Source organism: Nelumbo nucifera, chromosome 8, assembly GCF_055504915.1.
Source record: "Nelumbo nucifera cultivar China Antique chromosome 8, China Antique-T2T, whole genome shotgun sequence".
Taxonomy (NCBI): domain Eukaryota; kingdom Viridiplantae; phylum Streptophyta; class Magnoliopsida; order Proteales; family Nelumbonaceae; genus Nelumbo; species Nelumbo nucifera.
Genome location: NC_142656.1, coordinates 46,760,049 through 47,048,406, shown reverse-complemented (window position 1 = coordinate 47,048,406; position 288,358 = coordinate 46,760,049). Strand labels below are relative to the sequence as shown.

Here is a 288,358-nt window from a genome sequence, read left to right as displayed (position 1 = left end):
AATCTAGTTGAGAGCCTATAAAACGACCCCAGATGATCATGGGTAAATTTTCATCAGCTTCTAAACATGAGGTAAATTCAGCCGAAAAAACTTGCCATGATTTCAAAATAATCATGATTTTAACTTTCAGTTTGGATCTGGCAACCAAAATGAAATAATTTTTTTTTCAGGTGTATGTTTAATTGTTTTTCCACCAAAACTTCAGATTTTTTTTTTAATTTGGGATTTTGGCCAATTTTCCAAATTGCAATGAACTTGGCAAAAGAAATATAAAATAATATAAAATATTAATAAAAGAATAAAAAGGTTCATAAAAAATTTTTAGGGTTAATTAGTTATATTAAATATTAAAACTTCCAATAGTTAACATTATTCAGAGAAACCACTTAATCAAGTTTCCGCTTACCTAGTGGATGTCTTAGATCTCTAACATCAATAATTATGTGACAGAAATAGGGCAGGCCATGTAAGAAAATTAAACTTCTTATGTGACCCAGCTAGTTACATTATTCTATTAGGTGAAGGGGAGGGAAGGTTGATCATACTACTTGTGCAAATTATTAGAATTTATTTGAAACTAAGGGCTAATTTTAGAGTTCTGAAGGGATCCAATGCATTGGAATTAGTATGATCGTATCCAAATTATATTTAAATTATTAAGTTAAATGAAGTTTATGTATTATTTTTGTATTTAACTTTATTATATGGATTGAGTTCACATCTCTGCCCCACAGGGAGCAGCCGCCCCAAAACGCCCCACAGCCCGATGATAGTACCAGTCCTGCTGATGTCATCATCAGGAGATGTTCCCAATACATGGCGGAGATGTGCTATGGGGCATTGTGGAGCAGTTCCTTGTGAGGTGGAGATGTGATCTCATATGCATTTGTTTTGCATTTGTTCAGAGCAATGTTTTCAAGCCACAGTTTAACTGGCCAATTGGACCGGTTGACCCATTATTCGTTCAAGTTTTGATCCATCTAGCATCCGAACAATTTATCTATAAAATGTTGACCAGATCAATGACCTAGTGACCCAGTTGGTTGAACCATTGAATGTTTCGAATCAATTAGCGGGCCACAGGTTAGACATTATTCTTAATTTTCTTTTTGTTGTTTGTGTGCGTTTTAGCCATTTCTATCATCAATAACTATAATTTGTATTTATCATACAAACCCAACTTTTTTACATAATTTCCTTAAAATTTTGTAAATATTTATATTTTATCTATTTTTTGTATGTTTTTAGTTGATTTGTAATATCATGGATTGGCCTGCTTGACCCTAACATTAACTACTAGCCAACCACCCAGAGTGAAATAAAATATTGGATCAGAGTTGAAAATTTTGTTGAATTAGGGCTGAAATTCAACAAGCAATAGCATCATAACAATGGGGTTCCCTAATTATCAAATAATAAGTTCCCTACTGATCCTTATTAGTTGGGGTCATTATGGATCATTTAATCCAGTTTTGCAGTATAATTGGGTGTAAGAAGTGTATGATTTATGATAAATTTAAGGAATTTTAATGCTTGATGCATGCTAAATATTGAGTTTGTGCCTTGGATTCCAGTTTGTGGCCCATTCCATGACCCAATCCGACATTTGTGGAGAAGAAACCAAAGGGGAATTTTTATTGAGATATATGGTAGATGCGGAGAGCCCACCACTGATCTCCATCAGGGGGTTGTTTGGGAGGAGCCTCGTGGTATGCACCGACCGTTTCTTGTTCATGGGTTTGAATATGTTACATTTGTAGGTTTTCTCAAAATATATATTTGCATACAAATATACACACACATATATATATAAAAGAGAAAGAGAGAGAGAGAGAAGGGAATTTTGGAGTTTGGGTGTATTGGGGATTAGGGTTGTGTGTGAGAGAGGTTGGTCAATCATATATTCTCTATTACTGTTTCTTTCGCCCATGGATGTAGGCTAAACGCTGAACCACGTAAATCTACATGTGCACTCTCTTTTCAGATTTATATGGAGACCAAGGAAAGTTTATTTCCTAGGTGGATAAATAACTTTCCTACTTGGGGAGAAGTTGCCAACACTTGAATGAGACAAAAATACCCCTTTTAATATTGGATTATTTTGGCTAAAATGGTCATTGTTTTATTTACATGAAAAATAAGACATTTACCTAGGTAAATGCATTTACCCGATAAATAACTTACCGAAAAATGAGCGGAGCCTAAAACTGAGCTAATTAGATTTATGTCGAAATATTAGAGTGATATATTCTCCCAGTTGCAATGAAAACTTTGATTTACTTTCCACTTACTTCAAACAAATAAAAAAGGGGCAAGAAAATTAAAAACAAAGTGTTCACTATAAAAGAGACAAGGAATAATTGAAATATTTCAGTCTGAAAAATTTTATGTCCATTAATTTAGTATTTAGAAACAAACACAACCTAAACAAAGAAAAAACAGAAAGAATCTTACAAGAACACATAACCAGAACTTTTTTTCTAACAAAGTTTTAGATGGGTAAAGTTGAAATCCAAGGCAAGGTGCATGGGTCAGAAGTTTTGCTTGATAAAATAAACCAGTGCTGGTCAGTGGTCAATTTTGTAGCATTCTGCTTGATTGAATGGTTTATGATTTTTTTCCTATTTTGCTTCAAAGAAGTTGTTAAAAGCTCCTAAAATTTCTACATATGTTTGGAGTAGGGTTGCAAATGGAAAGTCTTTCTGTAAATAAATTAAAGGAGGTTTAGAAGAAAATGAGACTTCTATTTGTTCTATGTTACAAGGATTTTTGATATTTGCACCCAAAATCTACAATGAAATCAAGACATTTGGAAATCTCAATTGGCATCAAAACACTGTCAATTTGAGAAAGAGGTGTTTAGATCCAACAAGTAGAAATGGACACCTAGGGTGATGCAACCACATTTAGCAAAAATGGCAATATTTGAGTGCTCAAGGAAGATAAGTTGTTTCATTGTCAATTTTTCTAGGTCTACTGGCAACTACAAATTATATTTTATTTTAAAGGGTACTTATAACAAGGCCATTAAATTGAGGAATTTTTACACACATAAACCCTTCTTAATAGTTTATAAATAAATAAATAAATATCACTAAAACTAGTATAAAGTTTTCCAATAAACCTGAACTCTAAGAAATCTATTTTCAAAGTATTCATCAAATTCAAAGAACTCGTATGTATACACGGGATTTATATACAAGAATTAGACCGCGATCCAAAAGCTTAAACTGTTTAGGTTGTAAGTCAGTCATTAAAGTTATGTTTGGTTTGAAGGAAAAGTAGGGAAAGATAGGGAAACATATACAAGGTTTGTAATGGTTTGTTTGATTGCTGAGAATGGATGAGATGAGATGGGATGGGATGAGAAGGGATTTTTTTTTTCTCAACCCTGTCACCTGTTTTGGTTACTAAGACCAATTTGTTCAAGGGAGAAGAAATGAAAGTTATCAGTGGAAGAATGGCGGTGGAAGAAAGACCAATTTTTTCTCAACCCAGTACCTCGGCAGTGCTCGTGGTGGCAATGGCAGCGGTGGAAGAATGACGCCAGATCTAGAAGAGGCAGATGCCAAAAGCCATTTTTTGGCAATGAAAACCAAAGATGGCGCCAGTAAGTAAACCATTGGATGGCATATGAGAAGAAGGCTACGCTTAGTTGCCTCCCTCGATAAAATTTTCTCACTCAGCTTCCTTTCTCAATGGGATCACACCTATTTGGTGAGACCCCGCGTCCTAGAAATTGAAAATGTGTTCTCGTCACATCTCACCCTTTCACCCAAAACAAACTTGAAAAAATAAAAATCTTTGAAGAATATTCCTATTTTATCATTTCAATCGCACAAACCAAACGGACCATAAGGATTCCCTACTTTTTCCTTCAAACCAAACACAGCCTGAGTGTAGGGATACATCTACACTCACACCTTGCATTTGCAAACCAAACTCCAACCAAAAAACCCTGGCATTATACTATGCACCATTTTTTTTTTATTTAGTACTTCAAGCCCTAGACATTGTCATGTCAAAGCCATACCTTTAGTTAATTACTTTCAACCTAGTTCTTACCTTAGTCATACTTCATTCTAGTGAGTGTATTTCCTTTTACAGTAAATGAAACTGTATATAGTAGAAAAGGATTGCCTGATCTATTCTGAAAAGAAGAGCCGAGTGGAATGCAAAAAGAACAGCAGATTTTTTAGCCATATCTTCTGTCAGTTGGATGAAAAATTCTATTATCCACTGAACCACAGAATCTGCAACAGTTTCCACTTTGGACCCGCAACATAAAGTCCCAAGCACAGCCAAACAGACAGGTTGTGGTTAAAGGTACAAGTCATGATAGTAAGATATTTTCCTTCAATTATAAGATTGCAATTGGGTTAGCTTTCAATTAAAATAGATTAATTTAATGGCTTCAGTCAGTAGTTGCTAGTTTGGAAATCCATATTTTCTTTCATATGATTCAGGTATTTTAACTCTATCTCTCTCCTCATTTCTTTTGGTTAAATCATTCCTATTAATTGTTCACAAGAAAATATCTCAAGTTACGAGTTGAATAAGTTCTCTATTATTTCCTTTAATTGGTCTAAGATAACAAAAAATGGTTTAATGGAGGTTACATGGTCACTTGAAAAGATCTAACATAATTTCTCAAGAAGTACATTCAATTCCAATGTAATCTAATAATTAGGCAAGAAATGGGTTTGAATGCTGGGAGAAAATTATGGTTTTAAACATAGTTTTCGAATGACTGTTGATTCAGATGTTTGGACTGTTCGGCCCAGAAACTGTCCAGGCAATCGGTTTTGTTTTATCTCAAATCCGGTTCCTGGCCAAAAACAGTTGAATCGATTAATGATTCATTGACTTGAGTGATCGACCCATTCAATGATTTTTGGTCATTTCTTATTTTTTTAATTTTTATTGTCAGAACGGACCATCCATTCAAACTGAATAATTAAACCATCAACCCAAAAACCAATGACTATAACGATTCCGCTTTTTAAAACCATGGTTCTAAATGTTAATATTGCCAAAATACACAAGGAAGATTAAGATTGGGGGCTTCACTGACAATAATTGGATAACTGACTAATGTGTCTAATGAACTTAGATTGAATTCATGAAATAAAAGCATGTCATATCCATGCGAATAATGCATGACTAATTAAAAAATTATATAAAAAGAGAATTTCAATTGTGTGGTTCTTAATTCAATTGTAAGTTCATAATCAGAGACAAATCAAGCTTGAATAAGTGTCAATACACAATTAAGGACAAAATTATATTCTAAAATGTGGTGTTTAATTAGAGTGAAAATTAAAAGCTTCACCACTAAATCCTTCAAAATTTGGATTTAACTAAAGGGGTGATCTAACAACACGAGTGTTTTTGATACATTCTTGAACAGTGTTTTTGTTTCAAAAAGAAAAAATAATTCGTTTTGTTTCACAAAAACAATACATGCATGTTTTTGAAACCATCATAATAATGCTCTCAAAATTGAAACAAATTTTATAGTATAAAAATTATATGATTTATAGAGAATGATATTAAATAACCAGATGAAGACATGTTCTTTAAGCCAGAAATTCAAGAACATGCATTTTTTTTTATTTCTATTTTAGAAGCAACAAACGCATATATAACCAACAACATGTTTTCTTTGTTTTTTAAGAACCAATTTATTTTCAAACCACCAGCTGGTTTTGTTTCGTTTTTTCAAACTCGCAACGGGAAATCAATATAATTCACATTGAAGAACACCCTCTAATAATAAGTAAACCAAAGTTTTTAAAACCGAATCGAATAATGAACCGGTCAGGGCAGACCATTATGACAAAAAAATAAAAAAAATAAAAAAGTTCAAAACTGTTGGACAGTTCGACCACCCGGGTCAGCAGTTTGCTGACTAAATCAACAATTTTTGGTAAAATAACGATTTTAGGGTAAAACGGACCGGTTCCCAATTTTTCCAGTCCAACCATCCAGTCAGGTCCGGTTTTGAAAACCATGAAATAAACTTATAACTGCTTTACTTATTCACTAGCTTCTTGATTACTAAGCCACTAACCTAACCCATATATAACTTTGTAGAAAGAAAAAGGAAAAAAAGAAAAACAAAGAAAAGCAGTGTCCTAAAGCTCACACCAAATTGTCTAATTGAAACAAGTGATTTGGTATGACAGGTGTGGGTCATGGTCTAAAACTTGAAGCTGACACCAAATTGAAATAGTGGGTGTCAATTGAATCCATACTACTTGCACCCAAGATGCTAGTCATGTTAGGATACAAGACCATGAACAACACGTTTTGGGATGTGATGTTCAAAGTTGGGAAAATGATGTTGTTGCCCTTTTCTTCATGTATTTTCTCTTAAGAACTTGATAATTTCAAATGATCAAAACTTAAGAGAGACAAAGATAAAGGAGAAGAAAACTTCAAGTTCAATTCTCCTTTTGTTATTTTCTCTTAATATCCAAGCAATGAAAAAGTTCCACCTACTCTTCATTCCTTTTCTTCTATGCATCTTTTCTGCAACCAAATGCAATGTTATCACAATTGTACCTAAACAAGTTGGTCAAATATGCATTAGGTACAACTGAACCCTAAGTTAAACTGATTGGACATTTGAGTCAGACCTCAAACTGGTTGCTTTTCAATTATTTGTCACATTAAATAACTAATGGAGTTAGTGAAATCCTACCACACCAACTGAACTATTAATTCCTGGTTGTAGGATTAGGATTTTTCTCTATGTCTCTATGTGTGATTTATTTATCTGTCTCACCAAATACTAATAGACCTTAACATTCTTGATCTTCTTTAAATAAAAAAACATATATAAATAAGAGAATTTGTAGTCATTGGATTTATTTTTATGTCTCTACGTGTATGGTTTATTTGCCCATCTCAGTTGGCTTAAAAAAATAATTGTCCATCTCAGTAGAGATGTCATGGATCACCTTCTTTTTGGCCCTAATTAATGCTGAAATTTGTCACTTGGAAAGCAAGTGACTTGAGAAAAAATTAAAGCCCCGTTTGGTTTGCAGGAATAAGAGACTGGAATCGGTGTGCTTATTTGATCCGAGAAAAAACTTGGTGACATTTGTCCCACAAAATAATCTCAACCACTTGCAGCTGTACATTGAAAATATATACCCATAAATAAAACATATAAGTAGGGAGATATTCTCAATACATGGTTGTAATTGACTATGAGCATTGTAAACTATTTTACCATTCAACTAATTTTCAGGCTTGGACTTAGGTTTTTGTTTCTATTTGTTTTTTTTTTTTCTTTTTGAAGGGCTACACAGCGGGCTAGCCCATCCCCCAATCCATTAACCCCTGCCCCACCCCCACCAGGTGCAGGCGGGATTCGATCCCAAGTCTCCACTACTATGGGCAGGTACCAACCAGCTGATTGACACCTTGCCATATTTCAAATTTGTAGGCAATGTGCTTAGGTATATATTTCAGGCTCGTGACCTAGGGTTAAGTCCCTTAAAATGGAACGTGATATGCTCTTCACACATGAGCGCTTCACAAGCACATCCACCATGCATTGGAAACATCTCCCGTAAATAATAACTTATAAATATGGGAGATGTTCCCAATGCATGGTAGAATGTATGTGTGAGGTCGGTGTGAGGTGCCCTGTGTGAGGAGCAGATCCGGTCTCCACTCAAGCACAGTTGAGCCAGTTGGTTGGACTGGTCAACCCATCAGTCAGCCGTATTTCTGGATCTGTTTCACACCTGAACCCTTCACCTATGAAAAAGTGTTGATTCGAGTAATAACCCTTCACCTGGGTTAAACATTTATTCTCCTTTTATTTGTATTTTTAGCAATTTTTATCATTGATATGATAATAGTTTTCATTTTTCAATCTTATTTTTATTTAATATGATGAATTATATAATATTAGCAATACGTCTAATTTTTCTACATTTTTTCATAATTTTTTATGTTTTACTATTCGATTTATGAAGCCATGAATGGACTCATTTGACCTGCATCATAATGGGCCTATAATGAAGTATGTTGTACTTACTAATAAAAAAGAGATTAATTTTTATGATATAAAAAAAATTGCAATATAAATTAAACCAATGCATGGTCAAATTGGATTTTGATTTAGAAAGTAGTACAAATTAGGGATGCCAATGGGGTCAGGTCCATGTACTAAACCTCGATAAGATAAAGTAGAGGGATGGTTTTGGAAAATGTTTAATTGGGTGTATAGAAAGAAAAATTTTAGTCAATGTTTTAAAAAGCCATTCTAGGATCAGAACTGCTTTGGCCACTGATTTTTGGGTCAGCGGTTCCATCATCCAGTTTGAATAGATAGCCAATTCCAATTTTAAAAATAATTAAACTAACAAAGGTCAAAACTGTTGTTTGGATAGACAGTTCGACCTCCATGTCAATGGGTTGCTAACTAAGTCAACGGTTAGATCAGTCGGTTGCCTGAATTGTTTCCGGGCAGAACAGTTCAACTATCTAGGTCAACAATGGTTCAAAAACAATAATTTTGGTTTGGAAAGGATTGGAATACAAGAGTGGATGGAATTAAAACCCATTCTCACCTGAAATCAAAATTCTAGCCATGGCTCAAAGTATCAATTATTTTTCAAATTTCAGTTTCAAGATTGATTTTTTTATATATATTATTTAATAAAAAAATGGCTCATGAAGACACCTATAAACAGGTCTGTCGGACACCTAAAGATATGATACAATACGTCATCATACTTTAAACCTTGGTTCTGGCAAAACAGGATCTGCTCCTCACAAATGGGCGCCTCACATGCATATCCACCGTGCATTGGAAACATCTCTTGTGAATAATAACTAAAAAGTATGGGAGATGTTCGCAATACATGGTAGGATGTGCATGTGAGGCGTCAGGTGTGAAGAACAGATCCGGTCTCGGTTCTGGCATCTACTAGTTCTCTGTTTTCATTTTGTTTAAATTAAAAAAAATGGAAAAAAGAAAAATAATGCCTAATTAAATTACTTAAATGATTTCTCATATTTCCTCTCAACCTTTTTAATACTATCAAGGGAAGCAAAGGCTGAAACCCCATTTTTTCTAATCTAATATAATCTACATGTGGCCTAGATGCATGTCTACATGATATATTAAAAGCAAGAAGATAAAGATATTCAATAATTCTATTTATTCTAAAAAGTTATCAATCTCTAAATAATGCATGAACATGTGAAGGTAATCATAATAAAAAAATTTAACAAAGGGAGACTAATTAACATGGAGCATGAACATGTAAGGAAAATGTATGAGATTGATCATAAACATTACTAAATATACATCCACTGATCTAACATATAATAATAATAATAGCTATCTAAATAAAAGGAACAATACAACCCTAGCTTATTCACACATAAATGAGAATCAACTATCATGATGATAATTGGTGCTGTTAAGGATGGGCTGAGAGTAATAAGGTAAATTTGCTTCTTTAGTCAAGACCATAGTGTCCAATCTTGAAAGTAATAGAGCACACGTTAGAGGCCCTAGGTGTTATCCTAGGGGTGGAGATTCTGACAATCAAGTTAATTAAGTATGTATGAGGATTCGGACGAGATCCGAGGTGAGAGCTTAGACGAGGTCACTCGAGAGTAATAGAACACACGTCAGAGGTCCCGAGTGTTATCCCAGGGGCGGAGAGTCTGACAATCAAGTTAGTCAAGTAAGTATGAGGGTTCAGATGAGATCTGAGGTCAGAGTTCAAACGAAATCACTCAAGAGCAAGAGAGCTAAAGAGTTGGAGCGAGCAAGATCCTTTACCTTGAGAGGGGCACCTCTGTTTGTACTTGACTTTGCCCTTGGAGTGGTTGGAGGTGGTCGGCAGCGGACGGCTAGGATTGCATCTAGCCGATGCCACGTGGTGCCATCTTGGGCCCTGCCACATGCACCTACATCAATAATCTCTACAAACATGGATAATTAGACAAAAACGCAACCAAATTGATCATCAAGCCAATCATCAAAGTAAGAAAATGGTTTTATTCTAAGGTTTAAATGTCTCTCTTATGATTGGAATCGAAATTAAGCAAAGAAGTGGTTGATGAAGAGAGAAATCGGCTCTGCAACTTCGACATTTGAATTGTTTTGTTACTGTTGATTGGCCATTATGGCCTCTTTGAGAAGCTCCCACGATCACTACAAACTTCCTTTGAGAACGCAGTCTGTGGAGTATCCTTCATAATTCATATATCAGACTCTTGAATGGAAGTGATGGTTTCCTTCATTAACTTTTGTCTTGTAGAAAATTGCACCCGAAACACCCAACTTGTCCAATTCAGCAGATTATTACCCATCCCTCTTGGCATCATTGTTGTATAGGGAATGCCAATGTGGTGGGCTTGGGGTGGGAATCATATTCACCATCCCTGATCCCGATTTTGAAACAAACCCCTGTCCTTGTCCCCGATTTCCATCAGGGATAAAAGTTACCCTCAATCCCTGAATTTTCATAAGAGGCAGGTTCCTCGTGGGGACCCAAATCTCCAAATTTTGTAATTAAAATTTTTTTTTGAAAATTAGATTTACTTAAAATAAAGAAAAAATGTAAATATATTTTAATATATAAATTATAATTAATATTTTCTTTTGTTGGAGTAAGGGTGAGCTACACAAGTCTGGGGGTAGCTCTTCCCCATAAATAATATTTAATATATAATCAAAGCCCCTATCCCTCAGCCCTGACCTTGGCCCCATCAGGTCAAGGAGGCTGGATACCTGATGGGGATGGGGAAAATTGCCATCCTTAATGTTGTATGTCCAATTCAAGCTTTCCACCCCTATTTATAGAGGGGTTTGATTTAGAACCATATAGACCTGGGTCTCATGAATCTGAACTCAATTACTTCAAGAGTCATTGGAAATTTCAAACCCAAAGAGGAGTTATAAACAAGAAACACTAATTTAAACCTCTTTAATTTGAATTGAAACTTGTTTGAATCAATCAGAGAAGGTTTAAAACCTCTTTAGTTCGAATTAACGCTTAAAACAAGTTAATCGTGCAGAGGATTCAAACCGTTTATGGGTCAGGACTACCATGCAGCTGTCCAAACAGCCACACATCTCACAATACAAGATGGCAATGTGTGGCTGCAATTTAAGGCGGGTAGAGTGTGAGTAAAGAATAGTGGGCAGGAAATCTGGTTTGCCTTGGAAGAGGAAAGAGACATAATGCAAAATTCTTGACCATTTTTTTGATGGTCAAGCAAAAGTATGTAATTTGGTCTCAGTCCAAAGTTTGATTTCATTTAAAATTTACAAAAATATGCAAAAAAAAAAATAGTAATTTTCAGATGGTCAAACAAAAATATACAATTTATTCCCCTCAGAAGGTACATGCTTGGATTATGTCCAAATGGTCTTAATAAGAAGTTCACCATTCCAAAGTCCCATTCAGTCCCAAGTATCTACAAATTGCATGCAAAATTATGTAAAATACATACAAAATGCAAAATTATGCAAATTGTATGCACAATACATGTAAAATAACAAATATAATGTGAGAAATATGCGAATTACAAACAAAAATATAAAATTGCATATAAATATTTATGTATTTGTACTTGATATTAATAGCATGCATTGCATGTATGGGAAATGTGAATCAAAATGATAATGGTTGTAGTTTCCAAATCTAAACCCATGCAACAAAGACAAGTAAAGAAAGCATGGTATTGTGGTGGATATATTGTCTTTCAACTTATAGACCCAGTTTGAAATCTCCCAACTTGTAGTTTATATTAATGTTCTCAACTTGTGGTTGAACCTGATAGTTGGATTGATTAAGGGTGGATTCGAGTCAAGCCGAGCTGAATACTTAGTTATTCGAGCTCGGCTCGCTCAAATTGTGTTAGGCTTGAGTTCGAGCTCAGTTTGGTTTAAAGCTCGCAAGTTCGAGCTCGGTTCGGCTCGATTTCGACTACAAGTCAATTTTTTTTAAAAAAATAAAAATATACATATAAAAATGTTTTTTATTTTACATAAAAAAAATAAGAATTATAAAAATTATTTACTATTATATATATATATATGTGTGTGTGTATGTATGTATATAATAAAAAAAATATTTATGTTGAGTATGGATTGAAAAGGGATGGAATCAAATATATAAACTGATAAGCTTAGTAAAAAATAAATCAAATACTTACTCAAACCGATTACGCAATGGTGGATTTTGATGATATGAACATCTAGCATTGCAAGCAATGAAGACCCTACTGTCTGTCTTGCGGCCTTAGACCCAAAATGGTTTTGTGGTTCTAAACTAATAAAGAGGAAATTGTTTCAAAACAAAATTGTTGAGTAGAACTTAAGTCACACTGGTTAAAGGAAAAGAAAAAAGAAAAATGCAAGGATTTTAGCTATTAATGTGAATTAATACATGATAATCAAACTATACTAAAAGGAAAAAAAAAATGTTAATTGCACTAAGGGTGGAGCTTCCTTACACTACAGAAACCTTCTATTTCTACTATGTGAAGGAATAATCTTGTAGTTGATCTAGAAAATCCACCAATTAGAAGACCCATCAGTGAAGTTGCCATGATTTCAATTCATTTTTTTATTTACCAAAAACTATTCATTTTTTTTAATATAAAGGCTGTCAATGGAAGAAAGTCTATTTTGAGCTCCAAACTAAGTTGTAACATGAAAGATTTCTAGGAAATTCACTAAACAAACCTACTAGCAAACCCTTTTCCATACTAAAATACCCATTAAATAAAATAAATTAAATTATATCAAAGAGATTTTAAAATTAATTTAATATATATAAAAACCATTAGACTGAAAGCCAAATACAAAATGATTTGAATTAAAAAATAATAAATCTAAATATATTAGAGATATCAACTAATTAACTAATTAATTACATAGCTTTTCCTAGAATTAGTTCAATACTACTGCCATATGTCACTTGTTATTTAGGATAAAAGCAACATTGTTTTTCCTAATTTGTTTTTTATTCCCAAAGCTAGTAAAGAGCACTTGTATAAGAGAGACTCTCTTCAGGGGAAATATAAAAGAAAAAGGAAAAGGAGAAATTTCCTTTCATTAGGGAATCAAAGAAGATAGAAAGATAGCAAAAACTCTCTTCAATTTTTGAGTTTAAATAAAAGAAAAAAATCAAAGGAAAGTTCAAATATGTTTAAGGAGATCAACTTGAAGCAATAGAAAACAGATGTTATGAAAAAACATGTAAAAAGGCTAGAAAAAAATGATCCAACACCACTCTCCCCTAGATGTCATTGTAAATGTGGTGTTTGGCAAGGTTTTTAAAACCGACCCAGACAACGAACCAATCGGGGGTCCAGTTCCCGTGTTGAATGGTTCGACCGTTCGAACCAAACGGATGGCCCATTTTGAAAAAAATTAAAAAATAAAAACTGGCCAAAACATTGAACAAATCAACGGTTTTGGGGAAATAACGATTCTGGAGTAAAATGGACCGGTCACCGGGTTTTTATGGTCCAACCATCCGGTCTGATCCGGTTTTGAAAACCATGGTGTTTGATTCATCAGCTTGTGGAATGCTGGAAATGCCAAAAAATAGTATTTTTCCGTTTGGTATTGTACAAACTGAAAGACCAGAAAATGAGCATGCAGAATGACCTAAAACAGCAAAAAAATGGAAGTTATAAATGAAACTTTTGGTCTTTCCGCTTTGAAAATATCCTTTTCAACTATTTTCAACAGCCCAATAAACCACAACGCTTACCAAACAGTCTTGGTCTTTAAAAACAAGACCCTAAAAGCTCAGCGTGTCTTCTCATCTACTAAGCTGTTAAAAGATCTACCTAAAAAAGGCTTGCCAAACACAATCAAAGTTTTCTATTCTGTTCAAGCTTCCGCCATGGTTTAATATATCATTTGTTTTTTTTTTATTATTATTATAAGCTATATTCTGAGTGTGTCTCCCCAAATTTCACTCGAAGGAGATGCAAATTTTTTATCACTTTATGTTGGTGAATTGACCATAACAAACCAGCCTGCTCTCTAGCTCGACCATGCTCTATTGATTTACCTATTGTGTTATGTGGTCTATAGCTCCTGGTTATAACCTCCTTCATGAAGATTTGATGATTTAATGGGTTTGATGCAATGGAATCAGGTTATTTGAGTGTTTTGTAAAGCTCTCCCATATCATCTTTAACTCTTAGCACTAGTGTTGTCAAACTTAATTAGATCAAAATAGAGAACCATTTTAATGACTAGGTCATATATCAACCTCTCAATCCATTTAAATAAGTGATTTTTAGCTTACACTCCATCTCAGAATTTAGATTTGAACTGTAGACCTATAACAATTCAAATTTATGAACAGATCCACCTATAACACCCATACTCAAATTGGCATCAATTCCGAGCTGGCACCTACCCCCAACTGTATGGTGGAGCTAGGATTTCAGAGGTGGACTGAACGGTAAAAGCCCCTTTAAATAAAAATTCAAAAAATAAAAAAAATGAAATGTGTTCTAAATATTTTAGTTATTTTAAATTAAAATATGCTTAAAATGATAAATATTATAAGATATTACACATTTTTTCTCAAGAAACAAAATATTCAAAGCCAATAAAAAATAAACAAGACCATTAACCAATACGAAGCAACAAAATCCCAAAATAGTTTTCTTGGAGAAGTAATCTTGCCTCTCTTGGAACCTTATTAATGGCATTGTAAGCATAGTAGTTTCCTTTATTAATATCCTCATTAGCAAAGAAGTCGGCACATTTGTTCCCTTCTCTTAATGTATGAGAGAAAGAAAGGTGCATAACAGCACATGTTTTCTCAATTTTCTAAAGGGATATAAGATAGATGCCAAGGGTGGGGAATTTTTCCAAGGAGAATATCAATTTTACACATATAAATAGGATTTATTTGACTAAGGTTAATTTTATTTGGTCCCATTGTTGCTTCTACCTGAAATGTTTTGGATTGATGAATACTAATTGGTGAGAAATACGTGTTGTCACATCACATATAGGAGTTACTTCATCTAGAAAAATTATGTGTGATTATATATGTATGTATTATTTATAATGATACATACATACATACATACATACATACATACATACATACATACATAAAAGGTTGGGCCTAAACACAAAACCTAGGCCCTAGCCTCAAAATTCCAGGCCAATTGATCTGGCTCAAGTACAACATTGATGATTTCTAATACATCTTTCTTTTAACTTTAGTCAATGGATTTAATCATTCTTTTTCTATAATAATATTTTTTTATTTATTTGAATTAATTAGACTAATTTATTGAACCCAATCTTCAAATCTTGACTCTCCAAAATCATCTATTATCTATATTAATATGAACAATAATTGCTTAACAAAATTTTCATCAGTTCTACTCAGCCTTAATCTCAATTATTTGGAATCAGTTAAACAAATCTTGTCCTATTGTCCTATTTTATCGGGTTCACATCAGCACCCCACGATACCCCACAGCACATCCCAACCACATGAATTAGGAACCTCCCGATGACAAGTACCGGAGATATTCTCAATGTACGCTGAGATGTGCATGTGGGGCATACGTTGATGTGATCTCTCCTCTATCTATCAAGAGTAGTCTGTCAAATTGTGTCTTAAATCATTTTCTACCACTTCAAAACCATGTTTTATTTGGTCTTTCCCTCTGATGGACTCATTTATGATTCTCTTTCTAGTCTTACCACTCATTCATTCACCTCAACATCCTCATCATATATATATAGAAGAAGAAATTTATTTGTTTTTACAATTATCCCACTCAAATAAAATAGTAGGGGGTCAAATAAAATTTAACTTTTTAATGAGGTCTTTTTTTATGGTTTTAAAAGGCTTAAGAGGTATGCCCCCACTGATCAAAGGTCCTAAATCCGCCACTGACACTATCCCAAATATAAATTCTGATTTTTTAACTGTCTAAAAATTTCCCCACTAGTTATCTTCCCATTTCAAGTTTTCAACCACTCTTCCTAATTCTATGGGCAAAATCTTCTTTAATTTCTCCCTCATCAAAGGATGATTGATCGTAGCTATCAAAAGCAGTCATATAGTTTGGAGCATCTCTTCATTATTAATCTTATTTACACTATCATTGTTACTATGCTTTCACTAAAATTGCATACATCCATTACTATATTTATCTTAAAATATTATATTCTAAATTGTTCTATCTCTGCATCCACCCCATCTTTAACTTTGTTAATCAATACTCTATCATCAATGAATAAATACAACATGAATCCATAACTAATGAGAACTTTATTTGGTTCAATTAGACATTTTAGCTGATTGAACTAATTTTGGAGAGGAAAACCTCTTCTCTCCAAAATCATCTATTTATCAACATTGATATAAGCAATAATTGCTCAAACTGGAGTGAATGAGAGGGGGGGGGGTGTTATGGTGGAGATAGCTTATGATAGGGCTGCTACTATTTGGCACAGATCAACCTAAAACTCAACCAACCAACCCAAAATTGGGCAGGAATGGATTCATTAATCATTACTAAATGTTTAGGTAATTTTAGTTTAGTTATTTCACAAAAACAATACTAAACCAAAACCCTTAAGAAACCCAACTGGTACTGAATTCAACCCATCCCAACCCAACCAAATTTTGAAAGTTAAATTAGATTACTTGGGTTAGGTGAAGTTGGGTTGGACTCATTGGATTAGTGCTTGGGTGGTTGGGTTGAGGTCCCTTTGGCTCGGGTTGGGCTTGGGTCGACCCGGCCCGAGTTGCAAGTTGCAATGATGTAGTATGAATATGGTAAGAAAGATAGCTTGGGGATGAAGGTAGAGAAAAGAGGAATTGGAAGGTAAGTTAAAAAGGTAACTAACAAAGGCTTATGGGTTATGGCTAAAGATAATCAGAATTGAGAAAGAATAGATTGCTCATAGATCCGAGGCTTTCTTCTATTAGAACCTTATAAAAATGGGTCTGGCAGGGTACCAAGGTAATTCTTGAAATTGTCTAGGGCGTTTTGGTAATAAAAAGAGGAAGAAAGGATTCTTGCCGTTAAGATTTTTTTGCCAGTTACCAGTAACGGCAAACGAACTAACCACAGTCAATGCTGTCGCTGTGAAGTGTAGATGCAGCAAGGAGTGAAGCAGCTTCCCAAATTTTGAAAAAGGTAGTGGCAGTTTTCGATATTCCGTGGAAAAAGTAGGGGCATTCGGGTCTTTTAAGTCAGAGAAGGAGTAGAAAACTGGGGAGAGGGGATGGAGGAAGGTGGAAGCCGGAAGGTGTGTTTTCCACCTTTTTTTTATTTTTTTAAAAAATCTGCTTATGTTTATTTTCTCTCTCTCTCTCTTGGTTTGGAGGTTTTTGCAGGAGACAAGCAAGTTGAATCTCTCTCTCTCTCTCTCTCTCTCTCTCTCTCTCTCTCTGAAGGTGGCGATGGAGATCCATTGCAGACCCAGTACTGTGTGTGCTCCACTTTGATTGACTCTGTCTCCAAATCTTCTGATTTGAACTCCAATGCCTTCTGCAGGTGTGCAAATCGCGCTCATTTTGCCTCTTTTGCATTTCTACTGCTCCCGTTTTCCTCTCTGGTTTTATATCTCTTTCTCCCGCTTGTCTCTTGGAGTTCTGAATCTGGATTTAGGGTTTCTGATCTCCCATTCCTTTGTCTTTTACCACAATGGGAATGCGGGTACGTTTTGTTCTCTGATTTGGGATTTCGGTTTTGGTATTAGTTTCCGGATGTTGGGAAAGATGGGCTCTGTAAATCCCATCTACAATGGGGAGGAGGGGAATACTGCCATTTTGATTTTTTTTTCTTCTCTGAGTGGGTCTGAATATTGTGATTTGGAGTCTGGGTTTTTTGGGTTTTGGATTCTCGATGTTGCCATTGGTTGGTTTTCATCGAATTTACTAGTTTTCTAGGTCTTCTAGTATTTCTCATTTTGGTTTCACTTTAGGGAAATGGAAAGTTGGGTAGGTATAGTTGCGTGATTTGGGGTTTGGGTTCCTCATTTGGGATTTTAGATTTGAGAAATGGTGGACTTGTACAATTTTTCGCAGTTATAGTGTGTATGATCCATTTCATTTTGGTCCTTTGCTTAGAAATGAGATACTGAGATGATTATTTTGAAGTGTTTTTGGGCTTTGAGTTTATTGTTTTTGGAGAGAAGGGTGCTAGGAATGATAGGTTAACGTGAATCTTAGTTTTGCTTAAAAGCAGACTTTATATTCTCCCAAATTGTCTGGTTTTGGTGGAAATGGGATCCTTGGTGCAATTGGTTTCATGATTTTTGGTTTATATTCTGGATTTCCGTTTCGTATGGGGACATGTTAAGGTTTCTGAAAATTATGACACTGACTGTGGTTGTTGATCATGTAGATTATTCTCTTTTTTAATATGGAAATGGAATGGGACTCTGCTTGTCAGATCTCAGATTTTAGGAAGTTGTAAATTCTTCTGATTATGATATCTCTCTTAATTTGCTTGACATTTTCACTTCAAGGTTTGAGTTTGGCATCACGTTTCAGATAGGTGTGCTTTCTGTGTTCATGGAAGAAGGGAGGTAGTTTTACAAAACTGCAACCATTCGGATGGAAATCATTTTTTTCTTTTCTTTTTTATTGTCATTTCCTCTATTTTGACTTCAACTATGGTTGATAAATATCTGATGGAATAATTGGTTCTTTTTGGTCTTCAAATTTTCTGGGACATATTGATTTTGGATCAGGGTCTTTTCTCCCTTTTCATTGGAAATGTAAACCTGCATAACGTGAATCTTTAATACAAGATTGTTGCAAAATGCAAATTCTTTGTGCCGATACTGTTGTGGCACTCTTGGTGCAAGAATATTACTTAGTTTTTTTTTACCAGGGATTTTTTTTTTTCTGCGAGGATCCCTTGATCCAAGATTTTTGTGAAATTAATTTTCCATGTATTTGATGTTAGGGCAGTGATTACACCGTCCTGCAGACCTGCATTGCTGCTGTTTCCTAGGATTTTGGACCCGATGGAAAGTGTTGATTTCAATTTTGAATTTGAAAATTGCTACATAAATTAAAGGGTTTGCTTAGCAATATTTCAGTTCTGTAGGAATTGATGATAGTCTTCCCTTTTATAATCTCTTTTAGTTGCTCATGCATCTTGGCTATGCTGCAAATGTTGTGTTATAAACTTTTAATGTTGTTTTTATGTGCAGATTTTGAGTGTTCAGTTCTCTATAAAATTAGCCATGTTTTTGATAGTGTTTATGCCTTTTTTTTCTCAGCATACTTCTGAGTATTACTTAAGGACACAGAGGCATTATTGCATTGCCAACCCTATAATGCTGTCAAAGATGGATACCTTACACTGATCCTGCTGGAGTTGCACTTTGGTCATTTCTATTATATTTGGAGTTACACGTGTGATTGTTGCCTGTTTCTTTTGCTGGTTACTTAACTAAGCTTCATGGGTTCCCGATTCCCATCCCACCAGCTCAGTAATGGCCTCTACGTATCAGGCCGGCCTGAGCAACCAAAGGAAAGACCCCCTACAATGAGTTCAACAGCCATGCCCTATACTGGTGGTGACATCAAAAAGTCGGGAGAACTGGGAAAGATGTTTGATCTCCATGTAGAAGGCTCCAAGTCAAGGAAGTCTGGACCATTAACTAATGCTCCTTCAAGGACTGGATCATTTGGAGGTGCAGCCTCACACTCAGGACCAATCATGCCAAATGCTGCAGCTCGTGCAAGCTATTCTACATCAGGGCCTGTAACTTCTGGTGGGATCCCAGGTTCAGTTACAGGAGGATCAAATAGGCAGAAGTCCAATTCTGGACCACTTAATAAACATGGTGAGCCAGTTAAGAAGTCTTCTGGCCCTCAATCTGGAGGAGTAACTCCAGTTGTCCGACAGAATTCTGGTCCTCTTCCACCAGTACTTCCTGCAACTGGTCTCATTACATCTGGTCCTATTTCTTCAGGCCCACTCAACTCATCTGGAGCCCCTCGGAAGGTATCTGGCCCTCTGGACTCTATGGGATCAATGAAGCTACATAGCACCTCAATTGTTCACAACCAGGCTGTGACTAACCTTAGCCAGGAGGATGACTACTCCTTCAAGGGGAGCTTCCCAAAGCCAATATTGTGGTCGGTGGTTCTGTTGTTTGTGATGGGATTCATTGCAGGAGGTTTTATTCTTGGTGCTGTCCACAATGCCATTCTTCTTATCGTTGTTGTGGTTCTTTTTGGCGCTGTTGCTGCACTTTTCACATGGAACACTTGTTGGGGAAGAAGAGCTATTATAGGTTTCATTGCTCGTTATCCAGATGCTGAGCTCAGAACTGCAAAGGATGGACAATATGTCAAAGTCTCTGGGGTATGTTTCTTATTGAGGAATGTTGACACAACTTTTCTATCATACAAAGGACCATTTCTGATTGCTTCTTTTAGGTTTTAAAAGAAATATAAATGTATTTATGAATGGGGAGTTAGCATGAGATTGAGAACGTTATTTTTACTGGAAAAAATTAAAGATACTATTATAAAAATTAAGAGTGTTTTAGTTTGTTTCCCCCACTATCTTATCCCCTTTACTGTGAGGACAGGAAATTGAAAGAGAAAGAACTGAGAGAGGTGATAGAAGATGGTTATGTAAATTAGACACTGACACATGTATCGATTTAGAATGTTGCTTTTCTATGGGAGAGGGAAGAATTGAAAGGGACAGGAGAGAAAATAGGATAAGGAAGGGAGAAAGAGTCAAAATCTATGAAGGCATATGTTATAAATTCATAAGCACTAAACCTGTCAAAATATCTGAAGTTGAAAAAAAACTGTCAAAATATGATTGATGGCATCCCAGGCTTGCCTTTGCACTAGTACAAATAAGTTATGTCATCTCTGCGGAATAACTTCAGTTATTGCCACAAAAAAGATTGAGTTTATAGTCAATATTCCTCCTTTTAATTGTTTTGTATTTGTATTTGCCTACATACTCCGAGGTATTTATTTCAAGCTAAAATGAGTTGTGATTCTTGCAGGTGGTTACTTGTGGAAATGTACCCCTTGAGTCATCCTTCCAAAAGGTTCCTAGATGTGTCTATACATCTACGAGTCTATATGAATACCGGGGATGGGATTCAAAGGCTGCCAATGCAACTCATCGTCGTTTTACTTGGGGACTCCGATCACTTGAGGTGTGTTGCTTATCATTTATGGTATGGTTAAAATTATTATACTCTTATAAAAATGGTTAAAACCATTTTCCAACTTTGTCCAAGGTTTCTATGTAAAATTGGCCCTCATATTTGAGTTGTTTCTAGCCTCTATTTTAATGTTGTTTATGCAATTTATCCCTTTTATTCGAGTAATTACAGTAAATATTTGATATTGAATATTATTTATCAATTTATGGGCTCATTTATTACAGTTACAAATTTCTTAATATAATAGCATGCCCAAGGGGCAGCTTGCAAGAACTTTTCTCCTCTCCTAGCGACACAAAGAATGAAATGGAAAGAGTTTGTTTTGAAATTTGTCCTTCACTCTATTATGTAATCAAAGGCCACCTATAGACTGTTCAATCTACTGCCACCTCATGTGGGTAGTAGCCCATGAGCACGAGGTCTACAAATAGGACAACATTGAGGTTCTTAAGCTCAGTCTGTTTTTGCTCCCTTAGCTTTTTAATCTTTGTTGCTTGGATATTTAATAATGAATGTCCATGTCAAGCACTACAAGTTGTCCATGTTGTGTCGACAATGAGCTCAGCCTGACACCTTGTCCATGCTGTGTCCTTGCTTTTCCTGTGTAAGCATTGGTTTTAAACTCCCTCTTATGCTGTTGCTCATATCTTAGTCCTGAAATAAATTGGGGCTCAGTTGGCAAATTGTATGCTTCTGGCTATGACCAATTATGCTGTTTCCTGGCCACTGAATGGTTGCAGCCAACAGAAAGGGCATTTATTTACTAGAGTCTGGTAAAGGCGACTTTTTTGTCATTTTGGATAAACATGTCTAACCTGGATTGGAATCTTTCATTCTCTCTCTTGTTTTTTGTATTCTGTGCATTGATTGGAAGTTTCTGTATACCTTGGCAGAGACATGTGGTGGACTTCTACATTTCTGATTTCCAGTCTGGTTTGAGGGCATTGGTCAAGACTGGCTATGGTGCAAGAGTGACACCATATGTTGACGAATCTGTTGTTGTGGAAATCAACCAGTCAAACAGAGACTTGTCCCCAGAATTTGTCAGGTGGCTAAGAGAGAGGAACCTTTCAAGTGATGATCGTGTAATGCGCCTGAAAGAAGGGTAAAATTTTCACTCTGTAACATGAGCTGGTCCAATCCATTACTTTATTTGGCTTAAAGAGAAAATCGAAGAGAGCCTTTTCCACTTATGGTAAAAGAAAATTAGAAAAAATTAACAGGAGAAAAACAGAGTTGACAATTTGTGCAGAGTCCTGATGATGGGTTTTGAAAGTAGTTAAGTTGTTTGTTTTGTGTCTGGATAGGTACATCAAGGAAGGCAGCACTGTCAGTGTAATGGGTGTTGTTCAACGGAATGATAATGTACTCATGATCGTTCCTCCCCCAGAGCCGTTTTCAACAGGATGCCAATGGACCAAATGTATCCTACCAGCAAGCCTTGATGGTATTGTTTTAAGATGTGAAGACACATCAAAGATCGATGTCATACCAGTGTAGCAAGAGGGGTTGGGAGACAGTTTGTTCAGGTAATGCCGTTTTTGAAATTTAGATTGTTGGGTATTGTTGGTGGTGGTGATTGTGATGAATTTAGGATGGAGGTGGTGTTTTCCTTTTTTTTTCTTACTTGTATAGTTTCTGTGGCTTCTTTTCTTCTTTTAGGGTTTGAAAGCTTTTGTAATTGAGGTGGCTTCATTAATAGAAAACTTGATGTGTTTGAAGAGGAGATTGATTTTGGGTTTATCTCTTGAAATGTTTAGAAATATTGAGTAAAATGGGTTTGCCTCAAAACTCTCGTGATTCTGATGAATCATGAATCACATGATCCATTGCATGTTTATTGAATGGAGTTTAAATATCTGGAAATTACAGAATATTTTTCTCCAGCAGGAGTGTTAAATGTTTGCTTAGAAGAAAATATTTGAAACTTCATTTAAACTGAAGTTTAGACGATTGTAATTTGGAGGGTGTTTGGTTTCGTGGGCGTTTATTCAATAAATGCACTTTAGCAGTTCCCCCCTCCTGCTCTTTTGAACACATTTAGAATGGTAAAAGTGGATTTCGGTTTTTGTGCATGCTTACTGTTTGGGGAAATTATTTTTTAAAGTTTCCACGGTGTTTTTTCACTGTTTTAAATTTTTGGTTGATCAACTACTAAAGCCATCATAGAACAAAATCTGTTTGATAATTCCCGGCCATCTATTGGCTTTTCTCTATTGTGCTGCATTTGTGCTCGCACGCCTTGTAGGGTTGTAATTCTACCCGCCTGTGGAAACCCTGTTGGCTGGTTGCTTGTAGTACAATTTCATTTGCACTAGTACAAATGCATAACAGTGCAAATGAGAAAAAAATACAAAATCTAATTCATCTTTGCTTTGGGTTTCATTTTATGTCGCTTCAGGTGTTATTTTACTTCATTTTCAAGGCAAGCAAATAAAATCAAATCAAATCTGAAACAAAAACATATAAGAATTTACATTTACATCATTTTATACCAATGCAAACAAAGGTGAACCAAAACAGACCGAGCCTAAGAGCAAAAGATATGTTAATTGCTTTTCAAGTACTTTGGGTTGGAAGTCAAGCGGGAAAAGTAATCGAAGCTTCAGATGAAACTTACTAGTAGCAACAAAGGAGGTCTATCGTCTATGAAGTAAAGAACAATGGGAATTCAAGTAGTCTTTTGGTTTTAGTAAAGTGGCCTAAGGCCCTTTGGTGTGTACGAGTAAGTATGACCATTGAATGAAGAGATGCAAATCAAAATTGAAGGAGGGTAGTAAATCATAAGTTGTGGAGTTGGTAAATAAAATTCAAAAACCTAATAAAAATCCTAAGGTGGACTGAATTCTAAATTTCCCAAGAAGAATTTACATATGTAGCTGTCATTGGATTGGGTCTGGTGTGCAAACAGGGTGGAACTGGTCCCAACCCAATTATAATTGGGACACAACACTTATAACAAAAACTGAACCAATTATTAATAGGGATAGTTGGATACCAGATTAGACCTGATTATACTTTTCTTTTTGATTAGGCTATGTTTGGTTTGAAGGAAAAGTTAGGGAAAGAAAGGGAAAGGTAGGAAAACCTATACAAAGTTTGTAAAGGTTTCCCTACCTTTCCCTAGTTTTTCCTTCAAACCGAACACAGCCTTAAGGATTATACTTGACATCTATATCTATAATTACCTATAATATGACAACTTTGGAAGATGGCTTTTGATAATATAACATTAATAAAAAATAGCAGTAAATAGTATGTTGTCTATATGTTGATAAAACAAATGTTTTTTTTTTTAAACTTAAATTATGAAACTTGCCCTTTTATCCATAAAATATAACAAAAATTACAAGAAAATCATGAGACCTTTATATATTATTAACTAACATAATCCATTTGGGTCTTAATCAGTTAGGGACAGAAAAAATCCGTCTTCATTCAATTATAGTTGGAACACAAAAAACTAGAAGCATTTATACTAGTTCGGTTCAGTTTTACCAGATAGACCTGACCCTTTGAAAGATCTATTTACGCGGTGTTAGAGCCAGGTCTGGATATAGTAGGCACGTTAGGTATGCACAATGAGTGAGTACGGAATAACTGTGTGACACATGTCCTAGTTAATGCTCTTTCATCTAAACATTTTTACTCCATTGGATATAAATTATCCATTATTTTATTATCTTTGTCAAAATAATTAAAAATAAAAAACAATGAAAAAGGAAAACGTAAATGAGTCCCAACTCCCAACGCGTTTAGGTTTTCCTTTTTCATTGTTTTTATTTTTAATTATTTTGACAAAGATAATAAAATAATGGATAATTTATGTATAATAGAATAAAAATGTTTGGATGAAAGACACATTAATTAGGACATGTGTCACACAGCTATTCCATGCTCACTCATTGTTCTTACCTAACATAACATGCCTACTACATCCAGAGCCTGCCCAAGTCGATTCAAATTTTAACAAATCCCCATCCAAGTTGCATCCCTATTTGCATGTGCATCACCAATTTTTTCTATCACTATTAATATGATTTTTCTTATTAAAATTGTTTTCAACATTTGTAGTTTTTTCATATGGCTTCAAATCTTGGTTAGTTTTTAGACAAAGCCACCAGAATGATGGAATTTTTGTATTTTGCCCAAAATTTTGGATATAATATTTAAAATAATAACAATACAATTTCTATGATGCTAAAAATGTAAGATACCTGAAAAACTTTACCCAATGATAAACCCACATGAATTTGAGAGAATAGAAGTTGCCCTTTTGGTATCATAGCCTGACTCTCAAAAAAGATTGTCCAAAATTTCAAAATTTTGAAAGAAAAAATCATTGTAGGCCTAAGATCTGAAATGGCCAAATTTTCCAAAATTTAAAACGTTGGTGGCCTTGTTGATAGAAGAGACAATGGAAGAGACATAAGGTGAGCTAACGGCTCAGGTCGACAGCCTCATTCGGACTGATCTTGCTAACCCAAACCTAAAGTCAACAGATTGTACATCCACTAGAGGATGCATGTCAACAACCTGCTTCTTGTCTACCCATCTCTCACTGTCTTTTATGTACAAAGAGTATAGGGTTGGTTGATTTAACTTAGGTTAAACTTTTGAAGTTTTAGAGATAAAATGGTCTGACATTGTAGCTTTGCTTACGGGTCCATGCTGTACTCCATGGAGTACAAAGAGATAAGAACATGAATTGTGATATGTTAATCATGGAAGGAGACTGTAGTATGGTCTGTCAGAGATGTGTTAAAATTAGGTTAAGTTGCCATTTGGCAGGTCTTTTTAGGAAGATCTCTAGAACTCCAAAAGATGTAATAAGCTTTCATAATCATGTTTTTAAAGATCTTAGACCTTTTGATAAGTATCTTAATTTATCATGATTTACAAATCTGTTAAATGAAAGATTTTATATGCAAAAAGACAAGAAGCTTCACTTCCAGATTTTTGACCATTTTAGTTTTCCATCAGCTTTTTAGAAAATAAAGTCTTCCCGACTTTCTATCTTTCATTGCCAAACAGAAAGTACCAAATTCTAAAAAGCCCAAAAGGCCACATTAAAAGACTTGCCTAACGTCTACTGAATAGGAGTTAACAAATAACAAGGAATATAAATATAAGAATATAATGGGTACACATATGCAAATAGGTTGGCTTATACAATAGCCAAACAAAAAGGGTTAATAGGGATCAATTGTATTTGATTCAGTTGTAATTTAATGTTTTGTAGGAGAGGTAGCAATACTAAACTCTCCAAGGGATGCTTGACCTGTATATATACTTCTCTTCATAATTAATAAAATTTGTTGTTAATTACCAAAAACAAAGAATTTAAAAAACAAAGTAATTAGAGCACATCTCTAGTGACAAAAAAAAAAACACTATTTATCAAGATGGGCTTTCCTACAAGCAAAAGCTCTATACACATTCTGAAAGCATGAGAATACAGCTGTACATTCGGAACATCTTCCCATGAATTTAAGAGATATTCCAAATTTGCTTGTAGGAGTTCTAGGCTCATTGATTACAATAGAGATAGAAGTCAAAATATGGGATGTTTTTATCTTTCAAAACATTTTACATTTTGAGTAATAACTTGAGGTGTGATCCCTTTATATTTAAAAAAAAAAGAAAGAAAGAAAGATGTGTCAGTGCCCTCACCCGTGACCTGGCTTAACCTGGCCGGCATATAAACTAGATTAAAGTATGGCTGGGCAAGTCCAGGGTCAAGGCCATATCAACCTTGGCATAATATTATTGTATGTGAAAACACCTAATATGCCATTGTTTTTCCAATATTGCCCATGCTTATGTCATGGATAGGGGTGCCAACGGTATTCGAAAATCCAATTTCGAATTCAAGATTTGACATAATCGAATCGAAATTTCGAATATTTAATTCAGATATCCTATTCATACCGAATAGCTAATCGGATTCGAATTTGGAAATGACCTTATTCAATTCGATAAGTATCTAAATTCGATTGATTATTTTATTCTTATATATAATATATAAAATATTTAAATGTCTAATATAATTTATATATATATAATAATTAAATTATATGAATAATTTATATTTATATACTTTATATAAATAAAATATTTATTTTATATATTTATTAATTACCTAAAATAATTAATTTATCAAATTCAAATCGAATCAAATATTCGAATATTTAATCAGATTCGAAGTTAGATATTAATTTTCAAAATCCATCGAATATCGAATTCGAATTCGGATAATGCTTGATCTGATTCTAATTCAATCCGTTTACACCCCTAGTCATGGATGCCATGTCTTGCAATATTTCTTTCATAGCTCTCACCTGAAATCTATATGAGCCTTATCATGCACATTTTCGTTTATGGCGTCTTAATGGAAAAACCTATAGTTTTTCATAAATAAATAGAAATGAGTGCATAATGAATTTGGTTTTAAGCCAACATGGCCTGATTAGGCTGGCCCAATCTCCCTTAATCCAAGGCCAACACAAGACACACAGAAAAACCATTTTGGTACCAAGTCATAGCCTCAATTCACTCAAATAAAATATGTAACTTTTTTTTCTACGGAGAAGCACGGATACACCCAATGCAAATTTCTGATTCCCACTGCACACCTATGAACATTCAAAACGTCCAAAAACCACACCCTATGCACCCATACCCGCCTGTGAATTGGCATCAATTCCAAGCTGGCACCTACCCCAAATGTACTTTGAACCTACAAATTCTGACACTGGGGGTATCGATCATTCTCCCTTTTTTTCTAAAAACAAGTTCCAGTATCTTTTAAAGTTATTTCATATCAAAATAATCTTGAAAAATAAATAATACTACAATTATATTAATACATGTGTATTTGAGGAATAGTTGGCTTTGATTAAATTGATATTTCTAAGAATTGAGTAGTCTAAAAGCTGCTATGTTTTGGTATTACATATAGTAATAGGCTAAGAGCCCAGATATCCTAAAAGGAAAAAAATCTGCAAACATGGCATTTGGTTGTGCATTACGAATATCTTCCATACAAGCATGTTAAATTTATGGGGAGATATTTTCAATGTGTGGTTGGATGCATGTGTTTTCAAAATGTGCATTTAGCTTTTGTTTTTACAAGGTCCTATCTCATATAGTACCACTAGTTGTTAGTTCCTAAATGTGTTTTTATTCTCTATTATGTCTCCTCACATGAAGGTCCATTGGGCTTGAAGTGTGGATAAAAATAAGTTCATTCATATCTTGTGCTGAAATTTAATTAATTATAATGGGGGAAATCAAGATCAAACATTAGATCACTTGGTTAAGCATGCTCTGGTACCATATCAAAGAACCATTCAACCTAAAAGTTTAAACTTTTTGGTGAGGTCCTTGAATAGACTTTTATTCTCTAACATTATTGGGGATTTTGTGTGGGGATAGAGCATGATACATGTCAAACCCCGCCAACCATACCACAAAAAACCTATAGGTATATGGGTTTGGTATTGCACCTCCATTGGGATACCTTGTGACCAATACTACAAGTTTAAAAACTGCTTTGACTGATTTTGTGGATAAAACTTTGGTTGTCCATCTTCAAAATAAAGCTCCTCTAGCATGGAAAGTTAGTTCACCCTACAATACATCAAGAACTAATACCATTACAAGGAGTCTATGTGAACTAACATGTTATGGAGGAAATCTTGGGCCGTTTGGGAGCTTCCTCTACATGACATGCTATCATGGGTATAAGGCGTAAACACCCCATTTGCGTGCCCTTTAGTTTTCTTATCTCTCTACAACACTTCGATCTTTAAGCATGTTTCAATTAATCTCTCAGCCAACCTAGGGGTATTTCTAGATTTTTACAAAATTTAGACAACAAAGTTAAACCAATATGACACAATAGGTACATAGAGCCCAAAATTCTAAATCCAATGATACCAACATTATCCAAACCCAACACCATTTACCCTCCCATCCTAAGACCTAAACTCAAATCGATCCCAATCATCTGTTTGGAATCTTTTTGGTCATAAACCTTATTTCACAACAAATCAGAAATCCAATCCCGTAGATATTTAGAGCCTAAAGTTTCAAATTCAACAATACTAATATTGCCTAAACCTGGCACTATTTACCCCATCTGTCCTGAGACCCAGAGTATGATCCAATCTTAATTGTCCATCCAAAACCTTTTTGATCCTAAACCTTATTTCACAATGAATCAGTAATCCGATACCATAGGTACATAGAGCCCAAAATTTCAAGTCCAACAATATCAAGATTACCTAAATCTGTCACTATTTACCCCTCTATCCTAAGATTCAAAGACTAATCCAATCTTAATTGTTTGTCCAAAACCTTTTTGATCTTGAAGCTTATTTCACAACTAATCAGAAATCTAACATTATAGGTCCATAAAGCCCAAAATCCCAAGTTCAACAATCCCATGATTACCCAAACCCAACAATATTTACCCTTCAATCTCAATATCTAGAGTCCAATTCAATCTACGTTATCCATTTGGAATCTTTTTGAACCCAAGATTAATTTTACATCAAATAAGAGATCTGACATCATAAGAATATACAACCCAAAACTCTAAAAGCAATGGTACCACCACCCAAATCTAGCCTAAAGCCTAACCAAATTTCAACCCTCCTTTTAGAATCTTTTTACCCTGAATTTAATTTCACATTAAGCCAAAAATCCGACACCATAGATACATAAATCCTAAAATTCCAAATTGAATAATATAAAGATCACCCAAATCTAAATTCGATATTGTTTACCCTTTCGTTCTAAAATTTGAAGCTAAAACCAATTCCAATTGTATCATTTGAATCTTCTTTTATCCTAAACCTTATTTCACATCAATTCAAAAATCCAACCATGCGATTATGTAGAGTCCAAAATTTCAAATACAAAGATACCAAGATCACCCAAATCCGACATTGTCTCCCCCTTTATCCTAAAAACCGAAGCCAAAATCGATCCCTATCATTCGATTAGAATCTTTTTAATCATGAACCTTATTACACATCAAATCAAAAATCCAACAATGTAGGCAAGTAGAGCCTAAAATTCCAAATCCAACAATACCAAGACTACCCAAACCCAACACCATTTATTTAACAGTCCTAAAACTCGAATCCATAATTGGTCCTGATTTTTTGTCTAGAATCTTTGTGATCCCAAAGCTATCTTTACAATGCATTAGAAATCCAACACTATAGATACATAGAGCCCAAAATTTCAAATACAATGATTCTAAGAACACTTAAATCCAACATTATCTACCCCTCCGTCCTAAGATTCGAAGCTAGAACCAATTTTAATCATCTAATTGGATTTTTTTATCTCAAACCTTATCTCACATCTAGTAAAGAATTCAACCATGTAGGCATGTAGATCTTGAATTTTCAAATCCAATGACACCAAGATTACCCAAATCAGACACCATTTACCTCTTTGTCTTAAGACCCGAATTTATAACCAATCCTTAGGGTCCATTTGGAATATTTTTAAACATAATATCAACTTTTCATCAAATCTAAAATTCAACCCAATAGATACATAGAGCTTAAAATTACAAGTACAATAATACCAAAACCACCTAAACCAACCCTGTTTACCCCTTTATCCTAAGACCTAAAACCAAAACCGATTCCAATCATTCAATTGGAATCTTTTCAATCTTAAACCTTATCTCACATCATGTAAAAAATCCAAACCCTATACATAGAGCCCGAAATGCCAATTCCAACGATACCAAGATCACCTAATTTCGTTACCATTAACCCCTTTGTCTCGAGACCCAAAGCAAGAATCTTTTTTTAATCCAAAACGTATTCCCGATAGAGGGAAGACACCATTAATTTTATTCAAGAAAGGCCTACGAGGGGGGGGGCATAAAAACCTTACCTCGCAAGAAAACAATAGGCATACGACTCGTAGATATACAAAGGTGTCTGAATGCCTTTATATAAAAGAGACTTGATGAATGCGAAGATAGAGAAGACTAGAGATGCCATCTTTGATGCGATTCCTAACATGTGAAGTACAGTCATAGAGAGAAATGAAAGTAGAGTCAAGTCGAAATGCACAAGCCATTTCAGCCATGGAATCCCCACTTGATTACCTTCCTTGCAAATAAGTTGAATGGTGAAATGAATAGGAATAGTTCGAATCACCTCTAAGAAATTCAAAATCGACCAATGGAGAGATGAGGTACCATTAACACTATCAACCAAAACTTAAGAATCAAAGAATACCAACAAGTCTATACTAATCAGATGCAGTAAGCAGACCATCTAGAAGGTTTTGACATTTTGCCATCATATTAGTGACGATCCCATAAAACATAGAGAAGTATAGTTGAATACCATTTTAAGAGTCACGAATCCACCCACCATTGCCAAAGGACCCAAGTTTTTCACAACTAGCACCATCAATCTAAAGGATCCAAGTGTGCAACTGTGGTTATATAGGGAAGACAACTTCCATTCTCATGGGTTGGACAGGGAACAACTGAAAACCTAAATTTTCTATCTAAATGCCTTGCAACTATTTGCATTTTTTTCCATATATAACAAAGGTCATGGGCCCATTTCAAAATGTTATTTATAATGAAAGGAAGATGTATAGTAATGATCTTTACATTGTTCCTTCCAAATTTCCACACAAATAGGCACAAAACTGTAGAAAGAAACCAACCCCACTAGTTGTTATGAGCAAGATCAACCTGAATCCATCTGAATACACATTGAGAAATAGATTTTGTTTCCAAAATTGGAATTCCCAAAGAGGAATTGAAAGCAAGCCACACCATCTTCGCAAGCACACCATCAATGAACAAGTGTTGAATAGACTCATAGGTTAAGATCCTACAACAACAACACCAAGATATAATAGGAATCCCTAGTGACTTAATGTTTGGGAGAAGTACACTGCAGTCCAATGCAGAATTCTGAAATTACAGCCCCCCCATAGTCTACTAGTAGCCCCCTCCCCCTATAAACCGCATCCTGTCTATGGATTTGACATCAATCCACGATCAGGATTCATCCCCCTTGTATGGTGGGGCTAAGAATTCTGAGCTGGGCTGATCAATCATTCTCCCTTAATGTTTTCATCAACTAACAGTCCACCCTAAACAATTCTCCACACCCTAAAACTGATTTTCAAGGGTATTATAAGTAACCCGTATACAATTCCAACACCCATTCTCTATACCTTTGGCTCGTACATGATCCCAAACTTTCTTTGCTGCAAAATCACCATTAGCCACATGCTTCCTGATAACTTTATCATCATTATTAGATAAAATAATATGGGAAGAAATACTTATGTCCACTTTATCAACCAAAACCAGATCTTGGAGGAGAGGAACATTCCAACTCCCATTCTCCAGAAATGCTTCTTTTACAGTCATTAAAGTCATAATTTCAACACCATCGATAGCAAAATTAAATAAGGGACTATCATCAACCCAAGTATCAAACCAAAAGGAGATGTCTCCTTTCCCAACAAGCCACATCGAATTATTAAGCACAAGACTAGAAAATTTTAAATTTCTGTTCTAGGTTCTGAAGATGGAGTTGGATCCTTCCAATAAAGCCAGGTGAGAATTATGGAGGCATTTGGCATTGAAAAACTGGGCCAATAAATAATTTCCATAAATTGCATTCTACAAAATTTTTACTTAGAGAGCAACATCAGCATCAAAGACCCTTTGAATATTAAGTAAAGGTGGCAACAAGCCGAACTCTTCATGAGCTACTCGAGCTCGCCTCATGAAAAGCTCGGTTTCAACCGAGCTTCGAGTCAAGCTTGAGCCTAATTTATAGGCTCGATTAATAAACGAGTCGAGCTCGAGCCTAATAGAGCTCGGCTCGTGAGGCTCGTGATCCGAGATCGAATATATATATAACAAAATTATAGAAAATAATATATATAACAAAAATATTATAATTCTTAATTTTTTAAATATCAAATAAAAAATATTTTTTATATATAATTTTTTATTTTTAAAAATTTTTTTTCCTTAAATCGAACTCGAGTTGAGCCGAGCCGAGCTCGAGCTTATGATTTCTTTACTCGAGCCAAGCTCGAGCTCAATATTCTAGCTCAAACCGAGCTCGAGCTCAAGCCTTATACAACTTTGGCGAGCCGAGCTTGAGCCTCATACTATTCAGCTCAGCTCGGCTCGAATTCACCCCTAATATTAAGCCCCTCCCCCCCTTCCCTAAATGGTTTATAAATGATATCCGAGGCCATCTAGTGGTGTTTTGAAGTACCATCACAATCAGCCCATAAAAAAACCAAAAAAAAAGAAAATTATTAATCCTCCTAAGGACCTTCCTTAGCGTAGCCACTTAGGGTGTGTTATAGGATGCTAGAAAGCACGCTTTTGAGGAGGGTTGGCTTCCCCCAAAGGTGTCAATTTGTATCTCCAATCTACAACTATTCTAGAAACTTTCCTCAAACATGTCACTTTGTATCTCCCTTTACAAATTGGAACACCCAAGTAAGTGAAAGGGAAATTTTTCCAAGAAAAACATGGACATCTTTCAATAATACCAACACACGAAGCATAAACATATAAATATATTTTGAAACATAGAAACCACTTTTATTTCTATTACAAATCTAACCTAAGGCTTCTTCATAACATTTTAGAAACCCCATAAACTGAGTTAAAGACCTCTTCTCCCTCGTAATAAAAATAATTGTGCCATCCACATAAAGAGAATGAGAGACATTATTTACAACAGCCCTTGTGCAGGTGAAAATACCAAATTGAATTATTAGCCATCAACATTTTAAGGCCTTTGCTTAAAACTTCCTCAACTAGAATAAAAAAAATATGGGGAAAGAAAATCCTATTGTTGTAGCCTCCAATTGCATTACTTCAAGTAACTAATGTGATGTAAAACATATTGCATTTTTTATTCTACGAGTCGCATTTATATCATGCCCCTTGAGGCAAATGCAAACTAGTTCATGTTAGGATCTTGAATTCTTAATTTTGCTCGTTCACTGAAGCTTCGAGAACCCCCTATTTGCTAATATTGTTCATTCATTCATTCTAACAAAATATCTTCTTAAAAGGCAATTAAAGTTATAAAATCATTATTTTTATATGAGAAAATTAAGAATTCAAGACCCTAACATGGACTAGTTTGGACTTGCCTTGAAGGGTGTGGTCAGGGGTTCGAGGGCGGAACCCTAGCCCATCCACTAAATTCAAGAAAAACACAGAATTTTAAAAAAGTGCACATGAGGGTTGAGGCACAAGACGCATCAGACACACACCTAGATGCACCAAGCTTGTACCTTTTGAAAGAATTGAGACCTATTCCTCAGAGAATATGCCTCATACCGACCTATTCCTCACAGCCATATCTTACCTTTGGGAACATCTCCCCATGAATAATAAATATAAATAGGAGAGATATTCTCGGTGTGCGGCCAAAACATGAGGTCGGTGTGAGGTACCTCGTATGAGTATTAGAGGACTCCTTTTGAAGGGGCTGCACCTAGACCGTGAACGACCATCCATAGATGTTCACAATGCACGGTGAGATGTATAACCAGTCTTTTTGTGTAATCTATTAGCAATGTGGATCGAAAAGGGTCCAATGGTTTCTTGCACGGGACGACCATAACAAGCCTAAAATTCCAAGCCGACAGTTCTTTCTTGTACAGGATTTTAAGGGTTTTAAAACGTTACTGCTGATCTCTGCAGCCAAGGAACTGAGAAATAATGGTGAAAACATCTTACATGCGGCTCAAGGGGAGCCAGCAATTCAGGCAACGGCTCCTACTGTCTACTCTATCGGCCACCCCAGTCATCATTGAGGACATTCGACCCGACGACTCATGGCCTGGTCTGCGCTCCCACGAGATCTCATTCCTTCGATTACTCGAGAAGATCACCGATGACTGTGTCGTCGAAATCAACGAAACTGGTAAGGAATCTAAGCACCCAGAATTAGGGTTTTAGGTTTAGGGTTTATGTTTCCCATCTGGGGTTTGTTTTCCTTTCTGTTATATTGTGTTCTCTTAATCAGGGACGAAGTTGAAGTATAAGCCCGGAGTTTTGATGGGCGGGAAGCACCTCATGCACGATTGTGGTCTCAGTAGGTCTATTGGGTATTTCTTGGAGCCACTAATCGTACTCGGATTGTTCGGAAAGAAGCCCCTTATGATAAGGCTCAAAGGTTTGAATGCTTCTCTATTATTGCTCTTTACTATTCGTATTCATGTTTTTTGTGGAATAATTATTTTTTCTCACCACTTAGCACTGGATTCAAGTTCTTTTCATTTAGTGTTGTGTTTGTTTAATTTCTTTGCTGAAATTTAAATACAGCTTTTATTGGTACCATAATAGTTGGGCCTCTAACTGTTTGTTAAATTGTTGCTGTTGTTTGATTGGTTATAGTTACAGAATAATGAATAGTGATAATGGGAGCTTTATGGAGGAAGGGTTTTTTTTTTATTATTATTATTTGTTTTGCTTTGTAAAAATATGCAGTTGGTTTTGCAAGTGCTAAGTTTGTTCCAAGACTGCCATGACCAAGATTGCATTAGAACAACTTAGCTTTCTTTGGATTGGGGAAGGTGTATCTCTCATTTCGTTTTATGTGGAGTCATTTAATTTTGGTTAATATCCACCTCTATTATTAGTTCTTGTGCAATCTCTTCAATAGCTAAGGTAAGATCAATGGTTTGTTTACAGGAATTACAAATGATTCCAAGGATCCATCCGTGGATACTTTTCGATCAACTACATTTCATATGCTTAAGCGTTTTGGGGTCCCTTCAGAAGGATTGAATCTAAAAATTGAGAGCCGTGGATGTCCTCCTCAGGGTGGTGGAGAAGTTGTTTTATCAGTTCCCATCATTCAGAATAGTCTATCAGTGAGTTCTTAACAGCAAGTTGTTTTATCTATGCTGCTTCTTAGGTTTACAACTTTACATTATTTTTCCACCTTCCCTGCAGGCAGTCACGTGGATTGATGAAGGAATGGTTAAGAGAATTAGAGGAGTAACTTTCTCTACCAGGGTTTCTTCCCAGTTTGAGCACTCTATGAGGCATGCTGCTCGTGGCATCTTCAATCGCCTGCTTCCTGATGTAAATATAGAAACAGACCATAAAAGTGGTCCAGATGCTGGAAGGTACGTTGTGGTGTTATTTTGTGTCTAATAAAGTCTCTATTTATGAAGAGACACTCTTCATAAAATTGAAGAATGCGGTAAGTCACATAATTTGCACTCATTTCCGGGATTTTTTTAGCATGAAAACCACTTTATTTGAAAAAAAAATAGTTGAAACTTAAGTACAGGAAGAATGCATCAAGATTTCAGTATTTCAAGTATCATCATCAAGATAACAGGTATTATATGTTGTTTCATTGCTGTTTAAGTCTTAAAATTTATAATATGATTCATGAATTGAATGATGAATCCCAAGGGTTTCAATTCAAATCTTATGTCTGAATCCTCTGGTTCAATTCATGCATTTTACAATTTGTACAATTCAATTATGACATAGCTCTCTACTTTGTCCTTTTTTTACCTTTCAAGAGATTTGCTTTAAAGCCCTTATTAAAAATTGATTTCTTAAGTTTATTTTGAGTTTACTTCTGTCATACATTGGTTAAAGTGCCATTATTATGTAGATTAGTTGAGCTTCAAGTCAAATTTGAGTATATCACCGTAGGCTTTTAGTGTACAAGTGGTAAACTCTATTGTTTTAAGTGCTTATATGGTATACATGGATTAAAAATAGGGTAAAACCACTTTTTTATATATATTTTCAGTTTATCTGCTTATAATTTTTTGACATATTTGTAAAAGCCAAAAAACTTGTGATATGCAATATAATTCACAATTCAATTTAGTTAATCTTTTTCCATGATTTACAACACAATTACGATTTTCAGAACACTACTTTGGGCTAATGAATGATAAATTACTTTGCAGTTCACCTGGCTATGGTATTTCATTGGTTGCTGAGACTACATCTGGTTGCTTCATCTCTGCTGACACAGCAGTATCTTACTCAAGGAGAGAAGACACAGATGACATTCAGGACGAAGAACAGGAAGAATTGACGCCTCCTGTGGATGTTGGTGAGCAAATCGCATCTGTACTGCTTGGAGAGGTTGAACAAGGGGGAGTTGTAGATTCAACACACCAGGTCTGTATGCATTAGCACAACCTAGTAGGTTGCCAGAAAAAAAAAATGCAATTAGGGCTTGGAGTCTGATACTTGACTAAATCCAACTTTTAGATAGTGGCTTTTTTTAATTTAAGTTGCATGAGTATGACATGTAATGAGCGTTTCTTCTGTCGATTTAGAAGAACATTACCTTCAAACCTTCTTCTGATGTATAAAGGAGCATATGTTTGATGTTTCTATTCTCTACATCTTTCTGTCATGTGAAACCATGTTAAACTATTTTTTGGGGTTTTTCCCTTCTTTTGCCATATAGTAATTTAAGCAGGAGTAAATGTATGTTTCTTGTGGTATTAATAGTGGGAAAAAATGATAAGAGCTCTGCTTTATTCCGGGAGGAATGTGCTTTGCATGTGGTATTAAAGTGGAAACTCTACTTCATGAGAAACTTCAATTCACACACTAAAAAAGCCTCTTGTTGAAGTGGAGTTTCTGCTTATAGGTGATGGATGTAGTTATACCATTTATTTTAAGAAATGAATGGCATATGATGCACTTTAATGAAGAGTGTTTCTGATAATTTTTGTACTCAAATCCGGTATATTAACGTTTGATCTTATTTGATTTGCTTTCAGGGTTTGTTGTTCCTCCTCTGTGCATTATGCCCTCAAGATGTTTCCAAGGTTCGTGTTGGAAAGCTTTCTCCTTATGCAATTGAAACACTGCGGCATATCAGAGACTTCCTGGGTATCAAATTTGTTATTATGCCAGACCCAACAACAGAGACCGTCATACTCAAATGTGTTGGATGTGGGTTGAAGAACCTCTCCAGAAAGCTCTCATGAGGGGAGCGGTTCATGCTAGTACACTGGATAACTTGGTGGTCTCATATAACAGCTACACTTCAATGATTTGGGAGTAGATAGTATATCTACCATCACCAGCATGAAATTTTGTAACTCAGAGTCAGTATAATGGTAAGCATTAACATTAAATCTTCCATAAGTTATTCATTTTTTGAACATATACCTGGTGGGAGAGTTTGCAGCTTGCACATTAGAGTTTAGACATTTCTTTTTGGAGATAAACTTGTGCATTCGACCTTCTTGTACTCATTTCACAACCGAAAAGATAGCAAAGCTTCTGATCTTTCTCACACTCTCTTGCTGTCAAGTTTTATCATCTTTCTACAAGGCTTCCAATCTTTCACCTCTCTCACTTTGTTTTCATCTTTAAAGAAAGGGTAAGTTGCACATTCCTTGGAGTTTACCACCTTCCATTGGGTTTTTATATTGACTTAAACCCTCTTTGACATTGAAGCTACAGAGGGTTTGCTAACGTAAAGACACAATCAAGACAAATAGAAAATTTATCAAAATACCCTCAAAATAATGGCGTTGTCTCAAAAATATATGTATCCTCATTTATAAACATTAGAGGCAGTTTTACCATCTCAAACCTTCGTTTTATTTTATATTTTTCATTCTCACCTTATCATTATGGCAGAAAGGGGGTCAAACAGGCTTTTGAAAATTTCTATGAAATACATTTTGAACACTCTCCATCGCTGAAACTGACAACCTATTATACAGGTTTTTTATTTCCAAAAAAAACCACTATTTATCAGTGATATGGTGGTCGAATATGTGATTTGAACTAAACCCAGTATTTAAGTTGGTCTCTCAGGTCTCAGCATCCTTCCATTTGAGATGTGGCTCAGATCTGTTGAAGGGCAGCTCTCCATGTAGTCAATGCTAGTCGACTTGCACATGCGCTCAGTCTAGCCCCATGTGGGGGTTAAAGCCGCATCACATGTACCCCCCAAAAAAAAGTCTTAACATTTGACCAAAACCCCAGAGGGGTACAGCCGTACAGGTAATATTGTCATAATAATATTATGTTAGTATGTAGAGCTATCGGTGCATTCAAATGTAATTGCCAATTTGCCACTTTAGCCATTTCTTTTCATTATCCACTTTACCTTGGTTACTGCTCTTATCCATAATTTACTGAATTCCTAGGATCCACAACAACCATCTATTGTATTTTAACTGTTTATTTCTGGGAATAAAATTCCTAGGAGAACAGTGTCCGAACATTTTTTATAAGCACGCTCAGTAACAAATTTTCTAAATATCTCTAGTTTATTAAGACGTGTCTTGGGTAGTGTCAATAGACTCAATACAAGCCCTGTTTGCGGTGAAATTTGACATACTTGGGTTGGGCTCAAATTGGTAAATGGTGTTCGAGGTGAATATGTGTGACTCGGGCGGAGCCAGGTGGTGGCGGAGGAGAGCTATGGCCCCCCTATGCCTTTAAAATTCACATAATGTTATGGCCTTTTTTTTGGAGAGTAAATAAGTATATATTAGCAAAAAGACAAGGAGATACAGTCTTCCAGTCTGGGTATCCCTGGCATATAGGTACAATAAACAAATGAAGGCTGAACATGAGTTTTAGCAGCCTGGGATACTGCATGAGCTGTTAAGTTATACTTTCTATTTACATGCACAAAAGAAATAGAGTTCAGATTGTTTAAGATCTGCTTTGAGTGTTCAAAAAGCCAATGGCACGTCCAAGGATAATCCTGCTTTTCTTTAAAGGAGCAGATCAACTGGAGAGAATCTATTGCTGTAACTCTTTAAAAGCCTGCAGCATAGCAAACAATTTAGCCTGCAAAACAGAATTGACTGATGAAGTGCGACCTAAAATTTTTATGCAAGATTAGTTCCGAGAGGCAATAACAACTGCAAAAGTGTAATCCATATTGGGAGACAAATACAAAACACACTTTGAATTATCAGGAGATTGGGTCATGCTTGGTCTTTGGTTTTCGACCGTACCTGAAAGCTGGTATACATTCCAAATAGTCTTCGCTAAGCAAGGAGGATAGATATTATGGTTTTGAAATAATTTCTCATTTCTGGCATACCAAATATAATACCACGCTATAGTTAACCAAGATAAAACCTGTCTAAACAAGATTGTCATTTAAAATATTGTAGAGCTGTTTCAAGTTTGCTGCCCAAGAGTTATTAAACAGGATTTGAAAGTGTAAGTTCCAAGGGTTAGAGAGAAGCACATTTTGAGAGAAACGGCAGCTGATAGATAAGTGGTGAAGAGATTCCTCTTGCTCTTGACAAAAAATACAACATTTCTGAGAATTTTCCAGGTTTAGATTATGTTTGATTGGAATCATATTGTTTAGGATTCTCCAGGCTTATATCTAGGGGAAATAGGCAATTTCTAGAGATAAAAAAGGCAAAATTTCAAATCAAGAACTATGGCGGGGATCAAAGGTTGAAGCAACTTCTGATAATTCCTTTTAATAGAAAATTTACCGGTAGAATGAGGTAACCAAATCCAATGAACTGAATTGCATGAAGGGTAGATTGGGGTGTGAAGAATTTGGGAGGCCACTGGTTCCAAGAAACAAGAATTCACTAGACTATGATTCCAAGAACCATTCTGAATGAAAGACGATATATTGAGATTAGAGATTTGACGAGGAAGAGGCTGAGGGGGCCAGGAAAACTGCCCATCTGATTGGACCAAAGGGCTGTGACCCAGAGAGATCGAAGAATTCTCGTTTATTAGTCGACCCACTTCAGAGGAAAGATCCATAAGATGGGGTCCAACAGCTTTCCAGTAGGTAGAAGCAGAAGAGGGAATAACTGAAGGGAAAGAGTCAGACTTCTTGAGATATTTACTCTTCCAGACTTGAACCCAAAAATTATGATCTTCATTTAAGAATCTCCAAGCAACTTTTGTTAACAGACTTTGATTAACTAAGTTAAGCCTTTTGAGACCCAGACCTCCATGAGATTTAGGCAGAGAAAGGGTCTGCCAAGCACACCAGTAGAAAGGGTATTTATTAGAGCTAGAGGGTACCCCACCAGAAATTACGGATGACTTTCTCAAATTGGTTAATGGTTTTTTGAGAGAATTTTATTAAAGACATGGCATGGAGAGGTACAGATTGAATAAGGGCAGATTTGCTTGCCTTACTTATGGCAGAAGCCTTCCACCTGTTTAGTTTCGCTTGTAAGTTGTCTAGGATAAAATTCAAGTTAGCATGTTTATTCTTTGACCAGAAGAAGGGAAGTCCTAGGTATTTTACATTCTTATTTAAAGGCCAAATTTTGAGTTGTCTGCTAATGAGACGCTTAGTCTGGGATGGATATTTTTGCTGCAGAAGATTCCAGATTTTTCTAAATTTACAACTTGACCAGAGGCTTCCTAAAAAGAGGTTAAGATCTGATTACGGCTATCTAACGCTTCTCTATGGGTTCTCAAGAAAAGCATAATGTCATCTACAAAGAAGAGATGAGAAATCCTCGGGGAAGAATTAGTGAGAGGGATCCCTTGGATTCTGTTTTCTTGTTCTGCCTTAAAAAGCATTCTAGACAAAGCTTCCATAGCTAGAATAAACAAGGGGACAGGGGGTCTCCTTGACGAAGGCCTCGAGAAGGAAAGAGTTGACCCTCAGAAGAACCATTTACAAGAATGGAGTAGGACACCGTTGAAATACACTCTTTAATTAAGGTGCAAAAAGAGTCTGAGAAACCTAGGGCTGACGGGACCTGGATTAGGAAGCTCCATTCCAATCTATCATATGCTTTGGACATATCCAGTTTCAGAGCAAGATATCCCGTTCCTTTCTTCTTATGCTTTAAGAAGTGGAACATTTTGTGGGTTATGATGGAGTTATCCATCATTTAGCGGCCAGATACAAAAGCTCCCTGATTGGGAGAGATACACTTGTCTAAAACAGACCGGAGTCTATTAGTGATGACTTTTGCTATGATCTTATACATGACATTACATAGACTTATTGGTCTATAATCTTGAACTTTCAAGCAGTCAACCTTCTTTGGAATTAAGCAAATGAAAGTATGGTTGAGCTTCTTAAGAAGCTTTTTGTTAATGAAAAACTCCTAGACCACAGAGACTAAATCACGGCCCATTACATTCCAAAACTGCTTATAAACCAAGGCAGGAAACCCATCTGGGCGGGCCAGGGGACTTGAGATTTCCTATTGAGAAAAGGGCAGATTTCACTTCCTCGGGGGAGGGGGGCTCCAGGAGCATATTGTTATCTTCCTCCGTAATGACTGGATTAATGATTTGCTCCAGATCAGTTAAATGCTCAGGATTCTGAGAAGTGTACAGCTATTGGAAATAATCCACAAAAGTGTTAGAGATCTTCTCATGTTAGGTTAACCAGTTATTTTGGTCATTTTTCATTCCGTCAATAAAATTTCGTACTTTTATGGAAAAAATTGGTATTCCGATCTCCCAATTGGAGCCAGGTTTGTCTAGAATTCTGCCTCTCGTAACTCTCTAACTGGTTAGAAGTTCCTTCATAATCCTGATAGAGATCTCCCAAATCGTCAGTAAGATTTAGATGTTCAGCCTTTATGATTTGAGCTTCGAGAAGATTTAGTTTCTCGGTAGGCTCTTGAAAAGTAGTTTTCTTCCAAGCTATAAGAGCCTTCTTCAAAACTTAAAGCTTTTTAGAGAGTTTAAAGGCTGCATAACCATTGGTATTTAGATTCCACGAATCTTCAATAAGCTGATGACAAGATTGGTCCGAGAGCCACATTTCATAGAAACGGAAAGGTTTAGGAAGATGGTCCGAACCCCACTTTTTGCCTAAAGAAAGAGCCGCGTTTGAGAACAAGTTAAGGACATCTGGGGCCAGGACTGCTCTGTCTAGGGTTCTAAAGATGAGACCCTGCCTACGCTTGTTAGAGCCCCCACCTTGAATATTTAATTTTAGAATCTAGAATGAACCGCCTATACTCAGAGGAAGTTAAAGGATTTTGGCGAGAAGTAGACAGGTCAGGCACGACGCTTCATTAAAACCCCTGATTAATAAAATAGGTAAATTTACCGACGATAACCAGGAATTTAAATCAAACCAAAAAGCATTTCTCTGGTGCTTAACAGAAGGGCTGTAAATAAAGCCTATTAACCAATTAAACGAATTAGAATTAAGGTTCAGAAACACATACCTATGACAGGACCTCTGTAGAAAAACCAGCTTTCCAAAAGATGGTTAGACCTCCTGCTCATCCTACATGGCAGTTAGGATTAACGACATGGCACTGAAGACGAAGGCATAGAAACAGGAAGGGAATTCCACAAACGATTAGGGGGAGCTCCTTCAGGAGTAAGGAAGGGTTCTGGCAGCTGGGGGTGAGGTTGAGGAGGGATAAAATCATTGAAGGAAGGTCTTTTCCTAGATCTCCTCATAGACACTTCTGCTCGAAGCCAGGGCCCAAGGTGGTTCATGGTACGTCTACTAAAGAACTGGTTAAAGGACCTGCCACCAGTTTGGGGAAGGGATTGGGAGCAACGTCCAAACAAATGGCCCACCTTACCACAGATGTAACAGATGGAGGGTACATCCTCATAACAATACGCGATCCAATTGTTTACACTAACAAGCCCTCCAGTACGTAGAGGTTAAGAGACAGACAGAGTGACTTTAGCTCAAAGGTAGTATTGGTTTACAGAGATGAATCTCGCAGGGCCTAGACGGTCTTCCAACATCTACAGACAAGGTTTCAAAAGGCAAGTAGTCATGGACTTGCACCCAAATCCCTATACGATCCAAATTCCAGTCATATTGGGGTCTACCCAGAACCCATGATTGCATCAGGATCCACTGCCCATTTAGGGTCCATGGTCCATTACCCCGAATATGGTTATAGTCCTCTATGTACCTAAAGTTAAGCCTAAAATGACCTCTATGAAAAGGTTCAAGAAGAACATTTCCAGAATCTAGGTTCCATAGTTCATAAAGACCTTGGATCACGTCGTCAAATTGATCTGTGAGTCTCGGGAACAATATGCAGATAAGAGACAAGTTCCAATTTTGTTAGACGTCTGGTGGAATAAGGGGTTGGATGTTAGACTTCAACTGGACCATTTCCTTGAAGCATTTGTTGAAACGCTTCATTTAGCCCGTCCAAGTTATCCATTGGGAAGAAACTACGAGCAGCCAGGCAAGGGGAAGGCACAGGAGAGAAAAGAACACAGAACATCAGAAGAAGAGAAAAGAAACGAAGGGGGTCAGGGAAAGAGACGAGGAAAAACAAGAGTAAAGACAAAAAGACAACAGAACTACCACACCATAAATGAGACCTAAATAAGCCACTAAGAAACACGCAACATCACAAAGAAACTTATGAGGGGTAATTTGGCCTGACCTAATGAGTATGGGACACGTGGATGCGGCCTACCAGCCAGATGACAGACCAGCTGTGGTGCCACGACAGCAGATCGCAGGACCTCGGGAGCTTAGTCACTTCAGAACCAAAGCACCTCAGTGCCAGAACACTTCGGAACCAGGGCACCTCGGTACCCACACGCGTCGAGGTGCCACATAATCGAACCTAGAAGTTCGCCAGTCATCTCCGAACTTCTCGGAATCATGTCGCGTAATTGTAGGCCTTATCCTCATCCCACCCGAATCGAAAGGAAACAGTGAGCCTTACTAATTGGTACGTTACCCACCTTCCAAAGCGGAACGAATCCTTATGTCACGAGCCGGAGATTTCAAGAGAGTTTCGCGAGACCCACGGCGTCCCAGCTATATAAGGGCAACAACCCCCAAGACTCAGGTACGTGCGATTACTTGCTCACTAGCATTCTAGCACTCAAGCTTTTAGCTTGCAACCATAATACAGTACTGACTTAAGCATCGAAGCGTCCTTGCCGGGTTAGCCACCCTGGGTTCTCTGATCCTCTGTCTTGCAGTTCGGTCCAGCTCGCCATGCAACTAAGGTCCAGGTCATCTTCCAGCTAGGAGCTTACAGATCGCGCACAATCAATTGGCGCCGTCTGTGGGAACGATCGAAAGGTCAGCACTACATTTCATCAACCACCACTCTTTTTCAATGGCATCTTCTAGCAACACCGGTAAGGGCATTGACATGAACACCACTGGGGGCAGGATCACCAAACGTCACTCCCTCAAGGCTTCTCAATGACTATTGGGCAGTTTACTATTCCCCTGACTACTTTAGAGATCCCCTCTCCATCAATGCCTCAGACAACTCAGTAGATAAACGTCCTATTGCCCCAAGTGAACATCACATTTTCGAAGCCTTTAGTGATTCCTCCTGGGGTTGGGCATTCTCAGTTCGACGACCTCGTTCAAAGTGTCAAGACAATGCAGATCCATCATATGGATGGCCGAACCTTGCAGGGAGGTTGGTTGAAATTTCAAAAATTTTCTCTCCCTTGCGCGAATCCTATTCCCTGATTTAGAAAAACTGCATTTTTCAAGGTTCATTCTTGAAACAAATCGGACCAGATCGGAAACCAAAATTAAGCAAGTAGGGAAATACCTGATACGGAATAACAGTAACTCCCAACGTAGGTGTTCACGCCCAAAGAGTTGACCAAAACCAACATCCACTGAAAATGACACAACTTATGGTAAGGCATGATCAGTAGGATGGTTCTTCAGCAAGAATCAGGCAAGGGGATGGTGAGCACATTTAAATTGGTTCTTCTAGCAAGAAACAATATCAAGAACTATTCTTGATCAGATCCAAGAATGGAGAACGAACTGGGTAGGGGCGGCAAAAATGGGGAAGAATTTTGCAGATTTCTGAGTGTATAAAACTGATGAATTCGCCCCTATTTATAGCCTTCTTTGATCAACCTCCTAATCCAATTAGGAGAGATTTTCTTGATCCAAATCTGATATTTGGATTTGGACTCTTAAATGGATAAGACTTATCTTATCCTTTAGCTAATCATAATCAGGTTATAAGTCAAAATTTGCCCCCTTTTAACTAACTTACTTAAGCCCAGTTCGAAAAGGGCTTTAGGCCCATTTAGTCACATAGCTCACTTTCTATTTAAATGCTAGCTAGCTTAGCTCTCTTTGTATGGCGTGGGACCCTAGCATTGATTCATACATCAATCACATGGGTCCAACCCAGCCTTTGTTACAAGGCCTGGCCGAATTCACTACAGAACACAGTGAACCCCCTGAGTCTATCAATATGGGCTCTTAATGGGCCCAACAATTACACTAAGTGGTCCTTGGGTCCAACCACCTTATGAAGGCCCAAGGACTGTAGGCAGATGCAATATTAGCCTATCAGGTATTATCCTCAATGATCTTGCACTTAACCTCTTAGCCCTTAATGTCAGTGTTGCACTCTCTACTGACATGGATCCCGGGAATTAAAACCTTTTGCAAACAATTTGTGAAACCATAATATATATGTATTTCTCTATACAAATATATTTTGCAAAAAAAAATCTCAACAATTTGAAATCAACTACCGGCAGTTTAGGTTTCCATCAGAAAGAGTGCATTCTCCTATCATTCACTTTGTCCGATAAAGGGGTTGATCCTGTCACTATGATCACCCACTCAGGTGAATTCTCAGACTGTCCCAACGTACCCAAGTTTTAACCCCCCTCTAAGGATCTCACTGATTGGCATATCAAAGACAACCCAATCCAACACCTAGTGCAGTACCATAATCGAGTCTAGGGGTCAGGTGTAACATTCCAGTTTTGCCCATCTGTCTCCAAGGTCTAGGGCAATACTAGAATTTGGTCTAGTTCATGGTTTCAAGAAAACCCACGTTGCATGTACCTCAGGTCTCACCCTGGCAGCTGAAACAAGCCACCCCAACCCACTTGGCGGCACATTAGTGTCAGCCTTGGTAGGATAAATCTCCCCAGATCTATCCAATGACTGTGAAGATTCTAAGCTAACACAAGTCTCATAAGTGTCTAGTTTAAGGGTATTACACAGAAACACACCAAAATAACACGAATCAATTATGTACTTTATTCATTTACAACAAATGACAAAAAGGTACATCAATCTGATTGGAGCTAAGGGCATACACTGTCTAACACCACCTTTTCAGAGCCTTCGGTGATTCCTCCTGGGGTCGGACATTCTCAGTTCGACGACCTCATTCAGAGTGTTAGGACAATGCAAATCCAGATGCAGCAGATCCACCAATTCCAACAGTTCCAACAGCAAATTCCACCTCAGCACATAGGTCAGTACCAAGGACAGAACCAGAACCAAAACCGGCACAGGACCCATCAGAATGCCTGCCGATCTCTGAGGGGACCTCATAGGTACCGGTCCCTCCCAGGGGTGGGACCCCACCTCGGGGTAGGACGGACAGACAACACACTCCCCTAGTCTCCCAAAGGGGGAACCTGAAGGATAGGCCCGAAGTCAGCCAGTCCGAGAGGGCCAATCAGCAATAACATTCGTGGTTGGAAAACAATGGATCACAACACGATAATCGTCAGCTTGGGGCCCGAGGTACGGGCTCAAGATGAGACCCCTCGGCACCCCACAACAGTCAACACCGATCTCGAGACCAAGAAGAAGTAGGAAGGAACCCTGATCCACCTCGCAACAATGTTCAGGAGCGAGTGCGGACCAGAATTGAAGTGCTTGACCATACAGAAGTCAACAGTACAAACGTCGAGCCAGTAAAGATGCAACAGCGGCGGCAGTGCAAGACTCGCCATTCCTCAGCCAAGAACAGCCTGCCAGCGAAGAACAGCCAACCGTTGAAACTGAGCCAGGAAAGGGAAGAGGTAAGATCGGTAGCTACGCGAACGGCCCCAACTCTGTTGAGTCGACCGTCCCCCCTGTCACCCGAGCTACGACCCCAACGATCATGTAGAAGCGTTTTGGTGTCAAATGCATCTCGCTGGTGCAGACGAAGCATGTATGTGTGTGGATTTCTCCACCACTTTCAAAGGATTATCCCGGGCTTGGTACAGGAACCTCGTGCCTGGCTCCATCAGAAGTTGGGGACAGTTCGTGGACATGTTCATAGCCCACTTCATCACTAGTAAGAAGTGACTGAAGTCACAAGAGAGGCTTTTAAATGTGGTGCAGAGGGAAGGCGAGTCGATCTGGTGCTACATCAAATATTTCAATGAAACGTGCTTACAAATACCGGAGCTCGACCCAGAAGTACACCTCACCGTAGCTCGGAAAGGAGTCACACACAAAGAATTCAAGTGGTACATCAGAGTCAAACGGCCGAAGACTATTACAAAGTTTCTCACATTAGACGAGAGATTCGTAAGCACCAAAGAAGAGCTCAGTTAGAAATCGGAAAACCAACAAGGTGAGAAGAGAAAGAGAGAAGAAGAAGGTACGAGCAACAGCAAACACAAAAGGAAGAAGAGCAAGTCACCAAGGAGAAGAAGTAAATCACCTCGCTCGAGGTGTAAGTCTCCCTCCCGAAGCTACAAGTTGGGTCGGCGATCTAGGACCCCACCTGTAGAAAGAACCAATTACACTCCCCTCAACGCGAAGCGAGGAGAAATCCTGATGGCAATTAAGGACTCCTCCTTCGTCAAATGGCCACCCAGGCTACAGGGAAACCCAATGACCAGGAACCCGAATGTGTACTATCACTTTCATCGGGACCATGGCCACAACACAAAGAACTGCCGGAACCTCCGCAATGAAATTGAAGAGCTCATTTGTCGTGGATACCTAAAGAACTACATCTTGTGCAAAGAGAAAGGCCAGGGAGACCGATAGGGAGATCAGATGAGAGACGCCCCAGAGTCAAGCAGACAAAACGACTAGCCACCTCGGCAGCTACTAGAAGAGAGACTGATCCGATGGGTGATCAACATGATCACTGGCGAATCTATTGTAGCGGGGTGCACTTCAGCAGCAGGGAAGACCTCGGTCAAGGAACCGAAGCATAAAGCAGAAAACCCACTGAAACGACCTCGGGTAGAAGAGCCCATTTACTTCACCGAGGACGATGCGCGTGGGAAACAGTATCCTCATGATGATTCCCTTGTTGTGAAACTAATCATCAACGGCTTTGAAGTGAAGCGAATCTTGGTGGAATCAGGCAGTTTGACAGACATCCTATTCAAAGGGACCTTCGACAGGTTGCAGCTATAGCAAAGTGAATTGAAACCGGCAGACGTGCCCCTGGTGGGGTTCAGCATTGAAGAAGTCAAACCTCTTGGTCGGGTCATAGTACCAGTTGAGGCAGGCACGTGGCCAAACATCATGCGATTCGAGTACACCTTTCTGGTGGTTACGACTCCGTCCCCCTACAACGCGATCATAGGTCGACCCATCATGCACATCTTATGTGCAATAGTATCAACGTACTATCTAGCGATGAAGTTTCCAACGGATTACGGAGTAGGGGTTGTGTGAGGCGATCAGCTCGAGTCTTGTAAATGCTACGTGGTTGCCCTGAAAGGGAAGATGAAACTGGTGGAAGACGTCGAGCTAGAGCAACTAGCAGACTACACCGAGGAGCGAATAGCCGCGATGGAGGAGACAGTCCACATACCGGTTTCCAAGACCGAGCCGACTAAGACTCTCCAGATCAGTGCCCTGATAAGCGAACCGCTCCGAACACAACTAGTAAGTTTCCTACTTACTAATTTAGATGCTTTTGCCTAGTCCGCGGCAAAAATGCCCAGCATTGACCCTAGTGTGATTACTCACAAGTTAAATGCGGACACTTTAGTTAGGCTAGTTAGACAAAGAAAACACAACCTCGTCCCAGAGCGGTGGAGGGTAGTCGATGAGGAGGTCGAGAAGCTCCTTGCCGTAGACTTCGTCAGGGAGGTCCATTACCCGAGCTAGGTCGCCAACCCTGTGCTAGTGAATAAGGCCAACAGCAAGTGGCGCATGTGGATCGACTACACCAACCTTAACAGAGCCTACCCAAAGGACTACTTCCCCCTTCCCAGAATAGACCACTTGGTAGACGCGACCTCAAGGCATGAGTTGCTGAGCTTCATGGACACCTACTCCGGCTACAACCAGATTAGGATTGACATAGCCGACCAGGATAAGACTACCTTTCTAACTGAACTCGAGTTGTACTGTTATAAAGTCATACCCTTTGGTTTGAAGAATGCTGGAGCAACTTTCCAACGACTTATAAATAAAATTTTTAAGCCTTTGATTGACAATAAAATAGAGTGCTATGTTGATGACATGGTCATGAAGATCCAATTTTCCAATTCTTTAATTGATGATTTAAATATGGATTGTCAAATTCTAAGGAAATTTAATATGAAACTTAACCCGAACAAGTGTGTCTTCGGGGTCATGTCGGGTAAGTTCCTCGGTTACATAGTAAACCAATGTGGCATCGAAGCCAACCCAGATAAAATTAAGGCCATTTTAGATCGCCCCAAAAAATAAAGGAGGTTCAAAGACTCATTGGCCAGGTAACCACTCTCAGCCTTTTTATGTTTAAATCGGTGGGCCGTTGCCTTTCTTTAAGGTAATAAAAAAGAATGAAGACTTTGCATGGACCAAAGAGTGTCAATTCGCATTTGATGAGCTGAAAAGGCACCTAAGTACTGCCCCGGTTTTGACCCGGCCTGAGGAAGGAGATGAACTGAAGTTGTACCTCTCCGCGAGTGACAAGGTAGTCAGCTCGGTACTAATCAAAGTAGTCTAGGTCCAATGACCAGTCTACTACGTAAGTAAAGTTTTGCAGGACACGGAAACCAGATATCCCGACATTGAGAAACTAGCATATGCGCTAATAGTAGCAACCTGGAAATTACGTCCATACTTCCAAGCCCACACCATTGTCGTCCTCACCAACAGACCTCTGAGGCACATTTTTCTTAAGCCCGAGGTGTCAGGGAGGCTGACGAAGTTGTCTATTGAGCTGAGCAAATACGACATCCAGTTTGAGCCACGTCCAGTGATCAAAGCCCATGTCTTGGCGGACTTCGTAGTAGAGTGTACGTTCAGCACGCTGACCCCTGAACTGACTGAGCCCGCTAACGCATCGAAGACGTCAACCAGCACGGCACCGGTCTCGGTCAGGGTAGGACCGACATGGGACAAGGAGCCCGGGATCCTCCACGTAGACGGCTCATCTAACCAGCGAGGAAGTGGTGTTGGGCTAATACTGTACAGCCCGAGCGAGGTGAAGTTTGAGTATGCTCTCCGGTTCGGATTCGAGGCATTGAACAACGAGGCAGAGTATGAAGCACTAATTGTTGGGCTAAACTTAGGGAAGGAAATGAGTGTCAAACCCCACATCATGTGCAGTGACTCTCAGCTGGTAGTAAACCAAGTCAACAGTGACAACGAAGTACACAATTCAACTATGGCAGCTTACGTGGCCAAGGTTAGAGAAATCCTACCAGGCTTTCATTCTTGCTTCAACAGACTGATACTAAGATCCGAGAACGCTGAGGTCGATGCCCTATCATTCTTGGCAAGTACCAGCGACAATACAATGCGAACCATATATATAGAAGACCTGCCTCGGCCCAACATCCTTGGGGGGGGCAAAGGAGGTCACTCCCGTGTTGCAAGCAAAACCAAGTTGGAATGACCTGCTCGTTGATTATTTTCTCCACGGGACCCTACCAGCAGAACACAATGCAACTCGGAGGGTAGAGCATCAATCAGCTCGGTACGTCCTTATAGACGGATGACTGTACAGGAGGTCCTTCACGCTCCCCTACATACATTGCTTGCGACCTTTAGAAGCCAAACTAGTACTTCGGAACATCTATGAAGGACTATGGAGAGGACACTTGGGGGGTAGAGCACTCGCCCAAAAAGCACTAAGGTAGGGTTACTACTGCCCTACTATGAAGGCGGACGCACTTGAGCTCGTTAAGAAATGTGATAAATGTCAAAGGCATGCCAACATCCTCCATCAACCTACTGCCAATCTGAAGTACCTGACCAACCCGTGGCCCTTCGCATAGTGGGGGATCGACATCCTTGGTTCATTTCTGCCAACAACCGGCAGAGGAAATTCTTGGTCGTAGCAGTAGACCACTTCACAAAGTGGGTGGAGGCCGAACTGTTGCTGAACATTACAGCTCGGAACGTGCAAAACTTCTTTTGGAAAAACATTGTGTGTCATTTTGGACTACCCAAGGTGCTGATATCGGACAACAGAAAGCTGTTCGAACACATCAAATTTCAAAATTGGGGTGTCGAGATGGGGATTCAGCAAAATTTCACTTCGGTGGCACACCCGCAAGTGAATGGACAGGACGAACTGACGAAGGACGTCAAGCTAGAGAGAGGACTAAGTCCACAAGACCACCGAGCTGATGAAAAGGACGTCAAGCTAGAGAGAGGACTATAAGTCACTCCCAGAGACTAAGGGCTATGGCGTCGAGCTGATAAAAAGACCTCGGCACAATATAAGACCCAGTCGCCTCTTTGGCATGGGCAGATAACTCCTAGTTGCTTCTTCGGCATAGGCGTGCTGAGACCCAGTCACCTCTTCGGCATGGGCAACCTAAGACCTAATCACTTCAGCATAGGCAACCAGAAACCCAGTCACTTTAGCATGGGTAAATAAGTAGTGCATGTGCAGACAGGTCAGGCAAATACCCTACAGTGTCTGTTCACTTCGACGTGCAATGAAATCGGGTTATTCCTACTCGGGCCTAGATCGTCAAATAGGCACTTCGAGAGTAATCTATACTTAGAAAATTTTGCACAACAAGGAATTTTGAAACTATTGCATTGCATTAATAAAGTGAAGTTCGAAGTACATGACAAAAAAAAGAAGAAGAAGAGACTACAACTACTTAACCGAGCTCGGAGGCTCGGGACATCCAATATGTACGGGGGGTCCAAGAAAAGAGGCAGACAATTGTCAGCTGACGTGGGGCGCCTCGTCCCCAATAATAGCACCAGCAGGGAGGTCGGTCTCCATGTGATCCTCAGCAGAACCATCTCCATCTCCCTCCTCTGTTGTCTTGTCATCAAGGAGGTCATTGTCACTCTCCTCTTCAAAGTTCGGGTCTTTGGCAGCCTCTGCGGCCATCTCCTCGGTGACCCTGGACATTGTGATAGCACTGAGATCGAGCTTGGGGAATTCGCACTGAGTCAACCAACTACTAAGTTTGAAGCCCTTGCAGTAGGCCGACGTGCTAGTCTCGATCAACAATTTGCGTTGCTCCTCCGAAGACTTGTATTCTTCGATGGCCTTGACCTTGGCCTCCTTCAGTGCTTCGGTGAAGATCTCCGTGCGCTCCTTCACGAGCTCCTTGAGATTCTCCTTTTCCCTCTAGAGAGCCTCCCTCTCCTCCTTGAGCCCTTTGTTCTCCTCCCTCAGCAGCACAATCAGCTCCTTTTGAGCTCGCACATCCTTCTCCAGCTTATGAAACTCGCCGCGAGCTAAGTCCAGCTTGTGCTGAGTGCTTCAGGAGGTTTCTTCAGCCTGGAGGGCTCGCTTCAACTGCACCTCGGATTGATAAGCAAGAGAATGGATCGTGAAGTTCACCTGCCAAAGAAGAAACAAAATCTAAGTACCGAAGGAGAGCAACAAAGAGTACAATCCAAGGATCAAATATGTACCACCATGCAGTGAGTCGCCGCTCTGGCCCCGAGCTGAGCCACTAGCAGATCGGCCCAATGCGTGACCTCCTTGGCGAAAACCACATCCTTACTCTTGAGGAGACTGAACTTCGGAGTCAAAATGCTTCGACCTGCCCAGGATGTGTCATCTCTTGAAGGGGTGACCGCCTAAGTGGGTTGGGGCTCAGACACCAAGGCCTCCTCGGGTAGGTGAGACAGAGAAGCCCTACCTTGGTCTTCCTCGACCAAGTCAATAACCGGAGGGTGCTCAGCAACTAGAGGATGCTCGAGGGCAATAGTGTCGATAGTAGAAGTGGTGGTGGCCTCATGAAGACGGGCCTTCTTGGAGGCCTTCCCCTTCTTCATGCTTCCGAAGAGCTCGGCAGCAGGGATATCAACCATGGCTCCTGCAAAAAGTAACAAACAGGGTAAATCACAAGATCAAATAAACCATGAAGAAGAAAACAAGTATGACAATCATGATGGCGACCAACCAGGAGGACTCAGTCCGGCTTGAATGACCTTCTCTTCGGTCACAAAGTTTTTGAACTTCAACCCAAGCTTTGCCCAAGATCGGACTTCCTCCTGTGTCTATTTGTCCAACCTGATGTCGGGGTCCCGAATGGCAAGCCTCCAGTGAGTTGGAAACGGCCACCCCATAGTGTTATGAACTATGAAGTAGCACCTCTTCCAGGCTAGGACTTTGTTTGGGAGGTCGTGCAAGATTTTGTAGCCATGACGGGGAGACATGTAATAACTTCACATGTGCTCAGGGATAACACAAGCGGAATTCTTTTTAATGGAGAAGATCGAAGAAAATATGTTGAGGTTCAAAGGTCGGTTATAGTCGTGGAAAAGGGAGATGGTACCTACAATGTTACGAATCGAGTTGGGATGGAGCTGATCTATGGCAATGTCAAAAAATTTGACGATCTCAATGATGAAAGGGTGAAGTGGGAATCGCATCCCGGCTACAAGTTGCTCCTCGAACACCACGATCTCATCATGACCGTGATCCCAAGGAAAACTACCTAAGGGAATGTTGTATACAAGGCTATCAGGCAGCTTGTATTGAGCTACCAGAGACAAAAGTGTGTCAGTTGTCATCGTGGAAGGACCAAAGCTGTCTGGTCCCCGAGCCCAGCGTGAAATGGAGCCCCCCTTGCCGGAAGCCTCGCGCTCCTGCTGAGGTGAGTCCACCTCGGACGGGTTGGAGTCCAAACCCTGTGTTGAGGCATTCACCTCGGCTGAGTGTGACTCTACAGCCTACACCGAGGTGCCCACCTTGGCTCCGATAGGCTCTTCATTCCCATAAAAAAAACTACCTAAACTGACACTAGACATACCGAACTAGAGGAACAAGACAAAAAGAAACGGAAACAAAGAGAGGCGAACTCACCAAGAAGATCGAAGAAAGTGAAAGGCCTCGGATGCAAAAGGCAACTAACACCGACCTGGAAGACTAAAACACAACCTCAACAAACTCGAGCACAGAATATGTGGCAAAAAAAATGGGTCCCTCTGGCCCTTATTTATAGCCACTGCGACTAGAACTCAACGGTCGAGATCTACGCGATCTGACGGCTCCCATGAAAATCGGCTACACGCTACCCGAGGTCAAAATCGATTGAGCACATGTTTTGACGTCCGCGGAGTTTATAAATAGCGTGACGTTCGCGCCGTACCCGGTACGCGATCTTGGTATTCCCAGGCCGAGGCAACGAGTTATGCAGGTCCGAGTCACCTCCTAAACCGCCAGAAAGTCGTGCCAAACCCATATGGGCTCACCATGAACTCCCCACACCGGGTCGGGACCCCTGGCACGAGGAGTGGAGGGGCAATTGATGAGGGGTGATTTGGACCGACCTAATGAATAAGGGACACGTGGATGTGGCCTGCCAGCCAGATGATAGATCAACGTGTGGTGCCACGACAGCAGATTGCAGGACCTCGGGAGCTTGGTCACTTCAGAACCAGAGCACCTCGGTACCCACATAACCGAACCTAGAAGTTCGCTAGTCATCTCCGAACTTCTCGGAATCGCGTCGCATAACTGTAGGCCTTATCCTCATCCCGCCCAAATCGGAAGGAAGCAGTGAGCCTTCTTAATTGGTACGTTACCCACCTTCCAAAGCGAAACAGATCCCCACGTCACGAGCCAGAGATTTCAGGAGCATTTCGCAAGACCCACGGTGTCCCAGCTATATAAGGGCATCAACTCCCAAGACTCAAGTACGCACAATTACTTGCTCACTAGCATTTAGCACTCAAGTTTTCAGCTCACAACCATAATACAGCTAAGGCTGCAACTTGGGTTGGGTTGGCCCAAACCCAACTCTAACCCAACCCGAAAATGTTGGGTTGGGTTGGATCGGATTGATGTTCGGGTTAGGGTTAGGGTTGAAATTCATGAACCCGACTTTACTTTGGGTTCGGTTAGGGTTGACCCCTTAGCCAACCCGACCCAACCCAAACCCGACTCTATAGTACATGTCATATATAAATATATGTTATATGTAATATATAACATACATTGAATCACTTATTTGTTTAGATTCATGATATTTGTATAGCCCCACCACATAGTATCATGTATTTCTTTTAAGATAATCACTTTAGTTAATCCTAATCAGAAAGACTAAAACCTTAATAATATTATTTTATGTTTTTTGAAAATTTTGTGTTTTATCGTAAGTCATAACTCATAATAAACTATAGTCATTTCTAACACTTGTTTTTCTGAATTTTGTACCAAAAGAACAAAAATAAAACATCAATAAACAAATACTAATGAAACATAGGATTTATATATGTAGTGAAAGTTGAGTTAATATCTAAAATTGAGAAATTATATGAGGTTTTAAGGGATGGGAAGAAGGTTGGGTTGGGTTGGGTTAGGGTTGAAAGAATGTAGCTAGGGTTAGGGTTGGGGTATAGAACTTAGGGTTGGGCTAGGGTTGACCTCAACCCGACCTAACCCGGCCTGACTTGCAGCCCTAAATACAGTATTGACTTAAGCATTAGAGCGACATCACCGGGTTAGCCACCCCGGATTCTCTAATTCTCTGTCTTACAACTTGGTCTAACTCGTTACGCGATTAAGATCCAGATCATCTTCCAACTATGAGCTTCCAAATCGTGCATAATCAGAAACTAAAACTTACAATTTAATCACTTATGGTTCAGAGAACTAGGTATTAGGAAAGGGGACATCCGGTTAAAACTAAACTAAATATCAAGATAAATTTATCACTCTAGTTACGACGTAAACAAACCAAGTTACATCATAGATAAAAAAACATGAGGAAGTTAATTGGAGACAATTAATACTCCCTGAGCCGAATAGGTTTCCGTTTGTATACGCTAGTAATGAAACGTGTCGTCAATGAAATATCCCCGTTACAACTGTCCCACCGCATCCGAGGATGGTAACGAAGGAGAAGAAACAAAAGAGCCACGAGGTTTCTAACCCCAAGCAAATCAAGATGTACTTAAGCCATGCAGGTATGGAAGCCAACTGGATTCCTCCTATCAGCGTAGCTCCTTCCTTCTTCAACAACGAGAACCACTGCTGAAACTTAGCTCAGTTAGTTAGAGCGTCGTGCTAATAAAATGTTATGGCCTTGACGGTGTAAAAATATGTGGACAATGAGTTGGTATCTCCAAACAAAATTCCCAAACCCGTTAAAAAAAAAGCAAAAACTGTCCCAACACACTTCCAACATTACCTGTGGTGGCACATCACCATAAGACAGACCCATCATGCATGAGATGTGTGGTAGGGATGAGCATAGGTCAGTTTAGTTTGGTTCATAGTAGAACTTGGAACTCACCCTGTAGGGGTTTGTTTCAAGTTTTTGAAACCGGAACCTACTCTATGAAGGTCGATTCAGGGTTGATCTAGCTTTAACAGGGTCTATCCATGGAATCTATTTTTTCTTTAAAAATTTGTTTTTCAATAATGATAATATATATTTTAAAACTTAAATTATCTTTATTGATTAAATTGAATAATTTAATATATAGATCATCATGATATATTAACATATAGTTCAAAAATTGTCAATATAATTTAAATTTTGTAAATATTACCTTTTACATTATTTATTATACACATTCAAATATTAAAATGAAAACAAATGATCAAATTACTTACTCAACTCCATGATCAAGTAAGACCATGGGTTTTGTAATTATTAGTGCTTGGGTTCAAATCTTCACATACTTAAAAATGCTTTGCAGTTTATTTCAAAGCAAATTCACTTCCAAAGCCAATCATGGCTGGTTCATCAGGTCGGTTCGATTAGGATAAACCCCTAGACCTTATAACCAACCTGGGTGGGGGTCGATTCCAAGAATTTGGAACCAAACCCTACCTTGTAGCAGATTGGACAGGACAGATTCAAGGCCAGATTGAGGTTAGTTCCATTCAGTTCCAAGTAGAACCTACCTATTTGCTCACCCCCAATGTGTAGACACAGATCATGTTAAAACATTTTTTTGTTTGGAGATTCAAACTCATGGGCAATAGAGGCGAAGGCGAACCGGCTAACTAACCAATCAGGGACAGACCATTCTGACAAAAAATAAAAAATTAAGAAAATTAAAAAAATAAAAAATGATCAAAACTGTTGAATGGTTCAACCGCCCGGGTCAGCAATTTACCGACCAAATCAATGTTTTTTTTGGCAAAATTCTAGTTTTGGGGAAAAACATAACCGATCACCTGACTGGTTCCCGGTTTTTCCGGTCCGGTTTTGGAAACCATGCCAAATATATAACACATCTATCGTATGTAACGCATCAGCGACTTAAATCCTATCTCTAAGTATGATGGTACAATATATCACAACGTATCATATCATTACCGACATTTAAACCCACCAAGGCGCTGTATGCAGGGCTTTAGGGGAGTTCTTTATGTTTAAACATTAGAACCTCATAGCATGTTTACCTTTGAAATACCAGAATGAAAATTAAAAAAATAAAAATACAAAAATCAGCCCTTTTAGTCACGCAAGACGCCAAAAACCTATTCACTTCTTAGTTCTTCTAACATTTGACTATTGATTGATATTCAATACTTCACATAAATTCTTTAAATGTTTCCCATATGTTTTAATATTATACCTTATCTATAATCATTAGCCTTTGGAATGATGTTATCCATGCATTAGTGAACCTTGCAAACTTTCCTAGAAGGTGTTTGATACAATGACAATTATGACATTTCATTTTGGATTGATTAAATACATTTTGTAAGAGAGATTTCTCCACTTGAAATGTTTTAAAAGCATTATACAGATTGCTATTTTTACTTAAAAAGCTACATTTGACACTTCTTGCTCGCATGCACATTTCTATTTGAAATAATATATGATGGATTAGCACATATTTCTCCAAATTTGTATAGATCAACCCAAAATGCAGTGTCAACGCAACACCACTGTAGCAAACACCACCCTAGTGTTCTCAAATTTCAAGCATATTTCCGACACATCCCAGTGGTTACGATATATACCGAGACCCCTCAACAATAAAAAACTGGACATCGAGTCATTGAGTACTTTTGCACACCATTTCATTGGAAGTTATTGGCACGGTTTCAAATTTCAATAAGTCAACCAGACATTTTTACAACTGTCACTTGGAGCCAATGAAGGGATGGATGATGGCTTTCCAAGCTGTCTAAACTTGGAAGAATAATTAGAGATTCAAGCAGCTAACCCAGCACCCCACGGCAATTCAGTTGCTAATCCAAATTGATTAAATACGATCATTTATCACCATCCAATTTCAAATGTTGAGATTCCCTAAAAGTAACAAAAGGAAGAATATATCCATGGCAATGGCATTCTGCTCCATGGAAGAACAGGCTGAGTAAGATGAAAGATCAGGTTTGTGCCAAGTCAGGTCATGTGCATGTAATGAGCACGAAGGTGGGCAGGCCAAGCATCAAAACATGTTTTTTACCCATAAACATTGACAGAGACCATTGCAGAAACAGGCATGGAGCATAACATAAATGCACTTACTAACAACAAATATTTAAAACTAATAAAAATAAAACCACTACCACAATGGAACATTCTCTCTCTTCTTTTCCAGAGTCCACAACAAAGTAGCCAGCGTTGGCCATCTGATCAGACTAACCTCATCATCACTGACCAAGATAGTGTAAATAAAGGTCCCATCTCTGGACTCTACAAAGTTACATCACAACAGAACTGTTCTAAATAGGAAGTTAAAGAGGGATGAATGAGAGTCTGAACATAAGAAATCCCACATAACAAGCAGGTTATAATTTAGAGCCTAAAACTGCTATAACCCCCAACACCAGAAGAACCGTATCCACCTAGTGATTGTGATGACAAAGAAGATGAAGGATATGAAGAAGCATTACCCAACTGAGAATAAGATCTCAATCCACTGTCAATCTTGGCATAGCTGCCTGTGACTGGTTCTTTATGACTACTGATAAATTCCTGCAAGCAAAAAATACAGTTAAGTACCTAACTTCATGCATTTTCATCACTAGAAAAGATGATCAACTATTAATCCAGATCACAATGCTACTTTCACATTCACTTAATAGCTATAAATCAACCATGTCAACAGCCTCAACATGGATATAGGGAAGATAAACCAACTACATCAAATTCAATGTTCACAGAGCAAATTAACAGCAAATATTACCAGCTTCAATCGAAAATTACAAATAAATAAAAGTAGTTCATAAATTCCCCTTGGACCCTCATCAGGCTGACGGAATGAAAACTGCATGTTCAGAAAACCCACCATTTATCTTCTCTTTCCTGTTCTAAGCAATTCTGTGCACCATATAGGGCCATAATTTAGTTCCTACTTGCTTGCCCCTACAGTCTGATACAAGTTTAAACAGTCCATTTTCCTACTTTCTAAGCCAGGTTAACAATCATGTAAACCAGACAAATAGCTGAACTGGGCAACCAATTTTACATAATAAATTGAAAGAATTTCAGATTAAAGAAACAGGGAATGGCACAACATTACTAAGATGCAACTATTCCCACTTCATGTGTCATCATATAGGCCTCGTCCGTATTGAGTTACCTGGGTAATGCATTTCCCCTAGAAAGTGATTCCTGGGGAAACGCTGCCCAGGTACTCACAAATACGGTGTTCAGCCGGGTGAAATGTTAGCAAGGGTGTGAAAATCCATGAGATTTGAGTTTTTGGTGGGTGGATAAGCCTCCAGGTAACCAGTACTCTCCGGGGGGGGGGGGCGAAGTTTACCATGGACCCCATTGTAGCGGCAACCAAATGTAGGGTTATTGCAATTCCATGTGGCCCACCCACTTACCGCCTTTTTTTTACCAGAAAGTGAACGAGGCCATAGAGAAAAAAGTGGAACATTTTGTGGATAACAATGTTGTCAAGATAACACCCAGGCAACAAGGTGCCCATGGAAGACCACCTCACTTTATTGCCAAAGTACTTTGTATATGGTGCTATTATATACTTTTATATTTTTAATTTTTGAAATTATGATAATAAAACACATTATTCAGTTTGTGAGTTAAAATACTAGTCTCTGATGAAAAAAACCTACTAGTTTCTTTTTATTATGTTCTTACTTGTTAGGGGGCTCAATAAAAATGCATGCTGTCGTGAACCCTTGAAGACTTCAAAACTTGAACTGATAAGCAAGGAAGAAAACAAAATTTTGTCCAATCAAATTCATGGTATTTATTCAAAAAATAGAAAAAAAAATCCATCGCCTGGCAACACTGCCACAAGCACCCCCCCCCCCCCCGCCATCGCCTAGCCTTGGAGCCTCGGAAACTATGGTGGATAAAATGGTGGCATACAAACATATATCAAAAAAGTTCCCCCAGTGGGCCATTAGGGAGCTTCTCCACATGAACTAAAAATTATTTGTCTACATGGAACGATCCTGTGACCAATCCAAACCATCCACCAGCTAGGGGTCCCACTGGATCAATTTTTTATCAACGTCCCATTGAATTATTTACATGTTAAATTCCAAATATCAAAAGACCCTTCAATATTGTTATACATAAACAATAAATAGGTAAAATAACATAAACAAACAACAAAATTTTCAATTTGGGGATTGGAGAAAATTTTGGAGTTTGGAGAAAAAGTTAAATTTGGAGTTTTGATAGAGCTGAAGAGATGAGTCCAATTTCTAAAGAGTTGAGGCTGAAAAGATCTGAAGCAAAAAACAGCTTTGACAAATTGCTTGTGAAAGAGGAAATAAAGTGGAGACAAAGAGCTAAATCACTTGGTTAAAGGAGGGTGATAAAAACACACATTTCTTTCACAAAATGGCAAATGCCCGAGCTAGAGTTTCATCTATTAATAAGTTGGCGTGGGAAGATAGGAGCGGGGACTCAGATTCAGAGATTAAATCAGTAGCAACTTCCTTTTATAAAAAGCTCTACAAGGAAAACTGGATGCATAGACCCTTTCCTTCTAATCTTCCTTTCAAGCAGCTGGATGAAAATCAAAAATTATGGCTTGAAAGACCTTTTACAGAAGAGGAAATTAGTGCAGCAATTAAGAAATTAGAAGGAGATAAATCGCCTGGGCCGGATGGTCTCACAAACCTTTTCTATCTGAAATGCTGGAATTTTGTGAAAGAGGATTTGATGAAAGTGTTCCAGGTGTTTCATGCAAATGCCTCTCTGTAAAGAGGCTTGAATGTCACAATTATAACCCTCATTCCAAAAATTGAGGGGGCTGTGAACAATAAGGATTGTTTGCTGGAATACAGCAGCCGAAGAAGAAGAAGAAGAAGAAGAAGAAGAAGAGAAGAAGATTTGAGAAAGGCTGCTCTTCTCTTCAGCCGGCCCTACACTCTTATATAGATGATTATAAAATAATGTTACATGAATGGACTAGAATGCCCCTGATTAGTGATGGGACACCTAGACAAATAAAACATTAAACAAGTTTAGGCCCAATAACTAAGAACTTAAGACACAAATATGACTAACATAAACACTAAAAACAGCCGAACCAACAAGGATTTTAGGCCAATTTGCCTCCTGCACTGTTTTTTATAAAATATTGGCTAAAGTCCTGGCAGAAACAATGAAAGGGGTGTTAGGCAATATAATCTCCAATAATAAGAGTGCTTGTTGTGCCAGGGACGCAGATGGTAGACTCAATTTTAATTGCCAACGAGTTAATTGATTCTAGAAGAAGAGAGGGAACCCCGGGTGTGATTTGTAAACTTGATATTGAGAAAGCATATGACTTCAACTGGAATTGTCTGGACCGTATGTTGGATAGCATGAATTTTGGACAAAAGTGGAGGAATTGGATCAAAGTATGTATTAATACCCCAAAATTTTCAATCCTGATTAATGGGCAATCCACGGGGCTTTTTGCTAGCTCTAGGGGTCTAAGGCAGGGAGATCCCCTGTCCTCTTTGCTGTTCATTTGTGTTATGGAAATCCCCACACTTTTTAGCAAGAAGGCTGCAGAATCTGGTTTATGGAATGGGTTTGCAATCTCCCCTGGAAAGGAGAAAGCCAATATCCTCCAATTTGCATATGATACCCTATGTTTTGTAGATGCTGCTATGACTCGATTGATTTCCTCCAATTTGCAAATTTAGAAGAATGTGCAAAAGGGATGGGTTGTCAAATTGATTTCCTCCCGATAAAGTACTTGGGCCTGCCTCTCGGGGCCAAATACTCTTCCTCCTCAATCTGGTGCTCAATTGTTGAGAGAATGGAGAAGAAGCTGACCTCTTGGAAGGCAAAATATCTATCTTTTGGAGGTAGGGTTACATTGATTAAGAGCACCCTCTCCAACCTCCCCACTTATTTCCTATCTCTTTTCCCCATCCCAAACAAAATTGCAAATAGGCTGGAACAACTCCAAAGGAATTTCTTTTGGAGAGGTTGGGAGGATGAAAAGAAGATTCACATTGTAAAGTGGGAGCAAGTGTATGTTCCTAAGGAAGTCGGTGGACTGGGAATTAGGAAGTTGAAGGAATTTAATTCTGCTCTTCTCAGTAAATGGTTATGGAGATCTGCTTCTGAGAGGAATGCATGGTGGAGAAGTCTTATTTCAGCAAAGTATGGAGTGGTATGGGGTGATTGGAGATCTAAGGATCCTCATCCAAATGGGATTAGATTTAAGATTGGTAAGGGGAACAGAATCAAATTTTGGAAGGATCCCTGGTGTTTAGAGGGTTCCTTGGCTGATGCTTTTCGCCTTCTGTTCCAAATTTCTGTGAATCAAGACTCTTCAGTTGCTAATAGCTTAAACATCTCTGGAGATTCCACCATTTGGACTCCTCTGTGTAGGAGAAGTTTGTTTGATTGGGAAGTGGAAGAGTATGTGGTGCTGTTGGGGCTCCTCCAAAATCAGAGGATTGATTTGAGTTCAGAGGATGAATGGTCTTGGAAGTGGAATGCAGATGGTAGCTTCTCAGTTAAATCCCTGTTTCTTAAGTTGTGCGGATCAAGACAGGGGAACTTCCCTGCCAGGCAGATTCGGAATCCAACTAGTCCCTCCAAGATCAATTTCCTAGTCTGGACAATGGCTCTTGACAAATGTCTGACTAAGATTAACCTGGAGAGACGTGGTATTCAGATTCTGGATCTCTCTTGTGTTTTGTGTGGAAATCTTGCAACAATCTACAGAGCACTTGTGTATCCATTGTCCGGTTTCTTTTTCAGTTTGGGGGCATTTTCTCAAGCTTTTGGAGATTAGCTGGTCTATGCCAAAATCTATGAAGGAGCTGCTGATGTGTTGGAGAATTGAGGGTCTCAGCAAGAAAGGAAAGCTTGTTTGGAATACCATTCCACAAGTTGTGCTTTGGTCCATTTGGACTGAAAGAAATAACAGAATTTTCTGTGGTCAATTCAAAAGCCTAGATGAAGTAGTGCAGAGAGCCATGGGCAAGCTATGTTCCTGGGTGTCGGTGAATGAGGAATTTAAAAACCAGAATGTATCTCTTTTGTTTTGTTCTAAATCATGGATGAACTAGTAATCTGTTTTGGGCACAGGCAGAATTAGTGGTCTGGGCCTTGTTGTATCTTTCTTTATAGTCTGAATAAATTACTTTACCTTTTTCCAACAAAAATATATATATATAACAAGAAATAATAGGAAATTAGATGGGGGTTCAAAACCCAATCCACCCCTATCCTTGAATGTGGGGAAGGTAGGACCGGGGAGGTTTTGCATTCTCATGTGCGGGGAGGGTTTAGATTTTCAAAACTCAACCCACTATGGGTTTTGGGGCGGGTATGGGTTGGGAGGTTTATAGAGGCAGGTAGGGTCTAGAATTTACAAAAACCTCCCCGAACACACCCTGTTACCGTTGCCATCAGTTCTGTTTGAAGGATTTCTATGCTGTTTTGTGTTGAGAACTCTCGCTCTATTTTAGTAACATTCCCTGATGAACTTTCTAACCTGTTTGATGTATTGGAATGGTGTGTGGGAATTTATTCTTGTCTGGAGGTGTGTGATGTGTGCCATAAATTGTTGTCTTGCCCATTGGCCTTCTCTTATTGTTGTAGGAGTATAAAAGGAGAGAATATTGCTATTTATTTTTGCACTTTCTTTCTTGGTTTGAAGAATTTGGACAACAGAAAGTAAGGTAGTTACAACCATTTCAGATTCTAGAAGTGTGAATGATAGTCCAGATCATGATTCGCAATATTGACGATATTTAGCAAAATTTCCCCATACTTCCCATTTTGCTAAGAAGTGATATGAAATTATCCAAGAATTCTTTACTCATTTATCAAAAAAAAAAATCCAAGAATACTTTTTTCCTAATATATCCAATATATTGTTGATATGTCAGCAACATTTCAGGTTTCATTAATAGACTGCATATTTAAGGTTAAGTTTTTAAATATTATTCGAAACATTTTTGATATTTCATTAAAATCATCATAATTTTTTTAACTATGTTCCTATAAGAAAAAGAAATCATACAAATAGAAAAGAGGGTTCTCAACCTAATCAAAACATATAGTAACCAAAAAAAACAAAAGTCAAAATAGAAAGTAAATGACATACATAATAAAGATAGATATACAAGACTAAAAGAGAGACAGAGAGAAAGATACCTATTTAAGTCTTTTAATCTTCTCTATTTGATCCATAAAAAGAAGTTTGCTATGATTTTGTAGCTTTACATGAGCAATTGTACTTCTTCCAATGATTCCTTTAAGGTTTATTAATTACATGATTTTAGAAAATTTCCTTGTTTTATAAATTTTACAAATATCTTAGAAAAATTAGCAAAACATCCTCAAAAGTTTCCTATCTCTGCATAGTGAAATGTCCATCGATATCAAAATTGCAAACCATGGTCCTATTATTAAAAAACCAAAAACAGCAAAGCTATATAGGAATAACTTTTTGGAGCTTAATCTGCAAAGTTGTACATTGGTGGAAGGGGAATGTTTTGCTATCTTACTGGAAAGAGAAACAGCCTACATCTGAGGATGCCTCCTATACTGAGTAATACCAACAAAATCTCAAATTGATGCCATGGCTGGCTAGTTTAACAAATCTGTACGTATCCAAGAGACCAAGAACCATAGGTTACTATAGACACCTGATGCAACCCAAGACAAGGTTGGTAAGACCCATTAATCAAGAATTCAGCAAGGGTTATCAGCTAAAGAGAAGGGTATTTAAGTTATGCCAGGGTGAGAAGACCATGTCATCTTACTTCACTTCTCTTCAGAATCTTCATGAAGAGATCAATCACTTAGAGATGAACAAGTGGCAATGCACAGTGGAATTAGAGCAATACAAGATGCTAATAGAGCAGAACAAAGTTTTGAGTTCTTGGAAGGACTCGACCTTGAGTTTGATTTTCATTTTCCTAAGCAGCATTAAGTAGGGACATTCTAAGCCTGTTCCAGACACATTCACTGATGTTGGGAGAAGATAGTTGTAGGATGGCAATGCAACAGCCTTATGTTCTAAACATGTTCTGATGGCTGCTACAAATGATTGAGACAAGCTTTAGTGCGATTATTGCTACAGGTCATGTCAAACACAACAGATGTTTGAAGTTTTATACAAACTGCAAGATTCAAGAACAATCGCATAAAAAATGCAAACATTACAACTACCTCTGAGATCTAACCAACTACAGCTCCTACTCCTACTGGAGTACATAAGACATAACCCTGAAATGGTGACTATTCCAAGGGCTGAAATAGAAAGACACTGCCATTATCTAGTACAATTGGATAGCAACTGCTCTATCTCCTTGCCTTTTCCCATCAATTAATCAGCCCGTTCCATTTCCTTTCTCATCACAAATAAGAAAAAAACTATCCAGGGAGGTATTCAGTCGTCTAATCTCCCTATATTAAGGAGAAGGGGATAAGTTGCCAGTTACCTGAATAAGTTGTTGAGCTGTCTGAACCTGTGACGAGGTGCCCTTTATTTCCACAGTAATCTCATCAGGATGGCCCCTACTTTCCTGAACAGTGAGAATGGCTCCACTGGTACGACGAATATACGCAATATTTGTTCCTCCAATCCCAATTATGTCCTCTGCATAAGACAACGGTATTTGCATTGTCTGTGTAATCTGAATCAAAAGAACCAGAAGTTAAACAACGAAATCAGAACATGGGTTAGTAAAGCAGGATTCCATTTTTCCGAACAATGATTCAGCCAAAATGTTAATAGCCATTGTTAGAGCTCATATATAGTTGAAGCAAACTGACAAGAAAGAAATAAAACCGATACATAAAAACTAGCAAGTTCTGATTATCGGAAGAAGTTATCTCTGAAGAAAACTACTACATATACATTTTTCAGTTTTCAAGAGCAGGTAAGGCAATAGATTTAATGTACCAACATCAAATCAAAGTGCTAAATGAGGGATCTTCACTAGTTAAAAAAAAACACATCTCTGGTTACTAATTCCTCTAAACAAAATTCATATATTTCATGATGGGTAAGGTGAGTTATTTCATGAGCTAGACTTCAAAGTTTGGCATGCCCAAAGACATCATCACAAGGGAATTCAAGTTTCTTAAACAAGCTGTTAATTCAACATTACATATCACAGAAGTATGAGGGAGGGAAGTATTTGGTACACCTATATAAATGAAAATGGGAAATCGGCATACATTATCTTCATTACAGAATTTTAAGTGAGCTGAAAGTGTATCATTATTTACATTATATTTTGATTGTGATTAATTAGAACCCTTTTGTCTATTTACATCATTATTTGATTGTGATTAATTAGCTCCCCTCAACCTTTTCTCTCTCCTTTATACAATTTTGCCTTGCTAGGCAGTCTGGCTGGGCTTAGTGGAAGTTTGATGGAGGTGCATCATTTTATTTATATTTTGCTTATCAATTTCTGATTACTTTGAACATTTTGTCTGTTTCACTCCAATCACACCATAATCCTCACACTAAAAGGGGTGAAACTTGGGCACGCTCGAGATGGGTTTTTATGCCAAAATTTGAATAGGCCTGGCCGGAGCCCAAGCCCGAAGCAGTGTATAATGTAAATTCAGCCATCCCAAGTTGCACCCCTACACACTAATTTCCATTCTCTCTCCAGCTAGATTGACTTGTAAGGAGAATCAATGTTTCAAGTATTGGGCATGCGCCTACAGAGCTTTAGGGTTAAACCCCTCTTTATTTTAAATGTGATCAAGACCACTAACCAGTAAATGAACGTACAAGTAGGAAGAAAGAGGAAGGCTTGAAAGCTCTGAAATGGAACCTTTTTCATCTCCTGGTTTAGAAGAATACGATGTAAAACAAAAACATGATGATCCTAATATTTTAATCAAGCAGTTACTGAACAGAATATTTTATCAATAACATGAACTTTTCATTAAGAAATATGTTTTAGTTACAGAGGGGAGCTAAACTATCTTAACCCAACATGGATGCCAAAATCCACCTAAAAAGAAAGTAAAAAACAGTTATAAATAAGCCCAGAAAACAGAACCTAGCTAACCCATTGGCAAAGCAGTTGCACTTCTCTTTACCCAAGTACATTTTACATCAATGTCCTTTGTCAACCACTTAAACTTTCTCTTTTCATTGCTGTAATTCCAAAGGCCATTCTTGTCTTCCTTTAACCAGCTCACTACTATCTTAGAATCTCCTTCTATGATCAGCTAACTGATATTCAGGTCTTTAGCTCTTTTACTCCTTCCAAAGCTGCCAGAAGCTCAGCACTAAGAGAGTCACCTACTCCAATTGGGCCTGAAAACAGAGCTATTACAATCCCTTGCTCATTCCTTAGTACTCCCCCAATTCCAGAGGGCCCTGGATTTCCAATACTACTACCATCGAAATTCAGCTTGATAAAGCCACTAGGGGGAGGAGTCCATAAAGGACTTGAGGTCTTCTTAGCTGGGACTGAACTCACAATCTCTTTTCATTTTCTTAGCAAACCATCCACTGAAAAGTCTAAACAAATCTAGAGATTTCAGCCAGTGTACCACCTGGATGTGGATCGCCCCTAGCACATTTTCTAAGTTCCTCTCCTTGTCTGAACAGAATATACAATTAAACCTGAAGATAAAATAAATACCTTATTGCATTCATGGCATGTTTCTCTTTAATAAATACTCTGTTACATTCTTTTTATGTGTGTGTGTAACAAAGAGACAGAGATTCATCCCTTCACCATCATCATATAAGCTTTGTCCCAACCATATCAGGTTGGCTACATGAATCCTCTTTCACCATTCCGTTCTGTTCAGTATCAATAAATGGGTGAAATGCATAGTGGTCCAAGCAATGGTTTTCTGTGACCAGGCGGATTGGAGATTGGACCAAACCAGATTTGTGACCAAGTGGTGCTTAGACCAGATGGATCAATCATCAATGACAGGTTCAAAACATTGTATTCTATCATTTTCTTTTCAAAACAATGCATTTAACCTATTTCCTCAAGCTAGACTACAAAAGGCCATACACACTGTATGAATTTATAAAAGCATGTTGGGCTAGCAAAATTAGGCTTGCTAGAGAGGCATGTTAATTGATAATTTACAAGGGCATAGACAGTTTGGCATAAGATGGGTTTTTTAAGACAAGCAAAAAACAAAAAAAAAAAAGAAAATTACAAAGAAGGTGACCAGTAGTCACCTAAGAGAAGAAAAGGAAATAAACTCCATTCCCTACCAACCCCCAACCACCTCCTTGAGCAACTCAACCACCTAAACTTGTAAATCACCCAAAAACTTTCTTATCAGTGTGTTACTTTCAAAATTTTCAAGTATTAACATTTAACAGAAAATACATGCACCTTAAAAGACAGTAATAGCTTTTACAACAAAAGAAGAAGACCAAGGAACAATTAAAAAAACTACCATAATACCAGTTTCTATAGTAAATTGAACAAGAAAACTGATATCGGTTTCAGTAGTTCAAAGAAAGAAGGAAAAGAAAAAACAATGTTTAGAGATCCAGACAGACAGAGAACTGGAAGTGTGGGGAAGACCGGTCCCACCTAGGGTCGGAGCACTCTGTTGGGAAATAGCTTTGGAAAGAATTAATACTTGTGATCATCTTCAAAAGAAGAAGCCTTTTTGGTGCTTGTCCCCGCACTGGTGTACCCTTTGTAAAGCCAATGGTGAGTCTTGCTCTCATTTACTATATCCTGCCATTTTATTTCATCTATTTGGGAGCGGTTTCTCTCTTTATTTGGTTGCAGGTGGACTCCCCCATTAAGCATTCGAAGCCTCTTCACCTATTCAGTTGGTAGCTGGATCAAAAAGAGGGGTAAATCTTGTGGAGGTGCACCAGGGCAGCAGTTTGTTGGACAATTTGGGAGGAAAGGAACCAATAGGGTATTTGCTGAAAAAGAAAGCAGGGACACAATTACAGAAGTGATTTCTTTGAGGATAGCACAATGGGTAAAAACAATAAACCTATTTTAGGATACTCCAATAGAGACCATTGTGAACAATTGGCAGGAAATAGCAGTCTCGGTTCCTAGCAGAATCAATGCCCATCTGCTGTGGCTCCCCCTGATGGAAGGTTTTTATCAAACTCAACTTTTATGGGAGAAGTGAAGGAAATCCAAGGCCATCAGGGGTTGGTGGTGTTTTCAGAACAGAGGCAGGTTCAATTATAGCCATTTTTTCAGGACCAATTGGAGTTGGAGATTCATTTAGAGCAGAAATTCTGGCCCTCTTGGAGGGGGTAAAAAGGGCTAAAAAGTAAGGAGTTGAATATAAATAGGTTGATTACCGAAGGAGATTTGCAAGTGGTAACTGGCTGGATAGAGAAAGCAAATGATGGATGGGCATACATTAATGAACGAAGGCATTTCAAGTGGCAAACCCAAGGAATGGATGTGCGTGTCCAGTGGGTTAAAAGATGTGCTAATTCATTTTCAGATGCTTTGGCCAAACAGGGGGTGGGAAGAAGTCATTTGTTTTGGGCTTCATTGTAAATTTCCTTTTGGGGGTGTGGTAAGAGGGTTTACCTCCCCCCACCATTGTATTTTAAACTTTTTTTCTTAATTAATGAAAGTTTTCTGTTACTGATCAAAAACAAAGAACTAGAAAGAGGAGAGGTTCACAAGGCAGAGGTTCAACCTCAGTAACCGGAGGTCGAACCGTGATACCACAAGACACATAAACACTATAAATAATATATTACACAAATAAGGTTATAGTTGAATGTAGTGGATAGATGGCTAGTTCTTTAATTTTTAAAGTAACTGACCAGGGTTCAAACCTCCTAACTCACATTTTCTTTGAAATAAATGTGCATTGATGCAACATGTACATTAAAGATTCATAAATAAATGAATACACTGATAAAAAAGGATTCATAAATGAACACAAATAATGAAGTGGATTAATGGTAACAAGACAATATGCATGGAAAAAAAGGTCATGGGTTCAAATCTTGCCATTTGGTTCTTACCATAACTAAAAAAAAAAATCAAATTCACATGTCAAATAAAAAGACAAACAAACAATAAAATAACCAACCTGGGTGACAATAGGAGCTGAAGCTCGACCAAGCCCTGTAGAACGTAATCCCGCAAGTGAAGGGTCCTGTCCATAAAGTGAAAGCCCAGAGTGTTGAATTTGTGACTCCAGCTGAGGTTCCCGATCATGAAATAAAGAATCCCTCTTCAATGAGAGTGAGTAATCATTACTAATCCCTGTTTGAGGAGCTGTATGTAGTAACGACTGAGTTTTATCAGCCCAGGTGTCTGTTGAACGATCTTGTGAAATTGTCTGGGTATACTGATGAAAGACAAAAAAATGGGCTTCAATACATTAAATGACACCAAAATGAACTGTCACGTCAAGTGAAAACAAAACTTACAGTCTTTTCAAATAAAGGAATAACACTTGGGTCAACTAAAAACTTCCTTAGGTGTCCCACTACTGCTTCTAGTGCTTTAAGAACCTTCAATGCTCCACCTTGTATCTCCACAATTCTCTCATCTGGAGTAGCATAAAATGGCACTTCATCTAGCAAAACAAAGATACACATTACATACCAATGTACCAATCTATTCGTCACTTCAAGGGGGTAGGAAAATTTGCTGAAGCAAAAACATACATAAATCGGGGGCTGGGATGGGTTTAACTTGCCTACTTGGAGACATAAATGCATGCAGGTCAAAAAGACAACCATTTACCAAATCAATAATTAAAGACTTCATTTCCTTAGTTCATGCAAAGAGATGCCACCAACTATGATACAATATTTCACTAAAAATCTATTTTCATCTTCTTATACACTTTTTATACATCCATTTATGATTATGGATTTGATGACTTGCAATATTAAGGGGTTAAATGTGACAGATATAGTAATTAGTCTCAGGTGAAACAAGCCATGTTGATCACAATCCTGAAAAATCCTCAACCAAATTTGACAGAATTCCCACAAAAAGGCCCCACATGAACCCAAGTGCAACCAGATGGGCAGGAGCCCAAAACAAGCCAGAAAGTTTTCAGAAGGACCAGACAATAATAGGCACAGATGCAAAATAAAATTAAATAAAATTAATGGATATTTTAATTTGCTTCATCTAAAGTAATAACAAATCCTGCTCTGATAACTTGAAAAAAAAAAAGCTTTTTTATCAACAAAAAGATAAGCTTCAGTTATAAACAGTAAGTGAATAAGTAAACCAAAACTTCTGCAACGGGAGTTGATACAGGGCAATACTCGTTCCAGAAGGAAACAATGCCCGTTGCTGCTTCATTTGGGAATGTGCATTTTGAAAACTGGGGGAACTCTGGAATGGTTGACAACAGTCAGCAGGCAGATACGTCTACAGATGTCAACATAGATGATAAAAACCAGTTTCAAGGTGTTGAGTCAGGAGCACTTATATCTGTGGATTCTGCAGACAGATCAAAGGCAAAAAATAAAGTGGACCAAAACAATCTTCTTTTTCTTTGAATCCATCCAATTCAAAACACTTCAATTTTCAAATGTAAAAAGAAACAATCCTTCCATAAAAATATTAGTTCAATTATACAAAATGCTCAAATAAATTCAGTATAATCCAAAGTAGATTTTGTTCATAACAGATATCATATCAGCATTTGGTCATACGGAAAAAAGGATTGGATCCACTGGCCTGGCTGTGTACAGAACAGGAAGATGGAACAAATGGGAGCAATATAAAAAACTGTCATTCTACAACTAAGTCATGCCTACAAAGTTGTTGTACCTCCATTCTAGAAGTTGCTACTAATACTCTTACAACCTGCTCCAACAAACTGCAAATGCAACCTTTATAACCATACAAAGGATGACTTTTTTTGAGAAATTAAAAAAATAAATGTTATACTAGAAGGGGACCGCTGGTGTAAGGAGAGCATAGTCCTAGAACTGCAAAAATATTATATTAGAAGGAGATCTCAGGTTTCCACAGGGTGACACTGTGACAGATGAGTAGAAGTGAGAGACCATGAAGATTTCAACATAAGATTGGGGAGATTTTTGAAATCATGGAATTAAGGGCTATGGTTAAATGGGTACAAAATACCAACATCTTCCAATGGTTTGGCAGATGGCTCAAAACAAAACAAGGGCATTAAGAATTCATATGTTACGGGGATTGCAACCCCAAGGAAGGGAGTTGTAATGCTTTTCTGGGTGTAGTGGTTAATTGAGGATAACCACTACTTGAGGGCTTTTACTTTTTGTAAAGAGACTGAGCCGAATGGGTCCTAATATCTTCTCTTGTAATATCTTTTCTTTTTCTTGTTAGCTAATGGGCCTCTCTTAATGGGCCTGTTATTTCTTTTTGTTTGATCTCTTCATGTTACTGCCTAGCTGGCCGCCCACTTAAGGGCATACTTGTAATTACATTAACATTAATTCTTAATAAAAAGGATTAGAGAAGAAAGGGGAGATTATTCGAACTTTTCTTCTTCTTCCTCCTCTTTTCGCCATCTTCTTCTCTTGTACTGCTGCTCTTACTTCTTCCTTTTCTCTCTAATTTTCAAATTTACACCTAATTTTTGAGGATTGATTTACATCTTGGTATCAGAGCAGGTCTCTTTCTTCCTTTTTTTCCTTCTTCCTCTTTTCCCATACACCCTTAGATTAAGAGAGTGTATGAAGAGATAGGTTCTCCATAGTTCAGAGGATCTCTGGCCTAATTGGTAGAGGGTTTGGAGAGTTTAAATCTGGCTGGATATTGCCAAGAAGTGGTGTTGTTCTGTTGCTGCCCAAAACCCTAGCCGACTAGAGATTTTCGAAGGTACAGGTAAAGGTGAAGCTTTGGGTGTGGCGCTCTGTGCTTGAGAGGTGTCTTTTGACTCCTAAAGGAGGGCGGTTCAGGTTTGGAAGAGATTGGGAAGCTCTGGTAGGAGCAGCTGCATCTTCTCTCTTCCTCCCCAACAGTTGGACGGAGTAAAACCCTAGTTTTCAAAAGTTTGGGTTTTGGTTTGACTTCAAGTAAGTTTATATTGACAAAATTTCTGGTTCTGTGATTTTCTTTTGATTAATGGAGCCATACGAAAATGAGTTCAAGCAAGTGCCGGTTTTCAGCCTTGGCTCGGTAGATTCCGTTTTGATTGGTGTGACCACAATCAAGCTAGATGGGACAAATTATCTTGCTTGGGCACAATCTATAAGAATTTATGCCTGTAGTAGAGGAAAACTCGGGTATCTCACAGGTAGTAAAGTGAAACCCAAAGAGACAAACCCTGAATTTGAGAAATGGATGCAAGAGAACTATACTGTCATAGGATGGTTGGTCAATTCTATGCAACCTCATATAAGTCAGCATTATCTCTGGATGTCTTCGGCTAAGGAGACATGGGACAGTGTTACTGAGACCTATTCACAGAAGTTGAATGTAGCCGGAGTCTATAAGTTGAAAAGTGATGTGAAGAACCTAAGACAGGGGGAGAAAAGTGTAGCAATCTACTACTCTATACTGTAATCCCTATGGCAAGAAATTGATGTTACGGAGACAGTTGTATGGGAGAGTAAGAATGATGCTGAAATGTATAGGAAGTTAGTGGAGAGAAATAGGGTGTTTGAATTTCTCACTGGACTCAACCCTGAGTTTGACATCATTAGGCAAAATATCCTGGCCAGAGATGAGGTTACTCTTTCCCAGGCATATGCTATGATAAGCAGTGAGGAGAGTAGGCAGCAAGTTCAGTTGCAGGGTCCACCTACAGAACACTTTGCACATGTTGGAATAAAGCCAAAAGGTCCTACTGAGAAAAAGGAGCAGATATGTGAATATTGCAAGAAACCGAGGCATACAAAGGACACTTGCTGGAAGCTTCATCCTGAGCTTCTTCCTGATAGGTTTAAGAATAACAAGAGCTCTAAGAAGGGCAGTCAAGTAGGAAAGACTAAGGTAGCTAATGTTGCTACAGTACCTGAAGGAGAAAATAAGGAGAATGAAGAGAAATTAACCATTGAGCAGTTGGCAGCAATGAAGGCGGATTTTGAAAAGTATGAGAGGCTTCTAAATCACTTGGAAGCTATTGTTTCTTCATCTCACTCTTCCAACAACAACACATCATCTTCATCAGCATTTGCTCACTCAGGTATTCGTGTTTCTGCAAATCATGCTTCAGTTTCAGGTAAGCAAAAAATCCTTTGGATTATTGATTCCGGTGCATCAGACCATATGACCAGCCTGTCTAATCTCTTTTGCTCATACCACCTTCTCTCTGGAAAAGTGAAAATATCCCTTGCTGATGGGTCTCTTGCTCCCATCTCTGGTAAAGGAGATATAAAGACCTCTGACACCCTTTATTTATCCTTTGTCCTTCATGTCCCTAAACTTAACACAAACCTTTTATCTGTTAGCAGCTTAACTGAATCCATGAATTGCAGCATAACCTTTTTTCCCACTCATTGTGTTTTTCAGGACCTGCAATCTCAGAGGATGATTGGGAGGGACCATGAGACGAACGGAATATACTTGCTGGACACACCAGATCGAGCTTTGGGACCACCTCATGGAGTTGCCTTAGAGTCAGTTTTGTTAGAGTCTGTTAACAAAGTCTTGTTATGTCACTTTCGGTTTGGTCATTTGTCATTTTTTGCTTTGAGTCATTTGTTTCCAGATATGTTTAAGGGAGTGTCTTTATCGAGTCTTCATTGTGAGTCGTGTGAACTGGCAAAGCATTGTAGACATTCTTATTCAGTAAGCAATAAAAGATCTCTTTCTCCTTTTCATATTGTTCACTCTAACGTGCACCCGCTTTGTATCTCGAGATGTCACATTTGCTGAGTTGACTCATTTTTTTAGCATTTCTCCTGAGGGGGAGAAATCTGAAGAGCCATTTGCTATGTCTCCAGCTATTCCTCTTGAGTCCTATCATGAGGTGTCTACTTCTCCCACTGGACCTACCTCCGATATTCCTATTCCTCCTCATCCACCTCATTCTCCTATAATTCCTCCTCCTCCTGTTCTCCAAAGGTGGTACCAAAGGCAGAGATTCAGACATGGGCAGGTTGTTTCCACTCCTACAGAAGAGCCTCTTTCTCCTCCCATCATTACTGAGGTAACAGGTCAGCCTTCTTCTGACCCATCTACAGCTTTCCCAGACCTTAGCCTTCCTATTGCTCTCCGCAAGGGCAAGCGGAAGTGTACAGCCCATTGTATCTCCAAACACCTGTCTTACAGCCTTCTCTCTCCTTCCTACTACTCTTTTCTTGCATATGTTTCTTCCCATGTGATACCCAGGTCCGTACCGAAAGCTTTATCTCAACCTAAATGGAGGGATGCTATGATGGCTGAACTGAATGCTTTGCATAAGAACCATACCTGGGATATCGTTGATTTACCTGAAGGGAAGGAACCAGTGGGTTGTAAATGGGTGTTTACCATTAAATATCACTATGATGGCTCTATTGAGAGGTTTAAGGCTAGGCTGGTTGCTAAGGGCTACACTCAAATGTATAGCATTGACTATCTTGAGACATTTGCTCTTGTCGCTAAGATGACCTCAGTCAGGGTTTTGTTATCTCTAGCCGCTACTTTTGACTGGCCCCTACACCAGTTTGATGTTAAAAATGCCTTCTTGAATGGAGACCTGCATGAAGAGGTCTATATGTCTTTGCCTCCAGGGGGTGTATGGGAAGGAAATGCAAGGCAAGGTGTGTAAACTGCAGAAATCTATTTATGGTCTCAAACAGTCTCCTCGGGCTTGGTTTAAGAGGTTTAGGGTTGCTCGTCTCCTTTGGCTACACACAAACTCAATCTGATCATACCCTGTTCTTGAAGAGAAATGGCTCTCTGGTGACCTTCTTGATAGTTTATGTTGATGATATTGTGGTCACGGGTAATGACACTCAAAAGGTCAATAAACTAAAAAGGTTTCTCAACTCTGAATTTGAGATCAAGGATTTTGGAGATCTTCGGTATTTTTTGAGCATTGAAGTTGCTAGATCTAAGGGGGTGTTTCAAAGACTGCTTGGGAAATTGTTATATCTTTGAATGACTCGGCCAGACATTTCCTATGCAGTAAGTGTTATTAGTCAATTTATGCATTCTCCCAGAGATACTCATTTAGCTGTTGCAGAAAGGGTTTTGTGTTACTTGAAAGGTACTCCAGGGAAAGGTATTCTATTTGCCAAACATGGACACATAAAATTGAAAACTTTTACTGATGCTGATTGGGCAGGATGTATTGATGATATGAGATCCACATCAGGTTATTGTGCTCTAGTCGCTGGGAACATTATGTCATGGAGGAGTAAGAAACAGTCTGTAGTTGCTAGCTCCTCAGTTGAAACAGAATACAGGGCAATGGCACATGGTGTGTCAGAATTACTGTGGCTACGATCCCTTTTAGAAGAATTGGGGGTTGACTACGAGAAGCCAATGATGCTCTACTGTGACAAACAAGCAGCTATCAACATTGCACATAATCCTGATCAACATGACAGAACTAAGCACATTGAGGTTGATAGACATTTTATAAGAGAAAGAGTTTCCTCAGGAGAAGTTTGTTTGCCATTCATCACATCAGACGAACAATTGGCTGATATCTTGACCAAGGGAGTTCCAAGAGGGAAGATGACACTATAAGCAAACTGGGCATGATTGACATTTATGCTCAACTTGAGGGGGAGTGTAAAGAGATTGGGCCGAATGGGTCCTAGTATCTTCTCTTGTAATATCTTTTCTTTTTCTTGTTAGCTAATGGGCCTCTTATTTCTTTTTGTTTGATCTCTTCATGTTACTGCCTAGTTGGCCGCCCACTTAAAGGCATACTTGTAATTACTTTAACATTAATTCTTAATAAAAAGGATTAGATAAGAAAGGGGAGGTTATTCAAACCTTTCTTCTTCTTCCTCCTCTTTTCGCCATTTTCTTCTCTTGTACTGCTGCTCTTACTTTTCTTCTTCCTTTTCTCTCTAAATTTCAAATTTAAACCTAATTTTTTAGGACAGATTTACATCTTTTTTTATCAATAACCATGAATTTTGTTAACAATAAAAAGAGTATACAAGTACAACCAGTCGATCAGGAGAGAGAAAACCTCTTATCTCTCCTTTATTCCTTCTTTCCTTGTAATTGAGCCCAAAACAATTGTCGTCTCCCCACCCCCTGTTTAACTAATATACCAGCCAAGTTGTTAACTGTCCTTTTAACCCAATGAAATTTCACTTCCATATCTTTAGTCAACCATTCAAGTTTTTTATCTAATTCATATATTTATACATCTTAGCTTCCCTGCTTCAACAACTAGTTTTTTTGACATCAAGACTCCTTACATTTTGAATTCCTTCCTACTATCCTACATGGCTCTTAAAAGTCAAAAAATCAACTGTCTGCCTATAAAAAAATCATATGGCTCTCAGCCCTCTCCAACTCTAAGTACTCCTACACCTGACAAGCCCAGGATGCCCATGTTTTACCATCAAAATTCAGTTTGATGAAACCTTCCTTCAGTGGCAACCAACAAGCAAGGGCTTTTTCTTCATATTGTACCAACTTTCTTTTATTTTTATTAAAACTCCAAGTTGTAGCTTAAAAAAAATTTGAGTTGTATTTTGTGATCAGAATAGAAGGGTGGATGTCATTGAAAAAATAAGATTTAGCTTATCACAAAAAAAAAGAAAGAAAACGTAACTGGCTAACTGCCAATAATATCCAAGGCAGAATTCTGGACACTGCAGAACATGATAACTCTAGAAAACAGTATGTACATCATACCTCCAGATAGGACACGCACAGAAGCACCACTATTCTCTTGTATTGACTTTATAAGAGAACCTTGCTTTCCAATTAGATTAATTGCTTGTGACGATGCCACCAATAACCGTACTGAACACATTGCAGTATTAGCAGTTGTTGAGCCAGCACCCTCACCCTCACTCTCCGATAATCCATTAACACGTTTAAATACTCTTAGCACAGCATCCATTGCAGGGGATATTTGTGCTTCGGGTTCTTCTTTTCCTGATACCAACACCTGAAGAGGAAAATCATAAAAATAACATCCACAGCCACTAAGTACACACAAAGCAAGTACAAGGTGACATTTCATACACAAAATTTACACCAAAAGTTGAAGAGTTCAACACAAATAACCAAGAAAAATATGGAACAAGGAAGAACTCTAGCTGGCTTAATTTCAAAAAGGATGTAACATCATTTCAAAATGCAAGATAGTAAGAATATTAAAAAAACAAGAACCCAGATTTTCACAGATCAACCCTGATCATAACAGCAGTCAAATATTCAGAAAAAAAAAAAGAAAAGAAACCAAAAGCTAAGAACAACAAAAAGGAAACAACCAGAAGGAACCAAGAACCATCAGAGAAAATCCATCTAGAAAATGAAAATGATGATAATGACAATGGTGTTGAACTTCCAAGTGAAGATGAGAAAACGATGTATGAGCCTTGAAGAATGAATGCATGACTCTCTACTTTACTACTTTTATAGTTTGTACTTTGTAATCTGTACTCTAGGACTGTGATGATGCTCTTGTTTCTCCTTTTTGATATTAACATGTTGATATTTAACATATTAATAGGCCTTTTCAATCATTAATTTAATTTAAAGCTCAGGTATATCTTTTCTTTTATTTTATAGTTTTTATTTAAAAAAAAATGTGCGCTTTGCTTCAAAAAAACGCATGCCTTGCCTTGCCTTGCATCTCCGGCACATAAAAGCCCTAGTGCTTTTTTGCGCCTTGCACTTTTAAATCACTGGTAACTCCAATATGTGATAAAATGAGAGAAAATAGACTGAGCTGTTTTGTGAAGACCATCTACGGCACCCATTAGAAGAAGTGATTTGTTACAGGTTGAAGGAGCTAGAAGAGCTAGGGCCCATAATTTAATAATGAATATCACACTAAACAAGACAGAATGGCAGAACAGGATTGTAATTGATGCCATGTAGTTGGGAGTTCGGACAAGGCTTAGATAATGACGACAATATTCCAAATATGGAATGTGGGACAAATACAAACAGCTCATGGCTGACCATATAGAACAACAAAAGCCAAGAATGTCCCTGGTACAAATCCCTCCCAAGACAAGGTAATACCCAGTTCAAGAAGCTTTTATTTACTCCCTAGCCGACAATCAACATATCTGTTAACTTGTTTGCTGACCTGGGAGTCCATTTGAATGTGTGGTTTATTCTAGGGTACCAATACCTTGATCTTCCTTATCAGATGTCTCAAATTCTAAGGGCTTTCTTCTTCTAATCTAAGCCATCCAATTACAACTTTGCAGTCACCTTCAATAGTCAGATCAGTCCAGCCTATAGTACTTCTGGGCTTGAGTCCTTGGAGAACTGCTAGTGTTTCAGCCTTCAAAGAGTTCTTCTCTAAACAGTTTATAGGAGTTTACCTTCATAACTTTTCTGATTGCACTTGCAATTCCTGATGGTCCTGGATAGCCTAGACAGCAACCATCAAAATTTAGTCTCAGTTTACTAGTTCTTGGCCTCTTCCATTGCATCAATGTGGGTTGCCTTCTTATTGCGTGGTTTGCAAATGCATCCCAGCCTCTAACAATGAAGCCCATCAGTATTCCTTTGAACTCTCACCTTTTCATTAGTCAATGCACGATCTTTACAGGAAGGTTCTCTATAAACTTATAAAGATGTGCACCACCTGCTTTTTATAGTTAAAGATTTTCTCATTCCATATGTCATTATGTTGCCCCACATAATTGCTGCTCTAATGAACTGCGGCAACTGCCACATTTATTTTCCCCCTTTTGTTTGTGAAGGCAATTGATATGGTACAAATAGTTCAAGTATGCCTTCTGGAGCAACTCAAATAGTTCAATTGATATGGTACAAATACCAAAGTGAGTGCAAACATTCTTGCAAAGGAACAAGATAAGAATAAATGATTGGCATTTTCCCATCTTTTTAGACAAAGGATGCATCAAATCCAGCCCATTATCCTTTGAAGCATCTATCAGTGTTAATGGTATTGGTCGCCTTAGAGTGCTCCACAGCTAGTTGGCCCTTGACCTACCCTGGCCTTCCTTTAGGAGCAAACACTAAAGAAAGAAGATTCTAGAATCCAGTTGTCAAGAGGTGTGCAAAGAAGCTGGCAGCTTGGAAGAGAAATTATGTTTCATTGAGAGGAAGAATTACTCTTAAGTCTGATCAAATCCACTCTTGCCAACCTACCAATTTATTTCTTGTCAATTTTTAGGATTCCCCAAAAGGAGGTAAAAAATTGAAAAAAAAAATCATGAGAGATTTCCTTTGGGGGCCAGGTGATGGAAAGAAAGATCATTTGGTTAATTGGGAGGTTGTGTGTAGAAGCATTCAAGAGGGTGAGCTGGGGTTTGGAAATATAGATAAAAGAACTTGGCCTTTGTTGCAGAGATTTGGCTTTGGTTTTGCTCTTTGTTTGGGTGTAGGTGGACCTCACCATCAGAGGTAAACATGCTATTCGACCCTTCCATGTTTACGCTGCCAAAGAAGGGGAAAGAACAATGTGGAGATGTGTTAGAGCAGCCTTGGTGTGGACCATCTAGGAAGAGAGGAATGCTAGAATAGTCTTAGAAAAAAAGAGGAGTATAGAAGCTGTTAGGGATTGTGTAATGGTCAGGGTGGTCCATTGGATAAAGACTTTGGAATTGCTCTCCCAATTCTCCTTTGATGATGTTTGGAGGAACTGGGAAGCAATTGCCAAAAGCTCCTCTAGAAGGGAAAGTGTGGAGATGCATTATATACCTCCAATGGAAGGTTTTGTGAAACTGAACTTTGACAGAAACAGTCAAGGTAATTCAGGCCCATTAGATATAGGAGGGGTTATTGAGAGATTCAGAAGGTCAAATTGTAGCTTTATTCTCAGGCCCCGTGGGTTTGGGTGACTGTCAAAGCAGAGTTGCTTGCAGCAGTACAAGGAGTGCAAATTGCAAATGAGCTACAGCTAGCAAATGTGGTGATAGAAGGGGATTCAAAAGTGGTGGTGGGGTGGCTAAAAGACCCAAACTCTATAATTTGGTGCTACAGGAATGAAATGAAAGAGTTTAAGTGGCTCATTAGAAACATGAATCTCAGGATACAATGGGTGAGGAGATCTGCAAACGAGATGGCGGATGCATTGTCTAAGCAAGGGACGAATAGGGATAATTTGTTTTGGGCTTAGTTGTAACTTTGTTTGCTTTTTTATAGAGAGGTAGCATTCCGTGCCTCTCTAAGGGATGCTTCCAAATTCAAAAATGCAGCATTCAGCATTCAGTAATTCAAGGCCTACTTAATTGCAGAGTAATGAAGCTCAGGAAATTAGAGAGAGAGAGAGAGAGAGTCTTTTCAGCATTAGCCCTCACCCAAAGGCAAGAGAGAGAGAGAATCTTTTTGGCTTTAGCCCTCACCCAAAGGCCTAGTAAGTACTACTCCTATAACAAAAATAAGGGTTCATCCCCTATATTTTGAATTTTATTTCCTTTTTCTTTTTCTTCTCATGAATATGTTGATTTTATATACTCTAATATGAACTTTATACTTTTCTTATGAAAATTATGAATAATTATTAAGGAAATATGGTTATGGTACCTAGGGAACTACCCTAGGATCTATTTTTTCAACAAAAAAAAAAAATCATCGCCTAGGCAACAAGGCACCCCCTGTCGCCTAGCCTCGCCTTGGCGCCTTGAAAACTATGGTGACAAGGCACCCTTTGAGGCTCGCCTCGCTTGATCGCCAAGCAGTTTTGTACTATGTATTATAAAATACTTCTTTAATCTTTATTTTTTGACATTATAATTATAAAATAGGCACTATTAAACTAACATATTCATTTTATGTGTTTATATACTAATTTTTTTTATTATCTTCTTATTTGTTACGATTTAATCAATACATTGCTAAATGCTGTATTGAACCCTCAAAGACTTCAAAACCTGAACCAATGAGTAAGGAAGAACTTAAAATTTTGTCTAATCAACACATTTTCTACTACTACTTTTTTTTCTTTTTTTCCTATAACAAAAATAAAGGGTTCATCCCTTGTATTTTTTGAATGTTCTTTTCCTTCTTTTTCTTCTTCTCATTAATATGTTGATTTTCTATGCTTTAACATAAACTCTATACTTTATTATGAAAATTATGAATAATTATTAAGGAAATATGGTTATGATACCTAGGGAACTACCCTAGGATCTACATTTTCTACATAAAAAGAAAGTCCAGCGCCTAGGCAACTAGGCACCTCCCTGTCGCCTAACCTCGCCTTGGTGCCTTGAAAACCATGTTCTTGGTAAGAGAATAACTACGAATGAGAGAGACCGAGAGAAAGGGAAAGGAGAAGAGAAAGAAGAAAAGAAATTCTTGGTATATTACTCCCATTAGATGTTACTTCAGATATTTATACAACAGATTGTTACAGCTGTCAACACCTGTAAACAACTTCTAACGAACATTCCCTCTAAAAACTCACGTGGCAAATTAAATCTTGCATCAGAAGGACCTACAACTCCTTTAGTAATAACCACACAGCACTTTGAAAAATGATATCAAGCCAACAAACATTGGCCCTATGTTATGTGACTAAAGAAAAAAAAGTACTGGAATCTAACATTGGTACAAGGTGTCATACTTTCTGAGCCTGGAAAGAAATAGTATTTAAGGATTTAGCTAGTATTTAAAAAAATATATAATTTTATTTTAGCAGATAGTGGAAATGTGGAATAATTGTTAAAAACAAAATATATATATATATGTACAAACCCTAATTAACGTTGTAACATCTCGTGCAGGAGGCATCAATAAAAAGATTAAACCCTAAAATGAGAAATAGAAAATTAACGAGAAAGGGAGACTCACAATACGATCAGCAGTACCAATGGCGCCTTCGAGGATGCGAATGCGAGCCCGAGTCTCCTCGCACATCTTCTTCACTAGTTCGCCCCTGCGGCCGATAATGCTACCAACCTTAAGAACAGGGACTATGAGGCGGAATACATTGTTGCCAGGCCACCCCGGCCACTTCTTCTCTGCGGGCGTTGCCTCCGGGACCGTAGTAGAAACCGGAGCTGCCGTAGTAGCCACCGTCTCTGGAGCTTGTTCAGATGATTCGTCAGGCCCCGAACCCGAAGTGGCGGTTACCGTAGCAATGGCTGTTTCAGCCATCGCCGGAACTTGGTCAGTTCCCGGCACCGTCGTCGGTTCGTTCTCTGAGGGTTCAGTAACAGCAGCCATAACTGTGTGTGTATGAGAGAGAGAGAGGAGCTAAGGTTTATGATACGAACAGACAGGCGGGAGCGAGGGTTTTAGCATTCGACATTGGGTTGCGTTTTTAGAAAAATAAGGCTGCGTTTGGTTGCACTGCAAATCTAACCCAAAATACAAGGTTTTGCACTCTATATGCTCAATTTACAAATATGTTGTCTCGTACTCTCAATCTATATATAAGAAACATGCCACCATATATATTTTATAACTCTCAAACCCTCTTCATTTTAACATTTCTTGTTCCCTCCTCGTGAAACATGTCACCATCTATATATAACCCTTTATTATTCTATCTATATCCCTTTTTAAAACTATTCTTAGAATCTTTCTCATTCCTAATATCTTTCTTTATATATATATATTAAAACAAAGAAGTTTAGAAATTTTCTCTTTTTTGATTTTTTAATCCATTTGGTTTTCAAAACTACCAATTAGAAACTCTATGCCATGTTTGGTTCAATTCTCATTCTTACCCAATGTGAAATTCTAAAATATAAAATAATGAATAAAAATAAACATAATGAAAAAAATATTGTTATGAACCAAACACTTTTTTCCTATAAGTGAATTCTTTTCCGACTAGCAAGTCACAGGTTTCCAATAGTCATTGTTTACCAATTAGATTAATGTTTTGTAAAAGTGCCTTTATAAAAGTATTTTCCTAAAAATGTTTTTATAAAAGTACTTTTGTAAAAGTGATTTTATAAAAGTACTTTCGTAAAAATACTTTTATAAAAATACTTTTGCAAAAGTGTTTTTATAAAAGTACTTTCGTAAAAGTACTTTCATATAAGTACTTTTGTAAAAGTGTTTTCATAAAAGTACTTCCATATAAGTACTTTGTAAAAGTGATTATATAAAAGTACTTTCGTAAAAGTACTTCCATGAAAGTGCTTTTATAAAATTACTTTTGTAAAAGTACTTCCATAAAAGTGCTTTTATGTAAAAGTGTTTTTATAAAAGTGTTTTTGCAAAAGTAACATCTATGCCAACAATTTTATATGTAGAGTTTCCTCAAAAAATGAAATGAGCAAAGATGGGGCATTATTATTTTTCATTATAAAAAGAACGTGGCCCTTTTGGCAATAATTTTATAACCAAACACTGTCCCCACTACAATCTCTCTCTCCCCACATGTTCCAATAACCCAAATAATCTAACGGCATAAAATTTCTCCTATACAACCTCCCCCACCATCCCCAACTTTCACCTAAGTTATCTTAGAGTTTCTCTTCTAAATAATATCTAATTCATATTAATCTTTTCCCCAACTTTTTATCCACATCTATCTAAAGAAAGTTTGAATCAAAAAATCTAAGAATTATTTAAATATTCTAACAAAATTATATAATAACTTTATAATATAAGTTAAAATAACAAAAAATAATTATAATTTATTTAATAGCATTCAGATTATTAATAATTATATATATTACAAAATCCATCACGAAATTATGTACAAACAATATAAATTATGACTTTATACATTATTCAATCTAAATGTTATTCAAATAATAAAAATCTAACATTAAAAATGAAATATTATTTAAATATTTCAATAACTAGATATCTTAAATAATAAAATATTAAAATTAATATTTTAAATCAATAAATAATATATTTTAAAAAGTTATTAAGTAACTTTCAATTATAATAAATAGATTAAGATTTTAAATATTTAGTTAAATAACGAAATATTTAACATAACTATATTTTAAATAGTTAAAATAACAAAATTATGTATTAATATTACTATAATTGTATGGATTATTAAATTCAACAAGTAAATAATATTTTATATTTTAATTAATGATATTATTTCAATAAATAAACAATATTATAAATAACTAATTTCATTTTTACAAATTAATAATTATAAAAAACAACTTCAAAAAAATTATTTTTTATTAATAATAATTTTAATATTTTAATATTTATTTATTATATATTTATCTATACTAAAATTAATATTTATTGTATTCTAGTAATTATTTATTTATTTTTATGATAAACATATTTTCAATAATTATGTATAAATCTCTTTTTGTTATGTTATTTAATATAAAATTTTAAACAATTATTGGAGTTTAAACTACTGTTATTTAGCTTTCTAAATTTAGCTTATTGTGTATTTCGCTATAAATTTTTAATAATTATTGGAAACTAAACTATTGTTCACGGGTTGGTTTGTTTTAGTTGTAGGTTGTTTGGCCAACCAAATCGACCTGATCAAGTTGGGGGGTTGGTCACTCAAGTTATATCAGTTTGGGTCAATTTTCAAGTTGGTCAGTCGATTCAAAAGATTTAAACTTAAAAAATTAAGTTTAAATTTAAAAAATACAATGGAATTATTCAAAAATAAATTTATGATATAAACTATTTTAGCCTAAGAAATATTGGAAATTTTCCACTTTCTTTTATTAAAAATATACTTAAAATATAAAATACTAATATATATATATATATATATATATATATGATTGGGTTGTTTGATTTTAATCAGTTTACAAATGGATAAAGCGAAATTTATCCAACTCATTCAGGTTGGGAAATTGTTGAACCAAAGCTGACTATAAATACTAGAAATCGGGTTGGTCAGTTTCATTAATTTGATTCAAAATGGCAACGGAGCGGGGCGGAGACAATGAGCCTCTACCTCTCCCCATCCCCATCCCCATCCTAATGAAAATCCCCATCCACATCTCTGTCTCCATCCCCACTAACGGGTACAGAGTTATCCCCATCCCTATCTCCATAAGGACCCCCACTCCCCATAATTCTTTATAATGTCAACCATTATTTTTTGTTTTTATTTTTATTTAAAAATAAAAATTTATAATCATAATAAAAATAGTCAACCATATTTTTAAAAATATTAACATATAGAGGTATGTCTACATGTATACATATATAAACTATGTGTATATATGCATATATATTAATGGGGTTCCCATGGGGCGGGGATCGGGGTCCACGTGGAACAGGAGTGCTCTCCCTATCCCCGCATCAGTCCCACCAACGAGGATGAAAATTTCCCCATACTTGTCCCTGCGGGGGGAAAATCTTCCCTCGTCCTCGCCCCATTCGAGGTATATCCCCCCCCAGGGATTAGGAAAATGGGGAAAATGCCATCCCTAAGTTTGATAAACAACATTATATAAAATTAATTATTGTTACTTTTGTATTGTAAAATAATTATTAAAAGTAGTATATCAAATATAAATGAATATTAATTATTACATAAAACAACTGTATACAGGGATGCCAATGGGTTGGGTTAAATGGTAAACTTAGCTTGACCTGACCTTAGAGGGTTGAGTTAGAGTCAAGCATATTTGGTTTAAGGTCGAGTTAGAGTTTTGATTCTTAGACTTGAGTCAGGTTCGGCTTTTGACTGACCCGTCAACTAGGTCATGATACCTTGCATATATACCAAGTATTCTTGCAATTTTTTTTTTTACTTCTAACTTTATAGGCTTAAAGTTTATAATTTATTTATATGTTGATTTTGATTTTCTTGTTCTTTTTTAAATGGAAAAAAAATAACACATTAAAATCTACGAAATTGTTTCCTTATTTAAATTAATGTATTTTAGGTTTTCAAATTGTGTTGAAAATACATTTAAAACTATATGGGTCAAGTTGGGTCATCAACTGGGTTAAACCCTATAGGGTTCGAAAATCATGTATTTTTAAGTCGAGTCAGATCGGGTTTGGGTTGGGGTGTTGGAGGGTCGGGTTAGGATTGAGACAAACCTGTGGCGAACACGACCCATTAACAACCCTATGTATACTGTTACAAGTTTCTATTATTTATCTTTAACTTAACAAATCTCATGCATCACACTAGTCCCCACTAGTATATATTACACTAGTCCCCCTCAATAATAGGGGGTGCAAGATTCCCTCTAGAAGCACTAGGAGTTGCCACCTAATATGGCCTATCTCTTTTTTTTTCCTATCTTTTTTATTAGGAAACTAACTATCCCCTGCCACTTTCTCCTAAATTATCTCTATCTCTCCCTAACTCCTATTTATCTCATAAATTATCTATAATTCCTATTTATCATTTCTCATACTTTTCATTTACATCGATGTAAAGAAAGTTTTAATTAAAACATATAACAATTATCTAAATATCATAATGAAATTATGTTAATAACTTTAAAATATTTGTTAAAAACACAAAAATAATTATAATAGGTTTAATAATATTAATATTATTAAAAATTTTATATTTGTATGAAATTCGTAATGAAATTATGTAATAACAATATAAATTACAAATTTATGGGTTATTCAATTCAATAACTAAATAGTATTTTAAAAACACAAACAAAAATATTAAAAATAGATAAATAATTATGTAACAAAATATTTAAAATTATATAATATAAAGAAATAAAATTTAAATAACAAAAAAGATTAAATATTCTACATATTATTTAACTATCTAAATAATGAAATATTTAACATAACTAAATTTTAAATAGTTAAAATAACAAAATTACGTAATAAACTAAAAATTTTCTTAATAGTAGAATAATAACTATAATATATTTCATAAATTTTGAATTAATAATAATTTTATATTTACAAAATTAATAATGAATTTATGTAATAATAATATAAATTATAATTTCATTGAATATTAAATTTAATAAATAATTAGTACTTTAAAAATATAAATAATTAAATAATATTAATAAATAAGTCTTATCTTATATATTATTTGTTATTTAAAAAATAAAAAATAGATTAAATAACAATTTTTTTGTGTTATAACTTTAAAAAGTATCAAAATCACAAAAGTAATTATGATTAGCTGAGCCCCATGTGGTGCACGAGATGTGACATCCGTCCTTGTCCCTCGCCCTTGTAGTCAAGACACTCTACCCCTTCCCCGCCCTTTTCCTAGTGGCATAGCGGGTTTGAAGTGAGGCACCCATTCCCTGTTGGGGAAGGGGAATTCCCAAATTTTCCCCATCCCAAGGCAACCACATAAAAATAATCTAATTTGTTGATATTTTACAAATAGGATTATGGAAATTTGGGGTATTTTAGGAATTGGAATATGACAATTTGTGAGTATTTTATAAATAGAATTGTGGGATCCTTGCATTATAAGAATTTGAGGGAAAACTTAGAGATAATTTAAAAGTCTATTAAATCTATTGATATTTTACTAATTTACCACTAGGTTTGGGTAATAATATGCAAACCTCGTCCCTTCCCCAACCATGCTTTGAAACAAAAATATTTTCCCCATCCCCACTCTATCTCTTCCCCATCCTTATTTAAGATTTGAGAAAACTTGCCCCTCTCAAGGTGGGGCAAAGTATTATTTACATTTTTTAATAACTATTTAGGTTTTATATAACATTTTAAATGTTTAATATACAAAATTGAATACTAAAACATATTTTAAATGCTATATAATATAAAAATGAAAAAATAAATATTATTGAAGTAATGGAAGTAGATTAAATAACTTAGAGGTATTAAGCTTTTTATTAGTTATTTATTGTATTTTCATTGTAAATATATTTTCAACAATTGTGTATTTTTGCTATAGATTTTCAATAATTATTGGAGATTAAACTTTTGTTATTTATTTGAGATAATATTATTAATTTTGCTGAAATTAGTAGTGTTCACTAGACAATTTAGTTCGGTTGGAGATTGTTTGGCTAGCCAAACTAATCCAGTCGGGTTAGGGAGTTGATCACTCTAAACCAATCAACCATTAGTGAAAACTGATCATTGGTTAATAATTAATAAATGTTTAAATTTTTAATGTTTAATGTGATTTACATTAATCATTATAAGTTAATAAATTATCATTAAATTTTTACAACAATTATTTATTCATAAAAGATATTAGTAATTTGTGCAATTTACTAATTTCTATAAAATCAATAATTATAGTTAACAATTATCAAATAATTCAAATAAACTTTTTAATGAAAGAGTGAAGGGCTTTTGAACTAGTAAGTTCCTATTGTATATTTTGTATGTTATTTATTGTGTATTAACTGCATGTTTGGTTGTTTGCAACCTTTTGTTTTAAATAGGGTGGAGGCAGGGGATGACTGTTCTAATTTTATAAGTCCATGGTTAGCCGATGGTCGTGTTAGTTGTGATGAGGTATGTTTGTTTTATTGGTGTGTGGTTGTCAAAGGGATACTGTTAGGGGTTCACCATGTGTCTCATGAGATATTTATAAGATGAAGTTTCCTTTCGTATGAGGATTCTCATAGTACACGTTTGCTATTTCCCTTTGCGGGTCTCCTATATTGATGTGGTGTAGGTGATATTAGGATTGGTCTAACGTGTATTATTTAGTCTGTTATATATTCTACCATGATTGACCTTGGTTGATGGTGTTTTTTCTCATTGCAATTCGTCGTGGGTGTTTGATGGGTTTTAGGTTCATCACAAATTCCACGGCGAGTTATAGGCTTCACCACAAGTCCATGTCGGCCTACGAGTTTCCATGGGTGTTTGTGACTTTGGTTTGGTACATTCATGTCAATCGTAGTTATGGAAAACAATAAGTGCTTACACATACATTTTTTAAATAAATAATAATTCAAAAATTATAAAATTAATCTACAAAAGGAATTATCCAAAACTATGTAAATAATAGTCCATTGTTATTATTCAACTACTAAATCATTATTACAAAATTTAGGAAAGTTAAAGGGAAAAATTTTGATAGGTGCCCTGTAATTTATGCCGAGTGCCAATTTAGTACTCAAACTTCAAAACGTGACAATCTAGTATCCGAACTTTCAAAATGCGATAATCTAGTACCTACCGTTAATGGACTGCTAGTTATGTATACCACATGACCTCATGTGCAACTTAAAACTTTTGGAAATGTCAAAATTACCCTTGTAAATAAAACACACTGTTAATCATCTTCTTGAAACAAAGCCCAATCTCTCCGATCAAAGTTTTGAAAGAGACGACCACTTTCGACCGTCTACATGACTCACTCTTATGTCTCATCTTCCACAAAATCCAAGACGCCAAGATGCTCGGCCGTTGCCTGGTGTTTTCGGAAGTGTGTCATTAACCAATTCGGAACACCAATTTTAATATTTATAATTTTTTTTTCGATTCTCAAACAATTACAAACGCAATAAATAGAAAAATCGTTATTTACGTGAATCCAGGAAAAAGAACATAGTTGAAAGTTGAAGAAACACATGATTTAATTAATTAAACTGGAAAACTATAATCTGAATATTGATGAAAGTTAAAATTGCAGAAAAATAAATAAATGAAGAAAACAAAATAAAAAAAGTTTGTAATCCAATCAGAGGTAGCAGTCTCTGGATCTCTCATTTGACCATCGAACTTCTCGAGCTAGGCCTTCTGTCTTATCTGGCCGAATTCCAGATCTATAAAAAAGAAAACGAAAATTAAACTGAATGAAAGTAAATTGCAGAAAGAGATAAACTGAACTGAAAATGAAAGAACAAAAATTAAATCTAAGACTAATGGTTGGAATCTGAATCCATAGGTGGCAGTAGTGGCTTAGGCGAACTGCAAGCAGGAACCCCTCATCTTGCTTGGGCGTCATTCTCTTCCTCTACCCTTGAACTTTTCAAGATCAACCTTTCGTCTTATTTGGGGGCAGAATCCAACTCTTCTTCAGAAGCCCTTGGGTCCTTTTTATATAGAATGGTGGATATAATTGGGATTAGAGAGAAAGAGGGGGCGACAACTGGGTTTTAGCAAAGATCTGGGCACCCTACGGTTTCTAATGAAGGGTTAGATGATTTTAAGGTGATCATAAGGCTAAGAAGAAAATGAGAGGGTGCCCAATACTATGTAGGGTTGAGATTTAGACGCCTAAAAATGGATTGTGGATATTGAGATGCATAGGGTTGAAAGGTGGAGATTAAAAGGAGTAGGTGGTGCCCTATAGTGGATGGCTGAGATAGAGAAGGGAATAAAAGACTGAGATCTAGTGGCTAGGGCTAAATGGTGAGGATTAGAAGCTAGGTGGCGCCCTAGGGTTAAAAAGCTAAAAAGACAATGCCCTATAATGAATGATGGAGATTATAAGGAATGGAATGTGGGGATTTAACAGCTAGGGGCGGCTAGGGTTTGTTAGGGATGAAAATAATGAGTTAGAAAGCGTCGTAGAATTTGCTAAGGAGAGACGAGTATGCTAATACAGTAGGAGGGGCGCCATTATGGGTTTAGCAGATAGGAGGCACCATCTTGTGCTTAGTTTTTTCACAAAAACACCCCTCTATCAGCTGGATTTCATACTAGTTTCCCAAAATTTGCATTTTCAGCCATGAAACTTCCATAGTTTTCCACAATATTTGCATAAAGACCCTCATAGGTCACAATATTGAATTTAACTAGGGAAATTGAACAATTTGAATATTTTAAAGCTGAAAATAGCCCTGAAATGATGCCCTTAAGGCATCAAAATACAGAGTTATCACACGCTCGAACTTAATCATTGCAAGTCTCTTAGCAATGCAACCTTAAATTTACACTGAGTAAAGAGATCACTCACATTGCAATATATCATCCCTGACAAAATTAACCAAGTATAATGATTTCAGAATTCTTAAACTTTGTATAGATCGGTATTGGGTTTAAGTGGTAAAACCGTCTTGTTTTGAATATTACAGAAACTTGGCTTAAAAATCTTATATACCCTTCCATTTGCGGACTGTTTTGAGAAACTGAGATTAATTTTAAAAATTAGGCGGGTATTCTTCTTAACATTTATGACAGTGGATTTCTACCCCTGAACTTGATATGCACACTTATTTTTATTGCTACCTTCCACCGTTTGACGTGAATTTCGACACTTGCCTTAGGTGAAGAGACTCGGTTATTAGGTGTTAGGTGATCGTCTTTGGCATTCCCTTTTCCGTTTGACGCGAATCTTGACAGTTGACTTAGGTGAAGAGACCCGATTACTTTCCCTTTTTTTTGCAACATTGTTCAGGGTAGTCAACTGTTTCTCATCTTTTTTTTTTCTCTCTCTTTCCTCACCCCGACTTAAATGCTATTGTTCCCAATGGCATGACTGGATTTATGCAAAGGGACTTTGGCCGAAGAGAATAATCAATAGTGTTTTCCTGAGGGGTTCAAGGTCTGTCACTTGGTATCGAATCAAGAAAGGAAAAACTGAACTCCTAAAAGCATGAACACTAAAAACTACGTTGGGTTGCCTCCCAACCAGCGCTAAGTTTAACATATTCAGCCAGACGCATTGACACACTTCTCTCTGAATCACTTATGCCTATCTTTTCAACCTTTCCGCTCTCAGAGACTCCTTCCACATATCGTTTAAGTCTTTGACCATTGACTTTGAATGTGTTTCCGTAATTTGGGTCAACAATTTTAACTACACCATACGGGAAAACTTTTTCCACAATAAACGGATTTGGAGCAACCTTTCGTATAAATATGAACAAATTCCAAATAATAGAACTCTTTGGGATCTATCTCAATTTCAACTTTAACATTTCCAACTACGATAGCCTAAGCAATTTACGCACATCTTCAACCGAAATCACATCCCTAGGATTTATCTGCGTCACTGGAGGAATCAAATTGTCTAATTGAAGACAGTCTTTGTTTACACCCATTCCTCTCAACTTTTCTATTAACTTATCTCCAATTGCTAGAGAACGAAGCTCCGACGTCATTGCTAGTTGAACTAGCAACCTCTTGTGAAGGAATTTCCGGAAGAAGCCATTATTGCCGAAATCCGTTGAGATGAGGAAGTCACGTTGGTCGGTTGGGATGGCGAAATTTGTAGGGACAATGTTTTCGAACGACGGAGAAGAAACAGAGGAATGTGTTAGTATTAGATTTGGGGAGGAGATTTTGGTTACATTGGAAAGATGGTGAGCTAGGGTTTTCCTCAACGCTATTGATTTACAAAAGAACATAACAAAAAAAAAAAAACTATATACAGAAGCAGAAGAGGGAGGTGGAATGGGTTTCCTATTTGGCGCTGTAATTTTCAAGGGTGTATTTGTTTGAACTGCATGAACAAGGAGAGAGTATTTTATTAGGAGATGGAAAATTGAACGAATGAGAGAGGATAGGATACTTCACTAAACTACAACCTTTCTCTTCATTATGAGCATGCTCATTCCGTCCCGATGCGGCAAAAAAAAACCCTGGTTGTCTCTTCTGGCACCGACTACAAGAGTCATCTTCTCCGGCAACGACACTAATTTATTCAATTTCAACTTTTATGGCGTTGCGTTCGAGCGTCAATTTTAGCTTTTCCGGCGGCACATTCGCTTGACATCTCCGACGTGAGGATCTGGCTTTCAAAATCTTAGGTATCTGCAAGTGTGATGGGTAATTAAGTCTTTTTGTCTTCTAATTAACGCTTAGTTAACGCCAGGTACTAAATCGTCGCAAAATGAAAATTCGGGTACTAGATTTTCGCGTTTTAAAGTTTGGGTAATAAACTAACACTCGACCTAAAGTACGGGGTACCTATCGGGAAATTTCCCAAAATTAATCTATCAGAAAAATTTTCATATTCATTTAAATAACAATTCATTATTGTTATTTTAATAAATCTACCGGGGCCCGTGCGTTGCATGGGATGGGGCACTTCTCTTTATCCCTCACCCCCATAGTCAAGACACTCCACCCCATCCCCGCCCGATCCCTAGTGGTGGGGCAGGTTCTAGTCAAGGCACCCATGCCCTCTCAGGGATGGAGAATCCCAAATTTTTCCCACAATGAGGCAACCACCTAAAAATAATATAATTTATAGATATTTTAAAAATAAGACTGTGAAAATTTGGAGGTATTTTAGGAATTAGATTATGAGAACTTGGGGGTATTTTATAAATTGAACTGTGGGATCCTATGATTACAAGAATATGAGGAAAACTTAGAGATATTTTAAAAATCAATATTAAATCTATTGATATTTTACTAATTTACCATCAGATTTTGGGAATTATATGCAAACCCTGTCATTTCTTCATCCCATTTTAGAGCAAAAATATTTTCCCCATCTCCATCCTATCTCTATTTAAAATCCATAAAACTTACCCTGTTTAGTGTGGGGCAGGGTAAGGCCCTAATTTTATAGGAAAAATTATCATCCCTACAATTATAATAATTTTATAAATTAATTAATTAATAATAAATTACAATATTTTATGATAATTTACAAGAATAATTGAAATTGTTGTTGATTAGTAAAAATGTATAATAAATTAGTTATTTACGATAACAGTAAATTTAATGTTAATTAAAGTTTGGAATATAGCGGCGGATTTTTAACGTCACGAAGTTAAACGTCGTTATATCTATTTTGAACGGCAAATGCTGCTGATAGTTGTGCACTTAAATACAGATGCATCAAAAAATAGAAAAATGAAAGAGCCCCGCTAAAGCTTCTCTCCCGCGCAAACGAAACCCCCACCTTCCTTCGTCTTCTCTCAAACCGCACCAGCAAACTCCCCACCCCCACCAGCAAACTCTTCTCTTTGCCGATTCTAGGTTTTCAAACGTCTCTCCCTCATCTCTCGCCATTCCTTCGGCAGCTGAGAAGAACCGAACTGAACTCAACTCCGGTGAGGTAGGTCACTGATTTCTCTCCCCTTTCATTTTCTTCCTTTCGTTCTTTCTCCCACACTTTTATTTTTCTTTTTTTCGTTCGTCCCCTGTTTTTCTGCAGCAAACCAGACCATCCAAGTAACCATTTTTGAGTACACATTCTCATCCCTGCAACACCAAGTTATGATTTGATTAAATCCTTTGTAAAAAGAGAACCATAACCAATAAGAAATAGAAAAAGAAAAATAAGCAAGACCTAACCAATTTTTTTGTAAACTTTTGTTATTGGATTATTTCATTGTGGTTAAAATCATGGGTTTCATGAAGAATCGAATCACTTGCCCATATGGTTATATTCTTCTCAAAAAGGTTCTTGCCGTATTTAACATTTTTTATGTTAAAGACCTAATAGGAATTTTAGATTAGGCTATTGCATTTTCATGCATTTTGTGCTTTTCCTCTTATAAGTTGCTATATATGACCTTACACAGTTGAGATTTACTTCTTCAAATCTTAAGAAGTGGATCATTTACTATTTTGCTTATTAGAAATCAATGCTAGAAATATGTTGCTCGAATCTCATGTCATTAAGAATCTTTGAGTGAATAGATTGGGTTCATCCAATGAAAGTATCATCACTGGTTGATGCAACCCTTGAATTCTTTTTCCCTTTCAAATTTGTTCCTTCTGAGTTTTATGAGTCCAGCATTCTAAGGCTCTTACCACGTGAACATGGTGTCTTTTGGTATTATTTCTTTCTTCAGTTTCCGTTGACTGCTCCTTTATGCTTTATGGTTTTATTTCTCTTGATAATTTTATTTGGCTTTTTCTCACTTAGCAAAAAAAGAGTTACTTATATCAACCCAAATTATGAAAATTGCCAGGTCCTCCAAAGGCATTTTATACAATAAATTTAAGGTTTAGGGGTTTAGGGATTTAGCCTTTGGGGTTTAAGGGTTTAGGCATTAGATTATAGGGTAAGGTTTAGGGTTTAAGGGCTTAGAGTTTAGATTTAGGGTTTAAATATGAAAATCAAAAGGTGGTAGGATGCATGTCCACCAACAGGGTAGGGTCCAAGTATTGCCCCTTCATGACAGCATAGTTACTATGTTCTTTGCTCGTGTGTTAGGTTCATCTAAGCACCAAAATTTAGCTAGGGCATCTCAACCACCAAATCAATCCAGTTGCGTGGCTAATCCAATCATGAGCTAAAAATTGTATGGCCTATATTCATATAAACTCATGCATTAACAGGTTAGGACTGCTTTGCTCTTGCATTTTCTAGAATGTAATCCAAAGAATTAGCCTCTAATTGCTACATCAAGATAGATAAATTTATAGACCTTTTGGATGATACTTAATCAGTAAACATGATCTCTTTGTTTGACAATTTTTGTGGGTTGGAGTAGCAGAAAGTTTTACTAGTCAATTTTGTAGTAAATCTCTCTTGTACTTTTCGTTTTGATGTTATAAGGTATTTTCCAAATGGGAGGTTACAAATGTTCCTTTTCCATTGTCCAAATGGAAGCATGTTGTACTCAAAACAATGCTGAGCGGGTGCCATCTCTAAGGAATAGTAAGTTTAATGAGAAGTTCCCCAGTCTAGAGATACTAACTATTACACATCTATGTTGCTGTTGGTGCAAGTACGATGGTTTCTTTTTTCTTTTTATCTTTAGTTGGATGGGCATCGGCTTAGATCATATGTTCTTGATGGGGGAAGCTATTGGAATGAGCATGAATCAATTTTCTATTTTCTGACAAACCACCTTAAGACTATTACTATATTTGGGTTCATCTCAGTGTCTTATGGGATACAATTAGTGGAATTTCTACATAAGAATGTAGTGATCTTGGAAAGGATGGTGGTCTACACAAAAAAGGAATAACCAAATCTGATCAGCAAAACTATTTTTCTTTTACAAAGAGACTGCTAATTGGGGTTTACCAATCATGGTTGTTGCTAATATATATATATATATATATATTGTTGGCTGATTTATTTTTAAGCCGGTTCTTCATCCTGTGAGAAAGTCATCTTTATACATTTTTAGTTACACTTAACAAAGCAATTATACCTAACACAAATATGATCTCCCATGGTTGCGCCCACATTTTTGAGACTATAGATGGTAAGGTTTTAGTTATAAAGTAAAAAAAAAAAGAATTGGATGCATTTATGGGATAAATAGGGTTGGATTTGGTTTGAGCTATGCTAAAATGGATTAAATATGGAATTTATTGTGGATCCACTCAGTTCCAAATCCACATCCAGTGAGGCAACAAGGCATATGGCCTATAAGTTTTTAAATATGGACTTGTATTTTGTTGGATGTCACAACTCTGCAGTTTCTTTTAGTTAATACGTTATCAATTAAGGAGGTTGTGAGTTCCTTGATGGCTAAAGCTGAATTTGGGTTGAGTAGGACAAATTCAAATATTTTATTCATCAAGTCCACATCCAGTGAGGCAACAAGGCATATGGCCTATAAGTTTTTAAATATGGCATATGGCCAGGAGGTGATCTTGAAATAGTTGGATACATTGACACGGACTGGGTTGGCTCTGTATCAGATAGAAGATCCACTACAGGTTATTGCATCTTTCTTGGAGGAAATTGAAGAAAACTGTAGAGAGGAGAGCTGAGAGTTCAGCAATGAGGGTCTGAGAATGAGAGTTTCGAACCTTCTCTCTCTCAGCACCCTAACATTCTTTTATTAAGATATATTTGAATAATTACAAGGAGGCCCTTAGGTGGGCAAAAATTTACAAAGAACTTAATATAGACAGGATGGGCCTAGAATAAGGCCCATTACAGAAAAGAAACATAAATAACAAGAAAGAATAAACAACCTATGGGCCATTCGGCCCATCTTCTCTACACTCCCCCTCAAGCTGAGCATAGATGTCAATCATGCCAAGCTTGCTGGTATCATGCTGAAGTTTTGCCTTGGGAATGCTTTTGGTGAGAAAATCTGCCAACTGTCCTTAAGATGTGATGAAAGGAAGATACACTTCACCCGAAGAGATCCTTTCCCTAATGAAGTGTCGATCAACTTCAATATGCTTGGTTCTATCATGTTGGACTGGGTTGTGAGCAATGTTGATGGCAGCCTGATTATCACAGTACAACATCATTGGCTTGTCATATTCAACTCCAAGTTCTTCCATCAATGATTTTAGCCATAGTAATTCAGAAACTCCATGTGCCATGGCCCTGTATTCTGCTTCAGTAGAGGACCGAGCAACAACCGATTGTTTCTTGCTTCTCCAAGAAAAAACATTACCAGCCACCAAGCTGCAATACCCAGAAGTAGATCTTCTGTCATCAATGTTTCTGGCCCAGTCAGCATCGGTGTAGGCTTCAAGTTTCATAGGACCATGTTTGGCAAACAGAATACCTTTTCCTGGGGAGCCCTTCAAATAACATAGGATTCTCTCTGCTGCTGCCAGAATAGTGTCTCGGGGAGCATGCATGAATTGGCTAATGCAACTGACTGCATATGCAATATCTGGCCGAGTCATGCATAGATACAAAAGTTTCCCAAGAAGTCTCTGAAAGATTCCTTTGTCTTCTAACAATGTCCCTTATGAGGCTGAGAGTTTATGACTCATATCAATAGGAGTAGCAACTGGTCTAGCACCCATCTTTCCAGTCTCGGAGAGCAAGTCAAGAACATACTTCCTTTGGGAGATAAGAATCCCATCCTTGGATCGAGCCACTTCTATACCAAGAAAGTATCTCAAGTCCCCCAAATCTTTAATCTTAAACTCTGTATGGAGAAAAGATTTTAGATCATGAATTCCTGAAACATCATTACCAGTCACTACAATATCATCTACATACACAATGAGGTATACTGCCAGAGGTCCACTCCTCTTCACAAAAAGAGTATGATCGGACTGTGTCTGCACATAACCAAAGTTAACAAATGCTGTTCTAAATCTCTCAAACCATGCTCTAGGGGACTGTTTTAGTCCATAAAGAGATTTCTTCAACCTGCATACCTTCCCTTTCATATCAGTTCCATACATCATTGGAGGAAGAGACATATAAACCTCCTCATGTAATTCACCATTTAGAAATGCATTCTTCACATCCAATTGATAAAGGGGCCAGTCAAAGTGAGCAGCTAAAGATAGAAGAACCCTCACAGATGTCATCTTGGCAACAGGTGCAAATGTCTCTAAATAATCAATCCCATATGTCTGTGTATAGCCTTTTGCAACCAGCCTGGCCTTGTACCTTTCAATAGTGCCATCAGCTTGGTATTTGATAGTAAAGACCCACTTGCAACCGACTGGATCCTTCCCTTCAGGCAAATCCACCACTTCCCATGTGTCATTCTTGTATAGGGCATCGATTTCAGATCTCATAGCATCCCTCCACTCTGGAATCTTAAGAGCTTCTGACACAGACCTGGGAATAGGATGAGAAGCAACAGAAGAGAGATAGGCAAAGTATGGAGGTGAAAGCAAACTGTAAGAAAGGTGCTTGGAAATGCAGTGTGCAGTGCACTTCCGTTTTCCTTTCCTAACAGCAATGAGAATATCAAGGTCAGGGAAGGATGAATCCAAAGATGCTGAAATAGTACCTGTTGTCTCTTTTGTGACTGGAAGTGTATGAGGCCCATGTGTTGTAGGAGAAACAACTTGCACATTTCTGGATCTTTGCCTTTGATACACTTTGGGATTGAGGATAGGACGAGGAGGTAGAGTACTGGGACAAGGGGAAAGGAACGACTGATCCACCCTTGATGCATTTGAAGGAGAAGCAGACACATCAAGAGACTCAACAGGGACAGGAAGAGGAAGAGCAAACACCTGTGACAAATTCTCCCCCTGTGGACAATGTCCTTCTGGAGAGGAACCATAAAAGGGGGAAAGCTCATCAAAGGTGACATCCATTGAGACATACCGATTGCCAGACTTTGGATCAAAACAACAATAACCCTTCTGTGTGGGGGAATAACCAAGGAAGATACACTTTTGAGCTTTGGGTTCAAATTTATGCCTTTGGACACTTGGAACATGAACATAACAGGTGCAGCCAAAGGCACGAATAGGAACAGGAAAAAGGTCATTGTTCAGATGAAGAAGAGTGAAGGGAGACTTAAACCCCCAAACCCCAAAACCCTGGATGGCTTATGGTTTATAAGGTAGGTAGCAGTAAGAACAACATCACCCCAAAACCTGGTAGGAACATGTGAGGCAAATAAGATACTTTTTGCAACTTCAACAATATGCCTATTTTTCCTCTTAGCAACCCCATTCTGTTCTGGGGTCCTAGCACATGAGCTTTGGTGAATAACCCCCATGTCAGAAAGATAGCAGGATAGGTTTTTCTCAAAGTATTCTTTTGCATTGTCCGATCTGAAGATTTTAATCCTGGTATCAAATTGGGTTAGAACAAATTCGTGGAATTGTTTTACAAGTCTTGGAACTTCATCACGGGATTTCATCAGGAATATCCAAGTGAATCGAGAAAAATCATCAATAAACAGGATAAAATATTTGTAGCCACCCATGGGGGGTAAGTGGTAAGGTCCCCACACATCAGAATGCACAATATTAAAAGGAACAGAAGATCTTTTATTGCTCAAAGGATAACTGTTTCTACAATGCTTTGACAATTCACAAGATTCACAATGAAGACTGGACAAACTAATTCCCTTAAACAGTTCAGGGAATAGATGACTCAAGGCAGAAAAAGACAGATGACCAAAACGACAATGACACAACATAATCCGACTAACAGACTCTGAAGAGACAGATCCGAGAGCAACATTCCCAAGATGATCAATGCATTGTCCCGGAGTATCAAGCAGGTATATTCCGTTCGCCTCATGGACACTCCCAATCACCTTCTGAGAATCCAGATCCTGAAAAACACAGTAGGAAGGAAAAAATGTTATACAACAGTTTAGTGACTTGGTTAAACTACTCACAGACAACAGATTTGATTTAGTTTAGGTACATGGAGGGCAGAAGGTAGGAACAAGGAATCCGTAGTCTTGATGGTTCCCTTACCAGAGATAGGGGCAAGTGAACCATCAACTAAAGTGATTTTATCACGTCCAGGAAGTAAGTCATATGAAACAAACAAGGTAGACAGATTGGTCATATGGTCAGAAGCACTTGAGTCAATAATCCAAGGGATCTTGAGATTACCTGAAGTGGTAGCATGATTGGCAGAAGCCTTTATATTTGAATGTGCAAATGCTGAAGCAGTAGAATTTCCTGAAGGGTTGGAATGAGAGGTCACATCACTCAGCTGACTGATCATCTTCCCAAACTTTTCATATTCTGCTCTCATGGCTGCCAACTGCGCAGAAGCAGACATCTCTTCACTATCTGGTCCGGCAGCTACATTTGCACTTCCTGATCTTTTACTATCATGTTTTTTCTGAAACCGAATGGGAACAAGATTAGGATGTAATTTCCAGCACTTGTCTTTGGTGTGTTTTGACTTTTTGCAATACTCACATATAACTTATTTATTTCCTGTGCCACCAGAAGTTCCAGCATTCCCTTTAGGTTTAATCCCCATATTGGCAAAGTGATCATTAATATCAGCCCCTTGAACCTGGACAGCCCTTCTGCTCTCTTCACTACTCACCAATGCATAAGCTTGTGACAAAGAGACACACTCCTTGGAAAGAATATTTTGTTTTGTGATATCATATTCTGGGTTTAGTCCAGTTAAGAACTCAAATACCCTGTTCCTTTCAATCAATTTTCTGTAGGTCTCTGCATCATTGGTGGTGTCCCAAGTTACAGCTTCTATTAGGTCAATCTCTTGCCATAGTGATTTTAGGGTTGAGAAATGTACAGCAAGAGGTTTCTCCCATTGCCTTAAATTCTTTACATCATTTCTCAATTTATATGCCCGAGCCACATTGAGTTTTTGGGAATAGGTTTCTGCAACACTGTCCCAAATTTCTTTTGCTAAATTCATCCATAGGTAGTGTTGACTGATTTGTGGCTGCATTGAGTTCACAAGCCACCCAATGACAGTGTAATTTTCTTGCATCCACTTCTCGTAGGATGGATCATCTTCTGGGGGAGCCTTCTTACTCCCGGAAATGAACCCCCACTTTCCTCTACTACATACATGAATCTTTACTGATTGTGACCATGCCAGATAATTAGTTCCATCTAGTTTAACTGTGGTCACAGTCAATAAGGAATCACTTGGAGTCCCCTGAACCAGTCCATATTCAGCACCACTTTTGTTTTCAAACTCTGAGGAGTACATCATGTAAACACTCCAAATATGATTTCAGATGACTTCTACAAGTATACTGAATAAGGACAAGCAATAACAGAGTTCAGCCGACCACAAGAAGGCAATACACTGAGTTCATCCGACCACAAGAAGGCAACACACTGAGTTCAGCCGACCACAAGAAGGCAACACACTGAGTTCAGCCTTCAAGAAGTAAACAGAAACTTCTAGGCACTCAGCCGAAGTACCTTTTCAAATCTGGACTTCAAGGTAAATACCACTTCGTATTGCTGAAATAGCCCTTTTTACAAACACAGTGTGGGCAATAGAGACAACCCCACTGTCAAAAAAAAAAGGCCTCAAGAACAGTTCGTACAGCCCCCCAAAAACAACCAAGTATAAGTAACAATCCACAACCTTGTTACAAGGATGTTTCAGTAGTTTTAACAGTCCAAGAAGGAGTGAAAAACACCCAGAAATTTTTAGGTTAAACCAGATTCAATGGCAGCCGAAGGTAGTACAAAACAACCAGAGTTTTCGGACACTTCAACAGTCCAAACACATTTGAAAGCAATACAGAACAACCAGAAGAAAACTGAACCCAAAAATTTGAGCACAACTTACAGTTTCGAGGTTCAAACCAGAACCGAGCTGTTCCCTTTCCCCTTTTTTTCTTTTCTCTTATTCTTCCTGGCCACCGAACCAATTCTCCAAGATATTCGAGTCTTGGGCACTTCCAATGACCTCCAAGAATCAGGCAACACGAGTTAAGCTTCCAGCCCTAGGATATTGAAGTTCAGGTATGCTCTGATACCATGAAGAAAACTGAAGAGAGGAGAGCTGAGAGTTCGGCAATGAGGGTCTGGGAAGAGAGTTTCGAACTTACCCTCTCTCAGCACCCTAACACTATTTTATTTAGATATATTTGAATAATTACAAGGAGGCCCTTAGTTGGGCAAGAATTTACAAAGAATTTAATATTGATAGGATGGGCCCAGAATAAGGCCCATTACAGAAAAGAAACATAAAAAACAAGAAAGAATAAACAACCTATGGGCCATTCGGCCCATCTTCTCTATAGAAATCTTGTGACATGGAAGAGCAAGAAGTAGACTGTGGTAGCAAGGAGTAGTGCAAAAGCAAAATACAGGGCCGTGGCACACACTACATGTGAACTAGTGTGGTTGAAGAATATATTGCAGGAAATCGGGTTCTCAATAAGCAAACCCCCTAAAGCTATACTGTGACAACCAGGTTGCAATTCACATCTCATCCAATCTAGTTTTTCACGAGAGAACTAAACACATAGAGGTAGATTGTCACTTTGTAAGGGAAAAGGTCATCAATGGTGTGATAAGGATAGAGCATGTGAGAATAGGTGATCAATGGGCAGATCTGTTCACAAAAGGGTTGAATTTAGTAAGAGTGAGCTATATATGTAACAAGCTAGGATTATATGATATATGCTCTCCAGCTTGAGGGGGAGTGTTAGAGTCGAATAAACATGGGTGTTTTTGTCTTTGTATGCCTCCTACATAGACAGGGGCATTTATGTCTTTGTATACTTGTTTTGTCAATTTTAAATGTATGGTTGACTGGGTTAGAGTCTTAGTTTTCTCATTTCAACACTATTCTTCTTCTTCTTCTTCCTCTCTTTTTAGTTCGGCTGAATACTAACAGTTCCCTTAGCCCAGGTCTATGTCTTAGCCTAATATGCCTTGTGCCTTAGCCCAAGTATGCCCCATTTTCCTAATATTGTTCATTGATATTGTAATACAATACACTTTTTAAAAGATAAAGAACTATAATTAAAATTACAAAATCAATCTTTTATGTATGGGTTAAGCATTTAAGACCCTAACATATTTGTGCCTTATTCTCGGGTCCAACTGGGCATTCTGATGTGGCTTCTATAGAATTTTTCGCTGCTGTTTTTGGGCTTGAGAAGGCTAAGGAACTGGGTATGGAAAGGCTAATTATTGAAGGTGACTCCAAAACAGTTGTGGACTGGTTAAGAAAAGGAGAAGGAGTCTCTTGGCACCTAAGGAATGTTCTTAGGAAATTCAAAAGGCTCTCCAGGGATATGCTGGTTCAAATTAATTCAGTTAGAAGATCGGCCAACAGTTTGGCAGACAGCTTGGCTAAACAAGGGGTTCAAAGACAGCCAATGTTCTGGGCCTTTGTGTAATTTTTTGGGGGTTTTGGACACCTTTGTCCTCTTTGTTTTCTTCACAACTTCTACTTGTACTGTTTTTCTAATATTAATGAAATTTATTTCCTGAGTTATTGATCAAAAAAAAAAAGACCCTAACATAGACTTGCTTGGGTTTGCCTTTTGGTTGTACTGTTTGTACACATTTGAATATGTTTTATATGTCTTGTTTGATTTTATTTTTACATTTTCACTTTGAATATGTTTCATATGTTATGTTTATGTATTTTAATTTGAGCAAATAGGCATTTATAACATTTAGTTTAAAATTTAATTTTGCATCTTTACCAAAATCCGTTTGATGGCTTACAACCTTATTTGTAAACCACTAATCTGCAAAAGACAATTACTTGAAAGGTGTAATTTACAAAGAACCTTTTGCAACAAACCAATTCAAAATGAAACCAAGCAGCAGACAAAGACTAGTAAAAGATGCATACATGACATACAAAAGGCAAACCAATCTTCATGAATTTATTGTAGGCATCATGGGGGTTAAAGCTTTTGCAGTTTGCACCTAATTGAGCTAAGTAGACACTATATCACCAAGAGAGGGATATTCAAGCTGAGATGGATCGAGGTGGGAGTGCGAAGAGAAATAGGAAAAGTGAATTTGTTGTGTGTTTAAGAAAACATTGGAAGATGATCCAAGAAATGGGCAGGGAAAGCACACGGGCTTGAGGAAATTGAAGCTTCCTAGTGGAATTACAAAGAACATGATCATGACATTCTTATAAGGGATTGCCCAGGTTTGCTATTTGTCCATGCATATCTTGGTCTATCCAAACTGAATCCACAATATTTTTATTTGATTCGCACCATTGAAGTCCTCTAGATAATAGTGGCCATGCCAGCCTCCAAACTATTTAGGAATATGTGATTACATCTCTCTTCTAGCACCATCTACCCATTGAAATGACAACTGGCAGCTCAACAAAGTAAAATTTGTTGCTAATAGTAGTGAATCCAAGGGAACATAGGAGATTCTGTGATAACTGTGTTCTTTCCTGAGAGAGAGAGAGACGAGAGTGAGAGAAGAGAAGAGAGAGAGGAGAAGAGAAGAGAGAGAGGTGTTCGATTGAGAATCAAAAGACAAGGGATGGTGGCACTCATCTTGTTATTTATATTCACTTAATATAAGAAGATCAGAAGTTACAAGTATGCCCCTTGCGGTAATTCCTAATAATAAACAAATAACAAGAAAGAAAAAGGAAAACTAGCTGATAGCACCTAGGCTGACTAGGCTGACAACATACTAACAAAGAACAAATAAATAAGTTTCACAACACTCCCCCTCAAGTTGGGCTGATATACAACCCAACTTGTCACACAACTCATTGTGTTGCGAGTATGGAAGCCCTTTTGTGAGGACATCAGCAAGTTGTTCCTTGGAGTTGACATAAGGGATGGAAATTTCCCTTTTTTCCAATTTTTTCCCTTATGAAGTGTTTGTCCATTGCAATGTGCTTGGTCCTCTCATGTAGGATAGGATTACTGGCGATGTTAATGGCTGCCTTGTTGTCATAGTAAAGAGGTAGGATTATGAACAATTTCAAGCTCCCCTAGAAGATTTTTTAGCCAAAGAACTTCAGCGACCCCATGTGCCATAGCTCTATACTCTGCTTTAGCACTTGACCTTGCTACTACACTTTGTTTCTTGCTTTTCCAGGTCACTAGGTTTCCTCCAACAAATGTGCAATGCCCACTTGTGGACTTTCTGTCATCTACAACACCTGTCTAATCAACATTTGTAAAGACTTCCACCTTTAGATGATTATGCTTACTGAATAGTAGACTTGCTCCTGGATACTTTTTTAAGTATCTAAGAACTCTCTTTGCTACCTCCAAGTGAGGTTTCTTAGGAGAGTGCATGAATTGGTTTAGGGCCCCAACTGAATAGGCAATGTCTGGACGAGTCATGGACAAATAAATCAACTTCCCCACTAACCTTTGGAACTGTTTTACATCTTTCCGAGGTTCACCATCATAGTCACCCAATTTATGATCAACATCCATAGGAGTATTCGCTAGCCTTGCGCCTAACTTGCCTGTATCTTGTAACAGATCAAGGGTGTACTTCTTTTGAGAAATGAATATGCTCTTTTTTGAGCGGGCAACTTCAATTCCAAGAAAATACTTCAGAGGACTTAGATTTTTTACTTCAAATTTAGATGCAAGGAATTGTTTCAACTTTTGTATTTCTGAAGTCCAATTTCCTATAATGATGATATCATCCACATACACTATCAAAACATGCAACACACTATTTAGGCTAAGGCCATGGGGAAGGATATTGATCCTTGGCCTGCAATGGAGGAGAATGATCCATCTGCAAGCCTCACTTTATCCTTTCCTTACAAAAGACTACAAGTCTAAAACAAATTTGGCTTACCGGTCATGTGGTTAGAGGCCCCTGAGTCAATGATCCAAGGGGAATCAGTGGTAGTAGTGACATGGAATGCAGAAGCCGCATTACTTGATGTAGATGCAATGAAGTAGGAGTACCGGTAACTGAACTATCCATTTGTCGCAAAGCCCTACCATATGACTCCAAGTGGTCTCTGAAGGACTTCATGAAATCTTCCTTGGGGTTAGAACTAGTAAAGTGGTTCCGGGTAGTACCAGCAACCTGAGTATCTTGGGTTGCCACATATGCTACATTATTGCTGTATTCGACTTCTTTTGACCTTGCACTTTACCTTGTTCTTGGTTTTTCACTGCCCACTTGGGCTTCCCTTGAATTTCCCAACATGTGTCACATGTATGCCGTGAATGCCGACAGTGGGTACAAAACAACTTGTCTTTATCATTAGCCTTCTTGGAGTCACTTTTCTTCCCTGTATTGTTATTACCCATTGCAACCAATGCTACTTGTTGCTCTCCCTCAGTTGTAACTATCACACTCTGCATACTTTCTTCAGATTGAACAAGGGCATATACCTCTTGAACTGAAGGCAACTCTTTGCTTCATAGGATCTGAACTCTCAAGGGTTCATAAGCAGGATTCAGTCCCAACAAGAAAGCAAAAACCCGCTACTGAGAAACCAGCTTCTTATAGGCCTTAGCATCATCATCATGTTTTCACTCTATAGCCTGATAGTGATCCAATTCTTTCCATACGGAAGTAAGGGCTGAATAATAGGCAGACAAACTATGATTTCCTTGTTTACAGGTTGAAGATTCAGCTTGCAACTGGTAAATCTTGGCATAATGCCTTTGCTCAAAATAGGTGGTTTTGGCCTGTTCCCAAATCTCACTAGCGGTGTCTGCCCACATAAAATTCTTCTTCACATCGGGTTCCATAGCTACAAGGAGCCAAGACTCACCATACTGCTTTTTTGGTCCCACCTATCATGTTTAACTGTCTCACACTTGGGTTCTTTCACTCTGCCATTTATGTAATTGGCTTTTCCCCTTGCTGTTACATAAAGTTTCACACTTTTAGCCCACTCTAGGTAGTTCAGGCCATTTAAAGGGGTAATTGGCGTGGGAAATATCATGTTTTCACCCCCATACTAGCTGTACTATGAGTTGGTGTAACTCCAGATGATGCTGAATCATAGTTTGCCATTGAGGAAAAGGATCACAAGTATAGCAGACCAGATCCCACACAAACAGAATGCTAAACTCCCAAGAATTTTCACTTCCGGAATGAGAAAGATACTGCTGAAATCAGTCCAGCAATAGTTCGGCCCTTAGAATAGCCCAGTAATCAGTCCAGCAACTAGTCTACTAATAGGCTACTGAAAACAGTCTACTAACAACAATAGTTCGACCACAAGCAGTCATTAAAAAAGGCCTACTAACAGTTCGATAACAGCACATGATTAAAAAAAATACATACCCCTGTCCAACGCCTGTACGAAGGTGTAAACCTCAAAACCAAGGCCTTCACAACATAGACCATAGAGAAAAAAGGGGACACATACCCCTGTCCAGCACTTGTATGAAGGTGCAAACCCAGAAATTATTTTTCACAGCATTGAACTAAGAGAGGAGAGTCATTCCAGCATCGCCCCTCTTCTACTAGGGTTTTCTTGGTGTTACGACCAAGGAAGAACCCAAAGAACAACAACCACAAGTATTCTGACCGGTCCGATTAGAATTCTTGGTCTTCCACGTCCAAGAGGTTAAGAGAAAAAAAAGAACTGAGATTTAGATGAGAAAAAAACTTCCGAGCCCAGAATTATAGCTCTGATACCATGTTTTCTTTCCTAAGAGAGAGAGACGAGAGTGAGAGAAGAGAAGAGAGAGAGAGGTTCAATTGAGAACCAAAAGACAAGGGCTGGCGGCACCCAGCTTGTTATTTATATTCACTTAATATAAGAAGATCAAAAGTTACAAGTATGCCGCTGTCGGCAATTCCTAATAATAAACAAATAACAAGAAAGTAAAAAGAAAACTATCTAACAACATACTAACAGAGAACAAAAAAAGAAGTTTCACAACAATAACAATCTTATGAGCAGTCCATGTGGTACATATGAAGTTGGCTACAAATTGACCCTAGCTGCTGCATGCAGTAGAAGCCAGAAGCCAGAAGCCACATTCCTCCAAGGAAACCTTGAGTAGGGATTGTTTTGAAGCATGAGAAGACTGTTGAGTTGGTTCGGTTTGTTTTTATTTAGTTAGGAAGTTGTTGGGCTTTAGGCCCTTTAATTTATGTTTTCTTAAGTTGTGACTGTTAAGCTTTTAGTAGCTGCCCTACTAAGGGCATCCTTGTAATATCTCATCTTTTTAAGTTAAGTATAAATATAATGAGAGGGGGGCGGCTAGGGTTAATTTCACAATCCTGGTTGACTTCCTACTCTCTTGTTCTACTCCTTTCTTCTCTACTGCTGAAATCTTCATCTTCCCCCTCTTTCCTTCACAAGAAATCTTCAACTTACCAGCTCTGTTCTGGCAGAGATACGGTCTCCACAGCTGATGGATCCCATCTTCCTATTGCTGGGAAGGGAGTCAAGATTAGTGATTCTATTTCTCTACCCTCTGTCCTTCATGTTCCCAGATTGAGCACTAATCTGTTATCTGTTAGTAGTTTGACTAAGAACCTGAACTGCTCAGTAATTTTTTCTCTCCTGGTCGTTGTATTTTGCAGGATCTGATTCAAAGAGGACGATTGGGAGTGGTAGTGAAGTGAATGGAATCTACCTTCTGGATGTACTTCCTTCTCATCAGAGTGATCATGTCAGCAGGGATAGTGAGTTAGGGTCTGTGAGTCAAATTATGTTTTGGCATAATCGTTTGGGTCATTTACGATATTCTTCTTTGAGTTTTTTGTTTCCAAAACTTTTTGAGTCTGTTAGTTTGTCAAGTCTAGAGTGTGAAGGTTGTCAACTTGGAAATCATTGTAGACATTCATTTAAACCTAGTAATAAAAGATGTTCTTCTTCTTTTGATGTTATTCATTCGGATGTGTGGGCCCTTACCATGTTCCTTCTATGGGAGGCTATCGCTATTTTCTCTTATTTGTGGATGATTTCTCACGATACTTTTGGATTTACCTGATGAGATCCCGCGATGAGGTACCATCCTTGGTGAGGCAATTTCATCAGATGGTACTAACACAGTTTGAAACAAGAATAAAGGTGTTCAGATCTGACAATGCCAGGGAATATTTTGAAAGACATCTTGCCTCATATCTGTTAGAATATGATGTTGTCCATCAGAGCAGTTGCCCCTATAGTCCACAGCAGAATTCTGTTGCAGAAAGGAAGAACAAACACATTGTTGAGACTGTAAGAAGCATGATGATCACATCTACAGTTCCAGTTCGGTTTTGGGGTGATGCAGTTCTCATAGCAGTATATCTGATTAACAGGGTGCCCTCTCGTATACTTGGATTCAACACCCCATTCAGTCTTTTTTTTCCTCAGGGGGAGATGTTTCATATTCCTCTCAGGGTGTTTGGGTGTGTCTGCTTTGCACATATCCTTGGTCCTCACCGCTCGAAGCTTGATCCCAAGGCAAAGAAGTGTGTCTTCCTTGGATATGCAGAGAATCAGAAAGGGTACTGCTGCTATGATCCAGTCTCTGGGAGCCGGTATGTTACCATGGATGTCACCTTTTTTGAATCTACATACTTCTTTTCAAAGAATCTTTCTCAGGGGGAGTGTTTTGGGGAAGTGAGTCAACAATCTATTCCTCCCAGTTCCAGTCCTTGTGTCTACTCCTGTGTTTGACCACCACTTTGTGGCACCTACCTTGCCACCTTCTTTGTGTTCTGCTTCTCAGCATTACTTACGACAGAGACTTCCCAAGGAGGTTGATTCTACTACAGCAGAACTCACATCACTTCCTGTCGATTCTTTTGAGACTCCAGATTCGGCTGCCATGGATTCATGTATTCCTTTTGGTTCTGCTACTGTTTCAGTTCGCATTGATCCTACTAACCCTGTTACAGATAACCTTGATTATTGCTCTCAGAAAAGGGAAGAGAAAGTGTACTGCTCTTTGTATTTCGCAGTACTTATCCTACAGTAGACTTTCTCCTTCCTACCGTGCTTTTCTCTCATCTCTTGATTCAGTGTCATTACCCAAGGGTGTTAGTGAGGCTCTCTCCAAACCTGAGTGGAAGACAACTATGCAGGAAGAGATGGCAACCTTGATTAAGAATCAGACATGGGACATTGTGGATCTACCAGAAGGCAAGGAGACAGTTGGATGCAGATGGGTTTACACAGTAAAATATAAGGTAGATGGAAGTATAGAAAGGTACAAGGCAAGACTTGTTGCGAAAGGGTACACACAGACCTATGGCATTGATTACTTAGAGACCTTTGTGCCAGTTGCAAAGATGACCTTCGTTCGGATACTTCTTTCTCTTGCTGCCTCATACTCTTGGCCCTTGTTTCAACTTTATGTGAAGAATGCTTTCCTAAATGGGGATCTGCAGGAAGAAGTGTATATGGATCTTCCTGCTGGCTTTTACAATGATACTGAAAAGGGAAAGGTATGCAGGCTTAATAAGTCACTTTATGTTTTAAAACAATCTCCTTGAGCATGGTTTGACAGATTCAGACAGTTGATTGTTTTTGGCTACACTCAGACTAAATCCGATCACACCTTGTTTGTGAAGCGAAGGGGATCTTTGGTGTCAGTCCTAATTGTTTATGTGGATGATATTGTTGTCACCGGGAATGATCTGAGTGAGATTGATGGTCTGAAAAAGAACATACATAAAGAATTTGAAATTAAAAGTCTTGGAGAACTGAGATATTTCTTAGGCATTAAAGTTGCAAGATCAAAACATGGAATTTTTATTTCACAAAGGAAGTATGTCTTGGATCTTCTTCAAGAGACATGGAAGTTTGGAACAAAGACAATCAACACCTCTATTGATCAGAACCATAAAATCAATGCATCAGAAGGTGAACCAGTAATGGACATTGGGAGATATCAGAGACTTGTGGGTCGGCTGCTATACTTGTGTATGACAAGACCAGACATCTCCTATGCAGTAAGTGTAGTAAGTCAATACATGCATGCTCCACGACTCCAACATTGGGAGGCAATTGACAGGATTCTTGCTTATCTGAAGGGACACCCGAGCAGAGGCATATTGTTTACTGATCATGGACAGTTGAAATTAGAGGCTTATACAGATGCAGATTGGGCAGGATGCCTTGATGACAGGAGATCAACTTCAGGAGTGTGCACCCTAGTTGGGGGTAACCTTGTCTCATGGAAGAGTAAGAAACAAACAGTGGTGGCACGATCAAGTGCTGAAGCCGAATACAGGGCCATAGCACATGGAGTTTCAAAACTTCTCTGGATCCGTTCCCTGTTAGAAGAAATTGGTATACAGGCAGAAGAACCTATGATGCTATACTGTGATAACCAGGCAGTAATTAACATTGCCCATAACCCAGTTCAGCATGACCGAACTAAGCACATTGAAGTGGATAGACATTTTATCAGAGAGGGTAACTTCTGGAGAAGTTTGTCTTCCATACATTGCTTTTGATCTACAACTCGCTGATGTTCTCACAAAAGGCGTTGCAAAGAACAAGCTGGAGCATGATCTACGCAAGTTGGGAATGTGTGACATTTACTCCCAACTTGAGGGGGAGTGTTGAGTTGGTCTGGTTTGTTTTTATTTAGTTAGGAAGTTGTTGGGCTTTAGGCCCATTAGTTTATGTTTTTTTAAGTTGTGATTGTTCAACTTTTAGTAGCCGCCCTACTAAGGGCATCCTTGTAATATCTCATCTTTTTAAGTTAAGTATAAATATAATGAGAGGGTGGCGGCTAGGGTTAATTTCACAATCCTGGTTGACTTCGTACTTTCTTCTTGTTCTCCTTTCTTCTCTACTTCTGAAATCTTCATCTTCCCCCTCTTTCCTTCACAAGAAACTCGACTAAATCTACAATTAGTGATCTCTACTAAGACATATCAGGGAGAATGTTTTGGGCCTGCAATCTTGAGATACATGCCTCAAGAAACCTATATATACACTAAAACAAGGATGTCTGTGCTTTTTTCTGTTTTTTTTTGAATTTTCTGTTTTTGTAACTCAAGTAGCCAATCACCTTTAAGACTTTTCCCACTATCTTTCCTCATTATCTTACCATCAACTCTCCTCTTTCTCATTAACTCCAATTATCTCTTCTCTTAAATCATGCCATTAAGTCTCTCTCCTCCAATAACTCAGGCTGTCTTGTGTAACAGCATCACATTGTAGCTAATTTTTTTTCCCTTTAGTAGTACTCATTAACTACTCCAATTATCTCTCGCCATTAATCATGCCATTAACTCTCTCTCCTCCAGTAGCTCAGGCTGTCTTGTGTAACGTCATCACATTGTAGATACATTTTTTCCCTTTAGTAGTACTTCTTTTGCATCTACCTTTTCTGCAATTTGGATATTTTTAATGCAGCTACCAAGATACAACTACTGCTTTAAGGTGTAGCAAGCAGGGTTCACGAGTAGCCGTGCTGTACAGTCCAGCAAAGTAATCCGTAAACTACTTGTTAAGTTCAGGGAAGAAAGGGGTGAGTTCTAGCAGTTTCAAAACCACTAGAGTCTGAAGAAACTGATGGAAACCAGGGCTGATATTCTTTGGTTTTGTGCAGGAAAACTGAGAAGAAAAGAACAAAAAAAAAGTAAATAAACTGTCTTTATTCCTTCCAGAAAAGCTCCTTTAATCTGTTCTAGCTTTCTTAAATAGACCTATAATGGGAAAACAACTAAGAAACCAATAAACTGTACAACTAGGAATTTCTAAACTAAAAAAATTCTTTTATGATAAGAGTCCTAAATTGACAAATAAGTATTATAATAGGAATCCTAAACTGAAAAAATAATGCTTGTAATAAAAATCCCAATTAATAACTGACAAAGAAACTCATATAATAAGAATCCTAAATTGATACCCAAAAGAATTGTTTAGAAGTAAAACCAAAGATAACATGGGGTCTGCTTAGCTGAGCTAACAGGGATGCTGCCTTAGAGTTAGTATTGCCCCTTTGATAATACACCTTAGCCACTTGGGGTGGTCTGACTGTTCAAAAAACTGACCTATGACCTGCTTGGGGTTTGATGGAGGTTGGATGGGCTGCAATTGATTATTTTGGGCAGTACAGGTTGATGCCTGCATGAGTTTTCCTTCTAGATATTGACACTTTGTTTAAAAGTCAAAATTGTCATTTTATATTTGCAGTCCTTTTATTGCTATTTTTTTTTTTTATTTCTTTTAACGAAGAACTAATCTGGACCTATTTTTTATCAGCTTTATTCTCTTGGTGACAGATTATTGTTGTTGTCATCATTTTCATCAGCATCTAAGCCTTATTCTCTCCATTATAGATCTTAATATATTATTCATGTTCTTTATAGTTTCATTTTAGATTCTAATTTCACCTTGGAATTAAGGGTTTCAAGTCAAGAAGAGGAAGTGAAGAACTCCAGTTCTTTAAATGGGTGATTTTTCCGGAACAATTGATGTTGAAAGGCTTATTTCTTATGGTGATGATCTCATTGAAGTCTTCATGAATAGAAGGGATGTTAATAACTTTGCACTATCTTTGGAAGGAGTCAAGATGCTTCAATCATCTTGTGAGGCAGATTTTTCTGAGGTTAAGAATCTATTGGAAGGTTTGTTTTCCTTCCTGGTTGTCTTTGTCATCTTTTCTTTTACCATATCCATTATCTGATTTAATTCAGAGGTTTTAACTTTTAAGCTTGACATTTTTCCTGAAGCATTCTATCCCATTTTGCATGCTTGTCAATGGTTGACAATTTAGAATATTACTGTGATGAAATTCTGTAGCTTCTGGAAATGGCTTCTGCACTTTAATTTTGAAGTTCATGCTTCTGGAAATTCAGTGTAACAATATTGTTTTGAAGATTATAATATTTGTCCCAACAATTTTGTCTTCAAGGAAGTTCTGGTTGGGTTACAGAAAGCTTTCCATCAATAGATCTTATACTTGATCTAAGTTACATTCCTCTACATTATTTTATTTATAATTTTTGAGGGTTGCAGTGGGGCATGTCAGTGATTTAAACCTCAGGCATGCCTAGGCCTAGGTGCAGCCCCTTCAAAAATGCGTGTGCCTGGTGCACCTTGTGCCTCAGCCTAGGTGTGTCATGTGTACCTTAGGCACTGGGGCAAGTTTGCTCACTGCTTGGATGGTATTGTATTAATTAGTGCCAAGGTTCATCACTTAGCCCTTATTTGCATTGATAATGGATGAATTGACTAAACATATTTAAGATGAGATCCCATGGTGCATGTTTTTGGTTGATGACATTGTTTTAATTGATGAAGCTAATAAAGGATTAAATGCAAAATTAATCTCGTGGACAAATGCCTAACAAGAGGTTTTGAAGTTATTAGGACTAAAACAGAATATATGACATGCAAATTTAATAACAATGGGAGTACAAATCAGGGTACACTTAGGATTGGAGATCAAGGGATAACTCAAAGTGACCTTTTTCCTTACCTTGGTAATTCAGAACAAGGGAGAGGTTGGGGAGCATGTTGCCTATAGAATTAGAGCAGGATGGGCAAAATGGAGGGGTGCATCTGGATTTTATGTAATAGGTGAATACTGCTAAGATTAAAAGGAAAATTCTAACAAACAGTTGTAAGGCCAGCTATGTAATAGGTGAATACAACCATGAGCATCAGCTACAGGTATTTACCAAAGCTATTACTCATGCCAGACATGTTTTCTTGGCTGACAAACTAATGCTGTTCTCATAGCCTTAGTTTGAGGGGGAGTTTAGAAAGGATGAATAATATTCACATTCATGTGTTTTTTATATTTCTTTTTTGGTCCCTTGGAAGGGCCTTTCTGTATTATACGTAATTTGACCTTTGAGGTGGGGTCAATCGTTCATTCACTTGACACCTCAAATGAGTTCTGTTTTTGCCTGGTTCTCCTCTTCTACTCTCTAGCATGTGAATTGATAACCTTGGATTAATTAAACCGGCCAATGTTTATCTTGTCTGAGTTACACGACTGATAAAAAAGTTGTTAACGAGTTGGTTATGAAATGATCTTTCATTTATATCCATTTAAAGTCCAAGGAAGATTGGGTCTCTGTTGGAGGATTATATTTGCATTTCAAAACAACTGTCCTTTAGTTTATTTGCTTTTCATTTTTTTTGGGAACAAGCATTAGAAATAAGGAAAATGCATTGAAACTGTTTAGTGTGAAGTGTGGCCATTTAAAAGCTATGCTACCTTTTGCTTTTCTCATCATTGAGAATTTTGAATACCAACAGTATTGTGGGCTACATTATGCCTTCTAATCCATATCCATCTTGACAAAAGATGTGTATATATGTATCTATATGTGAGTTTCTGTGTATGTGTGAATGTTGTTAAAGTCTGATAGGGGCAGTTTTTCCGTATTTACCTTTGTTTTTAGTCCATTTTTTTAAACATTTTTTTCTCAAAGAAATTTATTTAAACATCTTCTTGAGGGCATTATTGTAATTTCTGTCGTCTTTTAGAAGCTGAATATTACTTGGGTTGACAGCGAGAGAGTCCGGTTCGATACACACACACACACACACTCTCTCTCTCTCTCTCTCTTTCTCCTGAAAACTTTTTTTTTCATCTTTTCTCTACTTTCTCTATCAACAGAACCTTTCTACTGTGATTTCTTTTTTCTTTCACCATTTTTTTAGCTTTTCTAAGCTAATATTGGTATCAGAGCTCCAGGTTTTATTCTTACCTGGTCTGGACATCATTTCAGCCTCTCCTCTAGAGAACTACTCTTTCAAGGGAAGGAAAAGGATTGCAAAGGACTGATCACCCTCTAAGTAAAGAGGCTTTAATGCCTCAATTGGCAGTTCAAAGAAGGGCTGTTTTTGGGGTTTTGAATGGTTGGAGTAAGTTTCCATGACTTTGTGGTGATTGTGTAAGATGTTTTGGTGTGATAGTAGTTGAGTTATGTGATTATGGGGTCAGTTAGTGATTCAAGTAAACCTACCAGTTTTTTGTGTTCTTCTTCTGTGGTAGAAAATGAAATGTGGTATGTGTTCAAAGGTGGTTGTGTGGTGTAATTTTTTTTTTTTGGAAAGTTAACCATTAGCTCTATGTCTTACACTTATGGCTACATAAACAAGTGGTTCCAAATCTGCATCTGTGTTACAGTGACATTATGAACATCTAGCTGACTATTTTCAAGCTCAATGGTATGAGTTATGTAAATTGGTTGAGGTTTATCTGATTTGTTGAGGCTAACTGAAATATATTAAGAACAACCCAAGAGTGGGTCTGAAGGATATAGTGAGTGGGCGCAAGAAAACACACAAATTATGACTTCATTGTGGAACAATATGGAAAATCAGTTAAGTGTTAATCTTATGTTTCTGGATACAACAAAATAGGTTTGGGAGCATGCTAGGCAACTATACTTCAGACAAGACAATGTTACAAGAATTTATCAACTGTATAAATAGTACTTCACTCTCCAATAGGGAGATAAAAGTGTGGAAAAATATTATGCTTCTTTGAAGAGCCTAAGGAATGAATTGCATGTTTACCAGCCTCCATACAGATTTGAAGGTGCAGCAAGGGCAAAGAGAACATTTGGATGTTGTTAGATTTCTATCAGGGTTGAGGTCTGAGTTTGAACCAGCGAGAGCTTAGATTTTAGGAAGTAGTGACCTTCCTTAACTTTTAGAGGTGTTTATGCACATTAGGAGGCATCCACCCCACATAGTGATATACTACTATGTTAGAGAAATCGACCTTAGCAGTTACTAGAGGTGGTGGTGGTAGTTGGGACTTTCGTGGAAGAGGTAACAATTAGAGGTGGTGGTCGTGGCTTTAGGGGTAGTCGTAGTACTAGAAGGGAAGGAAGAGGTAGTGGTAGGCGTAAGTACCATGGACTCTCGGCGGTTGGTCAAGTCTCCGAAGGTCTGAAGAGACGATGGGGGAGAGAGGGGAAGAGAGGAGAGAAGGGAGAGATCTCTCTATGAAACCTAGGGTTAGGGCTATGTGGTAGTTTGATCTGGGAGGAGGCTTGTCCCTCCTTCTATAGATGGGATCTTGAGGCTATAAGGAGAAAATCTTAAAAGAGACCGTTCTTTATTAGGAAATGGGATCTTTATCTTCATGTCAGCTATCAAGCAAATTCCATTAAGGTTTCGCCATGTGTCTAGTGAGACTCTCTAGGGATAGAGTTTCCTTTCCCTAAGGATTCTTGCATAGCACATGTTGGTTACACCCCTTCATGGGTTCTCTTGTAGCCACATGTCAGGACTTTTGATCGGTTGATGTGTTCGAATGTCTCCATAAGTCATCTTTGGAACGTTTTGCTGCTGCAAGCCGCGATTGTACGGAGCGCGAGTTGCATGTGAATATATATTGCTAGCTTTGGCTTTATTCATTGTTTATCATGGTGTGAACTACTATTTTATGCTCATCGGAGGGTACTGGTAGCGTATTAGGTTCGTCACAAGGCTGCAATGTCATTTTATGCTCATCGCAGGTTTTAGATAGTATTCTCTGCTTATCGAGATCTTGGGTGGTGTTTTATGCTCATCGCAAGTTCGTAAGCCTTGTGTTACCTTTGTGGAGTGTTGCTGTGCTATTACAGAGGTTTGTTCGCCGTTTTGGTACTTTGGGCATTGTCCATCATCTTTATCTACGGCTTCAATTATAAATTCCATGATGGTGAGCTACATGTACTTACAATAGTAGTAGAGGACATGGTCAGGCCAGTGAGTGTTCCCACTGTGGCCAAGAAGGTGATACAATCAATTTTTGTGATGACTTGCATGGCCCACCTTCTTGGGGTAACCATGCATGGTAGAAGATGACACTAGAAACAATGTTCCTATTGATGAATCACCTGCTACAGGAGTGGGTAAGGATAAGGAGTTGGTTTCCATTACCCGTGAAGAGTATGAAAGACATCATCTATCTTTTTCTTCTAGGGCTACTTCTACCCTTGCCAACTCAGGTACAACTTGTCTTACTTCCTATTCTAAATCTACACCTTGGATAATTGACTCTAGAGCTTTAGATAATATGATTGGGACTTTAGAGTTGTTTATGTCTTTGTCCCCTCCTACCTCTTGGACTGTAACTTCAGATGATGGGTCATCCTCCTCTGTTACTAGTACCGGTAATGTGTCTCTTGGTTTTGACCTTCAGTTGACTTCTGTTTTTTATGTTCCAAAATTTCTTTTTAGCCTTTTGTTTGTAAGCAAGCTGACTCAATCTTTTAACTATTCCATGATCTTTTATCCATCCTATTGTATTTTTCAGGATCTTACGACGGGGAAGATGATTGGTTGAGGTTGTGAAGTTGGAGAACTATACTACCTAGATGAGAATGGTCCACGAAGAGTTCTTCACTCATCTCTCACTCATTGTGAGTCATGTGAACTTGGAAAACATTGTAGACAGTCTTATTTAATGAGTAATGAAAGATCCAACTTCTCCTTTTTGTTATACAGGAGAGAAGAAGAGAGGAAGAGAGAAGAAAGAGGAAAGAAGAGAGAAGAAAGAGGAAATAAGAGAGAAGAGAGATTTGAAAGTCAAAAGATGATGTTGGCGGCACCATCTTTTAGTATTTATACTAGGGCGACAAGACATAAAAAATAAAAGAAGAAAAGGACAATAGTACCTCTGCGGTACTATACTTAAAGAATAACCAACTTTTAACACTCCCCCTCAAGTTGGGACATAGATGTCAATCATGACCAACTTGGCACATAAATCGTGATGTAACCCTTTTGTGAAGATGCCTGCAAGTTGGTCTTCAGAGCTAACATAAGGGGTACACACTTCCCTTGTGACGACCTTTTCTTTGATAATTCTATCATGCAACACTTTTGGCAGCAATGTTTATGGTTGCTTTGTTATCACATAATAGAGTCATAGGTCCATCAACTGGAAAATCCAACTCACTCAACAAATTTTTTAGCCACATAATTTCAGTCACTCCATGAGACATTGCCCTATATTCAGGTTCAGCACTAGACCTATCTACCACATTCTGCTTTTTGCTTCTCCATGTAACTAGGTTCCCTCCCACAAAGGTACAATAGCCGTTAGTCAACTTCCTGTCATTTAGGGATCCTGCCCAGTCTACATCGATATACACTTCAACTTTCAAATGCCCGTGCTTTTGAAACAATAAGCCTACACCCGCCCATTCGCTACATATACACAAGGAAGACATGTCAGCCATGAACAATCCCATGCACATGTCGTGATTTCCTTGTACACTATAAATATTTGAGAATAAACGAGTAGGGCAGTTTTAATGTAGTAAGAGACCTAAGATGGGAAGTTTCACTCAGGCGGGGAAGTGGTGAGTGGAGCTGGCTATAGAGTCAAAGAAATTCCTATTCGAGCAGGGACGGCAAAGGGCAAGTCGTACTTGAAGATCAGGGAAGGAAATAGGGCAACGGTTATTCTACCAGAGGAAGCTTGCAGTTGGCTGAAAGGTTTTGTTGATGGAGTAGTCAATACTATCAAGGAAGAAGGTTGGAAAAACTCACTGAGTTGCGGTGGTAGAAGATACGATGCAATACTTAGGAAAAATGAGAGGGGCTGGTTCTCACAGTAACAGAGTATTTTGGCATCAACAAGAAGCAGATGATTTGTGTGCTGGAGGGGCCAAGGCCAAGGGAGCAAGGTTGGAGCTCCTTTGCTAGGAACCTTCAAGCTTTCCTAGTGAAGGTTGAGAGGAAGGGGGAAGAGCCTAATGGAAGCCCAATGGTTTGTAACTCCACCTCCCTCTGTTTACCAGCGTCGAGTAAGAAGCAGACCCCGCTCTGTCAAGAGGTCTTAGTAAACTCTGCAACTGTTCTTCGGAAGATAACTCTCGATGAAGAAGGAAGCAACTGGGAGCACAGAATGGTGTTAAAGGTAGATAAGGTGGTAAGGGATTGGACAAAAGTCCTAAACACAGTGGCAGAGAGATTGGGTGTTGATAAATGTTACTTTGTTCTAATGTGGTTTTCTTTATTTTTTCTTTCACCTTTTTTTAACCTTTTCTTAGTTAATAAATGTTACTTTGTTCTGCTTGATGAAAATCCTCCGTAGCAGAGTATCGGAGAAAGATAGATGAGTGCAAGCAAAGGATGGATGATGCAAAATCTGAGGTTATCGCTGATGCTGATATTGAGTTTCTTCAAAAAGAGTTGGATGAGGAAATTCAGAAGGAGCATTTACTTAAGGAGGAGCTTAGATAAGTATCCAATTAGTAACATTTTTATTCATTTCTATCTATTAATGATTTCATTTACAGTGTTTTCTTTGAAAACCTGGCTAGCAATGTCAGTTTTATTGACTAATTAACTTAAAATTTTTGTCAACACAATTGTTAGTGATGAAATTGATGATCTTGAGCAGCAGAGGGTTTCTATTGAAGAGCGGAGACAGTTCGTAAAGAAGCTTGAAAAGGATGATTTGAGGGCGCAGTAAGTATCTTACTATCAATTAAATGTTTGCTTCTGAAAGCCTTTATTTTTATAATGATAAGATTGTATTTGTACATGTTACTATTGTCATAAAACATGCTGTACAAAGCTTTTTTATCTGTTTTATATCTTTCAATCTAAAAAATGAAGTGAACTAATACCTGTAGTTAATGGTTGGGCCTTCTAGTCTTCCTCCAATGACATGAAATATGTCTTGAAATTTGAACTCATATAATATTTTAACTTTATTGGTGGATCACATTCAAAAATTTGTTTCTTTATATGTATTTCATAAATTTGAATGTTTTAGTAACTGTTTCATTGTATATGATGAAAATTTTATTATATATTTATCATGTTCATCATGTTTGTAACTACTATGTCGCCCTATATATAATAATATAAGCTGGCGTTGCCAGCTAGTTAGTTGACTCCAAAACCTTTCTCTTCTAAGCCCTTCTCTTCTTCTTCCTTATTTCTCCTTGAAGGGAAGGGAAATCCATCATATGAATGGCCGAACCATGCAGGGTGGTTGGGCGAAATTTCAAAAAAGTCTTTTCTCCCTTCCGGGAATCGTATTCCCAGTTTTAGAAAAACTGCATCTTTCAAGGTTCGTTCTTGCACCAAACTGGACTAGATTTGAAATTAAAATAAAGGGAGAGCAATACCTGATACGGAATCCACACGTGTAACTCCCAACGTAGGTGTTCACGCCCAAAGAGGGTACCAAAACCCACTTCCACTGAAGATGGTGTAGCTTGAGATGAAGCAGCTTCAGCAATGCAATTCTTCAGCAAGAACTGCAATCCAACGGATTGGATCAAGCAAGGGAGGTGAGCACGAGTTTGATATGATATTTTCTTGCAAAATATCAGAACTAGAACTGATCTCTATCAGTTCAAGAATGGATGTTGAATTAGGTTTAGGGTGGCAAGAGCAGGAGGGAGAGAGAGTTGAGAGCAGAGTAATCTGGAGCAGTTCACCCTCCCCTATTTATAACCCTTAAAGAGCTGATCTCCTAATCTGATTAAGAGCTTCCTAATCCAAATCTTTATTTGGATCTGGACTCTTTAAGTGGATAAGAGTTATCCTCTTATCTTATTTGCTGATCCAAACCCAGATCCATACCCATATTCGCCCATGTCACATGATTGCTTAAACTGTCATGTGGCACCCCTGATTAATCTTATTAATCTTGGGCCCTAGGCCCATTAAGTAAGTGGCTCACGTCCTTTATTGATTGCTGGCTAACTTGGCTCTCTTTGTATGGCATGGGACCCTAACATTGACCTCACAAAAGTCCACATGGGTTCAGCCTAGTTTCTGTAACAAAGCCTGGCCGAATTCACTACTGACACAGTGAACCCCTGAGTCTACTATGGGCTCTTCATGGGCCCAACATTTACACTAAATGGTCCTTGAGTCCAGCCATCCAATGAAGGTCTAAGGACAATGGACTTGAGTGAGATATAGTCCATCAGGTATAAAAGCCCTAAATGGTCTTACACTTAACCTTTCAGCCCTTAATGATCAAACACTGCCCGACAAGAGAGGACCTCTCCCTCGGTTGTGTTGAAGATTAATTAGTTTTATGATGTTTTTTTGAGTAGATGTTTTATGTTAGTTGTTAGATAGGAGGTGGGGACCACAGTAGTTATGTGAGTCCAAATTTTATTATGTTTTTGAGTGTTATATATGCTGTTTTATGTTTTGCCGCCCTATAAGGGCATAGTTGTCTTTGTACTATTCTATTATTTTAGTATAAATAATAAGTGAAGGGGGTGGCCAGATTATTGCTCTCTTTTCTTTTCAACTTCTCTTATTCTCTTCTTCTCCTTCTTTCTTCTCTCTTCTCTCTTCAAGAAACTACTTTTCTTTTATATTTTTTAATTCATCAGATTTCTACTTGGTATCAGAGCATCGGCTAGGGTTTTTTGAAGCATTCTCATGCAACCCTAGATCAGCCGACTGCATGAAGTAGTATAGGGCTGATTGATCTGCTATGGATCGCCCAGTTCTTGGAGTTTTTGGTGGGATCTAGACATTAGGAAGGTGATCTACTGTTTGACATCAAAATCAGGAAGAACTAGAGTATGGGGAAGAGTCCCAGAAAAGTTGGATTCTTTGTTTTTGATTTGATTTTGGGCGCCCAGGTATTGTTAGTTTTCTTTTGATTTTTTGAAAAGGGCGGTTTGGTTTCTGGAATTTTCTAGGCCTCCCGGAGTGATTGATTCACTTTTCTCTTTGTTGGGAGGCGTGGGGAGGAGAGAGATTTCCCTCCATCTAGGGTTTTCTTCTTCCGGAAGGGTTGGTTTCTGTGTGTGATATTAAATTATTTTTTGAAGGTCTCCAATCTATTTTTTTTTCTTACTATTGAACTATTTGAAGTAAGATGGAGAGTTGGAATACCGAGATGAAATCTACCGATACTGTGGGACTGGGTGTTGGTGGTAGTAGTGATATTTTTGGGTCTGGGATCATTATTATAGTAAAACTTGATGGTACAAATTATTTGGAGTGGGCACAATCAGCTAAGATGGCTATTGGTGCCTGTGGAAAATTAGGGTATCTCACTGGGGAGGAGAAGAAACCTGATACAGACTCTTCCCGATGGGTGTAGGAGAATTACATGGTAATGTCCTGGTTGTGTAATTATATGTTACCTCATATTGCAAAAAAATTCCTATGGGCTAATACTGCTAAGGAGATTTGGGATGGAGTGACTGAAACCTACTCTCAGAAGCAAAATGAAGCCATGGCCTATCAGTTAAGAAATCAGGTGATAAGTATGAAACATGGGAAAAACCTGTTGCTGTGTATTTCTCCATGCTGAAAATCCTATGGCAGGAAATAGATCACTTAGAAACTGTGGTATGGGAAAGTGTAAATGATGCAACAACTTATCACAGACTGGTAGAGAGGAATAGGATTTTTGAGTTCTTGGCAGGGCTGAACCCTGAATTTGACATTGCTAGGTAGCATATTCTTTCTAGGGAGGGTGTAACACTTTCTCAGGCCTATGCTTTTGTCTCTGGAGAGGAGAGTAGGAGGAATGTAATGCTGAGACAGCCTGGGATTGACCAGTCGGTTATGGTTGGTACAATAAAACCTATGCCGAATGGAGACAGGGGGAGTAGTGAGACTAGAAGGACTTGGTGTGTAATTATTGCATGAAGCCTAAGCATACCAGGGACACTTGTTGGAAGCTTCATCCAAATCTTATGCCTGCTCGGATAAAAAAAAAGAAGGGAAATGCAAATGTAGCCACTACAGGAGACTTTTCAGCCCCTCTCTCCCAAACTGATTGGGAATTCATTGCAGTAGCAATAGTGAGAACAGAATTGGAGAGGTTTGGACAGTTTATTAGTAAGAAAAATTCATCCAGCTCTAGCCTTCCCGATGGACAGCAGAATGCAGGAGCCAACTACACCACTTCCTTTGCACATACAAGTAGTTCATATGCAACTGCAAATCTTGCATTCACTTCAGGTAAGGAGGGACCTCCCTGGATTATAGACTCTGGAGCATCTGAGCATTTGACTAATGCCCCTACCATTTTCAGTTCCTATCAGTTATGTTCTGGTAGAGATAGAGTCTCTACAGCAGATGGTTCACATATGCCCATTGTTGGGAAGGGGACAATTAGAGTGACCAATGATATAACTCTTTCTTTTGTTTTACATGTCCCTAGACTTCATACCAACCTACTGTCTGTTAGTTCTTTGACAAAAAGTTTGAATTGTTCCGTGACCTTTCTTCATGCTAATTGTGTTTTGTAGGATTTGGAGTCAAAGAAGATGATTGGGAGTGGCTGTGAGGTGAATGGAGTCTACCTGTTGGATGAGATTCTGAGACATCAGGGCCATCATGTTAGCAGCAGCAGTAGTAGTGGGTTAGAGTCAATGAACCAGATTATGCTTTGGCACAATCGTTTGGGACATCTTTCTTTTAGTTCTTTGAAATGTCTTTTCCCAAAGTTGTTTGAGTCTGTTCAGTTATCTACTTTGGAGTGTGAGAGTTGTCAGTTAGGAAAGCATTGTAGACAGTCTTTTAAACCAAGTAATAAAAGAAGTACTTCTGCTTTTAATATTGTTCACACTGATGTACGGGGGCCATATCATATCCCTTCCATGGGAGGATTCCGTTACTTTTTCTTGTTTGTGGATGATTATACACAATATTCTTGGATATATTTAATGAGATCACGTGATGAGGAAGTTGCAAGATCATAGAATTAATGGTGTGGATGATTATACACGATATTCTTGGTGAGCTCAAATACTTCTTGGGGATTGAAGTTGCAAGATCCAAGCATGGGATCTTCATTTCACAGAGAAAGTATGTATTTGACCTACTGCGGAAGACTGGGAGGCTGGGGACCAAGCCAACAGACACTCCTTTTGATCCAAATCACAAAATTAATGGTGTGGATGGTGAGTTGGTAAAGGATGCGGGGAGATATCAAAGAATGGTGGGCCGACTGCTGTATTTGTGTATGACACGACCAAATATTTCTTATGCTGTCAGTGTTGCGAGTTAGTACATGCATGCACCTCGAGTTCAACACTGGGAAGCTATTGAGAGAATACTTGCATATCTGACAAAGCACCCTGGCAGAGGCATTCTTTTCTCAAATGATGAGAATCTAAAGTTAGAATCCTATACAAATGCAGACTGGGCAGGATGCTTAGATGACAGAAGGTCTACATCAGGAGTGTATAGCTTTGTAGGTGGAAACTTGATCTCCTGGAAGAGTAAGAAGCAAGCGGTTGTGGCAAGGTCAAGTGTAGAGGCTTAGTATAGATTCATGGCTCATGGTGTCTCAGAACTTCTTTGGGTTAGACCTCTTTTGAGTGAGATTGGGGTGAAGGCAGAGGAACCTATGATGTTATACTGTGACAATCAGGCTGCAATCAATATTGCCCACAATCCAATTCAACATGATAGGATAAAACACATTGAAGTTGATAGACACTTTATAAGAGTAAGGGTAACAACCAGAGAAGTTTGTTTGCCTTATGTCTCTTCAGAGTTGCAGCTGGCTGATGTTCTCACTAAAGGGGTGGCAAAGAACAAGCTTGAACATGATCTACGCAAGTTGGGAATGTGTGACATTTACTCCCAACTTGAGGGGGAGTGTTGAAGATTAATTAGTTTTATGATGTTTTTCTGAGTAGATGTTTTATGTTAGTTGTTAGATAGGAGGTGGGGACCACAATAGTTATGTGAGTCCAAATTTTATTATGTTTTTGAGTGTTATATATGCTGTTTTATGTTTTGCCGCCCTATAAGGGCATAATTGTCTTTGTAGTGTTCTATTATTTTAGTATAAATAATAAGTGAAGGGGGCGGCCAGATTATTGCTCTCTTTTCTTTTCAACTTCTCTTCTTCTCTTTTTGTCCTTCTCTCTTCAAGAAACTACTTTTCTTTTATATTTTTTAATTCAACAGATTTCTACTGGCTGCAAGGTACAGTGTTGCACTCTCTGCTCGGATGGATCCTGGGAATTAAAACCTTTTTGCAAATATTTTCAGAAAACACAATATGTATATATATACTTTGATGTCACCCTTGATGTCACCCTTGCTAGAAATAGGGACAAGAGAGCCATCAACAATAGATACTTTATCCCTACCAGAAGATAAGTGATAAGTAGTAAACAATGAGGGCAAGCTAGTCATATGGTCGGATGCACCTGAATCTATTACCCAACATGGTTCAGTAGTACCTGGAGCGGAGGCATGGTAGGTTGAGCCTCGAGTACCTGAATGTGCAAAGGCCGATGTGGCAGGGGCTGATGATGACTGCGGTGACTGAGCTGAACTGCCAACTTCCTTTTCCAACTGTATTAGAGCAGCCCGAATTGCAGCTAAGGTCTCTAAGGGTGAGCCTCTTGTACCAGACGAGGATGCTGAATCAGTAGTCACAGCCACATGAGCATTACCCTTTTTGTTTCGCAACTTTGCCGGGACCAAATGTGGATGCAACTTCCAACATGTTTCTTTTGTGTGTTTAGGTTTCTTACAATGCTCACACACCACATCCCTTTTATCTTCCTTCTTTCTGTCCCTCTCTGAATCACCCCCTGTTTTGGGTTTGACAGCTACCAAGGGAGGTGTAAGCGGCTGAGGTTGCATCATGACTTTCCTCCTGGTCTCTTCACTGTGCACTAAGGAGTATGCCTGAGAGGGTCACACTATCTCTGGTCAAAATCTGCTGCCTCACAATATCATATTCTGAATTCAGTCCTGCCAGAAACTCAGACACTGTTTGTCTCGATGTGCTTTCTATGGGTCTGAGCATCTTTGGGACTCTCCCACTCAAGAGTCTCTAAGTGATCAATCTCATGCCACAGGGACTTCAAGGTAGAGAAGTAGACCGAAACCGGTTTCTCTCATTGTTTAAGGGTATTCACCTCACATTTCAATTCATATGCTCTGGCAACATTAAGGGGTTGGGAGTAAGTTTCTTTCATCACATCCCATATCTCCTTGGCTGTCTTTGCCCATAAGTAATTTCGGCTGATATGAGGCTGCATAGAATTACACAGCCATGTCATAACCAAGTAGTTTTCTTGGACCCACTTGGTATACATAGGGTCTCCCTTGGAAGGTTCTGTCACATCTCCCAAGAGATACCCTACTTTGCCCCTTCCCCCAATAGCCATCATGGCTGATTGGGCCCATTTCAAATAGTTTGATCCATCAAATCTTACGGTTGTAATCTCAAAACCTGTCTCAGAACCACCACCATAACTGCTGTTCCCAAAACTTCCTTCTGCCTGATTCTTAAACTCCATTTCGGTCAAGAACCAGAAGTCTCAAAATTAGGGTTACTACAGTCAAAACAGCACTTGGACTATCAACCACAATTACAAAATCAGTATAGAACCAATCTGTACTCACAGTAGATGTGCATGAAACAGGTATAAAACTGATCTGAAACCAATAACCACACACAACAGCAACAGTCCGAACTGTTTCCACCCCCTTAGAAGAGTTCGAAAACCCCAAAAGAAAACTGAAAAACAGTTTGAAGAACAATCTGATATGCTGAAGCCGAATTGGGATTTTAATCAGTCCTAAAAGCAAATTCTCAGCCGTACACTCCAGACAGTACCGTACGGATAAGGCTTGTAGTAGGGTTAATATGAAACCCTAAAACTGATCAATGTTGAGGAGAGAATTATTAGGGTTTGCCGCAGTATTAGATCACAAGGTTCAGTCCAGTATTAGGGTTTGCCGCAGGGTTAAGACAACCCTAGAGAATAGAAAGATAAAACCCTAGAGTGGTTCGGCCGCCCTTGCTAGATAGGTCCAACCTATCTTCTTTGATATTACTTCTCTCAGAAAATAAAAACCTTACAATAGGATGTTGTTCGCTGCCTTCCAAGGTTACCCGAACCCTAGTCTTCTCTGATTCTTCCTAATCACCAACACGCTGCAACTGTGGCAATTCTTCAAACAGCTGCTAAATCCTCTGGAGATCTTCAAACAACTGCTAAATCTTCAAACAACTTCCAAGTAGAAGTTTAGGACTGTTATCAGTCTTGAACCCTAATGGATTTCAGGTTCGAAAATAAGAAGAAAGGTAAAGAGAAGAGAGGAGGAAGAGGGAGGAGAAGCAGTATAACACAAGAGTTGAAAGGAGGAGCAGAAGCTTAAATGTGCTGCCGCTGCCACTTTAATTAATATTTATAGGTTATGCTCATTACATGGAAAGGACAGATCTGCCCTTAGTCTTTACATAACATAATAGAGCAAAATAAGACTGAAATAAATAGCAACTGAAACAACTAAATGACCAACGGCTAACCCTAGGAAGACTAAAACACCTTCTACCCTACGAAGTGTTCTCTACATACCCTTAGTAGGTCGGCTATGTGAAGTAGCTGAACAGTCACAACTTAACTTAACATTAATGGGCCTAAGGTCCAATAACTTCCTAACTGAATAAAGTAAATAAAATTAAAACAAAGTTGGGCCAAATAACTTAAAATCAGCCCAATCTCAACACTCCCCCTCAAGTTGGGAGTAAATGTCACACATTCCCAACTTGTGTAGATCATGCTCCAACTTGTTTCTTGCAACACCTTTTGTAAGAACATCAGCAAGCTGCAAATCAGAAGCAATGCATGGAAGGCAAACTTCCCCTGAAGTCACCCTTTCTCTTATAAAATGTCTGTCCACTTTAATGTGCTTTGTCCTGTCATAATGAATTGGGTTGTGTGCAATGTTAATTGCTGCCTGGTTATCACAATACAACATCATAGGTTCTTTTGCCTCAATACCAATTTCTCCTAACAAGGAACGGATCCAGAGGAGCTCTGAAACTCCATGTGCCATGGCTCTGTATTCAGCTTCTGCACTTGACCTTGCCACAACCGTTTGTTTCTTACTTTTCCACGAAACCAGATTGCCTCCAACAAGAGTACAGACTCCTGATGTAGATCTCCTATCATCTAGGCATCCTGCCCAATCAGCATCTGTGTAAGCCTCTAGCTTCAACTGTCCATGGTCAGCAAATAGTATACCTCTACCTGGGTGTCCCTTTAGATAAGCAAGAATCCTGTCAACAGCCTCTCATTGCTGAACTCGTGTGTATTGACTCACCACACTCACTGCATAAGAGATGTTTGGTTTTGTCATACATAAATATAACAACCGCCCTACTAGTCTTTGATATCTCCCAATGTCCTTTACCAGATTACCTTCTGATGCATTAATTATGTGATTCTGATCAATGGGTGTACTAGCTGCCTTTGTCCCAAGTTTCCCTATCTCTTGCAAAAGGTCCAAAACATACTTCCTTAGTGAGATAAAAATTCCATGCTTTGATCTTGCTACCTCAATGCCTAAGAAATACCTCAGCTCCCCAAGATCCTTAATTTCAAATTCTCTATGCAGATTCTTCTTCAAATTATCAATCTCACTCAGGGCATTTCCTATAACTATAATGTCATCCACATAAACTATCAGAATTGACACAAGGGACCCTCTTTGCTTTACAAACAAAGTATGGTCTGATTGAGTATGAGTATAGCCAAAAGCAATCAAGGCCTTTCTGAACTTGTCAAACCACTCTCTGGGTGACTGTTTCAAACCATAAACAGACTTCTTCAATCTGCATACCTTTCCCTTTTCAGCATCATTGTGGAAACCAACAGGGAGATCCATATATACTTCTTGCAGGTCCCCATTAAGGAAGGCACTTTTTCACATCAAGTTGGAAAAGGGGCCAAGAGTATGTAACAGCAAGAGAGAGAAGGATTTGAATAGAGTTCATTTTTGCAACTGGTGCAAAAGTCTTTAAGTAGTCAATGCCATAGGTTTGAGTTTACCCTTTTGCAACCAATCTTGCCTTATACCTTTCTATACTTCCATCTGCTTTGTATTTCACTATATAAACCCAACATCCAACAATGTCCTTGCCCTAGATCCACATTTTCTCACATATGATTTTAATTAAAGCTTCCATTCCTTCCTGCATAGCTGTCTTCCACTCAGTTGAGGGAAGAAAGGAAGGCTCGATAAGAAGGAGAAAGTCCGCTGTAGGAGAGATACTGTAAGATGCAATGAGCAGTATACTTTCTCTTCCCTTTTTTGAGTGCAATAGGAAGGTCAAGGTCATCTTTAATGGGGTTAGTGGAATCAATAGGAACTAAAACATTAGATGAAGCAAGAGGAATACCTGAGTCAGTGTCAGCCGAATCTGGAGTCTCCAAAGAGCCGATAGGAAGTGATGTGAGTTCTTCTGCTACGGAATCAACCTCCCTGTGAAGTCGTGTCGTCATGAGAAGCACTGAGAAATAGGACACAAGGGAGGTGGTAAAGTAGGTGACCTCGGAGGATTTGACACAGGGGGGTCAGACACACTAGTGGACACAGGGACTGGAACCAGAAAAGGAATAGATTGCTCACTTCCTTCCCCAAAACACTCCCCTTGAGAAGAACCCCTCTGGAAGAAAGGTGTGGACTCAAAAAAGGTGACATCCGTATTCATAAAAAAAGGTGACATCCATAGTGACATACCGACTCCCAGAGACTGGGTCATAGCAACAGTATCCTTTTTGATTTTCTGCATACCCAAGAAAAACACACTTCCTTGCCTTCGGATCAAGCTTCAAGCTGTGAGGACCAAGAACATGAGCAAAGCGAACACAACCAAACACCTTGAGAGGAATGTGGAACATCTCCCCCTCAGGCAAAAGGAGGCTAAATGGGGTGTTATATCCAAGAACACGAGAAGGCATCCTATTAATTAGAAAGACTGTTGTGAGAACTGCATCACCCCAAAATCGAACTGGAACGGTAGATGTTATCATCATGCTCCTCGCAATCTCAACAATGTGTTTGTTCTTCCTTTCTGCTACACCATTTTGCTGTGGAGTGTAAGAACAACTGCTTTGATGAATTACCATACTCTGATAGATACAAAGCAAGGTGTAGAAATAGTTAGTAGCCACGAGTGTGGGGTTCCATACCCACACTTAGGCTCTAGTGTGTGTGGTTCCTTACCCACACCTAGTTATTTTAATTCTTTTTTAAGTTGGGCCGGCTGGCCTTATCCATGTATTAGTACTAGAATTTATTGCTTTATTAGGACTAGAGTTTATCTTTTATCTCCTATTCTTGTAAGGAACCAAAACTATATAATGAAGTTTATGGGGCGGCAGAATTTATCAACCGAACCCCTTTTCTCCTCTCTTCTCTTCTCTCCCTCTTCTTTTCTTCTCTTCGAAACCTAGATCTTTTCTTCCTTTTTTTTTTCTTTAAGACAGGAACCCACTAGCTTTCTTCAAGTTGGTATCAGAGCTATTGGCGAGAAAATCTAGGGTTATCATGTAAGCCTGATTTGGTCAGCTACATGAAAATCCATTAGATCAAGATCTCTGCAGCAGCTGCCTGATGCTTGGAGGTTACTGGAGTACTGAAGACCGCCCAAGAAAGTGAAAAGATTCTTGGAGAATGCTCCGGTGACTGGGAAGAATCGGAGATCAGTTTCGGTAGGGTTTCGAACCAAAGAGGACGATCAGAATTCTGAGAAAGAGTTCAGATTTGATCAGGGTTAAGGTTTCAAACCAAAGAAGTCGATCAGAGTTCTTTTTACTGAGAAAGGAACAACCTTTAAGGTAACTCGGTAGAAGTTATCAAGATTTCTTTTATGATCAGCTTTCTTTTCTGAAAAAGGTGCAACCTTTAAGGTAATTCGATCTTAAGCAGCAGCATAATAAATCTGAGATCACCTTGCTGTTTATTTAAAGAATCAAGATCTATTCTCTACTGAAATCAGTTTCTGGACTGTTATTCTCTGGTGTTTTTTTTGATTAAAAGTTACAGTTTTGAGAAGGAACTGTCGACTGAAATTAAGTTATAGTTCTTATTATTTGCTGAGATAAGTTTTTGGATTATTGTTCTCTGTTATCTTGGTATTTCAGTAGAAAACTAGTTTTTTCTTCTTGGAGTATTATGATCTACTCAGTATGGAAAGGGTTGGAAGTGAGGTGAAAACTCAAGGGGAAGTTTTTGGGACTGGTAACATGACTGAAAATTCGTTCCAGATTACCACTGTTAGGTTTGATGGAACGAATTACTTGGAATGGGCCCAATCGACAATGATGGCCATTGGGGGTAGAGGGAAATTAGGGTATGTGACCGGAGACAAAGGAACCAACCAAGGAGGATATATCTCATCCAAGATGGGTTCAAGAGAACTACTTGGTGATGACCTGGCTATGCAACTCTTTACAGCCCCACATCAGCCGAAACTACCTTTGGGCAAAAACAGCCAACGAAATCTGGGACAGCATGAAGGAGACTTATTCTCAACCTCTTAATGTGGCTAGAGCTTATGAACTAAAGTGTGAAGTAAGCAACCTCGAACAAGGGGAGAAGCCAGTGTCGGTGTATTTTGCTAATCTGAAATCCCTTTGGCATGAAATTGATCACTTGGAAACTATTGAATGGGAAAGCCAGAAGGATGCAATATAGAAAGCTGATTGAAACAAATAGAGTCTTTGAGTTCTTAGCCGGTCTAAACTCAGATTTTGATATAACAAGACAACAACTTCTCACTAGGGAGAGTGTGACCCTATCTCAAGCCTACTCATTAGTCCACATTGAAGAGAGTAAGAGGAAGGTGATGCTATCTTTTCATCCCACAAAAGCAACCTCAGCAGCAACAAATTAAGGTTGGAGGGGAAAAGGAAAGGGAAGTTAAGAATGAAGACAAAAAGGATATCTTTTGTGATCATTGCAAGAAGCCCAAACACACTAGGGACACCTATTGGAAGTTACATCCTCACCTAATGCCAACTAGACTTAGAAACAAGAAGGGGAGTGCTAATGTAGCAACTACTGCTGACAGTGCATCTTTCTCCAGCACAAGGACCACATCTTTGGATGCCCTAGCAGCTGTTTGGGCTGCACTGACAGCTAGAAAATGAAGCTGGTATTTTTGGATCTACATCTCAGTCTTCGGCTACCACACTTGCTCATCCTACTTCAGCCCTTGCTCATACAGGTACAAGAGCTACTGCATGTCATGCTTCTGTCCCAGGTAACACTAGACCTTTATGGGTAATAGATTCAAGTGCTTCATACCATATGAGCAGCTTATCTACTTTGTTTAGCACCTATTGTTTATCCTCTGGGAGAGACACAATTTCTATTGTTGATGGCTCCCTTGTGCCAATTTTTGGCAAGGGAGACGTCAGATTGTCTGATGCCATCACCCTATCCTCAGTTTTGCATGTTCCCAAGCTTAGTGCTAACTTGCTTTCAGTTAGTAGTATTACTAAGAATCAAAACTGTTCAGTAACCTTTTTCCCTGATCGTTGTGTTTTTCAGGATTTGGAAACAAAGAAAGTGATTGGGATTGGCCGTGAGATGAATGGAGTTTACCTGCTTGAACATTCCCAGGGGAAGCAAAGTGAAGTGGGGAAATTGTTTGTCTCTCAGTCTTGGAGTAAGATTATGCTTTGGCATAACCGCTTAAGGTCATTTATCTTTTGGGTCTTTGAAGAATCTTTTTCCAAACTTATTTGAGTCAGTAGAAGTGTCAAGTTTGAAATGTGAAAGTTGTGAGCTTGCAAAACATAGTATATCATCTTATCCTTTGAGTAATAAAAGAAGCAACATTCCTTTTGAAATTGTGCATACCGATGTTTGGGGGCCATATCATACTCCCGCCATGGGGGGGGGGGTACAGATATTTCTTATTATATGTTGATGATTATACCAGTTTCTCATGGGTTTACCTTATGCACTTTTGAGATGAGGTCCCTTCTTTGACCCAAACTTTTCCTTAGATGGTTCTTGTGAATTGAATTAGAGAAAGAAGAAAACAGATCTAGGGGTGTCAAGAATAGTTGACCCCCACCCCCAAAGAGTCTCTTTTATATTAAAGAGATAAAAGGTATGTACAGTTACAAGAATGCCCTTACAGGGCTAAAAGATAAAAAGAACAAATAAAATAATAAGAATTACGATACTGTACAACAAGGACTACTCTAATATGTACATCAAGATATATCTTCACACTACACTACCCCTCAAACTGATGTGTAGACATCAACATCAGTTTGCCCACAAGAATGAGATGTCGACTTTTGGTCATGGCCTTGGTGAAGATGTTGGCAATCTGCATGTGAGAGGCAACATGAGGAAGAGATATAGAGCCTGCAACAAGGTCTCTAATAAAGTGACAATCCACCTCGATATGTTTAGTCCTCTCATGAAAGACTGGATTAGATGCAATCTTGATAGCGCTGGTGTTGTCGGCATACAGAGGGATAGGAGTAGGAAGAGAAATATCAAGATCCATGAAAAGTGACTTCAGCTAAACAATCTCGCTACATGCAGAAGACATAGCTCTATACTCGACTTCAGTAGAAGACTTAGAGACAGTTTGCTGTTTCTTACACTTCCAAGAGATGAGAAAGTCACCTATGAAGATGCACCACCCAGTAGTGGATCGACGAGTGTCAAGGCAACCAGCCCAATCAGCATCAACATAAACCCTCAACTGTATGGATGACGAGGAAGAGAAAAATAGCCCCTGAGAGGTTGTGTCTCTAACATAACGGATGATGCGGCGAACAACATTCATATGAGGTTGTCTCGGGGCAGAGACAAATTGATTGGTGACCTAAACAGCATGTGAAATATCAAGCCTGGTCATAGTAAGATAGATCAAAGAGCCAACAAGCTGACGGTACAAGGTAGCATCAGGAAGGATGAGGCCTTTGGATTTAGATAGCTTGACATTCAGCTCCAGGGGGTATCAACATGTTTCTCATCAGTGATTCCAACTAGTTTAACGATATCAGAGGTGTATTTTTGTTGACAAATAAAATACCCTCGACTGCTACGACGAACCTCCAAACCCAAGAAGTAAGTGAGAGGACCCAGGTCCTTCATGTGAAATGAGTTATGAAGTAAGGACTTCAGCTTACAAATGCCGTCATGATCATCCCCCGTTAGGAGCATGTCATCAACATACAATAGAAGAATAGTAATACCCTAGGGTCTTCTCTTAACAAAGAGGGAGTAGTTAGAGGAACTCTGATTATACCTAGCTGCAACAACAACATCTTGGAAGCGCTCAAACTAAGCCCTGGGTGCTTGTTTCAAGCCATATAAAGACTTCTTCAGGCGGTAGACATGTGAAGGATCACTGCAATATCCAGGCGGAGGTTTCATGTAGACCGTCTCCTTTAGTTCCCTATGAAGGAAAGCATTCTTCACATCTAATTGGTAAATAGTCTAGGAATAAACAATAGATATGGCCATAAGAGTCCGAATTGTGGTGATCTTAGCAATCGGGGCAAATGTTTCTTCATATCAATCCCATATTCCTAACTGTATCCTTGGGCAACTAACCGGGCCTTATATCGATCAAGAGAGCCATTTGATTTCAGTTTGATCGTATAGACCCAATGGCTTCCAACAATAGAAGCATCTAGATATTGCAGTTGCAGTTGCAGCCCATTCTAAATAGTTTGTACCATCTAACTTAACTATAGTGATTGTCCCAACCCCAAAAAGGTCTCTGACACCTCCTCTCCCTTGTCCCATTTCACTCCCCGATTTGTTTTCAGCTCCGTAACCCTCCATTATTCCCAAAAAAGGGTTAGAAAGTCACTTTAAGATGAAAAAAATATGAAATAATCTCCTTCAGGCACCATAGACACCCTTTCGGTACCCTAGAAGCTCCTTCCACAAAAGATTCCTTTTTCGCAGGAGCTAGAGAAGAGAGAGAAGCAGCCGCTCCCTCCAGAGGCCTCCAAAACAGGTGGGACTTGAACCACCCCTTCAGAAAACACCAAGGAACCCTAAAAAACTAGGTTACCACTTCCTAGGTCAAAATTGAAGAGTTCTATAGAAATAAGACTCTCCCCCTTTCTTCAGTTCTTCCTGAATTTAGTGGGAAACCCTAGACCAGCTACAAGGCAATGCAGATCCACCAAGAAATCCAAAAACTGGGCTTACCTGAGGTCTTCGATTAGCCTCTCACCTCACCATTCAGTCGGCCGATCTAGGGCTGCATGATGAAGCAGCTCAAGAAACCTTCGGCTTGCTCAGATACCAAGTAGAAGTTGCTGAAAGTTGTTTTAGTGTGATCTTTGTGAAGAAAAAGAAGAAGAAGTTGAAAGGTTTCAACAAGAGAAAGAAGAGACGAAGAAGAAGAGAAAAGAGAGGGATGCCGCCAGAATTGAATTTAATCTGGCCGCCCACCCCCTTTTGATTTATATACTTTATAAAAGAAAAGAAAAGTACAATGGTACCCTTAGGTCGGCTACTTGAAGTATCTGAACAATCACAACTTAACATAAACTAATGGGCCTAAGGCCCAATAACTTCCTAACTGAATAAAGTAAATAAAATTAAAACAAAGCTGGGCCAAATAACTTAAAATCGACCCAATCTCAACACTCCCCCTCAAGTTGGGAGTAAATGTCACACATTCCCAACTTGCGTAGATCATGCTCCAACTTGTTTCTTGCAACACTTTTTGTAAGAACATCAGCAAGCTGCAAATCAGAAGCAATGTATGGAAGACAAACTTCCCTTGAAGTCACCCTTTCTCTTATAAAATGTCTGTCCACTTTAATGTGCTTTGTCCTGTCATGCTGAACTGGGTTGTGTGCAATGTTAATTGTTGTCTGATTATCATTGTACAACATCATAGGTTCGCCTCAATACCAATTTCTCCTAACAAGGAACGGATCCAGAGGAGCTCTGAAACTCCATGTGCCATGGCTCTGTCTTCAGCTTCTGCACTTGACCTTGCCACAACTGTTTGTTTCTTACTTTTCCACGAAACCAGATTGCCTCCAACAAGAGTACAGACTCCTGATGTAGATCTTCTGTCATCTAGGTATCCTGCCCAATCAACATCTGTGTAAGCCTCTAGCTTCAATTGTCCATGGTCAGCAAATAGTATACCTCTACCTGGGTGTCCCTTTAGATAAGCAAGAATCCTGTCAACTACCTCCCAATGCTGAACTCGTGGGGCATGCATGCATTGACTCACCACACTCACTGCATAAGAGATGTCTGGTCTTGTCATACATAAATATAACAACCGCCCCACTAGTCTTTGATATCTCCCAATGTCCTTTACCAACTCACCTTCTGATGCATTAATTCTGTGATTCTGATCAATGGTAGTACTAGCTGCCTTTGTCCCAAGTTTCCTTGTCTCTTGCAAAAGGTCCAGAACATACTTCCTTAGTGAGATAAAAATTCCATGCTTTGATCTTGCTACCTCAATGCCCTAGAAATACTTCAGCTACCGAAGATCCTTAATTTCAAATTCTTTGTGCAGATTCTTCTTCAAACTATCAATCTCACTCAGGTCATTTCCTGTAACTACAATGTCATCCACATAAACTATTAGAACTGACTCAAGCCTCCCTACAAGTTCTAGAGACTTGTAGGGAGACTCTTATATTTGTCTATGACTAGGCTTGATATTGCCTAAGCAATGGGTTTCCTTAGTTAGTTCATGCATAACCCTAAGACAACTAACTTTGAAGCTGTAGAAAGGATCCTTAGATACCTCAAGAAGTTCCCAGGAGCTGGTTTGTTATTCCAGAAACATGAGCATTTGAAGGTGGAAGTGTATACAGATGTTGATTGGGCAGGAGCAGTTGATGACAAAAAATCTACTAGTGGGCATTGTACCTTTGTGGGAGGAGACTTTGTCACCTAGAGAAGTAAGAAGCAAATTGTAGTGGCTAAATCCTGTGCTGAAGCAGAATACAGAGCTATGTCTCATGGAGTTGCTGAAATCATGTGGATAAAAAACTTCTTAGGAGAGCTAGGTTTTGTAGTTAACAAACCTACGCCACTCTATTGTAACAATAAAGCTGCTATCAATATTGTTGCCAACCCAGTCCTCCATGATAGAACAAAACATATTGAAGTGGACAAGCATTTTATTCGAGAAAAATTTGTGAGCGGAGAAGTGTGCACTTCATATGTCAGTTCAGAAGAACAACTTGCAGACATCTTCACCAAGGGCTTTCATCATGTGTGGCATAATAATTTGTGTGACAAGTTGGGCATGATTGACATCTATGTCCCAACTTGAGGGGGAGTGTTGGAATGTTTACTTTATTTTTTATGCTTGTATTCTGCTGAGTTAGGGTCTGTTTGGTCTGGTTAAAGTAGTTTTTTATCATTGTTTATGTACTCTAACTAAAGCGGGGCCATAAGGGTCTTTTCCCTTTTAATTATGGTTGCCCTATATATAATAATATAAAGTGGTGCCGCCAGCTAGTTGTCTCCAAAATCTTTCTCTTCTCTTCTCCCTTCTCTCCCTTCTCTTCTTCTTCCTTATTTCTCCTCTCTTCTTCTGTTAACAATCCCATGTATGGTTAGATTTATCAGCATATTTGTTTTGAGCTTCTTTCCCTTTATCTCTGGTTATCAGTATTTCCAATCTAATATCTCATTATTAATGTTTTAATGTTCAATTCTATATCCTTACCTGATGAATAGTTAAAAAACCTCAAGATATCTCTTAATTCTTACATCATGTCATGTGAATGTAGGAACACATTTGCTTCTCCTGGTAGTTAAAAAACCTCAAGATATCTCTTTGGTTTTCATGCATGCCTTTATGGCATCCTGGTAGTTGAAATCTTTGCACATCTTACATATATTGTGTGTTGGCTTCTCCTGTTTTTCTTGGTTTTCTTCTACATATTTCACAAAATAATGTATAGCTTGGAGTCCAAGGTATGAAAGTTTCAGAATGATTCATTCAATCAAATCATAGAATTTGATGATATCATTATATTTCTGAAGCAGGAAATTCCCAACACTCAACAATAGGCTTCGGCCACAAGTTTCTGGCTATGGCCAAACCAGAAAATAAAAAGAATTCTTTATTCAATTCAGTAGAATAGATTCCCTTCTGTTGACACCTTTTTATAGACCCAAAGTAGCACTTCCAAGTTCCAACTTCTATTTGGATTCTAACTTCCAACTCCTACTTAGAATTCTAAGACACTTATTCCTATTTGTATTCGAACTTCAAACAAAAAGTAGAAACTTCCTTTTCAAACTAGACACACTTTATTACTCCCTAATTCCACTAAATATAAGAAACCCAAAATTACTAAAAATAGTAAGTCGTCTTTTGTTATAAATAGTAATGACGAGAATTACTTATAAATACTCGTCAACTTGTTGACTGAGACTTTGATCATGACTTGCAGAACATAAAATCTGGCCAACTTAAAGTCTTTACTTCGGGGGGGGGGGACTTTCTCATGTTGGATTAGCTGAAAGTCTACAGTTTTGGAGTGCTGTAGGTCTACTTTAATGCCACCAAATTTCAGCCAAATCAAATAACATTTGACTGGTCAAACAGTTGCTTCTTTTTCAGTGACGATGAGTTCTGTAGGTCTACTATTTGACCTCAGCTTCCATTTCTTCCTTTTCTTCCATATTTGCATCAGATTCAGATCCCAATTTGTAATTGTCAATTGCTAGGATCAAATCCTGAATCATATACTCTCATGATACCTGTAACATCATTGGTTGGAAGAAATTTTTTTGGCTATTCAAACATACAAGGTGAGAAGCAAAAAATACAGTTTTTTTCAGGAGATGGTCAAGGCCATTCTCAAAATACAGTTTTTTTTGAGATGGTCAAGGCCATTCTCAAAAAATACAGTTTTTTCTGGAGATGATTCATGGGGCTACACAATGGGGGGTAGCCCATGCCCTAAACCCATAGCCCCCCAGCCCTGGTGACAAACTGGCAACGTGATTTGATCCCAAGTCTCTTCTACATATAGGCTGGGCAGAGAACTTGGCAACTGAGCCACCATCAGTTGGTTAATAGAATTGTTTACTAGTCTAACTGTGATTAAGGAAATCTGAAGTTACCTAAATTAGCACTGCATTATGTGATGACACCACAACTAAAAATTTCTGGTGTACCAGAATTTTGCCTTGGTAGTTGGGACATCAATGCATATAAAAACTTTTCCGCCAGTGTTATTTTAAAGCCAACCATGTTTGTGCATGTAGCTGGGTGGTGGTGGTGGTGGGAGCATTTGCTCATTATTGGATTGGCATAACCTTTTTTTTTGATCAATAACACTTTCATTCATTCATCAGTAGAAAATTTACAAGTGGAAGACAAACACACTTATCTTCCAAGAGTCACAAAGAACTTCAAGAAAGGAAAAAAGAAAATACAAAGATACAAAGACACTAACGTTACAGCTTAGCCCAAAACAAAGAATCCCTTCTTTCTGCCCTTTGTTTTGCTAAAATCTTTTAATCCAACATGTCTTAACTTCCATCTCCCACACCAGCCATTTGAATTTCCTCTTCTCATTATTATACTTCCATAAATCATTTTGATCTTTAGTCAGCCACCCTATCACCACCTCTGAATCCCCTTCAATTATAAGTTTCTTGATGTTCAATTCCTTAGCTTTCCGGACTCCTTCCATAACTGCACATATCTCAGCTCTAAGGGAGTCACCCACTCCAATTGGGCCTGAGAACATAGCAGAGATGCCCCCATTTTCATCCCTAAAAACACCCCCGATCCCCGATTGTCCCGGGTTTCCCCTACTACATCCATCAAAGTTTAATTTCAAGAATCCACAAGGTGGGGGGGTCCAAGCCACACTCATTACTGACTTGGTCTGCGTGCAATTTGCAATTTCACCCCACTTCCTCAACATGTCATCCATAGTGTAATCTGTGAATATTTCCAAAGATTTCAGCCATTGTACCGCCCTAAAATGTATGATAGCCCTCAGATCTGCTATTCCTCTCTGGGTTTCTGAGAATATCCTGGAGTTTCTTTCTTCCCACAGTGTCCAACATACTGCAGCCCTTAGTCCTCTCCACATTGTCCTTCCCCTTTTTAACCGCCACCTGAAAAAGGAAGGGGAGAAAAGGCCCTTCATGTCTGATGGGGGATTCCAGCTGCATCCAAATAAGGAGAAAGCCCAATCCCACAACGACCTCGCGAAGTGGCAAGACACCATTAGGTGAAAACCAGTCTCCCCATCTGCTTTACACAGAACACACCACTGAGGTGACAAGCAAGTATTGGGTCTCTTCTTTTGGAGTAGATCACCAGTGTTGATTCTTTCCAGATAGGCTTCCCAACAAAAACTACCAACCCTAGGAGGTATAGCTCTGCACCACACCTCACCAACAGGGAAAGGGGACAAGGTAGGACTGGTGGACTGACTTAAGACTTTGAAGAACGAAGCACAAGAGAAAATTCCATTGGGGGTAGGTGTCCAAATTCTAGAATCCGCCCTAGTGGGGTCTAAGACAACGTTATCAAGAAGTGCAAGAAGGCTCGAAATACAGTCGAAGTCTGAGTCCCTCAAATCCCTTCTTAGACCCAAGTTCTACTCAATCCCAGAAGTGGAAGAGGACGGGGTGGTGAAAGACGAGATCAGCTCATTTTTCAAATCAGAAAGAGCATACAAAGACGGAAATTGATCCTTTAGAGGGGCGCTCCCCACCCAGGTTTGTTCCCAAAATTTTATGGAGTTGCTGGAATTCAAGTCATACCTGATATTAGGAAAGAAAACTGGTAGCAGGTCATGAATGGCTTTCCAAGGAGAATTGCTTGTGATCCTAGCTCTGATTCCAGCGTCCCATCCATTGTGCTCCAGCCCATGTATACTTGTCACTATTCTAGCCCATAACTTCTCCTTCTCCATAGGAAATCTCCACAACTACTTCCCCAGCAGAGTCATATTCCTTCTCCTAATACTCCCAAGCCCCAAACCACCACACGACTTACTCCTACACACTATTTCCCAGCTAACTCTATGATCCCTCTTCTCCTCTCCCGGCTCCCACAAGAAATCTCTCATTATCTTCTCTAATCTGTTAGCAATCTTCACTGGGATTTTAAACGCCAACATGAAAAAGATGGGTAAGTTAGCAAGCGTGGCCTTAATTAGTGTAATTCTCCTACCAAGAGAGAGGTAGTTCTTTTTCCAGGATACCAATCTTTTTTCAAACCTTTCCATCACCGGGTTCCAGAAACTCTCTCTCTTGGGATTATCACCTAATGGTAATCCTAAGTAGTTCAAAGGCCACCCCGAAACTTCACACCCCAGCACTTCAGCACTCTCCCTGATCTCTCCCTCCTCCAAATTCACCCCCACTACACAGCTTTTCCCAAGGTTAACATTCAAATTGGACATTTGTTCAAACAGTTGTATCACCGACTTTAAGTTCCTGATAAACCTCACATTACCACCTTCACAAAACAGAGTCGTGTCATCAGCAAATTGTAAGTGAGTGAGGGGGGTTTCCACCCTCCCAACCCTCCATCCTCTAATGAGCCCCCTAGAATCTGCTCTATGAATCAGTTTCCCCAAAACCTCCACAATTAAAATGATCAAGAAAGGAGAAAGGGGGTCTCCTTGTCTTATACCCCTACTGGCTGGAAAGAAATCTACCACTGTCCCATTCACTAGCACTGAATAATGACAATTCCGGACACAGCCCATGATCCACTTACACCATCTAGCCCCAAACCCGAACTTAGTTAAAACTTTCCTCAAGAACTCCCAGTCCACCAAGTCATAAGCCTTTTCCAAGTCCAGCTTACAGACCACTCCCTTCTTCTTATCCCTCTTAAAGTTCTCCACACTCTCATTGGCAATTAAAATCTGGTCTGTAATTTGTCTTCCACTCACAAAAGCTCCTTGATAGTGTGCAATGATATCTGGCAGTACCTTCTTTAGCCTCAAAGACAAACACTTTTGCAATGATCTTATACAAGCTATTAACCAAGCTTATTGGCCTAAAATCCTTCGGTTGGGATGCATCTTTCTTTTTTGGAATTAAGGCTATAAATGTAGAGTTCACCACCCGGATTGACAATTCCTCTCCTGAAAAACTCCTCAAACACCCGCAAGAGATCATCTTTCAATATATCCCAACAATCCTGATAAAAAGCCATTGTAAACCCATCCGGCCCTGGAGCTTTTATTCTATCCATAGAAAACACAGCCTCCTTGATCTCTTCTAGATTAAAGCTTCTTTCCATCATTCTCCTGTTCTCCACCCCTACATCTGGCCAATCCAAACCTTCTACCCACACCCTTCTACTCACAGGCCTTCTTAGAATAGATTTGAAGTGCTCCACACAGGCCCTGGCAAGCTCCTCTTGCTGTACTAACTCAACTCCGTCTACTACCAATTTGGAGATAAAGTTCTTCCTTCTCTTGCCATCTGCTAGAGAGTGGAAATACCTAGCCTTCTACCCACACCCTTCTACTCACAGGCCTTCTTAGAATAGATTTGAAGTGCTCCACACAGGCCCTAGCAATCTCCTCTTGCTGTACTAACTCAACTCCATCTACTACCAATTTGGAGATAAAGTTCTTCCTTCTCTTGCCATCTGCTAGAGAGTGGAAATACCTAGTGTTTCTATCTCCCTCTTGCAACCATTTACATCGAGATTTTTGCCTCCAGCTAATTTCCTCCTTGTGCAGGCAGTCCTCTAACTGTCTTCTCATTCTCTCCTGAGGTCATTGTCTTCCTCTCCAAATTCTCCCCTTTCCTCTATAAAGTCAAGGCTTTCAATCTTCTTCATCAAGTCTCCCTTTCTTTCTGTCCTCCCGAATTCCATCAAATTCCACTCCTTGATTCTTGCTTTCAAGAATTGTAGTTTCTTATGGAATCTCATCCCCTCCCACTCCACCAGCAGGTTACACTCATGCCACCACTCCCTCACTTTGTTAGGAAACCCTGGATGAAGTAACCACATATTTTCAAATCTAAAGGGGGTAGGACCTCCACACCTTTCCTCCTTACATAACACTATGGGCCAGTGATCCGAGGTCACCCTTGGGAGAGCTCTAGAAGCCAAGGTTCCTCAATGTTCTTTCCAATCCAAAGAGAACAGGAATATGTCCAGCTTAGAGCAAATGGGTCTAGATTGGAGATTTGACCACGTAAATGCCTTGTGTGCTAGGGGAATCTCTTTAAGCTCAAAGGCATCCACAAAACTGTTAAACTTCCTCATGCTTTTTGTGACCCTCTGGTTAACCTTATTGGACTCTTCTGAGAATCTAATCACATTGAAATCTCCACCCATGCACCAAGGCCCATCCCACAACCCTCTAACATCAGCCAGTTCCTCCCACAGCTCCTTTCTCTCTCTGTAGTCATTCGGTTCGTAAACATTTGTGAGCACCCACATATAATCATCCTCTTGCTGCTTAAACTTCATAGAAATCGAGTACTTTCCGATCAACTCCTCCAGACCTTCAACCACATCCCTCTTCCACATTGTTACAATCCCCCCGGAAGCACCCCACGATGGAGCCGCCACCCAGCTAATCCCCCTGGCTTTCCAAACGCTCCTTGCCCACTTGTCATTAAACTCCATTCTCTTAGACTCTTGCAACAACACAATGTCTGGTTCATACCATCTTATTACCTCTTTTATTGTTGCTCTCTTCTTCGCACTCCCAATTCCCCTCACATTCCAACTAAGAATCTTCATTCCGCTTCTTTTTTACAAACCCCTTGCCACCTACCCACTACTTTCCCCCTTTCCTTCTATCTCCTTTTACCTCGAGCTTCTTGTCACTTTCTACATCTCTCTTTAATCTCTCTACTTCACTCAACCTCCTCTTCTTTGTTATGATTTGCATCTTCCTCTTCTGTAAACTTTCTTTCAACTCGTTCAAATCTTCCAGCCTACAGCCCAACTTCCTACAAATTCTGCTATCGTGTCTTCTCTCACCGATTCCACCACCCCTACCCTTCCTACAGAATCCCCTTCATCTCTGTCCACATGCCTTTCCTTCCACTCCTCTAGTTCCACCTCAGTTCTTTCCTCTCCAACCTTTCTCCCTTTAATGTTACCTCCCTCCTTCCCTGCTTTCTCCCCGTAATCCTCTCCATCTCTACCCTCAATCCTTTCCCTCCTCTCCACTAACCCCTCCTCTCTTCCTTCCTCCTCTTCCCTCCTCCAGATCAGCTTCCCTTCCACATCCTTAAACACTCTTTCAATGATTTCCCACACTTTTCCACTCCTATACCTTTCTTCCCGCACCTTCCCACATTCCTTCCTTCCCCTCTCCCCCTCCTCAGAGAGCCTGCCTACTAGCTTGGCTGCATATTCATGGGCTATAGGACATGGTACAAGAACGGAATCTGGAACCGAAGACACAGGAGACACATTAGTAGCACAAACCGAAAACACATGGTTACCTGGGACTGATGGACAAGCTAGAAAAGGACTGCTCCCGGCCTCCCTCTCTTGTTCCGGAGGTTGGTAAATGTAGAGAAACTGCTCTATCCGTAGGGTAGAATATACCTAGTCTATCTGTTATGTTATTCTGTTATTCTAGTTCTGTTATTTACGTTTCAGTTTTTTATATTGTTAAGTGTTATGATGTAAACACCAAGGGCAGATATGTCCTTTCATGTAACTAGCATAACATATAAATATTAAATTGAAGTGGTGGCGGCAGATCATTCAGAATCTGTCCTTCCTTTCAAACCTGTGTTGTACTGCTCTCTCACTAATCTTTCTCCTCTTTCTTCTTCACTTTCTCTTCTGTTCGAACCTGAAATTCCTTAGTGCCCAAGACTGATAGCAGTCTTGATCATCTTCATGGTATCAGAGCCAAGTTAGGGTTTCTTATGTGAGTCTAATACCAGCCGACCACATGAGAATCTCCTAGGACTAGAAGCTGAAAAGGTGGAGTTCGCAGGCTGATTCTTGGAGATTGCTAGAAGTGCTAGCAGCTGTTGGAAGTTTTGTTATGGTTGCAGAGTATTGGTGGTCAGGAAGGATCAGAGAAGACTAGGGTTCAGGTAACTTCTTGTAAGTCATCTATTTTCTAAGAAAAGATAGGTTGGACCTATTTGGAGAGGAAGGCTGAACCGTTCTAGGTTTTCATCTCTTCAATTCACTAGGGTTTTACAGCAAACCCTACTGTTCTGCTGTGATTAAAACCCTACTGTTTTACACCGAACTGTCTCAGCCTTGTTTCTTTCTGCACTAGAGTTTGAAAGTGATCTTGCGGCAAGCCCTAGTGCTGGACTGAATCTTGTGATCTATCTAGAGCTGTCCTCAAGTTTATTGTTAGCATTGATCAGATTCTAGGGTTTCATATTAACCCTACTGCAAGTCTATCTATACAGTACTGATTAGATTGTGCAACTGAATTGATCACTTTAAGGACTGATTAAAACCCTAATTCTGCAAAGGCAAATCAGACCTCCTAAGCTGTTGTTCAGAGTTTTTTGGGGTTTTCGAACTCTCTTAAAGGGGTTAGAGCTCTACGGACAGCCACTGTTGTGTTTGTTAGTTGATTTCAGATCAGTGTTATCCCAGTTTTGTGCACATACACTGTGAATACAGATCAGGCGTATACTGTTTTTGATTGTGATTGGTATTCCAAGTGTTGTTTTAAGACTTGACCGAGATGGAGTTTAAAAATCAGGCAGAAGGCAGCTTTGGGAGCATCAGTTATGGCAGTGTTTCTGAGATGGGTGGTTAGATTACAACCGTAAATTCAGGTACTCTAGCTTCAGCCTACCATGCCTTAGCTCAGGTACTACTGAACCTTGTTGGGTAATAGATTCAGGTGCATCCGACCACATGACTAGCTTGCCTTCACTGTTTACCTCTTACCATTTGTCATCTGGTAGGGATAAAGTATCTATTGCTGATGGCTCCCTGGTTCCTATTTCTGGGAAGGGGGACATTAAGTTATCAGATACGATCTCATTGTCTTCTGTCTTACATGTTCCTAAGCTTGATACTAACATCCTTTCAGTCAGTAGTATTACCAAACACATGAACTGCTCAGTAACTTTCTTCCCTGACTAGTGTGTTTTTCAGGACCTGGAGACGAAGAAGGTGATTGGGACTGACCGTGAGATGAATGGGATCTATCTGCTCGGGGAGAGTTCTCGTCGGGAAGAGTCAGTGGGTAAGAGGTCACTTGTTTCCCAGAGTGTGAGTTCGGTTATGCTTTGGTATAACCGATTGGGTCATTTGTCTTTTCGGTCCTTAAAGAGTCTGTTTCCTACTTTGTTTGAGTCTGTTGAGTTGTCCCAGTTGCAATGTGAAAGCTATGAGTTTGCTAAACATTGTAGAAACTCTTATTCATTGAGTAATAAAAGGAGTAATCGTCCTTTTGATCTTGTGCATACGGATGTTTGGGGGCCATATCACATTCCTTCTATGGGTGGGTACAGATATTTTTTGTTATTTGTTGATGACCATACCCGGTTTTCTTGGGTTTATCTTATGCGTTCACGAGATGAGGTTCCCGCCCTGACCCAAAACTTTCACCAAATGATCCTAACCCAGTTTAATGTCAAGATTAAAGTTCTTAGATCTGATAATGCAAAGGAATACTTTGCTAAGTCATTGGCATCTTACCTTCTTACTCATGGGGTTATCCATCAGAGCTCTTGCCCTCATACACCTCAGCAGAATGGGGTTGCAGAAAGGAAGAATAGGCACATCTTGGAGGTGGCTAGAAGTCTTATGTTTACCTCTAACGTCCCTATTCGCTTCTGGGGTGATGCTATCCTCACGGCGGTATATCTTATTAATCGGATTCCTTCCCGGGTTCTTGATTTGCGATCTCCTTTTTCCCTTCTATACCCACATGAGGAGTTGTTTTCTATTTCCCTTAAAACATTCGGTTGTACCTGTTTTGTTCAGCTTCTCGGACCCCATCACTCCAAGTTTGAACCCAAGGCCTCCAACTGCATTTTCCTTGGTTATGCACAAACTCAAAAGGGGTATTGCTGCTATGATCCTGTCATAGGGAGGAAGTTCGTCTCCATGGATGTCACTTTCTTTGAGGAGACACCCTATTATCCTCGGGTTTCTCAGGGGGAGAGTAGTGAGAGTAGGGGTTTAAGTCCTTGTCTTCAGGGGGAGAGCAGTGAGAGTGGGGTAGTTCCTTTACCTATTCCATTGGGTGATGGGAGCTGCAATGGTGAGGGTGGCCAGAGGGATTAGGAGTTGAGGGGGAGCTGCAATGGTGAGGGTGGTCAGAGGGATCATGAGTTGAGGGTCTATCACAGGCGGTGCAGGCAGGTTGATCCCGATCATCAGCAGTCCAGGCCAGCTCCAATCTCATCTACGGCCCCAGGTCCAGACATTACAGTCCCAGGACCCACAGAGACTTCTTCTATTGTTGCCATTTCACCTCCTATAGATGACCTTGATCTTTCGATTGCAGTCCGTAAAGGGAAACGACATTGTACCACATCTACAACCCACTGTATTTCCCATTTTTTATCCTATGATCGCCTATCTCCTACCTACAGGTCCTATCTTAGTTTCATTTCCAATGTCCCTATTCCAAGAACAGTACAAGAGGCCCTATCAGTCCCGGAGTGGAGAGGTGCAATGCAAGTTGAAATGGATGCCCTGTTGAAAAATAATACCTAGGAGCTAGTTGACTTGCCCAAAGGAAAGAAACCAGTTGGATGCAGATGAGTATTTACTTTGAAGCACAATGCAGATGGATCCATTGAGAGGTACAAAGCTCGGCTAGTTGCAAAAGGGTTCACTCAGACTTATGGTATAGATTACTTGGAGACATTTGCCCCGGTAGCCAAGATGACCACCATTCGGGTTCTATTATCTCTTGCAGCAAGCCACACTTGGCCTTTGTACCAAATAGATGTTAAAAATGCCTTCCTGAATGGGGACTTGTAGGAAGAGGTTTACATGCAGTTGCCTCCTGGATACTATTATACAGAGACAGGTAAGGTCTATTGGCTCAATAAGGCATTGTATGGTTTGAAGCAGTCACCTGGAGCTTGGTTTGACAGATTCAGACTAGCTCTTGGAAAGTTCGGTTATGTATAGGCCCAGTCAGATCATACACTGTTCATCAAGATGGTGGAGTCTTCACTGACACTACTTGCAGTATATGTTGATGATATTGTGGTGACAGGAAATGACAGCCATGAGATTGAGTCCCTCAAACAGCTCCTTCATCAAGAGTTTGAGGTGAAAGATCTGGGTACACTACGGTATTTTTTGGGCATTGAGGTTGCTAGATATAAACAGGGGATCTTTGTCTCTCAGAGGAAATATGTTTTAGATCTGTTGGCTGAAACTAGAAAGTTGGGTGTCAAACCTCTAGATACACCCATTGAACAGAACCACAAGATTAGTGCAGAGAGTGGGGAGCTGCTTGAAGACAAAGTTATGTTCCAGCGGTTGGTAGGAAAGCTCCTATTATCTTTGCCTCACTCGACCGGATATTACTTATGCTGTTAGTGTTGTCAGCCAGTACATGCATTCTCCTAGAACCACACATCTTGCGGCAAAAAGAATTCTAGCCTATTTGAAGAGATGCCCGGGTAGGGGTATACTGTTCAAGAACAATAACCACATGAAGGTGGAGGTCTATACAGATGCCGATTGGGCTGGGAGTGTTGATGACAGACGGTCTACCTCAGGATATTGTGCTCTTGTGGGAGGAAACATTGTCTCCTGGAGAAGTAAGAAACAAAGTGTTGTCTCCCGGTCTAGTGCTGAGGCAGAATACAGGTCCATGGCCAACGGAGTGGCTGAAATCCTATGGCTAAGATCTCTACTTGAGGAGTTGGGTATTGAGTATGAGAAGCCTCTGATGCTGTATTGTGATAATCAAGCAGCCATTAATATAGCACATAATCCTGTGCAGCATGACAAAACCAAACACATTGAAGTTGACCGACATTTTGTACGAGAGAGGGTCTCATCTCAAGAAATATGCCTCCCTTACGTCACATCCAGTATGCAACTAGCAGATATCCTCACTAAAGTTGTATCAAGAAAGAAGCTAGAAGCGGATCTATCCAAGTTGGGAATGATAAACATTTACTCCCAACTTGAGGGGGAGTGTAGAGAAACTGATCTGTCCGTAGGGTAGAATATACCTAGTCTATCTGTTATGTTATTCTGTTATTCTAGTTCTGTTATTTATGTTTCAGTTTTTTATATTGTTAAGTGTTATGATGTAAACACCAAGGGCAGATATGTCCTTTCATGTAACTAGCATAACATATAAATATTAAATTGAAGTGGCGGCGGCAGATCATTCAGAATCTGTCCTTCCTTTCAAACCTGTGTTGTATTGCTCTCTCACTAATCTTTCTCCTCTTTCTTCTTCACTTTCTCTTCTGTTCGAACCTGAAATTCCTTAGTGCCCAAGACTGATAGCAGTCTTGATCATCTTCAGTAAACAATTATCTTCCTGAGTTGGTTGGGAAGTACTTCTATCCTTTGGTCAACCTGGTGATCTTTCCACTCTACCCCTGGGTCACCCCTAGATGGCATATTCCTGCTCTGCTTCCGGTTATCCTGGTTTTCCCCTTCTGATAAACCTTGCACACTCTGTGGTCTTGGGAATGAGATAAGCCGATTGCAGTCTTCATCCTGAAATAACCTTGCAATATTCCACCCTTCCATGTCACCTCCAGCACAGCTGCCTTCATCGTTTACACTGCCCACACTAGAGCCATCAACAGAAAGGTCCTCTGATTCATCATCACCTTCACCGCATTGCACCCATCCTTCAAACTTCTCTTTCTTCTCTTCAGTTCTTCCCCTATTGAAACTTGGCTTCGGCCTCTCTGAGAAGCCTCGCACGGGGCTAAACTCCTTCGGACTTTGTCGGGAGACCCACTGTAACGCCCTCTTCTTTTCTGGTTTTCGGCGCTGCGCGCATTTCCCCCTTTGCCTCGCGACTGGGGACGATGATAGACCGTAACCGTTGTCTATCATAGTCGAAACCTCAGTCACGTGTTTCATTAAAGGATCACGCGCCTTTTTAACAAGCTGGGTCGGGCCCGCTGACCTGTTTGGGCCTTAAAAAAAACCACTAGCAGTTCACATGGGCTTTTGCTTTGGCCCATTCTTAAACACCCGCGAGCTCACGTGACTTTTAAGAAGGTCACGCACGTCCAACCCCGGGCTCGGCTTGGTTTTAACCGGTCTATGTTCGGTTCTTCCTTGGACCAACCCCATTTCCTTGTTCAAAAAAGTCTTGGTGCCGGTTACAACCTGTGCAAAGGACCTGCCACCCTCCAGACTGTTCACTGCTTCCACACGCGAAAATCCCACCCTCTGCCTGCTACCCTTTTGTTTCTCCAGCAAATGTTTTTCCATTTTAGTGAAAGTGCGTTTCTTGTTTGAATCCTCCAACCCTTTCTTGCCACGCAGCTCTTCTTCTTCAACCTTCTCATCTCCCTCCCTACGAGCCTCTTTCCAGAGCACTGATTCAGTGGATGAAGCCAGCCACACTGAGTAGCAATGCCCTTCAACTAGCACCTCTATCTTCCGAGGAATCTCCTCAGGTTTTACTCCATTCAATAAAATGGAAGCTGAACAAAGGTCTCCTCAAAATGCACCTCCTAGTGATCCTCCACACATCAAAGCAATGGCTTCAGCAGTTTCTTGCTTCCACAAGTGAAAGGGAAGACCTAAGAGACGCACCATCACTCCATCTTCAACAAAGAAATCTTTGGAGTTTGATCCCGGACACCAACTTGATACCGTGAAGTTTCCAAGTTTAGCTTGGATACTTAAAGCCTCAACTTCTACTCTGTTCTCAAGCAGATCCAGCAAAGCCTTGTCCTTCTCAAAAGGTATTAAAATAAATGTGCTCTTCAACTTTAAACTTGCTGTTAACAGATCTGCAACTTTCCTCCAGTCAAGAATGGGAGCTGAAGCTTTAACTATCAGTTTACTTTCCCAATCACCTCTCTGTATGTTTACTCCCATTCTGTATTTACCTGCCCCAGCTATCACTAAAGGAGTCTCTTGCTTAAAATTGTTCACCATACTATTAGAACTGCTTATCTTCCTTTTTACTATTGCTTCTCTTTTAACACTCAGGCGTTGCAGCAGTTCACATAAGGCGCCATGAACTGCCTTCCAGCCCTGACTCTTCCTTCCTTCTGGGAAGCAGATCATCTGCTTTCTACCCTTGCCAAAAAATTCTGTCAAGGAGATAAAATAACCTTTAAGGTTTCTCTTACACTCTACAATAACCCTTCTAACAGCACCATCCCTCTCTTTGCTTCCCTGATATTCAAGCTCAGCTGACCATTTAATCTGAGTTCCTCAAATAGGAGCTCCTTAGATTCAATCTTCAAAGCTTTTTTCCAACGGCCTACCTCCACAAATTCTCCCATCTCAGCTCCTCACCCTCTCACCCTCTCACCAACCCTCTCTTTGCTTCACCCTCTCACCCTCTCACCCTTGGATTGGCATAACCTGGTGGGAGCTCAATGTGTCATGTACTTTTTTCGGAACTAATGGATCATGACCATGCTCTACTGGAATAAAGCCTTAAGTATGCTGCCATAGACCAATTGGCTGAATTAACAAGTGTTGTGAATTAAAATCAATTCAGTTTTAAGGATTAAAAAGTTCATTACTGAATACTGGTCCTAGTTATCTGGGGTTTTGGGAGGGTTGGGCTGGATATGGACCTAGCCTCTGGCATTTTCAGCACCATGTGGCCATTCTCAGACACAAATCATCATTCTCATGCTTGTTAGGCTGAGACTTTACCATCACACCGAGCAATGGCCTCTTACATGATTCAGGGGATCATTTCTAAATCATTTGACTCCTAAGCTGTGAAAGATGGCAATAGCAGCCACTTGGGAAAGATGACTTCAAAGTGGTCTGCTTCTTTTCTTTTTCCTTTTACAAGGTTACATAGGAGTCTAGTTTTTAGCTGCGTTTCCACATTTAGACTAGCACTGATCAGCATGAAACCAGCTAACTTAACCAATATCCTGAAACCTCAGTTTTGTTGTGTTGGACTTGATGTTGTTATTTTACAGCCAATTCCCTGTCTGCCTCAAACTTTTCTTTTTTCAGATTTTCGTAACTACTGTCTTTTTTTGTTTGAGAGATGATTGAGGGACATCAAAAGCTGAGACTCAGAAGAGAAAATGGAGGGATATAACTAAACTGTTAAAACTTTTGATTGTGCAGGAAGGAGCTTTCTATGTATGCTTCAGTCACAAAGATCATTCCAGATTTGGATAACCAGACCAAAATTTCTGGTCGTATCCTCTTTTGTAATAGCTAGTTATGCCTTTAAGATTTAGTTGGCAAAAGCACACACAAGCACATGTATAATTTTCATGTTTTGGCTATTAGATTTGTGGTGAAGTTGCATACCATTCTACTAACAACTGGATCTCCTTAAATTGGCTAAAGATATCGTGGACAAGCACAGAAAGATGGTTGAAAGGTTTGAATTTGACCCTATGAATGCATCCACCTTGGAGACATGTAATAGGCTGTGGAAAATGACGAGTTTATGACTGTTTACTCTATTGTGATATATGTAATGAACTAAAGATGTATAAATTATATTTCTTGTTGTAAACACTGAAGATGCCAACTTGCTGGGAAATGAGCATATTTCTGGACTTCGCATGCGGTTCCCAATTTCCCATCCCTTTGCTGGAAGATACCTATTTTAGTCATGTAGATGAACGATTTATCCAGTAGATAATCCATTATGTCAACTGTGAAAGCATGCCTATGTGATAGAAATAAATGATTTATGTCTTGTTAAGCTATTTACTTTTGTTTCCCTTTTTTTCTTGCTTTTAGAACATATATAGGGGCATAAAATTCCAATTTTGAGACCCTAACTTTTCGGGTGTAATATGCAAGGCTCAGAATATTGGAAATGTAATTTTTAAAATACATTTGGATATGTAGGGAAATGGTGGAAAAGTTAATATATGCATGGATATTCTAGGGGAACTCAATTAAATCCTAAAAGTACACAAAATGCTGCAAATTTGAGAGAATGAAGATGCTCAAAGCTTTGTGGTTAATAGAAAAATCCATCTTTCCATTGCACTGCAAAAGAGATTCAAATTTCTACTTGATGAAAGGGGTGTTCGACACAACCCATTGGATAGCGAAAAACTCTCACATTGGGTTTTGTCGAAATATTTGAACTTTGGTGAATTCCTGGGAGTCTCAGTCAGGAGTTTCGAGGAATAGACGAAGACTTTCCTTATGGCAATGGGGCAGATGTTCTTGGAAGAAAAAGAAAAAGGGAAGGTGAATGTGAGATTCAAGAAGACAGCTAAAGGCTTCCAAAGAGAGTTGCTATGACTCACTCGGGGTCTAAACGATAGGGCAGGGAGTGTTGAAGATGTCGGCAGGGGAAGGAGGAAGGGTAGATAAAGCATGTTCAAGTTTTGCTTATTCTTTTTGTAATTTTTCCCTACTTTGAATTGGAAAGTAAGGGGGCTTTGCTTTAGTCGGAGGTGGCTGGTGGTTTGCTCGGTGATTAAGAATTGGAGGCTGAATGTGGTGCTAATTCAGGAAATGAAATTGAATAGTTTGGAAGTAAGAACAATAAGAAGTGTGCGAGGAGAAGGCCAGTGTGATTGGAGATGCATGAATGCTCGTGAAACTACAGGAGGGATACTGGTGATCTCGAACATTGAGTTGGTACAAGTAAATATACTCTTTTATAAGGGAGTTTTTTTGTGTCCATTGAAGTTCAGAGAAGAGATGGTTTCTGAGGATTGATTGTGGACGTCTATAGACCAAACATTGACTCCTTGGAGGAAGTAAACCAGATTCTAGGTGGTAGGTCTATCCCTAGGTGTTTAGGTGATAGACTTTAATATCATATGGTTCTCACATGAAAAGAAGGGAGGGGCCTGTCTATCTTTTGTAGAGTTTGTCAACATGAATGTTTTAGTGGATTTGCCACTATTAACTGATGCAAAGTTCAATTGGTGTAAGGGGACTAACCTAAGTAATATTGTAGACTAACGATTGAGACCTTACAAACTGAGTCTGCGGACCCGTTAAAAGAAAAATAAGCTATTAAAAGAAAATTGAAGACATGTTGTTAAGAATAAACCAAAAGAAACGGACAAACCACAAGTTCGCTGTGCAAGAAAAGTGAGTAGGAAAGACAATTTGGAAAACAAGCGATTGTGGCTACAGTTATGAATGACAGATTACGTCCCTTAGACATGATATGTGGTAGGAGTCAAATAAAACGAATTTGTTCCATGAATCGCAGTCCGACACGTGCCACCATCTTAATGGATTAAAGATCTGTACCCACTAGCAAGCTTTCCGGAAGAATTCTTGATAAATGCACATACAAAACCAACTCTCCTTTTTGCCTATAATACATATGAAGGTCCCTGATGTGATAGAGAAAGATACAGAGATACATCAGAACTTCAAATATTCTTGCAGAGTTCTGATCTCATTCTTTTATCCATCCTTAAAGTTCCCTTTTCGAACTTTCTTGTTATCTTCCCTTCTCTATATCCTACTCAAGTTCTCCAGATCTAAGATCATTATTACAGTGCTATAGCCTTACTCTCGGACGAACTTCCAAGATGTCTTCACCTTGGTGCAGTTGGATCAGTTTTTGGTGTCTTCGGAATGGGAGTCAATCTTTTCAAATCTTTCTTAAGAAGCCTTGCCAAAACCTTTATGAGACCACACTCCAATTTTGTTGGCAGAGGGTCGACATAGAAAATTTAATCCTTTTTTGCTTTGAGAATGGTTGGTTTTAGGAGATGGATTTTGTAGTGCAGTTGAAGGAGTGGTGGCTGTCTTTTGAAATAGAAGGGTTGTGTTCTCATGTGCTGCGAAAAAGTTACAATTGCTAAAATTAAAGCTTCAAGGTTGGAAGAAGAAACTTTTAAGGAGGTAGATCACAGGAAGGATGAGCTCTTGAAATTAATAGGGGAGATGGACGGGAAAGAGAAAGGAGGGCCCCTCTCAACGAAAGAAAATTTTACATGTTCTTGCTTATATATTTTTTCTATATTTTTTGGAATTTTTTAGATTTTTTTTTTGTATTTTATTATTTTTATTTTTTCATATGTTGTTATTTTTCCTGTATTTTTTGTGTATTTTTTGTATTTTATTTAAATTTATATGGTATTTTTTATTATATATAAATATTTTTTGTTTTTTATTTATTTATGATGTCATGGGTCAGACCGTTCGACTCGGACAGTTGAACCGCTGAACCGGAAAACGATGCCCTGACCGATTCGGTTTTAAAAACCATGCTTAAATTAATACTTTGCTAGGTGCTAGCTGAAAACTTGAGGATTATGAGAGCTAGAATGCACTAAATCGCGTGTACCTAGGTTTTGGGGGCTGGTGCCCTTATATAGATGAGTTATCGTGGGTCTCACAAAACACCTCCGAGATCCTCGACCCGTGCCGTTAGGAGTCCATTCTACCCTGGGAGGTGGATAACGTGCTAGTCGATAAGGCTTATCGTGTTCGTTCGATCTGGGCGAGATGGGGATAAGACCTACGGTTGTGTGGCGTGATCCCGAAGAGCTTGAGGACAACTAGCAAGCTTCTAGAAGTCTGCTACGTGTCACCTCGGCAGACTAGGCAATGCCGAACTACTCGAACCTTGGTCCTTGATGAGGTGCCCGAGACACCCGAGGTGGACTGGCCCATCGAGGTGGCTGAAAGTGCTGAGGTGACAGCATGCATTGAGTCATAGTCCAATCAGCAGGTCGCATCCACGTGTCCGCTATTTAATAGGTTGGGCCAAATCACCCCTCATTAATTGCCCCCCACTCCCCGTGCCAGGGGTTCTGATCCGATGCGGGGAGGTCATGACGAGCTCAGGTGGGTTTGGCCTGGTCTCTTCTCTGGTCGAGGTCCAATCCGACGGTTAGACCGTATTGACCCAATCGACTCAACCATAAAACCAAATTGCATATTGGGGACACGTGGACGTCATGCGGATTACAAACCTTGCAGACGTCAAACACGCGCTCAACTGATTTCAGCCTCGAAGCCATGCAGCCAGTTTTGATGGAGATTGTCGAATCGAACAGATCTTAGCCGTCCGAGATCGACTACCTTGGCTATAAATAGGGGCCTTGGGGTCCCATTTGCCTTGTCCTGTTTCGAGTTTTGCAATTTGGAGCTCGCGTGCTAATCCGGGTCGGTGGAATTTGTCTTGTTCTCGAGGTCGTTCCCCCTTCGGTAAGTTGCTTTCCTCTGCCCCCGTTCCTTGCTCGCTTCTTTCCTTTCAATTCGATATGTCTAGCACTAGTACGGGTAGTTTGTTTGACACAAGTAGTGAGTCCACTAGGGCCGAGGTGTCTGAACGTAGAGTCTGGTCTTGCCACGTCGGTGCATAGTTCTGAGTCCAGCCCAATCGAGGCGGACACCTCACTACAAGAGCATGAGGTTTCTGGAAAGAAAGCCTCAACTTCTAGTCGTTCTCGGGGGCCAGATCACTTCGGTCCTTCTATAATGACAGAGGAGAGGCTCTAGGCGCTAGTTGCCCATTACAAATTCCCCGACGACCATGGTTTCCTTGGGACCATGATCACGACGAGATTGTGGTCTTTGAAGAGCAGCTAGTGGTCGGGCTGCGCTTCCCTCTTCACCCTTTCATCATCGAGGTCATCAAGTTCTTTGATATCACCATAAACCAACTCCATCCCAACTCAGTTTGCACCATCATTGGGACCATTTTCCTCTTCCATGACTACAAAAGGCTTTTGAATTTAGATATCTTTAGTTTGATCTGCTCTATCAAGAAAAAACCCCGCTGGCCTTCCAAGAGTAGAAAAACATAGTTATTATATCTCTCACCAACTTGGGTACAAGGTCTTGAATGAGTACCCTAACAAAGTCCTGGCCTAGAAGAGACGATACTTCACTGTTACTGTTGCTGGGGTGGCCGTTCTCGACGCACTGGACTTGGTCATGTAGAAGTTTGATATATGTTTTTTGGAAGTTGACCCGTCTCATTTTGCTCAATCTTTACTTCTCCATTGTTGGGTTTTTGGAAAGAGAAACTCTAAAACAAAGAAATGATTTTCTCTCAGAAAACCCTTTGGCCTTGAGAAACGTGTTGCCTTCAATTTTCGAAGCTGGGAAGGAGAGAGAGAGAGAGAAACTTGCTTGCAAATTATTTTGGGGAGTGGGCATAATGATCCATGCTTGAGTCAGAGAGCGAAAGAGGGAGAAAGGGGAAAACAGTAACTGTAAGTCTAGAATTCAAAAGCATGCTAGTACGAACCTCTTTTCTTCATTGCGAAGAAAGGATTCCCTTGAACTGTAGTGGTAGAGCATCGTTCAAAGAGGGGATTCGAGACCAACTCTCAGAGAGGCACGAAATAAAGAGAAATGTATAGTAATTGATCGATGATCGATTACTTACAAGTGTGATGATTCAAAAGCGTTCAACTATGATGTTGAAAAGATCATATCTGAAAAACTTCTGACAAAATCATAAACCTGTTAGCCAATCAGGTGTTATTTATCATAAATGATTGAAGTTGGCCGATCTCCAATGGTTTTGTCATGGATTCACATGCTTTCTACTTTGTTCTACCCTTGAACAGAGCTCGCATCGTCTGTCTCTAGGGGACAAAAAATTTTCTATCCCGACCAATCTAATTGTAATACGTCACCTTCACACCCGAATTTGAAACCGACGGAAGAAAACCCTCTAACGGCAAGATAGACGCCAAAAGTTATGAAAAACAATTATGTGAAGTCAAATATCCTCTCCACTGTCACCCTCATCGACATCAATAGCATGAGAAACCCCTTCACCACTGCCATCTTGCCGTAAAAACCCTGCAACCATCTGCCGTTTTGCCGTTGAAACTTGTTGGGTCTCGGAGTAAAAGACGACCCTGCAAATCGAGCTCCATTGCCGCTTCCATCTTGCCGATGAAACTTGTAAACTGAGCCGGGTTCCAGAGTAAAAGACGACCCTGCAAACCGAGTTCCACCGCCGCTGCCATCTTGTCGTTGAAACTTGTCAATTGAGCCAAGTCCCAAAGTAAAAGATGACCCTACAACCCAAGCTCCATTGCCTTTCCCATTTTGCCGTTGAAACCCTACAATTGAGCCGCATGTCGTAGTTAAAGATGACCCTGCAACCGAGCTCCATCGCCTTTGCCATCTTGCCGTTGAGCTGCAACTGAGCCTATTCCCGTAGTGAAACACGACTCTGAAGCTAGTGGAGGTGTTATATTTTGACTTATATTATCTCTAAAAATTAGGTTCCATTATCACTCTTTAATAGTGATGCCTTAATTGTGCAGGCTTTCTTCCACAAGAGGGAGCTTTTCCAAATTATTCATCACAGAATGACTGGAGTTTCATATGAATCGTTGGTGTGGTTTCAAGAAGATAGTTTATTTAGGTTTTATTTTGGTTTGGTGTATATGGGGTGGACTTAGTTTTGCCTTCATCCTCTAGAAGTTTTATTCATGTTAATAGTTTATTTAGGTCTTATTTTGATTTGATTGTATTGAAACAAGAAACTTGAATAATCAACGAAATCGTTCAGTTCAAAACTTGGTTTTGACTTTCATTTTCCCATCATCAAACATGTTGCTTGCAGCAGCACCCCTGGAGGAATAGACAATGAACATGTTACTTGCAACACCCGAAGGAATGGACAATGAACATGATCTATTGCCTTGAATTATTGGACTGGTCAATTGCCTCGAGTATTTGAATATAGTAATTTCGGATCAGTTAGAGGCCTGATATGTGGGAAATTTGACGGATAGAATTTTTGGATAATTCAATTGTTCAATCAACTTTTGGATCATTCAATCTTACTCAAGTAGTAGTAATTCAGCAACCCATTATACAGTAACAGTAACAGAAGAAAGAGATCAAGAGAGGAGTGAGGTAGCTCCATCTCGTACGTTAAGGTCATATTTGGACATCCAAAGATCAAGGGCTCTAAGCCTTTACGATGTTGAATTTGTTCGGAGAAGCAGTAATGGAGAAACCTCATACAAGGAATGTTCAAAGTGAGGATAGTGCTCATGGTTTTTTGCTCTAAATGATGTGCTTCACCATCATCATCATCATGACCACGATGCACTAGATAAATTAGAGCTGATGAAATTTGCAAAAGTCTTGACTGAGTCCAATAGTCTCAGACATGAAAATAAAATCAACAGAACATTTATGAAGTGTTAAAAAAGAGTGAAATTGTTTAAAAGAAGAGAACACGGTCTGAACCAATCATAAATCTTTGTAGCCGAATTATATAATGATGCAAAAAAAAAAAAGCATGATTTACCCAAATTCAAGTAACCGAACCATTAGTAGCTTCAAAATAATGGTTCAGTTACTTGAATTTTTAGGATTTTGGAATAAACACTACAGTTCACGGCCTCGTCATGTTCCAAATCTTGTAAAAAAAAAGTAGCTGCTTTGGTAGGCATTAACAATGGAGCTTTAATTAGTTAGGTAGCTTAAAAGTTGAATCCGTTGAGTTTCAAATCACAGATATACCAATTCAAATTTCAGCTTTAATATATTAGAAATAATGGAGTGCCCCAAATGAGATTAACTGAAATATTCCATAATTAACCAAAATATGTCCACTTCGTCTTTAACTACGATATGCGGCTCAGTTACAGGGTTTCAACGGCAAGATGGCAACGACAATGGAGCTTGGTTTGCAGGGTTGTCTTTTACTCCGGCTCAGTTGACAAGTTTCAACGGCAAGATGGCAGCGGTGGTGGAGCTCGGGTTACAAGGTCATCTTTTACTCCGGGACCCAGCTCAGTTGACAAGTTTCAACCGCAAGATGGCAGTGGTGAAGGGGTTTCTCATGCTATTGATGTCGGTGAGGGTGATGGGGGCCGGTGGGGAGGGAGGGAAAGAGAGCAGCTGTCAGTGGAGAGGATATTTGGCTTCACATAATTGTTTTTTCATAACTTTCGACATCCATCTTGCAATTGCCATTAGAGGGTTTTCTTCCGTCAGTTTCATATTTGGACAGTGAAAGCAACGTGTTCCAATTAGATTGGTCGGGGACAGAAAATTATCTGTCCCTAGGAGACAGACGATGCGAACTCTTGTGAACAAACTCTGTACCTGGGTACAGGTAGTGGGCAAGTTCTTTGTAGCATATCGTTTCTACAAACCGCCCACTATGGTCTCTTCCAGATCTTTTGCCACGTGTCCTTTGCCATCAATGACACGTATCAACTGCACAAAAACAATGGAGAGAAAATAAAAAATAGGTATTAACGAGTTCAGATAGACAATTACTGAAAACCAAAGTTTGATCATCAAGGAAACATGGAAATCGTGAAGCTCTCAGCAAATCTCATAGAGATAGATATAGAGGTATATGGAAAAGAAATAAATAATTTACGTAGAAAACATTAGAAAAAGAAAATTGCATCATTGAGGAAAGTTAAAAGGGTGTGAAAGTGAAGCCGTATCTTTTATGGGCCGTTAAATTGTGGGCCTGAAAATATCCACAACGTAGTGTGAACTGGTATGACCTCATGGGTCATGCCATAGAGTTGTAATTTGATCCAATTCAACATCTAAATCTGATGAGTCAGATTTCTAAATTTTGGATCATTATTCAGATTTAATCTAATTAATAATTTCCTGGATTTTAATAGATCAGATGAGTTAAAATGAGATTAAATCTGCACCCCATAGAAGAAGCCCCACATGCACATCTCACCGTGTATTGGGAACATTTTGCGAAGTTATCAGTGGGAGATGTTCCCAGTACATGGTTGGAATATGCTGTGTGGCGTTTGTGGGGTGCAGATGTAAATTCGAGTTAAATCCGTATCTAATGAATTAAAAGATAATCAAATCAAATGTTGGCTTGGATATCAGAGTTTTGACAGCCATAATCATCATGAATAACAGATCACATCTTCACCCCACAAGGAGCCACCCCACAACGCCCCACAGCACATTCCCTCCGTGTATTGGGAACATCTCCCGATGATGATATCAGCAGGACTGATATATCATCGGGAGATGTTCGCAATACACGGCAGGGATGTGTTGTGGGGCGGAGATGTAAACTCGTCCAATGCACCTAATATTTTAAGGAATGCATGTATTGTAAACCAACCAACCAACCGACAATTTATCCTTGCTAGGTTTCTGAGGCACCTCACAAGTCAACCTAATCCAATTGCCAAGAACAAATCAGAATTTTCCACGTCATATCCAAGTATCAAAATGATCCATCCATGGCATTTTGAAGCCACATATCACAGCTTGTGGCTCTGCTGTAACGTCCACTTTCTCCAACGGTTTAAAAATTTCCGACATTCTGAAACTAGACTAGAGAGAGTAGAGAATCAAAATCATAAAAAGTAAAAAGGATTTATAGGTGCTTCTCCGATCATTCATATAGTAGCCATGGAAGCTAAACTCGCCTCCCCAACTGCTGTGATGACTTATCTCCCTCAATTCAGTGGGTTAAGACCCAAATCACAAACTGCCCGTGCAGACAGCCTAGTGAGTTTTCACTTGCGTTCCTTAGAAATTGGCAGTAAACTAGCTGATTGCATTTTGTCGCAGAAATTTTCAAGAAATCTCTTGGATCTGTTGCTTGTGTAGGTCAGATTCATTTAGCAAGCATAAATGATTTAGGATTAGGCAAAGAAAAGGCTTGATTTGGTAATATGTTAGATTCATAAGATGATTGGGTCTTTGCCTCTTCACTCTTCAGTAGTAAATTGATTAGGACTAGAATCATCTTCCCATGCCTTCAAATCTAGTAACAGTACATGTTCAGATTAATGTGACAGAAGTTCAAGTTTAACCACACAGCTGAGTAGATACAAATCTAACTTCAATTCCCCAGAAGTTTTATTTCCTTCACTCTGCTAATAGGTGTCTCGGGAACTCAGCCAAGTATTTGAGGTTTCCTAATTGAAAGGCATAATTAGAATTAACTAGAAAGCAGAACAGGAATCGAAATGTTTTCTGGGATTCAAGGGATTTTGAAGAACTGTAGCTTTTTCTGTGCAAAAATGGGGGACAGCAACACTGGATTGTAACTTCTGTAGTGAAAATACAACTCTTACTTTTGTAAACTGGCATGCAATTTCATTGGTAGGTGTCATTTCAACCTATAAGAAGCAAGGGGAAGGGTGCTCTTGGTGCTCGTTGTGACTTCATTGGTTCACCCACAAATCTGGTAAATATTTCAGTATGATTTGGCTATTGTGCACTTTTACTACTTTTAACAAAGTATAGATCCATCTACTCTCAAATAGAAAAGCAGTGCCTAGATGATGCTTGAAGAAATTCTTTGTCTTCTGTTTTGAGCAGATAATGGTGACATCCACAACCCTAATGCTGTTTGCTGGAAGGTTCTGATTGATAACCTCAGTCATGCATGTTATTCTTCATTCCCTTATTTCCTTTCTTCCCCTCATTCGAATGAAATTTTCTAGACCTGTTGCCACCTTTTCTGTTGTTTCCCCTCTTTGAATTGCCCTTCCCTTGCCTGCCCATTCCACTAGAACGTGAATCCTTCTTCATTCTACGATCAACTAGGACCTTCCCTTTGCCAGCCTTGACTTGGACTCCCTTCTTTGCGACCACATACTCCTTCTGGGGCTTCTTGGGTATTGCCTTCTTATAAAGTTGGTCAATCAACTTACTCTTTGATCGGTCGGAGATGTCTGTCTGGTCTGAAATGGCGTTTGCCTTCTGACGAACTTTTTCGAGCTTTTTCATTGCTAACCGCTTCTTCCGGGCTTTGGCCTCTGCCACCTTCTTAGCAGGACGGGCATCTATTTCCTTAAACTGTGCCCTCATTGCAGCAATCTCTTCCTTGGTTACAGGCTTGATTGGCTGGCAATGTCTCTTTTCCTCCTCCACAAACCATGAGGGCAGACCCTCATCATCAAAAATGTACTTATTATAAGCATCATCAAGGATCTGCTCCCTCTGCTTTTTCCTCAGCATCTTTTTTGCATATGCTAATATCTCAGCCTTTTTATCATCGCCTTCCTCATCCAATTCATCTGAAGAGGAGGACGAATCATCACTTGAATCTGTAGCTGGAGCAGGCACTATCTCAAAGTCCCCTTCTACCTTGGAATCTTGGGGACTCTGAATATTAGATTCTTTCAAATTATGCATTGCATTTTCCTTATTCCTTTTTGCAATGGGAAGATTTTCCGCGCCCAAATCTTCGTCCATTTCATCTTCACTTTCATTCTTTTCTAAATTATCTTCTTCCACTGCTTCAGTGAAGATATCCTGACTAAACCACTTCTCTGTCACTTGCTCTTGAGTTGGCCGTTCCTGCTCATTAAGTGACACCATCAGAGGATTTGCTTCATCATTCTGGTCTTTGTCAGAGTCATGATCTGAATGAACTAAATCATCATCACCACCCTGCAACAGCAAAAGAAAATTGATGAAATAAAACATTAATTCTGCAATCCACACTGTAATGGCCTCCCTCCATGATAGTGGTAACAGGAGGGCCACTTCTTGTTCTTGGAAACAACCCATCTCTATGCATGCACTAGAACTAACATGCATCTCAGGGCAAGAGAACAAACAAATAGATAGTGGTGGAGAAAAGATTACAGGACAAGATAATTGTTGCGGCAAGAAAATGAGTGAAGAACAAGGGAAATTGGACTCCATAGAAACAAAGACAACTTGAAGAGAAGCATGTTCCAACTAACAAAGAAAAGGCATAAGACACAAGAACCAGAAGTTCTGCACGTGCAAGCAAGCATGCAACCAAAAAAGATAACCATGCTCCATACCTCCAATAGTTCATCCCTGTGCTTAGAATCAGCCCCCTTAGCACGTTTTCGCTGCTTTGTGCTTCCTCCCTTTCTATCCAAATATCGTTCATATGCTTGATCAAGGAATTCCTCTAGTTGATCATCATAACTGCAGACATAACAGTATTTATTTTAGTTAATGTTTACTTTCACGATTACTCAAGAAGGATAGAGGGCCTATAAATCACCGTTTTTGTTCTTCATCAGTGTCGGCATCACTGAATGAATCTTCTTCGATTTCATCCATGCGCATGTCTTCATTATCACTATCTCCAATGTCATCATTCATGCCATTGGCTTCCATGGAACCAACAGCTATCAGATCTTTCTTTCCCTGAACGTTGAAAATGGCACATTACAATGACAATACTTATGCATGCACATGTTAAGGTATGAGGCTATACATTTCAATTGCCCAAAGCATGATTGCAGAGCCTCTTCTAGTTGCAATAAATCCTTCTATATTTTACTCTGGCAATGAGAATCAGCTTGAATAAATCCCAGTTGGACTTAATTCTTAGGAAAAGCAAATACCATTAACATTTTCCTTTTGATTTTTCATATCGTAAAGGCCACAAAATGTTTATGAGCCTTGACAGCTTTGATTTGAAGCGTGATATAACCCTCACATGATTTGTACATTCTCATTTGCACATCATGAGTATGTGGGGGTGGAGGCAGGGGAGATAGGGAATGAGGTCGAGTTAAGGTAGTTCCTTTGCCCTAATGGACTTGTTTTGTTGGTGTGATTTCGCATTTGGAGGGAGGCTTGGATCCCTTTTTTTAATATAAATGAAAAAATTAAAGCTATTCAAGAAGGAAGAAGAAGGTGCAAAGGAGTTAAGGAGGTGATGAGAAATCATCCAGCCCCAAAGAATAAGAAAAATCCAACCCAACACAAATGGAGACACCACTACCAGCAAGCCCTGAAAAACAACAGAAGAAACAACCACCCAACCCTTAACAGAAAACACAAGACCAACAAAAATAAAAGTACTTCAAAACCCTAAAACCCTTACCGATTACCACCCCACCCAACAAAGCAATACTGTTACCACTAAAAGATCTGAATCCCCCCAACCCTTCTCCATTGACTACAGATTAACATCATCCCTTGGAGAACCTCATTACTTCAAAACCTTCTTTGTTTTCTTCATCTTCTTAACAGGACTGGATCCAAATAAGGCCCCCTTTCGGTCTGGTAAACACCTTTGAAACCTGAACTGCTTTTTGATTTTTCTGTCATCCACCAATAAGGAGGCTTTGATCTTTATTGGCGGAAGGGCCCCAAGAGTCCTAGCTAGGTTGTTTTTGTTGGGGGTGGTTTTTTTTGTCTCTAGGGAATTTTGTATATGATTTATGTCTTTGCTCATCAGCCCAGTTAGTCTTTTTGTTAATGGGCCTCTTCTCTTGTATCTTCTTTTTTCTTTTTAACAAAATTTACTTTTATCTTCAAAAAATGAGTATGATATGTTTCATCCATGCACGTCAAGGCTCACACCTCAGACACCTTTGTCAGGGGTGGCTTTTTTATTTTTCTAGGGGATTTTGTATATGATATATGTATTTAAAAAGTTGTCCAAAAAGACTAACTGGGCCTTGATGTCACACCTCAGACACCTTTGTCAGGGGTGGCTTTTTTATTTTTCTAGGGGATTTTGTATATGATATATGTATTTAAAAAGTTGTCCAAATCTATGACATGTGATTTGTATGTGCAAGTGTACCTGGTGCTAGCAGCGGCTAACTTTAAGGCAACATCTGAAGCACCAAAGGGGAAGGGATTTTTTTTTTCTTTTTTCTGTTGTTACTGTTCAGATGTGCAAACGGAGGGGATATTAACTCAAAGCTTCTTGTAACTCAAGACTTGAGTTACCAAAGAGTGAAAAATATTGGTTAATTTTCAAAAAATTTAACACCGAATAGGAAATCTCACTCAAAGAGATCAACACTAAAAAGGAACAAGCTGAGCCTAAACACAAACAAACCTTGATAGATGACAGAGAAAACAACTCTTTGTCAATGTAACCATCAGTCATTGCATCTATTTGCATCCCTGTTGCCTTGCGAGATTTGTCCTGGAAGTTTAAAATCAACAAGCCAATAAAGGTCAACAAAAATTACGTTCTCATGGAAGCATCTTATAGGAGATCTTTGAAAATGTATCTTAAATAGAAATATAGACCTTAGCTCGTCTTTTGGCAAGAAGCTTCTTTGCACGTTTCTTTTTGCGTTCCATAGCACATGACAACTCCTCCATTTCATTGAGAATCCTTTCATCTTCATCATCCTTATTACTATCTTCATCATCTCTAGCTGTATAAGTAGCTTTCTGTGAGGGGGATAGGGCTTTTCTTATGTGCATCCTCCACCTAAATGCACAAATACACATTGTGATATACACAAATACATATACAGTGGAAAAAAAAAGATTATTAAAAATAAATAACCAAAGAAGATTAGGGAGGGAGGATATGGAAGAGGAGGTTGTTAGTGACTTTGAGATTTCCACCCTTCACTTTACACATAAAACACCAATTTGGGGACAAGAACATTTTCTTCTTTTGCAAGTTTTCCACAATATTGATCTTACCATAAAAGGCCTCCCAATAGAACACAGCTATATTTTAGGAGGTATTGCCTCTTGACCATATTTCTTTAATGGAAAAGACTTGAGTGGAGGGGGTGAAACAGAGGAATTTAAAGAAAGATGTACAAGTGAAAGAGTGAACCGGTGTTAGAGACCAAATTCTTTTATTAGGACCAGGGGGGTCCAAACACACAAAGTCTAGAAGCAAGAGATCTGAAACACAAGCAAATTCATCATCCCTTAAACCTCTTTGAAACCTAAAATCTCAGTTTAAAGCCAAAGGAAGAACCAAGGGGGAGAGGAACCTTGAGATAGGTTTCTTTTTAAAGAAGGAGATGGAATAGAGGGAAGGGAAAAGGTCTTTTAGGGGTTGAGTGCCCACCCAAATATCTTCCCCAAAAAGAATTGAGTTTCCAGAGCAAGCATGACATGGGTATACTATTATGATAAGCTAAATAAACATTAAAAATAAGCATTATTACACTCATAAAAAACAAATAAGAGAAGAGAATTTCATATGACTTACTTCAAAAGATGCTTGAAGTCCTGCTTTCCCAGAACACGTAAATCTTCACATAGAGTTTTAATCTAGGAGAAAGATACCCATAGTTAGTTGAAACACTTCCAAAAGGACAACACATGGGATAGCAGCAGCTAAACAAAAATGGCAACAAGAAGTAAATTCACCTCTTCTGTTGTTAAACTATGATCCTTTATGAATAAGCAAGCAGGATTGTCAAAGGAGATAGAAGTAACAGAACCTAAAATATCAAGTGGAGTCTCAGACCACACAAAATCTGAAGCCAAACAGGTCTTCCTTAAAGTTGTATTTCCATCCTCATACCTGCAGTTAAGAATAGCAGCAGCAACTAAAACTTCATTGCTTTTCTAATACAACTCCAAATTTTATTCACGAGTACATTATACACATAATCACAATAATAATAGGAAGAAGTAATACATGATTTCCTAAAATGGTAGAAAACAAAAGAACAGAAAATTTCATGTCATTATATCAGTATGCATATTCATGACATGAAGTATGCAACCTAGATCCTGTCCCCTCTTTTGTTATATCCCCTCCTTGTCAACAAAAATTCCCTTCTTGTAACATGGATGTTTACCAAGCATTTTTAAACCTTAGAATTGCAAATTAACATGTTCCTTTGAGCATACTCACCAAAAAAGGTAAAACAAAGTAAGAATATTGTTAGAGTCGGCTGTAGAGGGGTAGTATAGGCAATTTACATTAAGTTATATGTTGGATGTAATTACAAGTAGGTCTTAAGTTAGTTGATGTGTCTCTCACTTAAGTGAGGGCACAAGAGTAATTCTGATTTGTTTTTTAGAAAGGTATAAATAAAACCTGGCCAACTAGAGAGAGCAGTTCTTTAGTTCGACTAGACCTGTTTTCTCTTCTCTTCTTCTCCTCTCTTCTCTTCTCTCTACTGTTTCTACAGGTTCCTCTTCTCCTTATTATTTCGAAATATAAGAACACTATATACCTGAGCCTGTTGCAGATACTAGACCTGTTTTTCCTTTGGTTTTTGGTACTGACATGTGTGCTGAGCATGTTGCAGATACTCCAGCATCCCATTTTGTAAGGAGTAGTGGTGGTATGGGGGAAAGGAAAGTGGGGGGATCTGAAAAGGTTAAAGAAAAGAATGGAGCAGCAGTAGGCAAGGAGCAGGAAGAGGAGGTGGAAAGGTTCTGGAGATTGATTTGTGAAGAATTGGAGGAGCTTAGAAGGGAAGGATTTGGGGAAAATTAGTGCTCAGAGGGAGGACTTGAGTAGTAAACAGGAAGAGGAGTAGGAAAAAGGAGATATTGAGGGGACTGGTCTACATCCAAAACCTGAAGGTATAAACCGAACTGGTGGATTAGGTAAAGAAGAGGGTGGAGAGGACATATTTCAGAGGAAGGTGGAAGAAAAAAAGAAAAAGAAAAAGACAAAAAGTCTGAAGTGGAAAGATTAATCTCTGACTTTGAGGGTGATCTAGAGTTTAGCGGGAGGGGAGAGAGGAGGAAGAACATCAGGTAAGAATTGGGGTCAAGTAGGGTCGTTGATTGAAGTGTAACTATGAAAACTATAAGTTGGAATATGAGAGGGTTGGGGAGTGCAACAAAGAGGAAAGCTATAAAGGACTTACTGAAGAGGGAAAAACCTGAAAATTTTGATGTTGCAAGAGACAAAACTGTCAGAAATAGAGGGAAGGTGGGTTAGAAGTTTTTGGACATCAAGGGGAGTAAGCTGGTCTTCAGCTCCGTCATGGGGACCATCAGGGGGTATTGTCACAGTGTGGAAGGATGAGGTAGTAGAACCGGTGGAACAACTGATAGGTAGGTTCTCGGTATCGATCAAATTTAAGAATGTAAAGGATGGATTCATGTGGGTGTTAACTAATGTTATGGCCCTAACAATTATAGAGAAAGAAATGAACTGTGGGAGGAGTTGTCTGCTATACATGGTTTATGGGATGGTCCTTGGTGCCTGGGAGGGGATTTTAATGTCACAAGACTCTCTGAAGAAACAAATAACCCTTCTTAGTCAACTACAACAAGCATGAAGAAGTTCAATGGTTTTGTAGAAGAGAGCGAACTAAAGGAAATCCCTCTTGTTCACTTGGTCTAACTTTCAAGAAAACCCCTTATGCTCAAAATTGGACAGATTCCTTTTCAACCTAGCCTGGGAAGGTCATTGGGGAACCTTGGTATCCAGAGCCTTGCCTAGGGTCACTTCTGACCATTGCCCCATTACGATAGGTGTGGAATCGTGTGTTAGTGGGCCTAGGCCATTAAGATTTGAAAACATGTGGTTAACGCAGCCAGATTTTGGGGAAAGAGTAAAGGAACGGTGGAATGAAAAGCTAAGAGGGGTAAAATGGAAGGGGATAAGGTTTCATAAGAAGCCACAAAGGTTAAGATCCAAGTTGAAGGAGTGGAATAGGGACCATTTTGGTAGAATTGGGGAACAAAAATTGAGTTTAATATCTCGGATTGAGGAATTGGATGAGAAGGAAGCTCAAAGGATAATGAATGCACATGATAGGGAGATAAGAAGTCAATTGAAAAAGGATTTAGAGGTTGTCTTAGAGAGGAAATTTGTTGGAGGCAAGAGTCAAGACACTGGTGGATTAAGGAAGGCGATGAAAACACTAGATTCTTCCATGATCTGGCAAGTGGAAGAATGCGGAAAAACTTTGTGACCAAATTAGAGGTAGAAGGGGAGGTGATTACAATTCAGGAAGAAATAGCCGAAACCTTTGTGACCCACTTTAAGTCCATTTACAAAAGGCCTTTGAGTGAAAGATTGTCTATGGAAGGGTTGGATTGGCCATGTTTGGGAGAAGAGAAAGTGAGGTGGTTGGAAAGAAGTTTTGAAGAAGCTGAAATCAAGAAGGTAGTGTTCCTGATGGATAGATCTAAGGCACCTGGACCAGATGAATTTACTATGGCATTTTTCCAAGATTGTTAGGAAGCACTAAAGGATGATTTGGTTGAGGTTTTTAAGGAATTTGCAGATAATCACACAGTGAGCAGGGGGTGTCAATGCCACTTTTCTGGCCCTAGTCCCTAAGAAACCTGATGCTATTCATCCTAAGGATTTCAGACCAATTAGCTTGGTGACGAGCATCTACAAAATCCTAGCTAAGGTTCCTGGTGGATAGATCTAAGGCACCTGGACCAGATGAATTTACTATGGCATTTTTCCAAGATTGTTAGGAAGTACTAAAGGATGATTTGGTTGAGGTTTTTAAGGAATTTGCAGATAATCACACAGTGAGCAGGGGTGTCAATGCCACTTTTCTGGCCCTAGTCCCTAAGAAACCTAATGCTATTCATCCTAAGGATTTCAGACCAATTAGCTTGGTGATGAGCATCTACAAAATCCTAGCTAAGGTTCTACCTCTGAGGCTTAAAGAAGTTACCCCCCCCCCCTAGTCAGCCAAACCCAAGGGGCCTTTGTACAAGGAAGACAAATAATTGACCAAATATTAATTGCCAATAAAAGTGTGGAGGATTGGAGGAGATCCGTTAGGAAAGGCTTTGTATGTAAATTGGATGTTGAAAAGGCTTACGACATGGTGGACTGGAAGTTCCTTAGTGAAGTCTTAAGAAATTGTCGTTTTGGTGAAAAGTGGTGTAATTGGATCCTAGGTTGTGTTAGTTCCTGTCACTATTCAATCCTGGTGAATGGAGTGGTGAAGGATTTCTTCTCAGCTAGCAGGGGCATCAGGCAGGGAGACCCTCTCTCACCTTTTCTTTTCACCTTAGTTGCTGATGTGCTTAGTCGTTTAATCTCTAAGGCTGATAGAGAAGGTGTAGTTAGAGGGTGGAGAGTTGGTAGAAATGAGACCCCAGTTACCCATCTCCAGTTCGCAGATGACATTTTAATCTTTTATGAAGGGGCTGAGATTGAAAGGGTGAGAAGTTTAAAGATGTTGATTAGGAACTTTGAAAGTATGTCCAACTTGAAAATCAATTTTGAAAAGAATTGCATTGCATGGGTTAATTTGGAGTCAAGAGAAGTGGAGGCTATTGCTGAGTGCTTAGAGTGGTCTATCTCTACTCGGCCTTTGACCTATTTGGGGCTTCCTTTAGGAGCAAATCCTCGGGAGAGTAGGTTCTGGTGCCAAGTTGTAGAGAAGTTTGAGAAGAGATTGGCTTCATGGAAAAAGAACTACATCTCTCTGGGGGAAAGAATCACCTTAATAAGAGCTACACTTGCAAACCTTCCAACTTACTATCTCTCTGTCTTTAGGATCCCAACTAGGGAAGCTAAGAAGCTGGAAAAATTAATGAGAGGCTTTCTTTGGGAACTAGGGGAAAATAGAAAAGACCATTTAATTAAGTGGGAGGTGGTGTGTAGAAGTAAAGAGGAAGGGGGCTTGGGACTAGGGAACTTAATTCAGAAAAGTACAGCCTTACTGGGGAAGTGGCTGTGGAGGTGGCCGTTGGAGAGAGTCAGGTTATGGCATGAGGTGATCGGAAGCGTACATGGATGCTCAGGGAATAGATGGGATGCTGGTGTATCAAGGCAGGCAACTTCAGCAACCCCTTGGAAGGCAGTGCACAATATTCTTCCTCAGTTCCTCAGTCATATCGGGTATGATGTGTGTGATGGCAACTCCGTCCTCTTTTGGGAGGACATTTGGGTTGGAGATGTTCCCCTGAAAACCCTTTTCCTTTCCCTGTTCTTAATTTCTTGATACAAAAAAGTTGTTTCCAAATTTTGCACCTCATTGGAAACCCCTTGGGCTCCTACTTGGGATTTTGGGTTCCATAGAGGCTTAAGGGATGAGGAGATTGAGTGCTTAGTCAGTTTACTCTACCTTATTGAGCAAGTTTGTTTGAACCCCTTTGAACTTGACAAAAGAATTTGGACACCTAGATCGGAAGGATCTTTCTCTTGTGCTTCTTTTTTCAAATCCCTTTGCTGTTCTAACCCTCAGCAGGCTTTCCTGTTAAGGAAGTTTGGTGCAGACCTGTTCCTCCTAAGATCTTGGCATTCTGTTGGGAAGTGTACTATGGGAAAGTAAATACCTTGGATAATCTATAAAAGAGAAGACCTTTTCTCTGTATTTCCCCCAACTGGTGCATCCTATGCAGATCTCAGAGTGAGGACTGTTATCATTTGTTAATTTCTTGTTCCTTTACTGCAGAGTTATGGGATTGGCTTCTCTCTTTGTTTGGGAGAAGTTGGAACTTGCCAGCAGATTTAAGAATGCTTTTTGATCCCTCTACTTTTGTTTGGCAACAGAAAAGGGGTAAAATCATGTGGAGGTGTGCAAGAGCTGCATTGATATGGACAATCTGGGAAGAAAGGAATGCTAGAACTTTTTTAGAAAAGGAAAGGAACCTTCAAGGGATAAAGGACTACATCCTGGTTAGGGTGATTCATTGGCTGAAATCTTTGGACTTGTTTCATCAATTCTCCTTTAATGACATTTGAAATAATTGGACAGCAGTGGCAAGTTGTTCCTCTTCCAAGACTAAGGTGAGAACAAGCTGGTCATCACCTCCTGCAGGCTTTTTGAAGTTGAATTTTGACAGAAGCAGTCTAGGAAACCCAGGTCCTTCTGGGTTAGGTGGGGTGTTGAGGAATGAAGTTGGGAATGTGATATTTATCTTCTGAGGTCCGCTAGGAGTGGGAGACTCTACTAGAGCAGAAATATTTGCTGCCCTGCAAGGTGTACAGTTTGCAGCTCAATTAGGGGTGAACCAACTAATAGTTGAAGGTGACTCAAAGGTTGTAATAAGCTGGTTGCAAGACCCAGAGTCAGTAAGTTGGTGTTTCAGGAATGAAATTAAAAAGTTTAAGGCGCTGACAAGAAACATGGACCTAAGAATACAATGGGTGGGGAGATCAGCAAATGCTATGGCGGACTGTCTAGCCAAGCAAGGGGTAGATAGGGAAGTTTTGTATTGGGCACAACTGTAACTTATTACTTTTGTTTTCTTCTTTAGTGGAGAGATCACAACTTGCACCTCTCCAAGGGCTGCTTGTATGTGCTAATTTTTTCCAAATTAATAAAAAGTTCATTTATTTATCAAAAAAAACACTATATACCTGGATTCTATCAAATATGAATAGGAGCAGTAATTACCACTATTGATTAATATTAGAGTCAGCAAGATGCTGTTCACAAAATGACAACCAACTCAAATCAATAAAATTCATGCTAAAAAGAGAATTTACCCATCACGGTGTCTCTTTTGCTTGGTTCCTCTGAGAACATCCACTACCTACACCAGGATAGTTTATAACAAAAAACTCAATGTTATTTATAAAAAAAACAAGAAACTCAATGTTAAATCATAGCAGGAGAAGAACAGAAAAGTAAATGAACAAATGACCCTGATAAATTAAAAGAAAGTACCTTGGGGGGCTCTATGACCCCTTGAAATAGGAATTTCATATCAAGAAGACGTGGATCAATCTTTGCAGGGGCCTTATAGTTCAGAGCAACTACATAAATCTCCGCAGATGCTGAACGGCTGGCAACTGGTTTGGTGACCTCAACCTTCCCAAATAGCTGTTAATGAAAACCCAGAATTAGACATCCATACCAACTATAGGACTATAATCATGTCCCAAAATAAAAGAAACTTCACCTGCTTGAGACAGTAGAGGATCGCATTGTAGTCCTGTGACCTAAAGACCTATAAACAGAATGAAAAGATAAGAATTCCAAGCATAGCATTGAGCAAGAAAAGAAAAAAAAATTCAGAGAGAAAACATAACCAAGTTCCAGCTAATGGAGATGGAAAAGAAATGGATTGTTTAAATTTGTTGGTGGCTTATTGATTCCTGATGAGGATGAATTGGCAAACACCACATCTTTCAAGGTTAGACCAGTGTTTTAAAAGCACAAGGCGCAAAAAAGGCGCAGGGGTCAATTTGCGCCTGAGACGCGCGCCTCTTTAAGCAAGGCGGAAAAATAAAAAAAAAAGGCTAAAAATGCCAAAGTTTTCAAAAAATGCAAAAAAAAATCAAAAAATTATTAAACATATTAATAAAAATATAAACTTTAATTTTAAAATAAATGTTTTAAAAAACCTATTATCTAATATTAAAATACATAAATATAACATGTAAAGCATATTCAATGAGAATTTAAAAATAAAATCATATATAAAACATTTTCAAGCATATAAAACCCACAATCTCTTTTTTTCTCAATTGCATTACTTTAAGTAGCTAACATGATGTAAAACATATTACATTCCCGATTCTATGAGCTGCCTTTGTACTGCACCCCTCGAGGCAAGCCCAAACAAGTCCACGTTAGGTCTTAAATTCTTAGTTCTCACACAGAAAATAATGATTTTATAGTTTTTATTGCTTTTTAAGAAGACATTTCATTACGATGAAATGTTGTGTACATTCAAGGCCATTAGGAATCCATGTTAATTATATTACAGGAATGTCAAGATGATATTAGTGGAATGTTGTGATAACATAAGTGATATCCCACCAGAAATGGAGTTGCTCTATGAGGTGAATGGCTACCCCAATAATTCATGATTTAAGGAAAAGATATATTGGATGGATTAAACATTCCCAACAATGAAGCTTACCAGATGTGCAGTGAAATCTTACAGTTGGGGACAATGTAGTGGAAGAAGTGCAATGATGTTTTAGATATTTGAGAAGATAATGGAACACAGGTGGCTGAAAATAAGGGCAAGGAAATTTTTGGAAAGTTGGATTGAAGAAGTGGGGCCCAGATTTTGAATTTAAAATTCAAAATATTAGTCAGGTAAAGCAAACAGGGAGTTAGTAAGTCCTTTCTAATTAATGGCGGTTCACCAGAACCAAGGGCTATAAAAATATCCCAAGGACAGGACCTACTTCTATGATTTTCTTCTTTTTGGATTAGTAATGGTTCTATGATTTTTTATAGGCTATTAGATGGTTAGGTTAGTTCAATGATGCCAATCAAAGGATACAAGCATCAGGTTTACAAGGTAGGACTTAGGAGATGGGAAGGCTTGAGAGATAACTCTGATAGATTTAAAGAGCATATTGAAGATATTAAGTATGAAAAATGGGTGTGGCAATTTCAATCGAAAGGATATGGTAAAGATGGAATGATATTTTGAGTGGGTGAGGATATTAGGGAGTAGGTTACTACCAAATACCCAACAACGGAAGAAATAAAAAATAAGGGTAAGAAAGGTTATTCATTTAGATGGGAAGGTTAAAAGGGTCTAGGGAAGTGGACAAAGTGGAATGCTTGTCCACCACAACTTCTTGTTGTATCTTCTAATTAATTAATGAATCTGTGTTGCTGATCAAAAAGAAGGTTAAAAGGGTCTAGCAACCAGAAAACACTTAACATCAAGGAGAGAGGCATCCAGCAGGCTGCTAATAATAGTTGTCAAAAGGCATCAACTATTGCAACAAGGTACCCTTGGTAGGGCACCCATCCTGAATGTCATGGATTATGTTAGAAAGGCAGCCATCTAGGCAACAAGATGCCTGCCCAAGCAAAAAGACAACCAATATGCCTTGATAACTGTGGCTGCAATAACCAATAAAGGAAAAGAAAAGGCATTAATCACCAGTTCCAATGATGGTGACTAGAAGGCTGAAGATTATGGGTATAGGCTTGTTTGTTTGCTGACATCTGACATCTGAAAGTGCAATAATTACATTAAGAGGTATATTGGTATTGGTGAACTTTTCTTTCCTCTGCACTCTGAATGCAGAGAATGTTGTTCTGAATTTTGAAAATTGTCAAATGTCCATTTTAACCCCATATCTGAGAACTTTTGTTTGCTTTTTAGGGGTATCATTAGAAAACAAAAAGTTATAAGATTCCACTTTAAGAGATAAGAGATAAGAGGCAACGAACACCCATTTTCCTCTTAAAGTTAAAAGCTTCCTCTTAAGAGATAAGAGTTAAGAGGAAACGAACAGGCCCTATGTGTCAAAGGTTTCTGTTATGATTGGGAGACTAACATTTCAACTTGCCAGACTGGCATTGACTATGCTCCTGAGATCCAAGATCAATGAATGATTAGAGTCGATTAATGATTCGAGATTGTTATTGTAAGAGCTGCAAACTGGGTGAAAACTTTGAAATTATTCTCAGACCTCTCCATGGATGACTTTTCCTGGAACTAGAGATTGATTGCTCTTTCTTCCTCCAGGAAACACAAGGTCTTGGAGGCCTGGTGTCCCCCAAGTGGTGGGTGGACAGAGCTGAACTTTGATGGAAGTAGCTTTGGCAATCCAGGGCCTAGCAGAATTGGTGGAGTGTTTACAGATGAGAATGGGAATATATGAGGTTTGTATTCAAGACCTATTGATCAATGTGACTCAATTGGAGCTGAATTCATGGTTGCTATTGTTGGGGTGCAAAAGGCTAAGGATATGGGAATTACAAGGCTGATTGTTGAAGGGGATTCAAAAATAGCCGTTGGCTGGTTGAAAAAAGGAGAAGGGGTTCTATGGAATTTCAGAAGATTCAAGTTGATATCAAGAAATATGCAAATCCATGTAAGATGCGTTAGGAGGTATGCTAATGGGTTGGATGGATTAGCTAAGAAAGGAATTCATAGGCATCATTTGTTCTGGACTCAATGTTAATTGTGTGGGGGGATATTTGATGTAAAGGGTCTTTGCCCTAACAACTTATTGTACCCTTTTGTTCGTTAATCTTAATAAAAATTTCTTGAGTTGCTGATAAAAAAAAATGATTAGAGGGAGGCAGATCTAAAGAATAAAATTGTGAAAGTGAATGAGTTGTAAAGCAAGGGCCTAGGACATCCTTCTTGTGGTTCAAGAATAAGCATGATTCTCACATTAATGATGTGGTTGGACCATTAGAGGGCCTTTTAATCAACAATTAGACAAAGGGAAAGACAAGGATAGTCCAGATGAACCTTATTAGCTCCAAAATGGAAGTAGTTCTTGTGGACAACAAAGTGGTTAAGGGTGACCTTTCCGGTACAAGAGTAATATTTTTCATTTATTTATTTGTTCCTTATGGCCATCAATACATCTGTAGCTCAATGTTTTGAAAATTGTAATTATATCGTAAATGAAAGGGCAGCACAGTGCACGAGGCTCCTACTAATGCAGGGTCTGGGGAGGGACAGATTGTCAGATGTACACAGCCTCACCCCGACACATACAGAGAGGCTATTTCCAAGATTTGAACTCTAGTCACCCAGGTCGTAATTGTATCATAAATCATAAGGTTTTTTTTTCAAATTTTAAAAGTTGTTAAAAAAACTATAAACATACCTAAACTAGTCAAAAAATAGAAAAAATGACTTTCCACTAACTTTCTAACCTATAGGCATCATATGCGTTGTAGTAGTGACAATTGCAGTACTTTGATTACATACCATAGTCAACATTTATGATTCAATAGATACCATGGTTTGACTACGTTCAACTCCAATTTATTTCTCTTTTTTCAGCAATAAAAAACAATACCTTTAGTTATCCTTATTTCCAAATTAAAAAAAAAAATCATAATGTTCTCTAAAGTCTAATCTCTATTGCTGAAAGTATTTTTATGTCTCACAAGATTCAAGAATAAAACAATTCAAATTTGATTGTTTGAGTCTTATACAAATCCAAGAATAAGATAATTCAAGTGTTCAACAAATTACACACATCAATTGTCAGTACAATAGTATGATGCTACAAATAAAAGTTATAAAATTAAAGAAATTAAATTCTAATGCCTACAATGAGATGTAATGTTTATGGGTACAATTTAATTCTAGTCTAAAGAAATCAAATTCTAAAGTCTAAAACGACATGAGGTGCTTGATAATCTCATTTCAAGGAGAAAAATATAAAAAAGGGAAAATGAATAGAAGCAATGACGCAAAGCCACTGTTTTCATGTGAAAAGAAACAAAACCAAAGGAAAAAAAAGGATATGGGGCGAAGCCCCTCTTTTATGTCAAAAAAGAGTGAAAAACATAATGAGATGAGACACAACCCTGTTTTTTCAGAAAAAAAGGGAGTGAAAATAATGGAATGGAGCCCCTGTATTATGTAAAAGAAGATGGAAAACAGGGATAAGCCATTGTTTTAACAGTAAAACCAAGGGGAGTGGATGTATTAGGGTGGAGCCCCTTTTATGATGCACTCTTCTGGGGCTTTTCTTTTGACATCATAGGATGGATGTGATTTGGAAATCAGCACTTCATGTTGAGATCCTGATTGATAGATCGGCTATGGACTTGGATCAGAATAAGGACAAGGAAGGTATAAGGGTTGTTAAATCATGTTATCGTGATTCTATCCCTCGGTTGATGGAACCATTAGGTGACATTTAATTGTAGTAAACAAGGCCTGTCCAATCTGCAAGTCAAGTTAACAGTTCTCAAAGCCATTGAATCTATGTTATGGAAGTGTTCTCTAATCTGTGAAATGGATTTCTTAGGGCTGGATCTAGAAACAAATTCAAATTGGTCTACAAAAGAAAACAACCTGATGTAGGTCTTATTTGTGGCCCCACGACTCTAAAGTTTTGGTACAAATCATTTGTAATTCATTAGATTTCAGATTATTCTTTTTTGGTAAGGAAGAATATGAACTATCACTAAGTGAGGATACACTATATAGTGCTTTCCACTAGTCTGCAGTGTGTAAGGGTAGGTCATATGTTTTTGTTTCAAATGTCAATCTTGGAAAGGACCAAAAAAGATCAAAGCAATAATCATAGTTGTCAAGGCAGCTGCCTAGGCGACAAGGCACCCTCGGAGGCTCGCCTTGCCTAATTGCCAAGCAGTTCTGTATGTTGTGGTATAAAATACTTTTATATTCTTAATTTTTGGGGATTATAATTATAAAATAGACATTATTAAACTAAAATATTCATTTTGTATGTTTATATATTATTTTCTTTTTATTTTTTTCTTATTTGTTAGGGTTTAATCAACACATACACTGCTGTATTTTTTTATCAATAACTGCTGCATTGAACCCTCAAAGACTTCAAAACCTGAACCAATAAGTAAGGAAGAACTCAAATTTTTGTCTAATCAACACATCATCTTCTTCAGTTCTTTTCCTATACCAAAAATAGGGGTTTCAGCCCCTATATTTTTTTTAAATTTTCTTTTCTTTCTTCTTTTTCTTCTCATGAATATGTTGATTTTCTATACTTTAACATGAAGCCTTTACTTTTCCTATGAAAAGTGTACAGAAAATTATTAAGGAAATATGGTTATGGAACATAGGAAACTACCCTAGGATAGATGTTTTTTACTTAGAAAAAAATGGGAAACAGGATTCATGTAGCCGACCCCATATAGTTGGAACCAGGCTTAGATGATGATGACGAAGATGTCAATCTTTGAAAGAATTCCAGACTTGTTCAGGTATTGAGGGTAGATAACTTGGGGATTAAAGATGGTATATATATTGAAAAAGCATAGGTTGAAATCGGATGCCACATCTAGTCGGCCTTTCCTAACCTCCATATCATAGAGTGGAGAAGCCGATGTGCAGATAAGCTGATCAATATGTCATGGACTAAGGTTAGAAAATCATGTAGGTATCTCTAACCTAAGCTGCCCAGGAACAACTACAAGAACAAAGAAACTGATATGCAATAAGCTAATGGCAGGCCAGTCAATTTCAACAACAATTCATCGCATAGAGGGGGCACCAAAAATATTATAATATGCTTAAATGTAAATTTATGTGAAGAAAGAGGAAACGCTATTACCTTGGTGACGAATGTGCCTTTCGGAACCAACAATTCTGTCGCGAGCTTGACTGAATCAATGACTAAAGAGGCCTGGCTGGTGGCCTCTTGTGCCCAAGCGCCTCCGACATTAGGCGATCCATCGTGCAACACAACATCAAAAGCTCGACAGCCCTTCTCTGACATTAGCTTCTTGATGGTAGCGCGACACTTAGGCGTGGTGATGTCTTCTTCCACGGAGACTGCGCCTCGTATCGGCCGAATGGGAAAGAGGTCAACGCCGAGGACGAAGCTGCCGACGGGGACGCGCTGTACGGCCACTTGCATCCAACCACCAGGTGCGGCACAGAGGTCGAGAACAGAATGGGCGGAGGCCAAGAAGCTGAACTTCGCCTCCAGCTGGAGAAGTTTGAACGCTGCTCGTGAGCGGTAACCCTGCTCCTTGGCTAAGTGGTAAAACTTGTCAAGCCGATGTTTTCCCTTCACCTTCCCCATCTCTCTCCCTCACGCCTCAGGCTCGTTGCAGGCAGTAGGGATTCTTCTAGCAAGATAGTGTTTTCCCTTCACCTTCGCCGTCTCTCTCTCTCAGGCTTCTCAGACTCGTATCGTCTTCGTCGTCTCTCTCTCAGGCCTCAGGCCCGTATCGTCTTCGCCGTCTCTCTCTCTCAGGCCTCTTAGACTCGTATCGTCTTCGCCGTCTCTCTCTCAGGCCTCAGCCTCGTATCGTCTTCGCCGTCTCTCTCTCGGGCCTCTCAGCCTCGTATCGTCCTCGCCGTCTCTCTCTCAGGCCTCAGACTCGTATCGTTGAAGGCCATAAGGTTTTAAAAGATGCTAGCGGAATCACACGGGAAATCTAAAATACTTACTAATTTTATTTACTATTAATTAATATTAAATTAATAATCAAAATTTGTTATTAATTAACTAAAAGTATTCAAAATTGTTGTTAATATTTAAAAATTCAATAATTGTATTTTTCATTTAATATTGATTTATAAAAAATATTTATTATTAATTTAATATAAATAAATATTTTTTAATAAATTTAGTTTTATTAATAATTTGTAGTAATTTTAATAATAGTTATTATTTTGATTATTTTTAAATAAAATTTTGATTAACTTTAAATAAATAAAAATAATTACAAAATTTAAAAATTTTAGGGCAGATACACCCAATGCAGAAATCTGATTCCCACTTCACAACTATAAACATTCAAAACGTCCAAAAATCACACCATATGCACCCATATTCACCCGTGAATTGGCATCAATTTCGAGCTAGCACTTACCCCAAATGTACTTTGAACCTACAAATTCTAACACTAGGGTTATCGATCATTCTCCCAAAATTTTATTAATTTCATTAATAATTAATAATTATATAAGAACATCAATAGGGTGGGTTTAGGGTGGGGCACCCCATCCTTGTCCCTGCCCCATAGTCAAGACACTCTACTCCATTCATGCCCCGTCCCTAGTGCAAGTAGGTTCAGGGCAAGGCAACCACTCTTCAATGTTGAACGAGTTTAGGGGCAAGGCACCCCACTCCTCATTAAGGATGGGGAATTCTCGAATTTTTCCGCCCCATCCCCGGTATTGGGCAGGTTCAAGTAAAGGTGTAAATCGAATCGTGATGGGCCGGCACGACACGACTCGCATGTGGCCCGCACAAAGAGTGGGTCGTGTCATGCTGGCCCATGGGATAATTTGGGGGGTCGATTCAACACGGCTCACAGCCCGAGCCCACACAGGCCCATACCGTGCCTTGGGCTGTGCTGGTCCATGGGTCGAGCCTTAGGGCAGGCCAGACTGTGGACCAAGCCAAGCTATGAGATGTACATTTTTTAAAATAAAAATTGAAAAAAATGTTTAAATATTTATTTCATATAATTTTTATGTATACGATACTATTACGTACTTATGTTATTATTTATATATAATAAATAATACATATATGGGAAAATGTATGATATGGAAAAAGTAACTTTTCCATATCATATCTAATGAGATGGACCAATCAACTTTCGATTTTTTGTTTTCGTGAATACGAGTTATTGCAAGGAACCGGTTTCAAAAACAACAATTAAAATCACATTTGAAAAAAGAAATTCATTTTAAGAAAGACAATTAACTTACGGAAAAGTACTGACCATCATCTTCCCTGATATCTTCAGCTCACCACCCCTATTGAATCATCGCTGACAACAATGATTTCTCTTCGATGTCACCTCGTCACCCTTGTGCTTCTTCAAGTGATCCTATCCTCTTGCTCTCTCACCCTGTTAAATCTGATGGTAAGCATTGTCTCTCTTAATTTTGCTCTTGCAGATCTTTTACTTTGATGGGTTTGTCCTGTTTGGTTTTATTTCTCTACCAATTTATATATGTTCATCATTCTTTCATTCTTGCGTGATTTGGGTCCTCATTTCAAGTTCCAAGCATATGGGATCTCTTTATCTTCGGTAGCTGCATTGCAAGTCTGAGTTTGCCGATTAATGGGATTTTTCTGATGAATAACATTCGTTTGGTTGGGAGGACAATCCTGATACCTGGTTCTCCTAAAACGTTGCAAATATTCATTTGATTGGGTATCATGTTCTGTAGTGTTACTGATTCATGATTCAAAGAACTGGTTTTGAGATTTTTTTCATTTTTCTTGCTAGGCTCTTGTCTGTCAAATAAGTGCTCTGGGAGGAATACATCTGTATTATTTGCAAGAGCATGATCAATTACTAGATTCTAGTCTAGGTCTAAATTCTTGTATTTTAGATCTAGATGTCGTTGGGAAGGAGATAACAAAAGATGGGAACTAATAATGGGTCCTTCAAGGATCTAAGGCTTCGCATCACCTTATTAGTTGTCTCAACTACGCTAGTTTTGTCATGAAATAGAACAGGAGAAGGTTCTCTCGTGTTGGAAATCTATAACAAATCTTATTCCCATGTAACGGAGTATTCGGTTAACGGATAAGTTAAGTTAAAGACTCTTTTAAATTTTAATTAACATATAAAAAACTAATTACCGGTAACTGTTGTTTACGTGGCACCAGTATAGGTTTTAGATATGATATGGTTTTCATATCATAGTCGGACCCTATATATATATGCTTATTAAATTATTAATAAATATTAAGTTACTATTAGGAAATATAAACTACCTTATTAATTTATTAAATTATTAATAAATTAATATAATATTAGTTTATAAAAGTATATTGAAAATAAGACATTTTGTGTTGCAGATCGGTCTTCGGGCTCGGGCTCGAGCTTCGAGCTTTATATAAGGGCTGGGCTTGGGCTCAAGATCTAGGCCCAATGGTCGGGCCAGGGTTGCACATTTTCAATTGATAAAGAGGCCCGTGTTAATTATAAAACTATGATTTTTAACTAATTAAAATTTTTATTTAATTCTAGTCTAGTATAAAAAATATATAACATTTCTATATATATATATTAATATAAAATTTGTTAGGGGTTATTTAGCTTTGGCCCTATCCGCTAAAGCCATCATTGGACTCCAATAGTTTGATACCTAATTAGACTTCGAATTTGATTATCTTTGATAATGTGTGGGCATGGTGCATATCTCAACTAGACCTAACTCAGAAGAAAATAGTTGCTTGAGCTTGCAAATTTATAGATCCAATAGTTGCTTAAGTTAAAAATGATTTGTTACTTTTTTATTAATTATTAAAATATTGTAATTATTAAATTACTGTATTTATTTAAAATATAGTAATTTCTGGAAATTATCATATTTTCAAAAATTTTGCTAATTTCTTGGCTAAAACTAATTAAATGTAATTTTCTAGTAATTAAATATAACTTTTTTGGTAATTTAATTTAATTTTCTACTATTTATAGCTTAAATTATAATTACTGTTAATTATAGTTTAAAAATAATTAGTGTTAATTATATTACTATTAATAATTAAAATGCACTATTTTTCATTATTATTTTATATTTTTTGCAATAAAATACAATTAATTTATTTTTTTAATTATTTTTACTATTTTAATTAAGCTTTAGGATTTTCAGAATTTTTGGATTTTTAATTAATTTTTGGTGTTTTTTCATTATTATTTAGTAATTTTTCATATGAATATTTTTTCAATTATTTTCAGTATTTTCAAAATTTATTTTTGCATATTAGTCACTACAAAATTAATTTGTATTTATTTTCAATAAAAATAAATTAAATAACTAAATAAATACCATAGTTAATAAAAGAGATAGCTAATTTTCAATAACTTCTAGCTTGGGTATTTTTTAATATTTTTTTGTACTTTTTAATAATAAAATACTATTAATTGTAATTTTTAATTATTTTCAATAAATACCCTCATTAACATAAAATATTGTTAATTTTTAATATTTTTTAATTATTTTTAGTATTTTAATAATGTTTAGGCTTTTCAGAATTTTTTGGATTTTTAATTAATTGTTGGTATTTTTTCATTATTATTCAGTAATTTTTGCATGAGTAATTTTGCAATAAAATGTTGTTAATAAAACGTGCTCTACATTTTAAATTTTCATTAATTTTTATCATTTTTAATGAGTTCATTATGCACAATAAAGGTTTCAACTCATAAAAATTATTAATTAATTAAAAATGCATTAATACAAAGTTATCTACTAATATTATTAAAACTATCAATTAATATTTTATATTTAAATCTTATTTTTAATTAATTATTGGTATTTTTCATTATTATTCAGTAATTTTTGCAATAAAATATCACTAATAAAATGGGTTTTGCATTTTAAGTTTTCATTAATTTTTATCATTTTTAATGAGTTCATATGCACAATAATGGTCTCAACTCATAAGTTATCTAATAATATTATTAAAACTTTAAAACTATCAATTATTATTTTTATATTTAAATTTCTTATTCTTATTTTCGTTTATTAAGTTTGATTTTTAAGTGGATTGGAGCTTTATTAATCTAATCAAGATAAGCAATTATTACTGTTTTATATTTTTAAAACAAAAGAAAATAAGAAAAAATGCAAAAAAATGGAGAAAATAGATAAATAGCTTCTCTCAAAGGAGAGACGTGCTATATATATATATATGGAGCAGAATGGTGAGTATGGATGGCAATTTTACCCACAAAACCGGGTCCCCGATCTGACCCGCCTCGAATGGGCAGATTTTCCCTGGTCACAAATGCACACGGGTTGGGTTCGAGAATTTTCTTTTGCCCCGGACCGGGGACGGGGCGGGGATGGGGTCTGCTTATAAATCCCTAAACCCGCCCCGATCCCGATTGTGAATTACAAACATACCCTTTTATATATATAATGTGTTAAGGTATTAGGTTAGGAGTTAGGACTTGCCACCTGTTTCTCTTAACACTTTAATAGTGATTATTCACTCTTCGTCTTCCTTCAACCTTGGCACATATAGTGAATCAGAGTCACTGAGTCTTCCTTCAACCTTCGCACAACCACCGACCGTTGTAGCACAGAGGAACCGTTGACTGCCGAGCGCCATAGCACAGAGGAACCGTCGACCGCTGCACAGCCGTGGTGATTCACTATCCAGTCTTCGTCTTCAAGACTTCTCACTTTCTTAGTCTAGCAGTCTTCCTTCGATCTTCACAGTGAATCAGTGATTCACTCTTCATTCTTCCTCTCTCGTTTGTAACAGATCTAACAACCTAGTCTGTAACAAATCAATAGCGGCTCTTAGCTTTTTCTTCCTTTCTTGTTTTGGCGATAAACATATAAAAAGCCTACAAGGAAAGTAATACATTATTGCCATTATTGTTTTTATGGTTTTCATAGTAAATCAATGATTCACTCTTCGCTCTTCCTTTCTCCATTCGTCCGCCGACTGTTGGGCGTTGCTGCCGCCGTAGCAATAGACTTCCCAGTCTTCCTTCATTCTTCTATCTTCACAGTGTTTCTCGGTACTCTCATTGTTGATCTTCAAACTTTTGGAATTTGGATACAGTCATCGGGGCAGAGAAATGTCGGGGATTACCTGTCCTCAAGTTCAATGGTTGCAGGGCGAGTACATGTCGGGGATTCCCCATCCCTGATGGGGGTTGAATCTTTACCCCGATACCAGGGATGGTGCGAGGATTTTAGCCACGAGGCGGGGATGGGGAAGGGTGCCCTGCCCCATACCCGCCCCGTTGCCATCCCTAATGCTAATGGTGAGGAATGTTCATAGGTAAATTTCTAGAATACCCTTACTATTTAGTTAATTGACTAATTTTACCCCTTACTTTTTAACTATTGTTTTAAACCATCCTTACTATTTTTGACAATTGACAAATTACTCCCTACTGTTAGGATTCCGTCACAATCCGCTCACATACCATAACTGTTATATTTTGATAAAATGATAGTACTACCCTTTCTCTAAAATTAGAGAAAAATAGCATAGTCGTGTGATTAATGGTCTAAGCAGAGCTACCAAGAAATGTCGATGGTTGACTGCTATTGTTATAACTCGTGTTTTTGTTTTAGCGAGATCGTTCAATTCTTGTTTTTGCAATTCTACGACATTTCCCCTCTCTCCTTTCTGTTCACCGACCATGTCGGTCTACAACAAAGGGTTTTTGAACAGCGAACATCAAACCATCATCACATTTGGAAGCTTCCACAAGTCATTGTTTTCAAACCGTTAATTGACTAATCAACTTTTGATTTTGAACAAGGATGAATTCCATTGTATTGCAGACCGTTGAGTTGGCCCAAAGACTCAAGAACATTGCGGAAGAACTGATGATTGGAAAGATCCAATGTCTGGAGTTTGGCAAGGTTTCCAAACTACTTACTATCGCCTGATCTATTAAGAAAGATCAAAACTTTTGATGAAGACCAAAAGCACTATGAATTGTGCAAATACATCTAGAAACACAACCGATTGACATGCAAACACCAACGTACTTGAAACATAACTGATGAAAAACCGCTTGCCCTGGTCTCTCTCTCAGTTTTCATCTTCCTTCTTTTCCCTTGTAAAATTGCCGCTGCAACAGCAGCGATTCGACTACCGAATCGCCACCACCTCTCTGCCGTCCTCTCTCTCATTCCCATTGTCTTTGCCTAACTATCTATAATTATAGCTATACAACGTAAACAAACATAAGATATTATTCAATTGCGAATTCAGATTCAGATTCAATATTTTTTAATAGTAGAAAGGAGTCTACTACAAATTCCACAAGTTAGGATTTGTAAAAGAAGCCATGACATAAAGACAAGCTTCACAAGAGGACGAGGCCCAACACACACACACACGTACCACATATATTATCTTTTGATACATAACATTATTCTTCAATTTTCCCCTCTCATTTGCAGTTGCAAGGGTCACAACTGTAGTTGGATCCGCACTAGCAACCTTTGCTCTCCGCTCTAGAGTTCATTTCAAATGCTTTCGAGTATGTCTTCTGAGGAGAAATCCCAACAACAATGGTTTCAGTGGTTGTCTTCTCGCTAGAGAAGCTCGTGTCGGGGTGTTTCTTGCGTCCTTCACTACAATTGCAGCCATACCCATAGCCATAGTTTCTCCTGCAGCAAGACGATTCAGATTCAATATTGGGCTGCCCTAATATTCAATTGAATATGAATTCGGTTCAGGAATCTATCACCAAATAAGCTTATCGAAGGTCGTCTTTTTAAAGAAGAATGAAGGTACTATAGTGGGAGGTTTTTTTTCACAGGAAGCTTCCAAATGTGATGATGGTTTGATGTTCTCTGTTCAAAAACCCTTTGTTGTAGACTGACATGGTTGGTGAACACAAGGGAGAGAGGGGAATTGTCGATGAACACGATCCTTGAAATTGATTAAGATGAGTTTGTAGGTGTAAGTGACATTTTATTACTAGAAAGAATAGAGGTTTCTAGCTGAAATAGGGAAGCTTTTGTTGTTTGGGCATTTTATTACTAGAAAGAAGAGATAATCTCTCTCTCTCTCTCTCCTGAATTTTGATTATGTGTGCTTGATCTCGACATCGTCATCGAATGGGATCAAGATCGTCGTCCCTCTCTTTCAGTTCATTGTTGTGCATAGAGGAAGGGGAGAATGAATAGTTGATTTTTCAAATTTGGTTAAACAAGGATGATACTGAAGCAAAAGGGACATTTCGTCCTTTCTGTTACAACTTAATGAAGATGACAATTCTCAGAAATAGTAGGGGTGGTTTTAGGCAATACTTAAATAGTAAGGGTATATTTTGTCAATTAGTTAAACAGTAAGGGTAATTTAAGAAAATTTCCCAAAAAAGAATGGTGAGCAATGCTTTAAGATTTGGACCGGATGGATGGTCAAATCGATCCATCCGTGAATTGGAAGGCATTTCCATTTGTAGGAGATGCAAATTTTTTAAAACTTGGTAAAATCACTGGTTTTCAACGATCCAACCGGTTTTTATGACTCGTTTGGGTCATTAAATGGCTTCAAATTTTAAAATGTTGTTAGAAAACTGATTGGGTTTAAGGATCCAACCAATTTTTACAATCCACCTTAAATGATTACAAATTTTAAAATATTGTTACAGGGATTTAAACATAGTTTCTCTTCATTAAAATTAGGGAAAATTCTTGATTAGTGCCTTATACTTTGGACCTAGTGCCACTTTAGTCACCAAACTTTAAAACGCAATAATTCAGTACCTAAACTTTCAAAACATGCCAAATCTTCAAATCGCAACACCCAAGTCTTCAAATCAAATAAACTAGAGAAGAATAGGTAAAGACAAAAAAATGTCTTGTTCATGGCCATCATAGGTCATCTCCTCTTCCCACTTGATCGTAAAAGGATTCATGTGAGACTAGTCACAGTGCTATGTCAAATCAAAGAAGCATCGTCGGTCACCTTGGTCCCCATGATCTTAGTAGAAATTTTGTGGGGCTTAACCATGTTGCAGACATGCAAAGCATGGCCTTTTCGCGGCTCTCTCCATATCTCATAGTTGTGGTTGATACAATATCTGCCACATTGGTCATTCACACTAGAAAGTTTTTATCTCAACCTACATACAAGGTAAAAGAAATATTGAGCACTAATCCACAAGCAACAGCCTTGATAGAGAAACAAAACTTGGCATTATTGCAAAAGGCCACAGAAAGAAAGATCAATTAAAACATTGGGTTGTCTGTCCAAGAAGGGTGTAATCAAACCTGTTTAGCCGCAGAAGGAAGACAAAGCATGGTTCTAGCAGATTTATACAGATCGACACCATATGTCCCAGTACGAGTTGTAAGGCAACTAGGCTTCTTACAGTTCATTCCAACCACTGATGACATCAAAGGGGACATGGTTGATTTCATCAAATATTGCGGGAACATGGAAAGGAGGTTCAGAGAGCACTGGGTTTCCAATAAAGGGAATTCTCGACCCTGTTGCCAACCTCCAAGCCAATGTGTGATCATACATATAGAGATTGGGTGTGCAGTCAAAGTTTCCCATCACCTTTGGTGCCACCACCCAAACTCCCCACCCCAATAAGGCCTCCATTCAAAGGTACTATATTAAAGGAATCTCTCAAACGCCCTTTAGATGATCCATATCTGAAAGTAGCATTAGAACTTCATGAGCAAAATAGGATAAATGAGGAGCAAGAGGTAAGGATTGGGAGGCACAATAATTCTATAAGGAAGCAAATAAGAGAACACATCAGACAAAAATGACAAATGGAAATAAAAAAAGCAGATTTAAGGAAGGAAATTATGGAATTAAAAAAGAATTTGGAAAATCATAGGAAAAAGTTGAGTGAAGCCCAAGAAAGCCATCTTGAAACAATGGAAAATTAGAAGAGGCACTCCAAGAGAAGCAAAGGTTGGAAGTCAAGATCAATGAAACTCGTTGCCATCTCCATCAAGCTAGAATGAGGCTACTAGTGCCAATGTCAAATATGAAGAGTTAGTCAACCACATGGAAGCATACACAATGCAGGTAGCAAATCGAATGGCGATACTTGAAGGCACCTTGACTTATTATGGCATTGACATTCCTCCCAACTTATCAGAATTGTATTTCATTTTCTTTTTGAAGAAAAAGTGGATATAGTGAACATTAATGAAGAAACTATTTTTTTGGGGCCATTATTGTCTCACTCAAACACCAATTAAACACATTAACTATTTAAGAAAAATATACCATCAAACTTTGAAGCTAACAAACTTCCTATCTTAAAATTCGAATCAAGCATATAGAAAAACACAAAAAAAGAAAGTAACACCAACAAAAGCAAAACTAACCTAACAGATCCTTCTCCAAAGATGGAAAGGAAAACCATCAAAAGACAAATGAACACATTCTAGAGGCACAACTATGGTTTAAAGTATTGATACGATACGCTCCGAAACGCCTATTTACAGGGGTTTTGAAACCCCTTTTTTAATAAGAAAACCTATTTTTAGCTTCCAAAAAAACCAAAATTGAAAGAAAAAACTAAAGAAAGAGTTTCGTGCATTTCTAAGTACCAATACGATACTGCCGATATGTGTATCATATCGATACTTTGAACCTTGGGCACAACACAGAAACCTGAAAGCATCCAGTAACAACAAAGAGACAACCTAAACTCAAAGCACAACAACAAAACACAAAGTAACCTACTATAAAGCCACCAGCCTAACCTTGGAAATGACACCTCTACTGCCCTAAATAAAAGGCAAAACTAGAGAGAGAACGAGACATAAAACTAAATAAACCACTATCAACCCAAGGGAGAAGAGAAAAAAGAAAAGGAAACTTGAACAAACTTCCCTTTCCTAATGAAGTTGAGGGTGCAAGTCTATTTTCATGAGAATTAGTCCCGTTTTTTCTTCTTGAGTGCTACTTCATTTCTGTCTCTAAATTGTTATTCTTCTATTTTTGGGCTGCATTCAATTGGTTGAGATAGTTCCCATATTCTCTAGTGTTCCTCATCCTTTGCAGATATGTGGATTTGATCCTACACTTTTATGCTGGTGTAGGTGCCATTTGGCAAGTCTTTTTAGAAACATCTTCCAGCAACCAAGATAGTCAAAAGACATATTGATCCTTTGGGGTTTTGTCTTTAAAGACAAAGACCATTTACTAAGCGGCTTGGTCTACCGGGCTTTTAAAAATGTGTTTAGAGGTTATATATCATGCAAAAGGCCAAAAAGCTTCATTTGAAGCTTCCCAAAAGACACAGAAAGCTTCAAATGAAGCTCTTTGCATCTTTTGTGTTTTATTCTCGCATGAAAAGACACTGAAAGATGTGTATATGACAAACTAGCTTCGGGCTACTCAGATCTTCATGCAAAACCTCAATGCATCTTTTGAATGTCAGAGCTACTAGAAGATCTTCCCAAAAAGACTTGCCAAATGCCATTATAATTATTCATGTTTGCTAATTTCAATCTTCCCGTACATTTTCTCACATTCAAAACTTCCATTTCATCTTACATGTACTTGGAACACTTGACATCTTGCACTAATAAAAGTCCATTGAAATCAAGAATAAGAGTAAGAAAGCATTTTTTTTCCATTTAGGGTCCATTTGATTTGTAGCCATAATCAAAATTGGAATGGTATGTTCCTCCCACCTGTTTGGTTCAGATGAGAATTGAAACTAGAATCAGAATCAGCTTGAATGGGTTCTCATTTCCCAAGGGAATGGCCAATCCCTCAAATTTGGGAAATGCCATCCACCAAAAATGGGTATAGGATTCCGATTCCTCCCAACCAAACAATTAGAATCTGAATGGACCATTCTGATTCCAAACCATTATTAATAGACCTTTGAATTTTCCCAAAAAATATTGGAGAAATGCAAAATACATTAAAAAAATTCTATTTTTTGATAATATGGAAAAATAGAGATAACACAAATAAAATATTTAATTTAGTAGTTAAAATTTATGAATTGCATATGATAATATCCCATCTTAGAAATTCCAATGGATCTGATATTTTAAATTAAGATTATATATTTTTGTAAATTATTAGTTAATAATTTAATTTACAATAAATAACAACATACCGATTATTTACATAAATAAAAAATATTATACTTGACTTTTATAGTTTATAAAATTAAAAAGAATAAAATATAAAAGCATCGATTTAGTAATTAAAATATAACAATTGCCCTTTGATTTGTGTCCTGGACTCTTTGATTTATAGATCATATACAAAAGCCTGATCTTGTACATTTTCATGGGTCTTATATATCTTTAAATTAATTATATAATACATTGTCTTATGCATTAAATTATTGTACGATATCTACATGTTGCAACACTCCAAACAAGGTTCATAATATCAAAATGTATTGGTGTATGTTGTACAATATGTATCGCTTTACAAATATGTAGAGTGCAAAACCTTGAATTTTGGTTGTATTTGTACTTGTACTCCTTTCAAACTAGACCTAAAAAAACATCACTTTTTTTGGAAAGGCCTCAAACTAGACCATACTCAGAAGCTTGTATGTTATAACAATTTTATGAACTTTGGGGGTTTTGGGTCATTGTGCAACCCATTTGATGACATCATGTATCTGTTTCTTTTAATTTGTTCTCTTTGAGGAAAAAACATTGTTACTGGATTTAAATAGATTGGACGGTCCAGACATTGAATTGGACCTGTTTAAATTTATTCAAAACATTCATTGGATTGGATTGGACCTAGTCTATTTATAATGGACTCACATTGGACTGGATGGGATTGGACCGACTCTCCACTAATTCCTAACAAGATTACAAAAGCAAGAAATGAATGAATCAAAATCCTCTACTAAAAAAGAGTACACCTGTCATGAGAGCTGCGCTTGATTGAATTTTTCCTGTGGAACAATGGAAGTTGATGAATTTGTCATATACGTTGACATGACCATCTGTGCATCGAATTTCTCCAATTCCTGACTCTTCTGGGTATAACTAGAGTTCTTTTAGAGAAACAAAACCTGCATATCCAAGATCATGAAGAATCGGACTCAGAGCTCATACCACAAAAGCCATCCTAAAAATATACCCTGTACTTTCTATTTTAATATGCCCTATACTCTTTGGTTCTTCTAGACAAAGGCGATGGTAAAACTGAGTAAAGCCGTAAAGGTTTTTGACTGACATTATTCTTCCAACCTTTCAATTTTTAATTCAGAAAAATGCCCTCCAAAAGTTGGTTTACTTTAAACCATGGTTTTCAAAACCGGACTGGACCGGAAAAACTGGGAATCGGTCACCTGATCAGTTCCATTTTTTCCCAAACCACTTTTTTTTTTCTAAAATCGTTGATTTTGGTCAACAAACTGCTTAACTGGCCGGTTAACTGTTCGAATGGTTTTGACCATTTTTTAATTTTTTTAATTTTTTAATTTTTTTTGTCAGAACGGGCCGATCGTTCGGGTAGAATAGTCAGACTGTTCGAACCGATAACTAGACCCTTGACCGGTTCAGTCACCAATTCAGTTTTAAAAACCATGCTTTAAACACTTAGATGGGCTTTTGGACTCAAGCTTCCATCCCCATGAAGAGGGAAGCTTTGAGGCATTAAATCATGTTACCCCATGAAAAATTCCTAATCCATTCTGTAGCATCCAAAAATCGGTCCAGACAAGGTTCTAGTTCCATTTTGATTTAAAACAATACACCAAAACTTTTTTACCTTTCAACAGAGCTCATCAAACTGGTATAGTTTCTCCTCTTAGCTCTTTTCTAACCAACTTGAGGATCTCCAGAATCTGAGGCAAATAAAAGAAAAACGTGATAAATAATAGGATTTCTACCTAGATATAACCTAATACAAAACAGAATTTATAGGAATGTACTAGACGGAGAGATGATATATAGCATGAGCATGCTTATATAAACATGTATTGGCTGTTTTCATACTAATTAAAACCGAAAAGAAAAAATCTTTTTGCTAGTGTGAGCTTGTCTTATACTGCCAGTCCCAAATAAATGAGGGTTTGTGTTAGGTTTTGGCAGCTGGCACTAAGACTTGTACTCTTTCTGTGTTCATGCAAAGAGTGTCCTCCGAAAATAACGTGCTACACCTTAACCTCATTATAGAGTCAAATGGGTAAGGGTGTGCTAGGATAGTCCCTGGAAGTGACCCACCACAACACCACCCAACTATGGTGTTAAATAGGCAAGGTTACCTGCATCATTTTGGCACCCATAATGGAAGAATTGATATGGTATTAAACAAAATAGAATGGCAAAACAGGATTCATGTAAAATTTCAAAGTCATTGCATAAGTAGGATTAGAGTTATTGAGTCTTCTTTGATTTGAAATAGGATATGACAGTTTAGTTTGAGTCCTACTAGAATCATTGAATTTAATACTTTGGCTCCTAAGACTATTATGAGTCTAACAGTTTGATTCCTAGGATTATTATGAGTTTAGAGTCTATAAATATGTATGGACGTTTTACACAAGGGCAATGAAATTTATTGAGTTTTCTTCAACTTATGCTAGCTGTGGTGAGTGATTCCCATGCCCTAGAATGATTCTAGGTACCCTGTGAGTGATTCCATGTATTTTTTTCTCCTTTCTTAACAAGACATTACAACCATCAACATTCATAAAACTCTAATCAAGAAGACCATTCAACATTCTTTAAGGATTAGAACTGAGCTCGTCCTACATCAGCTTGTATTAGAACCAAGGTTATAGGCTGTTATCATCATGGCTACACGTAGTGGCAAGGGGTCAAATGACTAATACACGAAGAGATTTATTGATTTCTACCCTTTGCAAGAGAGTTGGAACCCTTGAAGCACAAGTAAAAGAACTTCAAGAAGCTACAGAAGAAGAAATCCAACAAGTAGCACCCTTAATCAATGAAAGGGATGGAACAAAACAACGGAGCTGTTCATGAAGATGATAATGGTGAAGATGAAGGATCTGTTAATCTTAGAGGATGACAAAAAGTTACAAAGTGCACAAGGGTACCACCTGTACAAGCTAATCGAGCCCAAAATACCCAGCAAGAGATTGATCAAGAAGCATCACTCACAAATCTTTTTGATGAGATGATGGAAAAAGCTGAACATGGTGGTTATGCAAATGATATAACTGAGAAGGTAAAGGTGGATGTTTATGATTTCAATGGAGATTTAGGTGGTGTTCCATAGTGTGGATACACCATAAGATATTACATTTTCAAACACACCACCCCAAAACTAGTGGTTTAGTTGCACTGTGATGTGCGCTAAACCACACTATATCATGGATCGGTCTACACCACAGGGCAAAATACCGTCCATGGTTATTTCTCGTGGATAGTCCATTGCTACCATGAACATTTATCTCTGATCTGTTTCCATGCTTCGCACTACTCTATAGCGTGTCTTCCCATGCTTTGCACTACTCTCAACATATTACCTTTGCAATTAGGGCCCGCCATTGTGAAGCTCACGTCTACTACCTCTCTATCTCACGTCGGTCACTATTTCTACTCCGAACACCACTACATCATTGGACTGTCAGATGTAAGTGATTTATCTCCATTTTTCACTACTTGATTTTCTATCAGTACTTCCTAGCCACCAGTCACTTCTTCATATGTCTTGAACAAGGACTTGTCTTTGCAAACATGAACTATGGTGCCTAAATCAAACCACCATATAGAAGACGTTTCTGCCATATTGATTTCAGTAATCATGACCACTAGATTGTCTTCCACCATGTTTACAGACTTGGTTCCACCTTTCTGACGTCGACATAATTGAACATAGTGCCCATTCTTTCCACAAACATAATATGATAAATGCCGCTAGAAATATTGATATGTAGTCGTCCCTCTCTTGTTCAGTCGTCTCTCACTCTCTCTCTCTCATTTGTCTCTCTCTCGCTCTCTCTCTTGCTCTATCAAGGGAGTGTTTTATCTTTGTCAAAAGAGTGTTCTTAGGTAAAGACCATGCTTCTCCGGGCCTTCTTCTCGGATTAGAAGCTTTCTCTAGAGTTTTGAGGTAAGGCCAGTTCTTCGAAAAATAAATGAATTCTAGGTTTTATTTTTGTTTCTTTTTTACCTTTGTTTTGGCCCTGATCGCCAATCATTTGCCTTTTCTGACCTTTATCAGTATTTTGATTTTTTTTTTTCAATTTTCTGTTTGTTTTCTTAGCATGATAGAATCTAGCTCATTTCCTGAACTTATAGATTTAGGGTTTGTATCGTTCATTTGATACTTCTTCCACTTATAAGAAGTTAATAATATTTGTTTTAGTTCTGATATTTAAGCAGCGTACGTATGAAATTTTAGCTCTGCTGTATATTTGCTATTCGACGCTTTTTGTTCTTGCTTAGACTCTATTCGACTCTAAATCTTCTGATGTAGATCTGCTAAATTTTTAGTTGAAATAACTTGAGATATCGATTATAGATTGACCAAAGTATTTTCATTATAAGAAAGAATAACTTGATGTACTTTATAACTTGATATTGTCATCATTTTCCAAATACCTTTTGTCATTAGTTTTTTTTGGTAGGTTTTACCTTGAGATCTGCGGAATTGGTCGTGAAGAAGTACTAAAGGTTGGACAAGGCTCCACCTTGAGATTCTCATTATAAGAAAGCAGTTATTTTTGGTAGGTTTCCAAATAACTTAAAAATCAATCTTAATATTTAGAATTATGAAATTGCCATCAGTTTTTAGTTTCAGACTTCTAGGTATGGGTAGTAACTGGAAAATTGTCAAGATATGAATCAGGCCTCATTGGAAATTTAGGATAGGTTGTTTTGCTTGATAAAGTAGTATATATATACAATTCATTTTGATTAATTATAAAAAACAATGTATTATACAAAGGTTTAGTAAGAACAAATCGAGATCCTCAAACCATTTTCTAATGCATATGATTACTCAAATTGGATATGGAGGCAATACTTTGTTAAAAGCTGGTGTTCATCTTAAAAGTAATGGTTGCTTCTATTGTCATTTGTCAGTAGCATGGATGTGTGGGTATGAGCAAACCAGCTATAGCTAAATGTTTTAAAAGAACATCAAGTATTTTGATCAAGTTAAAGTTGAAGAAGACAACTAAGAAAAACATATGGGATCACAACACAAGCCTGCAGGGATGATCACTAGGGATGGCAATTTTACGAGAATTTTCAGGTATCTGACCCGTCCTGACCCTAATAAGACCCGTTTATCAAAACCTTATAGGGTTTGGGATTTTAGATTAAAACCCTATAGGGTTTGGGTTTTGACTTTAGGGTATCCGATACCCGATACTCGGGATGCATAGATATGAATCTATTATATTATATATCATGCACAAATTTATAAATTTTAAGAATTAAGATAATTATTCTATTATTAATATTTTATTTCTATAAATTTCTTAGGATTAAACTCATCATTTGATGTAAATTTGGATTTGATAGATTTTTTATTTCATTTAGTTATAAAATTCAATTTTTAAATATTATTTTTTTTAATTTTTAGTTGAAATTGTTAACCATATAAATGTATTGATTGTTATGATGAACACAAAAGTTAATAAAATCTATTTTATTCCATTAAATAACATAAAAGGTGAAATGGCTTAGTGGCTTAAAGTAGTGTTAAGAGATTTTGTGCGACGGGTTCGGGAATGGATAGGGAAATTTGCACTATATTAGCTAGATAATGGATCAGTGTTTTAAAAGCGTAAGGTGCACCTTTTTGAAGCAAGGCACAAAAATACAAAAAAATGCTAAAAAATAAAAAAAAAATGTCAAAAAACTCAAAAAAAAGCCAAAAAAATTTAAAATATATTAATAAAAAATATAAACTTAAATTTTAAAATAATGTTTTAAAAAACCTATTATCTAAAATTAAAATAAATAAACATAAGATTTAAAGCATATTCAAATGAGAATTTAAAAATAAAATCAAACATATAAAACATTTTCAAGCATGTAAAACCTCTATTCTCTTTTTTTCATTCAATTGCATTACTTCGAGTAGCTAATGTAATGTAAAACATATTACATTCCTAGTTCTACGAGCCACCTTTGTGCCACGCCCCTCGAGGCAAGCCCAAACAAGTCCATGTTAGGTCTTAAATTCTTAGTTTTCACATAAAAAATAATGATTTTATAGTTTTAATTGCTTTTTAAGAAGACATTTTATTAAGATAAATGAATGAAGGTTTGCACATGGTTGAGGCGTGAAAAGGCTGTGCTTAGGACCTAGGCAAGGCGCATACCCTAAAATGCGCCTCGCCTGTGCGCCTAGGCGTGCCTTTTAAATCACTGTAATGGATATAATTTGGATGTATCCACCCCTGAGTGATAAACACATTAAGTACTCTATTTAGAAAGATGGGGCATACCTGAAGGGTCAAAGCACTGGTGTGTTTAGTGAACAAGAAATTGGTCAAGTTTACACAATATGCCAGTGCAGAATTGAAGAGAAGATACCTGATAATCCTAATATCATCCCTTGCAAGTGCCAGCATGATTCCAACCACATTTTCCTCCATCAGAAGAGTTGCAGGAAGAAGGAACAGAACAACTGTTGGAGCCATGTAAAGAAGGAGGTTCATAGAATTCAATTTTTCCCTATACAATGATAACAACACTTCAGTCAAGTTCTCCAATTTCAGAATACCTGGCATGTAACTAAAAGCCTCAAGCCCTTGAATTTAATTAGAAATGTATATATAATTCATTACCCTTCGGAAGAGAGCAAAATTCCTTGAAGAACTATTTTGAGTGCTCTCGTAGCTATGGCACCAACACATATTATGAACCCATATAGGTGGAAGCTTGGTTCACCCTACAGTCATGTCATAAGAAAGAGGTCATGATAAAGGAGAGTCAATGGGTTGGCCTCTTTTGATGGTCATGATAAAGGAAAGAGGATTAGCTTTTAAGAAACAACACAAAAAGAAAGCCATTAGATTTGATAAAAGGAAGGAAAAAGTTGGGAATTATCTTGTTTAAAGTTAGTCATTTTTTGAACTGGTTTAATATAATGCCTTCCATATGCAGGCCCCACAAACAAGTTCTTCCATCCTACAGCAACTCCCCAAGTTACGCCAGCAACCTCAGCTCCGTGAGTTTTTCATTTACTTTCTATTGCATTCGATTGGCCTTTGGACCATTATACTTTATATGTTGTTGGTTAACTTTCTTCATTTGGTAGGTCACCATTAGTTCCTCTACCAGGCAGCTACCCCTGCTTCTACTACTGTCCCGTGAGCTCTCTTCTTTGTCTTACATACATATTTCTGTAGGACATGTATATTTTCCTTATGTATATATATTAATATAAACATGTATTTCAATATTGCAGTGGATCCATTTTGCGATCAAATTCTGATTGCCTTAATCAGATTCCACTTAGAACCTGAACAAACAAGTACAAGTTGCAGCTCTATGTCCATTTACATTAACATTAACAATAGGAATGGATCTCTGACTCGTGTATGTTTCTTTATAGGGGGTTGGGTTCAGCGTCAATGAATTGATAATAAATCTTGGGCCTTGGGGGTCCTTGTTTGTTTTCCTGTGAATGTCTATGTGCATTGGTCCTTCATCCTTGACATGAAGGAAGCTTGCCTAACTCAGGGCTTTTCAAGGAAGCCTGCCTCCTGAAACGAGAAAGAGAGAGAGAGAGAGAGAGAGAGGAGAGAGAGAGAGAGAGAGAGAGAGAGACTGAATTCCCAAAATCAATCCCTCCTCTTCTGGCTTCCTTCCCTTATTTATAACACTTCCGTTACAATTCTGTTATATCAACCTCTCCACTTGTCTAGTTTGTTCGAGTGGTTGAATGTTAGTTACATTACTTAAAGGCTGACGTGGCCTTTTCTTGTACACTTGTCCCTCTGTTCCCCTTATTTGTGTCTTAACAGTCCCTCCTCCCTTGAAAGCGACCTTGCCCTCAAGGTCAAGATGTGGAAATCTATTCTGTAAGTCCAAGTAAGGTTCCCAAGTTGCATTTTCAAGTAGGAGACCTGACCATACCACCAATGCCTCTGGTTCGATGTAATGCCCTTTGCGTATCCACCTGAAATCTGTTATCTGGGTAGGCTTAGTTTGAACTTGACCATCTTCTGAGAATGATGGGAGGGTTGTTGTTGTTATTGCTCCTGTTTTTGGCCATTTCTTTAATAGAGATACATGAAATACAGGGTGCAATTTTGATGTTGTTGGAAGGTCAAGCCTATATGCCACAAACCCAATGCGTTCCACAATCCGAAATGGGCTGAAGTACCTTGGGCTCAGTTTGTTCTACCCGTGGCCTGCTACTGAAACTTGCTTGTATGGCTGTAGTTTAAGGAAGACTTGCTCCCCAACCTGGTGCTGGATGGGCCTATGCTTTCTGTTGTAAGAGTCTGCCATCCATTGTTGGGCTCGACGGAGGTGGGATTTGAGCTCTTGTAACACCCTATCTCGCTGGAGGAGTTGGTCTTCCACTGCTGCTACTACTATAGACCCTTTCTCATATGGGAGTAGGGGAGGTGGGTCCCGTCCATATAGAGCCCGGAAGAGAGTCATTCCTGTTGCACTGTGATACGTGGTATTTTACCACCATTCCGCCCAATGAAGCCACTTGAGCCATTGACGTGGCCTACCCCCTACATAGCACCTTAGATAGGTTTCCAAACTCCGGTTGACCACCTCAATTTTCCCATCTGTTTGAGGATGGTAGCTGGTAGATTTGAAGAGTTTCACTCCCTTTAGTCGAAAAAGTTCTGCCCAGAAATGACTCATAAAAATTGGGTCACGGTTTGAGACAATAGAGTTAGGGGTACTGTGCAGTCGTGCCACCTCCTTAGTAAAAATCTCAGCCACCATTGAAACGGTAAAGGGGTGGGAAAGAGGGAGAAAATGGCAGTATTTTTGTGAATCTATCAACAACCACGAGAATGACAGACTTGCCATGGGGCAGGGAAGCCCCGTTATGAAGTCCATGGATATATCTGCCCACACTTGTGTAGGAATTGGGAGTGGTTTTAGCAGACCTGCTGGACACTGGGTATCAGCCTTATTTTTTTGGCAAATGACACATTCAGCTATGAATTTTTGGACCAAATTCCGTATGCCTTTCCAATGGAATTGAGTGGCTAGCCTCTTGTAAGTGTGCAAAATCCCTGAGTGTCTTCCTGCTGGTGATGAGTGGAACACTTCAAGAAGATGCTGAATATGGACTAAATCCTGTGGTATCACCATTCGACGTTTATATAACAACAAGTTATTCTCCACTATGTACCCTGGGTGGCTAGTAGGGTCCTCTTGGACCTGTGAACGCAGTTTGCTCAGTTGTGGGTGTCTTTCAACTTCTTCCCTTAACTGAATCATGATGGAACACGTTAGGCCCATAAGAAGTAATGGAAATAGTTGTGGTTGGCGTGACAGCGCATCTGCCACCTTGTTAGTGTGCCCTTCCTTGTATTCAATGACATAATCGTAGCTGAGTAATTTGGCTATCCATCACTGCTGTTTCGAGGATAATACTGACTGCTCCAATAGAAATTTTAGGCTATGGTGGTCAGTTTGTATGATGAACCTCCTCCCTAGAAGGTAGGGTCGCCACCGTTGAACTGCGAGAACAATTGCTATCAGTTCTCGTTCGTATACTGACTTGGCCCATTTTTGTGCTTTCAATGCTTTGCTGAAAAATGCTAGTAGCCTTCCTTCTTGCATGAGAACCGCACCCACTCCTTGGCTTGACGCATCACATTCAATGATGAAGTCCTTTGAGAAATCTGGAAGTGCGACGTTGGTGGGGACGAGACAGTTGTTTTGAGCATTTCAAAGGCCTGTTGGGCCTCCCTAGTCCGGTAGAACCCACTCTTCTTAAGTAAACTTGTCAAGGGGGCAGAAATCAGTCCATACCCTCTGATGAATCGCTGGTAGTATCCTGTTAGACCCAAGAAGCTCTGTAACTCCTTAACATTTTGAGGTTGGGGCCAATTTTTCATGCTTGATATCTTTTCCGGGTCTACTGCTACAATGCCATTTTCGACTACGTGCCCTAAGTAGTGTACTTGAGTGTCCGAATGCGCACTTTGACTCCTTTGCAAAGAGTTTATGAGTCCTTAGTTGTTCCAAGGTGATTTGTAGATGCACTAGGTGTTCGTCCCATATAGCGCTATATACAAGTATATCATAAAAAAAAATTAGTATAAATTTGTGCAAATGGGGTCGAAATATGTCATTCATAAGTGCTTGGAACATAGTTGGCGCATTGGTCAACCCAAACGGCATGACCAAAAACTCATAATGCCCCTCGCGTGTACAAAAGGCGGTCTTGTGGATGTCACCCTCATGGACTCGAATTTGATGATATCCTAATCTCAAGTCTAGTTTAGAGAATATTGTGGTCCGACCAAGTTCATCTAGTAGTTTATCGATTGCTGGTATGGGTAATCGATCCTTCATAGTAATGTTGTTCAAGGCCCTATAATCTATACAAAACCTCCATGTCCCATCCTTCTTTTTCACAAGTAATACCGGCAAGGAGAATGAGCTATGGCTGGGTTGTATAATTTTTTTATCAAGCAGATCTTGCACTTGTCTCTCAATCTCTAGTTTCTAAAAATAGGGGTAACGATAGGGCCTTACATTTGTGGCTGTCGTTCTGGGCAGCAATGGAATGCAATGATCATGGGCACATTCTGGTGGTAGTTCCTTAGGTTCTTGGAAGATCACTGAAAACTTCTGAAGTAACTACTGTAGTTGTATGCGGGCTTCTTCAGATCTGCTGGAGTTACTTCCTTGGGCTAGAATTGGGCCATTCCCATCGGAGTCTATCTACATTAAAATGATGTGGGTTGGGTTTGCTACCTGTTTTCTTAGGGTGGCAAGACTAATGGGTCCTGGATCCTTGGACACATGTCCTTGAATATGCACCTGCGAGTTGCCCACTTGAAAGTCCATTGTGAGACGGGCCCAGTCACATATCACCGGCCCTAGTTGCCTTAACCATTGGACTCCGAGAACTACATCTGCTCCACTGATTTCCAAGGGATGTAGATCTACCTCGAACTCGTGTCCTTGTATCTTCAGTTTTAATCCTGTGCATGTACTATCGCACACCAGAATGCTCCCATTAGCTACATGCACCCGGAATGCTGTACATGGTTGGATCGGAATCCCTAGTTGTCTGACCAATGTTTGAGTAATGAAATTGAGAGTGCTGCTACTGTCTATAAGAACTGATACATGGTGCCCTTGTACCAGTCCAGTTACTCTCATAGTTTGAGAGGAGGCAAGACCAGTCAAGGCTTGCAGAGATACTTCTGGATATTCTTTTGTCCATTGCCCCTATTCTTGGTTGTCCACTGGCTTATCAATGTTTGCTGATTCCCTGACGTTTTCGGTTTCGGGATGAAGGAAGAATACTTGTGGGATCTTACAGTGATGGCCAGATCCAAATTTGTCTCCACATGCATAACAAAGGCCCTTTTCTCGTCGGGCTTGCATCTCAGCCTAGGTTAACCTCTTGGCTGAACTAGAGTTGGCTTCCATGCTTGTGATTCCTACTCATGGTCTGGACTCCGGTTTACCCAAGATACCCGGTTCTGGATTCGATATACCTGGTCTGACCACAACTCCCAGGGGTCGATTAATCCTTCTTGCCCGATTCAGTTTGTCTTCATGGAGTCGAGCTAAGGCTGTTGCGTCAAGAACGGTGGTGGGTTGCATGGCTTTAACCTCCAGCCATAGTTCTTCCCTGAGTCCACCAACAAAATTGCCGACCAGTGCGTTTTCTGGCCACCCTTGCACACGCACAGCTAACCTTTCGAACACCATCTGATAATCTTGGAAAGAGCCAGTCTGTCGTAGCTTAGCGAGGCTTTCATCATAGTTTTCAAAAGTCGAGACTCCAAATCTCATGGTTAAGGCATCGGTGAAGTCCGCCCATGTGGCTCTTGGGTGCTGTCACCGGTACCACTGGTACTAGACGACGCCTCTCCTTCCAAGTGTGTGGAAATTAGTGGAACACGATCAGGTCCAGGCATATCATGGTAATCGAAGTACCTTTCGATTCCTAGAAGCTAGGACATGGGATCCCCCCCTACGAAGCACCTTTCCTGATCCACTTCAATGACTGGTGTCACCCAAGCACCTTCCCGATTTGGAACTGGTGGTGTCTGTTCCAGTCACCCAAGCAAGGACGCGAAGCTCTCCTTTATTTCTTTAGTGTCAGCTGATAATCATTGCATTTCTCCTTCCATGTTGTCAACCCTGTTCTCCATCGCGGATGACCTTATGCTCGGCATCTCGGCTCTGATACCAGCTTGTTAGGTAACTACCTAACTTAGGGCTTTTCGAGGAAGCCTGCCTCCTGAAACGAGAGAGAGAGAGAGAGAGAGACTGAATTCCCAAAATCAATCCCTCCTCTTCTAGCTTCCTTCCCATATTTATAACACTTCCGTTACAATTCTGTTATATTAGCCTCTCCACTTGTCCAGTTTGTTATTTAGTTTGTTCGAGTGGTTGGCTGTCAGTTACATTACTTAAAGGCTGATCTGGCCTTTTCTTGTACACTTGTCCCTCTGTTCCCCTTATTTGTGTCTTAACAAGGTCTAACATGTATATTTCATGCAATGAGAAATAAATCTGTAAAAGTTAGGATAGGTTATATGGAAAAAGGAGGGGGGGGGGGAGTAAGCAAGAGTATGAAGCAAAAAATAGACATTTTCTAACCACAGACAAACTTTACTGGGTTTATCACTTCACATGACCAAAGAGAGAGAGAGAGGAGGGGGGAGGGAGAGAAGTATTTAACGAAGCCTTGGAGATATGACAAATTGAGAACAAATACTTCTTTGAATTTATACCAATACTTTGGTGTGTAGTTATATACTGCAACTATATAGAAGTATACAATTGAACTAAATAAATCATTTCTCAACTACTTGAGGTTAGGAGTAGTTAATACTGTTTTGCCATTCCATTCCATCAAGTTCTTGTCTCGGTTAACCTATAGGTCCTCAGATGTTTCATCAGTACATCAACCCACAAGTGTTTTAGTCTCCTCTAACCTCTCCTTTAGAGCCTCAAGTTAGATGTGGTCATTTTACTACTGTTTGTAGGTTTCCTGCCTCTTTAACCCTCAAGTTGTATCGGGTCTTCTTACTGCTGTTTGAAGGTCAATAATAGAATTGAAGGAATGAGAGATCCATCATATGGATGGCCAAACCCTACAGGAAGGTTGGGCGAAATTTCAAAAATTTCTCTCTTTCCCATCTGGGAATCGCATTCCCTGTTTTAGAAAACTGCATTTTCAAGGGTCAATCTTGAACCAAACCGGACCAGATCTGAAACCAAAAGGGAGGAGAGGGATATACCTGATACGGAGTAACAATAACTTCTAATGAAGGTGTTCAGCCCAATGAGAAAACAAAAAACTGTTTCCACTGAAGATGACACAGTGAGAGGTGAAGCAAAATTAACAGGACGACTCTTCAGCAAGAACCGAATTCTTCAGCAAGAATGGGGTAGAGGGATGGTGAGCATGACTTCAGATTGCTTCTTCTACCAAGAAGCAATATCAAGAATAATTCTTGATCACTTTCATTAAGTGAAGATCGAACTGGGTAGGGGTGGCAAGAACAAGGAAGAAATCTGCAGACTGTTGTAATGTCTGTTGTGTCTTTTGCATGTCCGCCCTGCTTTCTTATTTATAGCCTTAAAGAGACAACCTCCTAATCTAATTAGGAGTTTCCTAATCCAAATCTTTATTTGGATCTGGACTCTTTAAGTGATAAGGATAATCCCTTATCTTATCTGCAGTTTAAGATCAGTTTGATCCTAATCAAATTAGGAGTTTCCTGATCCAAATCTTTATTTGGATTTGGACTCTTTAAGTGGATAAGACTTATCCTCTTATCCTTATCTGCTGATCCAAACCCAGATTTGCCCCTATTTAATTAATCTAATTAACCCAGTTCGAATTGGGCTTTAGGCCCATTAAGTTTATGTGCTCACTTAACCTCTCAACCTGCTGCCCAGTTGGCTCTCTTTGTATGGCGTGGGACCCAAACATTGATCTACACATCAGCCACATGGGTTTCAGTCCGTCCTTTGTTACAAGGCCTGGCTGAATTCACTAGAGGAGACAATGAACCCCTGAGTCTATCACCATGGGCTCTTAATGAGCCCAACATTTACACTAAATGGTCATTGGGTCCAGCCACCTTATGAAAACCAAGGACAATGGGTAGCTGCAAGATTAGCCCATCAGGTATTACCCTCAATGGTCTTACACTTAACCTCTTAGCACATAATGATCAAACACTGCCCGACAAGAGATGACGTCTCCCTCAGCTGCAAGGTACAGTGCTACACTCTCTAATCACATGGATCCCGAGAATTAAAACCATTTGCAAACATTTTGAAACCATATATATGTATATTTTTATATAAATATATTTTGCAAAAACAAATTTCATTGGCTGAAATCAATTGCCGCCAATTTAGGTTTCCATCAGAGAGAGTGCATCCCCGATCATTCACTTTGTCCGACAAAGGGGCTGATCCTGTGACTATGATCACCCACTCAGATGAATTCTCGGACTGTCCCAACATACCCAGGTTTTGACCCTCTCTAAGGATCTCACTGATTGGCATATCAAAGATAGCCCAATCCGACTCCCAGTGCAGTACCATAATCAAGTATAGGGGTCAGGTGTAACATTCTAGTTTTGTCCATCTATTTCCAAAGTCTCATCCTGACAGTTGAGACAAGCCACCCCAACCAACTTGGCGGTACATCAGTGTTAGACTTGGCAGGATAAATCTCCCCAGATTTATCTAACGGCTATGAAGATTCTAAACTAACACGAGTCTCACAAGTGTCTAATTTAAGGATATTACATAGAAACACACCACAATGACATGAATCAATTATGTACTTTATTCATTTACAATAATTGTCAAAAGGTACATCAATCTGATTGGAGCTAAGAGCATAACTGTTTAACAAGAATATGTATGCTATGCTCAATTTACTAATGAGGTGACATAGTGCTCTCAAGATTCACCAACAAAGAATATAAAAATACAGCCAGATAATGTAAGACCAAGTAAATTGACAAATACATTGATATAATTATTAATTCCTTCTTAAGTTCCCAGAAATGGAACAAAGAACTAGAATACCTTTGCTGAGCTAATGTCTGACTAAACTATCCTTCTCACTACAAGCAACATGCAACATCAATACTGAAGTTTCAGGACAACTTTTCAGGAACAAGGGAGTGGTGGTTAAAGAATTTTCTGGCCTTCTTGGAGAGGCAGAAATACTATCCTTGTTACATAGACTTAGAATTGGCTATTCCCCAAACATGATGTAGAAGGAGATTCGTAACTGGCAATAAGCCATTCAGTGAATAAATCATTAAATAGGTGAGGTGACTGTACATATTTGTACTTGTACTGTTACCAAACTAAATTAAGCCTAAAAGCACACCAATAAGCCATTCAGTTACACTTATTCAACTCTCTTATTTGCCTTAATGAATTGCTGTCCACCCATCCCTTGAGTTGATTCAATAACATGTTAGGCCATACATCTGTCAATGATTTTCTATTCATTCCATAGTGGGATCAGGCACTAAAGAAAGTAATCTCCCTGAGCATTTAGAAACCTAAAAAAGAAGACCTTAGGATTATACTTCATTTACTAATTTAAATTTCTTTATTTGACACCATATATCTGTTTCTTTTAGTTTGTTCTCTTTGGGAAAAAAGTGCTGTTACTGGATTTGAACAGATTGGATGGTCCAGACATTGAATTGGACCAGTCCAAATTGATCCAAAAACATTCCTTAGATTGGATTGGACCTGATCCATTTATAATGAACTCACATTGGATTGGATCGGATTGGACCAACTCTCCATTAATTCTAACAAGATTACAAAAGCATGGAATACAGTAGTTATTTGTCTGCAGAAAACACCCAGAGGGCATCTGCAAAAAGCCTCAATTCAATTCATGGAGACAATCTACAATACAAAAAGAATGAAAGCAACTTCTAGAGAAGCTCACTTACCTGGTCATCATTTTATAACGGTTTATATATTCTTCCCCATATCCATGCCTCTCCATAAGCTGCAAATAAAGCCCCATTGGTAGGCAATCAAATGTAGAATCTTTGAAGTAAAAAATTTATCTGGGAAGAACACTAGGTTACACACCAATAAGTCTCTGCAAAAGCTTTCTTTCATCAGTTAAGATGATTTCATCTTAATCCTGAACAACACATGAATTTTGAGACACATTAACAACAAACATAGAATTTCATCTTTTCTCCAATTTAAATTCCTCCCAATATCTACATCACAACTCACAACCATTTGAAAACCTAAATATTGATAAAGATAAACTACCTCTAAGACCTGACAAAGCCACCCAAAGGAATGCAGTTGGAAATTTCTCATGGTTACCTTTTCCTAAAAATAAGTTGGAAAATCTTATCAATCAAAAGAAAATATGATTTGGAAAACAGGATATTCTAAATACCCTTGCGAAGCTGGTTTGGATTCTAGGGAATTAAACACCATAGCTGACAGCTTAGCAAAATTTGGAGCCTAATTGGGCAAATATGTTTTCTGATGTTTCTCTACCTATGTAATACTGTTTCTGCCTTTCAAGGCCCTGTACTTTGTTAACTTATCTCGGTTAACCTTTAATATATTCTGTTAACCGGTAAGGTGACTGGTTCCATTTTTCCCCAAAACCGAGATTTCTCAAAAAACCATTAATTTTGATCAACAAACCGCTGACCCGGGCGATTAACCATTCGAATAGTTTTGATCAGTTTTTATTTTATTATTATTATTTTTTTATTTTTTTGTTAGAACGGGCCAACCGTTCGGATTGGTAACCAGACCCCTGACCGGTTTGATCTCCGAATCAGTTTTAAAAACCATGGTTTAAATTCTTTGAAGCAGTGTTCTGGCCTGCACCAGCCGGTACTATAAGAGCAGTGACTAAGATTGAGTTGCTTCAAAGACTAGATAACTATGGATCTCTCATCTATTTTATTTGTGATGATGCTTCAAGAGATTTCAAGGTCGTAGATATTGAATGCTTGGCACCTCTGAGATGGATCCAGATGGTGGACCTGATTCCGCACAGCAACATCTTGATGAGTTTAATTTCAGTGAAGTATTTGTGCATCAAATGATACATTCAATTGAATTTGTCCTTGGAGCAGTGTCAAATACTGCCTCTTATCTTCGTCTCTGGGCTCTGAGGTACTGGCATGCTTTGTTTCTCAAAGTTTCATTTTAAAACTTCTAATGTTTTACTAATTACCTTTTTGTTATAATAGTTTGGCCCATTCAGAGCTGTCAACTGTATTCTATGAGAAAGTCCTTCTAGCCTGGGGGTGAGCTCTGATTCTATCCAATGTTATACCAAAACTTTGTTTCTTTTTCAAAATTTTCCTATGTGTTGTTAGTTTGTTACTCGTTTGTTCTACATGTGAATTGGAAATTTCCGTTCAGTTACTCATAGAAAAATAAAGGACAACAATACAGTGTCCTTTCATATGATTTAGAATTAGTTGTTTAGCCTTGTCAATTGTTACTTTGACCAAGTTGGTGCAGTTGCTGTGTGGGGTAAGGAGAACTGTTGCATGCAAAACATAATAAACTTAGGGCCCGTTTGGCGTATCTTTCCACACAGTCTTTTGGCTGTTTATAAGCTGAGAAGACCGAAAATTGGTCTATTTCCGTTTGGCATGCGGAAGATCTAGCTGCCAAAAGCATGGATGTCAAAAAGACACGTGAAGCCCATTTTGGGCTGATTCGGGAAGCTCCATATGAAGCTTTCCATGTCTTTCGCGTTTTAATCTTGCACGGAAAGACCCGAAATGATGTACGCAAAGATGCACATCTGCCAAACGGTCTTAGGGCTGCCTAGATCTTATGTCAAAATTTCAATGCGTCTTTTGACTGTCAGAACTAGAAGATCTTCTCAAAAAGATTTGCCAAACGGGCTGTTAATTACTTAATATCCCAGTCCAACACGGTTTCAAGGTGGAAATGTGCTTGACAAGTTCCTAGGTTTCTACTGGTTCCCAGTTTAGCAAATAGTCTTGCTGGTTCTCTTGCTAGGGTTGGGGTCAAGTTAGCATCTTCTTTGGGGTGCACTAGGTCCTGGGTTTCTACAGTAAGCCTTCCCTAGATCGTTGTAGTAATACTTTCTTTTGATTTGTCCAACTGTTGAGCTATTTTATAGTTGAACTTTCTTACCTTAATTGAGGAGTTTTATACTTGTATATCTTACCAATAAAGTCTCTTGTCATAATAACACAGGAGATGGGAATTCAAAATTCTTTTACAATCTGGTGAATTGTAGAAGGAAAATGGGCTATCCATTTTCTACTGGATCTGTTGGAATGTTTCATAAGATGATAAGGGGCATCATAGACCGATGTGGGACGGGCTTCACCAGAAAATAGGAACTCTCTCACGGTACCTTGGCGTTCACGAATATGATGGATAAGCACTCACTGGATAGAAAGGTTTAACGTAAAATGGCTCTGAACCTTGTCTGACAGAGGCCAAAGGGAAAGCTCATACGGTGAGTGGATATGATCCTTCACAGAAAGGTGGTGGGGTTATGCAGCTGAAACAGTTGGCTCCATGCACCCTATGTCTCCGTCACTGAGATGGGAGGGAAATCTCAGAGATGAACAAATGGGAATGGAACATAGATTAAAAGCCGTATCTATGTAGATAACTTGTGGACTGATGTTTGCTCTTTTATTAGAAAATGACAAACAGACAATTTGCAAAGCTTCTTGATGACAACAAGCTTAAGGGCCCAAACTATGCCGACTGGTACCGTAACCTAATGCTGGTCTTAACCTTTGAAAAACTGGATAAGGTGGCCAAGAATCCTGCCCCAGAACGTCCGGGAGATAGGCCTTTTGAGGCACGGAGAAGGGACTATCAGGAATGGGAGGAGAAAAACTCCCTCGCCCGGTGTTACATCATTGCCTCACTGGACAATCCGATACAGAGGCAGTTCGATCAGATCGAGCTGGCCAAGGACATATTGGATAGTCTAAAGACAATGTACGAAGAGCAGAATCATTCTACTCGACAGAAGGTCTTAAAACAGTTCATGACCACACAGATGTCCAAGGGGCAGCAAGTTCATGACCATTGTCTTTGGATGATGGGTTACATCAATGAGCTTGAGGCTCTTGGATCCGGGCTGGATCACACGACCCAGATAGATGCCATTCTCAACTCTTTGCCTCCATCCTTTAATCCGTTCATAATGAACTACAATATGAATAAGCTGAATGTCAGCGTTCGGGAACTCAGCAATATGTTGCAGAGGGCGGAAGAATTGATTAAGAAGGATAAGCCCCTAGCCATGCTTGTTGAAACTGGAAAGAAGGGAAAGAAGTGGAGGGCAAAGAGAAAGCCCTAGAAGAAGGCCACCAAACCTAAGAAGCAGAGGAAAGACAAGGCATCGGATGCCTGTCATTTCTGCCATCAGGCCGACCACTGAAAGAGGAACTGTCCTCAATACCTGGAATCCAAGAAAGGTAATTTCGAATCTTGTGTCATAGAAACCAATTTGTTGGTATCTTCTGTGTCCTGGTGTATTGACTCCGGGGCTTCAACTCATGTGTGTAACTCACTGCAGGGGTTCAAGGTAAGCAGAAGGCTGAGTGAAGGACAGGTGACACTTTACTTGGGGACTTCTGTAAGTGTTGCAGCTGCGGCCATAGAAACCGTATAATTAATTTTTAGAGAAGGAACTATTGTACTCAAAGATTGTCTTTTTGTACAGAATTTAAGAAGAAATTTGATTTTTGTCTCAAAACTGTGTGCGGATGGATATTCTGTCTTCTTTAATAATACGATTACTATTAAAAGAAACAACAAATTCATCGCATATGGGGAACTGGAGAACGGTCTCTTTGTTCTACATCCTTCTCTAGAAACTAGCATAGCCAAAACTACATCGGCTGACACCCCAAGAAAAGAATCCGTGATACAGTTAATCCCACGTACCTGTGGCATTACCAACTTGGCCATATCTGTGTTGACCGTATGACAAGGCTAGTAAAGGATTGTCCTTTGGATTTTCTAACTGTAGAAGATCTTCCCACTTGTGAGCCTTGCCTTCAGGGTAAGATGACAAAACGGCCATTTAACGATAAGCCTGAAAGATGCACAGGCACGCTTGACCTTATACATACTGATGTATGTGGTCGTGTTAGGACTCGTAACCAACACGTGTATTTCATTACATTTACCGATGATTATTCTTGGTACGGTTATGTGTACCTAATGAGACACAAGTCCAAATCCTTTGAAAAGTTCAAGGAGTTCAGACAACAGGTCAAGAAACAGTTAGGGAGAGAAGTTAAGGCCCTTTGATTAGATCGAGGTGGCGAATATCTCTCTAACGGTGTTTCAGAGAGGAGGAATAGAACCTTATTGGATATGGTCTGGTCACTTCTCGTACACTCAGAGTTACCCACATCCTTTTGGGGTTACACATTAGAGACTGCGATATACGTGTTGAATCGGATTCCAACCAAATCGGTTCTGAATACTCCATACGAACTTTGGACCGGAAGGAAACCAAGTGTCAGACACTTAAAGATTTGGGGTTGTCCTGCGCATGTTAAAAGAACGAGTGTTGACAAGTTGGAACCTAAGACCAGCCGTTGCCTATTCATAGGTTACCCAAAAGGCTCTATGGGTTACCTGTTCTATGACCCAAGTGAGCAGAATGTGTTATACAGCCGAAATGCACAGTTCTTGGAGAATGATTATATCCTGGACACCAATCGTCAGGAAATAGTTCTTGATGAGGAGAGCTCAGGACCAGTGGGAGGTGTCCCACAAGGTCCAAGTATTGACCAACCTAGAAGATCTACCCAGGTATCTAGGCCACCAGTTCGTTTTGGCTATGACCAGGATAGTTACCTGGTGGAAGCCATGATTAGTGAGGAGGATCCCATGACTTATGTGGAAGCTATGTTGGACATAGATTCCCTGAAGTGGGTAGATGCCATGAGAGCTGAGATGGACTCAATGGAGACCAATGGAGTCTGGACTCTAGTAGATCCGCCCCCGGGGTAAAAGCAATTGGTTGCAAATGGATCTATAAGAGGTTACGCAGTCTCACTAGATGCTATGTTCTCTTTTCTGTAACTCTTGCTCTGACATTGAGGATGTGTGTTAGAGGTTGCCGCCCCCTCCTTTTATAATCTTAAAGGGATCAGCTCCTAATCCCATTAGGAGTTGCTGATCCAAATCATATTTGGATCTAAATTCCCTTTAAGTGATAAGGGTAAACCCTTATCTTATCTGCAAATTAGATCAGCCCTCTCCTAATCTTATTAGGAGGTTTCCAGATCTAAATATCATTTAGATCTAGACTCTCTGAGTGGATAGGGTTAAGACCCTTTAACCCTATCCTATTTGCTAATCTAATCTCAGATCTGCCCCTTAAATAACTAATCAAATCAGCCGAATTCGAAATGGGCTTTAGGCCCATGAAGTCTTAATGCTCAGTATGCTTCCAAATTGCTGCCCAGTTGGGCTTCTTTGTATGGCATGGGACCAAAACATTGATCTACACATCAGCCACATGGGTTCAGCCCAGCCTTTGTTACAAGGCCTGGCCGAATACACTGTTATGGACAGTGCTCCCCTAAGCCCATCACATGGGCTCCTAATGGGCCCAACACTTACACTAAGTGGTCCCTAGGCCAAGCCACCTTATAAAAACCCAGGGATTGTGGGCAGATGCAAGATTAGCCCATCAGGTATTACCCTCAATGGTCTTACACTTAATTTCTCAGCCCATAATATTCAAACACTGCCTTACAAGAGAGGACCTCTCCCTCGGCTACAAGGAACAGTGTTGCACTCTCTACTCACATGGATTTAAGCATGGCCACGGGCGAAAAGGTTTCCTCATAATCGATGCCCTCTTTCTGAGTATACCTTTTCGCCACCAAATGACCTTTGTAGGTCTCAACTCCTTGCCTCCTCTTTCCTGCCGTCGCCATAACTGCCAATTCGATCTCCTCTTCAAGCCGGAATGATCTAGATCAGATCTTGATATCAGCCTTTGGGGAAAGGCTGATTTGAAGCTGTGCTCACAGCCTCCAATGAATTCTTGCGAAGGGTTCGGTTCTTTGGACAAACACTACTAATTCTGCTCCAACATTCACTGTGTCATCTTCAGTGGGAGCAGTCTTTGGAGTATTTTCTTTTGGTGTGAACACCTTCGTTGGGAGATACCATTTCTCCGTATCAGGTATATCCCTCTCCTGCTTCTGGTTTCTGATCTGGTTCGGTTTATGGTTCAAGATTGATCCTTGAAAATGCAGATTTTCTAAAACAGAGAATGTGATTCTCAGATGAGGGGAGAGAAGATTTTTTGAAAATTTGCCCAACCTACCTGCAGGGTTCGGCCATCCATATGATGGATCTCTCATTCCTTCAGAACCATAGGTCAGCCATGGATGAGGTGCTACTAGCCATGTAGATGAGATCGCCAGGTCGGCGGAGGTAAGTTGCAAGGTCGATGGTAGAGGCACATCGCCAGGTCGGTGGCAGAGGCAAGTCGTCAGGTTGGTGGTAGAGGCAGGTCGCCCAGGTTGGTGGTAGAGGCAGGTCACTTGGTTGGTGGTAGAAGCAGGTCGCCAGGTCAGTAGCAAAGGCCGATCGCCAGGTCAGCGGCAGAGGCAGGTCGCCAGGTCGATGGCAAAGGCAGGTCGCCAGGTCGACGATAGAGAAAGGTTGCTAGGTTGGCGACAGAGGTAAGTAGGTCGCTAGTTGGAACTCCACCATTTTGGCTGAGGCAAGTCATCGACTAGGTGATGTTGGGATGTCATCCAACTATTCTAAAATGCCATGTGTCATGATGTCAGTGGAGGGCCAAATCTGCTCTCATCAATTGCCCCCCACTCTAGAGCTATGATTAGCTGAGCGAATGGAGTAGCTTTATTGTAGGTCCTTTTTCTTGTTACCAACATATTTTGAGGTTTGGCTTCCCCTTATAATACATGTGTCGCTATTGGCATTCAAATAGTGTGTTGATGCCACGATTGCTTTGTGTTAGTCCTTGGAGGTGCTTGTCATCTACTCCTATGATAAGCCACAGGGAGCTTAACCTGAGGGGGCAAGTCTACTAACTGCAGGTTGCCAACTTGCATGGGTACCTTGCAAGGCTTAACCTGCAAGGGCAACTATAGTCCGTTGGTCGCCAACTCCCGTGAGAGCTGCGAAGGGCTCGACCTGTAGGGGCAACCTCGCGAACAACACTGACAAGGCTCATCCGGGATGATTACGTGTGTCACCAGGTTGATGGAATTTTGACAGTCTAGTTTTGTTCTCAGCACCTCGGCCTACAAACACCTCGTCACCTCGGTAGGACTATCCTGTGAAGGTGGCTCCACAACCTGCTGGCCATCAACTCCCATGTAGAGCATGGAGGGCTTGACTTGCGGAGTGGCCTCACAGTTTGTTGACCATCAACTCCTACGGGAACCACAAAGGGCTTGACCTGCGGGGTGGCCTCACATTCCGTTGGCCATCAACTCTCGTAGAGAGCATGTAGGGCTCGACCTATGAGGTTGGCCTCATAGTTTGGGAGATTCTGTCCGAGCAAGACTATGAAAACTTGTCTGGGCTAATCATTTTGATTCTGCTCCCTGGGGGGTTCCTTTGATCCATGCGCTATTGTTGTTTCTCTAGGATGCCATTACTTGAGGCTCAGAGAAGGGTGCGAACTTAGCTTTGTTTTAGCGTTTCCCATAGTCGGCGCCAATTGATGATGCGCATTTTGGCAGCCACCGGCTATCAAGTGACTCGAATGCCTAGCTGAATAATCTCTACCTGGAATTTGGCTTGGACACCTAGCTGAATGGTTCCTACCTGGAATGTGGCTTGGATGCCTAACTGAACAATCCACACCTAGAATGTGGCTTGGACACCTAGCTGAATGGTTCCTACCTGGAATGTGGCTTGGATGCCTAGCTGAATGGTTCCTAGCTGGAAGGTGGCTTAGATGCCTAGCTAAACAGTTCCGACCTAGAAGGTGGCTCTGATGCCTAGCTGAACTATCCCTAGCTGAAGGTGGCTCTGACACCTAGCTGAACTGTCCCTAGCTAAAGGTGGTGAGCTGCATAGTTTACTGGTGCAACTTGCAAGGAAACAGTGTCAGAGTTCCCGGGTTGCTTTACTCGGGGTGGGCACTCTGATGCTTAAGTCAACGAATAAGAGATTTTTAGGATAGCTAAATATGAGAGAGATAGAGAGCTGTAAGAATTAAATTGTGCGTGTACCTTGTAAGGTTGGAGGTAAGGCCTTTATATACGCATTGTTTGGCATGGGCATCACGCACTGCGTCTGAGATCTCTGGGAAGACATGCCTAACTGGTTCGAAGTCCTCAGAGGTAGTCATGAGAGCTAACTTCCAAGAGACCCAGGAGTGATGGGATGCATGCAGAGTTGGTTGGCGAACACATCTCACAGGTTGCCACCTAGACTTCAATCAAGTCGGAAAGCCCTTGAGGGAGGTTTTTCTTCACGTCGAGGTCAATTCAATCGGTACTGACGAGGTACCATAGGTCAGCCCTGGACGAGGTGTTGCTAGCCATGTAGACGAGGTCACCAAGTTGGTAGAGGTAGGTTGCAAGGTCGACGACAAAGGCTGGTAGCCAGGTCGGTGGCGGAGGCAGGTCGCTAGGTCGGTGGCAGAGGCAGGTTGCTAGGTTGGCAGTAGAGGTAGGTCACTAGGTCGAAAGTAGAGGCAGGTTGCTAGGCCAGCGACAAAAGCATGTTGCCAGGTTGGCAATAGAGGTAGGTCGCCTGGTCGGTGGCAAAGGTAGGCCACCAAGTTGGCAGAAGAGGCAGGTCACTAGATCGGCAGCAGAGGCAGGTAGGTCACCAACTAGGACTCCATCATTTAGGCAAAGGCAAGTCGTCGCTTAGGTGATGTTGGGATGTCATCCAACTGTTCTGAGAAGCCATGTGTCATGATGCCAATGGAGGGCCAAATCTGCCCTCATCAGGACCCACAACTAATGAGAGAACCAGCTTAAGTCCATAAACTTAACACTTAAGTGGGTGGGAAGGTCACTTAGAAAGAAAGCAACCACTAGGATAATTTATCCATATCAGTTATGGGCTTTAGTGAGTGGACCCAATAAGTGTCTATACACTTCAGTACATCAGACCTTATCTTCCTAAAAGCTCAAGTCCAATTGTTCCAACCCATTACATAATTGTTAGGTTGTAAGGTAGGCATTGTGACAATGGTATTAGCTTTCGAGAACATGAGTAGGATGCAGAGAAAGAAATATAACAAGAAATCTTGAAAAGGGAACTTTAAGGATGGATAAAGGAAGCTCTAATGTCTCTCTATATGTGTTTGGATATCTTCTTTATCACATTAAGGACCCTCTTATATATAGGCAAATGGGAGATTTAGTTTCATATATGCATTTATCAAAAAATCTAGAAAGTTTGTTGGTTTGTTACGGGTTTAGATCTTTAAGATGTTAAGATGGTGACACTTGTCGGGTTGTGATTCATAAAGCAGATTCACTTTATTCTATGCTCATAGGCTCCTACCATGTGTCACGTATAAGGGAACATGTTTTGTCATTTGTAACTATCACCACAATTGTTTGTTTTCCAGATTTTGTCTTTTCATGCTCAACATATTTGTGGTTTGTTAATTTCTTTTGGTTTATTATAAGCACACAAGTCCGCGGTTTTCTTTTTTTTTAAAAGGTCATTCTCCTTTTAATGGGTAAGCAGATTTAGTTTGTAAGGACATGATATTACTTAGGTTAGTCCCCTTACACAGGTTAAAACATTCCAACAAATCACTTGCTATTAATCTCTTTGCTAATAATGTCTAACCTCACATATGGTGTCCAACTTTTGCCTCTAAGGGATTCTTTTATAGGATTCACATAATCCTATTGTTGGTAGATTTAGGCATCCATCATAGAAAGTTGTACAGAGCATTATCTATGTCTTAACATAGTAGTAAATCCTATCACATTGATCATCAACTAAAATACCATTTTTGAATATCCCAACATCCCAACATCCCAATATAACAATGCTGAAAGTGAAAAGTGCATAAATAAAAGAAGCTAAATGAAAGGTCTGCAACTTGGTTAGAGGTAGCAGTCTCCGGATCTCTCCTTTGACCCTCGAACTCCTCGAGCTAGGCCTTCCGTATTACCTGGCCGAATCCCTGATTTGCAGAAAAGAAAATAAAAATTAAACTAGATAAAAGTAAATTGCAGAAAGGAAAAATAAGAGGTGGAAATTAAGAGGTGGAATCCATTGACCTTTTATTCTCTTCTTCTTGCATTTTTTTTTCTTTTGCAAAAACATAGTTCAGGGTAGTCCATCATCTCTAACAATTTGAAGAAATTTTTTGTCTAATTTCTCAATCTTTCTCTTCTTATATTTACAAGGGCAAACTTGAGAGTATTTTCCAATTTCTAAACAGTTTTGACAATGTTTAAATAAGACCAATTTTGACTGCTATCACTTGTTACCAATTTCTACAAAATTCAATATTCTTCTATTTGTTTCCTCAACTTTTTCTATTTGGGAATCTCTTCTAATGGAAAGAATTTTTAAATTTTTTAGTGAAATTTTAATTCTACATATTTAAAGACTTACTTTCTCAATTTTTTTTTCCAATTTTTCTCTTTCTCTCTTTCATCACCCCCTCCAACTTAAGTGCCATTATCCCCAATGGCATGACTAGAATGATGCACAAAAGACTTAGGCCAAAGGGACCAATCAATAGGGTTTTCTCGAGGGGTTCAAGGTCTGCCAACTAGTCTCGAATCACGGAAAAAAGACTCTAATACTAAGAGCAAAAGCAATTGAAAACTACGTTGGGTTGCCTCCCAACTAGCACTAAGTTTAACGTCTTCAGCCAGACACATTCACACACTTCTTTCATCTATACTTTCAGACTCACTTTCTTCTTCCCATAGACAGGGTTCAGATTGGGCTAATTAAGGGGTAGACAAGGCATCTAAAAGATTGTCCACTACATCCCCCTTGAACTCATCTTCCCCTAGGTTTGGATACTTAGTGGCACTAAAAACATTTAACTGGACTTTCTGCTCCCTAAATGAAATGTCTATTTCTCCTGATTTACAGTTGATGTTTGCATTTTCCGTTGCTAGAAACAGACGTCCTAAGATTATCGAGTTATGGTTTAGTTCCTCCTTGGTTGGGATCATGTCTAGGACAACACAATCTACTAGGAAGTAACAATCCTCTATTCTGACAATAATATCCTTAATAACACCTCGAGGAATCTTGGCTGATCAATCAGTGAGTTACAAAATTACCGGGGTAGGTTTTAACTCGCCGATCCTGAACCTATAAAAAATAATGGACGGAAGTTGATTTACACTGGCCCCAAGATCCAATATGGCTTGATCAAAGGCGATTCTAAAGATAACACAGCTTATGAGAGGAGCACCAGGGTTTTTCATTTTCCAAGGAAGTTGGTTTAAGAGAACCACACTAACATCTGTTGAGAGCATCACTTTTTGTGAGGCTGATTGTGGCTCCCTCTTTTGAGTGCACAACTCTTTCAGAAAATTGGCATAGGTGGGGACATGTTTGAATAACTTCCTGATCTCCTCGTTGTGAGTCTCTTTCTTCTTTCGCAATGGCCTGACTGTGAGTGCGGTTGGAAAGGGGACCATAGGTCAGTTCACTATAGGCTCTTCTAAATTTTCCTTTCCTTCTTCCTCCCCCCCTCCCAACTTAAGGTCTTCTTGCTCCTTTTCTTCTTTACTGACTTTCTTTTTCTCATATGGGTCTTCTAAAATCCTCCCACTCCTTAAGGTTGTAACGGCTTTGGCATTTTCAAACTAAGGGTTCTTAGGAGGTCGTTGAATTTGTTGTAGAAAAAACCCGATGGCTGATTTTTAGGATTTGCAACCGGTTGACTCTGTAATTGCCTTACTTCTCTCCTCACATTGGATTCAGCTAGCTGTCCTATTTGGCTTTCTAATCTAGCAATGGGCTGGTATTGAGTTAGGATCAGCTGTTGAAGCTGCATGAATAGGTCATCCACTGTACAGGTCTGAGGAAATTGTGGGTAAGCCTGATATGGTTGGGCTGATTGGTTCATAGGGTACATTTGCTGGAATTGACTCTACACTTGTGGCCTCTGAAATTGCTGGGCCATGGAGTTAGATGGATGGTGCTATTGAGGCTATGTGTAGGTTTGACATGGTTGAGCCGGTTGAGTCTCAGGGTAATCATTATACTTACAGTGAGTCTGGGCTTCAGACCACTGAGAGCATATCTGGTAGGGTGGTTTCTTGGACTTGGGTCCTATAAGTGAAGTTGGGCTGATTTTCCTACCTAGGGTTATATGGGGTAAACGAAGGGGTTAGCATTGGGTTGGAAAAATCTGTTGGCCGCATGTACTTGGTCTGGATTGACTAGTTGACTTGGGCCCACCGCAGGGCAATGGCTAACATGATGGGTTGGGCTTGTACAGATGGAACATGTTGGATAGGATGACAATGTTAGGTATGGGCCATTTTGTTGACAAAATGCAAAGACTTGATCAAGTCTTTGGGCCATTCCATAAATCCTATCCAGTTGTTGAGACACATGGTTCCAATCTATCAGTGACTCAAGTTGGAAGTAGTTTCCAATTCCACAAACTCCGGCCATTGAATTCATTTTGTCTTATTTTGTTTTAACCACCATTTTTCTTCTTTTTTTGAAATTTGAAATTTGAAATTTTGAATTTTAATTTCAAATTTAGATTTTAAAATTTAAATACTACAATTTAAACTCAATTTTGAATTTTTAAATTTTTTTGATTTTCTCTTTTTGATTTTATTTTATTTTTTATTTTTTATTTGAAATTTAAATTTAAATTTAGATTTTGAAACTTAAATTCCTGAAATTTAAATTTTTAAATTTAAAAAAATGCAAGCAATTCAAACACACGACCTAGTGGCTAAACTAAGGTTTCCTAAAGTAGTGGTTCAACCAATGTGAATCCTCTTAGGTTCACTTGGAATTACACCACTTCCCTTGGTTAGCCAGTTAAGAGATGGGGATGTGGGAGGCTCTCCTTGCTCCCACAAGGACCTAATTAAATAACCACAAAACCCGCTTAGGTTTAGCCGTTTAACCTCTTTCCTTGGACACCAACCCTCGGTTATGGAAAGTAATTACAACCTTCCCTAAAATTCAGCACACTTTTGAACCAAATGTGAGGCTCCCTAAAGGATCTTGCTATCCAAATTTTAAATTAGGGTTTAGGGTGAACCGCACATGAAGGGTGGTGATTCTTGGGCCAAGTAAGGGTGATGAAATCCCCACCTTATCTTATTTAAGTTGGATTGCCCTTAAATGGATTAATGACAAAAAAACACAATAAACAAAATAAATGCAACTAATTATAATGCATGAAAATTTATTTCTAATATGCAATTCAACAATTTAATATACAATAATAAAATAAACTAAGCAAAAGAAGCAATTAAAATAATAATAAAAAAGAAGCCTAACACATTCACAACTAACAAGATAATTTCAAAAATTAAATAATCCTACATGATGCATGCTCTAGCATATCAAACCCAAAATGTTGGAATGTAATTGCAAAAATTTTAAAACATTAATTTTTTTTAATTTGAAATTTGAAATTTAAATTCAATCTCAAATTCAAATTCTGACTCAAATTAAAATTTAAATTTAAATTGAAATTTGAAATTTAAACTCAAATTCAAAAATTGGATTAATTTCTTATTAACAATTACTTATTCAATTAATTGACTAATTAAAGGGCAGTTAAATAAAGCAACAAATAATTATAGCAAACAAAAAATAAAAGAATTAATTATGCTAAAAAATATTAACAACTACAAAAATAAATTCTAACAAGAAAAATTGATATTCTAAGGATTAAACCGAAAATAAAAAAAAGATTATGCTGTAAAAAAATAAAATAAAATAAATTAAATGAAGTGAATTTTTTTTATCTGAAAAAAACTGAACCTAATAAAATAGAAATTCGCTCAATATATTAAAATAAAGAAAAGAAATAGATCTAAGAATAAAACGAAAGAAAAATAATACTAAAAAAATAATAAAATAAATCGGATCTATATAAAAAAAGTAACTAAAAATTCAAAAATCACTATTTTACCAAAAAAAAATCGAAAATAAAAACAAAAGTAAACAAAAATAAAATGGGACGAGTATACCTGAATCACAATCCAATTTCTCTTCTCTTCTCTTTTTCTTCAGCAGTCCGGCAATGCTCCGGTACCCCACCTTTCGCTATTACGTCTTGTAAAATCAAAGAGAAACAATAATTAAAATGAGATTACAGATCAAGCAATCAAATGAAAAATAAAAAAATAATGAAACAAATCTAGACAAAGCAAATAAAAAATTTTCTCCCTTGCTTTCCCGGCAATGGCGCCAAAAACTTGGTGTCTCCGGAAGCGTGTCGTTAACCACTTCAGAACACCAATTTCAATATTTATAAATTTAGCAATTCTCAAAACAACTACGAAATGTAGTTAGTGGCGAGTAAGGGGTCGTATCCACAGGGAAGCGAGGGAAAAATCACTATGTACTTTAATTCAGAAAAAATAACTCGATGGGAAGTTGCAGAAACATAAAACTTTAATTAATTAAATTGGAATTCATTAAAATAAAATTCTAACAATGTTGAAAGTGAAAAGTGCATAAATAAAAGAAGCTAAATGAAAAGTCTGCAACTCGGTCAGAGGTAGCAGTCTCTGGATCTCTCCTTTGACCCCCAAACTCCTCGAGCTAGGCCGTCTGTCTTACCTGGTCGAATCCTAGATATGTAGAAAAGAAAACAAAAACTAAACTAGATAAAAGTAAATTGTAGAATGGAAAAATAAGAGTTGGAAATTAAATCTAAAACAAAAGTAAACTAGTTGGGATCCGAATCCAAAGGTGGCAATAGTGGCTAGGCGAACTGCAAGTAGGAACCCCTCCTCTTGCTTGGGCGTTCTCCTCTTCCTCTACCCTTGAACTTCTCAAGATTTGCCTTCCGTCTTACCTGGGGGTGCAAAGCGGAAGTTGCTGAGTTATCGACTTATGATGCTCGTGAATCTTGAGACATCGAGGTTGTAAATATTCTAATGGACGTTGTACAAATATAACATATATTGAAGTTGGTGTTTTGCTTAATTTTGAGATTGTCCAACTCAGTCTCAGTGCATTGTCTTTATCCCTAACATGCAAAACTCTTTTAGTCGGACTACTTATCTATGTTCACGCTACAAAACCGGTGGCATTGCGATAACGCATCAATACCCTATAACTACCCCGCCCGTCGAGCCTAAGATGGCTTGTAGAAAGAGAGCAAATCCTTGAGTTGTAGTGTTGTCAATATACGTCTAAATCGATTGAAGTGATTCAAGTCATTGTCCCGTCGAGTCTTAATAATTAAACATTTCTGGACAGGTGGCGGTTGGTGATAGTGTCACCCGATTCTGCACCTCCAAAATTATTACACTTCAAGCGTGCAATCAAAACGGAGTTTGCACTCAATACGGTCGGGCAACGGTTACTAACGGGATGTGTCTTTTGAATTGATGTGGTCTGCCAATCTCGCCTTGCTGGGGTTGTTTGGGGAATTTTACATAATTGCTTTCGTCCTAAGTAACTTGTCAAGCTCTGAGTGGCCATCTGTTTGTGTGCCTCACTATTGTTTGTTCTGTGACACGCGTGACTATTGAAGGGGTTTGTTTTTATAAGAAGGTGGGAGAATATAGGGTGTACTAGTGTTCACTCCTTTTTGTGCGGAGATAATTTTAGTTTCATAGACTCCTTTGAAGTTTGATTGGTTTGCCATCCATGGCTCTATGTTGCCACTGAGACATTAAGACTGCTGGGCAGGAGGGGAGAAGAGAGATTGGGAAGAGGGTCGAGTGCCCTTTTTTCAATTTTGTGAGGACGGTAGACATGGCTGAACTGCTTTCGAAACGGGAGACAGCTTTGGTTGTTACTAGGGAGCAGGGGTTTTGGCCTCCTATTCCTGTGTTGAGAGGTATAGAGGGTATACTCGACCCTGTTCTCACAATTGAGTTGCTACGCCTTTGCGGTCCTTTGGATCAATCCATGTCCTACAAGTGTCAAGAGCCGATGGCTGATAGCTCAAAATCCCCTAACAGTTATTTGGCATGGGCAAAGTTTGTATTTGAAAACCCCATGTATTGTTGGATGTTGCAGGACTCCGGTCTACTCAGGCTGGTAGACTGCTACACGGGCTTATCTGGCAGGGAGGGTGTGAAGTATGTGGACCGTCTAGTGGAATTGTGGTGTTGTCGCACACACACATTTGTTGGGTCATTTCGAGAGTTAACAGTGACGGTCGAGGACGCAGCCGCTTTGTTGGCATTGCCTGTCGGCGGTGTCTTATCCGCCCATCATTTGCAGTATATCGAGTCCGTCCCCACGGATTACAGGGAGTTATGCGATTAGTTGCTTCATGCGATAGGCTCTTTCAAGGTGTAGGAGGACCAGACTACAGCCCGCGGAAAGATGCTGCTAGAGCATTGGATAGAGTTCTAGTTCAAGTCGCATGGAGGTCGCAACGTGATGGTGAGAGGTAGGGATAGTCAATGTCATCTCGCTGCATTTATCTTATATGTGCTATCCTAGTCTACCAGACTATGGAATGTGTACTTCTTTGGTCCCCCTTGCCATCCTTGCCGCGACCGGTCACCAGTTTCCTCTGGCTTCCATGTTTGTGGGATACTTGTACAAGTAACTAGACAACACTGTGAAGCATCTGGTGGATCCTAGTTGTAAGCATCGCATCAGTTATGTCTATTTTCCATTCCTCTGGATGTTTCTCTATGAGCGGTTTGATCTCGCGGTGACCCTGTGTCCGCTTGTGCGTCTCAGCGTTCCAGTGGAGACTCTGCAAGGGGATGAGTTCGAGGACAAGACCTTCGGGGTTTGCAGGGGGAAACGGTGGTTACTAGCCAGTTGCCATAAAAGCTTTCGGATAGGTGATATCGGCATCCGATTGGCCTCCCGGGGTGGATTCAAGTGGAAGCCCAATTCCTAGACAGTTCCCGATATTATGCTGTTCTGTGCCAACGCACCTGTCCCCGTCGACGTGGATCAACATTGCACTTTAGATGTGAGTAATGTCACAGTGGGCATCACGCGGTTGATCGCATGACCCGGTGTGGGAGCCTATCTCGATCGCAATGGCGAATCGCAACTGGCTGTGTATCACTCGGATCGGGTGATGCGTCAATTTAGGTATGATGATCTTGGTAGGCAGTTTTTACAAGCCACCGAGGAGGATGTGTTCTGGGTCCGTCGGCACAATTGAGCTTTCCCGGGTTGTTCGCGTTTGCCGGCTTCTACTGGGAGCCACAATGCAAGGTGCTGCAATTGGCTTATCTTTGTGCGTTGCTGGTGGGTTTCCAGGAAGCCATTGGGAAATCCCTTGGACCTCGCCATGTCTTAGTGCCTTCGGAAGATCATGCTGCCAACCTGGGAGTCATCCCCATCTCTATCGCAACACGTCCTGTAGCAAGAGGTAAAGCAGGATCAGTATGTAACCATTGCTATCTTAACACATCCCCATCTCTATCCCCTGGACCTTCGTGCTGAATTCAAAGTTTGATCCTTGGTGGTGGGGTCATAGCGACTTCACTTTGAGGTATGGCAAAATAGTTCTGGTTGAAACATCACTCAAAATCTTTTGGTCAAAAGAACATAACTATTTTTTTCTTTTCTCATAAACATGCTTTTCGGGAACATGTATGCTGCAATTAGGATATATTTAACCAGTTGTATAAAAAAAACAAAATCGTTCTCATACCTCAGGGATGGCTTTCTTTGTCATGGGTGGTACATCGCTCTTATACTCCTCGACGATGGTGTAGTATTCTTTTCCATTGTCCCCCGTTATCCACACGCACCTGCTCCTCTTGCATCGCTTCGACGTCCCTGCGAGTTTGCCTCTAAGCGGTTGGGGTAACCTCATCCCTTCGACCTTCACTACCCGGGTCTCGCCATCCTCTACTAATTTCTTGAAGTAGATAGCGTCCTGAAGATGTGTTTCGGATTTGTCAAATGGAGCCCTGGTAGCCGGAGTTCTTATTGACCTCCCACTATGTCTTCCCTTGATGCATTGACGGTATGTCGAAGGGACGAGGTCCAAGTCGTGTATCATCGGTCGTCCTAGGAGTGCGTGGTAGGAGGTTCTTCCTTGAACCACTTGGAATTCCAGCATTATGCTGAACGGCCCCCAATCACAACTTGTAGTTCTATAGGTCCCTCGGTGGTCGAGGGGGTTCCGTTGAAGTCTGTTATTTCCAACGGGAGCCCCTTGACGTCCTTTCGGATGCCCATGAGCTCTAGTGTGTGGACTGGCATGAGGTTTACAGAACTATCGGGATCAACCATGGACCTCCGCATATCATATCCCCCTATTTTAGCCATGATGTATAGGGGTTGGTTATGAAGAGGATCAGCCACCAGCATGTCATCTATCGTGAACTCTATGTTACTGCAATCGTAGATACATGGTTGTAGGGGGTGTCGAAAGACTTCCACTAGTGCCCTGATGGCCAATCTCTGTATTGCCGAGTTGGCTCCTTGCTTGGTGACGAACTGACGTAATTCCTCACTTCGCTCCAGTCTCTCTATTAGGGCATCCGCTTGGTGCTGCCCTACAGCCCCGACTACGTTGACGCTGCCTCCCCGAGCGTGTGTTGGCAGAGGATCAGTCTCTACGCTAGCCGGTTCTTTGGTTACATACTGTTCCAGCTTGACCTTTTGTGCAAATATCCTCATGAGGGTGAAACAATCCATTCATTCATGATGCGGGGTTTGATGGTATCCACACCACCAGCCGCTGTGCTTGACTTTTTCTGGGTTTACTCCCGGGGGTGGCGTCGGCAAGGTGATGACCCCATCTTCCACTAACTTGTTCATGATCATGATTACTTCTTCCTTGGTACATGGAAAGGGGGGAGGTGTCGGCATATCTCTTCTTCCTTGGATGTTATTTTTTTGATACGGCTCCGGTCTGACCATTCCACGATCTCGAGGTCTCCTGTCGACTGCGTATGCCTCTCCTCTGGCATACGGGTTTGTGCCCTTGGCCGTCTGCGCTGTCCTTTCCGCGCACTTCCAAAGTTGACTGAAGGTCTCCGTCTTGATGTTTTCAATGCCTATGCGATATGCCGGCCGCATGCCTTGAACGCACTGTTCGACTCTTCTCAGTGGCATGCTCGTCAAAAACAGAATGGGTAAGTTTCTGGAACCTCAGGACATTGGTCAATAGATCCTTCCTTGGCCAATAGATCCTTCCTTGGCCCCTGTTCTACACTACGGAGATCGGCCATCATCAGTTTCCTTTCTAGCGTGAACCATTTCGATAGGAACCTCTTTGTCAACTCCCCCCATGAATTGATGTCCCCGAGGTTGAGGCTTACGAACCATGGGTATGCTGTCCCTGTCAACGATTTTGAGAATTCTCATACTTTGATGTCCCCGTCTAGGGCAAAGGGTCTAAGAAAATCTTCGAACTTGCTTATGTGTTCCTATGGACTTCCTCTTTGCCCATCGTATTGGGGCCACTGCTGGGGGGAAGTGTATCTGGCAAGATACTTGTATAGGATGCGATCGGAGTAAGGCTTTTGTAAGATCCCTGAATCCTGTGCCCGATCATGGCTCTCGACTACCAGCCCCTAAATGAACTCCTTCAGTTCATCCCTGCTAAGGGGAATTTCGGATGACGGGTTAGCTCCAAGTGAAGTGAGGGGTTGGTAGGTGGGTGCGGATCCCGCCTGGGATGAGGCCAGGTTGCCTCTGTGGTGTTGTTCGGGCACACCGGGGGAGGTGGGTATGACATTAGGGGTTTTCCCTTTTCAGTTCACTATTTTCACATCGTCTCCACCCTCTCCTCAATGTCTTCGTTGTTCTTCCTAGTTGCAGACTTTCTCTTCAGCGTCTCCGTTGTTCTTCCCGGTTGTAGACTTTCTCCTCAACATCTTTGATGTTCTTCCCGGTTGTAGACTTTCTCCTTAGCGTCTCCATCCTTCGAAGGCGATTACTAGACCTGTAAATGATTTCTGTCAAGCCGAGTAAAATAAACTCGATTTCTCAACCAGGTCCTCTGAGACAACGAGCGAAAACATGATGATTGCACTTGAGTTGAATCAACAAGATAATAGATTATTGGTTGATGATTCCTCTTTAAGGTGTGTTTTTCTCTGAACATAACGAGCAACCCAATCAATCGAATCCATTTTATGTTTTTCATTAAATTAATTTTGAGTGGTTAAACTTAACATATTACAGTCAATTGAATTCAAATTGAATTTGAATATTCGACTTATTCGAATTTGGATGATTATATTAAAAAATTGTTGAATATCAAATTGAATTCGAATCATCCCTTGTTTAATCAGTTTGGAATTCGAATCAAGCCTTTGTTGTGGAATCTGCCATTGACCTCTATTTACTATTCTTCTAGCTAAAAACTATTAACCCCAATAGGATCTAGGTGAAAGCATTTTTTCCTTTAGGTCTGACTTGAAAATGACATCGATACACTCAACCAATTGTAGTGAACTTCCTTTAAAGATAAGACAATGGTCTTTTGTTCTTTGAATGTATTTCAACATGTTCTTTATTGCAATCTAGTGCTCGAGTCTTGGATTTGATTGATATTTTCTCACAACACTTATTGCTTGAGCTATGTTAGGTTGGGTACACAACAACACGTACATGAGACTCCCTGCAGTTGAGGAATAGGGAATGTTCTTCATGTTTTCTAATTCCTTGGGAGTCTTGGATGACATACACTTGGATAGAATGGCCCCATGACAAAAAGGTACAAACCCTTTCTTGGAGTCTTGCATATTAAGTCTTTCAATGATCTTATCAATGTAAGTGGTTTGCAAGAGTCTAACGATCCACTAGCTTCATCCTATCTCTATAGAAATAAAGTCCTAATATATGAGAAACTTCTCTAAGATCTTTTATGGAGAACTGTTGTGAAAGATATACTTTCACTATTGACAATAGTCCTATATGATTCCTAATGAGTAGAATGATGTCTACATAGAGTATGAGAAAGACTACTTTGTCTCCCACTATTTTCTTGTAAACACATGGTTCATTAAAATTTTGCTCAAAATTAAACAGTTTGAATGTTTTGTCAAACTAGATGTTCTAACAAACCCATCAGGTTGTTGCATGGGGGTACCTTTAGTAAGATTTCCATTCAAGAATGTTGTTTTAATAATAATATCCCAATTGACTTTATCATAGCAACAAGTGAAAAGGTTTCCTTATAATTGTCTCCTTTTTGAATGTACCCTTTTGCCACTAGTTGGGCCTTATATGTCTCAACTTTACCATTGGTCCTTCTTCCTCTTGCAAATCCACTTGCAACCTATTGCTTTAACTCTAAGGGGTGGATTTATAAGAGTCTAGACTACATTAGCTTTCATCAAGTCCATTTTAACCTTCATGGAATCTACCCCAGTTCACAAAGTCTATGTCTAACATGGCTTTTGTGTAAGTCAATGAATCTTGTGTAAGCCAAGACATGGGTAGACCTTCTAGATAGGTATTGTGGAATCCATAGTAACTTGGCTTTATTGTTGGGATTTTGCCACTATAGTAACCATCTCCCCTTCAAGAACTATTCTTGTTGAGGTTGACCATTGAGGGTGTAACCCTCTTTCATAAAATGGGCATTTCAATTGATGAACACCCTTTGTTTACTAGGGTTATAGAATAAGTAACCCATGGATTTCTTTAGCGGGTAGCCTACAAATAGGCACATGTTGATCTAGGATTCTAATTTGCTAGCACTTAATTTTGATATATGTTGTACAATCCCATATTTTCAAGTGTCTTAAACTTGACTTTTTGCCCATCCCATGATCATGTGAAGTCTTTGAAACTAACTTGGTTGGAACTTGATTCAAGAAGTATAGAGCAATTTTGGGTGCATTTCCCTAAAAGGAGATGGTTAACTCAGATTATACAAGGAGATACATTACAATATTTGACAATGTTTAGTTTCTCCTTTCAAATACACCATTTAACTGAGGAGTAACTGACAGTAACAATTGTGATTTTATGCCATCGTCCTTTAGATAATCCTTGAACTCATTTGAGAGATATTTTCTACCACAATATGATCATAGCGCTTTTATCTCCTTATCCAACTATTTTTTTGACTTTATGTCTAGATTTCTTAAACTTTTTGAAGAATTATGACTTATGCCGCACTAGGTACAAGTACCCAATACTCATATTGAGTGTAATCATCGGTAAAGGTGATGAAATAAACATATCCTCATCTAGCTCTCACATTCAAGGGATGCATTTGTATGTATTAGGTCTAAAGTACTTGTAGATCTTTGGGCTTTTCCAACAAATGACCTTTTATTCATCTTTCTCTGTAGGCAAGTCTTACAATCTAATAGATCTTCTATAGATAGAAAATCCAAGGGAACATTCCTAACTAGTCTTGTGATTCTTTGTTTATTTATGTGGCCAAGTCTGAAATGACACAAGTAAGTAAGATTAACAGTATCACAAGGTCTCTTCATAGGAATAATTTCAATAATCCATACAATCATATTTGTTTCCAGGGAAGGGTTGATTACACAGAGACCATTTTCTAACTCTCTAAAAGTGATGAACTTGTTATTCAACTTTATAGTAATCTTATTGTCGAAAGGTAAAGATTAACCATCACTACATAATTTTGATATTGAAATCAAAATTTTCCTCAATTGAGGAATGTAAAGACAAGATTTTAGAAAAATTGAACCTTCCCTAAAAATTGATTCACTAATCCTATAACAGTAATAGAAACTATTATTGATATTCCCATGTAGAGGACCACCTCTCCTTGAACCCCTACAATGAATTATACAAGTATAAGTTGATACTCTTGAGCAAACATAGTAGGATAAAGCAAAAGTGACCAACATATTGGTTTCCTTGATTGGTGAATCAAAATTACCTTCAGGAGGCCACTTCTTTATAGAGTCTAGGTATTGTGGGCAGCTCTTTTTCTAGTGCCTCATCTATTTATAGAAGTAATATTCATCTAATGACTTGTCCTTCTTTTGACATTTTGACTTGTTTATCTTTTTTTTCAAATGTTTTTTACTGTATTGTCCATTTTTTTCTCATTTTTCTTCCCTATTTTAGCAAGTAATGCAACAAGCTTGTCATTCTTAATCAATTATTTAGTTCTTTGTAACATATTGTTGAGCTCATTCAAGGTGATAGTCAACTTGCTCTTATTGTAGTCAATGATTAAAGTATTGGTATTGAATATCGTTTTGGACAATTTGAATATGGATATGCTTTGGAAACACATGGAAATAGAGAAAAAATATCACTACAAGAAATTTGTGATTTAGCAACGATTTTCTTAGCAACTGACATAAAGACTGTGGCTAAATAATACATATAGAAACAAACTTTATAGTTAATTGCTAAAATAGCATTCCCAAGCCATGGTGTAGTTGTGGTCTAACTACTTATGGATTATGCACAATCTATTGATATGGTTTCTAAATTGACCATCACACTTGCATTGGTCAGTTGTATTAAACTATTGGAGACCATGGCTATTAAGGAGTTCAAGCATGCGTTTCTCAAAATTTTGGCATGTTGCACACTTTCCCTCCTCTCAATGTTATGTCCATTCCCTTCTTTCTCTTTGGTATTTCCAAAATTTTGTTAACTATCTCCTCTTTTTCATGGCCTCCATCTATAGGCTTCTTTCTTTTTGTTCTTCATTACAGAGGATGAGCTTTTCCCTACGAGGAGCTGTAGAAGGGTTTAGAGTCGGAGGTTCATATAGAAGATTTAGTGCTACAGTAGCGTCAGAAGAAGCTATTTTCAAATGTCAGGACGAAGATGGACAGGTTGAACCAAAGGTTCTGGTTATGGAAGACAAGATTGCAAATATCTAACGTGAATTTGAGGCAACAAAACAAAGCTTCCTCAAGATTCCAAAAGCTCTTAGAGAAATGCCCAAAACTCTTTGCTCTTTTTCTCTCTCACTTGCTCTATCTCCCTCCTTTCTCCCCTAAGTTTCGTTCTCCTTCCTCGCTCTTGCTTTCTCTCTATTGATCTCCGTTTCTCAAATGTGGATGATTGGTAATGCTTCTAGAAAGGTAGAAAACAACTCAATGCAACTTCAACAACAATGGTGGATGTTATCCAAAATTGGTATTGAAATTGGATCGAGAAATGAGAAATGAATAGTAATTTTACTCAATATTCTACTTTAGTTGAGTTTATTTGATTTTGAAAAGTTGCAGCTTCTATTAATTGTTTCAATTTGGATTTGATCTATGTCGGATTTCATTTGTCTTAAGCTCTATGCTAGAGCTTATATTGTGTAGTTCGGTGTGTGATTTGATCAAAGAGGGTGAATTGGGAAATTGTTTCTCACATATTGCAAATCCTTTTCTAATTGAACTCTTATTTTTCTTATTTTTTTATTATTATTTTAGGTTTTACAAAAACAAGAAGATGAGTCTTAAAAGTTTTCTTAACAAGTATTATAGTTCTTATATAGTCAATTCTTGTTTTGTCCTCTATCCCAACTTTAGCATTGTATTTTAAGTTTTGGAGTGCTCCCTCTCTTTCTCTCTCTGTTATTTTTTGTCCTCATTGTTTATTGTTTGCTATTTGTGCTATCTATTTGGCTTTGCATTTGGATCTACTTTGTGAATTCTGTGAAATCTAATTAAGTTATCGCTATTGAAAATGACATACCAAAACTAAACAAAACATGTTGTTCATTTTGGTAAAAGTATTCGTGTTTCCCTATTTTTCCTTTGCTCATGAAGGTGGACATATTATATGGGTTGAAGACTTGATCAGTTAGAAGTTGATGGGATCCATTCTCACTCCATTTCTCCTAGTATCTTACCATTCACACTACTGCTTCACCTTTATAATGTAAATCATGACTTTTTAGGTATAACATATTTGATAAGAAAACATGATTCTAGAAATGAAAACAGGTATTAAGTACAAATTTCTTTTTTTTTTTCATCAACAAGTACAACTTGCTTTCATTCAACACTAATATGTTTTCTAGTTAAATACAGGGACACGGGTGGGTAAATCCTTGATTGGATTCCTATTTAAATTTATGTCAAGAGGGGCTTCATCAATATGGCCTTGTATTCAAAATAAACTAAAAAAATTCATGACTCAATATCAAGAAGAAAGTAAGTCTGAACATTGGCAGCCTTGGGCAAATAATATTATTGTCTTTGGGGGTTGGCTTTGAAGGCTACTTAGAAAGCCAAATAATATTTTGTTTTATGATCTCAAGCAGATATAGTCTAGACCATGAATAAAGATAGTAAGGAAGCATCCATTTCAATCCTCGATACCCTTTTGAACATTCATAGCCTTCTTCCATCTTTCCTTGTTTTCTCTTTTTCCTCATTAGATTTGATGTGGGTAACTGAGTTTATACTTCATACATGCATTCACTTCTATTTCAGATTTTGTGTTTATATTCTTTTCTTGATTCTTTCTAGAACACTTTGTGAGGGTGTCAGATGTCAAAGTCAAAAAAAAATTTCGCCTGTTATGATCAGTTGAAAGCTACATTCTTTCTCCTTTCTTGGAATCCAGATTCAAGACTTTAGTTTCTGTACAATAGTAGACCCTTCTTCTGAAAACTACATTCTTTCTCCTTTCTTGGAATCCAGATTCAAGATTTTAGTCTCTGTACTATAGCAGACCCTTCTTCCTTCTTCTTTTTTTTTGTTGAAATATAGACCCTTCTCTTCAAATTCATAAGAAAAAACATGTGAAAAAATGGAAATGCCTTTTCTAAACAAAATGATTGTTCTCCATAGGACTTAAACTACAAGTTTCAATTAATTTATTTATTGCTCTTTTTCATGCATGCACATATATTAAAGGTTTGATTCCATTATTAATATTTTTGTTTCTATCATTTTTTTAAATTAAAAACCATTTTTTAATATAAATGTTGATTGGTAGATTTGATAGATTCCATTTAATATTATATTCTCAAATATTTTGTAAATGTTTCTTTTTTATTTTTGTAAAAAATGGAATATATAGAACAAAATTAAGAGTTTAAGGATGGTGCAAACAAGGTCTATGATTTTTTTGTTTGTCTATTCTCCTATGTTTTAATTCTCTTATTAGGGGTCACTAGACCTATTCACGGGTTGGGTCGGGCATGCTTTGACTCTGAATCAATAGAATACATTATTGCCCGAACCATATCCTAGCCCGACAATCGAGCCTAGGTCTTGAGCCCGACCCAATCCTCATATAAAGCTCGAAGCTTGGACACGAGCCTGAGCTCGACCAAAAATTTGATAACAAATGGTTTTTTCTTTTTTTATTCAATAAAAAAGTATTTTATTTATATTAAAAGCTCTCAAAACCCAAAAATAATAAAAGATCTCATTATTACTTGAAAAAAATAGAAGAGGAACAAAGAAAAATATTGTATATATATTTTTATTATAATTTATACTATCAAGTTGGGCTCGTGCTTGGGAAGAGCTTTTTTAAGAAAGCTTGAGCCCAACCTGAAAAAAGGTTAGGCCTAGTGTTTTAGGCCCGAGCCTTAGCCCATAGGCCTAAAATCATGTCCAAGCCCGACTAAGAGTGGATCAGGTCGGGTCGACCCGTCGGGCTACCCGGCCCATGAACGGGTTTGGTGGTCACTGCAATAACATTGGGATAACTTTTATTGGTGTTTGAAAGACCTATTTTAAAGGAGCAGATGAAAGTTGTTTCAATTGCTAAATGGATATAGAAATGGAAAATAAGGAGATAATGGTTTGGGAAACAAAGAAAAAAAGATTAGTGGTTGTGATTGATGAATGGGCATCACCTTGCTTAATGTAGAACATGGATTTAAATATTTGTGTTTGTTTTTTCATTTAAGATTTAATTCTAATTTTTGAGGGTAATTAGGAATCCAAAACATATCTTTATAGAATGAAGAGTGTCTCTTTTGACTTCAGGAGTTAGGAAAGATGATAAATGGAGGAAAAATAAGAAAGAGTAGAAAATTAATTTGAGAATTGGATAGAGGGGGAGTGTTGAAGATGGATTGATAGAAAAACAAAAGGGGATGCAAGAATACTTGGTGAAGGAAGAAAAAGGAGGAGTTGAAAAGGAAGGAGAAGGGTAACAAATCAATGAGGAGAAAAGAGGAGGAGAAAGGGGATTATTATCTAGATTTTGAAAATACCCAAGTATATAAAAGAAAGAAAATATATAGAACAAAACCTAAGCCGAGGAGGTGTTGATAGATGAAGCACACAATTTACATGGAGTAATAAAATTGGAAGAAGTGATTAATAAGGAGGTAGAAGTGAGAAAAATTTTGGGACTTTTCTTCCTTCAGGGTGGGGACTTTGCAAGAAGATCATTTAGAGAACTTCAAGAAGATAGGGGTTAATTTGAGAAAAAAGGCAATCAAGGAAGGAGAGGTGGGAATTGGGAAACACTTGATGAAGAAGGTGGTTTTAGAAAGGTTAGTTGGGTTTGAGTTGAGGGTGAGAGTTTGGCATCGGTTGAAGGTATGGGGTTTTTGATTGTAAGAAATATTGTTCCTGAAGCTCTGGTTGTGGTAGAATGTTGCATCAAAAGGTTTTTAATCTTTTTGAGAAAGGAGGTTGGTTTTGGGGGGTTGATTTTTCTTTTTATGGGTTACATCTTATCATTGTTGATGTATTATGTTCTCTCATTCTTAATAGATTTTTTATTTATTTAAAAAAAATAGAAAATGATGATGAGGGGGATTAATTTCGTAGGCGTTTTCTCGGATAAACATTTATCTGAAAAGCACTACTTTAAATGTTGTTTACTTTTTCTATTTGGTTGAACGTTTTGGCATTTCAAATAATACCCCATAAAGTTGCTTTCACCTTAGCTTAAAGTACGTCAATCAGCATTTCATTTCAAGAAAGGCCTAGGCATTTGGGGAAATGAGAATTTGATGTTTCCCCAAATGCCTAATACACATAAGTCAAAGTGCTTCAGTTTTTTAGAATTTATTTGATAAATCCTGAAACCAAACAATGGTTTCATAACACCAATGCCTATTTGGCACTAATGTGGTAGTATTTTTTTAATAAACACCCATGAAACCAAACATAACCTATTTAAATTCTTTTTCCTCTATTTTTGTATTCTAAAGTTTTCTTTGTTTTTCTAGACTGAGATTTTGGTAAAGATTATGCAATTCAAAAACAAAATATGAAAATCTCCCAGCATGCTTATTTGCATAGTTATGTTACCTTTTGCATGGGCACAGAACCCAATAGCTTAGGTACATTATCTTTGTTAGTATTTTGATCAAAACTTCCTACAGACTATAGACAATGAGTGGTATGGAAGGATACTGACGTCAAAGATTGTTGGTATTTGGGACAAGTCTTAGGCTCTTAGTCGAATCACAGAGGTAATAAAATGAAGGGGTACCACATATCTAAAGAACTAGTCTGAATTTTCTTCTGCTAAGCCATGACCTATCGGGAATTGTAGTTCTTCGTGTATATCAAGCATTGGTTAAGGTAGATGCCCTTCTTATAGTGCCAGATTATTATTTTCAAGATCCTTGATTTTAACTTGGTATCAGAGCCTCCTTTGATTTCATGGCCTCCAGTGGCTTTACCTCTGAGTCTCAGCACTCAACTAGTGCCTCAGTCACCAACAACATGTCAGGTTAGAACTCAACTCATTCGAGTGGCATACATTATCTCCCTATCAAGCTCAGTAATGACAATTACTTGCTCTAGAAAGTGTAACTTCTGTCGATCCTCTACACTAACTGGTTGATGAGGTACATAGACATATCGATTGTTGCACCACCACAATATGTACCAGATCCGATTGATGGAAATTAGATGATCCTCAATTTGGCTTATTTAGACTGGTTTGAGAAAGATCAGTTGGTGTTCTCTTGGATTATTGCCTCTCTCACAAAAAGCGTGTTCACGCAAGTGGTAGGACGTCAGTCATCTCACAATGTTTGGAATGCCCTAGCTAAGTCTTTCTCCAACTATTTCTGCTCTAGATTGCTTCAGTACAGAAGACAACTCCAGTGTCTCAAGAAGGGAGGTATGACTATTTCTGAATATATTCAGAAAGCTAGATCTATAGCTAATAGCCTTTCTGTTGTTGTTGAACCTATTAATACTAGTGATTTAGTCCTCTACATACTTGCCAGATTAGGAGCTGAATATGAATCTGTTGTGATTGCAATTACTAATAAGTCTGATATAGAGGACCTTGATGTTGATGATGTTTTAGGCATTCCTCTTGGCCATGAAGGCTAGCTAGAACAGAATGCTACTACTGTCAACCCCACACCTCCTACAGCTAATATTGCCAATTTTAAGAACAAAAATCAGAACAATAATCAATACACCTCTCCCGGGAACAACCGCGACAGAGGTAGGGGCGTGGTTCTCTAGACAACCGCATAAATAATGGAGGCAGAGGATGTAGAAATCAAATTGTTTGTCAACTATGCAACAAATTGGGACATAGTGTTGTAAAATGCCGTCGATGTTATGATCTGAATTACAAGAACGAAGAGGTGGAACCAGCCGCTTACAACAGAAGTATTGCTCCTTCTCAGTTGTCCTTTGACCCGATTTGGTATCCAGATAGTGGTGGCACGCATCACATGACACCTAATGTTGATAATCTATAGGTTCAATCAGAATATGGAAGAACGAAGCAAGTTAAAGTTGGGAATGGTTTAGGTTTAACGATTAAAAATATTGGTTCTACAGTCATTAGCACTCTACTCATCAGTTTTCTTTAAAAAATATTTTTCATGTGCCTGATTTGGCTAAAAATTTGTTATCCGTCCACAAGTTTTCTCGTGATAACAATCTATTTTTTGAATTTCATGGTGATTATTTTATTGTGAAGGATTATATGGGGAACATATTGTTGCGAGGAGCCAGTAGAGATGGTCTCTATCACTTTCCGGGTAGCATGATTAGTTCGAATAAGCCTTTAGCATTGGTCAGTGAAAGGGTCTCTGTCAGTGATTGGCATAAACGACTTGAACATCCTGCTATGCGTATTGTGAAGCAAGTGGTATCTCAGTTCGGCTTACCTTATGACGGTCAACTTAATTTCAGCACCAACTTAGTGTGTGAGTCGTGCCAAGTATGCAAGAGTCATAGATTATCTCTCCTTCCTTCATCCACAATTATCTCCAGTCCTTTAGATTTATTTATATGTATGGGGACTTGCCCCAATTTTTTCAAATGCAGGGTTTTGTTTTACGTAATTTTCATTGATGTTTATAGCAAATTTTGTTGGTTGTTTCCGTTGCAACAGAAGTCGGATGTTTTTAACGTATTTTTGTCTTTTAAGCGTCATGTTGAAGTCTTATTTAATACTAAACTCAAGACCTTTCAATCTGATTGGGGTGGAGAATATCGGAAGCTCTTTGCTTATTTGGACTCTGTCAGTGTCAATCACCGGCTTGCTTGTCCTCACACACATGAACAGAACGGTAGTGCTGGACGGAAACATCGCCACATCATCAAAGCCACTTTGTCTCTACTGGCCTCCTCATCGCTCCCTTTTTCCTTCTGGGTGGATGCTGCTCTTACAGCCGTGTACTTGATTAATCGGCTTCCTACTAGCACTCTCCAATACAAATATCCATATGAGGTTCTTTTTGGTTCTTCTCTAGATTACCGGTTCCTTAAAATCTTTGGATGTGCTTGCTACCCTTTGCTATGACCATACAATCAACAAAAGTTTGACTATTGCACGAAGCAGTGCATCTTCCTTGGCTATAGTGACAAACACAAGGGTTATCGGTGCTTACATCCTACAACCGGATGAGAATACATTTCACGCCATGTTGTCTTTGATGAACATACTTTTCCTGGCTTGCCTGTGGTTTCCTCATCAGATCCGATTCAGCCAATTGGAGTTTACTTGCATACTCCAAACTCGTCTCATTTTTTAGAGGAAATGGGCCCTTATTTTTGGGTTTGAAAGATTAGATTTAAGTCTTTGATAGTGACTCCATTTTCCACTGGAAAGGCACACAATCAAGAGACATCGGGTTCTAAGGATTGGGAGAAGGAAGGTATTAGGCACCCCTTTCTCTAAGTTGTTGTAGCAGCCCAAAATGGGAGTTGTTTAGGCTCAATTTCTTTCGGAGAAAAATAGAAATGGTTGCAAGAATTTCTCAAATCCAGAGGAATGAGGAACATGCTTTCAATTTCTCCTAAGACTGATTTTGAGGTGATGTTGTCGGGTCTTAGGTACTGATTTCCCTAAGACCCTCACCTCTCTACCTCTATCCTCAGTTAAGAAGAAATTGCACACAATGGTTCTCCAACATTTCAGAACCTCAAGCAACCCAGGAAAACTAAAAATAAAAAGACTTACCTTTCATATATATCTTGACAGGAGTTTTCTAGCAGGTAGGGACTTCAAATAAAACGGGCTGAACATTTCTAGTCTGAAGTTTGGGAGACAGGGGGTGAGGCTTGAGCTTGGCTTCAATGATTTTAGGATTTCCAGTAGAATGGGTGCATTATAAAAGTTGGGAAGCTCTCATCCTCCTCCTCCATCCTTTTGAGCTCAAATTAGATTAGTATTTATAGAGAAAGGGAGGGGGTCTAGTTTGAATTCGCTTAGCTGCATTGCCTGAGATTCCACAAAGATTTGTTTTCCATAAATAAGCAAAGATTCTTTAAAGAAATAGGTGTCCAGTTAAGCTTTCCTGTTTGGTGAAACACTTTCTTCGATTTGGGGGTGGTTTTCATGGGTTTTGTGTGTCCAGTGAGAGGGGGTGTGCCAGACGTTGAATTCTCGTATTTGGGGCTGTTAGTGGCAGAAAATGTAAATTTGAAGAACTTTTAAATGTTATTTTGTCTTTTCTTGGTTTTAAGTAAGGGTTGTTTGGTATTTGAGCTTTTTAAGCCCATTGGGCTATGTTTCATTGGTCAAAGTGTTATAATGAGTCGAGAATGGGTCTGACATCAGCCTTCACCCTTTTAAGGCTTTAGGTTGGGCTAGATGACGTGGCAATTTAATTTGGTGCGTCGAAATTGTATTTTTCTAGTTTAACACTCAAATTGATGAATTAGGATGTGAAATTTGGCGTGCTAGGGTTCTTCGAGTCTCTAAACATAGTGGTAAGGTCTGATTGTAGAAATAGGGTCGGGATGATTGAGATCTATAACTGACAAGTTTGGATCAATAAGATTTGCTGAAATATAATCTTTATTTAATGATGGGTCAGATGGAGGAATTTTGGGATGAAATTTGGTGGGCTGGCACTTTTGAACGTCTTGAATCTAATGGAGGTGATGGATCTTTGATCAGAAGTATAAATTGATTGACTTATTTCATATCTTGGTCTTAGCTTATGGTTTTCCAATCAACAAGAGGGCCCAAAATAGAATCTTACTTTTTCAATGGTCAAACGGAGGTGTTTGTTCATGAAATTTGATATGCTAGGGTTTTTTGGATCTCTGAACCTAATGGTGAGGTCTGATTGGCCGTATGAAGTTGGGATGATGGATGGTTGGCTCTAATTAATGAGATTTGTCGGAATAGGATCTAGGCTTGATGGGGGGGTTAAATGAGAGAATTTTGAGCTACAATTTGGTAGGTAGGCGTGGATTAGGGTGAGGTTAAGTGGATGGTTCTGATTTGAGAAAGATATGGTCGATCTTGTAATCATTTAGGGCCATCTGAATGGGATCTTGATGTTTTTGCGGTTGATTGCTGTAGATTTGTGGTAAGATTAGCTAGTTGATTGTTTTCTAGTGATCTTGGGGGGATGGATATGTTGGATTTGATTTTGGAGGAGTTAGAATTTGGATATCAGATAGACCGGGCCATTAGAAAGGAAATTGGCGTGATGAATGGTGAACCTTTGCAATTTAATCATGAAAAGTGATGTATAACTAAGTTGTAATTTTCCAAGTGTGTGGATGATGTCTGATCAAGGTTCTTATTTGTCTAGTGGATTCCTTCAAAAGGGGGTATTTCGGATTTTAGAGAGTGTCACGTCAATATGGTTGTGTTTCTAAGTTTTCGGGGTCTAAGAGGGGGTACAAAGTGGTAGGGTGAAGAGACTGAGCAAAAATTAGGTGCTAACACTTGTCTTCACTGCAGATCAAGTCTACTGCTTCTCCCATGACTGTTGCTAGTTCTAACACTTCATCGGACTCTCCAAACGGTTCCGCCTCCCCCAAAATTGGACCTCATGGATTGCATCCTCTTTAGGACATACTTGATAATATGGTTTCGGTTGAACCTCAGAATTCTGCAACTTCTCACCAACAGCCTATGGTTACTCGGTCTATGGATGGTTCCTTGCCTCCTCGTTCTCACCTTTCTATCAAGTATCCGTTACCCCAATCATTGTTGGCTCAATCTCGTGATGATACTACGGAACCGTCCTGCTACTCGAAAGCGGTAAAATCGGCCCATTGGCATGAGGCTATGACAAAAGAGTTCAACACTCTTGTCAACAATGGTACTTGGACCCTTGGACCATATTCCTCTCATTTGCATGTAGTAGGGACCAAATGGATCTATAAGGTGATTCAGAAGGCCAATGGAACCATTGATAGATACAAGGCCCATTTGGTTGCATAAGGTTTCACTCAAATCCTCGGGGTTAACTCTACTACCACTTTCAGCCCGGTTGTGAAACATGTAACCATCTGCACTATCATCTCTCATTGTAGTCTCTCGACAGTGGTATGTTCATCAAATTGATTTTGATAATGTTTTTCTTAATGGGGGACCTTCGCAAGGATATATATGTTAGACAACCTAAGGGTTTTGAAGACCCTGCAAGACCAACTCACATCTGCAAATTACACAAAGCCCTATATGGGCTTCATCTAGCATCGCGAACTTGGTATGCTCGCCTTACCTCCCAACTAGTCCAAGATGGGTTTTCGGGCTTCTACAACTGATACATCCTTGTTTGTATACTGCTCCAAAACCGTCCCCATTTATCTTCTCATATATGTGGACGATGTCCTACTGGTAGGGAACTCTATGGATGCCATCAGTTCCTGCATCATGGAGCTCTCTCGTCATTTCTCCCTCAAAGATCTGGGGTCTGCAACCTTCTTTCTCGGTACTGAGTTCATTCGGCATCCTCATGGGGTTCTTCTCAGTCAATGACGGTATATCACTGACCTTCTTCAGCATGCTCACATGGATTCTACTAAGCCTATCTCATCCCCTATGGTAGTCCAACCTAAGCTTTCTCAACATAGTGGTTGCCCACTTGAGGATCCTATCAAATATAGAAGCATTGTTGGTGTCCTCCAATATGTGGCCATCACTCATCTGGACATTTCCTTTATAGAAAGCAAAGCATCCCAGTTTCTTCAATCCTCTACTGATGAACACTAGACAACAATTAAATGGATCATGTGTTACCTCAAACACACTATCATGCATGGTCTGAACCTATCACGGGATTCCTCTTCTCTCACTCTTCATGCGTATTCTGATGTAGATTGGGCTGGTTGTCTAGACGATCAGAGATCCACAAGTGGATTTGCTATCATTTTGGGTCCCAACTTGATTGCTTGGAGTTCCCGCAAACAAGCTACAGTTGCACGCTCTAGCACAGAATCTAAATTCCGTGCATGTGCCACAACAGCTATTGAAGTTCTTTGGATCACCTCTCTCCTCCGGGGTCTTAGTGTCACTCTCTCTGATGCTCCTACTATTTGGTGTGATAATATTGGAGCTATCTATCATGCTGCCAACCCCATTTTTCGTGCCCGCACACAGCATGTTGAGGTTGATTTTCATTTTCTTTAGGACCTTGTTCTTGTACGTCGGCTGAGTGTTCAGTTTATTTCCTTTAATGATCAAATTGCTAACATCCTCACCAAACCTCTCGCGGGTGATCGGTTCTGCTTCTCGCAAGACAAACTCCATGTCCTCGATGAACATAGAGCTTGAGGGGGCGTATTGGAGATACACATCCACGTGTACCTCCCTTATCCTTATTCGATTAGATAGCTATCCTTAGGATAACAATTATCCCTTGATCCATAGGATAATTGTTATCCTAATGAGATGATCACTCTTGTTCTTATCTCTATAAAGCTCTATCAAAGATAGAGTCCTTGTTGTACACCTCTTGCCATTATAAATAAAGGTTAACGCCGATGCCCTTCTTATCGTGCCAGATTATTATTTTCAAGATCTTTGATTCTAACTAAGATAGTTGAAAACTATCAACTATTCATAGTAATAGTTTTTGTTTTTTGATTGTTCTTTCTTTTTTCCCTTTTATTTTAATGATGCCAATGAGGAAGAAAATGGGTTCCAAATTCAATAGGTACTTTGCGAGTATTTTTATTGTTTTATTTTTCATATGGTTTGAATGAGAGCGAATCACATTAAAGAATTTTAAAATGATACACAGATATGGACAAATTGAACCTTTGCTAAAACTTAGCTAATCAAACTACAATGGATTTTGATCAAACCAAATAAAACCCATAAAAGAAATTAACCTTTCTACAAAGAAATCAAGAGGAGCTAAGAAAGTTGTTGTTTATCTTCTATAAGCAACCAACACCCTAAAGCTCATGCCATCAATAACAGTTAATTTGTACAAACATTTCTTTCTTTTTTTCTGTAACCAATTTGTAGAAAGCATTCACTCCTACAAATATGATCTTATTTGAACAAGCACTACAGCCATGCTTAACAGGCTTCAACCGGTGAATGATGTCGTAGAAATCTCTAGCCATAACAACAGAACTCTGTTTTTCAATAGAGGAAGAAATATATATAGAGAAAGAGTGATAGAAAGTTTAAGAAGAATGGGAAGGGAAGTTCTTGAGTTGGCTAAACTACTTTTCAGGTGGGCTGACAAATCTGCCTCGTTAAATCCATTTATTTCCATTAAATTTGAAATCACAAAATGGAGATGTGTTCATTTTTTGCTGGTGATCATCCGGCGACTGTGGTCGCCCGCCGGAGATCTGAGCTGATCAACTACATTGGCCATATGGTGAGAAAGTACCTGATGGTTCAGTTTTTGTCACAAACCGGAGCTTGTTCTCCTTTCCCTTATTTTCGTTATCAATGTGCATGTGACCATGTCTAGGGCATTGTAAGGAGGGAATTAATACCTAGATTTCAATAATGGGTTCATGGTTCAACTTCAACCACTCTTGTCTAGGCCATCTCTGAACAATGGCAGAGTGTAGGTCACCTCAGAACAGAATGGTAGACATTCTTCAAGGAAGAACCAAAGCCCACGTCTGTTCATTGTCCCTTGTATAGAGAAGGGCATTTCCAAGCACAGTGATGGTTATTCTAGTAGAAGGGAAGTGGGTGATAGTGTAGGTTCTAACCAAGCTCTCAACCTTTACTAGAAGAAACCTGTGGGACAAGGTATGAAGAACCACGAGAATTGGGACATTGAGATGCAAATACAATCAGCCAATTGATACTTGATCTTCATGCATCTGCAATTAATGAGTGTGGATAAACGGAACTGTACAAAAAAACATAAGAGGCCCCATTAGCTTTTCAGTTAGTTACTTACTGGGGTAAGTGTTTCTAAGATAAATAAGATATGACCATTTCCCATATCCAATTATTTGCAACTTTCCTTTAGGTGTTACCCACTTGAGAGATGGGTATTCCGGTATTACCATCTCCCTGATCCCTACATAAATCTGAAAAAAAAATATGGGTTTCTAAATCCCATTGATCACCAACTTTCACTCCTCTCAAAATCCAGAAAACAAATGCCCCCACAGAGAAAGAATCTGATAATAAGGTGAATGAGAGAAGGGAAAAGGTGTTTTTTTCCCTTGTTTTCATTCATTCATATCCACCCAGAATGCTTTAATCAGATAAGATTGTCTTCAAATTTTCAATTGACAATACAAGAAAGGTATTTCCACAAAGGCAAGAAATGTTGAGATAAGATAACAGAACGATAGATAAACAATGCAAAGCAAAAGGTTGAAGATGTCACACTATTATTTAACATATATGATCTCTGCCTGTGTAGAAACTCGTTTGAATCGCACTAATTCTATCAACATATGTTCTTCTTTAATATACTTATCAGCACAATCTTTAAGACTCTCACTAACATGAAAAGGTATTACAGTCATTGTTTTGAGCATCGGCGAACGACCAAGGATAAACTTTATCAACTGGAGTTCATGTACTAGACCATGCACATCCTTCATTATCACTATTTGAAGTTGATTCAAGGAGCAACCCAAGTGGCATTGCATCTCCCAGAAATCCATGTCATCAGATGGATGTTCCGTGTTAAATCCTACCAAAGATTCAGACTGGAGAAAGATGCAAGACCTCAATGAATACAATCTATATTAATTGGATGATAAAAGGATGTAGATGTTCATAAATGAGAATGACTGACCCGAATTTTAAGCAGTTGTATGTTGGGAGAGCTTCTGATTAAGCAAAGAGCAGTTAAGATCTCAGACGATCTATGAAAGGCGATACACAAATCAAGATTCTTCAGATAAATAAGTGTAGTGGGAAGTCTTTCTGGTATATGATCACCATACGAGGAAAACTATCAAGAAGGAAAACAGAAAACGCACCCTCATTTCAAATGCTTTCAGATGAATACATAACTAAGATAATTTAAAAATATGGAACAAAAGAAGAAAAGAGTACATACCCACCACATTCCGTGTAGATAAAGCTTTTCAAGATGGATGAGACTATCAAAGACCAGTGGCCACATGGAAATACAATTTTGGTCTGCATTTCTAATTTTAGGATGATAGAATAGACTAAATTTAGCATCAACTAATAGTGGGCTATGTTGTATGAAAATTTCTATGAATTCACCCCAAACATTCAAGTACTTGAGATTTGGACCATAGACTTGAAGAGAGCTTAGGCCATGAATATCCTTTATGAACAATTTCTCAAGAAGTGTGCAGCTGGTAATCAAACTTCTCATTATATCATCTGTACAAGTAACACATTGAAGCCAGAGTGTTCTCAAACAAGGAAAGCTTTTGAATGTTGGAGGTGGTATAAACACACAATTTCGGAGCTTCAACATTCTCAAATTTTGACAAGTAAAGAGAGAAGAAGGCACAACAAACTGCTGTTCTTGATCACGACAATACCACATTTCTAGGACAAATTCCTTTATCCCATTTCTTGATAAAAAGACAATCCATTGATCTATATCAGAGCAACTTCTCAGCTGGCATGAATGAGATATCTTAAACCTGTCAATTGGACCTGTATGAAGCAAGAGAGCTCGAGCAACAAAGTTCACAAATTTTTCCATCTTCACAAGTGGGTCTTCTTTTGAAGAAGAAGTTGGTATGCATCTGTAATCAAATTCCAAAGTTGGAATGGTAGCCCATTTATACCTCCATCCTCTTGATAAGATACTTGTTCTCACAGCATCCCTTATCGGCATATGCACAAGTATGTGTTGTATAATGGCATCAGGTAGGTTACTGAGTACATCTTGAGCCAAAATATTATCCATACCCACTCTGAGTGAGAGAACTTGTTCCACCCTAGCTTCACTTCAACTCTGAAAACCCAAAATCCCTAGCTTGCATCAGCTCACATACTACACATATGAACAACCGAAGGCTTAAACAATGGCAAAATTACCATATATGAAGGAAATATGTATACTAAAAATCAAATAAAAGAAGGAAATAAATGAACTATCATCCAAATGTCCAAAGCAAAATGGAAGAACTGGGCAAGACAAGATCAGAGGCAAAGAGAGCAAATTAATGATGAAGTATGTACTTGCCTCTGAACTTTTGGGTGTTCTAATTTCTTCCTTCTATTGAGAGAGGGATGTGGGTTACTCATATTAATTTGATTTTGATAATTTACAAATTCTAATTATTCAACATATTTGATATATGGTAGCTGGATTTATACCCGCTTTATATATATAATACAAATAGAGATAAAAACACCGCTTTATATAATACCAACTTCGTTCATTCCTTACTTGTGATATACGCGAATCAACATTGACCGTTCATGTGGCATATCTTAATAATATTATGGGCACGCAACACCAACACATCAAATAGAGAAGAGCAAATCATATTAGCCTATACCTTGTTTTTAATAACTAATCACCAAAACTAAGATGCCATTTAGCAGTCTTTTTAATTTGAAAATCTTTTTAGAAGAATTGATGGTCAAAAGACGTAATAAGCTTTTAGATAACGATGTTGGCAGCTCAAAGATCGTGGTTGAAGGTGCATCTTTTTGTGCGTTTTTTTGCACAAAGACGAGACTTAAATAAGAGAAAAAAAGGCAAGAAGCCTCATTTTCATTTTTCCAAAATAATCTCGAATCCAACTTCTCATGTCTCTTCAGGGTGTGATCTTTCGGTGGAAAGATCTTCATCCAATTAAACGGAGAAAGACTGAAAAATTAGCAACCGGATTTTTAAAAAACCAACAATCCACGTGAAAAGATACTCTGAACGTGGCCTAAATCTAATGATTTGAGGGGTATTCTTGCTAAACACATGAATTGAAGAGTAAAAACACGTGTGTTCTCTATAAAGCAAATCAGCACCAATGTAATAATGAAGAAGGCACATAACCTATGGAGAGAAACATTATCAGAAAACAAGATAATGACAGGAAGACAAAAACAGTCCATCAGTATTCTAACACCATGAAAGAGAAGAAAAAGAAAATGGGGATATTTAATTATTTCTACCCTTCAATTTCAATGCTTAATGTTGAGATGGGAGGTTGACTTAAAGAGGAAGTAAAGACCGCCCTGGATGGTCAGAACTGAACGTCCCTCAGTTTGTTGCAGCCGCAGAGGAGAGATAATGGAAAAGAAAAATTAGGAAAGAAGAAGAAAGGAAGAAAAAAAGGAGAGAGAAAGCTGCCAGATCCAGTTTGGTTTAGTCCGATCCCCCAGAGAATAAAATGCAGAGAGAGATTAGTGATGAAGGCTCTTCCATCTTTTTGACGTGGATGTTGAAGGAATAAGAAAAACCATTTCTTCATGGTGAAGAGAGGAATACCCCCCCACCCCTTGTTGTTCATGTTCTCTCTTTTCTTAATGGAGAGAGGATTCTATTCCATGGGCTTCATTAACCCTCACATGTAAGAAAACTAATGCAGACAATAAGTGCCTAGCTACCATTAGTAGATCCTTCGCACCGAGAAGACTTGTCTGTTTGTAGCATACAGCATAAGTCGCTTTTTGGGCTTTTTATCGATAAGACAATGATGGAAAGACTCTTTTGAAAGGAAATGCAGAGATTTAAAGCATGTTAAGCAAAGCTTGAGGTCATTTAAGAGAATGTGTGAACGAGAGTGAGAGAGATAATTATATTAGTAGAGAGAGAGAGAGAGAGAGAGGGAGACAATGATAATAGAATAAAATATTAAGAAATCAAATAATCTAAATATGTTGATGTTAAAAATTAAAACATAAAACAATAAAAATAAAAATGTTATTCTAAAAAATATTAATTTAAAAATCACTAAGCTAACACTTAAAAAAATAATAACTATTAATGAAACTCAATAAATATTGAAATACATTTATCTCATAACATTAATAAAAATTAAGAAATTTGGTTTCCTTAAAATGTTAATTAAAAACATTTCCATTCCACTTAAAAATAAAACCTAATAAACACTTACAAAATAAGAAATTTAAATATAAAAAACATATTAATTGATAATTTTAATAATATTATAATTTAAAATCCATTGTACATAATAAATATGTGTTTGCTACATTGCACATAGAACCTGTGTTCTAATGTTGTGTTATGATTTGTTTATTCTTTTGATTTTATTTGATAACTTTGCATTGCTGCATTTTAATTAAATTAAATTAATTAATAATTTTGATGAGTTGGGACCTTTATTGTGCATAGTGCAAATACTACATAAGAGATATATTCTTGGGAGAGAAAGAGAGGGATCGAAATCGAGAGGGGGAGAGAAGGCGACCAACCACCGCTGCAACTTGTTGCAGCTGTGCCGGTGAGGGAATGAGAGAGATGAGTAAGGAGAGAGAAGGAAAAGAAGAGGGAGAAGAAGAAAGGAGGGATGTCGGAGGTTGAAAGACTTGTCGTCACTGCTCTGCCGCCGCTGTGCGTTGAAGGAGTTCAAATCGGCCCCCCACAACGTCCCACAACACATCTCTGCCGTATTGGGAACATCTCCCATGATAATATCCGAAATGATGATGTTATCATTGGGAGATGTTCCCAATACATGGTGAGGATGTCTTGTAGGACACTGTGGGGGCAGTTTTGTGGGTGGCTGATTCGGAGGGGTTCTTATCTGCCTCCACAAATTTGCCCCTCAAAAACGTTCCACACAATCGGAACGTGACTCGTGTCATGAAACACGCGCATTATGCGAGACGCGTGCGAATCACTTTCACGCCATTTCAGGCTCCCCCATCAATTCCTCTCTCGCCCAAAGGGTTTCTTCTCCCAATCTTCCCCATTCACTTCGAATTGAAACCCTTGCCCTTTCGTAACCCACCCACCGGAGATTAACCCAGTCGAGTTCTGTCGGTTGACAGTAAGTAGTCTGTAATGTAAGTTTTTCTCATTTCTTTCTTTTTTTTTTCTCATTTGTGTTTCTAACATTCACAGATCTGAACCCGCTGGAGTGGGAGCCCCCTGATGCTACTTTACACTCCCTTCGATGACCTACCGGTCGACGCCGATGACCATACCGACAGGAGGTAAGTCTTATGCTTTGTATATGATGATTTAAACAAAGCATGTGGTTTGATTATGAAAAAGAGCCAGAGCATATTCACGCCATCCATGAAGACCCATTCCTCTACCTTAAAGAAGACTTACCTCCTACTGGTATGGTCGTCGGCGTCGACCGGTGGGTCACCAAAGGGGGGTGTAAAGCGACGTCAGGGGGCTCCCACTCCGGTGGGTTCAGATCTGTGAATGTTAGAAAATGAATGAGAAAAAACAAAAAAAAAAGAAAAAGAAATGAGAAAAATTTACATTACAGACTATTTACCGCCTACCGGCATGGCTATCGACGTCGGCCAATGGAACTCAACCGAGTTAATCTCTGGTGGGTGGGTTACGAAAGGGCAAGGGTTTTAGGGTTTTGGTTCGAAGTGAATGGAGAAGACTAGGAGAATAAACCCTTTAGGCAAGAAAGGAATTAACGGGGAACCTGAAACGGCGTCAAAGTGATTTCGCATGCGTTTCGCATAATGCACGTGTTTCATGACACCGTCATGTTTCGGTTGGGTGGGACATTTATGGGGGGCAAATATGTGGGGGGCAGATGCGAACCCATGTCAAAGGGAGGAAGAGAGTGAACAATGTATTATTTCAAATGAGAGAGAGGTTTGGTTAAATAGTAGGCGTAGTGGCAGTTTCATAATTTTTGGAAACTTTAGGGGTATTTTGTAATTTTAGGACATTTGGATCAAATCGGTTCTAGGGGTAAACTGGGGTTCTTTGATGGATGGTTGGGATTTCTAAGCCAAAAAATGGAGGGTTAAGATCAGTCTAACCACAAAGGGTTTTGTGTGAGCAGGCTAACGAAATTTACCGAAACGAAATCTTTTTAGATTGAAGGGTAAATGAAGGTATTTTTGGCTAAATTTTACAGAGTAGGGTTTCCTAACATTCTGATTTGATTGGTGGGGTTGGATTGGCCCAAGTGGGCCCAGATTGGGCATATCTAGAAAGGGTTTGATTCGGTTAATTCAGGGGCCTCGAAACAAAATCTTTATGCAATCAAGGGGTAAAAAAGGTAGTTTTGGGTGAAATTTCTTAGGGTAGGGTTTTGGGTAATCTGAGGTGATTGGTAAGGTTAGATTGGGCCAATTGGGCATGGATCGCGTGAATTTGGAATCGGTCAATATGAAGCCTTGAAATGGAATCTTAGTATGATTGAGGGTAAATGGAGGTGTTTTGGGCTGAAATCTTATATGTAGGGGTTTTTTGGCATTCTGGGGTGATTGACAAGGTCTGATTGGTTTAGATGTGTTTGGATTAAGTGGATATGGGTTGTGGGTGCAAAAAGGGTTGAAATATAATCTTTGTTTGATGAAAGGGTAAAATTAGGGAATTTTGGGTTGAAATTTTATGGGCATGTGTATTTTTATATCTAGAGTTAAATGGTGTGGTTTGATCAGTCTGGATGTGTCAAGATCAAGGGAATCTGGGTTCTGAGTGTTTAGGCTAACAATAGAGGTCAAAACGGAATATTTGCTTGATGAGGAGGTAAATAGAGGAATTTTGAGCTGAAATTTTATGGATATGTATTTTGGGAGGCCTTGGTTCTGATAGTGGTGTTGGATCTAGTGGTCGAGGTGCTGATAGGGATTAATCAGGGCCATCAGATCGGTACCAAAGAGGTTTAACAGAGGATTTGGGGGCTTTTGGTCTGAAAATTGGGATTTTTGGGTTTTTAAGTGATTTGGAAGGATCAAAAGAGTCTGATTGGGTGTTTGAGGTAAATTGGAGGTTTAGGTGACGAAGCGAACATAAATCGAATGCTGACAATAACCTACCAAGAACAAATATCATATTATTGTTGTCAAATCTACTTTGTGAAAAGAATTTCTTAATCAAACATTCCTTCCTTTATATATGTTTGTGTTCTGTAAAAGCAATACCATCTTACTTAACTTCTCATTCTTGGCCATAATGTGGGCACATGCTTAAAAAGGAAAATATCCTACATGGCAAAAATTATTGTTAGGAAATGCAAATTGCAGAAATTCTATTTCAGTATTTTGGAATTAGGCAGCTACCCATTGTTACCTCTTTTATTGAGATAAAAAACATTTAAAAATAAAAACACAGCCACACATACATAGAGGTGTCAATTGGACTAGATTTGGTCCAACCCAATCCAGTCCAATGTGAGTCTACTTAGAAATGGAGTGGACCCAATCTAGTCCAAATTCAATAATACAAACTAAATCCAATCCAAAATCCAAACCAAATGAAATATAAAAAATTATATAAAAGCACTTTTGGCATTAAAAAAGTACTTTTGTAAAAGTATGATAAAAGTATTTTCATAAAAGTGCTTTTACAAAAGCACTTTATTGAAAGCACTTCATAAAAGTGCTTTTGTAAAATCACTTCTAGAAAGCACTTTTGTAGAAGTGCTTTTGTAAAATGTAACTTCATAAAAGTATTTTTTAAAAGTACTTCTGTAAAAGTGCTTTTATAAAAGTACTTTTGTAAAATTGCTTTCATAAAAGTACTTTTGTCAAAGTACTTTCGTAGAAGTGTTTTTATAAAAGTACTTTCGTAAGTGTTTTTGTAAAAGTTCTTTCATAAAAAGTGCTTTCATAAAAGTGCTTCCATAAAAGATTTTTTATAAAAGTGCATCTATAAAAGTGCTTTCGTAAAAGTACTTTTATAAAAGTACTTCCGTAAGTCTTTTTTGTAAAAGTGCTTTTGTGGAAAAGTACTTTTATGAAAGTGCTTTCATAAAAGTACTTTTGTAAAAGTGCTTTTATAAAACTATTTCTAAAAGTGCTTGTCGACACAAATTTCGTGTATTTCAATTAACACAAAATATGGAGACAAATTACAAAAATAAATTTGTAATAAAGAAAATACACAAGGGAATGAACTCTCTTTGGTTTCTGCTTGATAACGTGAACAACCTCTAATTAACGGTTGACTTTGGTGAAGACAAGGGCCGTTGGTGTGTTTCTCGTGCTTCTTGAAGTGTTAATGTCGATTTCCTTGATTTGGTGTTTTGGGAGATTTGATGTAGATTTTTTTTTTCACTCCAGGTTTCACGCTTGACTTGGGAGAGCTTGAATCCAAGTGTGTTGTTGAGAATGAATAAGCTTTTCTCTTCTTTCTTCTCTCTTGATCTTAGAGTTGTTGGAGTTTGTAGAAGCTTGCGGTTGCTTACAATCCTCATGTGTTGGTGTGTGAGAGCTTCTTGCAATGTGATTGTTGAAAGAAAAAAATCTCTTTCTTCCTAAGCAAGGTGATTTATAGCCAAGGATTAGGGCTGCCACCTCAACCCACTTAGCTAACTAATCCCATGTGAGTGGGGTGTTGGGTTAGGATTAACTCCCATGCATACACCATTATATAGGAGTTAGTGGTCTTGCAAATGGGACCACCCTATTACGATAGGACATGGGCCTTATTGGACTTAGTACACTTGGATCTTTGGGCCATTAAGTCATATTTATGTAGACTAGGGCCTTGGGCCCATGGAGGTCCATATTAATTTAGAGGCTATCATATAAATGAAGCCCAATTATTTGGATTAAAATTTCACATGTCTACAAATGCCCCCTCGAGGATGAGGTGACGAAGCTCCCTACGACACTGATGTCCTCGACTATGTTGATTTCCATATTGGATGGTTGTTCAACTTGGCCATTTAGGATGCTTTTCATATAACTCACAAGTCTGAAGGAGACACTGCATATTAGTCTTTATTCTAAAATAATGGATTGAAGTTTCAAAGTTAGATGCATGTGGGATTCAAGTTTGGCTCCAGTCAATCAAGCCCGTGCTCACATTGTCCAAGCCTCTTGCAACCTTGTATTGGGACTTGCAACCTTGCATTCGTAGGATGTCGATGTCCTCGACGATGTTGATTCCGGTGTAGAATAGTAACTTGACCATTTGACCACCTGCAATGGCCTGCAGACGATTGTGTAGTGATGGTTTCTCGTCAAGTTTCTTTCCTTAAACAAATGCTCAATGTGGATTTTGACTTCTGGTCCAACAAAAGTAGACATTGCACATTGTCCCATTGTATTCAAGAACCGTGAAGGGGATACACTGTGATGACTATAAGACTCGATGTTGCCAACCCATGATGATTGTGTTCTGCTTGTTCTACATGAAGAAGAGGTCAACAAGATGATTCAATGTGGACTAACAATTTCTTAATAGAGTTGACACTTTACACATCTTTGGTTGAGCCTGTCAACAAGATGATTCTTCATGCGCAGTACCTTGTTGTGTAACTAATACATTGATAGACCGTCTCCCACTTTTCCATCCAGGAGGACACTGCTACTAGAAGCATCCTAATCTCATTGGAAGTCTCGAAGGTTACTCAGCTCATCAATTGGGGTGTCATGAAAGAACTTGGTGGTGAATAAGAAACCTTTTTATTGGATACATATCCTTATCAAAGAACTGAGATGTTAATCCTGAAATGGCTCAACTAATATTCTCTTTTTCTCTTTGAACAAAGACATGAACATAGGCTTGTAAATTGACTGCCCCCAATGCAGGAATGATCTAAACACGCATAGGCTTGAGTAGTGATCTTGTACTCAGTCGATGGGGAGGACTTTGATGAACTGCAACGTAGTTTACTATTGAACACAACAGCATGGTACCTTTTCTTCATGTATTTGTCATTCCTCAATATGGCATGAGGTGGGAGGCAATTAAACACTGAACCACATGCTACGATTGAACTTGATGTAGTAGATGAGACTCGTTAATTGATTGAACAGCTCAAGAAGACTATGGCTATGCTGCTAATTTCATAGAACAAAAAAAATGGCACACTGATCTTACACTTCTTTGCAGTCTTGACAGGCAATGGTGTGTACATGCAATGATATCACTATTTACATGGGGTTAATGGGATAATCTAGCTTGCGACATGATCTACACAAACACACATTTTTTTTCTTTTTCTCTATAGTGTGTGCTTTACTTTAGTCTTCTTAACGAGGTTGATGTTATCTCCCTATTTATACGACCTTTTGTGTGAACAGGACCCGTGAACTTGCTTGCTTCTTTGGTGTATGATTTCATCATCTCAACCTATGGCAGCCACTATTTGTTTTCATGTGACACGAGATCACCACTTGGCAAATTTATATGGCACCATCAAGAGCAGGCCCTTGTAGACCTTTAATGATTGGAGTCCCTAGGTCCAAATCTTCGTAGAATTTTGGGTTCGAGGTTTCTTGGATTCAGGGATTAGTTTGTATAGAACTCCTTCATCAGTAACAGGCCCTCACAGACCTTAAATGGTTCGGGGTCCCTAGGTCCAGAGCTTTGTAGACGTTCGGGTCCAAGTCTCTTGGATTTAGGGATTAGTTTGCGTAGAGCTTCTTCACTAGAGTCACATCATGCCGAGCTTCAGCAGTAGTAGGCCCTCGCAGGCCTTCAATGGTCCGAGGTCCCTAGGTCTGGAGCTTCGTAGACTTTCGGATCCAAGGTCTCTTGGATTTAGGGATTATCTTGCATAGAGTTTCTTCACCAAAGAGTCACATCATGTGGAGCATCATCAGCAGCAAGCCCTTACAGATCTTCAATGGTTCAAGGTCCCTAGGTCCAGAGCAAAGCTTTGTTGTCATCTTTTATACCTCCTCTGACAAAGAACTTGCCTCAAGAAGGAAGGTTAATAAAGCATGAGTACCCAACCTTAAAAGGGTGATCTCTCTACTTTCATTGTAGAACTGCCAACACATTTATGTTTGTGGCTGATGGATTTTTTATAAGTCCTTATTGTCAACACAGAGTTGAGTAGGAAGAGCTCTTTGGACCTCTCCAACCAAAAGGAGTTGTCGTAGATCATGCAATGGTAGAGTCTTCTATTTCTTTTAATCAAGGTTCAAAGTATTAGAAATACCAAGTGTATCGGAAAGACAATTTTAAGAGACGTATCGGGATACACCTTGGATACACATGTGTATCGGAGAAAAACTAAGATACGCATAGATATGCTTGGGAACACTATAAATACTTTAATAAATCATAAAAATATATCAACAACACTAAACATAAGACCTCAATGAGGTGTATATACATTAAATTAATATATTTTAATGGTTTTATGAAGAAATATATTATAGCTAATTATAATTTCATTAAAAATCCTTTGCTTAATTATATAATTTATAAATTATAATTCTTAAGTTTTAATGTTTTATGGGATGAGAAACTCTCCAATCCAACTATAAAACGTGCATTGGCACAACTTCTATGTGAAAATATAATTAATAATTATTTATTATTCATTTCAAAAAATTATAAACTGACTGAATATATAATTTATTATTTAATAATTATTAAAGAAGAAATTTCAATTGCTTTGTGGATATGATAGATCATCCATAGAATTATAATATATTCAATAATTGTGATCAAATGATAAAATATAATTAATTAATTATTTTTTAATTCTAAAATATTAAAAATAAAAAATAATAATAATAATTAAAGAAGAAATTTTAATTGGTCTATGGATATGATAGATCATCCATAGAATTACAATATATTCAATTGTTGTGATCAAATGATAAAATATAATTATTTATTATTTATTTATTTTTAATTCTAAAAATATAAATATAAATATATATAAAGAAGAAATTTCAAATTCTCTATGGATATCATAAATAAATCCGTAGATCTAAAACATATTTAGTCTTTATAGGCAGAGAAAAATTATATTTTCAAATTTTTTATTAATTTATATTTTCCCCAAATATCTTCATGAAATTTTCATAAATCTATCGATGACACAAAAAAAATGTAATTTGGAATGTAAGAAATGTAGATCAACATAAATTTAAACATTAAAGAAAAAAAAGAAATCACAAGATTTTATAAAAGATTGAAAAACGTTACCTATTTTTGCCATATTTTTTCAAAATTTGTAAAATCTTTAAAAAAAATTAACGATTAACACTTTTTTCTTGTAAACGTTTGCAAATCTAGCACTCTATGAATGAAGTTTGGAGTTTTAGAGTCATTTGGGGTGAAAGAAGACTTATTTCGGGGAAAAGAAGCTTGCTTTCCCCCTTAATTTTTTTTTTTTAGTTTTTTGTCGTATCTTTTTCGTCAATACGCTACCGATACACCTCCAATATGCCCCCGATACGCCCCTGGTACGGGTCCAATATGCATGAAAAAAGACGAAACGTCTGATTTCCATATGTATCCTGTATCAATTTTTCAAAGATACGATACGATACGCCCTGTATCAGACATATCGCATTGAAATTTTAAACCTTGTTTTTAAGAGTTGTCTGGTCTTCTAGAAGATCATATAGAATGATCACTCATTTAAAAATTAAAGGGATAAGATTGCTCTTGACTTCTTTAAGGGAGCTTGTTGCAAAGATTTCAACACACATAAGTGGATGTCTATGACAAAACTGCCTATGGTGACAAGGTTCTTGAAGAGGTCTACCATCTTGACATGTTGTCGTTTGTCCAAGAGGTTGGTTCCTCGTCATCATGTGGAGAAGAGTACCTTGCTTATAGAGATAGAGTTAGACATGCTCCGACTAGGAAACAGAGTGAGGCAGAATTTGGAAATCTAGTTATTGAAGTGATGCATACAATTGAATAAGTCATTTTCTAGCAACAAATGGATTCAGATCATAGTTGTCATGACTTCTGATAACAACAAGAAACCCACAGTGATGTAATGTCTTGTACCTTTAAGGAGGAACGACATGGAATAGAGGAACAATAAAAGCAGGTGGAGCAACACTTTTCCTTAACCTCCAAAGACAATACTCTAGCAAAAAGTAATAGGAAGATAGTGAAGCACTTGTAGTGGAAAAGCTCAGCATGGCAAGTTGAAACAATTGAAGGTAACCAACAAGCAAGAGATGCAAGTCAATGTTAAGTGACAACACAACTTATAGAAGCATCCATTGCTCTTTGTAAAAGTATATTTAATTATGTAAAATTTCAAGAAGTGGTCTTTCTCTTATAAATGAAACAACTTCTACATTGTAGTCAAATGATGTTCAAAATGGACTTGATATTTCCTTAATTTTCTTCTAAGAGAGAGATTCTCATATTTGACATTTGTTTTGTCATTCATAGTTTAGGCTCATGTGGGCAAGGAGCATTACAATGCAAAAGACTTTTTTTTTGTTTTGTTTTAGCCCTTCACAGTTTAGGCTCATGCGGGCCAAGAGTGCTACAATGTGAAGGACTAGTTTTTTTTTTTTTTCCATTCACAGTTTAGGCTCATGTGGGTCAGGAGCGTTACAATGCGAAAGACTAAGGGTAGTACCTCTTAAGGTACTTTCCATTAATGGGCCCAAGACGTAGACCCTCTAGTGTGACAAGGAGATAAGCACCATTAGTGTAGATTTCTTCCACCCCATGAGGCCCATCCCGTTTAGGGTCAAATTTCCTCTCTAAGCGGTGTGAGAAAATGATAGGTTATCGAATTGCATGGACAAGATCTCCTTTCTGAAGGAGCGAAGATAAACCTTATTGTTGAATGCACGAGCCAAATGGGCTTGATAGCATTCTATTATTTGTTGAGCTTCTAACCTCTTCTCGTCTAACGCTTCGAGCTCAACTAATCGTAGCTTTGCATTCTCATCTTCTGTAATCCCCTCTTGGATAGCCAACCTTAGGGACTTCATTTGTCTCTTTAGGGGGAGCATAGCTTCTTCACCATATACTAAAGCAAAAGGAGTTACATTTATAGCAGTGCGATAAGATGTCCGATATTCCCATAAGGCCTCATCTAAGCGTTCATGCCAATTTCTCTTGGACTTGGACACAATCTTCTCAAGTAATTTACAGAGAGTTTTGTTAAAGGCCTCTACAAGTCCATTGGCCGCTGCATTGTAAATGGTTGAAAACCTCTGCTTAATGCCAAACTTGTCACAAAATTGTGTCACCAATGCTGTTGAGAATAGCTTCCCATTATCTGTCATTATGTAATGTGAGACACCGTAGTGGTAAACAATGTAAGTCCGGAGGAAATTGACAACATCTTCTTTCTTTACTTCTCGAAGAGGAATTGCTTCAGACCATTTGGAAAAGTAATATGTTACTACTAGGATGAAGAGGTGTTGTCGAGAAGACTTAGGTATAGAACCAACCTGTCAAGTCCCCATGCATCAAATTGACATGCCTGCCATCTTTTGGCATATTCAATTGAATCTTGTATCATTGTTGGCCAATAGAAGCCCATCCACTTAAGGCAATTGTGGAGCTTAAGTCCTTATTGATGAGCACCACAAGAGTGTGCTTGGTTGAGTGCGCTTTGGATTTCGTCTCCATGGATACACCTCATGTAGACATCATTGAAGGAGTATCTATAGAGGTTGTCATTGTAGTATAGGAAATGAGGTGTTTGACGTCGTATTTCAGTTCTACGCTTGGGATCTTTGGGCAACTTCTCGTATTGCAAGTAGTCAATAAAGGATCGTCTCTAGTCCTCAACCTCCATAGTAATACAAAAACCACATTACTTTCCTGTTCCGTCTCTTTTCAAGGTGACTTAGGGGGAAGAACCCATTTTGCACAAACGGGTAATGTTGTTGCTTCATTACCTGTGAGTGCTAAAAATGTCACCAGATTAGCAAGGGCATCTGCTTGCTTATTTTTGCTTTTGGATACATGTTCAATGATAGCATGCTCGAATTCCTTTAGTAATTGGATGCATAATGGTGGTGGGGAACTAAGTCATCCTTGTGCACCTCATACTCTGTCTTTAATTGGTTGATTACTAGTTTCGAATCCCCATATACTGCAATGTGGTGGATTTCCAAGTCAATGGCCATTTCCACGTCAATGATTAAAGTTTGATACTCGGCCATATTGTTGGAGCAAAGCACGGTTAAGACAAATGAGTAGGTAAGGAGTTCTCTTTGTGGTGAGACAAATACAACACTGGAACCTGCACCATCTTTGTGTGTTGCTCCATCGAAAAACATCATCCATGATGGTAAGATGTCTATGTAGAAGACCTCTTCATCAAGAAGGTCTTCGGGTTCCGACGGCATCGTAGACTCAGCACCCTCGAAAGGAGAGTCCTCACCCCCTCTGCTGCACACAGCGTCACCGAGGGCAGTCCTCTCCCTTAGCATCTCGACCTCTCGGCGTGGGGCAACGATCTCGGCTACCGATGAGCCTCTGCCAGAGCTAACTAGGGTTGGGGTATGGAAGAAGCTCGCTCTTGAGAAAGCTGGGAGTTCATAGCACTCAAGACCAGAATCGGAAAAGGGCGTGGCATTTACCAAAGGGTAGAAGACGAGGACGATGGAGATGAAGGCGAGCAACTGAAACCAAGGGCTCTAGGGAAGCAGGAAACTCTTGGAAGCAAAGGCACTAGTGAACAAGTGATGGGCGAAGACAAAAACAAGCTAAGACCCCTATTTAAAGGAAAATGGACGGCCCAGATTGCGTGGGATCCAACGGCTGACAAACGACTGCCTTTGCTACCCCGTCCGCTGACCAACACAAGTCACTTGCGTCGGGTAGACGAAACAATGCCAGGCGGGCACAGCCCCTCGTGTTGACTTAGTATAAGTGCAGTCCGATTCACACGCGTCCCGTCCTCCCTACGACGACGACCCTCAACTCGTCGATTTGAGAACCTGCAACCAATGCGACCCAAACCCAGCTTCGGGAACCGATTCCTTCACGATCCATGGCACCGTAGAAAGAGACTCCCTCACAAAGCGACTAAGTCACCAACTCTGGCACCCTTGCGCTTCCCCTTCGGCACCCCCAACCGAAGTCAAGGCCTTGCAAGACACACCCAACATTCACAAGACTAGGGGGCAAGTCTCCCTTTCGCCCACCTCGCGCCACGACAGCCTCGGAGCCGAAGCCAAGGCCCCCTCTACCGGTACAACCAAGTCGAGGCCCCAGATGAGCCTTGGCCATCCTCGTAGTTCAAAGGCATACCGATGCCACTGCAGGCCATGACACACACAAGTCCATCGATGCCTCCTGGTACGGGACAAGGCACTCCCTTCGGCCGAAGCCGATGCCCCTCCTAGCTCGGACCCCCACCATGACCTTGGGAGTAGGGGGCAAATGATGTAGGCGCAGATGGCTCAGACCAAGTGCAGGACTCACGTGTTAGGCGGCGCATGTTAGGGCTGAGCCTACCCATCTCGGTGCAAAGCGGGGAACCAATGGTATGGGACTTGGCGTCCTGGGATGGCCACATACCCCACATACAAACTCAATCCCCGTCGTCTGAGCTCACCTACCTCCAAGCCAGTTCAAGTATAAATAGGAGGCAACCCCCTCCAAGTAAAGGATGGAACACTCTAGCTCTCTAACTCACTCTAGAGATTTCTTGTTGTGACCTCGTCTAGGATGGCCAATGGCATGGCGTCACTTGGCATCCTGGGATGGCCACATACCCCGCATACAGACTCAATCCCCATCGTCCGAGCTCACCTACCTCCAAGCCAGTTTAAGTATAAATAGGAGGCAACCCCCTCCAAGTAAAGGATGGAACACTCTAGCTCTCTAGCTCACTCTGGAGATTTCTTGCTATGACCTCGTCTAGGTGTTCGCACCTCAAACCTCGTCCAACTCGTACCTTCTTGCTAACTTGACCGTCGAAGTCCTCGCCTCGGGTCTTCACCCGGGGCCTCTGACGTTATCCTTCCTTGCAGAGCAGAACTTGGGATCCTTATCTACCTCAGATACCAGACGTCGCGGACCTTGGATCTCCCCCATTTCGGACTCCTCTCCTCAATCACGCCAGTCCTCGACTTCCAGCACCTCGGATCCCCTCGGGATTAGGAGTGAATTGACAGTGTTGACCTCGACCAATCCAAGCATCAAAAGGCACCATCTTGTCAAATGATCCATGTTATTATATAACAGCATAAGCAACCTATCTGGTACTAACGCAACAAAGGGCTGTTTTTTAACAAAACATCAAATTTGGCATTTGTTCAGATCCGTTTTCTGAAACACTATTTTTTCTGATGTAACACCTATATGATACCATTTTCTCAGAAAGCAACATTGATGTCAAACACCGCCAAAATAACTTATAGAGAGCACCACGTTATATTACTTTGAAATAAAATCAGAGCCAATGACATACACTTCAGAGTCTGAATAGTAACCTCATGGAAGTTCAAAACAGAACCCCCACCCCTTCCAAAAAGAACACACAATACTTGAAAATTAATTGATCCATTCAGCATAAAACCCTGGGAAAAAAAAACAGACCCACGAGAGGAGTGCAATTTTAAGTCCCATTTTCTAAATGAGACGTGCAATTCTAAACGTTTTGTCAATCGTTATCTATTTTTTCCTTCCTCGACTGTCCAAACGAATGGTCCCATGCATATGCACCTCCTTCCTCTATATCTCGTTCGACCTGTTGTGACTTAAGTGATCCATTTGTAGGTTGGACAGGTGAGAAGATGAAGGCAGTTTGATGGGAGCAACAATTAATGGTAGATCAAAAATGGGAGTTCAGTTTTACCAAACCATAATTTTTATTGTAGGGCCTTAGGAATGATCTTGGGCAAGGAGCATGAAACCAAAGGTATAATCCTGGAAATTTTCTGGCTAGGCCAGGCTAAGAATGACCATCTCTAGCCTTAGTTGACAAAATAGGTAATAGGGTGACCATAAAAAATTGAACCAGGCCGAGGAAACTGAACCAAAAAATGTGGCTAACCAAATAAATCGATTCGATTTTGATTAATTAATATGAAAAACTGATGGTTAATCAAACTGGTTTTTGTGAATTTTTAATATATGTTATAAATTATATTATAAATAATATTATATTATATATATATATGTAATATATAACATTTTTAATATAATATATTACATATATTTCTAGTATTTATATTATAAAATTGTATAATTATTTATAATATAACATCTTAAAAATTCATAAAAATTAAAAACCAAAGAACTAAAACGGTCAAAAACCAAACTGATTACCTTTGGTTTAATTTCAGTTTTCAGTTTTCTAAAAACTAACCAAACCATGAACACTACTACCCTGTGGATACTTGCCACTAAAGGGAGTCTGATAATGGAAAGATACATGAGAAGGTTCGATGGAATAGGATCATCTGCGAATTCAGCACAAGACAAAAAGCTTAGGTGTTAGGGGTGTCAGACTAATTTGGTTCTGGTGAAACCGTGAAAGAACTAGAACAAAGGCACTTTTGTAACATTGGTGGGTTTTCGAGTAGTTTTAAAAAGGAAAAACATAAGTGGATTCATACCACATTTTTTTATTCCATGTATCTCGAATACATTTTATGAATGATCTACATAGTCGATCATAAATGTCTAATTTTTGCATTTTATATGATATATAAATAAAAAAAGCATCAATAAATTAATATTAACCAATAAACATTAATTTTAATAAGAAATATTATTTTATTAATAAAAACATTAAAAATTAATATTTAAATAAATAAAAAAAGAATGGAGAAGAAGAACAACCGGACTTGTGCTAGAATTAACATTAAAAATTATTATTTTATTGATAAAATATTAAAATTTAAAATTGAAAAAGAAAGAAAAGTATGTAAAGAGATGTATTATATCAAAATAAAGTGTAGAATGTTGTAGACTGGCCACATCCACGAGATATTTGTGGCTGAGATAACCACGAAACCGTGGCCGTCCTGTCCACAACCAACCAAACACCGTGGCCATCCCATGGCGTGGACCAAAACAGGCCATCCACGAGATGACCACGGAACCGAACACCACCTTAATTTGCAATATCATCATTGGATATTAGAGTCTAGCTAGCTCAACATTGACACCACATACTTCGAGACATGTAACGTACTGAGAATAGTTCTCATATATAGTCATATTAATTATTGTTGTGAAATGTGCTCTTTTATAGGATTTCCAATCAAACTTTTTTTAATGATTTTGGGATCTATAACAACAATAACATCTTAGGGACCATTGCTTTGCAATCGAATCAAAATCAAAATCCCTTGGAATTGGAATAATGGAATATGATCGTGCACGATCTGGATGCTCCTAGCTCTAAGGCAGCTCGAACGTCGATTGCCAAGTAGATCGCCCAAACTACAAGAAAGAAGGATCAGAGAACCCGGGGTAGCTAACCCGATGAGAGCTAGAAATCAATAAAGTAGAGAGCTAGAATGCACTTAATCGCGCGTGCCTTCTGCTATGGGGTGAGTGCCCTTATATAGTTGAGTCGTCGTGGGCCTCACGAAGCCTTTTCGAGATCTTCGGGCTAGATAAGTGGGAGCCCGTTCCGCTCTAATAGGGGGATAACGTGCTAGTTGATAGTGCTTATCGTGTCCATCCGATTCGGGCGAGATGCGGATAAGGCTTATAGCTCTACTTCGTGATCCCGGAAAGCTTGGAGACAATTAGCAATTTTCTAGAACCTGTTGCGTGTCACTTTAACAATCTCAACCATCTGAGGTCCCCGGAGTTCGGTGCTTCCCGAGGTGGCTGGGACTCTGAAGTAACTTGACTTGCTGAGGTGGGCATACTGCTAAGTCATTGTCCAGTTGGTAGTCTACACCCACATGTCCTCTATTTATCAGGTCGGGCCAAATCACCCCTCATCAGAATCCAAATGGTCTATTCACATAGTTTAGACAGAAATCAAAATCAGAATTGGAATAGGCTGAAATTGGATTTCATTTCCAAAGGGGAAGGCAATGGCCATTCCAGCAGGAATGAGAATGAGATTTTGATTTTGTCCAACCAAACAATTGGAATTGGAATGACCCATTTTTATTCTGATTTTAGACCACTATTCATGTGAACCAAACAGGCCCTTAATAAACTCCTCTTTCTTGGCTACAGTGGCATGCTCTAAAAAATTGAGAATATCCTATGTCATTGAAGAAAGAAAACATTAAGGCTTTTAAAATTGTGATTGCAAAAATTGTAGCCTCCAACTAAGCAGTTACCACTGCTACCACTTCATAGAAAGATGAAAAAAAGAGAGAATTTTGAAGATGCATGTTGCCTTAAATCTTTGTGGTAGTAAAAAAAAAGAAAAAATAAATAAATCCATTTTTCCAAACCCCAATCTCATTTGAATATGGTCACTTGACATTATATTGAAAGATGACCTAATAAGTTGTAAGTGTAATTTTGTAACTTTGAAGTCTCCATTACCTGGACAAGGATGGAGTGGAGGTAACTGCAGGTTTTTGTGAAACTACAGGGGAGATTTTTTATTAAAATGAAACCTCAGTGGAGATTATCATGTTCACAGAAACTTCAGGGGAGGATTTTATATTCTACCCAATTTTAAAAATGAAAATTAAAGAAAAAAATAAAGAAAGTACAGTACCTCCGTGTCAAATATGGCAAGCTTTTCAAGACCGATGAGACTACCAAGGACCTCTGTCAAAGTGCAAATACTAATTCCCTGAAGGTAATCTCTAATTTCATAAGTAAGCTGAAAATCAAATACTGCATCAACTAAGAATGGGCTATCTTGTATGAAAAATTCTGAGTTTACCCTCAACATGCAAGTACTTCAGATTTGGAGCACAGAATGGAAGAGAATTTACCCCACCGATGTCTTTTAAGAATAACTCTTCAAGAAGTGGGCTGCTGGTAATCAAAATTCTCATTACATCATTAGCACAAGTAACATGCATGAGATGGAGCCTCTTCAAACAACAAAAAAATGTTGCATCAACTAAGAGTGGGTCATCAATATCTTCTAAAAGTAATTCTTCAAGAAGTGGGCAGTTGGTAATCAAACTTCCAATCATATTATCATTTGCACAAAAGAGGAAAGCCTTTGAATGTAGGAGGCAGAGTAAACTTGCAACGCCGGAGCTTCAACATTCTCAAATTTTGACAAGAAGAGAGAGAATAAGGCACAAGAAACAATCCTTTTTCATGATTTAATTCGAGGACAAATTTCTTTACCCCATTTCTAGATAAAAATACTATCCATTTATCTATATCAGAGCAACTTCTCGGGCATGAAGCAGATATCTCAAACCTCTCAATTGGACCCGTATGAAGCAAGAGAGCTCGAACAACAAAGTACACAAACTTCTTCGTCTTGACAAGAGAGTTTTCAGTTGGAAAAGTTGATATGCATCGATTATCAAATTTCGGAGTTGGAATTGCAACCCATTTATACCTCCATCCTTGTGATAAGATACTTGTCCTCACAGCATCCCTTATCGGCAAACGCACGAGGATGCGTTCTATAATGGTATCAGGTAGATGACTGAGTATATCTTGACCCAAAATATCATGCATTTCCGTTTGTGGTGAGAATAAATGCGTTTTACCCTTTAATCCTAAAACCCAGTAAAAACTTGATAGCCATCAACTCACATACCAAGAACAACTGAAGTCTAAAACAATGGAAAAATTACTATGAGGGAAATATGGATATTGCTAATCAAATAAAAGAAGGAAATGGAATAGATTATCAACAAGATCAAAAGAAGGAAATATCAAATAAGTACTGAACCTATCCAAACGCCACTGGCACATGAGAGAGAGAGAGAGAGGGGGGGAGGGAGGGAGAAAATACTGAAGTGCATACCTCAGAACGTACTGTTGACGGCATAAAGCAACCGGAGAGATGTCTCGGTGTTTTTGTTCCTTGTGTCGAGAGAAGTATAGAGTGTTGGAGAAGATGAGGTCACTATAACTTTGGAGGAGAAGCTCCGAGGCACGTCTGAAGACACTGTCTTTAGAACGTTATTTGCCCCCACTCAATTTTATTGAGTTTGTTGTTGAGTTATAGGCAAATTCGTTCCTAGGATACAACAGAGCTTTGGGCGAGAATCTGCAACCAACAAAGTTGAAGAGTCTCCAAAGAAACCTTCTGTGAGATTGTAGCAGAACGGACTGAGAGAGAGAGAGAGAGTGAATTTTGAAATTGTGTGATTTGGAGTCTGATTCATGCTCCTTAAATAATTTGTGAAGAGGTATGATGAAAATGTAGGTGCTAGTTTAGAGAAGGCACCTTGAACAGTCACAATTTCAAACATTGTGACTGTTTAAAAAGTAGTTAACAATTAGTGACTGTTAACTTTGAATTGTGCCTCTTGATCACACCCGATCGAATCGTGACTGTTGATCTCATCAATGGTCATCAACGGTGATCAATGCACCAAAACCAGAGCCGTCCATCGCGAACCACGCGGGTGCGTGCGAGCAAAGTGCGCCTCATTGCACCGCACGTGCGTGCGCATTGCGCGGTATCGAATCCCCATACTCTCCTCTACTAATTCTAAGGAGTGTAAATCAGCTCCTATTGAAATACTGAAAACAAAACTTATAATTTTCCAATGTGAGACAAGTTCAAAACTGGGTTTTTGTAAGAGAAAAACTGATTTTTCAACCAAGTGTGCAGGTGCAATTTCTCATGTAATTAACCAATCAAACCCATTGGATTTAATCTCTTATGAGATTAAAATCCAACAATCCCCCACATTGATTGATCAATTACATAGTTATCTCTCAATCCAAACTACTATGACACACTTAAACCTCTTGTTAGTATAGTTATTTCAGAGCTTTGTTAAAGTTATTGGTGGTAAGACATTAAACCAACTATTCTCAAGACAGATCGGAGACACCTATACATATAAAAATGTTCAGTCTCTGCAAGAGTTTCAAGTTTTGCTCAGCACTGTTATGGCCATGTGCTTCTTTCTTGGTTTTATGAACAATCTCGAGAGCAAACCCAAACCCTCATGAGAAGCGGCACCACTTCTATGTTCACATAGGAGAAGTTCCACTACGTGCTCCGTTATTTGACATATTTCAGAACTTCATTAAGAGTTTATCTCAACCTCTCATCATAATGGATAGCACTGTTTATGTTGTGATGGGAAATTTCTCAATGTTAGTGCTAACAGTCACATTGTTGTAACTTGTTGTTACCCATTAAACTCAATACTGATGGTTTTTTAGTTCAGGTTGGGTTACCATTACAGGTTACTAAGTAAAGGGTTTTAATCCCATCTCTTTGGTTGTCATTCTTACTAATTCTCTGGCCAAACCCTTGATAAGAGGATCAGCCAAGTTTTTACTTGACCTCACATAGGTTATAGTGATGATTCCATCTTGAATCAGTTGCCTAACAAATTCATGTCTCAGACTTATATGTCTGCACTTACCATTGTAGGTACCACTGTAAGCCCTTGACAGAGTTGCCTCACTATCACAGTAAATGGAAATTGAAGGCATAGGACTAGGCCAAAGTTTTATATCCAATAATAAATTCCTAATCCATTCAGCCTCTTTTCCAATAACCGTTAAGGCTATGAATTCGGATTCCATTGTCGAGTGAGATATACAAGTTTGTCTCTTGGATGCCCAAGAAATTGCACCCCCACCAAAGACGAAAATCCATCCAGATGTGGACTTGTTATCTCCATTACCGGTAATCCAACTTGCATCAGTGTACCCTTCTAGTACACCTGGATAATCACAGTAAAACAAGCCAAGTTCCAAGGTTCTCTTGAGATACCCAAGAACTCTCCCAATTGCCTTTCAGTGCTCTGCACCGGGATTACTTGTAAACCGACTAAGTTTACTTACTGCAAATGCAATATCAGGTCTGGTACAAAGCATAGCATACATCAAGCTCCCTACTACACTAGCATACTCAAGTTGTGCAATTGCTCTACAAGTAATTTTTACTAGCTTTATACTAGAATCATATGGCGCGCTATATTCTTTAAACCCTAAATGCTTAAATTTCTCAAGTACTTTCTCAATATAATGTGATTGGCTTAATGCATATCCCCTACTATGCTTTTTAGCTTTTATTCTCAAGATGATATCTATTTCTCCTAAATCTTTCATCTTGAAGATAGAGGATAAGTAGTTTTTAGTTTCATTTATGCCAACCATATTTGTACCCACAATAAGCATATCATCAACATAAAGACACACAATTACTTCATAATTTTCAGTGAACTTTGAGTAGATGCATCTATCAGCACTATTATGTTTAAAACCAAAAGCTAGGATGCAAGAATCAAATTTCTTATGCCACTGTTTAGGTGCTTGTTTTAATCCATATAGTGATTTAACCAGTTTACAGACTTTCTTCTCGTTTCCAAGAAGAACAAATCCTTCTGGTTGTTTCATATAAACCTCTTCATTTAAATTAAAATTTAAGAAAGCGATTTTAACATCCATTTGGTGAACAGATAAGTGATAAATAGATGCTAATGCTATGAGTGTTCTAATAGAAGTTGTTCTAGCCATTGGTTTTGATCCTAGAGGCAGGTCTATTAGTATCCATGTGTTATTTGACATTATTGAATCCATTTCATCATTTATAGCTTCCTTCCAAAAGGCAGCATCTCTAGAGGTCATGGCTTCACTATAGGTTTTTGGATCATTTTCAATGTTTAGGACAATAGGTATCTTATTTAAAATCTTCTCTCTATCAGACTCAACCAAAAATACAACTGACTGAGTAGAGATAAAATCTGAACCTAAGTGTTTCTCTATTCTTTGTCTTTGATTTCTTCAAAGTCCTATTGTAAGTGTTATAGTTGTGTCATTTCTTCTTTCAGTCTCATTATTTTCAACAGGTATTGGTATCTGAGTTTCTCTGTCATTTTCTGTGGATTCATTTTTTGTAGGTTCAAAACACAGTTTATTTTCAAAGAATTCAACATCTCTAATTTTAATTATTACGTTGGACTCTAAGTCTAGAAGCCTATAGGCGTTGCAATGTTTTGCATATCTAACAAACATACTTTTCTTAGCTTTGAGTCCTAATTTTGTTCTTTTAGGATCTGGAACTCTATAATATGCTAAGCACCCCCACACTTTTAGATATGCTAAATTAGGCTTTCTTCCTGTCCATAATTCATATGGGCATTTGTTATTAACTCTAGAAACAATTATATTATGTAAATGGCAGGCTGTTAGGAGTGCTTCCCCCCACAGGTTTAAGGGTGCATTAGCTTTTAACAACATGCAGTTTATCATTTCTGTAAGTGTTCTATTTTTCCTTTCAGCCAGGCCATTCTGTTGAGGGGTATAGGGAGCAGAACACTGATGTATTATTCCAAATTCTTCACAAAAAGAGTTAAACTCATTTTTAAAGTATTCAGCACCCCTATCACTTCTAAGGATTTTAATTTTCTTTTCTAGTTGATTTTCAACTTCAGTCTTATATAGTTTAAACATGTCAATTAGTTCTCATAAGGTAGGTGTACCTAGAAAAGTCATCTATAAGTGTTATGAAGTATCTCTTATCTCCTCTAGTTAATACACTAGTGAGTTCACAGATGTTAGAATGGATTAGTTCTAGAAGTTGAGAATTTCTCTCAACACTAGGGAAAGGTTTCTTAGCCATTTTAGATTTTACACATATTTCACATTTTTCAGGTGATTCATTATTGTAAACAATTATACCTAGTTTGCTCATGTTCTTTATGGATTTAAAATTCAAGTGTGCTAATCTATCATGCCATAAAGAGAAAGAATCAACAATATAAGCATAAACTTTTCCTTCATTAATACTTAATTTGAACATACCATTACAACTATATCCCTTTCCAACAAACATCCCATTCTTGGATATGATTAGTTTGTCGGATTCAAAGACAACTTTGAATCCCCTCTTACAAACAAGACTTACTAAGACCAAGTTCTTTCTAATGTTAGGAACATGGAGAACATTCAGGAGAGTCAGTGTCTTTCTGGAGGTGAAGTTCAACTCTACGCTGCCTCTTCCAGCAACTTTGACACATGTTTGGTTTCCCATCTGTACCTCCTGGCCATCAGTCACTTCTTCATATGTCTTGAACAAGGACTTGTCATTGCATACATGGACTGTGGCGCCTGAATCAAACCACCATCCAGAAGACGATTCTGCCATGTTGACTTCAGTAATCATGGCCACGAGATTGTCTTTTACCATGTTTGCAGATTTGGTTCTACCTTTCCGATGTCGGCAGACTCGGGCATAGTGCCCATTCTTTCCACAAACATAGCAGGATTCTTTCTTATTGTTGCTCTTCTTGAAGTTCCCATCCTTCTTCTTTACTTGTAATGCAGGGTTAGTCTTCTTCAATCCGTTTTCCACAAAATTAACCTTAGAGTTCAACATACCGGCCAGGGACTTATCCCTTCTGTCTCTAAACCGAGACTCTTCTTCAATACGAAGGTGTTGCTGAATTTGCTCCAAGGTAAGTTCTTTAGCCTTGTGCAGAAGCTTCTTCCTGTAATCCTTCCAAGAGGGTGGAAGTTTGGCAATGATTGCTCCCACTTGGAAAGATTCAGGAAGGTTGATGTTAAGGGATCGAATTTTGTTGACTATTACCTGTAATTCATGAACTTGTTCTAATATGGGTTTATGGTCGTTCATGGTGAAGTCAAAGTATTCTGCAATAAGATACTTATTCGTACCTGCTTCTTGCACCTTGTATTTGAATTCTAGGGCCTTCCAGATTTCTTTTGGAGATGTAAGTTCCTTGTAGAAGTTGTAGAGCCGGTCTGATAAAGCATTCAATATGTGTCCTCGGCACAGAAGTGAGTCCACTTCTCGTTTTGCTCTTTCCTTCTTTAGTTTCTCTGAGTCTTTGTCAGTGGGTTCAGGAAGTGATTGCAGATTCGGGTCCAGCAGATAGTATAGCTTCAGAGTGGTCAGAAACAAGATCATCTTGTCTTGCCATCGGCTGAAATTTGCTCCATCGAACTGGTCTAGTCGAACAAGATCTTGGTTCATCATCTTGATCGAAGTCATGCTTGCTTCCGCCTCCATTGCAGAATAACGTTCTAAAATTGTTTGAGAAGATGAGGTCATTGTAACTTTGGAGGAGAAGCTTTGAGGCACGTCTGAAGACACTGTCTTTAGAATGTTATTTGCCCCCATTCAGTTTTACTGAGTTTGCTGTTGGGTTACAGGAAAATTCGTTCCCAAGATACAACAAAGCCATGGGCGAGAATCTGCAACCAGCAAAGTTGAAGAGTCTCCAAAGAAACCTTCTGTGAGACTGTAGCAAACCGGACTGAGAGAGAGAGAGAGAGTGAATTTTGAAATTGTGTGATTTGGAGTCTGATTCATGCTCCTTAAATAATTTGTGAAGAGGTATGATGAAAAGGTAGGTGCTGGTTTAGAGAAGGCACCTTGAACAGTCACAATTTCAAACATTGTGACTGTTTAAAAAGTAGTTAACAGTTGGTGACTATTAACTTTGAATTGTGCCTCTTGATCACACCCGATCGAATCGTGACCGTTGATCTCATTAATGGTGATCAACGATCATCAACGCACCAAAACCAGAGCCGTCCATCGCGAGCCACGCGGGTGTGCGTGAGCAAAGTGCGCCTCTAAAGTGCCTCATTGCGCCGCACGTGCGCGCGCGTTGCGCGGTATCGAATCCCCATACTCTCCTCTACTAATTCTAAGGAGTGTAAATCTCCTATTGAAATACTGAAAACAAAATTTATAATTTTCCAATGTGGGACAAGTTCAAAATTGGGTTTTTGTAAGAGAAAAACTGATTTTTCAACCAAGTGTGCAAGTGCAATTTCTCATGTAATTGACCAATCAAACCCATTGGATTTAATCTCTTATGAGATTAAAATCCAACATAGAGAAATTGGGGAAGATTATAATCAAGAGAAAGACGCCAGAGCAGGAGAATCTCAAGAGTTGTTTACCAAAAAACACAAGAACAAGCTGAAAAGTTGGCCAAGACGGCTTACGGTACATTTCCCTTGTACCTTTTCTGTACAAACTACAAGAAGCCAAGAATGGTCTGTCATTGGTCCAATTGAAACCCGGTTGAATCGTTAAGGTAAATTACATGGACCCCTTGTAATATAGAGAGGGTGTTAGGAACCGTGGGCCGCCGCATAGTGCCACTTCAGCATTTCCCATGTGAATCCATATATATAGCCACTAGTAGGGACCCGTGCGATGCATGGGAATATATGAAATATTTAATAATTTCATTTTTCATCTAATGTTGATTTATAAAAAAATTAATTATTATTAATTGAATATGAATGAATATTTTTAATAAATTTTGTTTTATTAATAATTTGTAGTAATTTTAATTATTTTTATTTTTTTATTATTTTTAAATGAAAGTTTGATTAATTTTAGATAAATAAAAATAATTATAAAAGCAACATTTTTATTATTAATTCCACTAATAATTAACAATTATATAGTAGTAACAATGTGGTGAGTTCAAGGCAAGGCACCCCATCTCTTTCCCTGCCCCATAGTCAAGACACTCTACCCCATCCCCAATGTCAAGCGGGTTCAGGGCAAGGTAACCACTCTATATTGTTGGGCGAGTCAGCATGACACGACCCACATGTGGCCCATAAAAAGTATGAGACGTGTCGTGGTGGCCCACGAGGCATCTCGGGCCGTGCCTCCCTCCTCTAGGATAATTTAGGGGGTTGGTTTGGCATGATCGACGGCTCAAGCCCGCACGGGCCCATGCCGTGCTGTGGGTCGGGCTGGTCCATGGGCCGGACCTTGGGCTAGACCATGCCACACACCAAGCCAAGCTCAAGGCAAGGAACCCACTCCCCTTTCAAGGTTTTTAAAATTGGACTAGATAGGGAACTGTTATGGGGTCGAACAGTCTAACTGTTTGGTCCAAACGGATGAACCACCCTGACAAAAAAATAAAAAATTAGAAAAACAATAAAAGGCCAAAAACTGTTGTCCAGGTTAACGGTTCAACCGCCCAAGTCAGCGGTTCACTAACCAAATAAACAGTTTTTGGACAAAAAGCGGTTTTGATGTGAAACGGTGTCTAGTTCCCAATTTTTTTCGATCTAACCATTTGGTTTGATCTGGTTTTGAAAACACTGTCCCGCCAACCCAATGTTCAATTTGATGATAGAAATGATCAAAAGGATATATTGAGTATCAACCACATGGTAAATTTCTAAAAGTACACTAAATTGTCTTTAATATTCAAAAATGTAATTTTATAAAATTTTAGAAAATTTATTGTACTTGTGTAATTTTCAAAATTTATTCAAATTTATTTAAATTTTTATTAAATAATTTATTTTCTTTTAAATGGTTTACTTACAGAATTATACTAATTTATCTTAATAATTTGTGTAATTATTTGTTCAAACTATAGTTTTCCATTTCCCATTGTCATTTATCTTTAATAATTTTCAATGAAAATTACATAATTTTTCAATGGTTTTCCAAAATATATCAAATGTAATAAATTTTCCTAAAATTTCTAAAAATGTTATTTTATGAAAATGTAGTTTTATGAAATTTTTTGAAAAAATTATTACATTTGTGTAACTATGGAGATTTATTGATTTTTTTAAATTGTTATTAAATATATTTTTTTATTTGGTAGTTTACTAACAAAATTACACTAATTTATCTTTTATTTTTCAATATAAATTAATTAATATTTTCATTTTCTAACATTATAATATTTTGTTCCCCTATTTGTATTTGGTTATTAATTATAACAATAACAATAACTAAAATTGTATACTTTTTGATAATTGTTAAATATAATTAATTCTCAATTTTATAGATAGGAGCTAGAGATAATTTAGGAGATAAATTGAAATTAGAGACAATTCAGGAGGAAGTGGGGGAAAGTGGTGCCACTTGAGTGGGTTGATTTTTACAAAAGGTCAGTCGACTTCAGCTGACCAACTCCCCAACCTGACCGTGTCAATTTTTTTGGCCAAATAGATCACGACCGGTCCGAACCAACTCATGAACACTCACAATTTTAGCTAAATTAATAGTTTTATCTTTGATAAATAACAATAGTTTAATGTCCAATAATTATTAAAAATTTATAATGAAAACACACAATTATTGAAAATATATTGATAATGAAAAAATACAATAATTACAAAAACACAATAAGTACTAAAAATATATTAACTTAGTCAATAAATAGTATAATCTCAAACAATAGGTTAATATCTAATAAATATTAATTAATCAATAAGTTATAACAAAAATATAATAAATACAATAAGTACAACAAATTAAATTTAAAAAAATCAATAATAGTAGTTTAATCTCCGATAATTATTTAAAGTTTTCTGTTAAATAACAAAACAAAATAAATTTTAACAAAATCATTGAAAATACATTTATCACAAAAAACAAAAAAACAATTACTGAAATACAATAAATATCAATTTTAGTATATATAATTATATAATAAATACAGATTAAGAGTTTAAAATTTGTATTAATAAATATTAATGTTTTTGAAAGTTGTTTTCTTGAATTATTACTTGATATAAGTGAAATTAGTTATTTACAATATTATGTAAAAATATTAAATTATTATTAATTTCAATATTATATTATAATTACTTCTCTACTTTTCGGATCCTTTTTAAATTTATTACATAATTTCTTTATTTTAACTATTTAAAATCTAGCTATGTTAAATATTTTGTTATTTAAAATATTTAGTTATTTAAATACTTAAATAATATGTAAAATATTTAAATTTTAAAATATTGATTATTTATTGAATTTAATTATCCATAAAATCATAATTTATACTATTATTACATAATTTCATATTAACTTTGTAATATATTAAATTATTAGTAATTTCAATATTATGTTATAATTATTTTTCTACTTTAAAGAAATTTTTTAAATTTATTACATAATTCCATTAAAATTATTACATAATTTATGTCATAATTTCATATCTCGAGCCCACACGGGACCGTGCCGTGCTGCTGGTCGGGTTGGTCCATGGGCCAGACCTTGGGTTAGACCTTGCCACACACCAAGCCAAGCTCAAGGCAAGGGACCCACTCCCCTTTTAAGGTTTTTAAAATTAGACCGGATAGGGAATCATTCTAGGGTCGAATGGTCTGACAGTTTGGTCCGAACGGATGACCCGCCCTGACAAAAAAATAAAAAATTAGAAAAACAATAAAAAGGCCAAGAACTGTCATCCAGTTTAACGGTTCGACCGCCCAAGTTAGCATTTCACTAACCAAATAAACGGTTTTTGGACAAAAAGCGGTTTTGATGTGAAATGGTATCCGATTCCCAATTTTTTTCGGTCTAACCATCTGGTTTGTTCCAGTTTTGAAAACACTGTCCCGGTCAACCCAATGTTCAATTTGATGATAGAAATTATCAAAAGGATATATTGAGTATCAGTCACATGGTAAATTTCTAAAAGTACACTAAATTGTCTTTAATAATCAAAAATGTAATTTTAGAAAAATTTATAAAATTTATTGTACTTGTCTAATTTTGAAAATTTATTCAAATTTTTATTAAATAATTTATTTTCTTTTAAATGGTTTACTTACAAAAGTATACTAATTTATCTTATAATTTCTAATATAAATTAACCAATAATTTCCTTTTTCCAATATTATACTAATTTATCTTAATAATTTGTGTAATTATTTGTTCAAAATATAGTTTTCCATTTCCCATAGTCATTTACCTTTACTAATTTTTAATAAATTGTGTAATTATTTATTGAATTTAATTATCCATAAAATCATAATTTATACTATTATTACATAATTTCATATTAATTTTGTAATATATTAAACTATTAGTAATTTCAATATTATATTATAATTATTTTTCTACTTTGAAGAAATTTTTTAAATTTATAACATAATTATGTTATTTTAACTATTTAAAATTTAGTTATGATAAATATTTAAATAATCTATAAAATATTTAAAATTTGTTGTTATTTGAATTTTATTTATTTAAAGCTATTACATATTAATAAATATTTGAAAAACATTTAAATTGATAATCTGGGAAAATATAATTTAAATTGTTAGTACATAATTTTGTGATATATTTTGTAAAAATATTAAATTATTTTTTGTATTTTTATTAAATATTTTAAATTATTATATGATTTTGTTATAATATTTAAATAATTCTTATATTTTTTAATCCAAACTTTATTTAGATAGATATATATAAAAAGTAGGGGAGAGGATAAATAGGAATTAGAGATAATTTAGGAGAGAAACTCTATACTAAATTAGAGATAATTTTGGAGATAAATAGGAATTAGTGAAAATTTTGGGGAAAGTGGGGGAGGTAGTTTAGGAGAAATTTTAGGAGAAGAGATTATTTAGGTTTTGGAAAAGTGCATCTCATTGGTTGTTAAAAGAAAATTAAAAAATGCAAAAAATGGAGAAAATAGATAAATAGCTTCTCTCAAAGGAGAGCTATGCTGACATAGCAGGACCAGTTTTAATTTATATACTAGCAGGGACCCGTACGAAGCACGGAAAAATCTGAAAGATTTAATAATTTTATTTTTCATTTAATATTAATTTATAAAAAAATAATTATTGTTAATTGAATATGAACAAATATTTTTAATAAATTTATTTTTATTAATTAGATAATAAGACATACTTTTAAGCTTTTGTGGTCTTGTCTTTAAAGATCAAGAATGTTTGGTTTGCATCATGGTCTACCGAGCTGTTAAAAAGACAATTGGGAAAGCTATTTTCAGTGCGAAAAGACCAAACTAAAGATTCACTTAAAGCTTCCCAATTTTTTTATTTTTCGGTCTTTCTATGCACTCATCTTTGATCTTCCGGTCTACACAATACCAAACAGAAAAAGACCATGTGTTTGGTCTTTTGTGCTTTCTGTAAACCGAAAGATGTGCCAAAAACTACCTAAGGCCATGTTTGGTTCACTCCTCTGGGCCTCATTCTTTTAATTCTTGCTCATTCCAAGCAAGAATGGGCAAGAATGAATAACATTAGAGTGTTTGGTTACAAAATTCTTGCCAAGGGCCACATTCTTTTTAGAATGAAAAATCAGCCTCATAGCACAAAAATTGACTAGCCTGCAACATGAAAAATAATCATTCCCCATCTTACTCATTTCATTCTTTGAGGAAACTCTACCTATAAAACCGTTGCCATAGATGTTTACTTTTACGAAAGCACTTTTACAAAGGTACTTTTACATGAATGCACTTTTACAAAAGTACTTTTATGAAAGCACTTTTATAAAAGTACTTTTACATGAATGCACTTTTATGAAAGCACTTTTACAGATATACTTTTATAAAAGCACTTTTACGGAAGTACTTTTATGAAAGCACTTGTACAAAAGTACTTTTATGAAAGCACTTGTGGAAGTACTTTTATAAAAGCACTTTAACGAAAGTACTTTTACAAAAACACTTTTATAAAAACACTTGTACAAAGTACTTTTATAAAAGCACTTTAATGAAAGTACTTTTACAAAAACACTTGTACAAAAGTACTTTTATGGAAGCACTTTTACGAAAGCACTTTTACAAAATTACTTTTATAAAAGCACTTTTACGAAAGCACTTTTATGGAAGTACTTTTATGAAATCCCTTTTATGCAAGTACTTTTACGAAAGCACTTTTGTAGAAGCACTTTTACAAAAGTACTTTTATGAAAGCAGCGCTTTTAGGAAAGCATTTTTACGAAAGCACTTTTACAAAATTACTTTTATAAAAGCACTTTTACGAAAGCACTTTTATGGAAGTACTTTTATGAAATCCCTTTTATGCAAGTACTTTTACGAAAGCACTTTTGTAGAAGCACTTTTACAAAAGTACTTTTATGAAAGCAGCGCTTTTAGGAAAGCATTTTTATGAAAAGTACTTTTATAAAAGTACTTTTACAAAAGTACTTTTTTAATATCACTTTTACAAAACATCTATGTCGTCAATTGGTAAACATTGACTATTGGAGACCTAGGCTAGCAGTTTGTGAATACTAGCACAATTTTTTTTCACTTGTCAGTCTGAAAAGAATTCATTTTTAGGAAAAAGTGTTTGGTTCATGGCAATATTTTCTTATTCTGCCTATTTTTACCCATTCTTTTCCATTTTAGAATTTCATCTTGGGTAAGAATGAGAAAGAATGAGAATTGAACCAAACATGGCCCTACCTCTTCATTCCAACTCACTAGCTTTCCTTGCTCTACCCAAGGATATTCACTAATATAAATGTTCCATCCATCAATTTCCCACCCCATTAGAAGAAAAGTCCTTTGTAACATGCTGGTCCAAACTCTAGAAGTTGAATGTTGGACTTTGGACACAAAAATTTTCGAAGACCAAAGTATTTAGCTTTTAAGACTTTGATACACAACGCCCCATCTGAGCTAAGGAATCTCTAGTAAAGCTACTAAGCAACCAGAGCAACATTTTAGTTAAGATTTGTAAAGACTTATCTCATGAATCATGACCTATATGATCTATTTAAAATCTTACGGTTTAAACTCAAATATCTAATGGACATTGCTAAAGGTGAAAAATCAAGTGGGTTTGTGTATTCTTCAACCCTTACTAATGGGAAGGAAGTTAATTTGATCCACATGCCTATGCTTGGATTGAACTCTGATCCTCAAACTAAGCATGAAATGCATCAGTCTGGATCAGGTAAGCACAACTTTGTAAGCACTTTCAATGAGCATTTGAAAATTTTTTTGACACTTGTCCCTTAAAATACCCCTAGCCTACCCTTGAAAAAAGATTAAAAACAACTTTTGACAAATGTCAGAATATTTATCAAGTGCTCATTGAACATGCTTAATATATTGTGCCTACTAAATCCAATTGCATGGCTTTGTATCATGGAGTAACACGTTCCACCTCCCGAAGGCATTAAATGGTGTAAACAGTAAGTGATTCTTGATGGACTATACTTAGGAGGCTCAAGTGATAAAATCATGAATAATCATAACGGTCCTTTCCTTTAGGCTCAGTTTGGAAGGAGTACAAATGCAAATATGTAGAGCGCAAAACCTTATATTTTGTATTATTTTATATGTATTTATATTGTACTCATTCCAAACTGAGCCTTAGGGTTGTTCACAGATCAGTTCGGTTCGATTGCACTTGACATTATCAACCAAACCAAAAAAATTGGGTTGGCTTTAACATAAACCGACCAACAAGTAAGGAAAACCGACTTTTTTTCATTTTATTTGAAATCAGTTTTAATTAAACCGATCCAAAATTTTAATGGGGTTCGACTATGTTATGGAAAAGATATAATATCTGAAAAATTTCTAATCAGTCAACTGGAATCATAAACATGGTAGCCAATAAGGTGTTATTTATCAAAATTCATGGGTGGGTTTTAATTGGTCAAAACTCTTCCCATACCATATTTTTTCTGCATCATAGATTTTCCCTTTAATGTTTTACTTGAGAAAAGTCAATTCTTGATTCGGCCCAACCTCTAACTTTACCTACGATTATCACCAGCCTATAACAATAGGGGTTATACCTAGAATTGAATGTCAGTCAATCATGTCAAAAGTATGTCAAACAGGTAATATTTAAACTCGAGGTTTTTAAAACCAAACCATACAACGAATTAGTCAGGGGTCTAGTTCCTGGGTCAAATGGTCCAATCGTTCAAACCGAACGGACAGCCTGTTCTGATAAAAAAATTAAAAAATTAAAAAAAAATGGCCAAACCATTGGATGATTCAAGCGGTTCAACCGCCTGGGTCAACAGTTTGCTGACCAAATCAACGATTTTTGGGGAAATAACGGTTCTGGGGTAAAACAGAACTGGTCACCAGATCGGTTCCCAGTTTTTTCGATCTGACCGTCCAGTTTGGTTCGGTTTTGAAAACCATGTTTAAACTTTTTCTCTCATAAAACCTCCTATTCCTCGTCAAAGGTACTTTTCATGTGTAATAGGCAAATCGACTAAATGGCTACCAAAAATAAGAAAAGACAAAATTCATAATTGACGCAGCGTGGAAGCAATGAGAACCGGAGCTGGCTATGCAAGCATCGAGCGTTCGCTAGCACCTAGCGAATAACACGATTTCTCTAGGAGAGAGAAAAGGTGGCGAAAATAGGAAGAAGAGAACTTGAAGAAATTCCGAAATCTTAAGTATGAAATTGATGAATAACTTTGGGAAAATAGTAGTATTTATAATACATTTGGGAATTGTAAAAGAACTAGAAAAGAACATGAATCTTGATCTGGATCTTGATCTTCTTGGGCTGTCTTGATAAGGTCAAACCCTCTTGGAATTCTTGGGCTTGATCTTCCACCGTCCGATCTCCCTTGATCTTCTCCATGCATGAATCTTGGATTATCTAGAATTCTTGAATTATCTTGGGATAATCTTGAATTCTTGAATTATCTTGGAAGAGTCTTGATAAGCTTGGATTCTTGATAAGTCTTAGAGTCTTGGAAGAGTCTTGATGGATCTTGAATTATCCTTCCTTGGCTTATCTTGGACTCTTGGCCTTATCCTAGGAGCTGCCGCCCCTAGGAGTGAGATGGGCCTCCATCAATAATGTCTTTAACTTTTTATATATATAATCCACAACCGAAGTGAGTTGTCAGGTTCTACTATTTTTTAAACTGAAACCAACCGATTGTTTTTTAAAACCGACCATCTTGGGTCGAGTCGGCTGGTCTAATTTGGTCGGTTTACAATACTTTATGAACAACCCTATATACTTTCCTCGATAAGGAAAAGGAAAAACACTATAAAACAATGGAGTCTACCATTAACTAGGATAGCCATGGTGTTTGCAAAATCATTCTCAAGAAAGAAAAATCAAGCAATTAAAAGGGGAAGTTACAAAGATGCTCTAATGTTTCATGAGTTCATTGATGAACTTTTGAATTACAAACTAGAGGCTCATGTATCCGGTAACCATAAAAAGGACAAAAACATCCATGAATGAATGTATTAACAGGGACTATTTATTAAATGACAAAGGTGAGGATAGTCACCTGTACTTGTCCATTTCTACTATTGAGAAAACTTCATCGTGCAATGTTTCTTATCCTGTGGAGAACAAGAAAACTTTGGCATTGTCCTGAGGAGAATCACGCAAAGCCCGCAGGTCACTCTCTTCTGCTTTCCAAGAGGAGGTGATTTCTATGGAAAAAGAAAATAAAAAGAAGCAATTGTTAGCTCCTCAAGTGTGGCTCACCTAGTAAATATGATGAAAGGAAGAAGGCAACGAAAGTTGATCATTGGGCGCTCTATCTCTTTGCAAAATTCCTAGGGGATTCTGAACTGATCAAATCCATTACTGACAAACCAAGTGAATGGAAGATTTGAAACAAGACCGATGTCCAAACTATCAAAAATGGGTATTATCTTCTTACTTTCACTTCTAAGTTTGATTATGATAAAGTACTCAACAATGGCCCATGTGTCATTAATGAAAAGTATCTTCTTATTGTCCCATGGACGATTGGATTCAATCCAATTAAAGCGAAACTTGAAACTGTAGACATTTGGATTAGACTTTTGGTCCAAGGATGATTTGGAGTTCATCTTCACTACAACAACTAAGACCTTTAGTTATGGACAGAACTATGGCTAAAGGTTAAAAAACCTATAGCTATACCTATAGTTTAGCTACGGGCAATAAACTGTAGCCTATGTTTATGTGGCTATAGCCTAGCACTATGGTTCAATTAATCCATGGCTATAGCACATATATAGTTACAGTAGTAGTTGTCCGTAGCTAAAGGATGGATACAAACTATATGAACCTTTAACCACGGACAAAACCATAGCTAAAAGATGCATATAACTACAATTTGTATGTTGTTTGTAGTTATATATCCAAACCTATAACCACAAATTTTCACAAAACCATGGGGAGGGTGTTGGAAACATGAATTTTAGGAGCATACTCGTTTGAGCCAATATCGATAATCGGTTGCATTACAAGCTTGATTTGTCAGTTCTTTCGAGTGGAAGAAATCTTGAGTTGCAATCAAAACATGATGTCAACGGTGTTTAATGTGTTCAATTTACATATATGGTCGTGTTAGCTATTGCTATTTTGGTGTTTAATCCTTGTTGACAATTACTTTTATTTTCTTTAACTTTCATCTTCTTTTTTGGCTAATTGCAGCACTTTCTTTCCTTAAAGTTGACCTTTGTCCTTTGTAGCCTTGGCAAAGAAATACCTTCAAAGCTTCTTCAAACTCATGGAGGTGTGAATTTGGTGCCGATACTGTAATCCATCTTTGATTACTTGTTACTTAGCTTGATCTGGTACTTCTCTGTATGGTTGTTGTTCATTTTTATAGAAAATTTGTTAGTTTGGATTTGTGGGGTTTGTTTAAGATATTACAAGTCTTTTTTCCTTTTGATTTATTTTAGCAATTATGGGAGTGCATGATTGGAGTCATTGGACTAGTGCATATTTCAGGTATTTTTTAAAGTTAAATCTTGGTTTTGTATTGATTATTAGGAGTGTTATACCTCATCAGAGCTTTAGCCTAGGGCCTTTCAATATGTGGGGCTTCCAACCTTCATTCAAGTAGTATGAATCAGGGTTTCCTCTGAGTCAACTGTAGAGGATTCAGGCATCCTTTAGCTATAGTTACAGACATTCATCAAGTCTGGCTATTGTTCCATTTTATTCCATGAGATTAAATCATACTTCTGGGGATCCCATGTATATGCAGTGGCCTAGCGCTACAATGATATGTTGTTCAATCCAATGAGCTTGTTTTACTATTCTTGGGTTCTTTTTACCTAATTTAATATTAGTTTTTGTTTTATTTATTTTTATCTCTCGCAGTCTATGAGTTAAGTTTAGCTTGTTGTTGTGGTTGTGCCATCTTTTATCCAGCAAAGACTCTTCCCCCTTATATTTCTTTGGCTGTCATTTTATTTCTTCTTTATCTTGTTCATTTTTTTTGCTTAGGGTGTTATTTGTATCTTGTGTCTTGGTGTTTTATTTGTTCTCTTTGTGTTAATAAACAATTAGTGTATCAAAGGAAAAAGAAAAAATATCAAAAATGCCATATTTATTTGGTAAGGAGAAGTGGAGGGACTTCTTTCATAGCTTCCCTTGCTAAAATTGAAGCAATTAGGGAACCCTGCCCTACTTTGGCATTTGCACTGGCTGTAGTTTTAGTTTTGGCAACACCCCCGTTGGGTGTAGGCATTGGTCCTAGAATTCTAGGAATATAGTTGGGGATTTGATTTGGTGTGGTTGTACACGCCACTAGTGTGCAAAAACATCCCCAACAAGTTCAAATTTATTTATATGATTTTTTAACTAGACAAACAAAAAATGAAAAATAAAACAGTTAGTTGAGAACTCAGGAACTAGAGAGAATTAGAGCAAGAATCTTGAAATCTCACTACTTAAAACTAAAAAAAAAAAAAGTTAATTCAAAATTTGGCCACTCTCATTGGGTAGAACTTGGATTATGATTAGATTGACAAGACATAACCCAAAAAAATAAATCTTCAATTGGACTTAGATAGGCTTACATCAATTGAAAACGTCATAAAGTTCATCATTTTTTTCTTATAAGTATCATATGTGTGGTTGGTTTTATGTACTATGTCATAGTCCTGTTAAATGAGATTATTGTTTTGAAATTTTGGTTTTAATTCTCTTGAGAATGTAGTATCAACACAAAGTAGGATAGTAAAATAAGAATGAAAGAAAACATAACAAAAAAAAAAAAAGAATATATGACAACAACTTTAATGCTGTTTTTGATACCTAAGAACCATTAGGCCCACCCAAACTCGACTAACCCATCCAAGCCAGAACCCATCCTAAGTGTTAAATTTTTTATTACGCTTGGTTTGTTCTTAGGCATATCAGGTTTAGCTTTGGCTTAGTCTAGGCTTGGGTCTTAGGGATAAGCCTTAGGGTTGAATCTAGGTAGGGTTATAACATGGGAGGGCTTGGGTTGCCATTTGCCATCATTTTACTATACTCAATTTGCATCCCTAAATCTGGGTTGACGCTAAACTTAGCCTTGCACCACTATTCATTAAGCAATTTGCTAAACCAAAATTGTTGGATATTTTAGGCATGCTAGGCATGATTAATATTCTTGCTTAAATTACATGTGAATGTTAATGACATTTTTTTGTTCATTCAACAGAATAATAAATTGCTCTCTCATTATTATCATATAATGTAACTAGTGTAAGAGCACATGCACATGTGCACTTTTAGAGACTGCACTGAACCCAAGGCAAGTATCTGCTTTATATAGCATAAATTTGATGTTCTATTATTTTAGATATGAGACCATTTTTCTCTTGCACCCAACTATTCTCTCTTTCTCTTATTTCTCTACATTCTTTATTTTGTTCTCAATCAACACTTTTCTTTGATTTGACCACAACATGTTTTAGTGTATTGTTCAACCATGGTTTGAAAACATTCCATAACAGAGTCTATTTCAACAATTAGCACGATAGGATGATTATATGCTTATATATGTGTTGCAATTAATGTGTGGGTAGTTTTGTCACAAATATGGTTATCAACATCAAGGTATAATTAGACTCCAATGCTGTAAAAAGATAACCTTCTTGCTATGTGTGTACTATGCATCTATGTACACAAAATTTTTCTTTTAAATAGTATCATCATCATCCAAGCCTTATCCCAACTATATGGGTTCAAGTGCATGAATCCTTTTTCACCATTCCGTTCTTTTTAAAGTCATGTTTTTTGGATTAGTTTATTTATCTGCTCCTATCCAAACGGATGTAGGAATCATTGCCTATTTAACACTACAATTGGGCAACATTGTAGTTACTTTTGAGGACTATTAGCATGTTCTTACCTATTTGACATACACTACACTTGGATTAAGGTGCAACACATCATTATGTAAAACATCCTAGCACGAGCACAACGAGTCAAATCAGGATCCATGATCATGAGAGTTTGGCAAAAAAGTTTTAATGCCAATTACCAACCTAACACAACCCTCCTTTATTTTGGCTTGGGAGGACTAGTGGTGTTATACAATATCAAACTAGTGAAGTTTATTCTTAAGTTGGATAGTCTTTACTAACTACTCAA

At 38.3% G+C, this 288,358-nt stretch overlaps 8 protein-coding genes and 1 long non-coding RNA gene across 27 annotated transcripts; 5 read left to right on the top strand and 4 right to left on the bottom strand.

Annotated features, from left to right (window-relative positions):
• The first annotated feature begins 17,452 nt into the window (after positions 1–17,452).
• Positions 17,453–22,937, top strand: LOC104609052 (protein SHOU4-like). 2 transcript variants are annotated; one of them, XM_010275254.3, is made up of 5 exons: positions 17,453–17,550; positions 19,289–20,382; positions 21,047–21,202; positions 22,105–22,316; positions 22,519–22,937. In XM_010275254.3, the coding sequence occupies exons 2-5, from the start codon at positions 19,471–19,473 to the stop codon at positions 22,709–22,711; spliced, it is 1,473 nt and encodes a 490-aa protein (XP_010273556.1). In that variant the 5' UTR covers positions 17,453–17,550; positions 19,289–19,470; the 3' UTR covers positions 22,712–22,937. The 2 variants fall into 2 exon arrangements, with proteins under 2 accessions (XP_010273556.1, XP_010273557.1); XM_010275255.3 differs by lacking the exon at positions 17,453–17,550 and adding an exon at positions 17,599–17,712.
• An 11,896-nt stretch (positions 22,938–34,833) lies between these two features.
• Positions 34,834–38,555, top strand: LOC104609053 (RNA cyclase family protein). Its single transcript, XM_010275256.3, has 6 exons — positions 34,834–35,184; positions 35,287–35,436; positions 35,955–36,136; positions 36,219–36,394; positions 37,202–37,418; positions 38,033–38,555. The coding sequence occupies exons 1-6, from the start codon at positions 34,980–34,982 to the stop codon at positions 38,240–38,242; spliced, it is 1,140 nt and encodes a 379-aa protein (XP_010273558.1). The 5' UTR covers positions 34,834–34,979; the 3' UTR covers positions 38,243–38,555.
• Positions 38,423–44,427, bottom strand: LOC148789974 (uncharacterized). Its single transcript, XR_016079524.1, has 2 exons — positions 43,415–44,427; positions 38,423–40,046 (listed from the first exon to the last, which is right to left on the bottom strand). It is a non-coding gene; the product is annotated as an uncharacterized LOC148789974 (long non-coding RNA).
• Positions 44,428–59,810: 15,383 nt separating this feature from the next.
• LOC104609054 (RNA-binding KH domain-containing protein PEPPER-like) lies at positions 59,811–85,082 on the bottom strand. Its single transcript, XM_010275257.3, has 6 exons — positions 84,530–85,082; positions 79,436–79,694; positions 72,097–72,245; positions 71,754–72,014; positions 67,160–67,354; positions 59,811–60,248 (listed from the first exon to the last, which is right to left on the bottom strand). Exons 1-6 carry the CDS (start codon positions 84,902–84,904, stop codon positions 60,069–60,071), a joined length of 1,419 nt encoding a protein of 472 aa, XP_010273559.1. The 5' UTR covers positions 84,905–85,082; the 3' UTR covers positions 59,811–60,068.
• An 11,229-nt stretch (positions 85,083–96,311) lies between these two features.
• LOC104609056 (plectin-like protein) lies at positions 96,312–155,966 on the top strand. 4 transcript variants are annotated; one of them, XM_088894010.1, is made up of 7 exons: positions 96,312–96,539; positions 111,056–111,167; positions 115,829–116,050; positions 122,482–122,627; positions 122,758–122,858; positions 155,371–155,444; positions 155,599–155,966. In XM_088894010.1, the coding sequence occupies exons 3-7, from the start codon at positions 115,873–115,875 to the stop codon at positions 155,703–155,705; spliced, it is 606 nt and encodes a 201-aa protein (XP_088750136.1). In that variant the 5' UTR covers positions 96,312–96,539; positions 111,056–111,167; positions 115,829–115,872; the 3' UTR covers positions 155,706–155,966. The 4 variants fall into 4 exon arrangements, with proteins under 4 accessions (XP_088750136.1, XP_088750135.1, XP_088750134.1 ...); XM_088894009.1 differs by lacking the exon at positions 111,056–111,167 and adding an exon at positions 97,992–98,093; XM_088894008.1 differs by lacking the exon at positions 111,056–111,167 and having other exon boundaries at positions 96,313–96,539.
• A 1,039-nt stretch (positions 155,967–157,005) lies between these two features.
• LOC104609058 (uncharacterized) lies at positions 157,006–185,590 on the top strand. 2 transcript variants are annotated; one of them, XM_088893406.1, is made up of 4 exons: positions 164,082–164,688; positions 165,293–165,373; positions 184,941–185,060; positions 185,199–185,590. In XM_088893406.1, exons 1-4 carry the CDS (start codon positions 164,590–164,592, stop codon positions 185,247–185,249), a joined length of 351 nt encoding a protein of 116 aa, XP_088749532.1. In that variant the 5' UTR covers positions 164,082–164,589; the 3' UTR covers positions 185,250–185,590. The 2 variants fall into 2 exon arrangements, 1 of the variants encoding a protein (XP_088749532.1); XR_016079574.1 differs by lacking the exons at positions 184,941–185,060; positions 185,199–185,590 and adding an exon at positions 157,006–161,404 and having other exon boundaries at positions 161,484–164,688.
• Positions 164,914–183,590, bottom strand: LOC104609057 (adoMet-dependent rRNA methyltransferase spb1-like). The gene is made up of 11 exons (XM_010275260.3): positions 182,786–183,590; positions 176,695–176,742; positions 176,460–176,615; positions 176,279–176,325; positions 170,266–170,422; positions 170,105–170,166; positions 169,174–169,360; positions 168,977–169,066; positions 167,177–167,322; positions 166,968–167,097; positions 164,914–166,584 (listed from the first exon to the last, which is right to left on the bottom strand). The coding sequence occupies exons 1-11, from the start codon at positions 183,257–183,259 to the stop codon at positions 165,565–165,567; spliced, it is 2,517 nt and encodes an 838-aa protein (XP_010273562.2). The 5' UTR covers positions 183,260–183,590; the 3' UTR covers positions 164,914–165,564.
• Positions 185,591–198,331: 12,741 nt separating the features above from the next.
• LOC104609059 (V-type proton ATPase subunit a1-like) lies at positions 198,332–235,054 on the top strand. 14 transcript variants are annotated; one of them, XR_002023307.2, is made up of 8 exons: positions 198,332–198,685; positions 199,203–199,301; positions 201,697–201,760; positions 201,851–201,902; positions 211,727–211,920; positions 211,998–212,054; positions 231,464–231,592; positions 234,337–234,505. XR_002023307.2 is itself a non-coding variant. In XM_088893630.1 (7 exons), exons 5-7 carry the CDS (start codon positions 211,751–211,753, stop codon positions 234,708–234,710), a joined length of 426 nt encoding a protein of 141 aa, XP_088749756.1. In that variant the 5' UTR covers positions 198,344–198,685; positions 199,203–199,301; positions 201,697–201,760; positions 201,851–201,902; positions 211,727–211,750; the 3' UTR covers positions 234,711–235,054. The 14 variants fall into 14 exon arrangements, 4 of the variants coding, with proteins under 4 accessions (XP_088749758.1, XP_088749757.1, XP_088749759.1 ...); XR_737188.3 differs by lacking the exon at positions 234,337–234,505 and adding an exon at positions 234,512–235,054 and having other exon boundaries at positions 198,333–198,685; XR_737192.3 differs by lacking the exons at positions 231,464–231,592; positions 234,337–234,505 and adding an exon at positions 234,540–235,054 and having other exon boundaries at positions 198,340–198,685.
• A 12,742-nt stretch (positions 235,055–247,796) lies between these two features.
• LOC104609086 (F-box/FBD/LRR-repeat protein At1g13570-like) lies at positions 247,797–250,479 on the bottom strand. Its single transcript, XM_010275304.3, has 3 exons — positions 248,477–250,479; positions 248,210–248,368; positions 247,797–248,120 (listed from the first exon to the last, which is right to left on the bottom strand). Exons 1-3 carry the CDS (start codon positions 249,308–249,310, stop codon positions 247,797–247,799), a joined length of 1,317 nt encoding a protein of 438 aa, XP_010273606.1. The 5' UTR covers positions 249,311–250,479.
• Between the last annotated feature and the right edge of the window lie 37,879 nt (positions 250,480–288,358).

Bases quoted from the DNA above. Each gene is read 5' to 3' on its own strand.
- LOC104609086 (XM_010275304.3), bottom strand. From the start codon at position 249,310: ATGGATAATATTTTGGCTCAAGATGTACTCAGTAACCTACCTGATGCC. The intron at 248,369-248,476 runs GTATGTACTCTT...CCTTCTTGATAG, and splicing joins ATCTACACGGAATGTGGTGG to TTTTCCTCGTATGGTGATCA. The intron at 248,121-248,209 runs GTCAGTCATTCT...ATCTTTCTCCAG, and splicing joins TACAACTGCTTAAAATTCGG to TCTGAATCTTTGGTAGGATT.
- LOC104609054 (XM_010275257.3), bottom strand. From the start codon at position 84,904: ATGGCTGCTGTTACTGAACCCTCAGAGAACGAACCGACGACGGTGCCG. The intron at 72,246-79,435 runs GTATGATGTACA...TTGTTTTGCTAG, and splicing joins TGTGCGTGTCCTATCTGGAG to ATGAAGTGCCATTTTATGCT. The intron at 60,249-67,159 runs GTAACTGGCAAC...TTTTGCTTGCAG, and splicing joins CAGCTCAACAACTTATTCAG to GAATTTATCAGTAGTCATAA.
- LOC104609056 (XM_088894010.1), top strand. From the start codon at position 115,873: ATGGGTGATTTTTCCGGAACAATTGATGTTGAAAGGCTTATTTCTTAT. The intron at 116,051-122,481 runs GTTTGTTTTCCT...AATCCTCCGTAG, and splicing joins GGTTAAGAATCTATTGGAAG to CAGAGTATCGGAGAAAGATA. The intron at 122,628-122,757 runs TAAGTATCCAAT...TTTGTCAACACA, and splicing joins TACTTAAGGAGGAGCTTAGA to ATTGTTAGTGATGAAATTGA.
- LOC104609058 (XM_088893406.1), top strand. From the start codon at position 164,590: ATGGAAGCTAAACTCGCCTCCCCAACTGCTGTGATGACTTATCTCCCT. The intron at 164,689-165,292 runs GTGAGTTTTCAC...TTTCATTGGTAG, and splicing joins CTGCCCGTGCAGACAGCCTA to GTGTCATTTCAACCTATAAG. The intron at 185,061-185,198 runs GTAAGCATTGTC...CCTCATTTCAAG, and splicing joins TCACCCTGTTAAATCTGATG to TTCCAAGCATATGGGATCTC.
- LOC104609057 (XM_010275260.3), bottom strand. From the start codon at position 183,259: ATGGGGAAGGTGAAGGGAAAACATCGGCTTGACAAGTTTTACCACTTA. The intron at 167,323-168,976 runs GTTTGTTTGTGT...TTCAACGTTCAG, and splicing joins TTTCTCTGTCATCTATCAAG to GGAAAGAAAGATCTGATAGC. The intron at 166,585-166,967 runs GTATGGAGCATG...TTGCTGTTGCAG, and splicing joins ACAGGGATGAACTATTGGAG to GGTGGTGATGATGATTTAGT.
- LOC104609059 (XM_088893633.1), top strand. From the start codon at position 211,751: ATGCTTGGCACCTCTGAGATGGATCCAGATGGTGGACCTGATTCCGCA. The intron at 211,921-211,997 runs GTACTGGCATGC...TTGTTATAATAG, and splicing joins CTTCGTCTCTGGGCTCTGAG to TTTGGCCCATTCAGAGCTGT. The intron at 212,055-234,511 runs GTGAGCTCTGAT...CTCCATCTATAG, and splicing joins AAAGTCCTTCTAGCCTGGGG to GCTTCTTTCTTTTTGTTCTT.
- LOC104609053 (XM_010275256.3), top strand. From the start codon at position 34,980: ATGGTGAAAACATCTTACATGCGGCTCAAGGGGAGCCAGCAATTCAGG. The intron at 35,437-35,954 runs GTTTGAATGCTT...GTTTGTTTACAG, and splicing joins CCTTATGATAAGGCTCAAAG to GAATTACAAATGATTCCAAG. The intron at 37,419-38,032 runs GTCTGTATGCAT...ATTTGCTTTCAG, and splicing joins TTGTAGATTCAACACACCAG to GGTTTGTTGTTCCTCCTCTG.
- LOC104609052 (XM_010275254.3), top strand. From the start codon at position 19,471: ATGGGTTCCCGATTCCCATCCCACCAGCTCAGTAATGGCCTCTACGTA. The intron at 20,383-21,046 runs GTATGTTTCTTA...TGATTCTTGCAG, and splicing joins AATATGTCAAAGTCTCTGGG to GTGGTTACTTGTGGAAATGT. The intron at 21,203-22,104 runs GTGTGTTGCTTA...ATACCTTGGCAG, and splicing joins GGGGACTCCGATCACTTGAG to AGACATGTGGTGGACTTCTA.